The sequence below is a fragment of the Malaya genurostris genome, chromosome 3, assembly GCF_030247185.1.
Source record: "Malaya genurostris strain Urasoe2022 chromosome 3, Malgen_1.1, whole genome shotgun sequence".
Lineage (NCBI taxonomy): Eukaryota > Metazoa > Arthropoda > Insecta > Diptera > Culicidae > Malaya > Malaya genurostris.
In genome coordinates, this window is record NC_080572.1 from 107,883,227 (window position 1) to 108,127,019 (window position 243,793).

The window sequence follows — 243,793 nt, forward strand, 5'->3', positions numbered from 1 at the left end:
TGATGTCAGATCTCAACTAATAAATTCTTTGCGTACCCAAGGTAGACTATCCAATGTCCCAGTTCGAGACATTCTTGCTTGTCGTGACCTTTTATACATGAAACTTATTTATCATTTCATAAAGAAAATTGGAGTTTCAATTTAATAAAGGCCCCTTTTAAGACTTAGTTCTGATCCCAGCTGCGTCCATGAGTTCAACCAATAGCTAAATTAGAATAAAAATTATGTAATGATACAAACAAACTCGAAACAGTTTATGAAATTATCAACAAAATGTCTGAAAATAACAGCTCATTTTATAATTTATAGAAGTTAATCGTTTGGTTCAAATAATATTTCCGAGTAGATTTCATAATTAATGACGAGTTACCTAAGATGATATTTAAGCTATAAGAGAATATGTTTTAATAAATTCAAAAGGTTGTGACTATGTTAGAATTAAATTAGGATAAGAATATTATGTAAAAGTGATGCTACGGCGAAGAAAAACTTATGTAAACTGCCTTAAGAAATAAACGTATTTATGAAAAAAAAAAAAAAAAAAAAAGCACTTTATTTCTTACCGCATGGTTTTCTCAGACGGCTGAACTGGTTATAACAAATTAAGGGTCTTTCTAATCCTACTATTAGTTCATAAAACAGGTTTGAAGTTCAAATGACTGTCACTTAGAGCTGCGGCGATATAATGGTATAAGTGACGTAAACGTCAAAACTCTTTACCTTTCAATTTTTTCGGATACTAACCCATATCAATATCCGTGATGATTGAAAATTGAGCGATAATAAGTTTTGACGCTTACGTTTATATCACCGCAATCATAAGTGACTGTCATTTGAGCTTCAAACCTGTTTTATGACATGAAAATTTAATTTAACACCTTTACACATTATCTTGATTCTTCAAGACAAGTGAACGGCTGAAAGCAAAAGTCGGATAAGTGCAACTTAGTTCGGAAAACCCGTTTAAGTATTTTTGAATGCAAAAACCGGATAAAAACATTGAGCGCAAAAGTCGGACACGGACTTTGAAATGCAAAAGCCGTTTAAAAACATTTTTATTGCAAGAACCGGACAAAAATACTTTGAATGCAAAAACCGGACAAAAACTTAACCGGTTTTTCCAAAACAAATGTATTTATCCGGTTTTTGCATTCAAAGTTATTTTCGGCCAACTGCCGCTGCGGGATAAAGCATGGGTCGCTAGTTTGCTACGGGTGGCGTGATATGTAAGGACATTTTCATTGAGTCTCGTCTTGTTCCGCAGGGAAAACCGAATTTGATTTAATAATTATGTCAAGTCTACTTTATAAATTTCAATAGAAACTCTTTGCAATCAATTATTATATATGAATCATTAATGTATAAAACTCTTGGTACGAAGATGAAACATGAAATATAGCTTGATAAACTTAGTTCGTATCTGTTTTCATCACGACGGAACTATATTTTCCATAATGGATGGAGCTAATATACTTTATTAATGACTCGTAACTACGATGCATTCATGTTCACTGAATTTATAATGTTTTCGCCAATTAACAAACAAACATGTATTAAGGATTGCTGACAAAAATGAGAACAAAGTTGTGTTTTTTTTGATAAGGTCAATACTTCGGTTAATCATCTGTGCAGTCAAGTATGCATATTAGTGGTTTCAATTCGAGGAACATCATAGTTGTATCAGTTCAATTGTGAATATTACAGCAGATTTGAAATTTTTATTCAAACGATATTAGAGTGAAATGTTCAACATCTTCTATTCATTCAATTCATTCAAACCATCAGTTGGAGTAGGATTCACTATCTCTACACAAAAAAAGAAACTTATACGATATGTAAGTCAATAGTAATATGAAATGGACATCAATTTGATTGACAAACATACTCGATATACTCGTAAAACTAAATACGAATGCATTGATTTTAAATGAATGAAACTTTATTTTTCAAATAACGCTCAGGTTTGCTTCTTGGGTAAAAGAAAAATTAAAAACGGCGTAATTGTACAAAAAAAAATAATAATTGTATAAAAATGAAAATAGGCGTAATTGTACAAAAAATGTATGTTTATGTGTGCATGGCATTAACTCAGAGAATAGAGTAAAAATCGGAAGGATTGATTCGAATATTATCTTCACTAAAACACATGTATTTCGAATATATTTTTTTATATGTTTCAAATTTTGCATAAGCATTATCCTTGTAAAAATTGCATTATTAGCTCGTAATATTCAACAATACATTGTAGCCATAAACTGTTAGTTAAAAACGGAGGCAGAGCTGGAACTTCATTAGATTAATCCGAACACAAAAACTGCTTTTCGAAAAGTACATTCAATTGTTAAATTTAATATATTTGGAATGAAATGCGAGCACAAGCGAGGATTATATTCATTCATGTGAGGAAGCGAAAAGATTCAAAACGATTTTTTTAATATTATTAAATAGGGCCAATTGCATTCTTGCAAATACAGGGTGGGTCATTTAAAGTGGAAGCATCGGGCAACCTGGTATGACGCTTCCAACGCGATATGTCATTAGTCGATCTGACAATTCTGTCGATCTGATGACTGATGACATACCGCGTTGGAAGCGTCATTTTAAGATAATTTTACCATTGAACAATACACATCAAAAGAACGCGCTGAAATTGGTCAGCTTTGCATGCAAAACGAGAGCAACTTTTGGCAAAAATCATCATGTCAGAGGCACATTTCACGTTTAATGGATGCTTTTATAAACAAAATTGTTGGTTCTATGCAACTGAGAACCCTCAATTAATTGAGGAACAGTCTCTTTACGATCAAAAAGTTATAGTTTGGTGTGGTGTTTTTTTTTTCATAGACGCTGATAGAGCAACGTAAAATGTCCATGGTGATCGCTATCGTGCCATGATAAATGATTTTGTGATACCCACTGTTCGTCAAAATGGTTTGAATGGTTACTGGTTTCAACAGTATGGTGCAACATGCCATACGGCTTGACTAACAATCGATTTGTTATGAACATTGTCTTCCGTACGAGTCATATCGCAAAACGATGATTTTGACTGGCCTCGATTTGACGCCACAAGACTTTTTTGTGTTTTTTTAATTCAAGGTATACGCTGATAAGTCATGAAGCATAGCAAAACTCAAAGTCGACATACGACGTGAAATCGCCGCCATATCGACCGATACACTGGTCAAAACGATGGAAAATGCCGAAAAAAGGATACATTTTGTACTCAAGACCAAATGTCACCATTGACGCGATATCATTTTCAAAAAATAGATGTAACATATCTCCTTCAACAAAAAATATTATAATCGAAATGAAAATTAAATTAACAAATCCTTCCTCTATAAATGTCCTACTCTGTACAATAATGGCAAATCCAATCACCTTTCAAACGTCTTCAATTGGCCTTATCACAACCTCAATTATATCAACCCTTTTGAGACGATTTTAGAATGTTATTCAATCAATAAAGCTCGTAGTTACAGAAGGTTAGAGGTTGCATATTCGACACATGCTGGCTAAACACTTGTTATACTTATTATTAGCTGGGAACGGGTATAGCGTTCAGCGATGTCAGATCTACGGAAATCTCCGTAGATCTACGGATTCGAACATTTTCTACGGATATACGGATCCGTAGACAAAATCTACGGAAATTGGATTTTTTCTACGGAAATCTACGGAAATTAAAATTTATCATCAACGGAGAACTACGGAAACTAGTTTTGTCTGGCGGGCAAAAAAATGCTTTTCACCGCGAGAACTTCCGAGAAAAATGCCAATCTACGGAAATGACACTACTACTATCTGACATCGCTGATAGTGTGATGGGTGAGTAGATGCCTTTCACGCAGCCCACCTGGGTTCGATGCTCTGAAAATGAAAGATGAAAGCCAATTCAATCACCTTTTTTCGGGTTTGAAATTTATGTGGTGTCACAACGGCGGCCATGAAATGTTCCTTAAGGAAAATTACGCTTAATCTAAAATGTGATAAACCCTTTAACCATACATTTATACCGACAGTCATCTCATTTGTTTAATCGCTTTATTTTTTAGCTGAAAGTCGAGTTTCAATAAACAAATTGTGATAAAATCGAATTAAACCACTTTGCTTCGGCTCTAAGAAACAGTATTTCAGAAAAAATTGCTTGAGAATTGAGCAATACTGCTGTTTTAGAAACGCGAATGATCCTATTTCCATCCATTTCCTTTGAGCCAGTGGCTCGAACAAAGACAGCAGATCTTACATTAAGCAATGATTTTAGTGTATGAGAAGAGTACTGGAACTAAGTTGAACGGGGGTACCGTTACCCTATATTGACCTTATTATTCGAAACAGAAAGCTCAATCACTCGATTTACAATCAAAGGATTGCATGTTATGAATACATTGAATGAATAGAAGAGCCGACATGAATATAGCATAGTTATCATATATCTGTGAAAAGGTTTAGAATATGTTGAACATTTCACTCTAATATCGTTTGAATAAAAATTTCAAATCTGTTTTAATATTCACAATTGAACTGATACAATTATGATGTTCCTCGAATTGAAACCACTAATATGCATACTTGACTGCACAGATGATTAACCGAAGTATTGACCTATAATAATTTATTGCAAAGAGTTTCTATTGAAATTTATAAAGTAGACTTGACATAATTATTAAATCACATTCGGTTTTCCCTGCGGAACAAGACGAGACTCAATGAAAATATCCTTACATATCACGCCACCCGTAGCAAACTAGCGACCCATGCTTAATCCCGCAGCGGCAGTTGGCCGAAAATAACTTTGAATGCAAAAACCGGATAAATACATTTGTTTTGGAAGAACCGGTTAAGTTTTTGTCCGGTTTTTGCATTCAAAGTATTTTTGTCCGGTTCTTGCAATAAAAATGTTTTTAAACGGCTTTTGCATTTCAAAGTCCGTGTCCGACTTTTGCGCTCAATGTTTTTATCCGGTTTTTGCATTCAAAAATACTTAAACGGGTTTTCCGAACTAAGTTGCACTTATCCGACTTTTGCTTTCAGTAATTCAGTTCAAGTAATAACAATAAAACTAAATGAAAGGTCACAATCTGCCAGTGGACACTAAATCGTCACTTGTTTCCGCCTGAGACGTCAAAACGGACAAAACGATTCGGCGTTATCGTTAGCAAATGATACTTTGGTAGAGTAAATATTAAGTCTACTTAGCGGATCAAATTGAACTGTTAAGGTGAAATATATAATGCATATCATATAATGCGCGCAAAATTTTATCCGCTTCAGTTGAACGAACCGTCGCACAAAGCATACCAAGAAAAACGGACACATAGAAACAAGAACTTTTTTCAATGATTGAGCGCAGTGGGTTTATCTCTCGTTATATTGGCTTGTAAAAAAGACTGGACGTAATGGATTTTTGAATCCTTAACACTTTGAATATATGCTAATTCAATCGTTATTGTTAGTGATTACTCTTACACTAGAGCTATAAATCATGAGTAATTATGAATGTCTAACATGAGGCTATATGTATATGTATTGACCAACTTGCTAACCATGTATATGCCTGAGTTTAGTAGCAAGCATGGATTCTCCTTCAAAAGAACGATTGAAGACGAGATAACCATCAAGTATTTTCGATATCTTTGCCAGTCGTTCACCAGGCCCTTCCCGCCGCTGAGATGGAATTTACGTAAAAGTATTTACTTGACTCGCATGATAGAGCGCGGTCGAATGCCAATATATTCCATTCTAATTGATTTCATTATCTTCTTCGAATAAGTAGAAAGTATTATTTCTGTTGTGTCAATAGGATCGTAGCACTAGTCATGTAATCAAAGCTATGCTATGAGTCGGCTGCGAAGTTTGTTAAAACAGAAGGCCAAATTTCTCAAAAGGAATGTAATTCCAAGACTTCCACACCCAGACATTGAGCTCAACAGAATTGGACATTATTAGCATTATAAATGACAGTTACTTAGAAAATAAACGATTTCTTACAATACCCATTTTATTGTATTCAACTCGTTTTTATTTCAACACAAAACCCAATGCTGCATAAATTCGCGTCATTATTTTATATGTAATTTTTGCTCACGATATAATGCCACCATGCCCACCGTGCATTTCTCACACCACCTCAATACGAAACAGCAGCGCGCAAACAATAAAAAAAATGCTGAAAAGTTTATGTAAACTTTTTCAAATTTCGGTTGTTTTAGCTAATATTTTATAATTTTGAGTTGCATTTTCAGATTCTTTGTGAAATTCCGCTACAAACACTACTTTTCAGTTCTAAAATCATCCCCGTGGAACGGAACAGTAACCGTTTATACATTTCAAAAACCAATTACGGCTCGGCAAAGCAAAATTTCAAAATTATAAGAATACTTAGTTATGATAAATTTGATTTCGAAAACTTAAGCTTTTTTCGTTTTTCGAAAATCGGTCTAGTTTTTGAATGATTGATCAAAAACGCGATTTTCGCATTCCGCTACATTCCACCTTAAGTTGGCATTTAGCATTTCAATTTGAACTACTCTGCACTACCGAATTGAAGGCGGAACGTAACAAGAAGAAAACTGTTATGCGCACTTTACTCAAAATTGTGATAACTCTCCGAGCTCCTGAATGGAAATAATACTATTGATTTTGAGTCTTCTATCCAGTGAAATTTTCGGCGAAATCTTGCATGATAACAAATGCTCAGTTATGTGAAGTATTTGTTTTGCTTTGAAGTCACAAAGTCACTAAGGTAAGATTTTTTGGCGTACACGGCGAGAATCGCACAGCGATCGTCCCATTTTTAAGTTAATTTCCTCTATGCCATTTTCTACCAAATTTCTTCAAGATATCATAAAACGTTAATAATAAACCATGCCGTCATGTCTTTTTTTATGTAATTTTTTATGCGGTTTTTTACGCGACTTCTTTACGTGGATTTCCAAAGTTACGCGGATTCCAGAAGCTACGCGGTTTTCTTGTTTTGATCTGGTGTTATTTTTTTTTAATCGACTCTCTGACTAAGAAAATTTTCGATTTGAAAAAAAAAATTTTTTTTCTTGAAAACACCACTTTTCATGCATTTCTAAGACATTAGGAATAAAAAAAAATCGACTTCGGAAATCTCAAAACTGTTTTGAATTCCAAAGTCGATTTTTTTCAAAATTTTATTTTGAAATTATACCAGATCTGGACGTTTCAAATTTGTCATAGAAAAACATTTTTTTCAGTGGTTTGTGTGTTACTTGTACCATCATATCGTCGGAACTAGAAGTAACAGGGATTTGATCTCCAAATCATTCAATCGATTTATAATTCCGATACTCTCGGAACCGGAAACGAGAACTGGGAAGTTAAGAAAACATGAACAATATAAGAATTTTATGACAGGATGAAAAAATTTTATTCGTTTTTACGTCACAATGTATACAAAAATACTCGCAAAATTATTTTTTTTTTCATATCGCTCTGTAATTTCTGAAACCGAAATCGAATCAAGATAAAATAGCATTCTATGGGGTATGGTAAAAAATTGAGGTTCATACCAGAACTCAGCTCCGATATTCATGTCCGGAATCCAAATTTTGAATTTCCACGATTACGTGGAAAACAAATTATTACTGCGTCTCGAATATGGATTTTCTGTCCGAGGTTTTACAGATATATTTCTATTCTTCTTTTTATTACATATTAAAACTGAATTTCCTAAAACTAAAGGCAGGGGGGGGGGGAAAGATTAGGACCACAAACGGATAAAAAAGAAAAACACATTTTTTTACGAATTTTTGTTAGGGCTACAGCTCAAAAAAATAAATTCAAATGTTTTGCATAATACAAAGCATCATTCGAACAACATTTTGTAATTTTTTTGTGTATAAGTATTGAGAAGTAGGTCGGTGAAGTAGTATTTTAAAGGACGCGTTTCAAAAATTATGATTCACTGAATCTTATGTCGTTTTCGTTTTTAAATTGCACTACACTGGTGTAGCGAAAACTGCACTGAAACCGTTCGTTTTTACCAATTGCACTACACCAGTGCTACACTTTTTCTGCACCGATACCACTGGTGTAGCACTCATCAAAAGTCTGTGCAATGGAATCGTGTATTGTAGTCAATGGTTACTGTTTATGTTTTCGTCATTTTTGTTCGTTTATTCATGCCTCAGTGTAGCACTGCACCGGTGTAGTGCAAATTAAAAACGAAAACGCCATTAGTGTAAAATTATCAGAAGTCAAAAAAATCCAAGTAACATAGTTAGAGTAGATGTTTTTCTTTTTTTTTAATTTTCGGTAGGTGTTTAAAGTCAAAACTGGGATTTTCCACGAAAAAATCTGCCATTTTGTAGCTGTAAAACCTCCCCAAAGTAACAAAAATCGAAAAGGAAAACGTTGGGGTTTAAGATTTTATATGTAGAAAGTGAGTGCAAAATTTGGAAATAATTTTTAAATGACGATGGACTTTTGAAGCGCTCTTTCGAGAAAACCGCGTTTGAAGTTTATTGTCTATGAAATCGAAGGAGTGATTTATTTTTTCTAGGGGACGCATGGGGTCTATACACATTCGAAAAATTATATTTTATCTTTACTTTTTGTTATAATACAACATTTCAAGAATGTTTTATCAAGTTTTCAAGTTAACCAAAGCAGAAATCTTGGACCTGTGCACCGAGCCCTTGCCTCTTTGTTTATGCAGAACCGTCAGGTCGAAATAGCAGTTCAACATAAACTGCTACGCACTGATGAATCTAAGACGAAACGTAAAATTAATAAAAATGGGTATATGCACCACAACAGTTTGAAGTTAAAAAATTTTTTCTCCTCTAATTTTTTCTCCTCTAAATTACCATTTCAAGATTGTTTTGTCAAGTTTTTAAATCAATCGATACAGAAATCTTCGGCCTGTGCGCCGAGCTCTCACGTCATCGCAGTATGAGATAAGCAAAGATAAAGGTCCATAACTTGCTGAGTTTTGTTCCGATAGACTTGAAAATTTCACAGAATACTCTTGAAATGTTTTACTATAAGAAAATACAATGAAAAAACAAATGATTTTTCAAAAGTCACCCCTTAAGAAGAATTGTGAGTTATTAAAGCATTCATGCGCTTCCATGATATGATATTTTTTCGTGCTTACTGGTTACGTTATTGGAACGCTCCTTTAGTTTAACGACTTGAAATTTGTTTGATGGCAACGAGAAATTTAATTATCATGTTCATAGTCTTATTACTCAAATTTTAGTTTAATACAGCATTAAATTTAGCAAATTCCAATAAATTGACAATCCCGTGGACTGTTAACTGTCATATTTGAGGGAAATGAATCAAACCGAACATATTTCGTAATCTACATTGTGTAGAATCGATTAATTACTCACCTCATTGTTGAACTTCTCCCGGATGGTTCGAAGTGGATCGTCACCTTGCCGGTTATCGTACGGTCGGCCTCGTCGTTGTCCACCCCATCCGGGCGACTGTACCGGCATACCGACATTCCCGCTACTGAGAAAGTGCTGACGCGAGTGACTGCTGTCGTTTCCCCGTTCGATTCCGTTCTCGTTGGCAGCAGCTGCAGCCATTTTCTGCTGGTTGAATTTTCTCAACTCCGACATCCCGGACACCGGTTTCCTCCGGCGCAACGGATTGAAGGGCAAATTTCGTCGATCGTTGTGTCCCTCTTCACCGCCGGAACCCTGTGGAGTGGCCGGTGTCGGAAAGTACGGATTGATGCTGCGACTCCGTTGGATCATATCCTGAGCCCCATTCCGAGGTCCCGATTCAGATGTGATATCATTTATGCTGGGTGGCGGAGGTACTCCGTCACTTTCTTCGATACCTGCGATGGCGATCTGATTACTGGCACTACTACTGTGCGCTGGATGCTGATGGTGCTCCATTTCCGACGGATGACTGGTCGTAGGGACCTGCAGGACATTTATCACACCCGTCGAGTTGTGTGATATTCCAAATGTGGCGTTACCAAGAGGGCGCTGGCCAATCGTCTGATCTAGTAGGCAGAGCAATGCCAGAACTAACAGTTCCAGCGTTAGCAGCCTTCTAGGATCAATTGTTGCTAGCGAGCTTAATCCGTAAGTCGTAGTTTTTGGCATTTTGTAATGGAACTTTTTGATGCTTTTATTTTTCTAGTTATTTTCTCTTCCTACACTACTCTCCACTGCTGAATCTGCAACTGTATTGGTATACGGTTGCATTTGTGTTGAAGCGATAAGATAGCCGGAGTACGAGAGGGAAATTTGGTAGGTAATCTTGGAGAGACAGCCAAAGCTGGGTGGTGAATGCTGTGTGTAGCTCACAGGAAAATCCTTGCGTTCCAACCCACAGACTGCCTGCTCTCTTTTTTCGATGGTTACTTTTTTCTACGATTGCTGTTACTCCCGAAGCTATTGGCACTGCTGTATGCTAAAAAATGTTCAGCTTCAAAATTACTCTATTTTTACGTACAGATACTGGTCTCTAATAGATTTCCACTGAGACTTATCCGATCGACACTTTACGTTTATTTTGCACTTCATTTTCAACACACCCAACAATTTATAGCTTTTACTTCTGCCCGATTTCTCGGTGAGGTGGTTTTGTCTTAAACATCAATACCATACTTCTTCTATTTCTTGTCGCCATCACTCAATGCCGTTTGGGAGGACTTATCAGCAATCACCTCATCACAGCTTAGCAAAACGATAATGCGTAACACCATTTCTAGACCTGGTCGATGCTTTTCGGGTTTTGTTTCACTGCTCAGAGCACACACTTTATTTTTTTCTTCGCATTTGCATCACTTTTGGGTTGTTATCCTTTTTCCAAAAAAGCTTCCATTTTTTGTCTACTTTCTTTACATCACTTCATCCATTCCCCTAGAAATCACGAAATAATCCGTATTTTGCTCATGTTTCTTCCGAAAAACGATCATCCGCTGGTTTGGGCACTGAATCGAACCGAAAAAAAAATTTACGCTACCGTAAACCCGCAAGTCGACGCCCCGACCGAGTTTTTTCTTCGGCTCACCAAAAAGGCAGGCAGCCATGCAAGAACGCAAAAGTCTCCACGTTCGAGCCTAGTTTTGTCGTAAGCAAAAGAGCATAGTTCATACGTTTTCACAACCGTTCCCAACGTTATTACGATCCATTTCTGTTCACAATTCTTTCGCGGTTCCACGGCGGCACAAACTTTGTTTCAAATGGCGATTTAAACCCGTCCAACTTGCAGCAGCAAATTTTTTTTCGCCTTTTTCCCAAAACGGGATCACTTTTCACTTTTCACACACGCGATGCTCTGAATGCTGCTGTTGGTTTGACTGGTTGCTGCTCCTGTGAGCGAGATTTTCTCTCGCGAAAATCTGTAACCAATGCCAGGATGGGATGCTGTGAATTTACTGCCAGTCAATTTCGGTTGTTTGTTTCTCGGTTCGTCTCATTCTCTGTCTCATAAGCGCACTTTCGCTCGCATTTTCCTTCGAATGTTCAGTGAATTGACAAGGATGTTTTGGGAAATTCGACTACCTAACCCCTCCTCCCACTACCCATTCATATGTCATCCACCGCTCGACATTATCTGCTAGTCAAGGATGCTGTAGTTCACGTACGCCCATTGTCCTTAGACGCCGCTAGGTACGGTGAGTCTCCATGATTGAAGATCGCTCACCGATTGTGGGTAGCGATTTAATGTCAAATACCATTCGTATTGATGAGTGGGAAAGTTTGAGTTTGAAAAGAAAATGAAACGTGAGCGGAGTTGTGGCCTTTGGCTAGATTGACGGTTGGAAATTTGGTTTCAATACATCCAAATGCGTTAGCTATATATATGTACGCAAAACAGTTCCCGTTAAATTGAAGCTATATCAGCATTCTTAGCTCGATTCCTGTATAAGAACGAATTGAACGACCAGTATGATGAAAATCTCATTCAAAGTTGTGGAAACAGGTTTTAAAATTATTTCATTTAAATGTCATGTTCAATATAACGTGCTGTTGATTTAGCGCTAACTCAAAGTAGGTATATCTGATTATTCAGTTCAAAGTTTAGATAAAATCATTATCAGCAACCACTGGTGCAGGGAGCGAAGCAACAGTTGCCACAGCATATAAAATCTAGAAAGTAATCCAACAACAAATCCTGTTCAATTTTTTACGTTTGTTCTCGAAAAATAAATCGTTTGGATTTAGCATAAAATGCCACCAAACAACTATTCGAATTGAGAAATTCGTACACATTTCCAAAAAAAATTATACTTATGTCCCCGGCGAACAAACTGAAGTTGAAAACCGTTATTAAATGAAAATATTAAATAAGATTTCAAAAGACGTAATCAAAAACATGCTATATTGATGTGATATATTATTAATGTAACATCAATCCCAAGTAAAGGGTGAGTTTTATTGAACTTTTAAAGTAGCTTCAAGAGTTCATATTCCTTAGAAATGACACGTTATATTTTAAAAAATAAACAGCAGTATTACACAATTTCGAACTATTTTTTCTGTGGTATTGCTTCTTAGAGTCGAAGCAAAGATATTGTATTCCAATTTTTCACAATTCGTTAATTGAATAATTGATATAATCAAGGATGGCTTTTATCGTATCAAAGAACGTTCACTCGCAAATCTTCCCCGATTGAATCAGTGCCATCAAAGAGAAACGGAAAACATCGCAACAACAACAAAAACCGGCATGGTACATTTAACATAGAATAGACACCAGTGCGAGAGCGAATTTCGCTCGGTGAACCGTCTGAGAATCAACGGCTAGCACGCTGCTGTGGGGATTCTCTCTGAAGCAACAAACGGTCGCTTATGTTCGTTTCGCGATCCGATTCTGTATGGGCAGTGGATAATTGCGATAGAATCATTTTACTATTGCCGCTTATTCTAACTATGTGCATATAACCTTTGTACAATTTGTGTCTATGAAAATGTATGTGAATGCTCCACACAAGGGTTTTTAAATATTGCAACCTAGTATGAGAATCATCAAGTCGAATCATCGATTCTATTTTCTGCGATAATTGTCAACTTGCGATTCTCTCTTGGTAAATTCCACACAGCGGCGATCATTATCAGACTGAAATTTTTTTTAAGGGCCATGAAATACTCAGAGTATGAAGTGGAGCGAAGAAATGTAGAAAAATTCTCTCGAGTTTCATGCATTGAGAGACTCGAATTCTTGTAGCATCTTCTACCGGATTGAAAATATTGTATACAATATAGATAAAAATCGAGCAGGTTCTGTCAAATTTTCAGCAATCACCAACACTGGATATAATATCGCACCAAAATATCCATGTTTTCATCCTAAACCCACAACGCTTCAGGCTGAAATTCGCGGTAAGTATGCCTTAAATTCGGAACACGATTCTTGGAATTTGGTGCAAAGACTGCCCCAGAAAGTTTGGACACTGCCAATTTGCAGTCAGATTTATTGGAAATAGAGATGAGTTCAGTACGCTTTCAAAAGATGGCTCTGTATGTTATGAATATTGAATAGTAACAGCTCAAGTCAATAGTTTCAAGAGAATAGACATGTCATTAATATCAAGTTCATATTGCTTCGAGTTTTTTTAAAACCTTGTTTTTCACTATGTTCATTATGAGAAATTTTCTGTTAACTGAGCAGCATTTGCGGAAAGTGTCAATTTTCTGTTATACGTGCCACTGAAGCGCATCAAATACATGGTGGTGATAATGCTCCAACTGATAAATCATGTAGAGAATGGTTTCGACATTTCAATAATAAAGATTTCGCTCTGGACAACCAATAAAACAGCTGGAGGCATTACTCGAGGAAGATCCGAGTGCAACGCAAGAATAGCACGCAGAACCATTGGAAGTGACTCAACAAGCAGTTTCTGTACGATTCAAATCCATGGGAAGTATTCAAAAGCAAGGCAGTTGAGTGCCTTATGAACTAAAATCGAGAGTCATTGAAAGTGTGTTGTGTACTGTGAGCTACTACAACCAGGCGATACTATAACGGACGATCGGTTTAGGCTGCAATTGATACATTTGAGTCGTACGTTACGAGAAGAACGGCCGGAATACAAGCAAAGACGATCTGGCAGGTTTACTTCTTTGGCAGAAATCAAAAATTGACTTCAAACGCCCCAAAAGACGAGACATTTTTTCGAGATGGAGTTTGAAAATTGTCTGAGATGTGGATAAAAGTAGTAACTAGCAATGGACGATACTTTGATTAGTCTTTGAATTATTTTTATTTTGAAATAAAGGCATTTTCAACCCCAAATAAAAAAAACGGATCGAATTAATTTGAACTCCCAATAGAATCTGTCATTCCTTTCTGGTTGCGTATCGTTGTTTACATTTTTCTTTCATCACTTGTATAGCCGTTTATTAGTTTCCATTAGTTTGTTTCCAAACTTTCAGCAGAACAACATAACAATATTGTGCACAAATAGTGCACAGAATTCGGACTGGCACTGAGAAGGATAGCAAAAACAGAAGGTGGTAAGTGAGTAATTCGAGCGAAAAGCGATCTGGAAGTTCGGTGAAGATAACATTCTCGAGGATAAATCGAAAATGAATCGTAAAATAGGCCCTGTGATAAAAAAAACTATAACTAAATCTATAACAAGCAAAAGCAGCTGAAAAAGCAAAGTCTTGGCATTACATTCCTTTCGTGGAATTTGGCCTTTCTGTTTCAACAGACTTCGCAGCCGATTCTTAGTGTACAGAATCATTGCATGGCTAGTACTATGGATCCTACTGACACTAAGCATCCTTCCAGGTCGGGGCTCGAACATACGACAGCTGGCTTGTAAGACCAGCGTCCTATGCATTGAACCGCCAACCCGGGACAAAGCAGCTGAAGTGTATTCCGAAAAAGAAGCAGCAATTAGTCTCAAGCTCCGAAACTTGTGCGATGTAATACTAGCAGAGAATTCAAACCATATAATGACGAACGATTTCGATTACAAATACATACCGAGGCCACAATATTATACGGTGCCAGAAGGGCAAGTATTAAACCAATCCGAGACTTTTCAATTCAAAAAATTGATTAATAAATCTATAGTCTGGCAAGCTATTTGTGACTGCGGAAAAAATTCGTTACTCATTATCACCACTGCTTCGATGAACAACGAAATATACATTTATGAATGCTTACAACAGCCTGTTTTTATACGCCTAGTGGTGTAATGACGCCTTTCTGAAAAAAAACTCATGTTTTCATAAATATTAGTAAGGGATTCACACTTTTCTTTGAAATAAAATAATAATAAAGTTTGTTTGGACCTTAACTAGCATAACCTACTCAATTTATAAACAGTTTTGAGTCAAGTTTAGAGGAATTATCGTTTTTTTGCATTGTTGCTCTAAATAACGGTTAGAATTTTTGAACACACTTTACCCTGTTGTTATGGAACCAGAAGTAGGATCCGAACAATAGTTAATAACAGTCTGTGAGACCGCAAAACCGTTCATACCAATCGAAGCTTGAGAAAAAAGATTCGGCCATATCTGAGAAAATGCGGATTGTTTTGTTGTTGAGGTTTTGATCACTATTTACGGTACATCTGGAACCAGCAACTAATTTAAATAAAAATTCCGATTTTTGCATAATTTATTTATTTCCTGATAGTACACAAATTCTTGAAACGACTCTTAGACCGAAGAATCCAAGAATGATTTTCAAACTTAAGGTTTTTTTAGTTTTGGCATTGGAGCAATTATACTAGCAATTGAGTACCAGGTTACTTCAATTAACCGGTTGCAGTCACAGATGATCAATCAGTACCTCTCTGGTCTAATTGGTTCTCCACAACAAATGAAAAAAATCTCAAATTAGTGATCTAATCCAAAGTTTTTATAATTATTTACATAAATATGAATACGTACTAAAAAAATACAATGGAGACACTATTACCCTAGAACTTTGTTAATAAACACTTCTCCTGATTTTTTATTTACCGAAATAAACAACAAACTTTTTCGCCATTGAAAATAATACAACAACAAATTCGAAATAAAATTAAATTGCCATTTAGATCTTTTTCGAAGATAATTTTTAGCATTCCGAGTATTACATAATAATGTATTAACAACAAAATATTTTATTTTAAAACTAATTTTCAAAATATAAAATTTGTTGACGAAGCTACTGAGCATGCTTCGAAAATTGAAGCATTTGCTCCATACGTGTTGAGCATTTGCTCACATACTTCAACTCTATTCATACGAAATCAGATCTTTGAAAAACAAATTCGCAAATCGAGAAACCAACTGTAAAAGCAAAGTCTTTATTCATACCAACATGAGTGAATGCTTAGATCGACTGCTCGACTGCTCGAAATCAGCCAAACAAAGCAAATGCTAGTTTTTATTCAAACGGCTTAAATTTTTCAAGCTAGAATTTGTATAAATTGTTTCATGCCATTTCTGAAAAATTATTTAAGTTCCATTCAGTCAGTTTGTCGTTGATAAAAAAAATAACTATGAATTCCATCGTTGAGCGTAATTTTAAAACCGAAAAATGGAATTTCGATTAGGATAAAGCTTTATTATTGATGCCTCATTAAATTGTTCATATTTCAAACAAGGATTATGGCTAATATAAAAATCTATCTAAACTTGCGAGTTCAATCCAATATGTTCCTTATAATACTTTTATCTATTTCAATTTTGACACCAAACCTACAAACACATCTGAATTGAAAGATGCTTTCGTCGATGGATTTCGCAACCCATTTTTTCGAAACAACACCGAAAGCCGTCCTTCTTGTACTGAGGGGTTGCAAAATATCACACACATACCAGGACGCACTCTGTTATCAGTTACGAATGTTTGCTTTCACGTAAGTGCTGAAACGTAAATTCCAGCATCCTTCGATGCTTCTTTCAATTCGCTCACTACGGTCAGATAAATTTATTTCTCCCACAGGAAGAGAGAGAGCGAGAGCGAGAAAAGGATAAGAGAGAATAAAATCATCCTTGCTCTCGTGTTTTGCATCTCAAAGTAATTTTTACCTATCAATGGCTCTTCAATTTGAGAAGCCGTTTGTGAACCGTTGCGGATGCTGTGTGTTTTTCATTCAACTTTCCGATACAAACTTTATTCGGCCGATGACGGCGATTGCTGTCAATAAGTGCATGGGATGTTTGCAAATAATTCCGAAAGCAGTTCTGTGCTACTACTACCAGTTTATATGATTAGAAAAAGTGCAACTAGATACAGAAGATTGGACAGCCTAGCGAATGTGACATTGGAGAGGGGCTGCTACGTCCAGAAATAACAATATTTGTATTCCAAGAGAGGTCAGCTCTAGACTCATGCTACACGGAAATTGTGCGAAACACAATTTACTTGAAAGCTGATCGTTAAGTAGAAACAACACTTACACACTTAGGCAAATGCGTGCGAATGGAACTCGTCAATTGGCGTTGACAGTCGTTTCAAGGCGTGATTGTTTTTCATAATCCGATTATAGAGGGCTCACAAGGAGGAATGCCATGAACTAGAAATGCCAGATATTTTCATAGAAAATCTGTACTGCACTGTATAAAAAAATCTATATTTATTCGAAACCATTAATAACATGAAATTTATATAATCAAATGATGTTAAAAGATGTTATTCAAACAGATTTTGGACTTTATAAGAATATACAAGGACGAAATTTAATATAATTGTTTCTGTTTTCAACAGTAATTTAATTTCAATTACATATACTTTACTACACGGAATGAAATTCGTTACCATTGTCATGATTAAAAATCATGAAACCGATCATTAGATCTTTTCATTTAAATATTTAAAGCGTTGTTCTTCAAAAACGCTATATTTTAAGCTTGGAATGACTCAAAACCTCAAGTCAGATCATACAATTCTCAGTCTGAGAATAAAAGTTCGTGAGCTTCCTTGAATATCAGGTTAAACTAGTTTCAAATTATAATATAAATGAATTTCAGTGTTGATTAAATAACTTTTGCAGATCTTTTCAGTCGGTGGCCGAACAAACCCTCTTCAACTTTGACTACAGTTATTTGAAATGGGATGTTCCTTCCTTTTCCTATTTCTGTATAATATTATACTGAAATAAAAAAAAATTAAAATTTTCATTTCAGCGTCATACCTCATTTTGTGTTGCTCCGTTTCGCAAACAACACTAGCACTCGTTAAAAAAATAAATTCAAATGTCATTCGAACAACATTTTGTAATTTTTTTGTAAAAAAATATGGAGAAATGAATCGGTGAAGTATTTTCGAGAGCGTGCAAAATTATCAGAAGACAACAAATCCAAGTAACATAGATGTAGTAGATATTTCTCGAGACTCCTACGTTTTACTTTTCTCATATGGAAAGGTTTTTATTTAATATATTTTTAAATTTTTAAATTTTTGGTACTTGTTTAAAGTAAAATCTGTGTTTTTCCAAGAAAAATTGCTCTATTTTGTAGCTTTAAAACCCCTCAAAGTAACAAAACACGAAAAGGGAAACGGTGAAGTTGGGTTTTTATTTGCAGGAAGTGTGTGCAAAATTTCAAAATAATTGTTGAAGTAGAAATAAATGACGATGGACAAGGACTTTCAAAACGTGCTAGTGACAGTTGAATATATTGGATTATTTATTGCTTCAATGGAAATTTTGAATTTTACAAGAAGTTCAGTACAAATGTGACTTTGATCAGTTAAAACCAGGTCAACTGTAGAAGGGTTTCTCATGGAAGAGAAACACGTTATACTGTTTGGATATAAAACTGAAAATAACCAGCAGGGAGTTGATTATTACGTCCCGGGTTGGCGGTTCAATGCATAGGACGCTGGTCTTACAAGCCAGTTGTCGTATGTTCGAGCCCCGACCTGGAAGGATTCTTAGTGTCAGTAGGATCCATAGTACTAGCCATGCAATGATTCTGTACGCTAAGAATCGGCTGCGAAGTCTGTTGAAACAGAAAGGCCAAATTCCACGAAAGGAATGTAATGCCAGACTTTGCTTTGAGTTGATTGTGAAGAATTATCCCATTCCGGTAATTTTGTCCACAATTCCACTGAATATGCTTTGCATTTCAATTCCCTATTACGAAAAATTTGGGTCGATATCTTGTGAGTTTTAGCAAATTGCCTTTTATGGAATTTATTCGTGCACCAGCGCATTGGAATGGCAAATATGCTCTAGCGATAAAATAGATTCCATGAATGGTATCGATGCCGAAGCTTCCAATAACTTTAGTACTAAAAATTCGATATTTGATTTGCCGTTGGACAACAATAGCAACTCCATCGCCCTTTCAAGTTAACCTGACAAATCTATGAACCACATAATGTGGGTTACTTTTCAACTTGACGTTTGGTTTAAGAAATGTTTCTGTCACAACACAATAGTAATATGAATTTTGTGAACTTAGAGAAAATTATGAAATATATCTTCAATCGCTTTTAAAGATCGAACGTTCCCATTTAAAATATTGAAATCATTATTTAACATAATTGTTAGATTTTAAATTCATTATAATATTATTTCCAAATTTCCATCAAACTTAAAATACTTCGGAAAGTGATAAAGTCGAATGATCATTCGAAAATCCGGATTTTGTAGGTAAATAATTTCATTATCCGTTATTTTGCCTAAATTTGACATCGTTAAAACAAGTGAATGGCTTTGAAAAATTGAATGTAGGAAATTGTGTCTATCACGCCAGTGTAACTAACATTAAATGAAGAAGATGATGTGGCAAATTTTCGAAGTTGTAGGCTTACCTGTTGTTATTCGCTTACATACAAGAGACAAAAGCATTAGAAGACTTAGGCTTGATAGTAGATTGCAGTTGCTGATTTTCAGGTTTATTTCTCAAATTTAAAGTCGTTGAATTCGCTCGTTATTGTCTAAGTGAAAGAGCGTTTTAATTTTTCACCTGAAAAGACATTCCAAATGGTATGATTTCCATCATAATTAGAACATGAAAAATCAACACAAATCAACCATCGTATGTCCATGTGACAATTGTTTGTACCATGACCGAAGTCTTGGTAACGACGACATTGAAAAGTTCTCAATATAATGTGTCCAACAAGTTTTAACGTGGAGCACAAAACCTATTTTTGCTCAAGTTTTCAAATTGTTTACTTCACCTCGGTTGAAGTGTATTAGATAAAGTTCTTGGGAAAACCAGAGCAGAGCAAAGGGAGTCCTTCCGTTTCATTTTTTTAAACCTTAGACTTGTTACCTTTCCGGGTGGACAGTTTTCACGTAGGATTATGTCTTTCTTAATTATGCTAACCTAGGTGCATTTTCAAAATTTCACAACACAGAAGTATTACGAAATTACTTCAGATTTGATTTCTTACTAACTTTTTCCTTGTTTGAATATTTTCGCTAATTCTTTCACGAAACGAATGCCAAAAAAGGTGTAAAATTTTTGTTAACACTACGTTTATTAAGAAAACATTGTATAAAAAGTGATAAAACAGGTCCAAAAATAAAAATCAACCGAATCTATAAATAGACCCTGTTGAACGTTTGCTAGCTTCAGTCTATGATAATTCATGATCGAGTGCGCAGCCTTCGCAGGCAGGCCAAGACAGTGGGTCTACACCGCGCATTAAACAACTGGTGCTTCAGTCAATGGCGAATATGAGGCTCCGTTCCTCAAGACTAAACGCACTACAACAACAACTAGTTTTTATGTGAGCATAGCTGCTGTTGGACATTCGCAGTGTGAGTTTCGCTTCAAACAAGAGTGATTGCAGAGCTTCTGGTCGGTTGCATGGGAGAAAAAGAAAACGAAAAGTGGACAACGACGGGGAACATTATACAAAATCAGCCATTCAAATGGCTCTAAATGATATCTAAATAACTGTTAAGATTGCTTTCTTTGCAAATCGACGGTAAAAATCATCAGTTTAGTGCAAATCTAGAATAATTAGATTAGCTTTGAGAACTTTTTGCAGTGCGAAATTCGTTCAAGAAAAACGTTCCGAAAATTGTTTTACTCTTTTTTTTATAGTTTCTTTAAATGAAATATGATGATGATGGTCCCACCTCATACCCCTACAGAGGTGTAAGCAGTACGAGTTATCTAAATGATAATTAATATTTTTGCACATATCTTAACCAGTAAACAAAAGAAAACGATTCTTCAAAAGAACGACTGACAACAAAATAACATTCAAATATTTCGGATTTACTATCTAGGGTTAATCAAGAAAATTTCCAACCGGGAAGATCCTTGATCACATCAGGAATCGAACCCGATATCTTTACCAGTATCAGACAGTAATTCACTTGACCCTTCCCACCGGACCAGTTCATCGCTACACACATCATCTACGATGGAGTAACGAGACTGCGGATGAGCAGTGCCAGGCCCAATTCCATCAATAACTGTCGATCCCAATTAGTTTACCGAATCTATTCTTTAAATTATTAATTAAACCTTGCGATCAAGGTCAAGAGCAAACTTAACACACTGAATGCTAAGGCTCTTCGGCCAATCCTGTTCGCTTTCCAAATAGTCAATACCTGCTTCGCGCGCGTGGCTCAAACGTTTGTAGACTGCTCATTATTTTTAACTCTCAAACAAACTAAAAATCCATCATCATCATACCGAACATAGTGACTTAATATGTCTCACAATAATATATATTAACAAAAAAAATACAATCTTCGTAATACGTAAAAAAATAAAAAATCTAAAAAATTTGAACTAGCTGAATAAACATTCGCTTGCAAAGCGGACTTTATGTGTGAAATACACAACTTTTTGAACTCCACCAATGTCGCCGCGCGTTTGATTTCTCTTGGCATCGAATTGAAAAAACTTATTCCCTTGTACAATAACGAGTTTTGCTATCTGGCTCACAAAAAGCTTGGTGTTCTAGCATCAGATGCGTTTCTTGTATTGTACCTATGCAAATCAGTTCCTCTTTCAATTCGATCACACAAATATCGAGGCAGCATGCCATTTAATATCTTGAAAATAAATACCATGGTTAAGTAGTAAACTCTCTGTTTCACTGAAAGCCATTGTAATGCGTTCAGTAGAAAATCTGAGGAGGTATATCTACTACATTTTAGAATTAATCGCATGATTTTATTTTGCAGTCGCTGTAATCTCAAGATTTGTGTGTTATTAGCAAGAAATAAAATGGATGGGCAAAAGTCAATGTGTGGTGAAACGACTGTTTTATACAAAAGAATCTTACTATGGGTCGTTAAGTCATTTTTCAAACGACATAATACACCATATTTTTTGGCAATCTTCTTGATTACATTATTGATATGAGATTTGAATGTTAACTTTTCATCAATTATGACTCCAAGATACTTCATTTCTCTAACGCGATCAATAGTTTCACCATCAATTTCCACATTTGAGTCATGACCGGTGCTAACAGAAGAAATAACCATATATTTAGTTTTCGCGACGTTTAGTTTCAGTTGCTTAAATTTTAACCATCGAACCAGCGAACTTAGATCCTCGTTCAAATGTGCAACAGCTTCATTGAAATCTTTAGCCGTAATGAACAGAACAGTATCATCAGCAAACAAATTTATATCACAGAAACGTAAGACTCGTTTCATATCATTAATATACATAATAAATAGAATAGGACTTAACTGAGGCACACCAAGTGAATTACCAAGGGAACTAGACACTACATCGTTAAAAACAGTCTTTTGAGATCTATCACATAAATAGTTTTCAAACCGTTCATGTGCCATTCCCCCGATGCCAAAACGCCTTAATGTCTGCAACAATAAAGGTCTTGAAATTGTTTCAAAGGCTCTCTTCAGATCCAAGAACACAGCAAAAATACTCTCTTTGGCTTCGATTTTCTCCTTCCATTTTACCATTCAAAGCGGTTTCATAAGAGTGACCCTTACGATATCCCGATTGTTTCGGTATTAGCAAACTGTTAGAGTTCAAATAGTTCATCAGCTGATCTTTAACAATAAGTTCCAGAATTTTTTCCATCGTGTGCAACGTGTTAATGGGACGGTACTCCTCGGCTTTATCCGTTCCAGTAACCTTGGGGATAGGAACCACCAGAGATTCTTTCCACACTTTTGGCACGTGCCCCGTGTACAACGATTCATTTACCAAATCCAGTAGATCGTGTCCGCAATTCTAAAATGAAATAATCGACATCGAAATTCTATATGGTGCTAGATTTGTGGCCATTGGGACCGCCCATTTGTTAAAAAGCTTAAAATGAAATCACGTAAAATGAAAGCTCTTAACGAAAATGGGTTCTGTTTTAAATCAATCGGCACTGCGAGTGTTGCGGGTCGTTCGCAAAGCCGAGAGCGATTGCGTCATACAGCTGCTGGTCGTTTGAGTTGAGAAAGAAAACTAAAAGTTGCAACGATGGGAAACATTATACAAAATCAGCCGTTCTAATGGCTCTACATGTTATCTAAAGAACTATTTAGATTACTTTCTTTGCAAATCGAACGTAAAAATCATCAGCTTTGTGCACTTTTCGCTCTGCGAAATTCCCACCAAACGAGTATTTGGATGTTTCTCATTCGAGAAAATGACCAAAGTTTAATATCGTAGAAAATATCACCTGCTGAAAGCCTGAAATGAGTCCCGCGATCACATCATTCAGTTGCTGGTCATTTGCGTGCAAGTATCACAAAAAACATATGTAATCGGCCCGAAAAATGAAAAATAATAATCCGAAATGAAGCAATCAACCTCAAAATTCTATACGTTATTTTTTTAGCCGCTATAACTGCTCTTTTGATCGATTATGTTCATCGTTCGCGGGAAGTGCGGAAAATTCATCAAAGTATGAAAACAACGGAGCTGACTTATTAGTAAAACAATGTACCAACATGAAAGAAAGAAATATGCCTCTTCATACACAGCAGTCCTACGTCAATCTCACGGTTGTTTCTTTAGCATTACCTTCTACAAGTTTTTAGGAATATGGACTAACTAGACTAAATTAAATAGCTGCACTATTTATGTACCATTCAATTCCACTATTTACTGTCACGTTATTACACTTTCACAAAGTCACTACACTTTAATGAAGCATAACTTACGTTACGCGTATCTGTATTACTGTATGCTTTGTGAAAGTGTAATAACGTGACAGTGAAATAGTGGAATTAAATGGTACATAAATAGTGCAACTATTGAATATATTCCGCTAACAGCTCCAGGTAAAAATAGACTAAATTAGTTTTGGAATAGACTTCCAATTTAAGTAAGTCATAGAAAAGACTGATTGGCTCGGAGAATAATTCTTTGGATAGTTAGTCTTAAAAAAAAGATTTGGATAGTTAGGTTGATTAGCTTGGAGTATCACTCTTTGGATGAATAGGCTTAAAAAAGACTAACTAAGGAGTGTATCGAAAATAAGCTATCCATATACATTTGTGTTGTACGCATGTATTTGTGATGGTTTTTTATGCTCAGATCACAGAATGCTGTGCGTTTGACTGTCAGCTTTCGTTTGTTTACTTGTTTGTGCGGTTGAGATTCTGCGTTTTTAAAATGTCGCGTATTGAAAAGAAAGTGAAAATTAAGGTTCTGGACACATGGCTAAGTGAGAAGGGTATTACTATGCGAAAATTTCCGAAGCGGTTTGAAATTCATCATGCCAGTGTTGAAACCATCATTAATAAGTTTGGGGTACACTATTCTTAGGATGAGCTACCAGTAAGAGGCAGCAAATCCGGTTTTTCCAACCCGAAACTGGACCAGAAAGTGGTATCTCTAATCATGAAGAACAAATCAATGTCAATACGTGGTTTGGCAAAAAAAGCAGGAACGAGTGTCGGAATGATCCAGCGTATCAAGAGGCGAAATCACCTGAAGACCTACAAGAAGCGGAAAATCTCGAAACAAAGTGTAGAACAGAAGAAGCGAGCAGCAACAAGGCCTCGGAAATTGTATTCGCGTCTTTTGCAGTGTCCGGATGCATGCGTTTTGATGGACGATAAGACTTATGTAAAGGAGAACTCAAAAACCCTTCCAGATCCACAATACTTTACTGTCATCGTTGGGGAGGCTGTGAGCGATGCGGACAGTTCGATTCAAGTGGATAAGTTCAGTCTAAAGTATAAAGTAAAGGTACTGATATGGCAAGCAATATGTTCCTGTGGTTTGAAGTCAACCATTTTTTACACTACCGGTACTATAAATGTAGAAATCTATTGAACTGAGCTTCTTATATAAAGGCATCAATCTCTTCTGGAGACATTGATGCCTTTATATAAGAAGCATAGTACACCTCCACAGTTTTGGCCGGATTTAGTGTCGGCTCACTATGCTAAAACCACTCTAAATATGCTTGCGGAAAAGGGTATAAATTTCGTTGAGAAAAATATCAATCCACCAAATTGCCCTCAGCTTCGACCCATCGAACGTTACTGGGCAATCGTGAAAGGGGTCTTTAAGAAGACTGGTAAGGCAGCTGGGAACATGAAGGAGTTCAAAAATATTTGGGCTCAAACGTCCGAAAAATGCGATGCAACACTTGTCCGGAACTTGATGAAGAGCGTTCAATAAAAAGTTCGAAAATTCGTGAAGGAATAACTTAAATTTCATCCGGTTTTCATTGTGTTCAAGTTTAACCTCGTACAATAAAGGCTCAATTTTTAGTTTGAATAAAATATCGTTTTTTATCAAAATTTGATAGAAAAATTTGTGGATAGCTTATTTTCGATACACTCCTTAGTCTTCAAAAAGACTGTTAGTGATTTACGTAGCTTTGAGAAAGACTGAAGCATTGAATCGATGACACTCTAGGTAGCCTGGGAATCTTCCAGGAACCAAGAGCTATTCGTGTGCGGTGCGGTGGATTAGGAAGCGGTTTTTACTAGTACCTAACGAGAAAAAACAAATTGCAAAAAGACTAACGAATGTAACAGCGAAATGAAAATTTTGTGGAAAAATTATCGCAGAGACAATGCTTTGTCGCGTGACATAACCGGAGAAATCGTTTTACTAATCAAACTACCATGCATACGAAAAAAATATACAAAATAAATATATTGTATTTCAAGTGTTCAATCTGGAAATTGTATTTATTTGGTTATTTTTACAACGTACAACGCCGTATAAACGTTAATAAAAGCGTGATGAGTAAGTCATTCAACAATTGGCTAACTCTTATAATGTCCAAATGCCAAACAATTGAAACTGTTTATAATCTTCTATAAAGTGAAGTCTCGCGAAAATCCCAGTGCATAATTTTAAGCATGGAATTATTCTGAACAACTTCAATGAGATCTAAACAGCAATACAATATTGAAGCTATTAATGTATCTGCACCAAACCCGAAATACAGAACAAAATACACCAAATGAGAAATTCTCCAAACTATGAATGCAAAGCTTGCAAATTCAGGACAAAATAAACCGTGGAGACAGCCGTGCCAAAGCCGATCACAAAACCCCAACCCAAAGGTAGAGTACCACCAAAATTTACCTCGATCTCGCGCACGGTACAAGGAACCTAAAAATAAATTGTGGTCGGTTTCACCTCTCCATCCCGTGTGTAGCATGTTTTGTTCGTTTGTCGGTTAGCGCAGTTGTCCTATAACTTAGCTGGTAGGATATTTACTACACTTCAGTGCTGAGCGGTTCGTTTGTCGTCATCGTACAAAATCGGCGACTCTGACTGTTGCCAGCGAACGAACGTCAGTTGGCAAGAGTTAAGTCGTAAAATCCGCCGCGCGCGTTTGGTTTTGCTTGACTGGAGTTAAGTGGCAAACAGTGTGGGGATAAAAAAAGTGTTCTAATTCAATTAGTGATCATCCAACTGTTTGCCGCCCATTTCTGTTCAGGTGGAAGGGGGGGATCTGCAAGTATGAGAGGGAATTCGAGATATTGTGCGTTTCTAATGGTTGTAGTCGCAAATGAATCGCAGTAGATTAATTACATAGTGAAGATGGCTTATAGAATAACTCGATATCGTGTTCAAGAAAATACGAACACGAAGAAATAGTTATATCAATCCAGAAAATATATCAATTGAAATATTTGTCAAGGACTATCAACTAAGATCAAATGTACTATATTACAAAAATGTTTCAATCAAATCATCACAATATCGCAATGAATAAAACTGTTTAGACAATAACAATCTCAAAGAATCATTCTTCTTTAATAAACCAATGAGACAATGAAACCCTTACACATCACCAACCATCTTGACGCTGTTCGGATGATCTTTCTTGTAAGTTCAAGGAAAAACGTCATCCGTCCAGACTAAAAAACCAAAATAAGACATGATTTATTGCTCGAACCAGCGGCAATTCTGCAGCACCCTTCCAGGCGATGGATCCCATTTAGATGCGCGCGTACAGATATGCACTGATTTAGGATTACTCTGCAGAAGAAATTGAAGAAAACAGCAAACCAGACGACTTGGTAGCTAAGAGCTAGTGCCAGAAGCGTTAAAATGGAGTGGATCAGTACCAGGGGGGAAGGGAAAACGGATGAATGATCACTGGTTGTTGTTCGAGAACAGGACGGCTGTTACGAACGTGCGGTTGGTAAATGAACATTACTAATTGCATTTCTGGGAAAACAGATGGAAATGCCACACGTTCGGTTGATTCGAGTAGACTTACTACTGCACAGTTCAAATGGAATTATTGCTTACTACACTTACCATGAAATTTGACAGAAATTTCTAGCGCATAAATAACATATATTCATATATTAATATGAATAAGAATAAAGAGACAGCTGAACGTTAATATTACTTAGCATCTATCGAATAAGTACTAACATACTACGATACTCTAGAATTGGATTTTTGTTATTCATATAAAGAGCTACATAATAACCCTGGCGATAGTTTAGGAAAGAAGCACGGTGTCGTATGGCTCGATCCCCAACCTAAAATGATTGTCAGAGCCAGTACGAACGTAACACTAGCCAAATAATGATCCTGAGCATTGAGAATCGTCTGCAAAGTCTGTTGAAACAGACGCTGTATATCTGAAAGGGAAATACAGCGGCGTGGTTGGACTTTGAACAAAATAATCGGAAGTTGAAATTGAAAATTCTGCGAAATAATATTGTTGCTGATTTAGGACCCACTGTGGTATGTAAAAATTCGTTAACCACATTTGTGTTACGTATAGGAGTTTGCAGGTAGGTCAACGATGCGTAGGGAATGCACATTGTCTTGTCTAAGTGGGCTGATTCAGCTCTTAACAACCATTTTTCAGCCGATGAAATTTTGCAGTATCTGGTTTTTATTCGAAAGAAATTTTTAACATCTTTATATTGATTAGCGCGTACAATCTAACGTTCAGTTATTGTGCTTATTGGCAATCAATTAAACATCATTAACATTATTTAAGGGTTTGGCTAAAAGCTGCTTTTGTGTCAAGGACACATAACCGTTTTAATTATTCTTTACGTTTCGTCTATTCCCAACCCTAAAAGAAGCATAAACAATAACAAAAACGTGATCAATCCACCTAGCAGTTAGATGATACCTTTTTTTTATGAATCCGCATGTGTTTTTTGCATGGATATTCTTCGGTGTTTTAGTTCTCATCACATTATTTTAACTATTGTCGTTTTAAACGGCAAATTGAGATTTTAATCACTCATTACCTTCATCATTAGGATTTTAAGACCCCTCATTTGAATCATACGGATCCAAACGTAATTCAGGAACCTTGTTTTGTTTGTTTTTTTTTCATATGAATCTGAGTTTGTAGAAAACGGTTTAGCCATCTCCGAGAAAATTGAGTGATATTATTTGTCACACACGCATTTGCCGATCTCGACGAACAGAGTCGAATGGTATATGAGAGTTATGTTCTTCCAGCTGTAAGTAGTTTAAATTAAACTAGTTATGGGATTACTTTCAACTTGAAAATGCTGCCATCATCTAGTTTACATGTCATACTCGAACGATTATGTTGCCGAAAATGAACCGTGCTAAAATCGGTCCGAGGCAAAATGCCATGATAAAAGATACTGTACACAATCTTTCTGGTACATAGAATCAATTGTATGTAAACATCTGTTGCCATTCCTCAAATAACACAATAAATCCGTTCTGCTTAGGCAGGATTTGGCATCTTGCCCTCACGGGAAACGATAATGAAGTATAATGCCGCGAAAATTGACCTACCATCGTCAAGCGAAACATCGAGCAGTCACGAAAACCCTTGTCAGTACAAAGTAAACTGATGCCGAAACGTTGAGGAAAGTCACCAACGAGACCGTGCTAAATTTTATGAAAGAATGCATACGAAAGGCCTGGCAAATCGCATTGGCTGAACATCGGCTATTTTACAACCATTAGTAGTGCTTACTAGTTGCCTGGGTACGGAAGGATCGGATGCTGACAGCTAGGTATTCGAATTGGTTGAACAAGCATCATAATTTGGCAGTTAGAGAGCTGATCAACACAAGAGCTTGCACTGATATTGTGCCATCGTACCACAGTGTAATTGGTTCTAAAACAAATGTTTTGCTAGGAACCAACGAATAGATAGGATCACACTGTTAGTCGATTTAACGAAGCTTATCAGTAAGATATTGGAAAGAAAAAGCTACCAAATGTTTCACAAGAATTGTTTTTTTAACGAAAAATAGGTTTAGGATGATAGTGTCGTCAAATGGTGAGATAACTAAGTCCTCACAAGTTCCTATCTCATGCCTCCCTGAGCGTCTATGATGACATTTGGTGAATAGAACGGCATCGACTGGGTGCTATTGTCTTCTGCGTTAGTAGCACAATGAGTGGGTGCGAAATAGTTTTGTATGGGGCCATGATACCTTTCATTTGAATCTTAGTTTGTGAAAATCGGGTCATCCATCTCCGAGAAAAGTGTGTGACATTTTTTTTCACATGTTTAATGCATTATGTCCACATTTTTGGTGCATACCAACCTGTAATTCCGGAACCGGAAGTTGGAACCAAACGAAATTCCGAAACTTTCTATGAGATCATAACACCTTTTATTTGAATTTAAAAAATATCTCCGAGAAAAGTGAGGGACATTATTATCACAATTTCGGTGCATATAACCCTGTAGTTCCCTGTAGTCGGATCCAAATGAAATTCAGGAACTTTGTATGGGGCCATGAGAACTTTCATTTGAATCTAACTTTGTGAAAATCGGTTCAGCGGTTCGGTTCTCCGAGAAAAATGAGTGACAATATTTATCACAACCCCACACACACAACACTCTCTCTCTCTCTCTCTCTCTCTCTCTCTCTCACACACACACACACATTTATTTCAATTATTCAATGATTTGTTCAAAACAAATACATTCAGGTATGAACTTATATCACGATTTTGAATATCTATATTCCTAATTGATTCAATAATACACTTGTTCTAAACAACATTTGTTTTGGTTTGAAAGGCAACTAATCGTTTTGTTGTTTTAAATACTCTGGATTGTTGAGCGTGAAACACATTCAAACAGGCCATATTGGATTCGATATTTATAGCGAACGAAGAAAACGCAAAAACATCATTTTCTTTGGTGGTCAATTTTGTAAGTCTTGAAGACAGTGAAAAATCACTCTTTTCCAAATCGCGTGGGCTCAGAAAATTTCATTCATAGAATATACCTTCGGCGACAGACAAAACAACCTCCTTAATGGTGCTGGTGACACTTGCCAAGATCGTCACTAGAAGACCGCAAAGCGCGCGTGAAAATGAGTTGCAGTAACGATGATTTAGATTTACGATAAAATCTTGATTGTTGTTGGCTTCTTTAATTTTATTTATTTTGTTTTTTGAGAGTGTCGCCTTTCAAACACCGGATGTCACATGGGACAAAACCATACGCAGATGTTAGTGCGTTGTCGTAACGCCATGCAGATCAGCTTGGTGTACGGTTTCTCTTCGCTACTGCGTATACAAGCACTTAGCAATACAGAGAGTGCACGTGATCTACCGCAATCGAGCGGTTCAAGATGTTCTGGTTCAAGTCAATTAACCGTCGCGCAAAAAAAAAAAATGAGTCCCATCGTCGAGAGGAAACGAGAAAACGAGATCAAAAAAACACTTGTCGTTCGTTCGCTTTTCACTATTCCACTTCTTCCACTTCCGGAAGCACGATTTTGTTTATTCTTACCAGATTGTAATCAATCTGAGCAGTGATCACCAAGCAGTACCAAAGTTTTCTTCGATGAACACCCACGCATGTACGAAAATTCACTCTCACCGAACCCCGATACTGTCACCTAGAAAACGACCTTCTGTCTCTATGATGGATTCACTCCTCCAATGAAACCCGAACCCACTCACGAACGAATGCACGACAAGCTTGGCTGTCCTTGCTCTGAACACAGACAGTGCACGCCAATCACGACACCTTCCACAGTCACGTTGCCGATCACAACTGTCGCCGGAGCGTCGGTGCAAGGCAACCCAAGGATGACAACTGCGACCAAAATAACGAGCTACAGATAGAGAAAGCAATGGAGAGTGAGAGAATGGGAGATCTTGCGAATGTTGACTGGTGGAGACGCCAGATACCTAACTCAAAACTCGTGTGTAAATACAACGCGGTGATCGCGGTTTCTGGATGAGGAATAGTATTACTGTACATTGGCTCCGTCAGACAGACTTTGCCTCTGTGGACCAAAACAGACCGCATTGAACGAGGAGGGGGATGGAACAGAAAAATAATGTATGGTACCGGCATAAGATCTTCTTGATGTGTAGCTGCGTAAGGAGTCAGATAAATTGAATTAGATATGCGATGAAAACAGAGACAGAATGACTGCGCAAAGGCAATTTCGGAGCGAAGATAAATATTTATATATGGGAGTAATCCCGCTATCAGATCGTGCACTAGAATCACGTGCGTTTTTATTTGATTGCACAGACCGAGTTGATCTCGTAGATTTTTTCTTGTATATGATCCCACCTTTTTCGGTGTATTGTAATGTTGGATTATCACATGTCAGACTGAGTAAAAGAACCCACTTTTTCCAATATTATAAGATATAGTGTTGCTATCCTAGTACAAGTGTGTATGTGTAAATTTATTGAGAACAAAAGCTGAAGAAAAGGTTATAACATTTTTTTCCCGATTGTTCCATATTTCAGTTTTTTTACGTTTATCTGAAATTGCAAGAATACAGTACGATGATGAAAAAATATCTATCAAAGTACAAAGGATCCAAGTCGAAACGACGTTTGGGTACAATTAAATAAGAATGTATTCTTGCAACAACAAAATTCAGCCATTTGGTTGAGAAAATCAAGATAAAAAAATCTTAAAACCGTAATCATCATCGAAAATGACCGCTTGTGATCTTTCCCGATGAAGATAACTACTGTCTTGATCTATTTAAGATCAGTTGATCAGTGATCTTTGAATCACATCAATCAAAATCAGTACTGATCTTCCGTCGTACAAATTCGATAGGGATTTTGACCTGCTATTACTACTGATTCCTATAAGATCAAATCAATGGACGATTCGTTCAACTTTGAGCATTGTGAAAGGAAATCAAATATAAGTAAGATCGGACATGAGTGCCGATAGGTTTACGTCTAAAATCGTTTATCCCCCGATGAGGGGTGTGGAAATGATTGACAATAGAAATCCTACAGGAAATTATAACTAGAGAAAACTCGTTATCACCAGAGTTGAGAAAAGTGTCGGATTCGCTACGGTCTGGTTTACGTAGTTTTAATACATTTTCCCGTTTGATGCACACCGTGTTCGTTTTCGCAACCGATTGTGTAATTCACAGTAAAACGAATACCATATGAAGGGAAATGAATTCTAGATGAAGGTTTTATGAAAATTATCAGTTTGGATCGAAATCACTCTAATAATGTTGATTTTACAGCTTTTACTATGCAATAAGAATACGCAATGCAAAATTAGTAAAAGAATAATGATTATAGCGACAAAAGACTTTGTTTTACTTCCAGCTGGAAGATGCTGATGATGATTTTCATGCACTAGATTAAACCCAACAAAAGGGTATCTGGCATGAATTTAATTCATAGAAGCAACAGAAGTGCAGGATTTGGCATGTCTCGAACACACAGCAGACGTAGCATTTGAACAGCGCGATTGAATTGGCATAGCAATCCTCATAATTCTGTGTATGGCATTTAAGCTAATTAAGGTGATTTAATCAGCTGCATAACATGATTTGTTATTGGACATGTTTTTCTTATCATCATATTTAGCCCGGGTTGGCGGTTCAATGCATAGGACATTGTTCTTACAAGCCAGTTGTCGTATGTTTGAGCCCCGACCTGAAAGGATTCTTAGAGTCAGAAAGATCGTAGTAACCGCAAGACAATGAATACGCAAAGAATCGGCTGCATAGTCTGTTGAAACAGAAATGACAAATTCCACAAAAAGAATGTAATTATTATTAATCATAGCATGTATGTTAACATTATTTACTGTTTTGCCTTTCTCATATAGAAAAACAAGCGGGCCGAACAATGTATGTGTGTGCGTATGTGTGTATGTAACGTTATTTTGCACTAAACTTTCTCGGAGATGGCTGAACCGATTTTCACAAACTTAGATTCAAAGGAAAGGCCTTATGACCCCTTACAAAACTCATAAATATTATTTGGATTCTACTTCCGGTTTCGAAATTATGGGGTAAAATGTGCAAAACAATGTGAGAATAAGAGCACCAACTTTGCTGGGAGATGGCTACACCGATTCAGATTTAAAAGAAAGTTCTGATGATTCCATATAAAATTCCTGAATTTTGTTTGGATCCGACTTCCGGTTCCGAAATGATGGGGTAAAATGTGGAAAAAATGTGCACTAACCTTTCTCAGAGATGACGAGACCGACTTCTAAAAACTTAGACTTAAATTAATGTTTCAAGAATACTTCACAAAACTTCAGATTTTTTTTCTTTATTTTTATTGTCTTCGACTAGAGGTGACCTATCGCACAGACTTTTACTTTATAACTACACACTTATGCTAACTTAAAAATATTATTTTCGATTTGAATGTCTCTTTGTTCATATTAAAATCAAATAAATAATACACTCTATTGAAAAGATGACAACAAACATCCATTGGGTTGTTCTGGCCATACTGTGTGCGATGAAGTGAGCGACGAAGAAATTCCGTTCTTCGCAATGATCTTCCCGGAACGTTAAAATTAATTCTTTCCAGTAGTATTAGGCAATCGATGTTATCATTTAGTAGGTCGAACACGAAGAGTTGTTGAAGGAGTACTCGTCTGTTTTGTAAAGTAGGTAATTTGATGAGAGCACTGAGATTCTCGTAACGAAGCAGTTGAGAACGATTTTTCCAAGGTAGTCTTCGTAGTGCGAATCGGACGATGCACTTCTGCACTGTGATACGGAGCCCAAATTTTAACTCCATACTCCAGTATACTGCGTACTAGTGCGATGTAAACTGTCTTGAGGCAATACACGTCGTTGGAGTTTTGAGTGTTTCGTTTGATATCAATATCCATTTGTAGAGCACAGCAATCCACAAGGCTTGTAAGGATGCGATAAATTTTGAGATCGTCAGCATACATTACTTTAAATGACGACAATTCCAAGATAAATGACGACAAGTGCAGATCCGATTCATACGGTGGCATTACGATCCGTGAGATATGACAGAATCCAATTGGTTAACCAATCAGGGAATCCACTACTCCTAAATTTTTCCACAGTGAACTGATGAGGAACACGGTCGAATGCTTTGGAAAAATCAAAATACACCGCATCGATTTGTTGTGGTTGTTGTCATTAAATTGGTGGTAGTAGACCGCTTTTCGGCAAACCCATGCTGGTCAGTGGCGAAAATGTGCTTTACTGATGGGTAAAGAACATCCAATATCATGCGTTCGAATACTTTTGGTAAACAGCTTAGAATAGAAATTCCTTTATAATTGGTGACGTCGTGCACGTTTCCAGTTTTGTGAACAGGAACTATTGAAGCTTCTTTCCACTTTGCTAGAAAATAGTGCTCAGCAAGCGAGCGGTTGAAAAGCAAAGATGCAGGTAAAGCCAAAGCAGAAGAACGACGGAGGTAACCCGTCAGATCCAGGCCCTTTCGATCCATCGACTTGTCGTAGATTTTTGTAACAGTTCGGCTGAAAAGTTCGTATCGTTTAATAGAAACACACATTTTTTGCCAAAATTCGTTTTTATTATTCAACATAATTGCCATCAGAGGCGATACAGCGATTATAGCGATCTTCCAATTTTTCGATACCATTTTTGTAGTACGATTTGTCCTTTGCCTCAAAATAGGCCTCAGTTTCAGCGATTACCTCTTCATTGCTTCTAAATTTTTTTACCAGCGAGCATTCTCTTGAGGTCTGAGAACAGGAAAAAGTCACTGGGGGCCAAATCTGGAGAATACGGTGGATGAGGGAGCAATTCGAAGCCCAATTCGTTCAATTTCAGCATGGTTTTTCGTTGTTGTTTTTAATCGATTGTGAGCTCACGCGGCACCCATTTTGCACAAAGCTTTCTCATATCCAAATATTCGTGAATAATATGTCCAACACGTTCCTTTGATATCTTTAGGGTGTCAGCTATCTCGATCAACTTCACTTTACGGTCATTGAAATTCATTTTGTGGATTTTTTTCACGTTTTTATCGGTAACAGCCTCTTTTGGACGTCCACTGCGTTCATCGTCTTCGGTGCTCATATGACCAGTACGAAATTTTGCAAACCACTTACGAATTGTTGCTTCGCCCGGTGCAGAGTCTGGATAACACTCATCAAGTCATTTTTTGGTATCGGCGGCACTTTTTTTCATCAAAAAGTAGTGTTTCATCAACACACGAAATTCCTTTTTTTCCATTTTTTTCACAATAACAAAAGTAGCTTCACTCAAAATGCAATATCTCACAAATTAATAATCAGACAGCTGTCAAATTTATACACGTATCTTTTGAAGGTTGGTACTAACTGAAAATGGTATGGATTTAATTCTAGTGGCGCCCTCTCATAGAAACGATACGAACTTTTCAGCCGATCTGTTACACCTCTCGTTTAGTGAAAGCAGTAGCAGGTACACTCAAAGAATACATCGGCAAACTACTCAGGTACGATTCTGACAAAGCCGGTGAGCGAGCACACTTTGAAAGAATAACGAGAATATGTTGGCTGAATCCGAAACTGTCGACGAAGATTGGTGACGATAGTGGACACTGACAGTAATTCCACGGAAATTTTTATTCCGCAGATAAGACAAAAATTGTATCGGGTCAGCCTTTCTCCATCCGTGAAACGTACAGCCGAAAACACGATGCGTTCAATGATTCAAATTGGTGTTCCAATTCACGAACGAGCAATTTATCACCTACATTTTTTGTCCGGAAATTTCACTTGGATCTGACGTCCCTTTCCGGAATTAAAGGGTGAATCATGTAAAAATTCCAATTTTAAATTACTTACTCACTTTTCTCAGAGATGGCGTGACTGATTTTCACAAACTTAGATTCAAATGAATGGTCTTATGATCCTATACAAAACTTCTGAATTTAATTTGGATCCGACTGTGTGTTAAAACTTGACGATGGCTCTCAAGCCATCATCAAGCTCAGTAAGTAAGAGGCATACAGCGACCTCAAATTAAATCCAATATTAGGAATGTTAATCAATCACGATATTCGGGTATAGCAACATCATTTAGAAGGCAGCAATTTCATCTCAAGTAGTTCTAGGTGTGATATTGCATCAGCCACCAGGGTTTGTTTTTTGTCATTTGTTAGAGTTTTGATCCTCTTGCGACCAGGTTAAACAGTAATCGAACTTGGATACCAACGTTCACGAAAAAGCAGGATATAAGACATCAATCAAAGTGAAGTAAAATGTTAAGCAATTAGGAAAACGGCAAATCCAAACACCGTAGATCAAGTAGTAGTAGAGATAGGAAATAGTCAGTCAAAGTGTCGTAGTTAGCAGAAATAGTAGATTTTGGCACGAATATTATTTACCACCGGTCTTTTTAGTGTCAGATATTGTACATCAAGTATTGTGTTCCAAACTGTAGTTATCCGAAAACAATTCATGAAAATATATAAATACCGTAAGTGAGCACTTGTTTCATTTCTAGTTCCGCTCGTGAAATTTCACCTCCCGCCGCTTAGAGATTGTGCACATCGACCAAAATTATCATTGCATGACTTTAGTTCATACATTTGAATGCATCATCCTTAAATACTCATATAATGAAAAATTATTAATTTAATTAATGATATTGAATGTTCTTCTGATGTTTGATTTGGGTAAGGTTAACGAACATTGACCGACTTTCCGTCGCATTGTGAAGGTTTAGTCTTCATAAAAATAGTCCTACATATCCAATTTGGAATTAATTCTGAATTCAATCGGTGTTGAACAGTCGTTCGCACCGCACGCATATAGCTCTTGGCTCCTGGAAATTTTTTCTGGCTACCTAGAGTTTCATTGATTCAAGGCTTCAGTCTTTTTCAAGGCTACCTGAATCAGTCAGCCTTTCTCAAGGCTATACAAAAAGTGATATTAGAGTGACTAAGTGATACAAAGAGTGATATTAGAGTGACTGAGTGATACAAAGAGTGATATTAGAATGACTAAGAAATTAATCAGCCTTTTTAAGGCTAACTATTCAGAGAACTATTATTCAAACTTCAAAATTCAAAATTCCATTCATTTAAAAAATGCCTACGTCCAACTGGAAAGGCAACAAGCCTAAGGCTAAAAATAATTCAATACGGAATAAATCACAATCCGTTATTCAACATTTTTCTAATAACATTCACGATCTTATAGAATCTGAATGTAAAAATAAAAGATAACGGACGGATTTCCCTTCCGTTGATCCTATGCCGTCTAACAATATTTACGAAATTCTTCCTGAATCCGATTGTAGCGACATAGAAGAAAATTCTTCAAAAATTCCCAAAATGGACGCTTGTCGTTCTGGGAAGAAACAACAATCTATGCCACCAGTGACGGTGATGATTTCCGACTTCAAAGCATTTCGTACTGAGCTTTCTACTTTACTCCCGGAAGTAAAAGTCTCATTTCAAATCGGACGAAGAGGAGAATGTCGAGTCTTGGTTGATGGATTGGAAGATTACGAACGTCTTATTCGACATTTGTCCGAGAAACTTCATAAATTTTATTCATATGATATAAAATCAGACAGACCCTTCAAGGCTGTCTTGAAAGGCTTATCAAATGATCAAAGTATTGATGAAATTAAAAATGAACTAAAAGAATTGCTTGGTTTTGCCCCTTCCCAAGTAATACTTATGAAAAAAAGAGAGCGAATGGTACTTCTAAACCACGCTCTGGAATTTTCCATGAACTTTACCTAATACACTTCAATCGAAGTGATGTAAACAATTTGAAAACTTTAGAAAAAGTACGTTTCATTTCCCACATTAAAATTCATTGGGAACATTATAAACGGCATAATCATATTGCAAACTTAACGCAATGTCGTCGTTGCCAAGGCTTCGGTCATGGAACCAAAAATTGTCATATAGATATACGGTGTTTGAATTGTGGTAAATCGCATTCGAAAAACGTTTGTCCAATGAATGAAACCACTGATAAATTTTCATGTTCAAATTGCAATGGAAATCATAAATCCAATTATTTGAAATGTCCTGTCAGGGGAAAAAATTTTTAAACGCTCGTTCGCTTAGACAACAAGTCAAATCAACGATACCTGAAAATCAAAAAACCGTTACAAATGCCACGCCTAATTCTTCTAAGGCACTTATTTCTTCGAATTTAAAACAAAAAAAAGGTACGCCTGCCAATTCGTCTTCTAACGAAAACAATTTATTGACAGGTAGATCGACCCCATCATCATCTTCTTCTAATGTCAGTTATGCTGGTATATTAGATAGAAATCTACCACCTATTTCTTCTAATGTAAATAATCAAAACACAGGACCGCCTTGCAGTCCATCTTCTAACGAAAACAATTTATTAATAGGTAGACCGGCCAAATCATCTTCTTCTAATGGCAGTCTACCTACAAATATTCCTTCAATGCCATTCGCTTCTTTAAATGAAGTCGATTTAGGCGATATAACTGATTAAATAATTATTTGAATATTTTAAATTGGAATGCTCGATCTTTGAAATCAAGTGAAGATGAATTTTACAATTTTCTCGAAGTTCACAAAATCCATATTGCCATTGTGACAGAAACGTTTCTTAAACCAAATGTCAAATTGAAAAGTAATCCACATTATGTGGTTCATCGATTTGACAGGTTTACTGGAATGGGTGGTGGACTTGCCATTTTTGTCCAACGACAAATTAAACATCGGATTTTACCTTCTTTCAATACTAAAGTCATTGAAAGCTTGGGAATCGAAGTTGAAACCATTCATGGAATTTATTTCATCGCTGGAGCATATTTTCCATTCCAATGCACCGGCGAACAATTAAATTTCTTTAAAGGCGATTTGCAAAAACTCACAAGATATCGACCGAAATTTTTCGTAATAGGGGACTTAAATGCTAAGCATGTCCAGTGGAATTGTAGGCAAAATAACAGTAATGGTAAAATACTTCATAATCAACTCTCAGCTGGTTACTTCACTGTTCTTCATCCCAGTAATCCTACTTGTTTCTCTTCCGTGAAAAACCCGTCTACAATTGATCTGGTTCTAACAGATCAAAGTCATATTTGTAGTGAACCAATTACACATGCTGACTTTGACTCAGATCATCTTCCAGTAACATTCAGACTTTCCAACGAAGCTTTAATTAATCCAATTAGTTCTATATTCAACCATCATAGAGCTAATTGGTTGGATTACAGATCTCACATTGAAAATCATGTGAATCATGAAACTATTTTAGAAAACTCTGCGGACATCGACACAGCAATTGATAATTTGAATCATTACATTATCGAAGCTAGAAATCTATCAGTTCCCAAAGCTCCAACTAAATTAAATTCTCCTATCATCGATGACAATACTACACATTCGGTTGAAGAATGTTTGTCGACGACAATATCAACGTTGTCGTGATCCTGCTATGAAAAACATAGTTAAGGATTTACAAAAAGAAATTAAACATAGATTTACTCTTTTGCGAAATGAAAATTTCGCTAATGAAGTTGAACAAATTAAACCATATTCTAAACCTTTCTGGAAACTTTCTAATGTTCTTAAGAAACCTCAGAAACCAATTCCTGCTCTCAAGGAAGGAAATCAAATACTTCTTACAAATGGCGAAAGAGCTCAAAAACTTGCTCAGCAGTTCGAGAGTGTCCACAATTTTAATTTGAACGTTGTGAGTCCTATTGAAAATGAAGTCTCACTGAAATATGATCATATTTCAACCCAAGTGTTATCACAAGATGACATTATTGAGACGAATTTTGATGAAATTAAATCAATTATTAGGAAACTCAAAAACATGAAGGCTCCTGGTAATGATGGAATTTTTAATATTCTTATTAAAAATCTTCCCGATGTTGCCTTGAGACTTCTGGTTAATATTTTCAACAAGTGTTTTTCATTAGCTTACTTCCCAAAAAGATGGAAAAACGCTAAAGTAATTCCTATCCTGAAACCTGATAAAAATCCAGCAGAAACATCAAGTTATCGACCAATTAGCTTACTTTCTTTTATCAGTAAACTTTTTGAAAAAATTATCTTGTTGAGAATGATGTCTCATATAAATGAGAATTCAATTTTTTTACCAGAACAGTTTGGATTTCGTCATGAACATTCAACTACTCATCAACTTGTCAGAGTAACGAACATGATAAAAGCAAATAAATCTTCTGGGTTATCCACTGGAGTTGCTCTTCTAGACATAGAAAAAGCATTCGACAGTGTTTGGCACAAAGGTTTAATAGCAAAAATATCTGATTTTCAGTTTCCTATTTATTTGATCAAAATGATCCAAAATTATTTAACTGATCGTACTCTTCAGGTTAGCTATCAGAATTGTAAATCTGAATTGCTACCCGTACGAGCAGGTGTTCCGCAGGGTTCGAGCGTAGCTCCAATCTTGTATAATATTTTCACTTCTGATCTTCCAAATCTACCAGTTGGTTGTCAGAAATCGCTATTCCCGTTTCGTTCGCCAACTCTCATTCACCACTCCCTCCTTCTACCTCCCATTTTAAAGCATATTTCTTTTTTTCTTTAGTTTTAATGCAAAATCACCAACGTTTACCCGATGGGTTTAGTGTCGGAGTTAGTTAGCTAGGATTAGTTTTAATTGATAGTATTAAGTACATACATGTATCTGTTGGATTGTTGTAATCTGTTGATATAAACGATGAGGAGGTTTTATGCCTGCTGGAGTGAGAGATTATTATTTCAGCTCCAGTGGGCTTTTTCCTGCTCCAAATAAATAAATAAATAAACACAAGTCTGTTAGCCACAGGTAGAAATCTAAGAGTGATCTGCAGTCGCCTACAAAGAAGTTTAAATATTTTCAGTGATTATCTGTCAAAATGGAAAATTAAACCAAATGCAGCAAAAACGCAATTAATTATCTTTCCTCATAAGCCAAGAGCTTCTTTTCTTAAACCAAACAATAATCACATTATCGAATTGAATGGCTTGGAATTGACATGGTCTGATCAAGCTAAATACTTAGGTTTAACGTATGACAAAAAACTCACTTTCAAGGATCACATTGAAGGAATCCAGGCAAAGTGTAATAAATATATTAAATGTTTATATCCTCTTATAAACAGAAATTCTAAGCTCTGTCTAAAAAACAAATTGTTAATTTATAAACAAATTTTCAGACCAGCCATGCTTTATGCAGTACCAATTTGGTCAAGTTGTTGTTCCACCAGGAAGAAAACGCTTCAAAGGATTCAGAATAAAATTCTGAAAATGATTTTGAAGCGTCCTCCCTGGTTTAGTACAAATGAGTTACACAGACTCTCAAATATAGAACCATTAAATGTAATGTCACATAATATTATAAGCAAATTCCGACAAAAATCGATGCAATCTTCAATTGAATCGATTCGCTTTCTGTATTAGTTAGTAAGTTAGTATATAAGTTCCTTTTCCCCATTACACAATACAAGTAGGTTTAGAATTTTCCCAACACAAGAATCTCAGAATTGCGGAAGCAAATAATGTCCTCATGGTAATAACCAAATCATATATATAATAGGGCTGAAAAGTCACCACTTGTGGCTGAACACCCAATTTAAATCTTAATAATTTGATTTTAACTCATATTCCAATAAATAGTTATTAAAAAACGTGTTTAATCCACCTAGCAGTGAGATGATTCCTATTTTTATCAATCCGCATGTGTTTTTTGCATGAATATTCTTCGGTGTTTAAGTTTTCATGACATTATTTTAAAGACCCTCGTTTTAAGCGACAATTTGAGATTTTAATCACTCATTACTCTGTAATGTCGAAACTGCAAATCGGATCGAATTTGAATCTAGAAGTGTGATAATCGATTAAACATGCCATGATATGTAAGTTCCACTCTAGAGTTTACGGTAATTTAAGGTACTTCCAGAGCCGGTATTCAGGAACCAGCATAACCCAAACCGATTCGTATGGCCATATGACGAATAAATTACAACAGTTTTGAGTTCAACTTTGAAGCTTTTCGGGATTGTCAATTCATCATCATGTAATTCGAGAACCGGAAGTCATAATTGGATAAAATAATTAATTTTTGTATATAAGTTTGTTTTAATTAAAATTTTTGGTTCTGAAATTTGATTAGGCTTTTTTTGAGAAAACGATTGAGCTTTGAGAAACGATTTTATACTGGAACCGGAATTCTAAAAGCGGTATGGCCGAAGTCAGATAAATTCACCTGAGTAGCTGTACACTTTACATTTGTTTCAAAACATTTGAAAATCAGTTAAGACATTTTTGAGAGATCATAGCACGAATTAAATTTTTAGGTGCCTTCTGATCGACAACTGAATACCACTAAAACTGAAAAAAGTTAATTTTTTTATCGACTATCCAAATCTGCTAACCCGATAAACCTGATTAAATTATGTGGAATAGACATTTTTATACAATCCCCGAAACCGGAAGTTGGATCTGACTGAAAAGCAAGATGTTTTATAGAACTTTGAAACTTTTCATTTGAATCTTAGATGATTCTTAGATTTCATTTGCATCTTAGATCGGTTCAGCCATCTTCAAGAAAAATGAGTTACACAATTTTGATTTCGTTTCACATATCATCCTGTAGTTCCGAAACCAGAGGTCGGAACCAAACATAATGCAGGAACTTTGTTTGGGAGCATACGACTTTTCGTATGAATCTGAATTTGTAGAAAAGAAATTTTCCGAGAAAATTAATTGAAGTTATTTGTCACACACGCATTTGCTGATCTCGACGAACTGATTCGAATGGTATATGGATGTTATGTTGTTCCAGCATTTATTGCTGTAAGTAGTTTAAAACAAAATAATTTAAAAAAATTCTGCCATCATCTGGTTTATATATGTCATATTCGAACGATTATGTTGCCAAAAACGAGCCGAGCCAAAATCGGTCCGAGGCTAAATGTCATGAAAAAGAATGCTGTACACAATCCTTTTGGTTCTTAGAAACAATTGTATGTAACAGTATAAAAAATCGTGTTTTCCGTTGCTCCCAAGCATTTCTTTGTCATACAGCGCTCAAAACTCCTACTGCTGGAATAGGGGGAAAAGTCGCTTACAGAAAAATTTCGATATCTCCGTTAAAAATGGACGGATTTTAACAATCTATGGCTTGTTGGATAGGTATTACCGTGCGGAATCTAAGTCTGAAAACATATTCTGTTTTCAAGGTCAATTGTGACAGATACTGTCAAAAAACTGAAAATTTTGACATAAAACTTTGTATAACTCAAAAAGTAAACATCCGATCTCAAAACCATTCAATAGCGTTTTGGGTGACGGGGAGACCTTTCATTTGCGACTAGTTTGATGAAAATCGGTCCAGCCATCTCTGAGATCTCGACCTCTTAGTTGACAACACACATACGGACACACACACATACACACACACACACACAGACATTTGCTCAGTTCGTCGAGCTGAATCGATTGGTATATGTCATTCGGCCCTCCGGGCCTCGGAAAAATTTTCGAAAGTTTGAGCGAATTCTATACCTATTTTTTATATATATAAAAATAGGTAAAAAAAATTCTGAATTTACATTTTAACGGGCTTTCATAATTTCATCTAGAATTCAGTATGAATTCATAATTACAACAACCGATTCCGAATAAAATTTCGCCTCCAACCGAAATCTGTCGGAATTGATTGAGAAGAAGCGATCTAAATTTCCGAAACGTTTTTTTCTTCCCCTTTACTTTAGATACGTTTTTAAACTGATTTTCGTTGCAATTTTCGGTAAAAGAAAATGTAATTAATCTCTTTGTCTACAGATTTTCAGATCATTGTTAAAGCTGGTCCCTTGTTCTGGCTTAAAATTGATTATAAATTATTGCCCCTTGCCGATGAAATCAGTTAACCTTGGCCTACCGGTTTTGCAATATTCTGTTTCTATGATAATAAATATAATGAAATAGAGTACGCTGTTTGATTTTTACACTAATACTACCTTGATCAAAAAGTTCCCGGAATTACCACCGTGTGGCGCTCTCAGTCACCCGATTATATTCTTTTAAGTTGCCACATCTGTCATTGATATTCTATCAAATTTTCAGCTTGAAACATGGACATGATTTTCAAGGCCGAATCTGACCCAACATTCATCAAACGGATTGTTACTGGAGACAAGATTTACGTAGTATGACACGCAATCCAGACCTCAAGCTAGTGAATGGCGAATGAGCTGCGACCGAAAAAACCACATCGTTTTCAGTCGAAAGAGAAGGCGATGTCCACAGCTTTCATTGATTACAAGGACATGGTATATCGTGAATTTCTTCCACAAGTCCAGACCGTCAACAAGGAGAATTACTTGAGCGTTATGAGACGTTTGCGTGAACAAATCCATAAAAGACCAGGTTTGTGGGCAAACAACTCGTGGATCTTGCACCACGATAACGCACCGTCACACAATGCCATCGTATTCCGTGAACATTCGGCTAAAAACGAAACGAATGCCATTCAGCAATCACCGAATTCACCTGATTTGGCTCCCTGCGACTTTTTCCTACACGGTTGACCCGAGATGAGATTATGGGAAAATCGCAGATGGCTCTAAGGGTCATACCGAAAATTGAATATAAAAAATATTTCGTGGATTGGATCAAGTGCTGGCATAAGTGTGTTGCAGTCGATGGGGAGTACTTTGAAGGGACAATATCGATTTTGATGAATTATCTTGTAATGATGTAACGTACTATTGATTTAATTTTTTCAAATATTTTAGTTTTTGCCGATTAATTAAATGAAAAATATATAAAAAGCTATAATATTCTGATTAGTATGCATAAATAATTGAGTTGGTTACAGTACGGTGTACAGTTTAATAAACCAGCATGACCGTATCGTCCGGACCAACCTCTTACATTCATCAGATGTAAATGCGTTTAATCCAAAACCACATCCTACCTCACCAATGACTTACTAATTTTACTGATACATTATAAATTATAAATATCACACCCCGAACGAATCGGCATCAGCTAGCGGCAACAGCTGCAATAAAAAACCTTCTCTCAGTTTACTTTATTTTATTAAATTGAACCGCCTAACTTAATATGCTTCATCAGAGAACAGATATCAGATCACCAGCTACATATGGGGAATGGGATTCTTTTCTGTAGTAGTGATGAGCAACTGTTCGACGAATCAACTTTGATTGAATTGCTAACAAGCCATATCATTGACAGAATCAGTAGTTTTGAAGCGATCTGCTCGATCTGAGAGGGTCATTACCATCATCTGTCCCGATTTATTTAAGGGGTTAAGTCAGGATAGAGCGCTCAAAACAATGAAAAACATTAACATTTTAGTGATCAATTATTAATTATTCAATATGAAGTACTTAAAAAATCATTTTTTTCTGGTGTCGGATCATTTAATCGGCTTTCCGAACAAAACTTTTCAATAAAATGAACTCAGAAAAAATGTTACCAATTGAACAATCGTTTTGCCTGGATTTTAATTTAATTTGCGTAAATTTCTTCCATTTAATTTCAAGCTTGTTTCATCTATCTGCTACTACTTTAAGAATTCAGAAACCACGCCATTTAAGAGGACAATCAGGAACCTAGCCTTTGAATTGTATTCTTTGTATCTAGAACATGGCATCGGAATCTCAATCTTTGATGCATTTTCATTATTGTGTTAATTACTGAAATACCAATGTCATCGCGGTCTCGTACACAATACATAGTCTTTAACTGCAGAAACCATGTTTTGCTTGCCTATTCCATTCCTCGTTCCTCGTAGTAATAAATCAGATTTTTTGCATCGATATGTAACAATGGATGAAACATGGATCCACTGCGGAATTAAAACGATCATCATCTGAGTGGACTGCAGTCGGTGAATCACGCCTGAAGCGTCCATAGGCACAATAGTAAGCTATTTCAATGCAAAAATCAAGAAAAAAGCGACCTCATATGACAAAAAAAAACACTGTTTCATCAAGACAATGCATCGATTTACAAGTCGGCGGCAACGGTGATTAAATTTACAGGGCTCAAGTCTCTGAAGTTCTTATTTCGAAAATTTTCGATTTTGATATTCCATACAACAGTCCTTTTTCAGCATTTTATATTTTGATACTGATAATAGGTTACCCAAGCAAACAAAAGTTCTACAATTACTCGAAACTTCCACTTTCTTGCTGCTTATGAGTACACGGGGATTTTTTTAGAACTTGAAAATACAGAACAAATTCCACGTGAACTTTCTCACTTAATAGAAACTGAGCAATGTACTCTAAAAGCGGCTTAGAAGTTCGTTCGGTTGCGTCGCGCGAACTTGCAAGTGTGGATAATTACTTAAAAATTGGATGCTTAGAATGCTGTTCATGAATTTCGTAAGCTGCTTAAGCCAAATAGGTTCCTTTTATCCGCAATTTATTAGTTGGGTATATATCGAAGTTTTCAATTATTTCTATAAAACATGCACATTTTAACTAATTTAATCGAATTTAGAAGTTTTTTTCAATTTGGATATCACTCATACTTAAATTTTATTGCTGAATCTCGGCAAAAAAATGGCGAGATTTGCACAGCCGAGAAATCGGTAATCATCTCGGCAAAATAATAATTACTGAGAATCTCGGCAATACCAAATTAGTTAACTGTCAATTATTGCCGAACTTCTCAGCAGCAATTCTACTGTTAGCTCGGTAAAAGCGATCATGATCGCATAATGAATTGCTGAGTCATCAGTAATCGAACCTAGAAAGAATTTTTCTTTATCATTGTATGAAATAAACATCACAAAAAATAAGGTTGGGGAAAGTGGATGATTTATTAATGTCCAAGTTAATGCAATATACAAAAGAGCAAAACAAACCTCAAAAGAAAAGATCACGGTTAAAGACAATTATTTCCAGTGCTCTTCAATGCATCTTTCTGAAACTAAGAAGACTTTTTGTAAGTATATATAAAAAGCAGAGTTTTTTATTTCATTTATCTTTTCAAGAAATATAAGAATGTCTTACCTTTATCCAATATATATTATTTTCCCGCTCTACCAACAATGACTACGTGGTGTTTGGCACATTCGACAAGAGGCATTAAATGACAAGTGTTTCACCGAGTTTCAGTAAAAGCTATCTGACTGTTCGAAATCTCGGCAAACGGTTTTGCTGATTTCGGTATATTTGTTGTTTACTGACAAATTCAGCATAATATTATGCCAAACTTCGGTAAAAGTACGCACTTTACTGAGATATCAGCATAGGTATTACTTTAATAAATTTCGGAAAAGAGCATGTGAATTACTGAACAATCAGCAAAATGTCGTGTTGCCGATCTACTTCAGCATTTCAAAATGCCGAGCACGAGAATCGGTTTAAGTGTGCAGATCATAACACAGATAATAGCAAACATAGACATACATAAGCGCGTATTGAGTATTTCTAAACGCATCAATCATGCCTAAAGACATTCAGTGTGTATCTCGTACTTTGCACTAGTCACCACTAGATGTCTAACGAAATTATTTTTAACTCACAGGAAACGGGAGACCAGTAGTGCAAAATTTAATTTTGTGTACTTACAAAATAACAATTTTTTAAAACTAGCACAATTTATGAATCAGTTTAATGGTATTTGTACTTGTTTTTGATCATGCTTTGTGAAAAAATAAATCACATGAAATTGAAAATTTTCCACTTGATTTAGTTCCGGAACCGGAAGTCGAATCCGGATTAAATGTTATAGCAATTATTAAAGAAATGAATACCTTTTTTCTTTAAATCTTAGTATATGGAAATCGGTTCAGTCGTTTCCGTGAAAATCGAGTGCACATTTTTTATTTAAGTGTTACTCCGGACCGGAAGTCGGATCCAAATTAAGTTCAATAGCAGATTATAGGACCACAAGACCTTTCATTTGAATCTAAGTGAAATGGGAAAATCGGTTCAGCTATATCTGAAAAAATTGAGTGCATTTTTTGCCATTTTTTTGGAGCCGGAAGTCAATGACAGGTTATGGGATCATAAGACCTATCTAAGCTTATGAAAATCGGTTCAACAATCTCCGAGAAAGGTGAGTGCATGTTTTTATTTGTTTTATTTCATTAGCGACTTCAACCGAGTGCATGTTTTTGTTACATACATACACAGAGACTTTCTGTTTCAATAGACTTCGCAGCCAATTCTTAGTATACAGAATCATTGCTAAGAATCCTTCCAGGTCGGGGCTCGAGCAGACGGCTTGTAAGACCAGCGTCCTATGCATTGAACCACCAACCCGACTCTTCAACAAATAGCCAAAACTCTATTTTCCTCGCAGAATATGGTTAGACAAATTAGAAGGTATTCTTTTTGCTGTTGCAAATTTTATTTTATTGTGTACAGCAGCTTATGAAGGCACAGAGCTATACGTCTTTGCTTATTATTGTCTTTGAGACAAATAAATAATATGAAAATTCATTAGTAAAACATACACTGGGTCAGCAACCTGGATATTCCACCTTCCAATCACTGGTTTCAAATTGCTTTTACGTTTAAAACCATATTGATCTTCAAAAAAGAGCCCATCAAACTGACTAAGTCTTACAGTCCCGCAACCTTAATAGGGTTGAAAATCTCAATCCAGTAACCGTCGGGATCCTTAATAAAAGCCAACCCTTTCATGCGACCATCCTCGGGACGTTTCACATATTCCACACCCAGGCGATCAAACCGAGCACATGCCTTATTTACATCTGGTACCATGATTCCTATGTGGCCATAACCGCGTGGTTCTGCATTACCGTTGTGATACTTCTGATCCGGATCGGCCTCTGTGCCCCAGTTGCTAAAATAGACAAAGACTTATAGAACACAAGAACACAAGCTTTGCGAAAGAAAATATTTGCACACTAACTGAGTCAACTCCAAGGTAGCCTTTCGGCTCATGGCCCATTGAATACATTCCTTCCTGTCGGATGGTTGATTGGCGATATCTTCGTAACTGATGAGAATAAATAGTACATAAGCAATTCCATCTTCAAGTTGTACTAATTAACGTACCCCATAAAGTAAAGCGAAAACTGGGCCTCGGGAAAGTCCATCTTGCAGAGTAAGCTCATTCCCAGTACTTCATTGTAAAATGGAATAGAAGCACGTGGATCCTTGATACGGTACATAGTTTGTTGAAACAAGAAATCCTGCAAAATGGAATTCAAACAGAAATCAGGTAAGGTTTATTATTCATTCGATTGTCGTCAATTATCTACATAATTAATGCACAGAAATTTCAAACCTGCTATATCAATTTCAGCGCAGTGACAGATCAGCTCCATGGATTGGAACGTAATGGCTACCGGATCAAGTCCGGCCTCTGAACGAAGCTTATTGGCGAATTTCGTTCCTGTTTGTCATTATGAATTATGTGGCAAACTAAGATATGTCGTTGATAATTATTCAGTTTCCAAGACTAAACACGGAAAGGTGCGAATCAAGAGTAATTGTAATTCTCATCCATATTTTTCTGATAGTAAATTCTATAGTGACTGAGTTATCGACAATATATATAAACAACTTAAATGCATCACAAAAGGTAGTAACGTTGTAATCTTCTTTCAAGTTGCAATGGATTGAACATATTTTAGTAGAAAAACGTTTTCACTTCAGCAAAGTACCAAATATCTTACAACCGAGATTGTAAATTGTAGTAATTAACACAAAAATGCTAGGAAAAAAAACTTTGAAGTCCAATAAAATTCAAATTCGAGGCAATACCCAATCCATTGATTAGAATCGCGCTCACGTTGGTGTAAAGTGAGAACAAATAAACTCGTCTCTGCATCATGAAAACCGGTAGTAGTAACACCTGTAAACACTATGCCAAACGAAAACAAAGAATAATCTGTAATGCATTTTGTGACTATCAAGTGCTCACTCACACATCTATAGATGGAGGTAAAACAAACTTATGCTTCTTTTAATTATATTCTACTATTTGATAACGACGCGCAGTGAGATACGGAAATCTTTTGGTTGTATAGGCAAATAAAAAAGTACAAATGCAACGCAATTATTGGTGACGTAAATAACCACAAAACTTTCAGAGAAATGGACATCGTTCTGAGATTCATTAAAAAAGATTGCTTTAAGTAGCATTTCACAAAAGATAATATAAACTTGGTTAAATGAGTAGACAATTCTTTTCGCATCTGGGAAATGATTGCTATAACAAAGTGTAACCGTGTTTGAATAGATATCACTTAAATATATCACTCTTCCGGTTTCCTATAATATTCCGCACTCACCTTTGTCTCAGCATCGGGAAGTTTTAATAACTCTTTGGCCTCCTTATCCGTTAATCCTTGTGCTTCACCCATTCTGACGACAATACTTTGGCGAACCAGTGATGTACTATTGAAAGAGAAAACAATCAGAAACTATTAATTAGATAACAGAATGCAACACCAAAATTCCGGACTGCACCTACCAGGCACGAAAAAAATACCGACCGGCGCTCACAAGTACCATTCGGCAAATAAGCGATGTGACTTTATGTGTGCCCTGTGCTGTCAAACGAGCTAGCAAGACTGACAAAGAGCATGGTGGGATCAACGTGAGATGCTTGCTTCTCTCAGCGCAACCGAACAACTCGGGTGAGTGAACCATGGTGAGAACGAGGGAGCTACAATGCATAGAAAAGAAGAACGGTTTGTCATGAATAAGATGTTTTAGAAAACAAAAATATTCAGATTGATTAAGGTACGTGTGAAGTGGAGGATTTTTTTTGGGAATTCTTCGAAACACTATGGTTGAACGATAACTATCCAATCAATGGAGTGTCGATACTATTTTGTTGATTTCTTAACATCTAATTACACGCAGAGAAATGGTGTTTGTTCAAAATAACAAATCGGTTAATAGATTTTTAAATTTGTTTTATGTTAATTTCAAGCTAGAATATGATTGTTTCTAATTAAATTTTCCCTTTGATATAAACAATGATCTCTGATAGATGTAAATCAAAATTTTGGTAAAACTAAACGAAAAAAATAATTGTTCCGTCTGATTGTATTGTTGAAATAAATCATCTATTTATTGCATATCAACAGAAGTAGAGTTGACAATGGCTACATTGATTCAATTCTGATTTACCTTTATGTTAAGAACAAATCGGATTCATTTTATCTATGATCTTACCTGTGTAATGATACAACGAAAGTTTATTGTTCAAATGAACCGTATCTGTTTTGTTTCCTATAATAAATGAATGAACAGAAAAGTTTGTACGAGTTCTATAAGTGAAATTTCATTTACCTTTTTTTTAGCTTTCGAACAATCCAAGCGTAAGTATTGATAATTAATAATATTAGGACCTGCATATCATTCCATAACACATTTTCTTCACAACAAATATTTTATGCAGGTCTCTGTTTTGATCGAACTGAGATGGCACCGAATCTTTGAATACTATAAAAATTCATATATCAGGGCTTGATTGTGGTATGTAAATATTTGGAATATTATTAATGTAAGGAATTGGAAAAATATATAAATCGAAGAAAAATGTATCAAAAACAACCCTTAACTGGTAAGTTTAAAAGGTAAAATGTTTTTACCCCCTAATTTATGCTAGGTGCACATAACCAATTTCATATGATTTTACGTTTCGTCTTAGACTCATCAGTGCGTAGCAGTTTATGTTGAACTGCTATCTCCGACAATCTGTACGGCTAGCAAGCCGAAACTCGTTTCGTTCGGGACGTCAGTTTCGATATTACACTTAGGTGTAATATCCAAAAAGTGTTTTGCAAATAGCATTAACTTTACGTCTGCCTAGCGGTTTATGTTGAACCGTCAGGTCGGAGGTAGCAGTTCAACATAAACTGCTACGCACTGATGAGTCTAAGACGAAACGTAAAATCATATGAAACCTTAACTGTTGGTTATATCTCTTTAGTTGAACGCTATGATGTTATTAACTTGAAAATAATTCAAATATATAATATAATATAATATAATATAATATAATATAATATAATATAATATAATATAATATAATATAATATAATATAATATAATATAATATAATATAATATAATATAATATAATATAATATAATATAATTAACTACAAAAGATCATGAAAACATCAATGCGCCATAGAATAATCCCGTTTCATATTCATTAAAAGTTGGCTATATTTCTAAATAACTGTTGAACATGATAAATATCGCATGCATCAATTTTCTTCTCGACATTAAAATATGTTTTATTTTGCACATTAAGTGAGGGAAAGTTTACCTTAAACCGATAAGTTTTGTGTACCTTATCATTGCAAATGTCAAGGACAAGGATATTTGAAAAGAACATATCTCGCCTGCAGACGATCGCAGACAAGTAATTCAACCACGGTATGAAAGCTCTTTTGAAGTAATTCAATATGTATGTAGTCTCTTCTGCACCTTTCTGCGCCTTCTGATGATAGACAAGTTGAAATTTTGTAAAAAAAAACATGAAAAATGGCTGTATTTCATTAAACTGAAATGATAGCAGCATAGTATGTTTGAGAAAGTTGTGTAGTTTTTAATGATGAAAAACTTTGTATAACATGAAAAACTCATATAAATTGAAAATATATGTGTTTTCTTACAAAAACTGGTTTCAGGATACCCTTTTCAGAAAATACATTATATCATGAATTACACTCAAGTTACGGGGATAGTACCTTCAGCAAATTTGTTTGAAATAACTTTCTACACAAGTTTGTCGAAGTAACTTAGCCTCTATGTTGGCCATGAACTAAAATAATATTATTATCTCACTTTTAGGGGAATTAATCACATAAATAAAATATGCCAGTAGATAGCGTCTATCATTCTGAGCAACTTTGCTGAAAATACTGTACCTCAAAAACCACGTTCCTGTCCGTTATCAATTAAAAGCGTGAAATAGCGCTTTTGAATCACTGTGGAGTGGTGTAAGTGGGGCGAGGAAATGATCAGAATTTATCTTAGTAGATAATGTGATCTAATTATTACTGATAATATTAGCATATGTTTATTGCTCTGGGTAGCCGGCTACCGAGAATTCGTTGCAATTTTATTTCGCTTTGTATTGATGTGTGCTCATACTAGAATACGAAATTTCTTCCGAATTTCGTAAAACTCCGGACAGCCGGCTGTTGGGAGGTTCGCTATCAATTCATTCATTTTATTCATTGTGTTCTGTTTTTTTACCAATAGACAGCCGTAATACTAGAAAGATATCACTTCATCATCATCAATCGAACATACGCGATACGAAGTAATGTCAATATCCAAGGATGGCTTTTATCGTATCAAAGAATGCTCACTCGCAACTCTTCCACGATTAAATCAGTGCCATCAAAGAAAATCGGAAATCATCGCAACAACAAAAAAACCGGCATGGTACATTTAACATAGAATAGACACTAGTGCGAGAGCGAATTTCTCTTGGTGAACCGTCTGAGAATCAACGGCTAGCACGCTGCTGTGGGGATTCTCTCTGAAGCAACAAACGGTCGCTTATTCTCGTTTCGCGATCCGATTCTGTATGGGCAGTGGATAATTGCGATAGAATCATTTTACTATTGCCGCTTATTCTAACTATGTGCTTATAACCTTTGTATAATTTGTGTCTATGAAAATGTATGTGAATGCTCCATACAAGGGTTTTTAAATATTGCAATCTCGTATGAGAATCATCACGTCGAATCATCGATTCGATTTTCTGCAATAATTGTCAACTTGCGATTCTCTCTTGGTAAATTCCACACAGCGGCGATCATTATCAGACTGAAAATTCTTTAAGGGCCATGAAATACTCAGAGTATGAAGTGGAGCGAAGAAATGTAGAAAAATTCTCTCGAGGTTCATGCATTGAGAGACTCGAATTCTTGTAGCATCTTCTACCGGATTGAAAATGTTGTATACAATATAGATAAAAATCGAGCAGCTTCTGTCAAATTTTCAGCAATCACCAACACTGTCAATATCTACTCTCTAACCAAAGAAACAAAAAAAAACCAAATGGATTTTCCTCGCAGTCTAAACTATATTTACATCCGTTCTAGTTAAGCACGGTCGCAAAAAAATATCTTCTAGCCCGATATTTAGTAAGGAGAAATAAAAAAAGATTGTAAAAAAAAATATCTCTAAGGAACGATCTCACCAGTATCCTGCTTCTTCTATTCACATTGCTGTAAGCAACGCGAGCTGACACATCACTACGGAAACAATTAAATAATACCCTTTTTATATAAAAAAGGCAAAAAGGTTTTCATTCCTAAAAAATCTTTTTTTTTTTTGGAGGCACAAGTTGAATAAATATTACGGAGCTAGTACTCCTACGGACTACACCGTAAAATAATGTTTTCGAGAGAAGCCCGCAGCGGCAGGGCTTCCATTGTTATTAAAAAAATCAGCATCAAACTTAAAGGAAATGGTACTGGATGATCAGAAAGTGACATAAGGATTAGTATTAAGCAAATATATTATAATTTTAACAAGATTTCGCGAATGCAAAAAAATGTCCTGCTGTGAGATGCCGCACTTGCATACTCAGGATTAAAAAGAGGAACGCGAGCACACTTCGGAAGCATGTTCTCGTATGCTGATGCAAATTGGTTTCGGTTGGTTACTGTTGACGAAGCATAGATCAAGGGGAAGATGCTTAGAACAATGTGCCAATCACACATTAACACAATGCGGTGGGGCATTTATCAATATTGGCACTTTCGTTTTCATACAGTTGCACAGTTGCGGCACATAATGGGCTCAGTTTTGACAAGTAGCTGTTTTATGAGGCACAGCGTGGCACACTTAGACTCACAGTATATCACGTGTTTTTTCAGAGGCACAATATAGTTTGTGTTAAGCGACTCTCCCCTTGGCTTAGATTCATTATTATATGCCAGCGAACAGAATGATTATCCGACAATAGACTGAAATTGGGCGGAATGGTTATGAAGTCGGTTCTTTGGGTTTGTCACAGTATGATTTTCGTGGACTACCTCGATAAAAGAAAAACACCATCCACACCAAGTATAAGTGTGCATTATTGAAGCGATTGAAAATCGGAAAATCGGTTTTTCAAGAAAATACGCCGGTACACAAGAGCATAGTGTGAGCTTCACTTCTAATCAGTTCTAATCGCTTCTTCCGGAACTTGTTCCCAAACCGGAAGCTGGATTCGGTTGAAACAGCATAGAAGTCTATGAAACCTTTCATTTGAATCAATTCCTACATTTTTACAATTCGTCCTAGTCATCTCTGATAAATTTATGTGAAGTCCATTTTGGAATTTTTGACCGCTACTAAGACGATTTTTCTGTTGTTGCATAGTCACTCCAAATGACGAATTTTTAATTTTGAATTCTCGTTACCCTGTATATCCGAACAAAAAAAAAAGACCGCGGCAATTTCAAAAGTCTGTAAATTTTTACGAATGTCTACGAATAAAGTGATTTTCAAAAGTCTACCAAAAATTCTGAAACTAAAACATGTCTGCATCTTATTTTAGAAATCTGCTGATTTACAAACAAATCGCTGAGCCAGACCCGGAAGTTGACTCGATGAAATTCAATAGATCATGTGGATTATAAGGAACTTCATTTGGATATGAATTTGTTAAAATCGGCTCGACCATTAACACAGCTCGATAAATAATCAACAAATTTTGCCAACTAGAAGAGTTTACTGAATAATTTCAAAATATTTGCTCCTTTTTACATCGTCACTTATAAGAACACACCCTTGGAATTGAAGGTTTTAATACTTTCACTCAGTTTTTTTTCCAAAACCAGAAGTCGAAACCGAATAGGACTATATGATAAATGAAATGTAAAAAATCGATCCCTTCCCTTTGACACATAGAACTTCTTGCTTCAATTTTTCATTGTCCTATCCAAAAATTGTTGATGGCATTATTATTCAAAATTTGTAAATCGTTGTAAAATAATTAAATTACGTACTGTGTACATAATCAACATCCCCGTCGATGATCATGAACAAAATTTTTTTTTTATTTATTCGTAAATAATGTTCGCATTTTGGACTTTTTTCGGATGGTGGTAAAATAGCGAAGACAGGTCATTGTTTTTGGTGAATTTCCCTTGAAAGGTAATTATTTAAGCTAGAAAAAAGGCGGGTGAGTAGTATTACAGACATAACTGATAATCGTTCGTATTAGTTGATTGTGTAAATTTCACAATTCACTACTTCGCTTCCAGAATTGTAAAAGGTGCATTTATATTAAAAGTTGGCGAGAAATATTTTCTACCACACAATTAAATAACGCGGAACAAATGAGAGTAAAATAAAACAACGACATACATAATTTTGAAGTCGATTATTTAATTTCGGATTTGAATATTTCAGTGAAAGAAACTATCAAAAAGCTGTACGGGATTTATTCCAGGTATTCAGAAAGGCCAAATTGTGGAATTCTCTACGATATTAAACAGTGTTCGGAGCATTTTGCTCAAACGCGAAGCAGGCAAATGCTGGCTGCATTCCCACTCGTTTGGTGCGAATTTTGCACTGCGAAAAGTGCACAAAGCTAATCAAATTATTCTAGATTTCCACTAAACTGATGATTTTAACCTACGATTTGCAAAGAAGCAATCTTTATAGTTTAGATTTCATTTGGAGTCCTTAGAAGGGCTGATTTTGAATAATGTTGCTCATCGTTGTTCACTGTTCGTTGTATTTTGCTCCAATGCAAACGACCAACACTAGAATGACGCAATCGCTCTTGTGGCTCTGCAAACATCCCGCAATTGATTCAATACTGAACTGAATACTTGATACTGGAACTGTGCTGTGGACCTGAACCAACCGGAATCATGCGCTCAGCGATTTGCGCAGGCTACAATGAACGAAATATATGAAGTGTTAACTTTCTATACCTATCCAGGTACGAGAAAGGCGTCATGAGTTTTCTTTTTTGATATTCGTTGATACCAAACATTTCAGAAAAGTTTAAATTTGAATTATTTGTTATTACATCATACAACAGAAAATGTTATCATAAATTGATAATCATATTTCCGATGTCATGTAGCAAAAATTATGTTGATACTTTAGATACAAAAAGAGATATTCTCGATCAAAAAGGTATCACTCTCTCAGAGGGTAAATTTTGAAAACGCGTCTTATAGTAAAGTAAATCGTACTCACGACAAAATAAACAAAAGGGTTTGATTCTACTGTACAAGTTCTTATGGGTGGAGTACAACGAAAGATTTTTGGTACAATGTGTGTAAACTCAGCTTGATACATGCTTGAAACAAGTCCAAATTCGGGTGTTATCTAATTAATGCATTTTCATATCATAACTCATTATCTAACCATTATAATCAAATAAATAAACGAGAGAGCTAATTTTCACACGAATTAAAACGTGCACAACTAACTGAGCTTCATTGTGATCTCTGGGTTATCGTTAATTAATATTTAACTCCCTTTTAACTGTTGTCCTTTGAACCCTAGTATCAGTTATATAAAACTGTGATGGGTTCAACAGTTGCCTTACTGACCTTCAAACTTCCAGCTCCATTTATCGCAACTCACGGTTTGTATCTCGGCCGAGCAAAACTCGCAAAGCCAAGAAAATGCCTGTGAGTAACAAATCATTGTTCAAGCTGACTCTTTTCTCACGGAAAGATATCAAACCCTCTAATAATCGACAGAAAGCAGAATTAATGCTATGGTATTAGCTGCGTCACTGTCGTCTGTTAATCCATCGGAATAGATAATCTGACTGTGACGTCATTGCGTCAGATTATTAGCAATGACGTTTGTGGACGTGTCGCCAGTTCTGTCGTATAGACAACAATTTATTTAAAATGCTAAGCGGTATATGCAGAATATAAAGCACAATAAATCGGAAGGAAAATGTGGAAGGCGTTCAGATACCACACGCAGTGCCTCTATTCAGTGCAGGGTGTAGGATCCATGTGCATGTATTTAATGTTTTTTTTCATACGCAAATAACGACCAAATTAGTTCCATCTTCTTTAGTACCGACGAGACAGGACCAATAAGCTTAAACCGACATTTTCCTTCGACCGTGGATCAAAAGGTGCAAAAGATCATTAGAATACACAATTTTGCCTACCATTGAAATTGAATGCGCTATTCAATTGAGTAGAAAAGGAGAAAAATGCATTCTATTAGTCTTGCACCATCTGTGACAGAGCGCAACCTTGAAACGTGTGTCACAACAATACCAGTTGGGATTTGATATCCGTAAAATCTTCCCTGCTTCCGTACGCTTCTTGCATGCATCACTGCAAACCGAAAGGTTCAGCTTTCAGGCCGTTTTTTTTTTGCTTGCCAATATCAAGCCTACCGGAAAGATCACCGGCTTTGATAAGTAGGATAAATCGACGTTATATTGAGTTATTGTTGAATATGATCTCCATCGTTATGTGCATTCTGCAATGGTGTGAAACAACACGTAGTTTTTTCAAGGAGCTAGTTGAACATAAGGGTGCGTCGTGCCGAACTCGTTACACAACAATTTAGTGATTATTTTTGCTATCAATTATACATCTTGCAATATTTTCGCTTGATAGGAGCTTGTTCAGCACAGTTTTCTATACACGTTCGAAAAAATATTAATGTAGTTTTACATCTTATAAGTTCAACATTAATGGAGCGTCGTAGTTTATATTCAAGACCATGTAAAATTGCGTAATTTGAAAACTGCTTAGCTTGAAATCGAATGAAATAAAAAACAAAAGATCGATAGCAACAACGCGACTTGAATCAAGAATCATTGGATCACAAAGCATACAAGTTAATCGACTGAGCCACATAAGCACATATCTGCCTCATGCATAATTGATACCTACATATAAATCCATACATACATCAAGTGAAAACCCCAAACACAGATTTATCAGTAAGCCAGATAAAATTTCCGAGGTTCCTTTTTTTCACTGTTTATCATAAGTTCGATGTCCCAGAAGACGTTAGAAAGCAGAAAAAAAAGTTTGCCAAAAATACCATTTATAGTAACCGGTAGGATCAATAGGCACGTATACATAAAGGAATGACTCCAATAGTGATTACCTCCGCTTTTAAGGCCACACAATGGTACACTTTTCTAGTCGAATTTAGCCTCGTGCCATTGCTCGAAAGATGTTTTGGAATAGTACAATGCTAACGAGGTCAACTTCGTGCCGAAGGACTTCAATCCCTCAAACGTACTGGAACTGCGGCCAAGTAAAAGGTAGTAAGAAGTAGTCTTTTTGAGTTATTGAAAACTTCTGAATATTTATAGATGATAATATAGAATATTATTCTCATTCAGAAATAGTTAATTAAAATTATTCCATATCAATTATTTGAAATGTTTCACCCTACATGACAAGGATTATTTTTGATTTCTCTACACCAAAGATGCCCGGTTTTAATCTACCTGATGCCTTTTTTTATATGAATCGTACTATCATATATAATACAGTGGTATTCTTCAAAATCATTTCCTTTGATTCTTGAAACCGGAATCGGTTTTTTTGTCCGTCTACATTGGGGTAGTTTTAAGGCCGATTTAGAAAATTGTTGACGTTTTTTATTTCGCCCCTCTAGGTGATAGTATATAATTTTTAACACATTTAACCCTATAATCACAGACTAACAGACATGACAGTATGAGTAAATTCTTATAAAAATAATTTTTCGTGATGCACTAGTTCCACCTATATTGTACTACGCAAACTATTTACTATCTCTACACCGCTTGTGTTATGTAAAAGTTTTTTTACTAGTTGGTTTCCCCTCGTTTGTCAACATCGATCAACTGCTTGCAGGGATGCCTGATTTCATCAAAATATTTGAAAATGAATCGTCACAATAATTTATTGGATTACGTTGATAATATATTTAACTTTTTCGCGATGTTGGAAGGGAACCATTTATTCGACTCAAAGTTGTTCATCTAGACTATTTTTTATTGTGTTGGTAGTTTTCACCCGAAATTAAGTGGCGGCAGACCAGAAGCAAGTAAATATTGTACCAAAACGGGTTCGATTTTGTGTTGCGTTGGAGGATGAGAAGTAGGCACAATTATGTATATAGTTTTGGCAATATGTATTAAATCTGTATCCGTATATATGGACGTATACAAATCAATACATTACAGGTAATTCTGTATGAATGGCAACTCTGTTGGTAAATGAAAAAAATAAACACTAGACTGACAGACAGAATGTTTTTAATAGGGTAACGTGGCGGCATCATAACACATGTGAGTACTGTCCCAAATAAAGGAATATTCGAAATGACCGTTAAAATGATTGAAGAATCTAATTTGAGTGTCCTGTCTGTTAGTCTGTGCTATAATTCCGGAACCGGCAGTCGGATTTGGATTAAATTCAGGAATTATATATGGGACCACATGAAATTTCATTTGAATCTAAGATTGTAAAAATCGATCACGCCAAAAGTGAAAAAGGTGAGTAAGTAATTTGAAAATGGAATTTTCAACACTAATCATTCTATAATTCCGGATCCAAATAAAATTCAGAAATTTGATAAAGGACTCTCAGACCATTCAGTAGAGTTTAAGTTTGAAAAATCAGTCACGTCCTCTCTAAGAAAGGTTAGTACACATATTTTCATTTTTTTGGCAAATGTTACCCCATAACTCCGGAACTAGAAGTCAGATCCAAACAAAATTCAGAAAGTTTGTATGGGACCATAAGAACTTTCTTGAATCTAAGGTTATGGAAATCGGTTCAGCCATCTTCCAGCAAAGTTGGTGCACTTATTTCCTCATTTCACCCTAAAATTCCAGAACCTAAAGTAGGGTCCAAATAATATTCAGGAAATTTGTATGGTACCACAAGACCTTCAATTTAGATCTAATTTTATGAAAATCTTTCCAACCGTCTCCGAGAAAAGTTAGTGCAAAAAACGTTTCATACACACAAATCCACACACAGACATTTTGCGTACTTGACGAATTGAGCCAACAGACTGAGTCAACTGACTGAGTTGACACTCGGTTCAAAAGTCGCTGGAACAATGTTGGAATATCATATCTTGCCATATGATCTCATTAAAAAATTCATAAGATTCTATCTTCGGTCATTAGAATTGTGAGTTTATCACATAACCTAATAGTAAGTTTCACACCAGTCTTTCGAAATCGATTCTTTCATCTCCGAGAAGTTTTTGCGCATTAAAAACACTGGGATTTTTCGGTTATGTTGCATATATTATTACATCTCTCGATCCAGAAACTTTCAACATTCTTTGCTTTCAAATAAGACAAATTTGACCAACATTGTAAGCTTTAAAATAAGCCTGAGTTTATCGAAATCACTTATACTATTATATCTCCGGAATCAGAAGTGACAACCATTTGATCTCCGAAATTGATCAAGAAAAGAGAAAAGCAAAAGTGCACTGTTATTTATTTATTTATAATTATATCTGGATCTAATTTCCGAGATTAAAAAAAAACTTTTCAAGGAATATTGAAAAAACAAGAATATTCATTTGGGTATAAAATCGAAAAACTTTTTTTTATTTTCAAACATACTTACCTTACCTTACCTAACAGCTATAGGCCTGGGGTGTCCTTTGCTGTATCAAGCATACGTCTCCACACAACTCGGTCCATGGCTGCTCGGCGCCAGCCACTCAAGGCACGGATGCTTCTGAGATCACCCTCCACTTGATCGATCCACCTTGCTCGCTGCGTTCCTCTTCTTCTTGTACCAGTCGGATTAGATTCAAGAACCATTTTCACTGGGCTGTCGTCCGACATAGTTATGACATGCCCAGCCCATCGTAGACGTCCGATTTTAGCTGTCCGAGTTTGCACGTGACCATTAAGGTGCCAATATTCTAGGGCCATCGCTAATTTCGTTAAGCGGTTATGCTAAAAAGTTGACCCACCTTAAAAATAGTAAAATTTCTGCTAAATCGGGCATGAAATTTCGGAAATCGAAATTTTTTTTTCGGTACCAATAATCTTGGAATTGCATGGCACGTTGAGTTTTAGTATCATCTCGAAAAAGATACTAACGAACTATTAACATTACTTGCTTTGCAAATCGTAGGTAAAATCAACAGTTTAGTGCAAATCTAGAATAATTTGTGCGTTTTGTTGCTTAATGTTCGGGGAAAATATGCGAAAAGTGTTTGATATCGTAGAGAATTCCACAATTTGACCCTTCGGAAAGCGTACAGCATTTTGATAGTTTCTTTCACTCAAATATTGAGATGTATGAAATATTGAAATATATGAGCGATTGTACTTACTACTTGTGTTACGATTATATTTATGTAATGATTCCATCTAGGTAAAGAGTCAAACTTAAAAATGAGTTTGACTGATGCCCTTCTCCCTGGAATACAAACGTAATCATCCGTAACCAAATAGTCTTCTCCAGGACTCTAAAGCCACTAACGATTCTTTTCAGAACACCCAAAAGTAACGTTAAGAACTTTTTTAGAAAACTGTCCTACACTTCTAATTCCTAAAATACAAACACAAGCTTCCGAAACAGAATGGTCTTTTTCAGGACAACAAAATATTAAACGGTATCAAATCAGTTAATATCCATACACATCTCGAATGCTGTCCAATGTCAATCTCTCGTTTATGTCTACTCCAAGTTTTTTTTTTTAAATTCGACTCTGGACTTAAAAAATTATGAGATTTCCAATATTTTTGATGTCAAATGCCTTGGAACGTCAAGATCTAGTGTCATCTTGAACTGTTTCTTTTTTTTTTAATTCGACTCTGGGTCATGTAATTCTAAAATATTTGGCATGAAAAGATTTCTTTTCCGGAAATCTCAAAATTTGTCTAGTTCCAGAAAGTCGATTTTCTTCGAAGAAAGTCGAAGGTTTTCACAGTGATAATATTACCTTTCTACAGTCCCTTTATCAGACCCATGCTGAAAAATTAATATTTCGATGAAATATTTTGCATACTTCGAACGATGAAAAAATGGTTTGAAAATCGTGGCGCAGCGCAACCATTTTGAACGATTATCAACGTATTTAGAGAAGAAAAAGGTCACCGTTCTTGACTGGACGGGAGATTCTTCAGACATGAATCCTATAGAGAATGTTTGGAAATTTATGAAATGTGAAGTTTTTAAGTATGCTCCTACAACCAAGCAGGATCTGATTCATGTACACAATGAAACTCGGAAAAACAATGAATAGGTGATGCCTAATCGTATAGCAACCGTGTAGGGTGCTATAGGCAGACATACACAATTCCGATTTTCCTCATTAAAATAAATGACATTCTTCGTTGTTTTTTCAGGTTTCATTGTGTACATTGTGGATCTGATCCTGTTTGGTTGTAGAAACATTCTTAAAAACTTTCGTTTTAATAAAGCCTCAAATATTCTCCATAAGATTTACGTCTGGAGAATACATGATGACGAATATCTTAGAAAAGCATGCAACTTGGAGATACGGTGCAATCCAAAAAAAAATTTTTTGAAAAAAAAACGACTTTGAGAATTTGAGACCGAGTAACTTCGGAAATCCAATGCCAAATTTGTTTATGCCAAATGTCTTTGAAATGCATGAAACGTCTAGATCTTGTGTAATCTCAGAAAAATTGAAAAAATCGACTCTGGAACTTACGAGATTTACGAAATCGAATTTTTTTATGCTTACCCGATCAACAAAATTGTATCTGGGGTTGTTTCGTTTTTTCTATCTAAATTAGTCATAATCTTGTCCTCGTTAATAGTTAAAATAACAAAAATTATAACTCAATTTAACCTAGGTGATAACAAAATTGTTACAAACCTTGATATGTAAATATGAATATTATATCTAAATTTGTTACATATTTAGTACGACTATTCAGGTGTTATTACCCATTGTTTGGGGGGAAAGGCTTTACCGTCCAAATCTAAAAATAGATTTTGCGAAGCAAGATGATATAAAGTTTTTATGATTGATGATCAACCAATTGCCTATTAGTCACATAAGTTTGCGATATCCACAGCCAGAAGCCCCGCAAGTAATGTTTAAAAACCATCAAAATCGAACATTCATTCTGGTTTGATTGTTTGATATCTACCTAGATTGACTCAGAAAAATGATTCAAATGGAAGGTCTCATAATGCGGGTCGCTGGCTTTCAACTCTAAATTGCAAATTTCGAATCCCAACTCATGGTTCCGGATTGGAAGTAATCAAAAAACTACGAAATGAGACAATCATAAATTTATCAGATATGGATAGATTGAGCTTTTCAAATCGAAGGTACTATGGTGCGATAAATTGTTTTTGTCTGATTCATGAATGTAAAAATGTTCATGCAATGATATAGATGACAACGGGCAAAATGCGATATCTGCAATTTGTAGATCTTATTAATTGACGAGCTAACCAACTCATTTCGATTTTACTGATTTTGGATCCAAAAATTGTGAAAATGATTCGATATTACTTTAGTTTGCTTAAGGCCATGATGATATCATCAACGTCACCAGTGAACATTTTTCAATGTAATATTAACAAAGTTTTTTATTTAGAACTACGTAAAAAATCATCAGATCAACATAATATAAAGTACAGCAAGAACTAAAGATAAATCGATACGATTTTTTTTCTCTATTTCCAGTACATCCGGGGTCCGGTAAAACTAAAGTCGCTATTTTCAGTCGGAACTAAAAAACCTATAAATCGTAAAAATTTTGAGCTGAGTTTAGATTTTGGTTTTGAGCCCAGTTTAGATTTTGATTTTCGTTTATTGCAGCGTCACTTTTGAAGACGTTTTGAAATTTTTAACACATATCACTTTGTGTTTTCGGAAACAAAAATACCCCCCTCCTTTGTTCGTAAGAGAATAAGCGCAAAATCATCTTGAAAATATTTATTTTCAATTTAAAATTTATATTTCAATAAAAGCTTTACGCAATTTAAGTATTGGAACGTTCTCAAATGGATCGATCAAGTGGAGGGTGATCTCAGAAGTATCCGTGCCTTGAGTGGCTGGCGACGAGCAGCCATGGACCGAGTTATGTGGAGACGTATGCTTGATACAGCAAAGGACACCCGTAAGTAACGTTCTCAAATTTAAAATTTAGGCCGTCATTTCAAAATCAAATATCAAATTATTGTTTTCAAAAGCATCTTCAGGTATTTGAAATTAGAAAATATGTTTGTTACTACTCTTTATTCAAGCATACCATTTTTCAGGTTGAAAGTCAAAAACATGATCGACAAAAGTGTTTGAACTCTTTTTTCTCAATTCTCTAGTATAATTTTACCTGAAATATTACGGCCTCTAATATAATATCTGGACTTGATATAATCATAATAAAATCTGAATATTTGCTTTTGATTTGGAATCATATTTATAACATAATGAGATATAAATATTAAGATCATCCTGTTATGCTCTGTTGATCAGGTAATGTCTTAGAAATGCATTGAACATCGAGATCTGAGGCAATCTAAATTTTTTTTTCAAATCGAAAGCTTTGGAAGTGTCAGAGAGTTGACTTAAAAAAAATTCGGAATAACAAAACATCTCGACGTTTCATGCATTTCTAAGATAGAACAAGAAAACCGGCTAACTTTGAAAATTTGCGTAAGTAAACCGCGTAACTTCGGAAATCCGGTTAAACGGCGAACGACCGTAACTAGGTTAAAGCCGGATATAAATAAACAATATAATCAATCAATCAAATCGCATAATTTCGGAAATCTGCGAAGAAAACCGCGTAACTTCGTAAATCCGCGTGAAAAAAGACGCGTAAAAAATCGTGTAAAAAAAAACCTCAGTGTATATTAAATTTTCTGCAAGGGTCAAATAATATGGCCAGGAACTGTATATGAAAAAGACAAAAATGTACTCGATTATCTCGGAAGCCACTGGGAAATGTTCGAATACTAAGATTCAAATGACAGGTTTTTTGGTTCCAAAAATAATCATGAAATAGATCCGGATCTGATTGTAGGTTCCGTAGCGATTGTAGCTAACGGGTAAAGATTGTTTAGAATTTCAACTCTTCGTTCAAGGCGATATAAAAATGTACAAAATATTCTAAATTGGACTCAAAATTGTTCCACATTCATAAAGACCAACCTTAAATGACGGAAAATTCCATTTGTTATATCTTATTCTTGGATTAGAATGAATTTTACTGTAATTTGAATTCGGCTGTATGAATTTATATGTACCATTTACCTGTCAAGCAGATGTGTGCTTCTGTAGCTCAGTCGATTAACGGACGTACTTTGTGATCCAATGATTCTAGGTTTAAGTCGCCGCTGAGGCAATCATTTACAGTTTTTTACCTACGGTTTTTTTAATTTCAAATTAATCATAATGTCAGTAGTAATGATTTAAAATAAAAACAAAACCGTTGGTTATCGCGATAGTTTTTAGGTTTCTCAACAATGACTGCGATACGTAAGACTTTTTACAGTACTTGCTCCGATATTTTCAGCTCTTTAAAATTGACCAATGCTTTAATCCAAATAAGTACAAATTTGATACTGAAATTAGACAAATCGCTTCAGTATTAACGAAGATACAGCAATTTGAACCGTTTCTGTTGTTTTGCCTTTCTGATATAGAAAGGTTAAACAATCACTGTGGAAACCGACTTTTTAACCGAGGCCAGGAGAGCCGAATGCCATCTACCATTCGGCGAACTGAGCGCGCGTGTGTGTGTGTGTGTGTGACAAAATGTGCAATCGATTTTCTCAGAGATGGCTGGACCGATTTTCACAAACTTATATTCAAATGAAAGGTCTCTTGGTCCCAAAGGGTGCTATTAAATTTTACCCGGATCGGACTCCCGGTTCGGGAATAAAGGGGTACAATTTGCAAAAATAGAAGAAAAAGTGCTCTCGATTTTCTCAGAGACCACTCATCCAATTTTTATAAACTTAGATTCAAATGAAAGGTCTCACGGTGCCATAGAGAATTCCTGAATTTCATCCGGGTGCGAGTTCCGATTCCGAAGTTATAGGGTAAAGTGTGTTGAATATTGTACACCGTCACTTAAACCAGCGAAACAAAAACCACAAACTTTTTTCTAAACTGGACACAAAACCCCACAAACCGATAGACATTATCAGTAGGCAACTAAAAAAATCGATTCCGGCTATCCTGGTTCCCGGTCTTCGGTTCCGGAAGCACCGGAAATAGTGGTCATATATTCCAAAGTGGATTTCACTTTATTTTCTCAGCGATGGTTTGACCGATTTCCACAAAGTTAGATTCAAATGAAAGTCTCACGGTCCCGTATGGAATTTCTGAATTTCATCCAGATGCGACTTCCGGCTCCGGAGTTATAAGGTAAAGTGTGTTTAATATTGTATACCGTCACTTAAACCGGTGAAACAAAATACGCAAAAAAAATTCTAAACTGGCCTCAAAACTACACAAATCGATATCCGTTATCAGTAGGCAGCTAAATAAAACCATATCCTGGTACCCGGTTTTCGATTAACGAAGGGGTAAAATAGTCATATGCTCAAAAATAGATCTCACTCACTTTTCTCAGAGTTTACCGATATTTATAATCTTTGGGTCAAATGAAAGATTAGGGCTTATGGTCCTACCAAAAATTACTGCATATTTTCGGATTCAACAAAAATTTTACCGTCGTACTTTATATGGCAAAATCGTATAAAAAATTCAAAATTTGAATAACTTGTTTTTTTTCAAAAATCGAAGAGAAACATTTGGAAAAGAATACCACACTATTATATATATATATATATATATATATATATATATATATATATATATATATATATATATATATATATATATATATATATATATATATATATATATATATATATATATATATATATATATATATATATATATATATATATATATATATGAGAAAGTCATCATTACACCACTAGGTGGATTAAAACAGGTTTTTATTTATTTATTTTATTTATTTTGTCAAGCAAATGTAGACTACATATAAACGGTTTACAATGTTTACTTGCAAACTACGCATTATTTCTACAACAAAACTGAGATTTTATTTGGTTGGTGTAAGTAAAATGCATGTAAGTTTGCTTGAACTGTGTCGTTTCATTTATGTGCATCTTATAAGATGTAAAATTACAAGATTTTTTCAAAGTAATGAACATGAATTATATCTGATGAACTTCGAATAATTTCTCAAATTCCGATTATAGTTCACAATTTTCCTTCATCACCTAAAATAGTTTCGTTTGCTGCGAACTGAACCAGAAGGAACAATGAAGTGAGGAACAAAAAATTATAACTTCATTCGATCAGTGTGGCCAGCAAGTCATTCGTCTAGCAACGAGTTCCGAGATAATTAGATGAGAAACACGCTGATATAACTATATACCGGTCGAAATTCACACCTCATTGGCATCAGAAAAAGGCCACAACTCTAACATAAGAAGACAACTAGATAAATATCTTCCTATTATCAAAATCAAATTTAGACAGAGGCTACAACTTCATCAAACTCATTCCTTCTATCGAGGGTTACATGAAAATTAGTATGTGGGTAAAACCGAAAAACACATTTCTAGGTCAAAAAATTTACTCACCGACATGACGGCCGATTAATGCCAGAGTTTCCACCCTCTCTCACCTTCTGACTTATTGGAAACGAATTTTGGGTAGTCGTGTTTCAGTCGACAGTCGCCTCCTGCACAGGTTTGTATGATTCATAGTCTACGCGTGGGAAACACGTGGTTCGCTCAAGGTAATGAAAATTGCGAATAAAAATGTCACTACTATAATTAGCAACATTTCATTCGACCGAAATGGAATACACGCAACTTTACGAAGACCGGGGTAAAGGCCACCAAAGAATCATTCGTTTCGATGATTAATGTAGGGAGTAATGGGAGTATTGACAGATGTTGTTTTGTTGTCTTTTGAATTTAAACCTAATGAAATAAATGATTATTGTGCACGTGGCGAACATTCGTAGATGACATGGTCTTGTTAATAAGAGTTACGAGAAATTGAACCATAAACTTTGAACAGAGCTGGAACCTAAGCTGTAGATTTACCTGCAGTAGACAAGTTTTTTTGAAAGATTCGTGGAAAAGTAGCGATATGAAATATACATTAACCAACCATTTCCAAAATAAGAGATAAATAAAGATTAAATTATAAACGAGCCAGGATCAGTCAGTCAGTGTTTTCTATTGAGTTTGTTGAAATAGAAGGTCAAATTCCCAATTGGAATGTAGCCCCACTACTCTTTCAAGTTCAAAGCATATGCCTCCAAAAGTTTCCATCACGGACAAGCTTATTAACCCTATAAGTAGACTCAACATGATATGTAATCTCCATCAAATAGATTTGTTTTCTATCCAGCTGCATAGATGGAACCATTAATGTAGTACAAAGATAAAGACCCAGTCCACAAATATACCGATATGCAAATAGTAAACGACGCCACAACGTTCTACGTACAAGATAATCCAAACAAATTGCTCTGCCGGAGTGGCGAGAACCAGGAAAGGAGAAAATCCACCCCGAACAGATTTACCAGAAATTTCATTAATTAATTTCATCCTATGAGTGGCCCCCATGGTCGTCGTTGCACGTTTGGCACATATTTCGAACATGAGAGCTACTTCATTAGACACCATTCCATCATTCGGCGGCCGACAGCCATTCAAATGGGACAACACTTTCACTTTTTATTTCTCTCTCGATACGTGTGTTCCCCGACAGGTGAAATCTGCAACAGCACCCTTCCGGCAACGATCGTTATGTCGTCTGAAAACATTATCATCCTCAGTTCCGCCGGTAATCCGTTTTAAGCGTGATATCGGAACCTGCCGATGCGTGTTAGTACAAATTGAACTATTTTGAATAGGAACGATGACGCCCAGCGATTCGGAACCCTTCGCGAAAGTAGAAAAAATGCAGGCTAAGCGATTCAGTATGAAATCTGATAAAAAAAAACAGGCAACACACCGTGCATGCTTCAAAAAAGCACTGCACGGAAAAAATAGGTCAACTATGAGTTACTCCACCAGCTCTTATCAGCAGATGCATTCAACATTCAACATGCGTTGCAGTAGGATCGCCTGCGTTGTCGCTCGGTCACCGGGCCAGCATTGAATGCAGGTTGGGTGCTATCTATATCCATCGGCATCAGGCTTGTCCGATCCGTTTTACATAATAGGGTACTTTTGTATGCTAGGTTTCACACTCATAGGTTTAACTTTCCGATAAAATGTTTGCCCTGGTTTCTGAATGAATTTTCCGGTGAATCTGAATTTCATCAGCGAATAATTTGATTGATTCGAACGATGGGGTAGTGCAGTTCGGAGGGTAGCGAGGATTTGGCATCAAAGGTTTAATAGTTTACAGTAGTTTATGTTGAGAGATAAAAAAAAATTAAAATGACGTCGAAGACAGTGTGAATTAAATGACTCCACATCTTTACCAAACATAGTCTTAGTGAACTGTAAAATACATCGGAACGGTTTAGAAACACCATGGGCTTTCTTGCTTATCACATAGGAAGCATAAGCAATCACTGTGAAAGACTTTTTTAGTAGAAACGAGGAAAGTCAAGTCTGATTCATTAATTTTTTCAAACGTTATCGATTATGTATCAATACGTACTATTTGCAACAATTACTTCGTAAAAACTCGTAATTTGTAAAACTCCGGATAGCCGACTGTCGGCAGTACCGTAACTTTTTCATACATTTAATCTTTGGCGTTCTGTATTTATAATAGAAAACCGTAACTGGCAAGACATCACCAGATCGAACTATCAATCGCAGAACCACGCGTTCTACGGAACGATTTCATGTCAAACTCCACTTCCTTACTAAAATCATAGAATGGATCATATGGATATACCTCCCAGTTTGAACAATATTGACGTAGGTCCTAGTTTCCAGGATATCATGAGACAAACACTTCCAAAACCGGAATCTGGAAACCGGCATAATCAAAGTCGGTTCGAGAAAAGGGACTGTGATCCATTGGCTACAATCCTCGGTTTATAGAAAACCGAGAACCAGGGAAGCCGAAATTAATTTGTTTGGTTGTCTACTGACAATGACTGCCGATTGGAATAGTTTTAAGGTTAGTTTAGAAATTATTTTACGTTTTCGTTCTTCGCCGCTTTCCATAGCTTTTAGAAATTCAATATGGGTCCATAAGACCTTTCATTTTAACCTGAGTTTGTGCAATTCAGTCGCGCCATCACTGAGAAAAGCGATTGAGATTCATTTTGGAATACGTAATCACTATTTCCAGTGCAACCGGAAACAAAGATAACCGAAACCGATTTGTTTGGTTGTGTACTGATAATAGCTACCGATTGGAGTAGTTTGTAGGCCAGAAATTGTTTCATATTCTTTTCGCCGCCTTAAGTGACGGTATAAAATTTTTAACACACTTTAACCTATAATTCCGGAACCGAAAGTCAAACCCGGGTGAAATTTGGGAGTTTTGTATGAGACCATGAGATATTTTATTTGCATCTAAGACTGTTTAAATCGGCCTAGCCAGCTTTGAAAAAAAATGAGAAAGTAAGTTGAAATAGGAATTTTTTCATTAATCACCTTGTAATTCTGAAACTGGAAGTCGGATCGAAATAAAATTCAGGGCCTTTTTTGTGGGGCAATTATACCTTTCTGTTGAATCCCACTTCGTGAGAATCAATTCAACCGTCTTTGAGAAAAGTAGCATGCATTTTTTTGTTCAAAAATCGGTTTTCACAGTAATTGCATAACTTTTTTATATGAAAAAGGCAAAACTTACTTAATCCATTTCGATTGAACGTTCTTCGGTGTTTATAGTTTCCATGAAATTATTTTTAAGAACATCGTTTCAAATAACAGTTTGAAAATTCGATCACTGATTACCCTGCACGAAATTGTACGAAACCATAAAACTATTTCATCGAATCTAAACGTGTGACAATCGATTAAACATTCAATGAGATGTCGAAGTGAATTCCAATTTCGAGTTTATGGTCATTATTTACGGTACTTTCAGAATCGGTATTCATAATAGTTCATAGCATAACCCAATACGGTTCGTATTAAAAAACGTGTTTTATTTTGCTCCCAAAATTCACCGTGTGGAATTTAAGTCTTAAAACATATTCTGTTTACAAGGTCAATTGTGACAGATTTATCTTTCAGTTGCGACTAGTTTGTTCATAGTCCGTCCAGTCTTTCCTGAGATCTCGACGTCTTTGTATGAAAACTTATTTTGAGTTATTTGAAGTTATCTCACACTTTTGAAATTTTAATCATAAATTGTTGATCATATTTCTAATAGTATTGCGAAAGAATGATGTTGTTGCGTTTAGTATTCACAATAAGGTTTTACTGTCATTCCCGAATTATCATCAAACGTCGGACGATGCTGTTATAATTGTAGCAAAATATCGAACGATCGTAGAGCCAAAGGATAAACTCAAGATTACTGTGTACCAAATAACCGGTGAACTGTTCGTAAATATCTATTGTTTGACCGCTTGGAATGTCGCATTTCTACTTTAAGGGCTTCCCGTCGACATCAATTACGGACTTCAACGCACTGATCAGAAAAACACTACTGCCAACAATACGTTTATGATGTACTAACTGCAACAAGATAACTTTGCCACTACAAAGCAGTTCAATGTTACTTGAGAATATTTTACCCACGATATTGCTGCTAATAAACTGATGAAGGTGTAACAAGTGAAACAGGTAGTGTTAAAGATGAGTGAGTTTCCTGAAGTGCAACCTAAACTGACTTAGAATATGGAGTGATCAATAACGTACATGGCCACGCCCATGCAGGTCAATATCGGAAGGCAAAGAACATTAGTTCAACACTTGTTGCTACTAATGACCGAGGAATTCTCTGCATCATCACAAGTGCCACTGGAAAGGAGTGACATTATTTGGACGAGGAAATGATCAGTATTTATCTTGGTAGATAATGTGATCTACTTATTACTTATAATATTATCATGTGTTTTTTGCTCTGGGAAGCCGGCTACCGAGAATACGTTGCAATTTGATCTCGTTTTGTTTCAATGTGTGCTCCCTACTAGAATACGAAATTTCTTCCGAAACGCGGAAAACTCCGGACAGCTGGTTGTCGGGAGGTTCGCTATCAATTCATACATTTAATTCATTGTGTTCTGTTTTTTTTGCCAACAGACAGTCGTAATACTAGAAAAATATCGCTTGATCATCAATAATTGAACATTAACGCCTTACGCAATACAAAGTAATGTCAATATCTACTCTCTACCCAAAACAAACAAAAAACAAATGGATCCTCCACGCAGCCTAAAATAATATAATATGTTGTAAACTTCACATACGCGTCTTAAACATAGCGTTTAACCCGAAGAAAAAACAATCAAACGTTCCCCGATTAATCGACGGAGTTTAGTACAGTTCGATTGTTAATAAGGAGAAATATAAAAAGATTGTGAATATATTTCTACTTACATCTCCTTGAATGAAACAAAATTAGATGATTGTATGCAAGACACAACCGATCACGATTACATTAAAAAAGAAATATTTCTGAGGTACCCATAATAAATACAAAAATAAAGATGCTGATGGATTCACTAAACAGAGACAAATTACAAACTTACTCTACTTTCGGTGTTTAGATTTTTTTGCGAATGATGAAATTGACAATTAGATTCTTTCAGAACAATTGATTCTACTCTATTTTGATACCTTCAACAAATTTTTACATTTGAATTTTTTTGGAAAATATCCTTTAAATGTAAGTCAATCATGATAATTTCAAAGTTACTTAAAAGATCAATTTTGGATACGAACAACCTCAAGATATAAATCTAAATAAATGAAACGATTTTATATCATAATAATTTTCAAGACAGAGAACGTACAAACTTAAAAAGCGAATGAAGATTATATATTTTGATCGAAAGATGTGAATAACCGTCAACCAATAAACTCAGTAATAGTGTAATTTTTATTATTCTTCGTTAAAAGGGGTAAAGTGATAACCTTCGGAAGGTGTCTGTAAATACAATGGCGGCAATACAAGAAAGAAAATATGTGACACAGTCCGCAGAACATATTTTGTTACTTTAATTGATTTTCACTTTTGCATATTAAGGAACCAATGCATACGTAACCAAATTCCTTAATTTTGTTCATATTGTAACTTGATTTTATTAATACATGAACGAACATTGTCATTGTTACAACGCATGTAGTGATAAGACACTTGTTGTTTTGATGTAAATGATAATTTAACTAAAACTGGTGGTAACCCGAGTTTAGTAAGGATTTAAATGATACATGTAAAATCGCAGATCAGCTTGTCTTGAGTTTATTTCTAATACTGTATTTTATTGCATCCGATAATACTATATATGGGAGTCGGTGCAACTTATTTGTACTAAGTTCCGAATCTTTTAAAGCGTTTTATACCTGGTGGGACAACAGCTTGTTCAAATCGATACTGCATAACGAATTGCATTGCATTATTTTTGCTACACTTAGTCTGGATCCCTTCTATAAGATTCTTGGAAGCAAGATTAGACCAAAATATTATGCTTTATACGACTAAATCAATTTCTAACTATTCGATTATTGGTTTAATAATAGGGTCTGAGGGATTATGCTGAGAGATAGTTCATTGTGTTTAGCCACATTTAATGAAAAAGAAGTACCAATCATTATCATCATAACACAACTTCATACTAAATTTATTTGCGCGCCACCGCCGTATGTAAATGGAGATTTCAGTATGCACACTACCCGTTGACAAATTAAAACATTTTTAAACTGTTTCGAATCGAGTTAAATGAGGAAAATTTATCAATAAATCATAGAGATTCAAGCGCTTCAAATTAGGTTCGAAAAATCTATCGCCGATAATTCTAAGTTGCTAACTTGTATTCAATACCAGTGAATACGGTATCGAAACACTGCACACATACAAAAGCATCCAGCGAGCGATTAAATGCAACTTTCAGCTTTGTCGTCTACTCACCTTTCCTCAATGGCAGCCATATGTAACCTAAAGCAGAAATGTATTCGGGCATATATTTATAGATTCCCTTTTGTGCTATAGTTCATACTGCGCAAATCAGACGAGATTATGACATCATTCACTGGGACTGTCAATGGCTCGTGCAAACATAGGTCAATTCAAACCAATTTTTAAATGGCATGCAATTGAAATACTTAAACGATGTTACCTCATAAGTTTAAGTTAAATGTTTTTGAATCGATTGGTAGTTAAATTATATAAATTCATCAACAAATGACTGAGTTATAAGCGTTCAAAATTATGACAGAAAAAGGTTACGCGGTTAATTTTGCATTTTTTTAAATTGACACCCAGCCTCGTACAGTGAAGAGTTAGCAAAAGCGACAATCCAACGAGCGAACGCATATACAATCTAGTCACCACCTCACTGGACGAGCTACTTGTATCATTCATAGTCAAACATAAACTAGGCAAAGAAATATTTTGCAGCATATATTTATAGATTTCTCTTCATACTACGCAGAACGATGCGGTGTTTCTATGCATGACGCAAAGCCTCCTATGCCGAACAAGAAAATGACGTCATTATGTACAACTGGGATTGGTGGATGGAAAAACAGGTCGATTCTAACCATTTTTCCAATAGTATGCTATTGAAATACTGAAACGACGTTGTCATACATGTTTAAGTTAAAAGTTTTCGAATCGATTGGTTACTAAACAAATGACTGAGTTATTAACGTTCAAAATTATGGCACAAAAAGGTTACGTGATTATTTTTGAAACTTTCAATTGACCCCGGCCCCGTATAGTGAAGAGTAGGGCATTTTTAATGCCAAAAATATCTCTAAAGAACGATCTCACCAATATCCTGCTTCTCCTATTCGCATTGCTGTAAGCAACGCGAGATGATACACCATTACTGAAAAATAAAATAAAAAACACTGGCGGATGGGTTTAGATTTTCAGCTTGAATCACACGATTGACTTGTCAATTTTTACACTTTCCATAGAAATCTGATAACTGATCGGTTGGTGTCATTTAATTTTTGACGGCAAATTCGCATCGTTGACGTCGTTCAATTTTGAGTGGCTAATTCACAGTTTCCGTCGCTGGAACCTATTTTTTATTTTTGCGAATCAGCAATGTTCAATAAATAAATAAATAACTTTTCACTAAACAACACACACTTGCCACAGCTGCACTATCACTCCAAATAACTGTTTCGTTCAATTACCTTAATATAAGATGCCTGATACACATTGAAAATAGACTTTTTTTGAGAGTAACACCCAGGCACCGCACCGCACTCCCAGTGATGCCAACTCTCCTATGACTTTATTTTCTATAGGCTCAATTTTCTCGGAAATTACTAAACCGATTTCTTTCATTACGTTTGCATACGTTTGCATCACTAGGTGGATTTATCAAGAATTTTTTTCCATAAATAACACGTGGATCAATAAGTCCCGAGACTAAAGCAGAGATGGCGCTCGTAGTAAACCAGTAATCACGTCTTTCTAGAGTACTAACCTTTGCTTCAAACGGGTCAAAATGTTAAGTCGATCCGACCAGAAACAGCTGAGTTATCGAGGTTGGAGTAAAGTCGTTTTGTAGTTTGTTTAAAAATGGAAAAAACCGAGTTTCGTGTTTCGATAAAACATTGTTTTTTAATGGGTAAAAACACCGTGCAAGCGAAACAATGGATTGAAAAATGTTATCCGGACTCTTGTCCATCAAAAGCAATGATTTGTCGGTGGTTCGACGAGTTTAAACGTGGTCGTACCGACATAAATGACGCGGAACGCTCGGGTAGACCTGTGGAAGCCGTTACACCGGAAAATGTGAGTGAAGTGACAAAAATTTTAATGAAAGATCGTAAAGTGAAGCTCCGTGAGATTGCTGAGATGACACAGATATCATATGGAAGTGTATTTACTATCCTTCATGAAAAATTGAGTATGAAAAAGGTTTTTTCCAAGTGGGTGCCGCGATTGCTTTCGATGGAACAAAAACAGCAACGAGTCGATGATTCAGAAAGCAGTTTATCAAAAAAAAAACGTTGGAACCATTGTATCACTCTAAAGGTGATTATGTTGATGAATAAAAAAAATTTGCAAAAAAAAAGTTGTTTCCATTGTTAGTCTCGGGACTTATTGATCCATGTGTGATGTTTATTTCTTAAGGTAATTTTTCTTCGCCGTAGCATAACATTTATATAGAATTCTTATCCTAATATAATTCTAGTATAGTCATAACGACATGAATTTAATAAAACATATTCCTTTTATTTTTTAACTATCATATTAGGTATTTGGTCATCTATTATTAAATCTACTCAAGAATATTATTTGAACCAAACGGTTAACTGCTATAAATTATAAAATAAGCTGTTATTTTTATACATTTTGTTGATCATTTCATAAACTATTTCGAGTTTTATTTGTATCAGCACATAATTTCTATTCAAATTTAGCTATTGGATTAACTAATGGTCATATATTCCAAAATGGATCTCATTCACTTTTCTTAGCGATGGTTTGACCGATTTCCACAAACTTAGATTGAAATGAAAGTTATTACGGTCTCATACGGAACTCCTGAGTTTCATCCGAATCCGACTTCCGGTTCCAGAGTTATAGGGTAAAGTGTGTTAAATATTGTACACCGTCACTTAAACTGGCGAAACAAAAACCGTAAAAAAATTCAAAAACCATTATTCCCAATCTTAGGGTCAAATGGTCCTACAAAAATTACTGCATATTTTTGGATACAATAAAAATTTCAATCGTCGTTTAGAGTACGATGCAAAATCGTATAAAACCTTCAAAATTTTGAATAAAAACTAGTAGAGTTTATACGTCATGTTAGTTGGTGGCCGCACGAACCGACTTCGATTATACCGGTTCTCGGGTTCCGGTGCTGGATGTACATACAATAGTGAGCCCACTTCGTTTTCTTTAGGATGACCTACGCGAGCAAAGCACTGTTTCATCCTGTATGTTACACTAGTTGATGCACAAACAATCCCTTGTTTTTTTTCAAAAATCGAAGAGAAACATTTTGAATAGAATACCACAATATTATATATGAGAAAGGCATCATAACTCAACTAGGTGGATTAAAACATGTTTCTCAATTGAAACCAGGCCCGTACCCAGGATTTTGTTTCGGGAGAGGCCCAAAGATAAAAAAATGTTACTGAAGATTGCTTATGTACTTGAATCACGGTGTGCCTTTTACGGATGTTTTTAAGAGACACTTTAAACTTTTCCACTGGAACTGTTATTGTGTTACATTTCTTTACGTTTACTGTCTTGTTATTTCTGCAACACTTGTCTTAGACCTTCTAAATAATTATATATCTGGTTTTGATTTCGGGAGGGGCCCGGGCCCCCCCTCTGGGTACGTGACTGATTGAAACAATTATAAATTCAATTATTATAGTTTATGATAGTTGTGCCCCAAGACTCCCACCAAGAATGCTTTGGTTAAAATGTCAACAAATTTTCGAATTCAATTTGTATGTATAAATTACAAAAGAATCTGTTAACAAAAAAGCACAATGCGGGGAGGAAGAACAGTAAAATGCCAGAATGCGGAATATTTAAATACCTTTCATTTACAGTTATACGAAATGTCAAGTGTAAAATGACCCAAAAATACCGACTCTCTCCTATATGATTTTTACAACATCTTTCAACGAAATTTGAAAAAAGTGCAAATACATCTATTTTTTTTTAAATCAATCTGACCATGAAAAACTAAAGGTTTGATCCGAGCTTTGTCACTTTTTCATTCGATAATTTCTGCGGAATTGTTCTACTCCGTCCTCGATCAGTACTACAAAAATTACTCATGAAAGGATGGAATGACAGGGTTGTAACTGATATGTGTTTTTTATCTTCGTATTTTTGGGATGCTACGAAAAACTGTCATCAGTTTTTCGCTAAAATTTTCAAATCGATTAGTTTGTATTGCATCGAAAGGTTGAAAAATATCAATGCTCTGCCTGTTCCAAAATATCATATTCATCTTGTCTTTCCGCGTTTCGAAAAAGTTCTCATCATTTGGATTGATTTCTTTTTCATTAGTCTCATTTTGACATACGAATAGTATCATTTTGTCACGTTCCAGCATCACCAATTCCGCGAATCGGAATTGATCGATACCCTGCAACGGCTGGGATGCGCACGGTGGCAAGCTGGCGTTCAGCTCAAGTTTCACATAAAAGACACGATCCGCTAAATGATGCATTTAATTCTATTTCTCGTTTTATTTCATTCCCATTGCTTCAGCCAGGAGCCTTTTTCGGCTTCGGTCCGTACGATTGAGCTGTTAATGGTTGCAACGAAATTCGATACATTAGCCATTATCCACATTTGCGGTGGGAAAAAGATCTAGAAGCTCATTGGTTTCATCGGTGTGGAGTGACGATCGTACGATAAATATCAGTAATGCGAACGTTTCCGTGCATTTCATCAAAAATCGCAAAGGGGAGAAATTCAGTTAATTTCAGTGTACCTCAGTGGAAGGTGTGAATTAGTTTGATTTTAGACACACCTTTACCCCTGGATTGATAAAACCTTAAGTTACTCTGAATTCGTATTCATCTACCGGATACCACGGGAATGATTTATTTATAAACTTCGAAACAGATGTGCCCAACTGCTAAGAAAGGCAAAAGCACTTCTATAGGCAACTCGTTCTCATTCATTTTAGACCTAATATTGCCTGGCATACCAAACACATACAACCTCATCGGTTTGGGTATTCCACATCCAAGCGTCAATCCCATTAATCATTCAAAGACTTCGGTTATCTGATTGTGCGACAATTTTGACGTAGATGTTTGTAAATATGTAAGCATATTGTTTCCAAAAATAAACAACATAGCCAAGAGTGCTGTGCCAAAGTTAGACGAAAACAAAATCCGTTTTGTTTTTATCTTGCTGTTTTATAATCGAGTCTTGTTAGAGTGATAGTATTTTTGTAAATGAAAAAATAATCATGTTACACATCCACCTGCAATTGTTACGTTATGTTTCTTCGAACACTCGCAAGTTTCTTTGTTAAAATTAGAAAGAATTCTAATGTTCATCAACTTCTAAACGATTATTTAATTATTGAATTAATCAAATCATCAGATCAAACATTAGTGTATTGTTAAATGTCAACGTAATAACTGAAACGGTTTGAATGTATTTTTTTTTCATTGAATACATTCTCCGGCGTTTCGATCTAGTATCCTCTTGAAGTACTAAGTTTCCATGATTGCTCTTCACAGATCGAAAAAATCTTGTGATTTTACATCTTTTTAGAGACACATAAATTGAGCGTCGTATTTCACACAAATTTATATTCAAGAACATGTAAAATTATATGATTTGAAAATTACAAGGCTTGAAATCGAATGAAATAGAAAACAAAAGATCGATAACAACAGCACGACTTGAACCGAAAAACATTAGATCACAAAGCACGTCAGTTAATCGACTGAGCCACAGAGGCACATCCATGATGAATAATTGATACATATAAATCCATACAGTGGCATTTGGTAGCCGAGTGCAAATTACACTCAGAGCCTATAAAACTCTGTACGAATGTAATATTTTGCGTCATTTGACAAGTTAAGATGCATTGATTGTATCGGTTGTAGAATTATGTCACCTGTAAAATTCATCATTTTTTTCTGTGTTGAACATGTTCTTAACCGACTTCAGAAGTTCACTAGAGTAAATTTTATCCATCTAGATTAAGTCCAATATTTCAGGAACTGCGGGGCTAAACCGGGCTCCTTGTGATACTAAACAGGACTCTGAGGTTTAACAAATAAATGAAGGACGATTACAGGTCTTTATTGAAGGCTAAAAAAAAATTAGGGAATATAGATTGAATAAGTAAAATAAATGGTTTTTTAAGAGCTTACTGATTTTAAATTTAAATAAAACTCATACCAAATTATGAAATGGAAAAAATGATTTTTTTTTTTATTTGGTAGATAATTTCTTGATAAATATAATATTTAAATATGATTTCGGGCATATAGCCGCCACGACTATTTTTCACGAAGCTCAGGTCTGAAGATCCAATTTTCGACCACTTTTTCAAGCATTTGAGAGCGTGTTTCAGCAATGTCACGTTAATAGTTATTTGGCATAATGATCATTTGGCATAACAGTCATTTGGCATAACAGATGAACATGTTGCTGTTTTTATTTACTGAAATTTTGTAAGGTCTAATGCGGCTACGCCTCATCGTTTTTAATGACCTGCTGTCCGACCTCGCTGCCGTTCGTTCGGACCTAACTGGGGGATAGCTTCTAGCTTTGGGTAATCCGGACAAACGCCCGCAACTAGACAGAGGTGATTTCTGCGGGGGCGCTGCCCCAAACCCCCCCCCCCCCCCCCCCGCTGCGGCCGGCGCTTCCGACGGCGGGTCGCCCCAGCACTTCGGCCGTCTCGACCTGAATCATATATGACGAACAATGTGACAGTGTGCTATTTCACGTAATATTATCGAATTATTCGGACCGAATATAAAATTCACACATTTCGTTCGAGTTTTCCTTGCAAAACATCACTCGATCGAAAAATTAACGAATATTTACATTAGATTAGAATATTACGAATCGAATTCTATAGAAAAAAAATATTCTATAGAAAAAAATATTCTCAAATTAAACCGAAAAATTATTTTTTTTTTAATTTTTTTGGTAAATCCAAAAGTTTTACACTCTACAAAGTTTGGCTGGTACCGAATTTAATCGATTAGTGCACAAAATTTGATACATGTTCGTTTTGCATTCTTCGCCAAGCTCCGAAATATTCGAAAATTCTAAATTTTTTATGGAATTTTTTAACGATATTTTTGAGATTTTGTAGCAAGTATAATTTTACCTTATTTTATTTTTTCACTTTTTCACGAATAATAGTCAACATTTCCTTATTCTTTTTGCGAGATTCAGCTAACCAGAGACCACTTTGTAGAAACAGGAAATGAAATGTATAGAATGATAGTACTCAAGGTAGAGCAAGGAAGTAAATATATAGTGAATATATGGATCGAAATTTAACCTGTTGCCATCTCCAATCAAAAATGTTTTGAATTTCACATATGTTCCTCTAGCTTATACAGCTTCAAAATTTCTGTGAAAATGAAAAATATGATTTTTTGTTAATAGCAAATGATTTTCCTTCACCCATTTCAGCAGGTGCTAACTTCAATCGATTGGTGAACTGTTTAAGATGATAGCTTTTAATATCCCGGAAATGTTGTTAAAACATCTACGATTTTTGAGCTTTTGTAATTTTTTTTCAAGCGGTTTTTTTAGTCTTGTTGAGACGTGGAGCCATCTTGAGCTAGTTTTAAATTTGATCAGTATCTTACGGGGAAAGAAGATTGAAGAAATGACATGTGAATGCAATTATGTAATGATAAAAGCGAAAATGTTACCGCAGAGACGATACTCGAACCCTGTATATGAAAATACATGAAGAGAAAGCCAAATTGACCAGAAGAACCAAGCTTTACTCAGCCACCACAGCATTAAATTATAGTCACATCTCTGTGGAAACACAGTCAACAGAAAACAAACACACACCGCTTCACAAGGCTATCCTCGCTATTCTGCTTTTCGGCCAGCCGCTGATTAGAGATTTTGTTTTTTTGTCTCTTTTGCTGCCCATCATACATCAGCGTCGTTTGTAATTTAGAACACAATATATTGGAGATAATATGGTTCTTCTAGTGATTTGGGCTTTCTTTTCCTGTGTTTTTATATGCAGAATAGTTGAATTGACAAAACAATGTATTCGATTGGTAGCTAAAAAATCTTGGAATCCTGAATATCGCTAAAATTCTAAAGTTTCTGTATTTTTATTTAACTTTTTTCATAAACATGAAATTATTTCCTTTAATATATTTTAGCTGAAGCAATATTCAAACAATTGGAAAAATGCTTAGATTGTCGCTTTGAATTCCTTGTACTGTGTAAAACATTTAATATTTTACGACTTTTCTATAGATATCAATTTTTTTATTTTTTTGCAAATTTGAAATAATTTTCTTCTGTTATACATAGCTTGTATCAAAATCATTCGAAGAGAACCGAAAAGAACTTAGCTGTTTGCATAGCATTGTTCAAAAGTGCCCAATACTTCTAACATTCTAAAATTTCTGCGAAAATATCTATTTTTTTGAAATATTTTGAGAAAATTCTTTTCTTTCTTGTTGCCATTATCAAATGCAATCTATTGGTATATAAAAATACCTATGCCATCGTTTTGAATATCAGGATATGTCACAAATACGAAGTTTCCCATCACTTACACCTGGACGTTTGATTACATTTATAATCAGAACTTGTATTATCTATGTGTAATTGAAGGACATCACAATTCATTTATTTTGCGAAAAAGTCATTTTTCAAATGATCAAAGAATTCAAAATCGTGTTACTTACGACAACAAAGATATGTCCAGTCAAAGTAAGTGTACCTCACGTTTTATTCAAACGACTTTGGTTTGCAGTTTTCTTTATAACTTTGAATAGATAACTCTACTAGACTTCATTCTGAATGAATTTACCTTTTCAATGGTGGTAAAACTTTACACATCGGTTAAAACTAGCTGGGATATAGTCAGTCGAAATTAGCGTTCCCTCTTTTCATGGTACCCTTCCCGAGTAAAGTCTAACATCAAAATGAGAACAAATTGAAATCTGATTATGATAGCAACATCAGATTGAAATCCTAATATGATATCGACTCATCAAATTTTCAATTAATATCACATTATGTTATCATTTTGCTGTTATCAACCACGAGAATATTGATGTCAAAGCACACGTCTGGTAGGCATTAGATAAATTGGTGATCATGGGTACCACGTTTGTCTGAAGCAGTTCAATCTGAATAGTGGCTTTGACATTCCCATCTCGCTGATCGTCTGCCGTAGAAGGAGTTTATTTTAGAATTTGATATGAGACATATATTGAAGTCATCGATTTCTTTCTAGACACGTTAAGTATCCGATCCTGTAACAATTTTTGCGTTCGATTTAAAAAAATGTTTCGATATTTGTAATCATACGACGTCGCGAAGTTCATTCCAAAGTTTTTAGACCATTATTTTCAGTGCATCCAGAAATAATCTCGCCAAACCCGTTCTGAGAATACCCATAACTTTATATCCAACAGTATGGAAAAATTTATTGTTTACGAAGTAAGAACATCGAACATTGAATATCTCAGATTTCAGAACCTAGAGCTAATTCTTAATAGTACTTTAGTGGCTTAGAGGAGCCACCAAGAAAATATATGTTTAATTTTTATATTCCTAAATAGTCCACAAACTGTGTCGAAGACACTCTTCAAAACAATTCTCATTCCTAGTTATAAATGCTTAGTACTTCATATACTCACTAATGCTAGATACTATGAGAAGTATTTTATCAATCATCTAATAGATCTTGGAACTTTAATACACTTTTGCAAAGAAACCGTCTAACAAAATCTTCAGAATTTTGAATCACAGGACTAATTCTGTATCAAATGATCGTAAATTAGAAGTCTACACAATTCAAGACATTCTTGCTTGTCGTAACCTTTCTTAAATAAAACGTCTTTATCATTTCATAAAGACATTTGAAGTTTCAATTTAATAATTAACCCTTTTGAGGGTTAGTTCTGACTCCTACTGCGTCCATTAGTTCATCCAATAGCAAAATTTTAATAAAAATGATGTGCTGATAAAAACAAACTCAAAATAGGTTACGAAATCAACAACAAAATGTACAAAAATTTCAGCTTATTTTAAAATTTATGGCAGTTAATCGTTTGGTTCAAATGATATGATATTTAAAAAATAAAAGGAATATGTTTTATTAAACTAAAATCGTTGTGACTATATTAGTATTATATTAGGATAAAAAATCTATGTAAAAGTGATGCTACGGCGAAGAAAAACTTATGTAAATTGCCTTAAGAAATAAACGTATTTATGAATATGAGTCTACACAAGAACTAAAAATTTACTGAAGAGATTCTGGTTCTATCTGTGGCCAGAAGGGAGATAATCGTTCATTGTCCCAATTAGTCGAAAAAACAAAAGATCTGGGATACCTTATTTCCGGATTGCTAAATCACGTTCCCTGTGTTGTAGGAGACTTCATTGTAAAACGTTCGGTCTTCAGAGCCTCTAAATTCATATTTCAAAGTGATTACATGTGCGAGTTGTGTGAGATCAAGTAGATAACTCAATTTAATGTTATAATGCTTGAATGCTACAGCTTTGGATATGAGAGGGACAAAGAGAACATTGTGCTCAAATAGACACACTGCTATTCACGGTGGATGGAAGCGACGCAACGAGTGTGCATTGACAGAAACTACCTGCATACATTTTCCGTCTACTTATAGCTAACACTTACAGTCCATAGCAATTGCAAAAAGTTCGCATTTCAAATCACTTAAGTTCGAAACCGGATTCTCTCCGCGGTAGTGTGAGGAAATTGCATGAATTTTTTTCTTGCTTGCGACTAATAAGGAGATTGCATAAAATCTTTTTTCTTGCTTGCGAGTAATATCGCCTAAATCTATACTATCCCGGACCTGTTTTGGCTGTTCTATTTTCATTTTTCAATGTGCTTCCACGGAGAGCATAACTAGTTTTCAGTTTAATGTTACACAGCATTTTTTTTGCTTCCGATTTTGATCTTTTAACCGTTAAAATGACCAAAACGATAGCAAATTAAGTAATCGATATGTAATTGGAACTGCTAACACGTTCTAAGGTATTGGAAAATGTTGAAACAGAGAACCAAAATACATCACAATGAAGTAAACTGTGTTTAGACGTGAATTATTTCAAGAATTCAACAATTTTAACAATATTTAAAATTTTACATGACATAAATCAAAGCATGCCGTATTGCTTTTTATTTGATGACTTCGTAATAGAGTGCCTATAAGTAGAGTGACGATATTTCATCCGTAATGTTGGCAATAACTCAAAACATTCAATCCGAAATGTTGGCAGTTTCGTAAGCTTCATATTGTATTTGACAGGCTGCTTACTCGTTTGGAACGATACTGTTTATTCCAAACGAACAGCTGTCGCCACTCTACTTATAGGTGCACTAAGGTCTCTTTTTGCACGGTATTTTTTCGCACGGTTTTTTTATACACGGCTTTTTTTACACGGATTCCGGAATCAACACGGTTTTTATTCACGCGGTTTTCGCAATTAACACGGTTTCTGATGAGAGTTTAAAAAAGAACTTTCATTTGTCTTTTGAGAATTTTTTTTAAAAAAAGTGAACAGGTTGTCTGAAATGTCGTATAAAAGCTAATTTAAAGTTTGAAAGTTAACTAAAATCATTTACTCAACAATTCACGAGATTATTGACTGTCGTTCATAAAATGATTATTCAGTCTTCAAATCTTCAATCCCTGTCGTAAATTACACGACAACATCTCTTTCACTCAGTTGTGGTGTATGATGTCAGCATCGTCATTGATATCATCGAGAATTTCGTAGCGTTGAATAGTCGGGTTTACTAATCTCTTCAACTCTTCATCATATCGAGCAGTACAGTATTTTATACCCATTTGAATGATATAACTCTAGTAGTATTATGATTTACCCCAATGAAATGAGTTGCTTCAGCAAGACACATAGTAATACCTTTTCAAATCTGATCCATATTCATCTCTATGAATTCTCCCCTTTTAATTCTATCGCTGCGTGCATAGATCTTCATCCAATACCCATGTCTTCCCACTAAGTTTAGTTGAAAATGACTATTAAGATCATTAGTGTTTACAACACATCGCAACTTCGGAATTGAAAAGAACTTATTCTCAAATTTATGGGTGGTATTACTAGCACTTCTTTAGTCGAACGTTCTAGATTGTACGTATTGTCGTTCTTTTGAAAACCGAATTCATTAAACAGAAGGCATGAGCCATTTAGATTAATTTGCATATCGTACAACGTGTTTCCTGAGTGTTCTAATTTTAATTTGTCATCCAATGTGTTTTATCCAGTATGACTAGACCTTCTCGCAACCTCAGTATGGTTTTTATATTTCTGTTTTTATTGTGAAAAAACAGTTACATTCTATCAACAACAGAACAAACAAATACTCAAATCTACGGTTTTTGGAATTATTACGTCAAATTTTCCACGCGGTTTTTTTTGCACGGTTTCCGCAATTAACACGGTTTTATTTTACACGGAATTTTTTAACACGGTACGTAACCCCCGTGTAAAAAGAGACCTTAGTGTACTCTACTTTATATCACAACAACTAACGTTTCAATCTGAATTTTCTCTCTGCTTCAATGTCAAACTTAGCTGCGAAATTAATGACATAACATATGTCTACATCTTTTGGTTTGTAAATTTATATCGGTTGCGACGCTCCTCTCATGAGCAACAATTAAAACGTAAGTTTACATGATTTGTAAGTTTTGGTTTTATCAACATTTTAACGCAAAATCACTGGTTTTCATGAAAAACAAATAAAGAGAACTAGTCATATTATTATTACAGACACACATAAGGTCTACAACAAGAAAAAATAAAAAAAAGCTCTAAGGCAAAAATACATTTCAAGTCGCCATCGCATTCATGTTAACATCAACATGATAATCGTAATGGAGTTCTAGTTTTAAAGCAATTTTCTAGCAGATTGTAATAAATGTATTCAAAGAATACCATAAGCGACCAATATCCATCCAGATTTATTAGTTTATTCAGACCTCTCGGTCCTTCTCAACCGATAACAAGAAGGGAACCGCATATAGTTTTCATTTGTCATAAATTAACTCATTAATCCTCATGGAGATGAAACTGTAAAATAAACAAATCGTCACGGCCATAATCACCCTGGTCTGTTCCCGTTGCATCTTTTTTTTTGTATTTTGATCAAGTTAGAAAATGACTGGTCTGGCTTTGGGTACATTATTCAAATTAGTGCATATTGCCTGAATAGTGCTATATCGTATTTCGGTTTGATTTTCAGCTTAGTCATAGATTACCCTCCCGCATAAGGTCGTTGATGGGTGAAAGTGAAAGTAGTCATCGTTCATCGGCTTCATGATTATTGCTTACATTCGTGCTCTAGAGCACTAATCAGTTTCCATTGGATTCTAGGGAATTTCCCGTCCACTCTATGGTGAATAGATGTATAGGTTTGTGATTCGAATTAACGTCTATCCAAAGTGAGTGACTAATAAATGTTAATTGTTACTGCCCGTGAATTGGACTAACGGAAGCGATATTGGAAGCATGTCTGGTTCAAGCTATGTATGCTTGATATTTTGACACGTGATACGAATCGAACTTGGTGCTATAGCATTCAATCACAATTTCTAAATTTAACATTTTTTTTGACTCGGTTGAAACCCATTTTATCGGTTTATAGAGCAATTTTTCATATCACATTGTCTATTGATGATCCAATGTATAGTATAAGAATTCTTATTCGTGTATACTATATTTTTTATACGGATTCACGACGTTATGAAGTACGTATCCCCATTAGTGCATTTCTGTATGCAAACCCAAGCAGAACATCGAGTGCAAGAACCGGACTTTCCAGTGCAAAAGCAGCAGTGTGATGTTGTATCAAGTGAAGCCACTGTCAGTACAAGGGTTTGTCAGGGGAAATTATATAAATCAAAATAAAGAATTGACCACGTCTCCGATTGCGCTTGAAGTAATCCCTCACCTTCCATGCAAAAATGGGGTTGCATTTCTTCGTTTTTCTTCCGCTGCCAGCCCGCTACTGGATCGTTTGGGTATCCTTGAACGATTTATCCCACACGGTAAACGGTCGATTCCCAACTGTTTTACGATCCATTTGTAGGAGTTGTCTAAATTTTCTATCACCGCGCAAAATTTTTTGTTGAAACACTTTTTGCTTGAAAGCCATCTTGATAACCACTGGACAGATCGGAATACAAAACAAATTTTTCCCCTTAATTCCACGAATTCAACCATATTGTCGCTGCAGCACTAACCTGCAATTCACTGGACAGCCCAGTGCAGCGAAGATTCCGAGCGACGTCAGTTGAATTGTCATTTCCCATTCATCAAAACATAAAACAATGTTTCATCATATTTACTTTATTGTCTTGATCTCATAACAATAAAATATCTCTTTCTGTTGCTTAGGTTGATAGTGGATGTTTAGGAATCAATGGGTTTGAGACTGAATGTTCTAAGACAGTGAAATTTTATATAACGTCGATTCTATTTTCAGTTGTGTATGTCAATTTCCAGATTATTGTGAAAGATCACAAAAACACTCATTTTTCAGAGCTATTTTTGATAAGACTCGAAAAATCCTCCGAATTTTCCAGCCATTTTCACCCTGTAGATAGATAAAAGTATTACAAAGGTCTGTATGTTTTTGGTTTTCTCAAATTTTTCAAAATTTCCATCGAAAATTTCCTTAAACCACCCGCGCGCATGGTACTTGGACGATGGCCTTAACAAAAATTGGATCAGTTTGGATTCTCTCGCCACTGCGAGCAGATGTATTTTGTGTCGTTTGCAAAGCTAGTTTCGCTTCCGATAAGAGCGATTACGTCACAGCTGCCAGTCATTTGCATTGATGAAAAATCAACGGTGGAGAGCATTACACAAAATCAGCCGTTCTAATGGCTATAAAAGTTTTCTAAAGAACTATTAGGATTTGTTGCTCGCAAATCGAAGGTAAATATCCTCAGTGTAGTGCAAATCTAGAACAGCTTGGTTAGATTTGTGCACTTTTCACTGTGTGAAATTCACAGTAATCGAGATCAAGTGAAGCCTTCTTTGTTTTTGCGAAAAATGTTCCAGAGTTTAATGTCGTAGAGAATTACGCAATTTGACCCTTCTGAATGCTAGAAACGAATCCCTATAGCATATTGATAGTTTCGTTCAATAAATAAGGCCTATTGTATCATTGATCAACCCAGCTAATTAATGTTTTCTTTATTGGAAGATTATAACCGATTGTAAACGCTACACCTACACCAACCATATCAGTATCGCACCCACGGACAACAGTTCAGCAATTAGGAATTAGATGACGAAAGTCAGCGGCATCCATCGGAATTCGAATTCAACTCATCACTCTCCATCTCAAACGCTTCATAAAAGTTTATTTTTCAGAGAACATTATTTTATTATAAAGAACTATACTGGTTATTCCATATTTGTGCTTCAGAATGTTGTAACTAATCTGTACTTTAGTTTAGGTTCATCGTTTCAAATTCTACATACCATTTCATACAATTGATCAACTAGTTGATATTCGGAAGTGTTAAGGAACATGTCAGTTGGTTTCGTATTCACGACATCCAGTTATGTCTCTGGCATTACCCACCCGCGTTTTAAATTTGATCAGTAGCTGAAGAGGAAAACAGATTGATAAAATGACACGCGAATAAAACTAGAGCAATTTTACACCAAATCGTCCAGAAATGGCAAAAATCTGGCACGACCCCTTTCGATTTGCATGAAACTTTTTGTGTGATCGGTATGGCTAATATAGTATTTTTTTACCGGTTTAGAGATTTTTTTCACTCAAGACTAATTTTTGAAAAGGGCGTAGCCACAATATATTCGAACAATTATAACACAAAATCTACAGATTCCACAAAAATTGTGTTAAAATTAATGTCAAAAATTAAATAAAGAAGAAGATGTAGGTGACACATAGAAATTTGTATTAAAAGATACACGTTGCAAAAAAGTTTTCCGATTGTTCAAAAAAAAATCAAAATAAAATTTATTTTCCAAATTTTTTAGTTATTCCACCGCATATATTCTTATATTCACCCCGATTCTGCAATCCGACGGATTTGTGATACTAATCTACACTGTCGTTCGAGTTCGAATTTTGCATTCTTTATTCCGTTTGACTTGTATGATTCGATCGACTCTCGATCGGGAACACTTGAAATTTCGAACTCTAACCATCAAAGCTGTCAACACTACTTACACGTAGTAAACGAAACACTTGTGTAAACAAATTAGAACGATTCTAAACCGAACAGAAGTAATACGTACGCAAGTCGATCGAGTAATGTTGTAAAATTGAACTACTCGAACGAATGAGATTCGAGTTCATACCCAACTCGAACGGAATGCAGAATGGAAATTTCACATTCGATCGGAATATTTCAAATCGATTGACGTACAGAATAGGGTTGATTATACCCAAGGGTGGCTTTTATCGTATCAAAGAATGCTCACTCGCAACTCTTCCACGATGAAATCGGTGCCATCAAAGAGAATCGGAAATCATCGCAAGAACAAAAAAACCGGCATGGTACATTTAACATAGAATAGACACTAGTGCGAGAGCGAATTTCTCTCGGTGAACCGTCTGAGAATCAACGACTAGCACGCTGCTGTGGGGATTCTCTCTGGAGCAACAAACGGTCGCTTATTCTCGTTTCGCGATCCGATTCTGTATGGGCAGTGGATAATTGCGATAAAATCATTTTACTATTGCCGCTTATTCTAACTATGTGCTTATAACCTTTGTATAAGTTGTGTCTATGAAAATGTATGTGAATGCTCCGCACAAGGGTTTTGAAATATTGCAACCTAGTATGAGAATCATCAAGTTGAATCATCGATTCGATTTTCTGCGATAATTGTCAACTTGTGATTCTCTCTTGGGAAATTCCACACAGCAACGATCATTATCAGACTGTAATTTTTTTAAGGGCCGTGAAATACTCAGAGTATGAAGTGGAGCGAAGGAATGTAGAAAAATTCTCTCGCGGTTTATGCATTGAGAGACTCGAGTTTTTGTAGCAACTTCTACCGGATTGAAAATGTTGTATACAATATAGATAGCAATATAGCAGCTTCTGTCAAATTTTCGGCAATCACCAACACTGATTATACCACAAAATAGTCAAGTTACAAGAAAACTAATGAATGTTTACAAAGTTTGAGAGATGATCGATAAAAAAGTTTCCAGTAGAAAAAACTTTTTAACGATTTTTGAAAAACGGTGTTTCGATTGGAATAAATGTGTCTAAGCAATAAAATATTATTCTCCAAGCTCCATTCAATGAATGAAAATTGAGAAAACGGATATTTCATGAGAATACGCCTTTTCTATTAATTAGTCGGGGTTATCTATTGTCTATTTTTCTATTTTTGGAACTTTTTAAGTGCGGTAATTAACTGTCATAATCAATAATTAGACTGATTGTATTCAAGTTGCAATAAACCATATTGAAGATATAATTTCCGAGAAATAATAATAAGACAATTGTCGTATTGCAAACAAACTTTTTTGTTTCCCATCGGCCAATAATTATTACAGTGATGTATTCTCATGTTTTGGTTATCTTAGTAATTATATAGTCTATTTTAAACTTCAACTAACCTTTTAGCTATACCTTTTTTTCTGCAGATTTATGTATAATAAGATAGCTATGTATAATAAGATGTCTGTTGAAAAAAGTTTCGCACCGATCTTTTTTCTGTTATTGGAATGAAGCAATGATATTTTTGTGTACCTCGAATCTATTTGTTTATCTTTCCATTCAACACCAGCATCGTCATATTCCTCTTGTGGCATATAACAAAATAAGATTGCTATGAAATTATCTTGATTCCTTTCAGAAGCCCAATCGTTAAAAACTTTTGCATTTGTTATTGGGTGTGTCATGTTCTCTTACTAAGTTAGCTCTTGTTTCCATCCTCTTCAATGTTCCACCAATTGCGTCACATGGTCCCTTACCGCGCGAGGTTGCGAAGATGTGTCACTCCGTATCAATGTTGTATTTTGTTTTAAATTTACAGAGGCTTGCGATTTTTTTCTATTTTTATATTGAGAAAGATTCGACACAAAAATTGCCTTTTTTATATTATTCGTTGTTTCAAAAACGTTTTTTATTTGGAAATAAAAATTTTCACAGCAATTGTGTCATGCTTGAAGACTTCTGATATTAGAAAAAAACTTAAATTTTTAATCGTGCCTGATTCTTTATAATGTATAAAAGATGAATGAATTGATGCTGGATCATTGTTGCAATGATGATTTTGAACAGCATCTTGAACATCGAATGAATAGTTCTTGGAAAAATTATAACTACTGCTCCTTCAGTTAATGAAGATTTTGTGTCTTTCAAAAAATTAGATTGTTGTTTTTTTTACAGTCCTAAGTTACAACTTTTTCTAGTTTTTCTGTTAAATATGCTACAAAATCAACTGGTTTTGTTAGAAATTCTAGATAGCAACAGTCAGTAGTTATCCATTGTTCAAAATAGATCTAATTTACAATTTTCTGCTCAAGTTCCTCTAACAAGCTTCTCCAAGAATTGAAGGGGTGGAGCATTTCTTGCAATCGCGGAAATAGCAATTCTTTGTTCTTACCTGTGAATTACACAGTAATTTTTCCAAAGACGCTTTACAATCAGTTTGAAATGAATACTTTTTGTAGCTGTGAAGCATTAAGTCAACATTTTCATGAATTGTACAAACACATACAATATGACAACCTGAAGTATTGAGAAGTTTACAATGGTTTGGTTTTAACGCCGCAAATGTACTGAAAGAAATTTGGCGTTTGCTGACCTCTTGGAATCGTTGAAATATTTCTCTTAGACTCTAAAACAAAAGCCGTTTCTGAATTGGTTCATGCACGCCATTAGTTCTGATAGACTCGTGATTCCGTTGTCCTGGCATAGTTCGACTTATATCATCGTCGTTGAAAAACTGCCGTACTTCACATTTTATATCGGGATCCAATGGACGGCCACGTTTTTTGTTAGCCAATACTCCTTGCTTTTTAACTAAATTATTTGTCAGTGAAATGTATTCATTCACATTAAATTCTTTTGTCGTCATTGGAACAGACCACGAGTTAGGTAAAATTGAGAGTTTCCGTATTTCATCATCTTCTAAGTAATCTGGTTCGGTAATTTTCGCCTTTAATTTTCTCATGATTTCGTCGAATGCTGCAGCCTTAGCTTCCCCTGTCTGAACTTCTTCAGATTCATTTTGTGGTGGATAATCGAATAGTTGTTTCCTGATGCCTTCAACATTTTTGAAATACTTTTCTTGCCGATAATAGTCAGACCTAAGCTCTAACTGCTATAGGATAGACATTAATTCCAGAAAAACCTTTATTGAACACCTTAAATATTTTAATTCCTCAAATCATCCGCCAGATCACTATGATGGGAAGATGCTAAGACGAGTGAAGCCGCTGATGGTACTTCTTCTGAATCATATCTCGATGTAGTTACTGGTGAAGCTGTCATATAATCTGGCCTTTCGTTGTCGCTGGGAACTAGTTGCTGTGCACTTACAAAAGGCAAGTGTTCAACCATGCTATCTGTTACTCTTTGTTACACACAAAGAGACAAAAACAAATATCTTAAATCAGTGTATGACGGCAAAAGCAATGAGCGAAGATAGACTTGTGATACGACGTATACGCGCTTGCTGGCGGAGAGGTTACCATAGAGATATGACTACAATTGAAAGATGTGGCGCCCAAGTACAACGAAGCATGCTCGGTTCTTCTAGACGATTGAGCTGTTACTTCATGTGTTTTCACATGTAGGGCGGTTTAGTTGAAAAAACGGTTTACCCGGATAGGTGCTAGCTACGGGTTCGATGTCTGTCTCTGCGGAAGTTTTCTCGCGGTTGTCATCACATAGTTGCATTCGCATGTCATTTTATCAATCTGTTAGATACTAATCAAATTTAACGTTTTTCAATTTTTGAAAGAATTTGAAGAAATATCCATTTAAAATAACATTTTCCCGATTTTTGCCTTTCTCCATAGAAAGGTATTAGAATTGCTGGAAAACCCGACTTTCGATCGGAGCCTTGGAGACCCATAGTATTATATACCATTCGACTCAGTTCGACGAGATCGGAAAATGTCTGTGTGTGTGCACTTTTAGAAGATATTTGAACGCGCTCGATTTTCTCAGAGATGGCTGAACCGACTTCAACAATCTTGGGCTCGTTTGAAAGCTACTGTCGGGCCATTGATCAAGTTCAAAGATCAAATGGCTGTGACTTTTGTTTCCAGAGATATGATGGTATAAGTGACGTAACCGACAAAACGCGTTGTATTTAAACGCGCTCAATTTTCTCAGAGATGGCTGAACCGATTTTAACAAACTTGGGCTCGTTTGAAAGCTACTGTCGGGCCATTGATCAAGTTCAAAGATCAAATGGCTGTGACTTTTGCTTCCAGAGATATGATGGTATAAGTGACGTAACCGACAAAACACGTTGATTTTCACCGCTCTTATACATAATAAGGGTGCCAATATTTTGGGATCACCTCTCATTCCGTAAAGCGCTAGCGCTCAAAATTTTAAGCACCTCTTAAAAAGTCCTCATGCAAAATTTGAGCTAAATCGGACATGCGTAAGAGGTGCTGCCCGGCGGTTAAGGTTTGAAAATTTTCGATCTTGAAAAAGCACCATAGGGGGAAGTACATGAAATTTCCAAACTGGAAATTATTTTTTGATGCCGAAACTCTTAAAACTACATGAAAAGTCGAGATTTAGTGTCATCTCAAAAAAAAATTTTTTTTTAAAATCAACTTTCTGGGACTTAGAAAAATTTCGATATTTTTTCTAAGTCAAAAAAATCGATTTTTCCAAAAAAAATTTTTTCGAGATGACACTAAATCTCAACGTTTCATGCAATTCTAAGCATTTTGGCACCAAAATTATTTCTTCGATTTTGAAAATTGACTTTCGATCGGAGCCTCGGAGACCCATAGTGTTATATACCATTCGACTCAGTTCGACGAGATCGGAAAATGTCTGTGTGTGTATGTGTGTGTGCACTTTTAGAAGATATTTGAACGCGCTCAATTTTCTCAGAGATGACTGAACCGATTTTAACAAGCTTGGGCTCGTTTGAAAGCTACTGTCGGGCCATTGATCAAGTTCAAAGATCAAATGGCTGTGACTTTTGGTTCCAGAGATATGATGGTATAAGTGACGTAACCGACAAAACACGTTGATTTTCACCGCTCTTATACATATAAGGGTGTCAATATTTTGGGATGACCTCTAATTTCGTAAAGCGCTAGTGCTCAAAAGTTTAAGCACATCGAAAAATGTCCTCATGCAAAATTTGAGCTAAATCCGACATGCGTAAGGGGTGCTGCCCGGTGGTAAAAGTTCGACAATTTTCGATCTTGAAAAAGCACCATAGGGGAGAGTACATGAAATTTCCAAAATCGAAAATTTTTTTTGTATGTATGTATGTATGTATGTTTAAAGCCACCATCAGTTCAAGGCATTACCAGTGTATGAGGGTAGACTTACAGTAGATCCGAATTTGATTATCAGATAGCTTTCATATAATTACTGTTAAGAAGGCCAAAATGGGTTTTGAGGACCCGGCGTCTTCCAGCAAGAACATCCGGCCATAAAATAAAGAATTTCGCTGTACCAGCTTAAACCCGCCTGATGGTTTGTTTGTTAGAAGGGTGCGTCTTACTCATTTCAGACCTTCAGGGAAAAACACAAAGCTTCCCCCACGTGACTCAGGTTGGCAATCTACTCCATCATCCAGTCATTCACTTGTAAGATACCCTGATGCACTCCCTGCCCCTCCCCGTTGTTGATATACTTGAGCATAATACAATATAATACAATATAATATAACATAAATTTATATAAAAAAATATAATATAATACAGTACAATATAATATGATATAATTCATTCAACATAACACAAAATATCATAATATAATATAATATAACATAATTAATGGAATACAGTATACTACCAAGCTAGTACAAACTTTTTTAAAAAGCTGTGTGAAGCATACAAGTGAAAATCCGTTGAAAATCACCGTTGCACACGACTTTGCACGTATGAATGTGTGTTGGATATCTGTTCTCTGTGATATAACATAATATAATATAATGGAATGTAATAAAATATAACATAATATAACAAAGTATAATATAATATGATAAAGCACAATATAATATCACATTACACAATATACTATAACATAATACAATATATCACAATACATATACTTAAAATATAATACAATATAATATGATATAATGCAATGCAGTATAATACCATACAACATAATATAACATAACAGAAGATACTATATGAAATAATATGCTATGATACAATGTATAACAGTTGATGTCGCAGTGTAAGTTATGCTCTTCTTTCGTCGCAGTGCTGCAGGAAATATAATATTTCTTTGTTAATCATAATAATAATTATAATAATGGTAATAATAATAATAATAATAATCTTAATAATAATAATAACAACAATATATAATACCATGTAATATAATTCAATTCAATATATAACAAATAATGCAACAAACAACAGAACCACATGTGGCAATATACTACCATAAATATTGCCCTTTAGGATGAGCTTCAAACTACAAGCCATTTCGCACCCTCTCATTCTGCTACTAACGCAGAAGGCGATAGCACCCAGTCGACGCCGTTCTATTGACCAAATGTCATCATAGACGCTCGGGGAGGGATGAGATAGGAACTTGTGAGGACTTCGTTATCTCACCATTTGACGACCACCAAAATCGAAATTTTTTTTTTTGATGCCGAAACTTTTTAAACTACATAGAACATCAAAATTCAGCGCCATTTAAAACAAAATTTTTTTCAAAAGTCCCAAAGTCGATTTTTTCAAAAAATTTTTTGGCATCAATTATTTTTTTCGAATTCGAAAATTTCATGTACCCCCACCCCCCCTCTATGGTGATTTTTCAAGATATATGAAAATTCCACTAAGTGGACTAAGAAGGTTTTTTTAGATTAGCATCACTCTTCTCATACAAATAGGCAACGCGAATGTCAAGCACTAGTTTGGAAAAATAATGCTGACTTTGTGACATAAACACTGAAGCATGCTTTTTTGAACTACTTGAATCAGTCTAAATCAATTGGTGTCAAAATAAGTATCTGAAATTATATAATGAAAGTATGAAATATATTTTCATGAGACTGTTATGAAAGAAAAGAAAGGCATTATCACACCACTAGGTGGATTAAGAAGGGTTTTTAAATTAGTCTTGAGTTAAATTTGTCTTTCAATCCGTGCAAAACAAACGGATTTCCATATAGAAGATGTGTGCAAAGTTTCATCCAAATCGAAGCAAGTCGATCCTGATTTTCTTCTGTTAATTTCTGGAAGTGCTCTTAGAAAAATTTAATAGCAGGACATTTTATTCTTTCAGCAACTGTGGAGAGATACAGTTGTAATTGGTGAAATGGAAAGCGATTTGAGTTCAAGAATTTTGTCATACTTCTAATATCGTTTTCGTTTTTAAACTGCACTACACCGGTGGAGTGCTACACCATGGCATGAATAAACGAACAAAAATGATGAAAACATAAACAGTAACCATTGACTACAATAAACGATTCCATTGCACAGAGCTACACCAAACTTTTGATGAGTGCTACACTAGTGGTATCGGTGCAGAAAAAGTGTAGCACTGGTGTAGTGCAATTGGTAAAAACGAACGGTTTCAGTGCAGCTTTCGCTACACCTGTGTAGTGCAATTTAAAAACGAAAACGACATAATATGTTTAGATTTAACCATATCATAATCAAACGACTGCAATTATTGCACCAACCAACTCAAGGTTGACACGAAATGTGCCACAACTATAAAAACTGTGTTTAATTTTTCTCCTAAAGTCACATAAAATTTAGCGATCAACTTTCATACTTTAAGAATACCGCTAACACCAAAATATCGCAATATCCGCTGCAAATCTATTGACACTAATAATCCTTTTACTAATACTAGATGCTTTCTTATTCGCAGATAGTGTGATATCGCACGGCAATCCATTGAAGTGCCGATGAGATGCATTCGAGTTACACATTTACCTATCATAAATATAAACATTAGCATATCGAAAAACACGTGCATTCTTCTAATTCCTTATTTTTCGCGCCAACTTGCCCTTATCTATTCTCTCTCGATTTCCTTCAACCGGTCGGCCACTAGCATCGGGAAAGCACCCATCAGCATGGGACATTTTCCACTCACTCTCTCCAGCATTTCTCTCGCACTCGATCATCTTTTCTACTACCATCAGCCAATCGCATTCCGACCAGCGAGACTTTCATTTTCCGCCTTCACTCGAGCAGGAGAGTGCTTCTCTCGTTCGGTCGCGGTTCACTTTTGGCGCGCGACTAGACCCAACCAATCACGATTCAGCCGCAGTGATTGTTCTCTGCTGAGAGAGAGCTTAGCACCACTGCACGGCAGCAGCTATCAGTCCGGTTAGGGCGACAGGCGGAGGCAGAGTCGGTTTGTGAAGCGAAAAAGTAAGGAAAATTTTATGTTAAGTAACGACGGTCAACATCGCGGAGACAACAGTTTAAGCTCAGAACGCTAGCTGGTCACATCGACCTATAGGTACCGGAAATTCGGTCGGTTAGCTACAGATTGTTGCACATGTTGTTTTGCAAACGTCAACTGGAAGTCTTTTTTTCATTTTTCGCTATATGTCGCGAGTTCGTGAGATTTGGGAAATTGCTCCCACAGAGACGATTTTACGAGGGATCAGCAGACTATCTTGTGCAATCCTGATTAATCACTTATTTCGATGAAAATACAGCAATTACTCGTATTGAGTTAGACCGTGAGCAGATCGGTAAACGAGTGCGGGGAGGAAACGAATAAAAATAAATCAAAATTTGGATGCGACATCAAAACAAGTGCATTCGCGGGAAGACGATGTGCACGTTGTAATGTGGTGTGTGATGAAGATTCGATTTTCTTCGTTTTCTGAAGAGAGTCGCAGACGCAGCGAACAAGAAGAAATAGCGAGTAAATAAATAAAATAACAGTGCGAAGGCAAATATACGATAAAATTAAAACATTTTCCGGACAAGTTGTTCGACGATTTCGGCGCGAGAACCGAAGAGGTGCAAGAATTTGAATTTCGGGTCCTCGATTCAGTGTCGGCTCTTGTGATAATGTGCCACGAAGTACGAAACAAACAGAAAACAAGTAAGACAGAGGCAAAATCAGATGATCGTTATCGGTAACGTGCTTGCTGTTGGAAGAAACGTGTTCAGATCTCAGGTGGAAGGAGAGTAAATACTTACCTAGTGTTTGTGTTTGTATGCGAAACGAAAAAAGTGCGTGCGGTTTTCGAACAGGTCCAGAAGAAGTGGAAAATTAAGGTGCAATTTTACAACTGGCAATCACGCAGCACGCGAAACAAGTGCGGTTGAGAAGATTATTTCTGCGGTTTTGTTCGGATTGTGCGGGAAGAAATAGAATTAGCATAACTCATTCTCAAGATATAAAACAACCAAGCTTGGAACGGTAGGCCTGGCGGTGAACAAGTTGCCGCTTTCGGACAAATTCCTACTCCCATGCGCACTAGAATTTATACTTCTATACTTACTCTACGTCTACTAGCACTGACCGTGAAGCAAAACGCACTAAAATTTTAAAGTATAATATATTTGCGCTCGCGTTCAATTAAACTTTGGCGTTAATCTGCAATAGTGCAGTTGCACCTAATTATTAGAACGTGCAGCCGGCTGATTTTCGTCCGCAATAGCAAAGGTTAAAACAAGTTACACAAACATCGATCAATTAAGTCTATTAAGTTAGCTTAGACCCCCGGGTGCAATTATCTCGGAGTAACGTGATTATGCACTAGGATGGGTAAACTGGTACGAATACGACAAGCAACGACAGGAAGCAATACCTATCATCCTGCCAAGATGATAACCGAATTATATATCAGCTTCAAACGAACCCTGCATCCGCCCCATCCTTTGCCACACAACAAACACTCCCACCGGTATCCACATCACTATCAGCACCCAGTAGGGCGGCATTACTGCCGATCCCTCAGTATCGGCGACAGCAGCAGAAGTAGCAGTACCAACAGGTTCTACTACAGCACTAGTAGCAGTTATTTACCGAAATTCCTGATTTTATTGTTCCTATCTATCTGTGATAACCGAGCGTGTAGAACGCTAACCCTAGCAGAGGCCGCAACCGCTACTGTAGACAGCAGCAGCAGCAGCAGTACCACCGTTCCAATTCTAACCACTAGTAGCAGCAGTAGTTCAACGATAACTAGCACAGCTCACAGTAGCACTCAGCTTACCAGTAGTAGTATTTATCACACTCAAGTGGAACATCATCGGCGGCAATCGCAGCAGGACGTTTTAGGTGATAGTGAAAGTGACGCCGTCGCGGCAGCAGCGTCGGCAACGTTCAATCAAACTAAACTACAAGAGATTGTCATGGAGGGACTCGGACTTAGCGAGATTCCCGATGCCAGATCGGTAAGTTTGTTTGAATCTTTCGAGAACGTCCAATGTCTTTTGAGATAACTCATGACATATTGGTTATTGAAACCTTAGTTAGACATTGACGGAGGGTTCCCTGCGCAGTTAAGTGCACTTCTGATTAAATATTTCAGACCAAATCTCTATCTAACCAACTAAAGGAACGCGTAACGAAATGGTTTCTCAAGTCTTTTCAAAATTGTTGAGCCCTTTTCAGTGTTTTAAGTCAATTGTCAAGTCCACCTAGTGGTGAAATAATCCTTTTCTTACAATTGCTAGTATGAAAAATGGACAAAAATTCACTTCTAGGAATATGACTACTACTATCGATTCTGGATCCCAGAACGGGCAAAGCCAAGTAAATTTATATGGGCAAAACCTATATATGGAAACAATTTTAAAGAATGCACGCATTTTGAATGGTCATTTCAAACTAAGCTTTATGATTTGAAGCACTCATCATCCTATGGTACAGGGTTGCGCAAATGAACCTGCCACATTTTGTTCTCGGTTTACACTGAAACCAAACAAGGGAGCCATAAACCGAACACGGCATCGGAAAGTAGAAGAATGAATATTTATTTTCGTCTAGTAATTTTCCATCATGGAGCACTGGAGTGTCGCTCATCGCGTTTTTATTTATAACTTGTTTTTGATGAATCAGTCGTACGTTACTACTATTCGCACGTTTAAAAACCTGTTTTAATCCACCTATAGATGTCGGATTTGGAAAAAATCAGTAAATCATTTATGGGACTATCAATTGGTTACAGACAACAGTGGTTTGCAAATTAGAGAAATTCATTAGTCAATATAAAGAGGTAGCTTAGGAAAAAAATATTCTTGAAATCGACATTTTTACGATAAGCACCCTACCTCCGAAACCAGGGGTTTGATCCGAATGAAAATTGGAATATTCTTATGGCACCTTAAGGTGCAATGTAGCGTCATAAAATTCGCGCAAAATATTATCCGCTTCAGTTGAACGAACCGTCGCACAAAGCATAACAAGAAAAACCGACACATAGAAACTAGAACTTTTTTCAGTGATTGAGCGCAGTGGGCTTACCTCTCGATATGTTGGCTTGTAAAAAAGACTGGACGTAATGGATTTTTCAATCCTTCACACTTTGAATATAATAATTCAATCGTTATTGTTAGTGATTACTATTACACCAGAGCTATGAATCATGAGTAATTATGAGTGACTAACATGAGGTTTAATTTATATGTATTGACTAACAGGCTAACCATGTATATGCCTGAGTTTAGTAGCAAGCATGGATTCTTCTTCAAAAGAACGATTGAAGACATAAGAACATTCAAGTATTTTCGATATCTTAGCCAGTAGTTCACCAGGTCACATTGTTTGTATCACAGGTTATATAAAAGTTACATTTTCAAATATTCTACATGAACGATAATACTTGGCTTGTATTCGTTTCATTCAGTAGTCTGTCAAGGTTGAAGTTTTAATTTTGGTATAAAAATTGCTGCAATCTAAAAGAATACCTATTATATGATATTACACAGCCAAGCATTATTACTTCAGCAACATCAGTGCATTGAGCTCAACAGAGTTGGACATTTTTAGCATTATAAATGACAGTTACTTAGAAAATAAACGATTTCTTACAATAACCATTTTATTGTATTCAACTTCTTTACATTTCAACATAAAACCCAATGCTGCATAAATTCGCGTCATTATTTGATATGTAATTTTTGCTCACGATATAATACCACCGAGTCCACCGTGCATTTCTCACACCACCTCAATACGAAACAGCGGCGCGAAAGCAATAAAAAAAAATGCGGAAAAGTTTATGTAAACTTTTTCAAATTTCGGTTGTTTTGGCAAAAATTTTATAATTTTGCGTTGTATTTTCAGATTCTTTGTGAAATTCTGCTACAAACACTACTTTTCAGTTGTAAAACCATCAAGCAAAGCAAAATAGTCAAAATTCTAAGAATACTTAGTTGTGATAAATTTAATTTCGAAAATTTAAGTGTTTTTGGTTTTTCGAAAATTGGTCTAGTTTTTGAATAATTGATCAAAAACGCTATTCGCGCATTCCGCTACATTTCACCATAAGACCTTTCAGTAGAATCTAAGATGGTGAAAATCGGTTCAGACATCTTCGAGAAAAGTGAGTGATATTATTTTCACATGTTTGGTGTATATCACCCTGTAACTTCGGAACCGGAAGTCGAATCCAAATGAAATTCAGGAACCTTGTATGGTACCATTGGAAATTAAGCCTGTGAAAATCGGTTCAGTCATCTCCGAGGAAATTGAGTAAAATTATTTTCACTTTTTTGGTGCGTATCACCACGACTGCATTTTCTAATTTTAAACATCTATTTACATAAAACTAGTATAATTTTAACTATTGTGGTATTATCGCATTGAGATAACGTTGATTTACTCTAGGAAATTCTGGCTTTGTCGGCAAAAAGATCTTATTAGTTGACAGCAGAGATGGAGAAGAAACGGGGAGGGTGAGAACGAAACGGTTAGTGATGTCATAAAAATCAAAATAATTTCATGAAGATGGTGGACAGCCAGGGGGTGGGGAAGATCGAGCGGATGTTAGAATCGATCTGAATTTTCTAAACAAGGCATAGCAACAGATTAGACTTGTAGATTGATGTTTTTCAAGTACCTATAGATGAGAAGCATATAAGAAAAGACGTCACGCCGCAAGGGGGATCACAAAACGTGATCTTTTGTGACAGGGGGAAGGGGAGAGGGTTGTTGGGATGTGACGTCCAATTTTTTCAATGAGCGCAATTTTGAAATACCTAATTATATTACTGCTTTGCCCTATTTCCTGAAAAAATCTCCACAACAAACGTTTACATTCTATAGGAAAACGTGTGTTTGTTAACGTAAAAGCTTCTTCTTATGAATTAGGAAATGAATGATGTAGGAAATCAAACCCTGTGCTCCTGTTACTTCCATAAATTAAATTCATGTCAAAAAGCGTTTTATTGAGTTTAATCAAAAAAGTGCATCATCATAAACATCATCATCAGCATCAACCAGCTGGAAGTAAAACGACGCTCTAATCACTACGTGGTGTGAAATATTTTCCTGAGAATGCTGTCAAATTGACAATATCAATGTGATTACGATTCAAATTTATTATTTTCATAAAATTTTCATCTAGCATTTATTTCTCTTAATCTAGTATTCATTTTATTGCGAATGAAACAACGGTTGCGAAATCTAACACGGGATGCATCAAACGAGAATATATGTTGAAACTACGTAAACCGTACTGTAACGAAACCGATATTTTCCCCAACTCTGTTAAGAGAGCCTTTCCAAAAGATACAAAATTGACAATGTTCCATGATTTTGGAAAAGTCTCATTGACACGCGTCATCCTTAGTTATAAATTCCTGTAGGATTGCTGTTGTTACTGATTTTCACACCCCTTAGGGGATCAACAATTTCAAACGTGGATCATGTCATGTCTTATCTTGATCATATGTGATTTTCCTCCACCAAGATCAAAGCTGATCGAATCATTCAATAATTGAACTTACATCATTTTAGCTCAAAATCACTATCAAAAATTGCCAGAAAAAGCGTGACGTCTTTTATGAACAGCCCCTAACACCGTTCAGATAAAGCTCTCGAATGTTCCCGCATTTACCCCAGGAAATATGAGAGATGCTTTCCTGGCTTGATAACCCGGAGAGATTCTATTGAACTATAACTGTCCGTGACAATGAAGTAATGGTTTTTGGGCAAGGTTTCAATGATCTCAAGGGTGCACTGAATAGCAGCTAATTCTGCGACGTGAACTGAAGCGTGGATCACTGAAATTGTACGTGGACCACTGAAATGTTTGAAAATCAGTGTAGACATGTTTGAGAAATCGTAGTGCGAATTAAATCCGTATCGAAAACTGAATACCACTAAAGCTGAAATAAGTTTATTTGGTTATCGACTATCCAAATCTGCTAACCCGATAAACTTGATTAATTTATGTGAAATAGACATTTTTATACCATTCACCCTGTATCTCCGAAACCGGAAGTTGGATCTGACTGAAAAAACAAGATGTTTTATAGAATCTTAAAACTTTTCATTTGAATCTTAGTTGATTCTTAGATTTCATTTGAATCTTAGATCGGTTCAGCCATCCACGAGGAAAGTGAGTTACACACTTTTAATTTCGTTTCACATATCATCCTGCAGTTCCAGAACCAGAGGTCGGAACCAAACATAATTCAGGAACCTTGTTTGGGAGTATACGACTTATCATATGAATCTGAGTTTGTAGAAAACGGTTTAGCCATCTCCGAAAACAATTGAGTGAAATTATTTGTCACACACGCATTTGCTGATATCGACGAACTGATTCGAATGGTATATGGCTGTTATGTTCTTCCAGCATTTATTGCTGTAAGTAGTTTAAAGCAATATAATTATAAAATTGCTATCAACTTGAAAATTCTGCCATCATCTGGTTTACATATGGCATGTTCGAACGATTATGTTGCCAAAAACGAACCGTGCTAAAATCGGTCCGAGGCAAAATATCATGCTGTACACAGTCTTTTGGGTACTTAGAAACAAATGTATATAGCAGTATAAAAAATCGTGTTTCATGTTGCTCCCAAGCATTTCTTTGCCAGACAGCGTTCAAAACTTCTACTGCTGGAATATTGGAGTAAAGTCGCTTACACAAAAATTTCGATATCTCCGTTAAAAATGGACGGATTTTGACAATCTATGGCTTGTTGGATAGGTATTACCGTGCGGAATCTAAGTCTGAAAATATATTCTGTTTTCAAGGTTAATTGTGATAGATACTGTCAAAAAACTGACAAATTTGACATAAATCTTCGTATTACTCAAAAAGTAAACAACCGATCTCAAAACCATTCAATTCAGGGTGCGTTCAGGGTGACGGAGAGACCTTTCATTTGCGACTAGTTTGATCAAAATCGATCTCTGAGATCTCAACCTCTTAGTTGACAACACACATACAGACACACACAAACACACACACACACGGACATTTGCTCAGTTCGTCGAGCTGAATCGATTGGTATATGACATTCGGTCCTCCGGGCCTCGGAAAATTTGTCTAAAGTTTGAGCGAATTCTATACCTATTTTTTTAATATTTATAAAAATAGGTAAAAACTAGAAATTCGATTGCTACCCGATAAATGCATAAGACTTTATAATCAATAAACAAAGTTGCAATATTTTCAACAGGACTAACCACAAATGGCTTTTTTGTTTATCAGAAAACCATTCCGTTGACACGTTTCCAACTGATAGCGTCTAGCTGATCTTGAAAAAATCTATCGTTATTGAAAACGAAACACACGGTCACTTTTGCTGTCAATTCGCTAATTAGCTCGTGGTGCAGGCCCCGATGATCATTATTTTGCACTGTCAGTCCGACCATAGACGGCTGTCCGGCAATTTTAATTTATAGGCCCCGAGCAATAATTCTCCACAGAAGTAAAATCAATCGAAGTAAGGTGTTAAGTGATAAATTTAGATCCTATTATGCATGACTGCCAGTTCAAGCAGTTTAAATCAATTTTATTACAAAAGCTTTGCGCGCTGGAAAGATGAATCGAAGAACCACAACAGTATATTTTAGGGCTCCTACGAATGAAGTACACAATTGGAACAGAGTAACACATGAACAATATTGGGTATTTTAGGTAAAAACAGACACGAACTACTCTTGTCGAATAGAAAAATCAACTTTATGCTGGACGGCAACCCAGCAGCAACATCTAAAATCACTTTTTCTAATTATAATTAAATTGAGAAAACCTGAAATGATTGCGTCGGAAAATCCGAGCTGAGGCCAACCCGCGAGACAGGTTGACAAAACCCAGAGGAGATGAAATTGGCCGGTTAATCGAAAACCTTTGGATTCGCCGTTTGCTTGGATAGGTTTGATACCGCTACACCTCCGACTTGGCCCATTTCCTGCTTCCGTTTGCTTTGAACACTTCGCTGCACTGCTTGGTTGTCTCAGACACAACGGGCAACAGTGGCGTGAAACACGGTGTTTGCATGCTGGCGCACTGCCGGCTGGGAAACTCGGCAGTAACAATTCTCTAGAGAGGAACCGTAGCGCTTCCCCGGCCGTAACCGTGACCAACCAACAAGCCAACCAGGCTGTCAATCATCATCATCGACGACGTTGTCGTGCTTTTCCGTAACGTGATGCCATTTCATCACGATGACACTGCTGGTCGAGGCAGCGCATTTATAGTAAGAAGAGGTGTAGGAACAGTTGGCATAGATAATTTAAAAAACACGCAGAACCGGTGAAACTCGGTCACTAGGTCCCGTTCCAGCAGGACTCGAACCAGATCTAATTCTACTAATTTGGTGCATTTTTTTTCTTAGAACAGCTACTAACAACATCATAATAAAATAATAATTATAGTATTTTTATTTTTGCAAAATCATGTAATAATTTCTCCTATAAATAAAGTTTTAAGTGACTTAAAAAGAAAAGTATCGATCCCCCCGATCGTGAACCTATAAAGAATTGTAAAGTTAATAATGCGAATTTTTTATAATAATTGATAGTCGAGAAGGACCAAGACATCGAAGAGAACAATTTATAGCAGAAAAGAACCCAGCCTGAGGAATATGTCGTATGGAGCAAAAGTTCTCATCTGAGGCGTTGTCGTGCCACAAAATGTGTACTTGTGTTTGGGGAAGTAATTGTGGTCGTGCTTCGAGCAATGCTTGATTAAATGTTATCATTTGCTGTCGATAGCGAAATATATTCACCGTTTCTCTGGTTTGAGAAGCTAATAGTACAAGACACTATTTTGATTACATCAAATCCAGAGTATCGTTTTCTTTCCGAAGCCATTAGGTTTTACAGTTGATGTCATTGGTTGGACAATGTTGACCATGATTTTATGCGCTTAAGATGGTCATAATAACCTTTGTTTCGCGTGGAGAAAGAAATATTTCTCGAACCGTTTCACGGTTTTCTTCTATGTATCATTCAGCTCATAAGGAACCCATTTACCCACAATCTGATCGGTTCCATGACGTGTGTACGATCAGAAATTGCTTGGCGACTAATGTTCAACCTCTCCCCTATTTGTTTTTGAATTTGGGCACTTTCTTCGTTCAACAACCCTTCGGATTCTTCCAAATTTTTGTCTGTCACACTTGAATCTCCACGTTTAACAGACAGACAGACTAAGTTTCCAATAAGCTTCAACAAGAACGCGATGGAATTCAGAAGCACTTTCTCTGCGTTAAGAATCGTTTATTGTAGTCAAGGGTTACTGCTTATGTGTAGGGTGTAGGGTAATTTAAAAGCTCCGGTGTAGGGTATTTTAAAAACGGAAACCCCACAAGAATCGAAAGCTGCATTTGATAATGTTGAGAACAATTAAAGTAAACCCAAGGCTGTCGGATTATGATATCGTCAACTAAGAATCCTTCCAGGTCGGGACTCGAACATGTACACGCAGGAGAGTCAGAAAAAGTTAAATTGAATTAAATTAATTAAATTATATTAAAGCCCGCAATGGACTTGAAAAGTGTTGGCATAATTTGGTAGGCTTTCACTACAGCGGAGAAGTTCTATATTGGTATCGAGAAAACAATGCATAGGCGTCTTACAAGTCAGTTGTCGTTTGTTCCTAAGACAAGACTAGACAGCTGACTTCTTACTATTATTTTGTTAACTTTCCATAGGCCCTGCTGAATTATTAATGATAGTTGACTGTATGTGGTTAGCGACATGTGCAGTGCAGCCAATTTCTTTTATATATTAATGTATGTTATTTACATTCCATTTTTCAATTAATAATACTTGTCATGTTAACAAAAATTTCGTTGTATTTTGTGTGGTACTGAGTTATCCAACATTTTTATGTACGTGTTGGTAAAATAATATTTGTTGAATTTAGTTTATTTTGAGTTTAAATTTTCTTAATGCATTTTCACTAATCTTGCTGCAAGCATTGCAAAATACGTCGAGAATAATCCTGTGGTTAAGAAAACAGTACAAAACCAAAAACGTTAAAGTGGCTCTCAGTCTTGGCTCCGAAATCGTAACGTAAGCTGTCTTGTCTTGTCTTGTCTTAGGTTTGTTCGAGCCCCAACGTTTCCATTCTAGAGTCAGTATGATCAAATTTCACCAAAGGAATGTAATAGGGTAAAGTGTTATAATATGCCCCCCTTAAGCAAACATTGAGATTTTTCCAAGTGTATTGATATATTTTCCTCGAGAATGTAAGTATTTCATTGCAATACTGATGAGGAACATAATTTTCAATGACTCCAATTGAAAAGATGAGAACTGATTGATATAAACACATTTTCCAAAGCGGCCGCATTCTTAGTTTTTTTCGCTCGCCTCAGACATAATGCCCCAGCAGCCGTAAAATATGTCTCACAACAAATCAGTGGCATGACACACAACAAAAGACATTTTATCCCACAACTATGATGCATTATGCTTCTTGAAATGTACATAGAGTTACTGTTTTGAGATAATCAGTATGTCAAAGAAATGGCAGATAAAACATCTATTTAATCGAAGCAAAACTTTACATCGAAAAGCTGCCAAATGAAATTTTTAGTTTTTTCATACTTTCCTGCAAACGACAACCACCAAACTTGCATAGCAGAAAGATCCTACGAAAAGATAGTGTTAGTGATAAAACTTTGGTTCAGAAAAGTCTTCAATGCTTAAGAAAGGAAAGGGGGCATTTTGGCTAGCAGGGGCGCTTTATAAGACTTTCCCCTACCATAACTTTGCTTTGCTTGGAAAGGTGACTCGGGATGCTACAGAGATGAAGAGATGGAACAAAATGGCCGGTCAGGTTAGGCAACAAGGTGTCCAAAATATGATGCACAGTATTCGAAGAAAAGTTGAGGATTTCATACAGGCATGGCAAAAACACGGATCCGTTCTGCACGGTACTCACCTTCCGTCGTGAGCACACCACCAGGAGTATTGAATGCTACGCTTCGTGCCCGTGTTGAAAAAATAACACCGAACGCAGTAGAAAAAGCACCCGTAGTGGTGGTCGTGTAATTGTCAACCACCGGTGCTTGGATTTTCGGGCAGCATTGAAGTCGAGTGTTCCTGACTTCGGCAAACACCGAAGCCGAGTGTTTCCGATTTTGCCATATACGTTGCTTGTACTATAAGCACCTATAGCGCCACGGTATGACGAAAAATGCGTTTGAATGATTAATTCTTTTTTCATCAATAAACGTCTGATTGAATTCAATTGATTGACAATATTACCAACGCATTGGTGCTCTTCGGTTCCTTCGCGAAATTGAAAACACTCGGCTCCGGTGTTTAGCGAAACTGAAAACACGCGGTTTCGGTGTATGCCGAAGCTTGAAACACCAGTGCCGAAAATAAAACAGCGCCACGAGCACCGTGGCTTCGGATATTGCGTTTCGTGTTTCTCTTTGTGCACTAGCACGCAATGGCATTCTCAATACACGCGGTGGCGGTGGTTATATGAAGCACGCAGTGCAGTGCAGTGTTTGGACATGCCTGATTTCATACCTATTCCACCTTTTTATACAGTCGATCCCTTCGAAACCGTCATGGTTCTTCGCGGATCCACACAGGTAAAATTAATTTTGTGAGCTGCAGATATCATAATTCTAAACTATTACAAAAATTACATTAATTTTTCGGTAGCCCACTTTTGTTGAATCGTCCTTAATTGCATGGATTTCTCACATTCCCTGCTAGAAATGTTCCTAAAAATGATTCGTGTCCCTTAGGGTGCCAATGTTTTGGTGTCATCTCTAATTTCATGAACCGGTAGTGTTCAAAAGTTTAAACACTTCAACAAAAGTCCCTATTCAAAATTTGAGCTAAATCGGAATTAAGTAAGTTATGCCGCCTGGCGGTTAAAACTTGAAACTTTTCGATCATGAAAAATCACCTTATAAGAAATTTTTGAAACCGGAATATTTTTTATGCCAAATGTGATATCTCGACGTTTCAAACAATTCTAAAATATTTGGTATCAAAAATTAAAAAATAATTATAAATAGATAAAATCCCAGAATCGATTTTTTTTTTTCAAAAAAAAATCGAGAAGACCTATATCTCGACGTTTCAGACAATTCAAAAATATTTAGCAAAAAGAAGTCTCAGAAAGTCGATTTTTTTCAAAAGAAATATTACGATGGAACACAAGATCTCGACGTTTCGTGCGATTTTAAGACATTCGGCAACAAAACTAAGTATTCGATATCAGAAATTTCATGAACCTATGGATTTTTCATGATCGAAAATTTTCAAACTTTAACCGCATTAGCTCAAATTGCATAGGCTCTTTTTTAATGCTTAAACTTTTGAGCACTACCGCTTTACGAAATTAGAGATAACCCCAAAATGTTGCCACCCTAGTGTTTCTAGAAAAAATCTCCGCAAACTAAAACGAACCGCTTTGGTTACTTACAGGTCGCGAACGAAGGGTTCACATGTAGGGAATAATCGAACTATAAAAATTATAAAAAAAAAATTATAAAAATTGCACAGTAACTTTTTGAGCTCGGGTTCCCTGAAGCGTTCTTGGCCGTGGCAACTTTTTATCCAGCGTCAGGTAAATGTCAATGTTCGAAGGTGCTTTTCTGCCGTAAGTTGGTGTTTAGAGCTTTTCAACCGAAATCCAAAAACCATGTAGTCGTTTTAAAGGATATTCAAAAATAAGGACCACGACCATGAACTGGCTCTCGCAATCTCCCTTTACCAATTCGAATGGAACTGTGAAAAGGAATCAAATTGTTGCCTTCTGTCTTTTGACTACGCAAAAAAAACGGATAGAAAGAGTACCTAGAAGGTATGAGAAAATTATCAACGACGATTACGATTACACGGCACCTCAAAACGGAGTCAGGATCATTTCGCTGGAAGTCATTTCACCAAAAATCTCTTTACTAAAAGCCGTTTCGCCGGAAGCCATTTGTCGTAAGGGTCATTTTGCCGAATTATATGATAAGGTATATAAAAATCGAGTCTAAAATGAAAGATCTTAACTGCTCAACCCTGTTAAGTTGATTAAAAATTTTCCAGCGGAAATTTTATCTATATAACGGATTAAGTCATTATTTGGCTAGAAAAATTATGATTTGCAGACAAGCTAACTCCTCTGGGCTTTGACGAAAACTTTTTTAATGATATGATTTGTGTGCAGTTTCGATCTTGCTACCGCTCGGTAGAAACCTAGCATTGAGCAAACCTGGCAATCGGTGCGATTACTGGTTCATAGCAACGGTTGATGCCTGAATCAATGACAAGATTTATTCTCAATTCAAACAAATTTCCATACCCTAATTCCAGAGTTAAAGTTATACCGGTTCAAACTATGAGTCTGAACTTAAAATAGGTATATTCAAGTTGTTGGTCAGTAAACAGACAACCGTTGGTTGAATCGAAGCCGAATTTGTATTATAGAACTACCATCCGTTTGCCATCACTATGCGAAACGTGTGCATCTTCTGATAGAAATAAATGTTAGTTGGTTTATCGATTTTTAAATGCTTTTGTAAATTTTTCATTCATTGCCATATGCTGTGCTGCAGTGTTTCGCTTCGGTTGCACAGGATGCACTTGAACTTGTCGCCCACTTTTGCATGCTCGTTTCGTTTCTGTTGACTCGTTTCCGGCCAAGAGTCATCAATGTAAATCGACCGAGCGGTGTTCATCGATAGCAATTTTCCAATTCTTTTGAGATAATTAAAATTGATGCTCTGATGGTGGAATGCTCCAATTTCTGTTGTATGTAGAATGTTAACTCTATTTTGCGATTCGGTTTGGAATAAAATTAGATTATTTCAATTCCATTATTGATATTTATCGTCAGATTTATTGCACTCCATGCTGGAAAATCGCATGAAAAATCCGACTTTGACTTTTGAACCTGAGAGCTGCTAATTGGCATTCCTCGTGAAATTATCGTTTACGAAATTATATGCCATGAACCAATAATTTTACTAAAAAAGAAGGATTTATATAACTAACTAATCATCTGACGATTTTCCGATTTCCTAAACTCAATTTATTTATTCGTGGTGCATATGAAAATACAGTAATTCATAGAATTAGGCTTAGTTGCAGGTTTTGTGTTAGATGGCATGTAAATTACTTATGTTTAGTGTCTCTTTAGTGTAATACAACTCGATCAATGTGTGTCACGTGGCGTTCTACAACTGTAATATTATGTTTTATTATACAATCAATCGCAATAAAAAATATTCTTTTATCTGTCGCTAAGAGTTCTATTCAGTTCTAAACTGTACAGTATAAACGGAGCAGATCCAATACCCATGTATCGATAATAGTAATCAATTTAACGAATTGAGTACTTTCCAAAAGTTTTCAATAATAACACGATGTTAAGTTAAGAATTAACGATGACAGATAGGCTATACGAGTACACCCTAAATTTGAACTACACAGTGATACCTGGACTAAGATGATGTTAGGAGGTTCGACATGTGGAATTTGCGACAGTACTAGTACTGGTTTGTATATAAACAGTTCTCCTTATTCTGACAAGCAGTTTACGTATGCATATTTGTTAACGGTACAATCGAAACATCTCTCAGATCCGTCCACAACTCGAGAAATCTGCACTGCCACTCACTAACGGTAACAAATGTGTTTATTATTCAACATATATGCCAAAGTGCCAGTCATTGCCTAGTGATAATTCCGAAAAAGTTCATAATCACATTTCTTGTGATTACCGCCCGTTTCTATATGAAAAACTCGCGTTGCTGCTGGTGTATACTATCGTGAGCTGATAACAGTGCGATCTAGTTCACTAGGTAGATACTGTTGTGGATTTCGTACAGAAATTCTAAGTGATGTGCAAATCGGAAACTCATCAAAGAACCTTAGGTTAGTTCGAAGTTAGGTCGAAACCAGAGTGAAAGCGATACGCGACGTGAAGCGAAGCTGTACAAAACTCGACAGATCGCACGGAGTCGCGCGACCAAGCATCATTTGATTTCAGCAAAAAAATTATATGTATTTCAAAGTAAGCGTGATTCGATCAGTCACTAGTCGCTTCGCAATGCATCGTGTTTACTTTTACATACATCCCACTTCTTCTGCTGCGCATTTCGGCGGTCAAAGAAGTTACTTTTCGGCACACCTATTAGCATTCCGTAATTTCATACTTATTAGGAACACATAACCCAATTTATTAGATAGTTATTTGTAAATTCTGCAAGGTATCTGAATCTACTGCTATTAGTTTTATTTATTAACAATATTTACTATACAGAGCGATGAAATTTTCTTTTTTTTCTAAAATTACTGAACTTAACGAACATAATATTAAAAATTAAAAAAATATAAATTAAGATCGATATATAATTTTCGGCTTTATCGTAAAAATATATTCAACAAGAAATATTTTACCTAAGATCGAAGCATATAAAACAAGTATAAATACTATAACAAAAGTTAAACGATTATAAATAAGAGGAACCGGCAATACAGAAGTCGGAATTATCCTAACTTGCGAACAAGGAGAAGAGTTACGAGATGCTTGCGAGAGGCTGCAATGATTCGTTATCGCACAACATAACAAACAACAATACAGTAGTATACACTTTTTGGAAATAATTCAATTTTCCTATGTTTTGGGAAGGCTGATCTCAAGCCTTTAAATGAACATAATTTGTTTACCGAAACTGACAGCATTCAATGGCTTGAAAATGAGCCGTATAGTTGCCGTTTCCAGAACGAAGCACACCGTTTCTATATTTTCACCGGCCGTGCCATATCTGCTCGTTTTTCATTTCCAATTCAGAACGAGGACGGAGAAAACATAAATAAATAAAATTCCAATGCAGTCGTAATTGAGATAATTTTCCCCTTCTCTGATATAAGTACCAGTCCAATGATATTCTATTAGTGCACTACACGCCATGCATGTATAAGCCGGTACAGCGACGAAAAACACGATGGTCTACCACTTTACTACATTTGCTGAACCTGGCCATAATCTTTGTTTTCCAGGTTGTGTGGGGAGTATACACAAATATACAAAAGCATTTTCAAAAATACAGCAAAACTTCAACGAAAATTAATAAGTTAAATATTAACAGCTTTGGGGTGTATTTTAAGAAACTACTATAGATCAGATAAATTCATTCAACTAGGAGATGTGAAAACTTTTTGAAATGTTTTTTGATATATTGCTCTGAAGAGGACGCATTCAAAAGTATGGGGAAATTTGGTAAAAAAAATTATTATTTTATTAATCCATGTTGTGAATTCAAACATGCACCTGGAAATATTCAAACTATCAATGGCAAATATCGAAAGTATCACGGTAGAGTATCCTTTTTGCTATTTGTTAATATAACTAGTATAATGGATGTATTTTGGACACTCTAATATATTTCGGTAATATATTTTGGACTCTAATATATTTGGCGTACATATTTCTGGATGTGACCAATAAAGATTTCTCCATTCCTTACCATATTAGGTTTGAATATGTACTTCATTTTGATAACACCCAAAAATATAAGCGCCGGGTCAAAATATATTGGAGTGACCAAAACACCTCCGTTACGGTGATGTCGTTTACGCTTGATCCCATTTGCAGACATAATCTACATTTCATGCAGGTATATTTTAGTACAAACTGTTGAGTAATAAATTATGAGACTACTTTTTACAATCTTCCTGGTAAAGCTCGGATACCGCCTTTCAAAAAATCCATTCCTTTTTAGATTCGATAAATGAATTGATCCAATTTTTGAACATTTCGTGCTATGACAACCCATATGCCATGGACCGGAACAAATGAAAATGGAATTGAGCAATGTCCAGTAAATATGGCGGGTGAAGCAAAATTTCCAGTTTCAACGTTTCCTTTGTCGTGGCGAATTTTATATTCCGATCGTTTTTCCTGTTCAAATGCATAAATTGTCGTCACCGTTCCACCCGCTGAGTAGACGTCATGCAACAATCGAGGTCCGGAGGGCCGAGTTTCATATACCATTCGACTCAGTTCGTCGAGATCACAAAATCTGTGTGTGTATGTGACAAATAATATCACTCAATTTTCTCAGAGATGGCAAAACCGATTTTCACAAACTTAGATTCAAATGAAAGGTCTCAAGATTCTTTACAAAGTTCCTGAGTTTCATTTGGATCCGACTTCCGGTTCCGGAATTACAGAGTGATATGTACCAAGAAAAGGAAAAAAAATAGTCACACATGTTTCTCAGAGATGGATTAACACAAACTTAGATTCAAATGTAAGGTCTTATGGCCTCATACAATTTTCTTGAATTTCATTTGTATCCGACCTTTGGTTCCGGAATTATGTGCATTTTTTTTAAAAGCGCGCTCAATTTTCTCGGAAATTTCTCAACCGATTTTCAATGACTAAGAAGCAAATAAAAGGTTTTGAAATTCTTAAAAAAGTTCCCGAAAAGTTGATCCAGATCCGACTTCCGGTTCCGGTATTACAGTGCGATTAGTGAAAGTTTTCAATTTCATGAATATTTTTTCATAAGCGATGGCGAAACGAGGTGCACATTTTTATAAAACTTACTACTACTATTCATCTAGTGTCAAATCTTGTTAGTAAGTGAATATATAAAACTACGTTGGGACTACTAGTCCCCGGTTTCCGCTTTCGAAAGCACCGATAATAGTGAAGAAAATTTCCAAAAACGGAACTCACTTCGATTTCTCAGCTACGGTTAAGCCGATTTTCACGAATCATGATTCAAATTAAAGCTCTCATTGTCTTCCAATATACGCTTTGGTACGTGCGGCTTTGCTCCTTTCGCAGCGTGCTTTGTTCAATTTAGTATAGCGTACAGGGTTGCCACATTAAAATTAATATTTTCAGGTGAAAAGTATGCATTTCTAATTCATTTATTGAATTTGTATCTCCTTGTTAGTGTTATTACAAGATCATGATAACGATGCTTTTCTATAAAAGTACACTTATTACCTTTCTCATATAGAAAGTTTATGCAATCACTTGAAAAATTGACTAGTGAAAATTGACCAACAGGGCTAAGTGTTCTGTATAATTCGACACATTTCATCGAGCTGAGCAATGTATGTGTCTGTGTGTGTATGTGTGTGAGTATGTGTCAAATATTGTCACTCATGAAATGAAAAATCTCGTAGTCCCACAGGTTGCTATTGAATTTCACACCGTCATCTAGAGCGACGATGCAAACAAGGGTAAAATTCTTCTACATTTGGCTTGAAACTGATTCAATTTGTAGGCTATATTAGATACTTACTAAACAAACCGACTTCGGCTATACTGATTCCAAGCTCCCGATTCCAGAAGTACCGGAAATAGTGGTCAAAAAGTTTAAAACGAGACTCACTCAATTTTCTCAGAGATGATTCGTATTAGATTTCAATCAAAATTTCTTGATATGTAGACTTTGTCATAAAAACAAAAATCACTTAGCATACTTGGTTTTTCTTAGATTTATCTGCATTATTTCTTGAAAAGGGTGAAGCTTTTTTTTATCGAATATATTGAAATGGATATAATCGAATAATGATAAATTATACAGGAATGTTCTGTTTGGATGACTTTCATAAAATTAGTCAAATTTTCGAGAGAAAATAATACAAAATAAATCCAAATTTAGTTCTACACAAAAATGTTGTTGGCCTATAACTTCCAGAGTTTTGTTCCGATAGGCTTGATAATTTGATAAAACATTCTTGAAATATTTTACTATAAGAAATATAAACAAAAAATAAATGATTTCTCAAAAGTGCTAGACCCTACCCGCCTCTTAAGATAGGTAATTATGTTTCCTACCATCCCTACATTACACGATAGGCTCGGTCAACGAAAAAAAGTTTTTCTTGTCCAAACGGACTTTTTTGTCATTTATGGGTTTTGGTACCTCATGGGTACCGGTTTGTGCAAAAGTACACATGACTGATTTCAATTTTTTAAGTTTCGCCTTCGGCTTATCAGTGCAATTAGCAGATTATGTTGATCTGCTAATGCCACGTCACGGATCAACATAATCCGCTAAGCAGACGTAAAGTACTTGCTATTTACAAGTCACTTTGTTTACACCGAGGTGTAAGGTCTTTCCTGACGTCCCGAAAGAACGAAACAAAACTGACGGTATTCTGACCGCCAACAGGTTGTAGTCATTTAGGGGTTTTGGTACCTCATGGGTACCGGTTTGTGCAAAAGTACACATGACTGATTTCGATTTCTTTTTTCTTCTTATCGAAAATAGAAAGTGCGTCATGAATGGAATTACGTCAATTGTAAAACTTTTTTGTCGTAAATACGACTTACTTTACTACGGGGTGCCTTTTCAAAATTTACCCTCTGATAGAGTGATAAGTTTTTAATCGTGAATATCTCTTGTTGTATCTAACGAATCAACATAATTTTTGCTACATGTCGTCGGAAATATGATCACAATTTTATGATAAAATTTTCAGTTGTGTGACATAATCTCAAATAATTCAAAATTTAACTTTTCTGAAATGTTTGCTATTTATAAACGAGTATCAAAGAGGATAATTCATAAGGCGCGTTTGCCTTTCTCGTATTTTGAAAGCTCATAGCTCAGTGAGCTGTGAAAGGATTTATATAATCTAACTACCAATACAATCGAAATTTTTCAACTTAAACGTATATAGCATTGAAGTATTTCAATAGTACACTATTGAAAAACCTGTCTCATTTGACCCATCAATCAGCTAATCAGAACGCATTCTGGGGAAGAGAACAAAATATTTGCTGCTGTACAACAAATCGTTCGAGAAAAATGTTGCGAACAGTGCTTAATATCGTAGTGGGTTCCACAATTTGGTCGTTCTGAAAGGCAGGAATGAATCCCGTACAGCATTCTGATAGTTTCTTACAATGAAATGCAAATCCAAAATGAAATAATCGACATTAAAATTCTGTATGCGGCTTTATAGCCGTTGGGACCACCCATTAGTTAAAAAGCTACATACGAAATCACGTAAAAAGAAACCTCTTAACAAAATTTGAATCAGTTTGGATTCTATCGCCACCACGAGCAGATCTATTATATGTCGTTTGTAAAGCTAGTTTCGCTTCCGACGAGAGCGATTACGCCACAACTGCCAGTTTTTTGCATTGATGAAAAAACAACGGTGGAGAGCATCACACAAAATCAGCCGTTTTAATGACTCTAACAGTTTTCTAAAGAACTATTATGATTTCTTACTCTCAAATCGAAGATAAATATCCTCAGTTTAATGCAAATCTAGAACAGTTTGATTAGATTTGTGCACTTTTCGCTGTGTGAAATTCACAGTAATCGAGATCAATTGAAGCTTTCTTTGTTTTTGCGAAAAATGTGAAAATGGGGAATGCTTGCATAATGCATAATAATAATACAATTGATCAACTAATTGATATTCGGAAGTGTTAAGGAACATGTCAGTTGTTTTCGTATTCACGACATCCAGTTATGTCTCTGACATTACCCACCAATCTTTTTTTTTAATTGCAGTTAACACCCAATTCCGATTGTTTAAGGTTTTCACTTTTAGGTTTTTATTTAGATCAAAGATGACCAATTGGAAGCTAATTTGGTTTTTAAGGCATACCAGTGATGGTTGAAGTGATTTTTTGAAAATTTTGAATATTGTACAAATATTAACGTTAGTTGCTATTGAATATAATGTAGATGGAGATTGGGGTTTATTAATAGTAAGAAATTATTATTAGTAGGCATTTCGACACCGAGCTGATTAGATCGAATATTCAGGATTTCTCTACTATTCAGTGATCATTATTAATCACATTGAACTTCCACAATTTTTTGGAGAAAGCAATAAAAGTTTAGCGTAAGCCAAATTGATTACAGTGATGACACCCTTGAACTCAAGGAGCTCAATATTTCCCAAACTATGTATAAGTAGCTACTGTGTGCTCATGCGACGTGGCAATGGCATAAGTGATACGTCTTCGTACAGATTATATAAATAGAATTCTGTTAGGTACGACCCAAACGAATGTTCATTCGAATCACCTAAAGCGGGAGAAATGGAGAATTATGCTTGCCGTAAGAAGATGCAGGTCATACTTAGCTAATGAGGCTCGATGGAGAATGTCGGTTGCCGTTTGAGTCCAAAACATCACTCAGATTTCACTGGAACGATAGATAGTCGGTGCACTGGAGATTCTGGTGAACTCTGGACATTTGCTATGCTGTGGAGGAGTATTTATAGTTTGCATATAAATGATTACGATCTGCATGTGTCGTTCAAATTGGAGGAAACGAATTTGTAACTGTCATGCATTTACAACTGTCATAAATTTCTTGCTTTTCATTTCCGACTAAACGATTTCGTTTTTTTGAAATTTAAGAAAAATTTTGTTATACAGATGGAAAAGGTATTGTGTTCTTCAATCAAAATTGTAGATGAGTAATATCAAAGTCATAACTGGACCGACATGACTACGAATATTAAAATATCCAATCTGAAAATTGTTCAATTGCAATGCCAAATGGAACCATTTCTAAGACACTTAATCTTTTACTTTATCCAGCGATTTGCTTGGTATACAGTATTAAAAAAATCGGCGGTCAATCAAACTCCCAATGATATTTGTGTACCGGTTTCCGAAACACAAGGTGTTGAAATTTTAAAACAGTCACATAAATGGCTCAGGTCTTATGATTGGCAGCCTTTGAATTTTATCTAAATCCGACTTTCGGTTTCAAAATTACCGGGCTATGAATGTTAAAACATTCAAACCGTCATACGGACAGAAAATATATATAAATAACTAGATTCTGTGCAATTCCAAACAAACTAGTCAATCTAGTTAATCTGATGACAACAATTTTGGTTTGATCCATCAATAGTTTTTTATTCAACCAACATTTGTACGAAACAATAAAACTGTAGTTTAAATCTATTACGGAAGGATGGGGTAAAACGCATCCTCGACACATAACGTATTCCATGCTTTTCTCAGAAGTTATCAAATTATTGAACAGAAATTTTATTGAAGCTGAAAGTTCATCATGACAAGAAAATAGCTATGGTAGCTATTGAAAAATTATATCTGAAAAAATAAACAAATTATGTCGTTATTATATGTAATTTTTTATGTTCGTTCCTTAGTTATATTCTAAAGTTATGGAGACGATTTTAATTATATAACCAGTGGACTTCTGTGCCAATCCTTCGTAATTCTAAACTCAGTTCTAGTACAGATGATGTTTTTGAAATTCAAAGATTTCGTTTCATGTTTATGAGGGAAAATTACTCGAATAGTGTGGGGATGCCTGAGAATTCGTTTAAAAAAAATATTCATAAGTTATCAATTTATTGAATAATAGTAAACAAACCTACATACGGAAAATATTTCTTCCACAAAAAGGCTGAAACTTTTCATAAATTTAAACAAGAAACTTTATGAGGGTGAATTTTACCCCATTAATGTGATGCGTTTCACCCGGTTGTTTTGATAAATGTTAACCCGTTGTTTAAGATCATGCTGCCGTATGTTCAGAATCCTATGACTTCACATAATTCAAAATGTATATTGTCATGGTAATTTGAAGGGAAAAAAGTTTATTTTTACTCCCAAATTTATGCTAGGCGCACAAAACTATTTTGCATGTTTTTCAAGATCGGGCGTTTTGCCCCGCACATATTTCAAAGAATATTTTTTGAGCGTTTTTAAAAATGAGATATTTTCAATGCATGCTGCTAGTATTTGTTCGTAATTACGAGAAACGATGGTGACTGGGAATAGTCATGCATGAAACTTTCACGTTATATTTCCCCTAATTAGGATGTATAAACCTTTCCTTAGGGGGTGCGTATTACCCCATCTTCTCCTATATATTGGTTTCGTGTTGGAACTGCTGTAGATTGGTTTGAAATTTTTTGTTTTCATAAACAATTAATCGTTTTACTGTTTAAAAAATTGAGATTTTTATTATATTATTATTATTATTATTATTATTATTATTATTATTATTATTATTATTATTATTATTATTATTATTATTATTATTATTATTATTATTATTATTATTATCATTATTATTATTATTATTATTATTATTATTATTGATAATCACTATTGAGTGCATTTATTTTCAATGGGAAGAGCAGTTGCAGCTTGACTTTCCATATTACTGGTTTAAGTACATCCTGAAATTGGACCTGGTCTCAAATTTTTGAATCGAATTTTGGAACTGAACTCTGTACCTGATCCTGAAAACCGAAGAATTCGTGAACTGGACTCTGGAACTTAATTCTGGACCTGGATTTTGGCATCGAGTTCTGGATATGTTTTCCAAATCTAGATTCTGGACCAAATTCTGAAACTAAATTTTGAGACCAGAGTTATATAAACATACATCCAGGATCTGAGTTCGGAAACTGGAATCTGATTCTGAATTAAGGGACAGGATTCTATAACTGAACTGTTCTAGAATTGAATTCCGAAACTAAATTTTGAAACTAAATTCTGGACCTGGATTTCCAATGAGGTTGTTAAAGTGCCCTGACAAAAACGTTCTGCTCAGTCATCTGCGCAAGCTAGAATGAATACCAGGAGTGCCAGTCAATAATGAGGGATTTTTTCAAGAGATGTTTCTGCAAACAGAACTTAGGGGCTGAGGCCAGTGTGTTTTAGGGCGTTTTAGAGGGCTATTTTGACGCTTCAAATCTGATTTTCTCAGAAACGGTAACGAATATCAAAAAACCCAACTGACAATCTCTTAGAAAATTAGTTTAGATTATTCTGTGAAAATTTCAGAATGATTCATTGACTTTAGCGGTCGGGAAAGTCTTTTTTCTGAAGGATGAATTGCATTGCTGAAAACTGAAACTTTCAACTTGTTCATTGAATATCTCGCCTTCAAAAGCATGGATCAAAAATCTATCCTGACAATGTCTAGATAATTTAATTTAGATGCGATTAGTGCATAAAAACATACATGTTGTCGCGATAAAATGAAGTAAAGGTTATTAAGTCGATTTCTATGGCGGCGCCATTTTAGTTCCCTGATAACGTAACGAAACATGAGAGTGAAATAAAATCGGCTCAAAATGGCTGCCAAACAAGCGGTAGCTTTCTTGAATTTTATGTACTGTAGTCAAACTTGTAACCGAAAATATCAAAACTTTCTTGGCAACCCGGCCACACCGAGAGTCATTTTGCACATTTGCGTGAGAGCATGGAGAGAAATGTAATACGCACAGCGAGCCACGTGGCTTTACGCGACCTACTGGCCTCAGCCTTTAAGGTTACCGTCGGAACTGTCATGTCATTTTTTTTGCTTCATTATACTGTTCCAAAAGCATAGCTATGATGTAAATTGAAAGTTAGTTACATATACATTTAGTGAAGTGAACATGTCGAAATTCGAAAATGAAGAGCATGTGTTGATTCGGTATTTTGTTTTGATACAACTGACTCTATCGAATTCTTGTTGAAGCATATGGGTAACATGTTCTATCGGTAGATTTTAGCGTGAAAGACCAAAAACGCACAGGTCAACATAGAAATTTATACTATGCCGAAATGCAAGGATTGTTGAACGAAGACAAACTCAACACCCAAAAACAAATGGCGAACAGGTTAAAGGTTAGTGGCCAAGCAATTTCAGATCGTCTGCCCGTTTGGAAAAGATTCAGAGAGTGGGGTAGTGGATTCCTCATGAGCTGAATGACAGACAACAGGAAAAGCGAAAATCGTTGAACCAAATTTTGCTTTCTCGACATGAAACAAAAATGTTCCGGCAACGGATTGTGACAGAAAATGAGAAAAATGTGTCTTGTACTGCGAGCTTCTCAAACCATGGGAGACTGTAAATACTAAACGCTACCGACAGCCAATGATGAAATTGAATCCAGCAATGCTCGGAAAACAACCAAAATTCTCTACAAGACATGAGCGTCATTTTTTAGCACGCAAAGCGAGAGCAGTCAAGAGCATCATTTTGAAATCGAATGGGAGCCTTTATTCCACCCGCCTTGGCCCTCCAGATTCGGCCAAGATGGAAAAATTAAACATTCGGAAAGATGGAAAAATTACATAGCTTTCAAAGGCAATTACTTTGAATTTATCTTGAGCCCATTACTAATAAGCAAAATGTATTCCAAATCAAAAAATCCCACATTAATTAAGGATTAAATTTGTATTGAAAAACGAGCTTAGTCCACCTAGTAGTGAGATGATATCTTTTTTATCAATCCACATGTGTTTCTTTTTTTGCTTGAATATTTTGGTACTGCAAGTCGGATCGAAAAGAAAAATTGTATGAAACCATAACATAAATTCTGTTAAACTAAACGTGTGAAAATCGATTAAGAAGATGTCGCAGTGAGTTCCACTGGTTTTTTGGTCATTTTAGTGAAGGTTTTTGGTCACTATTTATGGTACTTCCTGAACCGGAATTCATGTTTCAACAGACTTCGCAGACGATTCTTAGCGTACAAAATCATTGGCTAGTACTACGATCCTACTTACTAAGAATCCTTTCAGCATATCTCAAAACGGTTCGTATGGACATGAATTACTAAATTACAGGCGACTAAATTGGAATATTTTTGAGCTCAATGACGGTTTGAAATTTTGAAAAGCTCATCACCCTGTAATCCCAGAATTGGCAGTCGGAACCGGATAAAACTCATCAATTTTGTATGGGTCTTCTAATTGGATTTTTTGTTTATGAAATTCAACGTGGTCTTCTTTGAGAAAACAATTGAGCTATTTCCGAAGCTTTTGGTACCGAGATTCGGAATTCTGAGTAGCCGAAGTGAGTTAAATTCACATAAGCGATTGTAAAACATTTCATTTGATGTATTGTTGCCATCTTTGAGAAATCGTGGTGCATTCCAAATAAAATGTTGGGTAGATTCCAGGATCGGAACCCAAATACTGGTAAAACATAAATAAGTTTATTCGATCATCGACTATTTTAATCTGCAAACCTTTTTAATTTATGAGAAATTAAGATTTTTACACTAATCACTCTGTATCTCCGGAACCAGAAGTGGAACCTGATTAAAAACAAGAAGTATTTGAATCTTATATAGAGAAAATCGGTTATGCAATTTCCGATAAAATTGAGTGAAATTTTTTGTCACACACATTTGCTGAAATCGACGAACTAATTCGAATGGCATATGGGTGTAAGATGGGAATTTAAATAGTCTAATACATATGTCATCATCTACCGATTATGTTGCCAAAACCGAACCGAGCTAAAATCGAAACGATGCAAAATGTCATAAATAAGGATACTTAGAAATAATTGCATACACCATTGCATAATCGTGGTTCGCTTTGCTCTCAACCATCGCATTATCATACTGCTGGTATAGGAAGAAAAATCGCTTGAGCAAAAATATCGATATCTTCATTAATAATGGAAGTAATTTAACCATCTATAGTTTGTTGAACAGCTATTATCGAGTGAAATCTAAGTCTCCAAACATATTTTGGTTACAAGGACTATTATGACAGATATTGCCAACAAACTGAAAATTATTAGCTAAAACTTCATATAACTCCTAAAGTAAACATCCGATATCAAAAACATTCAATAGCGTTCGGGTCGCCGTGGAAACCTTTTATTAGCAACTAGCTTGATTAAAATCAGTCCAGCCATCTTTGAGATCTTCCCCAGTCGGATCCGGATAAAATTCGACAGGAAGGCATTGGATTTTCATTTAAATTTAATCGGGTCAGCAGTTTCTGAGAAAGTTGAGAAGTTTCATGCACATGAAATTCAATAGCAGGCTCTAGAATTAAGATATCTTTTATTTGTATCTAAGTTTGTGAGAATTCTTATAACCAACTCTCTTTTCAAGTGCGTATTAAAATCGTGTTTCACTTTGCTTCCATACATCGATTTATCATGAAATGCCCAAAACTCATAGAGGATAGAGGAGAAAAAGTCATTTTCACAAAAAGATAGAGAGGAAAAGTCATTTTCACAAAAAAGCCAATATGTTCTTCAAACATGGACAGATTTCGACAAACTATGGCTTTTTTGACGACGAAATTTCTAAATTTGGCATTTGTTTTGTTTTTGGGGTCAATTGTTACTGATATGGTTTCCAATATTCCACATAAAACTTGGTATAACTCTAAAAGTAAACAATGGATCAAACAACGCAAACAATAGCGTTCTGACCGATAAAGAGACCTTTCATTTGCAACTAGTCCGATCAAAATCCCTTCAGCCATCTCTGAGATATACGACTCTTTATTCTGTACACACATACAGACACACACATACATTTACTCAGTTCGTCGAGGTGAATCGATTGGTTTATGACACTCGGACCTCCAGGCCTCAGGAAATTTTTCCAAAGTTTGAGCAAATTCTATACCTAGTTTTTATGTATATAAAAAAGGTAAAAAATCGAAAGTGAAATATATTAGGAAGCTCATCTAGTAATCCGCTGAAAAGACAGAAATTTGTATTAATATTACTGATATTGCGAATCTTCAAGCCAAAAAAAATTGTACCACCTTTCTACCTTGCTATTGATAATCTATTTTCTTCCGAAACAGTTGATGTAAGTGCGAACAGATTTGCATTCATAATCACTTTAATATTGCAAAAGGGCACTTTCTGTGTCTATAGGGAAACAATCATTTGCAGATGAGGCTTAGTATTGACATACTCATTGAAGCATATCCCACAGCTCCGATGTGTTGATGAACAAACTGTATAAAATAGTACTACTTCGACAGTGTTTGTAAACTAATCTTGAGATTATTGTACTACCATCATTGCGTACACAGGGTGCAAACGCGCACACCGCAGGTGGCCACCACAAGCGAACGATCACCTTTCCGCAGGTGTCCTTTTACTAAACTGCGCGGTCGCAACTGTTTACAAACATACGTCACTGTGTGGCAAATGAGATGGCAAGCCGATTCGTGCGACAGGGAGAAATCTTGATATCAGACGTTGCGCTGAAACTGTCAGACCTTAAGGGCTCGTCTCTTTCTATATTTTAACAGTGTTGACTGCATTGAATTTGCATAATTGAACCTATAATAGTAGAGCAAATGTATTAACAAACTGGCGATGTGTGGCGGGTCGGAGAAGCGAAGGTTTCCCAAGTCTAGCCGTATTCTAAATGGTTGCTTCAATCCGCTAACAGTATCCGCAACCATCGATGACCGACGCCATCACACAGTGACAAATCGAGAAAATGATTTATAACATCGTGTCGGCTTCGATTAAGTGGACTTCGCATCTCATCGTTAAATCTATGGGCTAGATTCGAATCACAGACAGATGGACCTGCGGCGATCTTAGAAGGATATTATATTTTATTCGAAATAAATTTTACTTAATTCGTACCGTTTTGGGAGATTTGATAGCATTCAGATGTCAAAAGCCGAAGAGAGAAACTGGATGGTAATCTATTTGACTAACATAACAGGCACATTTTGTCATTTTTTGGATGAACGTTCCGTTGGAAGTTATGCTCGATGCATTTGTATGTAAATAATTATTCTGTTTATCTAAATAAATTCAACAAATTAAATGAGCTGTTGTAATTGTACCGGTTTGTCACCTCGAAGCCCAACAAGTTCGATAAGTGAGTGCTACCAGAGGATGACAGAACTTGTTTCGATGCATATGTATGACATCGCGGGATGAACAGCACAGGATTGTAAATTTAGATTTGTCTAGGAATAATTGTTTTGACGATGTGATTGGAGAATCTTCGATTTGGCTCTTACGTTTATTAGCAAAGCGCGAGATTTTTACCACGGTTCGATCGGACTACCGACGATAACAACAAGATGAAGAAAACGACGGCATTGGTGAAGACGATGGTCACATTGAAGGAATATATGAGTACGTGCTCGATTTAATAGTGTCGAATTAATCGTATATTTGCACGACTCCAATTGCAAATTAAATACCCCTTCCTCATGCCCACACCGGCACAATCGAACAGTACCCGTGCCATGTGAGAATAAGTAAATGAATGGTTGGTAGTTGACTGAGTCGCTTGGTTTTGTACCTAATTAATTTGACTCCTATCCGTTTAACTTCGTGTAGATGTTTTGACTTAATAGTGCGCGGCTTGTAAACATTAGACAGGAAATTCCGTCAAAATATCTTAGCGCTCAACAAATTTTATTACTTCAATTATTTTCTCTGGGCACAGTTATGCGATAAACGATAACGACTTTGAATTTGTTAGCACATTTTGACTGAATTGAAAGAGTACACTTGTTTTTAGCTTCTGGTTAATTATTCATTTTAAGGGGCTAGAGTCCACTATGAGATTGATAGTACATATTAGTTCTCTCCGGACAGTACCAGCCTAGATGCCGTGTGGAATCCGGCGGAAAAAAATGAATCAAGAATAGATCCACTGGGTTCCTGCTTCCATGTCGTAAAAGGTGACAATTGCAGGAGTTTCTTTTTCCTCTAGTTATCAGATATTTTCAATGTTTCACTTCGGATGACTCTTTTTGACTAAATTATCACTTCATTCAACCTAACAATTTCCGTCTAGCTTCGGAGAAAAGTTTTATTTGGAATGCTTTCTTCTTCCATGATTGATTGTCTTTCAGGATTATAAATTAAATGATAAAAATCAACTATTGCGCAATTCCGTTGATATTATAAAGTTAATAACAGAGATAAAATATATCGGTATATTGAATACATAGTAAAAGTACACTTGATATTAATATTTCAAACAATAAATTAATATTTTTCTCGGTAGCCGGCTGCCCAGATCAACCAATATAACCAATTAATAATTTTAATAAATAATTAAAATAATAAAGCGGAAATAATACAGAATCAAGACGCGTGTGAAATCTGTTGACCTATATTTGGTGATTTAAAATGATTTTATAACCGTTTAGAATATGTCAATGCAATGAATCAACTATTTTGTCTAAATCCTATTCACTCGTTTATTTTGTATCACGTAATTCACTCGTTTATTTTGTATTATTGTAAGTTCATTTACAAAAAATAGGGAATTTTTTATTCTTTACGCGATAGTATTTTTTCTTAAGTTTCCTCGAATAAGAGCTGTGAATCAAGACTTCCCGGGACTGCAATACAGGATATTGTTGAAACGTTCTCTCGGGCGCGAATAATACCAATACTGAAATTCTTACTAACAAATATCCTTCTCCCGTGACACTTGTGGAGTGCGGAGTAGTATAGACGGCCTCTAGTAACAACAAGTGTTGGACTAACATCCCTTCCCATTCCTCAGACGATCTATGTTCAATGGTCAATGAATTCTGGAATTACGAGAAGATGTACATTGAAGGATGATTTACCAGTCCCAGGTCCCTGTACAATTTCAGCTAATCCCGATCAGTAACGTAGTAGCAACTGAGGGTGGTCGCTCAAGCTCAAGCTCTGGTGAATTATTCGTTTTATTGCCTTGCATATTGTGCTTGCAAAAAAAAATTACAGGGTTGTTTGAAAGACAAGACCGTACATAATGACATTAAAAATGCAGTTTTGAAACTGTCATCAGATTTAAATTTGAAAAATAGGCAAATAATTGTAAAACACTAACGTTATTAGTATATCATCGTCAACTGCGTTCAAGAAGTATTTATAATAATATTCTTTGTTTTTTTTTGCGAACTTCGGCATCCATTCGCATTCGCAACCTAATCTAATGTTCATCAAAAAAATAATACAGTTCCATCTTTAAATCACCTGCATCATCTGAAACCCATAGGGTTACCACCTGAACGGGCCTCGCCCTGCAGTGCCGGACCTAGCGAATTTCTGCCGGACCGCACGTATATTTTTAAAACATTAGTTTGACAAGTGACAATCCGCACTGCACACATGTTAAATGTGACAAATCCATCAACAAATTACCGAGATACAAGCGTTTCAAATTAGGTCCAAAAAATCTATCACCGGTAGTTTTGAATCGGCCTGCTGGTTTCCGTAGAGTCAACAGCTGATAATACATTCTATATACTCAAGCGAACAACACGATACACCACAAAAACCAAGCATCCAGCGAGCGACAAACTAGCTGCTCCGTTACCGGCTGGTTACCGATTGAAGTTAAAAATGTAACATGCCATTAGATTTATCTGACAGATTTTTCTCGTTTCGACAGACACTCTAAGAAACCAGATCATTTGCAAGATTTTAAAAATTTTACCAAATTTTGTCAGATCTCATCAGATCTTTTCGCTTTTGGCCTCTAGACGATAAGTGGTGAGACCTTTTTTTGCTCACTGAACATGAAGTTCGATCAAAATTTCCTTCTCCATAGGTTAGACACAGACAAATCCAGATAAGATTTTTGAAAAAATCACATGGCAACTTTGCATGGCATATATTTAAAGTTTCCCTTTTTTCCCTTTTCCCTTTTCCTTTTTTTTCATGCGATGCAGAAGAGAACGATCGAAACCGTCGGCCGTGCACGAAAAATCAACAAGATGATGTAATTTGCTCTTCTGTGACTGATTAATGAAAACATAGGTCGATTCTAACCAATTTTTCAATAGTATGCTATTGAAATACTAAAACGACGTTGCCATACATGTTTAAGTTAAATGTTTCCGAATCGATTGGTCGTTGAATTATATCAATCTATCAACAAATGATTGAGTTTTGAGTTTTTGAAGTGGATCTCGTTGTCACTCTTTTTCTAGGAGGAGAAGAGCTTCCATTTCCCTCCTGCGAGGGTTGAGGGGCACTTTGTTCGTGGCTCGTCTCGTCATCCATTGCCTCATCGGTTGTATTGTTGTTGGTGTCCGTCTTCGTTTCGTTTTCATTGTTGTTCGTAGTCTTGAGCTCGTTGCAACTGCTTTAGATGCGCCTTGTTGTACATTGGTTGCAGTTGCTGGTTGGTTGGTTGATCCCTATTTCCGGTGCCTCCGGAATCAGAAACCGGGAACCAGGATATCCAGAACCGTTTTTTTAAATCATGTACTGATAATTGAAGTAGTCTTGAGGCCAGTTTAGATTTTTTTCGTTTTTTGATTCGCCGCTCTTAGGGACGGTATAACCTATCATTCCGGAATCAGCATCCAGATCCCGATGAAATTCAGAAGTTTTGTAAAGGACCATAAGACCATTCATTTGAACTTAAGTTTGTAAACCATTGGTCAGGCATCACTGAGAAAAGTGAATAAGTAATTTAAAATTTTTACACCAATGACCCTATGATTTCGGAACCGGAAGTCGAATCCAGATGAAATTCAGCATTCATTTAAATCTGTGGAATTAGGTCGCGCCATCTCTGAGAAAAGTTAGTACACATATTTTCTTTTTTTTCACATTTTACCACATAACTCCGGAATCGGAAGTCAGCTTTCATTTCAATCTAACTATGTTGTAATCGGTTTAGCGCTCTCCGAAAAAAGTTGGTGCACTTATTTTCACAAGTCGGATCCAAATAATATTCAGGACTTTTGTATGGGACCACAAGACCTTTCATTTAAATCTTATTTTCATTTCGGCCCAGCCACCTCCGTGAAAATCTACGACATCAACGAGTTTCGAACCGGAAACCCAAGCGATCTATCTCGGGTACTAGAGATAATACGAGATGTCTAGATAATTCGCGCTACAGGTACAGATACCTCTCTCCGCGAACTCAATACGTCGGAAATTCACCCGTTTCCATTTAAAGTGAAAAAATCATCTCCCGTTCCCGATCTGAACCCAATAAGCATTTTTTTCTGAAACCGTATCCGACCTATACCCGTCGAACAAATACCCGAAACCTAACCATCTGTACTTGGCATGCGTTAATTTCAATAGCTGTCGAATGTAGGTTAATTCGATAGAACTAATAGCACTTTTGATTCCTTATTGCACTCCTCCGTAGGAATCGTCCAAGCGTATAATGCTAAAAACTTGTTATATTGGGTTTACTCTACAAATTAATCAAGTTTCGCACAATGCAAATGCGTCACATTTCAGATTGTACAGTAGAAATTTGAAAGGATCTAGGTTTGAAATGATACCTCTCCAATTTCACTGTGGTACAGTAATACCCCGTTAGATTAATTAGCTATCGAAGGATACGATCGGTAAAAGGAGGGGCCGATTTGCACTCAACTGTTATAAAAACTTATACACTATAGAGATGAGAGCCATCGAAATACTATCCGGTCGATTTCATCAGAGAATTTTTGAAGTACAGAACCAGTTGGTTCACTGACGTGTTTTCTGGGACTCTGGCTAGTACCTAACTTTTAGGATAGGCTTAACTATTATATTTCGCACAATGCAAATGCGTCACATTTCAGATTGTACAGTAGAAATTTGAAAGGATCTAGGTTTGAAATGATACCTCTCCAATTTCACTGTGGTACAGTAATACCCCGTTAGATTAATTAGCCATCGAAGGATACGATCGGTAAAAGGAGGGGCCGATTTGCACTCAACTGTTATAAAAACTTATACACTGTAGAGATGAGAGCCATCGAAATACTATCCGGTCGATTTCATCAGAGAATTTTTGAAGTACAGAACCAGTTGGTTCACTGACGTGTTTTCAGGGACTCTGGCTAGTACCTAACTTTTAGGATAGGCTTAACTATTATATTGATATGCAATATCTTTTCAAATGAAAACCTTTCGTTATCGATCTGACTAGTACATACCAACCAAATAGGTATTGTATCTTACTTTCCTCTGTACTTTCCATCCCTGCTAACGAGGGACAGATCAGGTGGAAAGATAGATGAATGAAATTGCTAAAATATGACTTTCTTAAAGAATTCTCCTTATGGTGAGAGGGCTCTACTAACTAAGCTATCTGCTGATGACCACGTCACCGACTCTTGATGTGACCATTTCAAGTATCCGTCTTCATAGTTACTATAACTCTGTTCGTCGTTAGGACAGGATATTTTAACTTTTTTTTCGATTTTGTTTAATCAATCATTTCTTAATGTTATGAGTAATTTTTTCAACTAGGTAAATTGAATTCCCTTTTTGTAAAGTGTATTTTATTCTTACTCTATAGTCATAACTTTCAAAGTGAAAATGTCAATACTAACTTTATAGCCTTTGACTTTGATTGTGGGGTACATAATGAAAGCGAAAAATTTGTGGAGCGAAAATAATGAACTCTGCATACTTCTCGCTTTTCAAGGTTGTTGTAACTCAACAGTGGAATGGAACATAAAGAGCTCTCTGATCATATCTATTTAAAGTGAGTGATGTCATTACTGTACCGGTATACCAGGTACAGTAGCGCAATTAACGAAATACTATTTGCATGACGATGGCCCGATAGTTGTTATGCTTATGAAATGCTTTTAGTGCCTTTTTTATTTTTTTCACAAATAGTTTCCTGAATGCGTTTCAAACAATGAAAGGAGGCTTCATTTCTTGTAGCATTTGATAGGAACGAGAGCATCTATTCGCCTTCTCCTTGCATTCATAATTGTTTAGCAAAGTAATCTCAAAATCTAAGACTTGCTTATAGTTTTCTATAACCGCAATATCTTCTAAGTTTTGCCTTTCTCATATAGAATGATTATGTAATTATCTAACGACTTAGTTCATCGAGTTGAGCAATGTCTGTGTGTGTATGTATGTATGTGTGTTTATGTGTCAAATAGACTCTCTAGGTTTTCTCAGAGATGGCTGAATCGATTTTGACAAACTTAGATTCAAATGAAAGGTCTCATGGTTCCATACGGAATTTCTGAATTTCATCTGGATCCCAATTCCGGTTCCGACGTTATAGGGTATAGTGTGTTAAATATTGTATACCGTCACTTAAACCGGAGAAATGAAAACCGTCAAAAAAATTCTATGGGTGACGGGTATAGCGTGATGGGTAAGTCTGATACCTTTCACGCAGCCCACCTGGGTTCGATTCCCAACCCCGCACATAGGGTCAAAAGGTTTTACTTCAGCAGAAATTATTACTCTCAAATTTAAAGAATTTGAACATGTATGGGCCAAAGCCTTAATATCGGTTGAAGCTCACATTTTCTGCTCCGTCTACCTCCCCCCCGAAAATTCAAACAAATCATCTTTTGAATTATTCTTTCAATATTTAGACACAGTCATTTCGAATATGGAACTTGAAGTGAAGCTTCATATTTTTGGTGACTTCAACCAACGTCATTCTCCAGTCGTAGGAGAAAACGCAACATTGCATTACTTTTTCGACAAAATTTCTAATTTTGGCCTGCATCAAGTAAACTCCGTAAAAAATGGACAAAATGCATATTTAGATCTTCTGTTCACAAATTGCACAGAAGACTTTTGTGTGAGTGCATCAAACCAGCCATTAGGGAAAAATGAAGCATTTCACACCCCTATTGAATATTCATTATTTTCACACAATGCATCCCTTCCTTACGACTTGGAGTATGAGGAAGTGTCGGAATACAATAAAATTGACTTTGAAGATACACTAAATATAATTAATTGGCGAAATGTATTGAGTATAGAAGGAAATGTCAACAACGAAGTAGAAAAATTTTATCAAATTGTAAAAAATATATTAGCAGAAACTTTACCGAAGAAAAAATTATAATATCAAATTACCTGTACACGGGTAAAAATCCATTGCCGGTACCATGATTATAAATCATGAAATCATGAATCATGTCTATCATAAATAACAAGTCATGATTTCATGAGCAAAATGATTGGTATCATGCACAATAACACATCTTTCATGAAAACTTTCATGATATCAATCATTTTGCTTATGAAATTTCATGAGAAGACATGGTTAATGATTTCATGATTAAAAAATCCTGGTACCGGTAATAGATTTTTATCCGTGTATTGTTCAATTCACAACTGAAACATTTGAAAAAATAGAAAGCAAAAAGCACACAAAATTTACAAACAAGAAAAAAGTGACACTCATCTTCAAAATTACATAGACCTCTGCAATCAACTCAAAATAGTCATAAATGCAGCACATGAAGAATATAAACGCAAAATTGAAAACGAAATTAAGACTTGCCTTAAGAATTTTTTTAACTACACGAAAACTAAACTAAAAAGCAACAATTTTCCATCTCAAATGCATCTCGACGGACATGTAGGAAAAAATAGTACAGAAATCTGTAAACAATTTGCAAACTTTTTTCAGGAAGTATATGCATCGTATTCAGAAACTGACCGTGACCGTGAATACTTTTCTATCATACCTACATTTTCCAATTCCATCTCTGTAAATTATCTATCAGAACATGACATTTCGACAGCACTGAAAAACTTAGACGCCTCAAAAGGGCCTGGACCTGACAGTATACCACCATTATTCTTAAAAAATCTAACTGAAGAACTCACACTACCACTACAACTACTTTTTAACTTATCACTTAATAAATGTACTATTCCTAAAGCATGGAAATCTTCTTTTCTTATACCAATATTTAAATCTGGTTCAAAACCTAACGGAACTACCGTGGAATAGCCATTATCTCTTGCATTCCAAAATTATTTGAAAAAATTGTAAACGAAAAACTTTTTCAACAACTGAAGAACGTAATAACTAACAAACAGCATGGCTTTTTCAAAGGCCGCTCAACTATTACAAATCTCCTTGAATTTGTGACATTCACTCTGAATGCAATGGACGCTGGCAACCACGTCGAAACTCTTTACACCGACTTTAGTAAAGCTTTCGACCGTACTAACACATCATTACTTCTATACAAACTACAAAAATATGGCATAGAACATAGCCTGCTGGAGTGGCTTGAATCATACTTAACGAATCATGTACAAGTAGTTCGCTTCCAAAACATAAACTCTGAGCCAATTAATGTAACATCTGGCGTTCTTCAGGCATCTCACCTAGGGCCTCATCTTTTCATTTTAAATATAAAGTAATATTCCAGAACGAAATCAATCTATTCCACATTTCGTGCTGCAAAAGTCTACTTCAATTCAATGTAAAAAAATGCAACTCAATAACTTTCAGTAGGAAAAACGAAATCCATTCTGTAGACATATTTTTAGGAAATCAAATTGTAGAAAAAAGTAAAATTGTACGAGATTTAGGTGTAATCATGGACTCCAAACTAACCTTTGTGGAACATTATAACACAATAATCAATAAAGCAAACAGTATGCTGGGCTTTATCAAACGCTTCAGTCATAATTTCCAAGACTCATATACTATAAAATTGCTATACCTATAGTACATATGTCAGACCCATCTTGGAATATTGGAGTCTAGTATGGAATCCATATAACATTATTCACGAAGAACGCATTGAATCGATACAAAAACAACTTCTTTTATATGAACGTAAATTAAACTGGACAGCATTTCCTCTACCATCATATGAAGCACGCTGCAAGCTCATCAATATAAAAAAACACTTAAAGAATGCTACGACTTTGCAATGCTTTATTTTATCAGCGACATTATTTCTCAACGCATTCAATCAGCTCCAACATTATCGCAATTTAATCTGTATATTCCTAGCCGCTACGCTCCAGGAAATTATTTTTAGAAAAACATGCTAGAACAAATTATGCAAAATACAGTCCAGTCAATCGAATAATGCGCCATTCCAATCAATACATCATACTGCGAACATCTTGACCTTACTATGTCAAAAAATCAAATAAAATCTCAGCTTTGTCGTAGAAATAATGCGTAGTATGTAAGTACTCGGTACTCTGGTTCCGGTGCTGGAAATACCTATAATAGTGAACCCACTTCTATTTCATTCTGTAGTTTATACTAAAGGGTGATTTTTTAAGAGCTTGAGAACTTTTTTAAACAATAAAACGCATAAAATTTGCAAAATCTCATCGGTTCTTTATTTTAAACGTTAGATTGGTACATGACATTTACTTTTTGAAGATAATTTCATTTAAATGTTGACCGCGGCTGCGTCTTAGGTGGTCCATTCGGAAAGTCCAATTTTGGGCAACTTTTTCGAGCATTTCGGCCGGAATAGCCCGAATTTCTTCGGAAATGTTGTCTTCCAAAGCTGGAATAGTTACTGGCTTATTTCTGTAGACTTTAGACTTGACGTAGCCCCACAAAAAATAGTCTAAAGGCGTCAAATCGCATGATCTTGGTGGCCAACTTACCGGTCCATTTCTTGAGATGAATTGTTCTCCGAAGTTTTCCCTCAAAATGGCCATAGAATCGCGAGCTGTGTGGCATGTAGCGCCATCTTGTTGAAACCACATGTCAACCAAGTTCAGTTCTTCCATTTTTGGCAACAAAAAGTTTGTTAGCATCGAACGATAGCGATCGCCATTCACTGTAACGTTGCGTCCAACAGCATCTTTGAAAAAATACGGTCCAATGATTCCACCAGCGTACAAACCACACCAAACAGTGCATTTTTCGGGATGCATGGGCAGTTCTTGAACGGCTTCTGGTTGCTCTTCACTCCAAATGCGGCAATTTTGCTTATTTACGTAGCCATTCAACCAGAAATGAGCCTCATCGCTGAACAAAATTTGTCGATAAAAAAGCGGATTTTCCGAATGGACCACCTAAGACGCAGCCGCGGTCAACATTTAAATGAAATTATCTTCAAAAAGTAAATGTCATGTACCAATCTAACGTTTAAAATAAAGAACCGATGAGATTTTGCAAATTTTATGCGTTTTATTGTTTAAAAAAGTTCTCAAGCTCTTAAAAAATCACCCTTTATTTAATGCACAAACAATCCCTTGGTTTCTTTCAAAAATCGAAGAGAAACATTTTGAGTAGAATACCATAGTATTATATATGAGAAACGTATCATTACACCACTAGGTGGATTAAAATAGGTTTTATATCGGTATTATAGAATGCAAGTTATACAAAATAAATTGACTATTCGAAAATACAGTGTAGAATGCTACAAGAAATAACATGATTTCAACCCTACAAGGTGGATCCCTCCTTAGAAGAGGGCTACCCCGATCAGCATATCATATCAAAACTATTTCTCCTTTTTACTTGATAGAAAATTTTTGATGTTTAACTACTATCAAAACCAAACTCATGTCAACACCTACCAGTATTGATACGAAGACGCGAATGATCTTATTGTTGAAATCGCTATAATCGAATCAGCGTATAATATCCATAGAATCATTGCACCATAGTCATGCATAATCATGAAATGCAATACAAAAACTTTGCTTGCGTTGAATTAGAATTGGCATACTCCACAGATTCTTCGATGATGATTTTCGGTACAAAGGGTAATGTACCTTAACTCATATCATCCATTCGTTCGATGGTTTCTAAACATTGGAACAGCTGACTAAAATTAAATGTTGGTGTTGGTGTTATCATATCTTGGAATTCAATCAAGAACCGATTTCGGCGTCGAGTAATCAACCAAATAGTGTGATGAAACGAATAATGAGCAGAATATAGGTATAATTGTCCCATCTGTTTGCACACCAAACGTGATCGCCATAGCCAGTCAGAACGGAATCTTCTTTTCACCAAAGGAGAGAATAGCGGCGTGCAGATTCCGCTCCTAACCTGCTAGGATACACATGCCCCTGGTGCGTACGAAAACCCATGTTGAGTAGAAAACGCGCGCAGACCAACTTCGCCACAGGATGCAACCAAAATATATTCCCGTTGCTACTGTTCCTCCAACTCCAACTACTTAGCCCACTACAAAAGCAGCAGAAAACATTCTCAGAAGTTTGTTTACGATCAATCATGACTTATTAGCAGAGCTACTCCCAGTTGTTTTAAATCTACGACCAATCGTCACTAGTCTCATTACCAGACGAAACGGGGAACGGGACGAGTTTGTGTGTTTGAGTGTGTGTGTGTGTGTGCGTATTGGAGCTACACGAGAGAACATGCGTGTTTGAAGTGCCTTTAGTAGCTGCCGCCAACGAACAGGCAATTTGTTTTATGATGCGGGAAAAAAGAGCACAAGTTCCGGCTCTGAGAAGTAATTTACGACGTTTACATCGATTAACTTTCAAAATGTAACAACTATACCTCGCCCCCCCCCCTCCCCCCTTTCTACTGGATGCACCGCGAAATGCCTCTGGGGGATGTCTTATCATCGAACGAACTTGGCAATCACTCATCGAAGAAGCCCGTAAGGAGACTTCGCTGTGATTTTCTGGTTGTTGTTCTTCATTTCCAGACAACGAACCTCCACAGGTGGTCAACTTCAATAGGTATCCTCCTGTCAGCATAAAAATTTAACGGCGAATTGCTTCCACATCATCAATCATAGTTTTATGACTATTGTCAATCATCATGAGAGACACTTGCGTCTAGACGGCTGTCCTGCTGGATGTTGACCGCTTACCGACTGCACTCTGGAACGTTGTGAATCTCGAATGTTCAGTAAAGTGCCTTAATTATAGATGATTTAAGCGACGCACAAATCATCCGAATATAAACACGAACAATAATAACTATTCGGTTACTGTAATTTAGTTACCATGATTTGCAAAATTTGGTTACCTAGATGTTCGGATGAGTTTCCTATCCAAGGCAATTCTATACATACCGGGAATTCCGAGGAACCGGGTTTCTAATGTGCGCTTGCACTCTCTTTGCCTAAACTTTGGAATGTTTACGATATTCTTCTTGCTATCGCCGTCTCTTCGACCTTGTGCTTGTTAGTTGGCGTGATGTTTTCGAGAAAAATTTGCATTTTACGCGGATGTGATCGTTGTTGTTGTTCCGATTTCAATAGTAAGGTTGATACTGGTTTTTCGTCATTCGGGGCAGGTTTCGCGATGCGGGAGACTTAAATGTTCTGCTTCTGGAAATAAATTTCTGATTTAAACGTTGCAACTTATCATGAGAAAAACGTGTTTAATCCACCTAGGAGTGTGATGATACCTTTTTTTTATCAATCCGCATGTGTTTTTTGCATGAATATTCTTCGGTTTCATGACATTATTTTTTTGTCGTTTTAAGCGACAATTTGAGATTTTAATTACTCATTACTCTGTAATGTCGAAACTGCAAATCGGATCGAATTTGAATCTAGAAGTGTGATAATCGATTAAACATGCCATGATATGTAAGTTCCACTTTAGAGTTTACGGTAATTTAAGGTACTTCCAGAGCCGGTATTCAGGAACCAGCATAACCCAAACCGATTCGTATGGCCATATGACGAATAAATTACAACAGTTTTGAGTCCAACTTTGAAGCTTCTCGGGATTGTCATCTTCTATATCGGTTTGAATTTTAAAAATTTATCATCATGTAATTCGAGAACCGGAAGTCATAATTGGATAAAATTAATTAATTTTTGTATATAAGTTTATTTTAATTTGAATTTTTGTTTCTGAAATTTGATTAGGCTTTTTTTGAGAAAACAATTGAGCTTTGAGAAACGATTTTATACTAGAACCGGAACTCTAAAATCGGTATGGCCGAAGTCAGATGAATTCACCTGAGTAGCTGTATAGTTTATATTTGTTTCACAACATTTGAAAATCAGTGAAGACATCTTTGAGAAATCATAGCACGAATTAAATTTTTAGGTGCCTTCTGAATCGACAACTGAATACTACTAAAACTGAAAAAGTTAATTGTTTTATCGATTATCCAAATCTGCTAACCCGATAAACCTGATTAATTTGTGTGGAATAGACATTTTTAAACCAATCACCCTGTATCCCCGAAATCGGAAGTTGGATCTGACTGAAAAGCAAGATGTTTTATAGAATCTTGAAACTTTTCATTTGAATCGTAGATGATTCTTAGATTTCATTTGAGTCTTAGATCGGTTCAGCCATCTACGAGAAAAATGAATTACACAATTTTGATTTCGTTTCACATATCATCTTGTAGTTTCGGAACCAGAGGTCGGAACCAAACATAATTCAGGAACTTTTTTACGCATACGACTTTTCATATGAATCTGAATTTGTAGAAAAGAAATTTTCCGAGAAAATTAAGTGAAATTATTTGTCACACACGCATTTGTTGATCTCGACGAACTGATACGAATGGTATATGGTTGTTATGTTCTTCCAGCATTTATTGCTGTAAGTAGTTTAAAACAATATAATTAAAAAAAATTCTGCCATCATCTGGTTTATATATGTAATATTCGAACGATTATGTTGCCAAAAACGAGCCGTGCTAAAATCGGTCCGAGGCTAAATGTCATGAAAAAGGATGCTGTACACAGTCTTTTTGGTACTTAGAAACAATTGTATGTAACAGTATAAAAATCGTGTTTTACGTTTCTCTCAAGCATTTATTTGCCATACAGCGCTCAAAACTTCTACTGCTGGAATAGGGGGGAAAGTCGTTTACACAAAAATTTCGATATCTCAGTTAAAAATGGACGGATTTTAACAATCTATAGCTTGTTGGATAGCTATTACCGTGCGGAATCTAAGTCTGAAAACATATTCTGTTTTCAAGGTCAATTGTGACAGATACAGTCAACAAACTGAATTTTTTTACATAAAACTTCATATAACTCAAAAAGTAAACATCCGATCTCAAAACCATTCAATAGCGTTTTGGGTGACGGGGAAACCTTTCATTTGCGACTAGTTTGATCAAAATCGGTCCAGCCATCTCTGAGATCTCGACCTCTTAGTTGACAACACACATACAGACACACACACATACACACACACGGACATTTGCTCGTTCGTCGAGCTGAATCAATTGGTATATGTCATTCGGCCCTCCGGGCCTCGAAAAATTTTCTAAAGTTTGAGCGAATTCTATACCTATTTTTATATATATATAAAAAGGTAAAACACCGTAGAGTAATGGATATTTATCTCTCTTTCGTTTCAGGTAAGCACACTCCCATCTCAAATTCACACTACTGCTTAGCGAAGCGTATGTTTCATGCATTGTACTAGGTAACATTGAGAATCCTTTATTATTTAGAACCAACCATAGCAAATTGACTCAGACAAAATGAGCGTGGAAAATCATATGTTGAATCTAATGATCTAATGATGTATGAAAAATTACTAAAAATACAATTCCCCAGAATTCGTATGCAAAACGTACCTCTTTCATAATGTTTATGGCTCATCTATTACTGTTATAATTTCATAGAAACATATCATGTACTCGACAATGTAGCAAGTGAATCAATAACAGAGAAGCCAGCTAAAAATTTCAAAAAGTCTGTAAACTCGAAAAAAAGTCTGCGGGCTCAAGTCTGCAAAAATTTTGATTTTCAAAAAAGTTGGCAAAAATCTGAACAAAACCCATGTCTGCAGCTTATTTTAGTAATCTACAGATTTGCAGAGAAATCTGCAGACCAGAGTGCTCCGGAGTGTAATGATGGTTCCAGGTTTCGTCAATTGTCACATATCCACACACAAAAAAAAATCCAGTTTATTTCAAATTATGAACATAAAATGAAACGTGAAATTATTTAGAAAATGGATTGTTTTGATAACACTGTAACTTGTTTACTCGTGTGAAGGTTGGTACTCATGAAAAATAATACGGGAATGTTTTTGGTATCACTATCTATGCATTAGTCCCGAGACTTATTAAAAAGATGCCTGCAGATGGTCTGCAAAACTGCAGATTTCTAAAATAAGCTATAGACATGTTTTTGTTCAAACTTTTTTGAAATTCAAAAATCATTTTTGTTTTTGCTAAACCAATTTCATGCTCAATTCTTTATAGAGAACTTGAGCCCGCAACTTCAATCCTGCTTGAAGATATTTTAAATTTTTACCTGCCATCCGGAGTCAAAGCGATCGTCAGCCGAGTGGTCATCCAATACGACTAAAAACACAAATCCTATCCTGATTCCGGTAACACCGGAAATAGTGGTCATATATACCAAAATGGATCTCACTCACTTTTCTCAGCGATGGTTTAATCGATTTCCACAAACTTAGATTCAAATTAAAGGTCTTCCTGTCCCATACGGAATTTCTGAATTTCATCCGGATCAGACTTCCGGTTCAGAGGTTATAGGGTATAGTGTGTTGAATATTGTACACCGTCACTTAAACCGGCGGAACAAAAACCGTAAAAAATGTTGTAAACTAGACTCAAAACCGTTATTTTCAATCTTAGGGTCAAATGAAATATAAATCGTCATTTAGAGTGCGATGGCAAAATTGTATAAAATCATCTAAATTTGAATAAGAACTAGTAGAGTTTGTACGTCATGTTGGTTGGTGGCCGTACGAACCGACTTAGATTATACCCACTTCGTTTTCTTACGCGAGCAAAGCACTGTTTCATTCTGTATGTTATACTAGTTAATGGACAAGTAATTCCTTGGTTTCTTTCAAAAATCGAAGAGAAAAATTTTGAATAGAATACCACAATATCATACATGAGAAAGGCATCATTACACCACTAGGTGGATTAAAACAGGTTTTTAAAAATATTATTGTTTTAATTCTTCAAAAGAAAAAGCACAGCAAATAAAAGTATTTATTTTTATGTATAAAAACATGCGCTTGAACATGAATTTTTTATACTTAGCCAGTAATTCCGGAATCGGAAATCTTGTTCGGATGAAATTGGATAGAGCTCTATGCAGAGCTTAAAATTGTCACGCATTCTCAATGAAAGAAACCATTCCAACAGTCTCATTTTCAATGTTTCACTGTCTCATTCGTAAATGACCGACATCAGATCAAACGAAGAGAGACGAAGCATTTTCGATTCTCATCGATAAAATGAGAGAGTATAATTGCCAACGTCACTTTTTCCTCTATGACAAGACGAAACCAAACTAACGTCTTCAGGTAGCAACAACAGAATCTTAACTCTCATTCTTTCATCGATGTATTGAAAATCTGTGACGCTTGGCTATTAGAAGTGACTAAAATATAGCAAATCGAAGTAATTACATCCCAGAACTTCTTTGGAAACCAAAACTACTACAAATTCGAGCACCAACAGTTAAAATATATTGTGAAACCTTTTTCTGTCATTTTCAATTCTCATAGCTTTGGTTGAATACCGACACTGCATACTATGGGATTTTCACTGAAAACTGCAAATGACTGAAAGGGTAAATGAAAGAAAAAACACAATTTTGAAACTACTGTCCCGCTTATGTCATTGACAGGACATGGATTTCGTTCTCATAGTTTACAAGCGAAGCTGAGAGTGACAGTAATTTCTTGTCATTTTCGTCTATTTTTCAGTCAATGAAAATGACTTTTATTAGCTCTGGTTCTATGAGACTGTAAGACTTTTCTATTGAACATAAGCTTATAAAAATTGGTTGAGCGGATTGAGTCTTCGAGAAAATCGAGTACACATTTTGTTATTTTTTGCCAATTTTACCCCGTTACTCCAGAACCGAAAGTCGGATCAGAATGAATTTCAATAACAGGCTATGGGACTTTATTTTTGAGTTGAAGAAAATTGATTATGGAGTCTATGTGAAAATCCAATGGACTTTCTCATTGTTTTGCAAAATTTATCCTGTTATTCAGGAACCGGAAGTTCGATCCGAGCAAAATTCAATAGCAGGCTATAGGACCGAGAGACCTTTCATTTGAATCTAAGTTTGTGCGAATCGGAATTGATATTAGAATTATTTTCTTAGCAAGATTTTTTTCAGTGTCGGAAAATAACCATCGATCTGTCAAATATAACCATGCTTTCGAGCAGGGTTATTTTTGACAACATCAAAATAACCGCTCGAGTGTCAGATTTCAACCAAAAGTTAAAATTATCCGCGAAATGGTTCACAGCCTTAGAGAAAATCGAGTGCACATCTATACACACAAACGGACATTTTGCGTACTCGACGAAGGCAAAAAGTGTTACTCTAACCAAGACAATGCGTTGTGTCACCAGTCGCTAGCTTCCATGGTGAAATTTCATGAAATGGGCTTCGAAATGTTACTGCACCCACCATGTTCACAGGACATGCTCCCCAGCGACTACTACCTATTTGCACGCCTCAAAAAATGCTCAAAGGAAAGAGATTCTTATTTCGAGAGAAAAAGAATAACCATCAGTCATTTTACGCATTACGTTCTATAGATGCGCATAAAAGGAACGTCGCAATTCAAGGTAAATAACTGATTTACCTGAAGTTGACATTGGAACAGGCACAAAATTGGTTCTCAAGATATACGGCTTGCTTGAATCTACAAGTGTAAGTTTCATGTGTTCTAAGAATGTATTTATTTTTAATTCTGATTCTTCAAGCTTCATTTCGACTCAAATACAAATCGTCTAAATTTGAACTAAGACTGATTAATAGAGAAGATAGCATTGAAATGGATTTACATTCCAAGCTATGCAGATTTTTTCTGATGTGAAGAAACATACAACGGACTTAATTCAGTTTTATGTTTTTCTACAGTTTCTTATTCGTTGTATCCAACGAGAAAAGAGCGAGAGTTTCCCCAATTGAGGAACATTGTCTAGTTTTGACTCTAACATATTCCAATCAAAATCAGAATGTCGCGGAAGAATTCTGGTTACGCCAAAAGCAAAAAAAAACCTGACAAAAATTGATATCTAACATCTAGCTGAAAAATGAAAGGATTATTATGATCTTAACATTCTTTTTGTAATCATCACCGGTAAAACCACTGTTTTATCCAGCATTCCAAATAGAGAATGCGACAGTCGAGATAAATAACGTTCATCGTGCAATACGTCAATTCTGGTTTATCAAGGCAACTTAAAAGTTAAGACGCTAATTTCAACTCTCATTTGTCGTATGTACCAACCTGACATGAAATGAATCTTGAATTCAGTAGGATTGTAATACTAGCCAGCAGGAGATCCAGTTCTGCATGCAGACTTATCACTGCTTTGTTTTTCGAGCTATTGAGGCTAGTCCTATTAGAGCTGGCTTATGAGAAACAATATGACCGTTTCGTTTCATGGTTTTTATCGAGTTATGGTCACGCTTTTGACAAACTAGTGTACCTGAATCGATCGTTATTCAGTTACAAGTCTCTCTGACATCATGACGTATTATTTATACGTGAATTTATTTTCGGTTAAATTTAGTATGAAGATGTTTGCATAGTCATTAAAAAAATGACTCGCATCTTACTTATATTTGAATAAGGAATATTTCCGTAATATAAATAGTTTATTATATAATAACTTTGTTTACTGAACAATAAAACATTTATTATCCAAACTCAATTACAAAGTGACTGCTGCTACTTTGCGGTTCCTTTCTTGAGTTAAACTACACATGCTACTAACATTTGAACACTGCGCAGAAGGTAACTAAATCTCAGCTTGAACTGGTTATAATCAGTGTCCAAAATATAAGCAAAAATATCTACTGATACCTTAATTGCTAATGAGTACTAATCAGTTGACAATAAAATATAAGCTTAATAAATGACACCTCTTATATCCAACAAACTCCTAAAAGAAATATGAATACTATCATCAGACTTCACAGAAGAGCCATCTTCCAGCAATAAAAAACGGGGATAATCGGGGTAAAACATAGGCATCACACACCCCTAGATTTCAAAAAAAGTTTTAATGGTATTAAATTTTTCATCATAGCAATACGGAACGTAGCAACATATAAAAAACAATTTCAATCCACCTAGTCGTATAATGAGGCCTTTTTCATTACCAGTAACTGAAGAAATTAATGCAAGTATCATTTCAGATATTTTGACTACTATTTACGGTATCGGAATGTGTATGTCCATACCTATAAACTGGATCAGTTTCAAGTATTTTATACCTATTTTGCATTACCGTTCTAAGTAAAGGTTTGATGTTTTTAACCACTTCATTCTATAATTCCGAAGCCGGTCGAATTAATATGCGAGGTCTGTTCAAAAAGTTCCCGGAATTTTCTAATTGCGCGCGTCTGGGGAGTCCGGTCAAAATTTTTGTTTATTGTGTTGGTACATATGTCCCTAATGTATGGTGAAATTTTCAGCTGTATTCATTGTTTAGATTCTGTCTTGTAGCGGCTGGTGTAGACGTGTTTTTTTGAGCTCGACGATTTTTGTTAGTTTAAAAAATGGAAGAATTGAAGAGTCAAAGAATTTGTATTAAATTTTGCGTGAAAAATGAAATAAAGTGTAACCAAGTGTGCAAAATGTTACAGAGAGCCTACGGTGAGTCTGCTATAAAAAAAACAAGTGTTTACGAGTGGTATAAGCGTTTCCAAGATGGCCGCGAAGACGTTGAAGACGACGAACACTCCGGTCGACCCTGCACGTCAATAATCGATGAAAATGTGGGAAAAGTGGAAAAATGATTGTGGATGATCGCCGAATCACTATTAGAAAAGTTGCTGATGAAGTTGGCATATCAGTTGGCTCATGCCATCATATTTTTTCAAATGTTTTGGGCATGAAACGAGTGGCAGCAAAATTCGTTCCAAAACTGCTGAATTTTTTTGGCTAAAAACAAGGCTAATCATGCCCCAACCTCCTTATTCACCAGATATCGCTCCGTGTGATTTTTTCCTGTTCCCAAAGTTGAAGAGACCCATGAAAGGACAGCGTTTTTCATCGATTGAAGAGAGAAAGGCAGAATCGCTGAGAGTGCTACAGAGCATTACAAAAAGTGACTATCAGGGGTGTTTCGAAGACTGGAAAAAACGCTGGCATAAGTGTATTATATCTAGGGGGGATTACTTTGAAGGGGACCATATAGATGTAGACGAATAAATAAATATTTTTTTAGAAAAATGAGAATTCCGGGTACTTTTTGAACAGACCTCGCATTATCACTATTTCCGGTACTCCTGGAAACGGTATTGGCAAAATCAAATCAGTATCAACTCGGATTATTTTAGCAATAGGCATTTTATTAGTAGAGTCGCCATGTTATGTTACAGATTACTCTTTCGGACATTCAGAAAATGCATTAAAATACAATATAATACAATATTTTCGCTTCGACTTAAGCAAGCCAGCAGGAAATTAGTTTGACATTTGGGCAAAACGTTATAGCAATCCCCTTCTTTTTGTTTAGTCACGTTTGTATTAGAAAATTTTGCACTTATCATTCTGTAATTCCGGATCTAGGATCAAAATGAAATTTTGATCGGAAATTTTTTATGGGATTCTATTCTTTTACTTGAAATCAAGTATGTAAAGATCCAAGATCCAGTTTGTAATCATCCTGTAATTCCGAAATCCCAGGTCGGATTCGAATGAAATTTAATAATTTTCTATAGGACCTCAAGACCTTTCCATTGGATCTTTATATTATACAGAAATAAACTAAGTGAATGATTGTGCATTTTTTCCATTAATTTTTAAGTCCGTTTATATGCAAGCGAAGGACTTGGTTTTTAATTGAATAGTTTTTCTATTTTCTTCCTATGCTGATTGGTTAAATTACGCAAATCCTTTAGGACAAAATATCTCGACATATACCTTCAAAACTATAATTTAATAGTAAACTTTTCTACATCGGGAAAGTTTAAACATTTTCTCGCGATAGTCAATTTTACTCCGCGTACATTTCATTGTAAATTTTGGAAGTAAATACAAAATATGTATTACATATCCTGATTGTATATTAAGAACATTTGTTTGTAATTAGGCGAAACAATTCTAGTAAATAATCAAGAAAAATAGCCAAGAATATTATTTTGCAGATAGTATGAAGTGATTTTTTATTAGAAGGTGACTTTTACCCCCTCTTCCTCTACAAAAACAACTCTCGCAAAAACCAGTTCCTAAAGATAATCGATTCCTGTACCGAACAACCGCAGCTCCGTCGAGGACCCGTCTAGCGCTAGTCAACCATTGTTTCTCATTTGTCCCAATTCAGATCGACATTTTTTTTATTACGGCTTCCTTTGATCAAACACGAAGCATCAACCATTTTGACAGCGTCACAATTTACACGTCATCACTCGTTCATTACCGCATTTTTGTAGCGCTTTCCCATTAATGCGACCACCAGCACTGGTGCATAGCAAAACATTCTCGCGCTAATGAGTAATCGTGCGTACGACGTTAATTTCTCATCGAGCTGTTGCCGAGTGTCGATGTTTGTGCGAGTAGACAAGCCATTGTTTCGCAATTAGGTCTGCTACCAAGCGAAGCTTCCCATAAGTGACGTTTCACATACAAATCGAAGATAAAATCTCTTACGAATCGCCAATCGTTATGAAATCGGCGCATCATTCGTTTTTTTTTCAACTTACTCTGTTTCATTCAAAACTAAACCTAAATTGAAGGTAATACGTAGTGCTCAACATAAGGGAGGAAATCTTTTGCCAATATAATTTTGCTGATTTCGAATACATTTCAAGTACATTGCAACAGTATTAGCGAATTGTCAAGAATAAATTCGTGTTCATTTGTGATGTAACCATAAAAATCTAATGCGTTCTTGTACATAACCCCCAGGAAGCAAACATTGTTCTTGTATTTTTCAATTCTCGTAATTATTTTCCGATTAGAAAAGCGCACTTTGCTCGTATGAATGAATCAAATTTCATATAATGAAAAAGCCGTATACGTGATAATGTTGCAAACATCGTACAAATAAAGTTCCCGTTTCACCTTGGTATAAAATACCTTGGTTTTCGAGGACACACGTAAACTATAAGAGCAAATTCAGTAGCTGCACGATTTATATGGGTGGTCTATAATAAACTGAAACTGCAACTACGTAAAGCAATTCCATCTTACATCATTTGTGATCAAGACGGGATACATCCGTGTAAAACGTTGATTTCGTATGAAAATCAACTGGTTACTTTTGTCAGTTTTGTGAACAACCTGCACACTACGGCAAATCTTGCACTGAAACTGCGAAAACAAACAAAAACAAGGGCAACCGCTCAACAACGGAAACTAGTGAATGCAGTGTAGCAATTGATGATATGAGCCACGGATAAAATGACCTCCAATCTTCGCTAGAAGGAAATCGAAACTCCTCTCCCTCTAGAAGAAGGGTGACAACGAGATCCAACAATAAAAAAATAATATTGTGTAACACAAACATGGGTAAATCGGCCACGTAAAGCTTATGTATACGCAAATTGGCCGGAATAAAAATTGTTATATAAAAAAATAAATATAACGATCGTATCTTCAATTATTTTAATAGAGTGCTAAAATGAAAAGGTGTAAAATATATTCAAATATATCCAAAGAGAACTTATCGTCAGAAATCCGTATTATCTGTTTTTTGCACAGTAATCAATTTGTATCACAATTTTAGCTCTATAATCATCAAAATTTTCAAATCTTCACTTCCGAAAATGATGTTATTTGACAGAAATCTGTATTTCTACTTTCTTTATTCTAGTGGTGGTTAATGAAATTCTTAATTATTTTCACATCCGGTAATATACTGAAATATAAATTTAAATTTAATTTCGAAAATAGGACATGAATCGAATAGACGTATTCTACAGTTAGTTATTTATGTCGTTTTCGCTCGATGCCAAACCTCTCTTCCACACTAACTGCTGTCAAACCGTTTGTTTGAAGCCAGTTTTGAATCTAGGTTCAACGTTGTTCAGGTTTGCTCGAACCCTCGTTGCTAAGTGCGAAATCAACACAGTTTCATGAAAAGTGTTTGTTTGAGGAAACTACCCTGGGTCAGTTTCAGTTTTCTCAAGCGAAAACGACATTAGAAAAATGAATTTGGAATTAAACCCATTCAGGCTTCTGGATAGGCCTAATTATACACCAAAATCAATCGTTTGCAGTAAAGATGAAAAGTGCAATTTTTAGAGAGTTACAAATGTTACTTGAAACTACGTTTTATGCAGCATTTCAGTTCCAATTTTGAACAGATACAGGATACAACAAAAAATTAAGTATATCTCTTTACTTTTTGACAGAGATAATGAAAACAAACAGCTTAAAATTAAAAAAAAATATTAGGGGTAGATGGAGTAAAACGTACCCTCTAAGGAAATGTAGCTATATCTTAACTATAGAGAATAACACGGAAGAGTTTCATGCATGACTATCTTCCATAATCATTATTTTTCAAAATTACGTACAAATACTCTTTGAATGCATTGAAAAATACATTCAAAGAGTATTTGTACGTGATTTTCAAAACCCTTAAAAAATTGTCTATTGAAATATATGCTGGGCATGACGCCCGATCGTGGAATACATGAAAAATATACATTTTAAATTACGCGAAGTGACGATTATCTGAACATAGATAGGATGATCTTAAACGACGGGTAAACATCCATCAAAATAACAGATTAAAGCTCACGACAACATGCACTCTCATAAAGCTTCTTCTTCTTATTTAAAGAAAGCTTTAGACTTTTCGTTGACAAAATATTTGCCAGGTGTTCACTATTATTCATTAAATTGATAACTTATGGATAATTATTGTAAGCAAATTCTTGAGCATTTGGCCTCACACAATTCGGGTCGTTTTGCCCCAAAAATGTTAGACGATATATTTGACGATTTTTCTATAAATTTGCAAATACATTGTCTGTATTAGAGCTAATATTAGAAACCCGAATAATTGGCAAAGAAGCTCACTGGCTCCGCATGACGATGATCCAATATTTTTCTGTTGGGCAAAGTTGAACGGCTGAAAGCAAAAATCGTATAAGTGCAACTTAGTTTGGAAAACCCGTTTAAGTATTTTTGAATGCAAAAATCGGATAAAAACATTGAGAGCAAAAACCGGACAAGGAATTTGCAATGCAAGAATCGTTTAAAATCATCTTTTCTGCAAGAACCGGACAAAATAACTTTGAATACAAAAACCGGACAAAATCTTAACCGGTTCTTCCAAAACAAATGTATAGGGGAAAGTGTTATAAAGCGTCCCTACTGGCCAAAAAGCCCCCCTTCCTTTTTTAAGTATTCAAGACTTTTCTAAACAAAAGTTTTATCTCTAATGTTATCTTTTCGTAGGATCTTTCTGATAAGCAAGTTTGGCAGTTGTGGTTTGCTGGAAAATATGAAAAAAACTGAAAATATCATTAGATAGCTTTTCGATGTAAGGTTTTGCTTCGACTAAACAAGCATTTTAATCGTGTAAAACGTCTAATGGTCGGTTGCAACTTAGTAATTAACTTTCAGCAGTGCTAATGTCTCTATTTACAGTATAAATATCTAGAGAAACAAAGCCATTTCTTTGATATACGAATTTTCTCATAACAATCACTCTATGGACATTATGCCCCACCTTCGATTAAACAGTATGCTTGAGTTAAAATATTGTTTTAAAGATTTATAACGGTTACTAAAACAAAAAGTAGTGTTGGGAGGATAAAAAATGTTGGTTTCCAATTGTAATTAATTGATTATGCAATTGATTTCTGATGCAAAGAATATCTTCTTTATCTGCTTTTCTTCTATACCGACATTTCAAGGGGCATATTACATCATTGTTGTGGGGCATACCACTGATTTGTTGTGAGGCATATTATACGGTTGCTGGGGCATTATGCCAACGGCAAGCGAAAAAACTGAAAATTTGGTTGTTTTGGAAAATGTGTTTGTATCAATCAATTCTCATCACTTCTTGCGAAATCATTGAAAATTATGTTCCTCAGATGTATTGCAATGAAATACATACATTCTCGAAGAAAATATATCAGTACATTTAGAAATATCTCAATGTTTTCTTAAGGGGGGCATATTATAACACTTTACCCTACTAATCGCCCTTATTCTGAATAACGACGTATTGGTTTTTAGACCTTTGATTTTGCTAGCGTTATTAGGAATACGAATGAAATACGATCGAAAAAACGAAACATCGTTATTGAAAATACGGGTGAATATTTCATATTCCAGTGTCCGACAGATTTAAATGGTTTAGTTTTAAAGGTTTCGACCTTGTTATCTTATACTACCTTGATCAAAAAGTTCCCGGAATAACCATCGTGAGGCACTCACAGTCACCCGATTAGATTTTTATTTTTTTAAGGTTACCGCATCTGTCATTTTCAGCTTGATACCTGAACATTTGTAAAAGTTACACTGTATTGAGTACATCTGCGATTGTGCGCGTCCTTGATTTTGTACAAATTTCAAAATGAAATTGAATTTGCAACAAATAGTTTGCATTACCTTTTGCGTTAGATTAGGTTGCACGGTTTCAATGGTGCACTGACATTGCAAAACCTGCTAAACCTTTTGTTTAGTTTAAAGTGGTTTGCCCTTTTGTTTGAGCCTTAGATTGTATCATAAATTTTCCTATCTTGATGGGTTGATACGAATTATATACGAAACTCGACCTCTAAAGTTTGTTTTTACAGTGTTTGATTGATTTCTAAATGAGAAAGGCAAAAACATTTTGTCGATACGACGGGTGAATTACAATAAGGCTTACATTTTCAAAGTCTCCAATGATTAAATATCCCATTTACAAATAGGTCTATTATGATTCGAAAACATGCGTAGTTTGGTACAAATGTTCTATAACGTACAGTTAACACGATTAGTTTGTGTATTAAATACCACATAAGAAACACCGGTGCGTGGAATCAATCCGAAAACGGCTTGACTGGAGTCAATCATAAATACGGCTTGACTCGCCTAGAAACAAACCAAAGCGAATGCCAAATCAGTTGCAACGTCTTTCAACCATCTTCTTTGCACTTCCAACTAATAAACAACTCGTGTAAAAATTCTCAAACAAATTGTTAACGACCGGTTAGTGTCAAAAGTCATTAATCCGTAAGAAATACGACAAAATCAGCCGTAAACAACCTGGCTCTCTCCTTGCATCATTTTGAAATATTTCACCTTATGAGAGACACAGACTCGTACCGCCCGGCAGACATCTTTATAAAGTCAAATCATCTAAGTCAACATTAGATGAAACTAAGCATCAATCACACCGGGTAATGATCCTGTGATTATTGGTCATTTAGAAAGGAAAAATCACAGCCGTGAAAGGCGGTGTTGAAAATCCTGTCGTCTCCGGACTGAGGACGAGTGGTGCCGGGGTCGATGAGCAATGTGTTTTCATCGGGCGCCGTCGTAGCAATATTTGACATTCCGGACATTCTTCTGCGTGTAGCCGGTCGGTATTCGCCCTCTGGAACCAGGCAACCATCGGTGCAGAGTGGGAGTGGGAACACATTGCGATTGTCAACAGCGCAAATCATGTTTGTTTGACAGCTTTTCGCGACTTCTTGATTTGTATATTTTTCTACCGCGGCATTCACGCGAAGGTCGCATAGCTTGGTTGGTATATCGGCAACCGATGACGAAGCCGTAGGGAAGAGTGGTTCATTCGGTAGTTGGAATGCTAACGGCTGGTTGTTTTGTTGGAGGCTGTTCAATGGTTTGTAAATGCTTTAGATTTACAGGTGGCTCTAGAAAAAGTCTATCAAGAAAACTGATAGCCTCAAGGGAAATGATACCTTGGTAACAATTGTTGTTCACGTTCTCAGGACGCAACTGAATCTCTTACACAACTTTTTGGATACCATTTAAATAACAGTTAAACGTTCATTGTACCGATTTAAAACATGGGATATAGTAGATTGCATAATTCCTAGCTTTCTGTCGACGACATGATGATAGAGATCCGGATTTTCAAGGTGCACGCGAAACATTATTTTACGCCACTGCTGTTCTTCCGATTCCATCTTCGCAACGATTACAAAACCTCAACTTTCATTTACTCTTTGAAATACTACACATTGAACTAGTTTCACCAAAAATTCTTAATGAAAATATCTAATGGGCAAAAAATTACATTTGTCTTAAAGTGATGCAATTTGAGTTCATACGCCCTTTACGCTTCAGCAATATGACGCCAAGCCGAAATACTTGACCTATGTATTTGAAAGATTTTCAATACTTTTCGCATTTCAAATGACATTCTAACCAAACCAAAAGTCGACGCCATTCTATTGACCAAATGTCATCATAGACACAAGAGGTGGAGACATGAGATAGGAACATGTGAGCACTCAAGGGGTTACACCACTGTAGAAAAAAAAGAAGGACTTTTTTGGGGAATTATTTTGGGATCCAAAAAATGGGGTAAACCGAATTTTGTATAAAGCACTTTTTAATATAATCAGTTTTAATATGATCAGTTTTGAAATGATTAGTTTTAAAAATTGAAAAACAAAATGGCGGCTTGGCGGCATTTCCGTGAAAGTGCTGCATTTTGACGGCCGGAAATTCAGCTCCCGCAATTTTCGATCTAGAACAAAAAACAAAACATTTTCTAATTTAATATTACAGTGTGCATAGAGGTACGCAGGGTTTTTTTAATTAATTTATTTTCTGTAAAATGGCAGCCTTTTGAAAATAAAATCGCACAAAATTTTAAAAAAATATTCACAATTAAAAAAAATATTCACAATTTTCAAAAACCCCCTACGTATCTCTATGGAGATAACTATAAAGAATATTCTGTAAAAGTTTTGAATCGATTGGTCAAGGTTTACTTGACTTATGTTTCCGGTCAGTTCAAAAAACGTGGTTCTGAGATAATCGCGTGTAAAGTTTTCGGTGCTATAAGATCGTATCTCATACTCGAAATTAAGACGTCTAGAAATTTTTCCCGCTTTTCATCTTTTGAAATATTATTTTTAAGATCATACATGACCTTTTGCAATGAAAAAAAAATTGCGATTTTTTGAAAATTCTACAGTGGTGTAACCCCTTAAGGTGAAATGTAGCGGAATGCGCGCGTCGCGTTTTTGATCAATTAATCATTTTTCGAAGAAACACTTAAATTTTTTAAAATCTTAGAATTTTGAAATTTTGTTTTTCCGAGCCGTAATTGGTTTTTGAAATGTATAAACGGTTACTGTTCCGTTCGACGGGGATGGTTTTAGAACTAAAAAGTAGTGTTTGTAGCAGAATTTCACAAAGAAATGCAACTCAAAATTATAAAACTTTAGCTAAAACAACCGAAATTCGAAAAAGTTTACATAAATTTTCCTGCATTTTTTTATTGCTTGCGCACTGCTGTTTCGTATTGAGATGGTGTGAAAAATGCACGGTGGGCACGGTGGTCTTATATCGTGAGCAAAAATTACATATCAAATAATGACACGAATTTATGTAGCATTGGGCTTTGGGTTGAAATAAAAACGAGTTGAATACAATAAAATGGTTATTAAAAGAAATCGCTTATTTTCTAAGTAACTTTCTTTTATAATGCTAGTAATGTCCAAGTCTATTGAGTTTAATGCATTGATGTCGTTGAAGCATGGCTATGTACTATCATATAATAGCAAAACTAAAAATTCAACCTTAACAGGCTACTGAATAAAATGAATACAAGCCAAGTATTATCGTTCACGTAGAACATTTAAAAATATAACATTGGTGCCACAACCAGAATTCAAAAATGTATACGTTCAAGAAAAATGTATCTCAATACTGAATAGTGGATCAGAACATAATTTATTTGGCACAATATCCATATAATTTTATAAGATAATAAAAAAAACTCGAATCGTCAAGCAAAACAAAGTCTTGGTATTACGTTTATTGTGGCGTTTATTTGGCCTTTCTGTTTCAAGAGACTTCGCTATCGATTCATAGCATTCCAGTCCAGTAATTTATTTTAACAGTGTTCTATTCGATAAGGAAATTCGATCGGCGCGTGGGGTCTGGTAAACTACTGTCAGAGATACCAAAAATACTTAAATATTATCTTGTCTTCAATCGTTCTTTTGAAAGAGAACCCATGCTTGCTACTAAACTCAGGTATATACATGATAAGCAAGTTAGTCAATACATATACATATAACCTCATGTTAGTCAATCATAATTACTCGTGATTCATAGTTCTAGTGTAATAGTAATCACTAACAATAACAATTGAATTAGGATATATTCAAGGTGTGAAGGATTCAAACATTCATTACGAAAATGAGTATTTTTTACAACAAAACAAGTGGTAAGCCCACTCCGCTCAATCACTGAAAATATTCCTGGTTTCCATGTGTCGGTTTTTCTTGTTATGCTTTGTGCGACGATTCGGTCAACTCTAACGGTTAAAATTTTGCGCGCCTTTTTTGAGACTATATTTCACCTTAATTATCGCATCTTTTGACGACCTCAAGTTTATATTCAAGAACATGAAAAATTGTGTGATTTGAACATTACATGGCTTTAAAACGAATGGCATAAAAATCAAAAGATCGATAGCAACAACGCGACTTGAACCGAAAAACATTAGATCACAAAGTACACCAGTTAGTCGACTGAGCCACAGAAGCACATATCTGCTTGGCTGGTAAATCGTACATATAAATTCAGACAGTCTCACTTGCTAGGCAAGTGCAAATTACTCTCGGAACCAGTAAATTTCTGTACGAATAGAATATTGCGTCATTTGAGAAGTTAAGTAGTTATGAATTGTATCGTTTGTAGAATTATGTCACTTGTAAAATTCATATTTTCTTTTTGTGTACAGACTATTGGAAATATGATCAGGAATTTGTGATTGAGGTTTCAACAGCGTGAAATAACCATAAATAACTGAAAAATACAAAGTTTTCTAAAACTTTTAGAAATAGTGGGGAAAATTCATCACGTTTTCGCACGCGGACGACTGTCTTGAGGTAGTCAAGCACAGCTCCGATTATATACTGGACAAGTATAAAAAGGTAAACATTGATTGAAAATCGTTCATTTCTTCTAGTGCTTCAGACGGAACTGGATGTCGAGGTGAGATTCTCCCACCAACAGTAGTAAGAACAAACCAAGTATAAAGCGTGAAACGCTCAGGTCGTGCTCTTGTTGGACTTCGGTCGTCAGGAGGAGACATCGGCAATGGAAGCGGAAATTTTGCGTGGTCTCAATCGCTCAGGTCGTAGAGCCAGTTTCCCGTCGAAGAAGATCGATTGCATCATCCTGCTGCTGGTCGTTTACATTGTAGCAAAATACAACAAAAAATGGACAACAAAGGGGAACATTATGCAAAATCAGTCTTTCTGATGGCTTCAAATGTTATCTAAAGAACTATAAAGATTGTTTCTTTTCAAATCAGAGATTAAAACCATCAGTGTAATGCAAATCTAAGATGATTTGATAAGCATTGAGTAATTTTTGCAGTGCAAAATTCCCAACAGTGTTTAATATCGTTTATATTCAAACAGTGTTTAATATCTTAAAGAATTACACCATTACAGCATTTTGATAGTTTCTTTCACATTCAAATCCGAAATGAAATAATCGACATCAAAATTCTGCATGTTGCCATTTAGAATCATAATTGTATACCCAAAGAATTATGCGAAATTTTACTTCACTATACTGTATACGGCCCATTTTTCATCCAGTTGTAGTTTGTAGTAGAACTTTCAGCTGATTTGCTATATAAAATACGTGATTATGGCACAATCGAGGCATCTCCAAACGAAATAAAAAGCTTGCTACCGTAAGCGGAAGAAGCAGGAGACTCCAACGGAACACATATCAGTATCGCACCCACGGACAACAGTTCAGCCTGGAAATAGATCCAGCGATATCTATCGGAAGTCAACGGTATCCATCGGAACTCGAACTCTCCATCACGAACGCCTTCGTAGAAGTTTCTTTTCAGAACCACCAGAATTATTTTATCATAAAGAACTATACTGCTTATTTCGTAATTTTTAATTGTGTGTCCGAATGTTTAATGTTTGTAACTAATCTGTACTTTAGTTTAAATATATCGTTCAAAATTCTAGTAGTGAAAAAGGGGAAAGCTTGCATAATTCACACAATCGTTCAACTAATTTATATTCGTAAGTATGAAGAAAGAGTGTCAGTTTTATTCGTATTCATTCTCTAACATTATCGACCAGAAGGCCTATTCATTAGATTTATGGTCTACGGGTGGTCCGACGAAGTAAGTTAAAACTAATCGAAACTACAAAATATTAAATTGAAACGTTAACCGCTTTAATCGTACTCTGAGCCGAAAATTTTAGTGGGTGTTTGAAAAAGTTAACAAAATCTTCAAAGTCACTGTAAACGCTTTCTTGAAGCAATAGAAATTACTAATTGTCAACACTTCTTGTATTTTGCAGTTCTTGCTCCAACGAAATTTCTAGGCCACTGTACTGAAAAGGGTAAAAATCAATCAAAATAAACATCACACGTTTACCTAGGTTCATGTAAAAATTCCAATATTTCTTTCGATACACTAGAAGGATTCAAACCAATGAAGTAGTTTTAACTGTTCTTTACATTTCGTCTTAAACTCGGCAGTGCAGAGCAGTTCAAATTGAACTGCTAATTGCAAACTTAAACAGTTCAACTTGAACCGCTAAGCAGACGTAAAGTTAATGCTGCTTGCAAAACACTTATATATTTGGTACCTGTGGTTTCTTGCCTATCTCTGTTCCTATTTCTGTCACTTGATGCCGCTGGATATAACGAGCTAGAAGTCAACATTCAAAGAAACCCTTTCTTCAGTTGAATTCAGCTATTCTATTAAATGTAGCTGCATAACAATTGATGCTAAATGAATAGTTTTTTTACTGCTGATCCAGATTGTCATTCGGCTCATACATGAGTAGCGATGTACGATTTCGAGCACTTCCTAATCGCAAGTCAATATTGCGCTTTCGATTGCCGCATGTTAAACACAAGAGCGTTCATCAAATTGATCTTATCTCTCGCCGGCGTCCGTTGATTTTTGCGTCGGGCTCTTTGTCGTCTTTCGTGGGATATTCTGAACGGCAGAAGCAGGACGTAGACTAATTGCTTTCCTTGTTTACGTAGGTGTCCTAAGGCATCGTCTTGGTCTTATCGTGCCGCCTGGTTATGATAAGTTTATCCTGGATAGACGGGATTTTGTAAAGGAAGACGTTTTTTCTCCTACGTCTTCGTTTTTTACTCAGGTAAATGATCGAAAAGAAAAGAGGCTGGCATGCATAGGTAAATATTTTAACAGTACTTGCTTCTTTCCGTTTCACAAAGCTTGCTTGCCCACATACTGATAGCGCATTGACGAAAGGAAGGTGTCGCTTTTCGCAAACTATGTTGACACGACACGGAGTTTGATTTCTGTTTGGATGGTCTTCCACACCCGCCGGTCGCAGTAGCCTGTTGTTTAATGACATACACACATTATGCGTACCGACTCTGGTTTCTATCAGGCCCAGGCTCGCAAAAGGAAGAACAAGAGGCGTACGAGGACAAGCTGGTGACTGCTTCAGATAAGTGCGTTGAGCATTATAGGGAAAGAATTCTTTCTTTTCTTTCTTTTCTAAACAGCAGATTTCTTGTTAAAATGATTATAGTCTTGGCGTATGGTTGCTTCTGTGCGATAATATTTTACACATTTGAAATTATTTAAAATGTTCATAAGACGTCTAGATACGAAAATTTCTAGATTATCAGTATCTTTCATGACTTCAACATTATCGAGATAGGAATCAATACATTAGGATTCTTATTGCTTATTAGTTTATTTATTGAAATTATTTTGTCAAAAAAAGTCCTAATAAATAACACGAAATACAAATGGTTCGTTTATAAAATATGAGCATTTGAAAATTTTTTTGCAAACTTATGCGATGGTTCATTCAACATTAGAATACACAAAAAACATTGAGAATGACCGTTTATTAGTATAGCCACTAGTAACACCCACAATTCTAAGGTAAATTAAGTATGATCCGCCAGGATATTTTCCGTAAAGCGAACCGGATAAATCTCTTCTGTATACATTCTATTCGTTGCTTCCAAGTGAGTTGAACACGCTTCTTTAAGTAATAAACAAAAACGACAAGCAAAACAACACTTTCAGGCAATAAGCTACGATATGTGACAATTAAGTAATGATACAGATTTTATTGTCGCGCTTATGGTAAGCCTAGCAAAGTCTTGGCATTACATTCCTTTTGTGGAATTTGGCCTTTCTGTTTCAACAGACATCGCAGCCGACTCTTAGCGTACAGAATCACTGCATGGCTAGTACTACGATCCTACTGTGGTAAACCTGCGATCTCCAAATTTGTCTCCTCTTTCCCGGCATTTTTTCCCTCGCGTCAATGGATATGGTTTGAGTTGTAAAATAATTTTAAAATATACGGTTTTGATGGAATCAGTCTCATTACTTAATTTCTATACCTCGTAACCATCCTCGGGTTGGTGGTTCAATGTGTAGGGCGCTGGTCTAACAATCCAGTTGTCATATGTTCGAGCTCCGACCGGGAAGGATTCATAGTGTCAGCAGGATCACAGTACTACCCGATCAACAGAGCATAACAGGATTCTATCAAAATTATATATGATCTTAATATTTATATCCCATTTTATTATAAATATGATTCCAAACCAGAAACAAACATTCAGATTTATTTAAGATTATAGCAGATCCAGATCCAGATACGGTATTACTTTTGTCGATATTGTTTTTGACTTTCAACCCGAAAAATGCTATGCTTCAATAAAGAGCAGTAACCAACATTTTTTTCTAATTTCACATACCTGAAGATACTTTTGAAAACAATAATTTGATATTCCTACATAAATTGTGTAGAATTTTTATTCAAATATCAATTTAAAATTGAAAATAAACAATTTCGAACAAAGAATTTTAAAGCAAAAGCTTTAAAATTCGTGTCATAAATATTGGAAAAAGTGATTTCTGCAATGTTTCCTCAGAGATTTTTTTTTTTTTTTAATAACTATTTATTGGAATATGAGTTAAAATTAAATTATTAAGATTTAAATTGGGTGTTCAGCCACAAGTGGTGACTTTTCAGCCCTGTTATATATATATGATTTGGTTATTACCATGAAGACATCATTTGCTTCCGCAATTCTGAGATTTTTGTGTAGGGAAAATTCTAAACCTACTTGTATTGTGTAATGGGGAAAAGGAACTAACTTACTAACTAATACAGAGAGCGAATCGATTCAATTGAAGATTGCATCGATTTTTGTCGGATAATTTTTTTCCTCAGAGATGATTTTCATAAGCTTGGAGTCAAATTAATGCTTGAATTCTTTAACTTTATCGGTGACCGATTTTTGTTTCCAAAATCAGTGTGAGGAATGTTAAAAATTTCAAAACGTCTTTAAAAGTGACGCTGCAGTAAACCAAAAACAAAATCTAAACTGGGCTCAAACCAGAATCTAAACTCAGCTCAATACTATTTCGATTTCTAGGTGTTTTAGTTGCAGATTGAAAATAGCGACTTTAGTTTTACCGGACCCCGGATATACTGGAAATAGAGAAAAAAAATCTTAAAAAATCGTATGAATTTATCTTTAGTTCTTGCTGTACTTTATACTATGTTGAACTGATGATTTTCTACGTAGTTGTGGTTGGTCAAGGATATTGATTTTAGACTTTAGACGAATATTATTCTCTATTTGTATGCTTATCACTCCCATTCAAAAATTCTTAACATTTTCTTAGAAGGTATGATGATATTTTTTTTTTTTTTTTAAATAACTATTTATTGGAATATGAGTTAAAATTAAATTATTAAGATTTAAATTGGGTGTTCAGCCACAAGTGGTGACTTTTCAGCCCTGTTATATATATATATGATTTGGTTATTACCATGAAGACATCATTTGCTTCCGCAATTCTGAGATTTTTGTGTAGGGAAAATTCTAAACCTACTTGTATTGTGTAATGGGGAAAAGGAACTTATATACTAACTTACTAACTAATACAGAGAGCGAATCGATTCAATTGAAGATTGCATCGATTTTTGTCGGAATTTGCTTATAATATTATGTGACATTACATCTAATGGTTCTATATTTGTGAGTCTGTGTAATTCATTTGTACTAAACCAGGGAGGACGCTTCAGAATCATTTTCAGAATTTTATTCTGAATCCTTTGAAGCGTTTTCTTCCTGGTGGAACAACAGCTTGACCAAATTGGTACCGCATAAAGCATGGCTGGTCTGAAAATTTGTTTATAAATTAACAATTTGTTTTTTAGACAGAGCTTAGAATTTCTGTTTATAAGAGGATATAAACATTTAATATATTTATTACACTTTGCCTGGATTCCTTCAATGTGATCCTTGAAAGTGAGTTTTTTGTCATACGTTAAACCTAAGTATTTAGCTTGATCAGACCATGTCAATTCCAAGCCATTCAATTTGAGAATGTGATTATTGTTTGGTTTAAGAAAAGAAGCTCTTGGCTTGTGAGGAAAGATAATTAATTGCGTTTTTGCTGCATTTGGTTTAATTTTCCATTTTGACAGATAATCACTGAAAATATTTAAACTTCTTTGTAGGCGACTGCAGATCACTCTTAGATTTCTACCTGTGGCTAACAGACTTGTGTCGTCACAGAATAGCGATTTCTGACAACCAACGGGTAGATTTGGAAGATCAGAAGTGAAAATATTATACAAGATTGGAGCTACACTCGAACCCTGTGGAACACCGGCTCGTACGGGTAGCAATTCAGATTTACAATTCTGATAGCTAACCTGAAGAGTACGATCAGTTAAATAATTTTGAACCATTTTGATCAAATAAATAGGAAACTGGAAATCAGACATTTTTGCTATTAAACCTTTGTGCCAAACACTGTCGAATGCTTTTTCTATGTCTAGAAGAGCAACTCCAGTGGATAACCCAGAAGATTTATTTGATTTTATCATGTTCGTTACTCTGACAAGTTGATGAGTAGTTGAATGTTCATGACGAAATCCAAACTGCTCTGGTAAAAAAATTGAATTCTCATTTATATGAGTCATCATTCTTAACAAGATAATTTTTTCAAAAAGTTTACTGATAGAAGAAAGTAAGCTAATTGGGCGATAACTTGATGTTTCTGCTGGGTTTTTATCAGGTTTTAGGATAGGAATTACTTTAGCGTTTTTCCATCTTTTTGGGAAGTAAGCTAATGAAAAACACTTGTTGAAAATTTTAACCAGGAGTCTCAAGGCAACATCGGGAAGATTTTTAATAAGAATATTAAAAATTCCATCATTACCAGGAGCCTTCATGTTTTTAAGTTTTCTAATAATTGATTTAATTTCATCAAAATTCGTCTCAATAATGTCATCGTGTGATAACACTTGGGTTGAAATATGATCATATTTCAGTGAGACTTCATTTTCAATAGGACTCACAACGTTCAAATTAAAATTGTGGACACTCTCGAACTGCTGAGCAAGTTTTTGAGCTTTTTCGCCATTTGTAAGAAGTATTTGATTTCCTTCCTTGAGAGCAGGAATAGGTTTCTGAGGTTTCTTAAGAACCTTAGAAAGTTTCCAGAAAGGTTTAGAATATGGTTTAATTTGTTCAACTTCTTTAGCGAAATTTTCATTTCGCAAAAGAGTAAATCTATGTTTAATTTCTTTTTGTAAATCCTTAACTATGTTTTTCATAGCAGGATCACGAGAACGTTGATATTGTCGTCGACGAACATTCTTCAACCGAATGAGCAGTTGAAGATTGTCATCGATGATAGGAGAATTTAATTTAGTTTGAGCTTTGGGAACTGAAAGATTTCTAGCTTCGATAATATAATGATTCAAATTATCAATTGCTGTGTCGATATCCGCAGAATTTTCTAAAATAGTTTCATGATCCACATGATTTTCAATGTGAGATCTGTAATCCAACCAATTTGCTCTATGATAGTTGAAAATAGAACTAATTGGATTAATTATAGCTTCGTTGGAAAGTCTGAATGTTACAGGAAGATGATCTGAGTCAAAATCAGCATGAGTAATCGGTTCACTACAAATGTGACTTTGATCTGTTAGAACCAGATCAATTGTAGACGGGTTTTTCACGGAAGAGAAACAAGTAGGATTACTGGGATGAAGAACTGTAAAGTAACCAGCTGAGAGTTGATTATGAAGTATTTTACCATTACTGTTATTTTGCCTACAATTCCACTGGACATGCTTAGCATTTAAGTCCCCTATTACGAAAAATTTCGATCGATATCTTGTAAGTTTTTGCAAATCGCCTTTAAAGAAATTTAATTGTTCGCCGGTGCATTGGAATGGCAAATATGCTCCAGCGATGAAATAAATTCCATGAATGGTTTCAACTTCGATTCCCAAGCTTTCAATAACTTTAGTATTGAAAGAAGGTAAAATTCGATGTTTAATTTGCCGTTGGACAAAAATGGCAACTCCACCACCAATTCCAGTAAACCTGTCAAATCGATGAACCACATAATGTGAATTACTTTTCAATTTTACATTTGGTTTAAGAAAAGTTTCTGTCACAATGGCAATATGAATTTTGTGAACTTTGAGAAAATTATAAAATTCATCTTCACTCGATTTCAAAGATCGAGCATTCCAATTTAAAATATTCAAATAATTATTTAACATCACTGTTAAATTTTAAATTCATTATAATATTATTTGCAAATTTCCATCCGATTTGAATTGCTTCAAAAAGTGATGAAGTCGAATTCATTTGGATGATCATTTGAAAAAGTTGATCTTGTAGGTAGATCATTTTATTTTCAGTTATATCGCCTAAATCGACTTCATTTAAAGAAGCGAATGGCATTGAAGGAATATTTGTAGGTAGACTGCCATTAGAAGAAGATGATTTGGCCGGTCTACCTATTAATAAATTGTTTTCGTTAGAAGAAGAACTGCAAGGCGGTCCTGTGTTTTGATTATTTACATTAGAAGAAATAGGAGATAGATTTCTACCTAATATACCAGCATAACTGACATTAGAAGAAGATGATGACGAGGTCGATCTACCTGTCAATAAATTGTTTTCGTTAGAAGACGAATTGGCAGGTGCCTTAGAAGAATTTTCAGGTATGTTCTGTAAATTTAAGGTCGTTGATTTGACTTGTTGTCTAAGCGAACGAGCGTTTAAAATTGTTTCCCTGACAGGACATTTCAAATAATTGGATTTATGATTTCCATTGCAATTTGAACATGAAAATTTATCAGTGGTTTCATTCATTGGACAAGCGTCTTTCGAATGCGATTTACCACAATTCAAACACCGTATATCCATATGACAATTTTTGGTTCCATGACCGAAGCCTTGGCAACGACGACATTGCGTTAAGTTTGCAATACGATTATGCCGTTTATAATGTTCCCAATGAATTTTAATGTGGGAAATGAAACGTACTTTTTCTAAAGTTTTCAAATTGTTTACATCACTTCGATTGAAGTGTATTAGGTAAAGTTCATGGGAAATTCCAGAGCGTGGTTTAGAAGTACCATTCGCTCTTTTTTTCATAAGTATTACTTGGGAAGGGGCAAAACCAAGCAATTCTTTTAGTTCATTTTTAATTTCATCAATACTTTGATCATTTGATAATCCTTTCAAGACAGCCTTGAAGGGTCTGTCTGATTTTATATCATATGAATAAAATTTATGAAGTTTTTCGGACAAATATCGAATAAGACTTTCGTAATCTTCCAATCCATCCACCAAGACTCGACATTCTCCTCTTCGTCCGATTTGAAATGAGACTTTTACTTCCGGGAGAAAAGTAGAAAGCTCAGTACGGAATGCTTTGAAGTCGGAAATCATCACCGTCACTGGTGGCATAGATTGATGTTTCTTCCCAGAACGACAAGCGTCCATTTTGGGAATTTTTGAAGAATTTTCTTCTATGTCGCTACAATCGGATTCATGAAGAATCTCGTAAATATTGTTAGACGGCATAGGATCAACGGAAGGGAAATCCGTCCGTTGTCTTTTATTTTTACATTCAGATTCTATAAGATCGTGAATGTTATTAGAAAAATGTTGAATAACGGATTGTGATTTATTCCGTATTGAATTATTTTTAGCCTTAGGCTTGTTGCCTTTCCGGTTGGACGCAGGCATTTTTGAAATTAATGAAATTTTAAATTAAATTAACTAGGCTAAATTAGTCTTCGATTAGACTCCTAGCTAGCCTTAAAAAAGGTTGATTAATTTCTTAGTCACTCTAATATCACTCTTTGTATCACTTAGTCACTCTAATATCACTCTTTGTATCACTTAGTCACTTAGTTAGTGATTCAGGTAGCCTTGAAAAAGACTGAAGCCTTGAATCAATGAAACTCTAGGTAGCCAGAAAAAAAATTCCAGGAGCCAAGAGCTATACGCGTGCGGTGCGAACGACTGTTCAACACCGACTGAGGTATGATGATATTATCATGGTCTGAAGCAAACTAAAGTAATCTCGAATCGCTTTCACAATTTTTGGATTCAAAAGCAGTAAAATCGAAATAAGTTGGTTAAGTCATCAAATAATAAGATCGACGAATTGCATATATCGCATTTTGCCCGTTGTTATCTATATCGTTGCATGAACATTTTTACATTCATGAATCAGACAAAAACGATTTATCGCACCTTCGCAGTTCAATCTATCCATATCTGATAAATTTATGATAGTCTCATTTCGTATTATTTTGATTACTTCCAATCCGGAACCGTGAGCTGGGATTTAAAATTTGCAATGTTGAGTTTAAAGCAACCGACCCGCGATATGAGACCTTCCATTTGAATCATTTTTCTGTGAGTCAATCTAGGTAGATATCAAACAATCAAACCGGAATAAAAAGTTCACTTTCGATGGTGTTTGAACATTACTTGCGGGGCTTCTGGCAGCGGATATCGCAAACTAATGTGACTAATAGGTAATTGATTGATCATCAATCATAAAAACTTGCTAATCAAATCGATATTATATACACTTCTTCAGATTTTGCACTGTCTTTCCAACGAATTTTTATTCTAATCTAAATTTAAGAAATTCGATTCAGCCATCTCCGAGAAAATTAAGTGCACATTTCAATCAAATATGCCCGCCACTCGATATATATACACGTACAGACAATTCCCTACTTCAACTGAACGAGCGAACTGATTCGAATGTTATTTGAAAGTCGACCCTCTTGGTACAAAAAAGAAAAAACTGAAAAACTATCTTTATTAGTTAATTTCCTCAGATTCCGTAAGGTAGTTTTGTTTCACTGAATTTAGTAATTTCCGTTCATTTACAACTATTCTTCAGCAGTAAAAAAGCTTGCTCATAATTCTAAAATAGCCCTTTTGTCATTCATATGCCGTTTGGAAGGAAACGACGAAAGAGGTGGGGATCAATATAGACTTACACTAGTTATTATATGATGCCAATATATCCGGCTATCCCAAGTGGGTTCTCATGCCCCAATGCAATCGAAGCGTATGTAAGCAACTCAAAATTTCCCGGTTCGAAACCACAAGTCGTGAAACTGCATGACTTTTGTATGGCAAATCAGAACGCCTAAAGGCATGCAATTTCATCTTACGTCGCGAATCTATTTTTAGATTTGCACGGTAAAGCCTTTCCCCCTAAAAATGGGTAATAATAGCTGATAAGTCATACTAAATTTATAACAAATTTAGATATAATATTTATATTTACATATCAAGGTTTGTAACAGGGGTGGAAATAAGCCCATTTTGCGCATTAAAATGTGAATCAAGATTTCCGATTGTGCATCAAAAAACCGAACACCGTGAATTATAAAATTTCTTAACAAAACTAATATTGCTATTATGTTTTAAATTGTGGGAAATGAAATTGAAGGCCTTTTTAGGGGCTGTCCATAAAAGACGTCACGCTTTTTTTGACGATTTTTGACTCCCCATCCCCCCTTTGTCACAAATTGTCACAGAAGCAAAGACCCCCCACCCCCCCTATGTCACATGTCACGAATTCAAAATAAAAAAAATCATCTCAATACATTCTCAATATGTATGACAAACCATACAAATATGAGGGAAAAATCGAGTCATTAGATTAAAAAATATCCCTAAAACTACAAAATCATCGGAATTATTTTATTAATATCAATTATATAAATTAATAAAAGTATTTGGTTGGAATTGATGAAACATTTAAAACATCTGTTTTATTCCTCCTAGGGGTACACAGATATATTATTGTTTTAGGTGAAGAATAATATTTCCTTAGTGTGGCATACAGGGCTGAGAAAATAAAGACCAAACCCTCATCAAAACGAGATCACTGCCGGAGAATCTTTTCATGATCAGTTGATAAGTGAATTTTAAATCACATCGATCAATATCGGTACTGATCCTCCGTCACACAATGGATAGTGATTTTGAGCTAAAATGATTCTTGATTTATGTAAGTTCAATCATTGGATGATTCGATAAGCTTTGATGTTGGTGGAGGAAAATCACATATGGAGGAAAATCACATATGATCAGATAAGAGAAATTCTTATGATATACTATTATCAATGCTAGAAAAACAAATTACTGAAAAAATTTTCAGTGCATAACTTAAGTTAAACCTTTTGAAGGCATCTTTTTCTTTTTTACTCATATTAGGCAAAATTTATTAATTTCGCTAATTTACTCGCTCCTCCATGCACTTTTGCTGATCACAACAGAAATGATTTCCTGCATCATTCGTTTCCGAATTTACAAGAAGAAGCTTTTACATCAACAAATACACGTTTTCCTGTAGAATGTAAACGTTTATGATGGAGATTTTTTTCAGGAAATAGGGCAAAGCAGTAATATAATTAGGTATTTCAAAAATGCGTTCATTGAAAATATTGGACGTCACATTCCAAAAACCTCCCCCCCTTCCCCTTTGTCGGAATTTGCTTATAATATTATGTGACATTACATCTAATGGTTCTATATTTGTGAGTCTGTGTAATTCATTTGTACTAAACCAGGGAGGACGCTTCAGAATCATTTTCAGAATTTTATTCTGAATCCTTTGAAGCGTTTTCTTCCTGGTGGAACAACAGCTTGACCAAATTGGTACCGCATAAAGCATGGCTGGTCTGAAAATTTGTTTATAAATTAACAATTTGTTTTTTAGACAGAGCTTAGAATTTCTGTTTATAAGAGGATATAAACATTTAATATATTTATTACACTTTGCCTGGATTCCTTCAATGTGATCCTTGAAAGTGAGTTTTTTGTCATACGTTAAACCTAAGTATTTAGCTTGATCAGACCATGTCAATTCCAAGCCATTCAATTTGAGAATGTGATTATTGTTTGGTTTAAGAAAAGAAGCTCTTGGCTTGTGAGGAAAGATAATTAATTGCGTTTTTGCTGCATTTGGTTTAATTTTCCATTTTGACAGATAATCACTGAAAATATTTAAACTTCTTTGTAGGCGACTGCAGATCACTCTTAGATTTCTACCTGTGGCTAACAGACTTGTGTCGTCACAGAATAGCGATTTCTGACAACCAACGGGTAGATTTGGAAGATCAGAAGTGAAAATATTATACAAGATTGGAGCTACACTCGAACCCTGTGGAACACCGGCTCGTACGGGTAGCAATTCAGATTTACAATTCTGATAGCTAACCTGAAGAGTACGATCAGTTAAATAATTTTGAACCATTTTGATCAAATAAATAGGAAACTGGAAATCAGACATTTTTGCTATTAAACCTTTGTGCCAAACACTGTCGAATGCTTTTTCTATGTCTAGAAGAGCAACTCCAGTGGATAACCCAGAAGATTTATTTGATTTTATCATGTTCGTTACTCTGACAAGTTGATGAGTAGTTGAATGTTCATGACGAAATCCAAACTGCTCTGGTAAAAAAATTGAATTCTCATTTATATGAGTCATCATTCTTAACAAGATAATTTTTTCAAAAAGTTTACTGATAGAAGAAAGTAAGCTAATTGGGCGATAACTTGATGTTTCTGCTGGGTTTTTATCAGGTTTTAGGATAGGAATTACTTTAGCGTTTTTCCATCTTTTTGGGAAGTAAGCTAATGAAAAACACTTGTTGAAAATTTTAACCAGGAGTCTCAAGGCAACATCGGGAAGATTTTTAATAAGAATATTAAAAATTCCATCATTACCAGGAGCCTTCATGTTTTTAAGTTTTCTAATAATTGATTTAATTTCATCAAAATTCGTCTCAATAATGTCATCGTGTGATAACACTTGGGTTGAAATATGATCATATTTCAGTGAGACTTCATTTTCAATAGGACTCACAACGTTCAAATTAAAATTGTGGACACTCTCGAACTGCTGAGCAAGTTTTTGAGCTTTTTCGCCATTTGTAAGAAGTATTTGATTTCCTTCCTTGAGAGCAGGAATAGGTTTCTGAGGTTTCTTAAGAACCTTAGAAAGTTTCCAGAAAGGTTTAGAATATGGTTTAATTTGTTCAACTTCTTTAGCGAAATTTTCATTTCGCAAAAGAGTAAATCTATGTTTAATTTCTTTTTGTAAATCCTTAACTATGTTTTTCATAGCAGGATCACGAGAACGTTGATATTGTCGTCGACGAACATTCTTCAACCGAATGAGCAGTTGAAGATTGTCATCGATGATAGGAGAATTTAATTTAGTTTGAGCTTTGGGAACTGAAAGATTTCTAGCTTCGATAATATAATGATTCAAATTATCAATTGCTGTGTCGATATCCGCAGAATTTTCTAAAATAGTTTCATGATCCACATGATTTTCAATGTGAGATCTGTAATCCAACCAATTTGCTCTATGATAGTTGAAAATAGAACTAATTGGATTAATTATAGCTTCGTTGGAAAGTCTGAATGTTACAGGAAGATGATCTGAGTCAAAATCAGCATGAGTAATCGGTTCACTACAAATGTGACTTTGATCTGTTAGAACCAGATCAATTGTAGACGGGTTTTTCACGGAAGAGAAACAAGTAGGATTACTGGGATGAAGAACTGTAAAGTAACCAGCTGAGAGTTGATTATGAAGTATTTTACCATTACTGTTATTTTGCCTACAATTCCACTGGACATGCTTAGCATTTAAGTCCCCTATTACGAAAAATTTCGATCGATATCTTGTAAGTTTTTGCAAATCGCCTTTAAAGAAATTTAATTGTTCGCCGGTGCATTGGAATGGCAAATATGCTCCAGCGATGAAATAAATTCCATGAATGGTTTCAACTTCGATTCCCAAGCTTTCAATAACTTTAGTATTGAAAGAAGGTAAAATTCGATGTTTAATTTGCCGTTGGACAAAAATGGCAACTCCACCACCAATTCCAGTAAACCTGTCAAATCGATGAACCACATAATGTGGATTACTTTTCAATTTTACATTTGGTTTAAGAAAAGTTTCTGTCACAATGGCAATATGAATTTTGTGAACTTTGAGAAAATTATAAAATTCATCTTCACTCGATTTCAAAGATCGAGCATTCCAATTTAAAATATTCAAATAATTATTTAACATCACTGTTAAATTTTAAATTCATTATAATATTATTTGCAAATTTCCATCCGATTTGAATTGCTTCAAAAAGTGATGAAGTCGAATTCATTTGGATGATCATTTGAAAAAGTTGATCTTGTAGGTAGATCATTTTATTTTCAGTTATATCGCCTAAATCGACTTCATTTAAAGAAGCGAATGGCATTGAAGGAATATTTGTAGGTAGACTGCCATTAGAAGAAGATGATTTGGCCGGTCTACCTATTAATAAATTGTTTTCGTTAGAAGAAGAACTGCAAGGCGGTCCTGTGTTTTGATTATTTACATTAGAAGAAATAGGAGATAGATTTCTACCTAATATACCAGCATAACTGACATTAGAAGAAGATGATGACGAGGTCGATCTACCTGTCAATAAATTGTTTTCGTTAGAAGACGAATTGGCAGGTGCCTTAGAAGAATTTTCAGGTATGTTCTGTAAATTTAAGGTCGTTGATTTGACTTGTTGTCTAAGCGAACGAGCGTTTAAAATTTTTTCCCTGACAGGACATTTCAAATAATTGGATTTATGATTTCCATTGCAATTTGAACATGAAAATTTATCAGTGGTTTCATTCATTGGACAAGCGTCTTTCGAATGCGATTTACCACAATTCAAACACCGTATATCCATATGACAATTTTTGGTTCCATGACCGAAGCCTTGGCAACGACGACATTGCGTTAAGTTTGCAATACGATTATGCCGTTTATAATGTTCCCAATGAATTTTAATGTGGGAAATGAAACGTACTTTTTCTAAAGTTTTCAAATTGTTTACATCACTTCGATTGAAGTGTATTAGGTAAAGTTCATGGGAAATTCCAGAGCGTGGTTTAGAAGTACCATTCGCTCTTTTTTTCATAAGTATTACTTGGGAAGGGGCAAAACCAAGCAATTCTTTTAGTTCATTTTTAATTTCATCAATACTTTGATCATTTGATAATCCTTTCAAGACAGCCTTGAAGGGTCTGTCTGATTTTATATCATATGAATAAAATTTATGAAGTTTTTCGGACAAATATCGAATAAGACTTTCGTAATCTTCCAATCCATCCACCAAGACTCGACATTCTCCTCTTCGTCCGATTTGAAATGAGACTTTTACTTCCGGGAGAAAAGTAGAAAGCTCAGTACGGAATGCTTTGAAGTCGGAAATCATCACCGTCACTGGTGGCATAGATTGATGTTTCTTCCCAGAACGACAAGCGTCCATTTTGGGAATTTTTGAAGAATTTTCTTCTATGTCGCTACAATCGGATTCATGAAGAATCTCGTAAATATTGTTAGACGGCATAGGATCAACGGAAGGGAAATCCGTCCGTTGTCTTTTATTTTTACATTCAGATTCTATAAGATCGTGAATGTTATTAGAAAAATGTTGAATAACGGATTGTGATTTATTCCGTATTGAATTATTTTTAGCCTTAGGCTTGTTGCCTTTCCGGTTGGACGCAGGCATTTTTGAAATTAATGAAATTTTAAATTAAATTAACTAGGCTAAATTAGTCTTCGATTAGACTCCTAGCTAGCCTTAAAAAAGGCTGATTAATTTCTTAGTCACTCTAATATCACTCTTTGTATCACTTAGTCACTCTAATATCACTCTTTGTATCACTTAGTCACTTAGTTAGTGATTCAGGTAGCCTTGAAAAAGACTGAAGCCTTGAATCAATGAAACTCTAGGTAGCCAGAAAAAAAATTCCAGGAGCCAAGAGCTATACGCGTGCGGTGCGAACGACTGTTCAACACCGACTGAGGTATGATGATATTATCATGGTCTGAAGCAAACTAAAGTAATCTCGAATCGCTTTCACAATTTTTGGATTCAAAAGCAGTAAAATCGAAATAAGTTGGTTAAGTCATCAAATAATAAGATCGACGAATTGCATATATCGCATTTTGCCCGTTGTTATCTATATCGTTGCATGAACATTTTTACATTCATGAATCAGACAAAAACGATTTATCGCACCTTCGCAGTTCAATCTATCCATATCTGATAAATTTATGATAGTCTCATTTCGTATTATTTTGATTACTTCCAATCCGGAACCGTGAGCTGGGATTTAAAATTTGCAATGTTGAGTTTAAAGCAACCGACCCGCGATATGAGACCTTCCATTTGAATCATTTTTCTGTGAGTCAATCTAGGTAGATATCAAACAATCAAACCGGAATAAAAAGTTCACTTTCGATGGTGTTTGAACATTACTTGCGGGGCTTCTGGCAGCGGATATCGCAAACTAATGTGACTAATAGGTAATTGATTGATCATCAATCATAAAAACTTGCTAATCAAATCGATATTATATACACTTCTTCAGATTTTGCACTGTCTTTCCAACGAATTTTTATTCTAATCTAAATTTAAGAAATTCGATTCAGCCATCTCCGAGAAAATTAAGTGCACATTTCAATCAAATATGCCCGCCACTCGATATATATACACGTACAGACAATTCCCTACTTCAACTGAACGAGCGAACTGATTCGAATGTTATTTGAAAGTCGACCCTCTTGGTACAAAAAAGAAAAAACTGAAAAACTATCTTTATTAGTTAATTTCCTCAGATTCCGTAAGGTAGTTTTGTTTCACTGAATTTAGTAATTTCCGTTCATTTACAACTATTCTTCAGCAGTAAAAAAGCTTGCTCATAATTCTAAAATAGCCCTTTTGTCATTCATATGCCGTTTGGAAGGAAACGACGAAAGAGGTGGGGATCAATATAGACTTACACTAGTTATTATATGATGCCAATATATCCGGCTATCCCAAGTGGGTTCTCATGCCCCAATGCAATCGAAGCGTATGTAAGCAACTCAAAATTTCCCGGTTCGAAACCACAAGTCGTGAAACTGCATGACTTTTGTATGGCAAATCAGAACGCCTAAAGGCATGCAATTTCATCTTACGTCGCGAATCTATTTTTAGATTTGCACGGTAAAGCCTTTCCCCCTAAAAATGGGTAATAATAGCTGATAAGTCATACTAAATTTATAACAAATTTAGATATAATATTTATATTTACATATCAAGGTTTGTAACAGGGGTGGAAATAAGCCCATTTTGCGCATTAAAATGTGAATCAAGATTTCCGATTGTGCATCAAAAAACCGAACACCGTGAATTATAAAATTTCTTAACAAAACTAATATTGCTATTATGTTTTAAATTGTGGGAAATGAAATTGAAGGCCTTTTTAGGGGCTGTCCATAAAAGACGTCACGCTTTTTTTGACGATTTTTGACTCCCCATCCCCCCTTTGTCACAAATTGTCACAGAAGCAAAGACCCCCCACCCCCCCTATGTCACATGTCACGAATTCAAAATAAAAAAAATCATCTCAATACATTCTCAATATGTATGACAAACCATACAAATATGAGGGAAAAATCGAGTCATTAGATTAAAAAATATCCCTAAAACTACAAAATCATCGGAATTATTTTATTAATATCAATTATATAAATTAATAAAAGTATTTGGTTGGAATTGATGAAACATTTAAAACATCTGTTTTATTCCTCCTAGGGGTACACAGATATATTATTGTTTTAGGTGAAGAATAATATTTCCTTAGTGTGGCATACAGGGCTGAGAAAATAAAGACCAAACCCTCATCAAAACGAGATCACTGCCGGAGAATCTTTTCATGATCAGTTGATAAGTGAATTTTAAATCACATCGATCAATATCGGTACTGATCCTCCGTCACACAATGGATAGTGATTTTGAGCTAAAATGATTCTTGATTTATGTAAGTTCAATCATTGGATGATTCGATAAGCTTTGATGTTGGTGGAGGAAAATCACATATGGAGGAAAATCACATATGATCAGATAAGAGAAATTCTTATGATATACTATTATCAATGCTAGAAAAACAAATTACTGAAAAAATTTTCAGTGCATAACTTAAGTTAAACCTTTTGAAGGCATCTTTTTCTTTTTTACTCATATTAGGCAAAATTTATTAATTTCGCTAATTTACTCGCTCCTCCATGCACTTTTGCTGATCACAACAGAAATGATTTCCTGCATCATTCGTTTCCGAATTTACAAGAAGAAGCTTTTACATCAACAAATACACGTTTTCCTGTAGAATGTAAACGTTTATGATGGAGATTTTTTTCAGGAAATAGGGCAAAGCAGTAATATAATTAGGTATTTCAAAAATGCGTTCATTGAAAATATTGGACGTCACATTCCAAAAACCTCCCCCCCTTCCCCTTTGTCGGAATTTGCTTATAATATTATGTGACATTACATCTAATGGTTCTATATTTGTGAGTCTGTGTAATTCATTTGTACTAAACCAGGGAGGACGCTTCAGAATCATTTTCAGAATTTTATTCTGAATCCTTTGAAGCGTTTTCTTCCTGGTGGAACAACAGCTTGACCAAATTGGTACCGCATAAAGCATGGCTGGTCTGAAAATTTGTTTATAAATTAACAATTTGTTTTTTAGACAGAGCTTAGAATTTCTGTTTATAAGAGGATATAAACATTTAATATATTTATTACACTTTGCCTGGATTCCTTCAATGTGATCCTTGAAAGTGAGTTTTTTGTCATACGTTAAACCTAAGTATTTAGCTTGATCAGACCATGTCAATTCCAAGCCATTCAATTTGAGAATGTGATTATTGTTTGGTTTAAGAAAAGAAGCTCTTGGCTTGTGAGGAAAGATAATTAATTGCGTTTTTGCTGCATTTGGTTTAATTTTCCATTTTGACAGATAATCACTGAAAATATTTAAACTTCTTTGTAGGCGACTGCAGATCACTCTTAGATTTCTACCTGTGGCTAACAGACTTGTGTCGTCACAGAATAGCGATTTCTGACAACCAACGGGTAGATTTGGAAGATCAGAAGTGAAAATATTATACAAGATTGGAGCTACACTCGAACCCTGTGGAACACCGGCTCGTACGGGTAGCAATTCAGATTTACAATTCTGATAGCTAACCTGAAGAGTACGATCAGTTAAATAATTTTGAACCATTTTGATCAAATAAATAGGAAACTGGAAATCAGACATTTTTGCTATTAAACCTTTGTGCCAAACACTGTCGAATGCTTTTTCTATGTCTAGAAGAGCAACTCCAGTGGATAACCCAGAAGATTTATTTGATTTTATCATGTTCGTTACTCTGACAAGTTGATGAGTAGTTGAATGTTCATGACGAAATCCAAACTGCTCTGGTAAAAAAATTGAATTCTCATTTATATGAGTCATCATTCTTAACAAGATAATTTTTTCAAAAAGTTTACTGATAGAAGAAAGTAAGCTAATTGGGCGATAACTTGATGTTTCTGCTGGGTTTTTATCAGGTTTTAGGATAGGAATTACTTTAGCGTTTTTCCATCTTTTTGGGAAGTAAGCTAATGAAAAACACTTGTTGAAAATTTTAACCAGGAGTCTCAAGGCAACATCGGGAAGATTTTTAATAAGAATATTAAAAATTCCATCATTACCAGGAGCCTTCATGTTTTTAAGTTTTCTAATAATTGATTTAATTTCATCAAAATTCGTCTCAATAATGTCATCGTGTGATAACACTTGGGTTGAAATATGATCATATTTCAGTGAGACTTCATTTTCAATAGGACTCACAACGTTCAAATTAAAATTGTGGACACTCTCGAACTGCTGAGCAAGTTTTTGAGCTTTTTCGCCATTTGTAAGAAGTATTTGATTTCCTTCCTTGAGAGCAGGAATAGGTTTCTGAGGTTTCTTAAGAACCTTAGAAAGTTTCCAGAAAGGTTTAGAATATGGTTTAATTTGTTCAACTTCTTTAGCGAAATTTTCATTTCGCAAAAGAGTAAATCTATGTTTAATTTCTTTTTGTAAATCCTTAACTATGTTTTTCATAGCAGGATCACGAGAACGTTGATATTGTCGTCGACGAACATTCTTCAACCGAATGAGCAGTTGAAGATTGTCATCGATGATAGGAGAATTTAATTTAGTTTGAGCTTTGGGAACTGAAAGATTTCTAGCTTCGATAATATAATGATTCAAATTATCAATTGCTGTGTCGATATCCGCAGAATTTTCTAAAATAGTTTCATGATCCACATGATTTTCAATGTGAGATCTGTAATCCAACCAATTTGCTCTATGATAGTTGAAAATAGAACTAATTGGATTAATTATAGCTTCGTTGGAAAGTCTGAATGTTACAGGAAGATGATCTGAGTCAAAATCAGCATGAGTAATCGGTTCACTACAAATGTGACTTTGATCTGTTAGAACCAGATCAATTGTAGACGGGTTTTTCACGGAAGAGAAACAAGTAGGATTACTGGGATGAAGAACTGTAAAGTAACCAGCTGAGAGTTGATTATGAAGTATTTTACCATTACTGTTATTTTGCCTACAATTCCACTGGACATGCTTAGCATTTAAGTCCCCTATTACGAAAAATTTCGATCGATATCTTGTAAGTTTTTGCAAATCGCCTTTAAAGAAATTTAATTGTTCGCCGGTGCATTGGAATGGCAAATATGCTCCAGCGATGAAATAAATTCCATGAATGGTTTCAACTTCGATTCCCAAGCTTTCAATAACTTTAGTATTGAAAGAAGGTAAAATTCGATGTTTAATTTGCCGTTGGACAAAAATGGCAACTCCACCACCAATTCCAGTAAACCTGTCAAATCGATGAACCACATAATGTGGATTACTTTTCAATTTTACATTTGGTTTAAGAAAAGTTTCTGTCACAATGGCAATATGAATTTTGTGAACTTTGAGAAAATTATAAAATTCATCTTCACTCGATTTCAAAGATCGAGCATTCCAATTTAAAATATTCAAATAATTATTTAACATCACTGTTAAATTTTAAATTCATTATAATATTATTTGCAAATTTCCATCCGATTTGAATTGCTTCAAAAAGTGATGAAGTCGAATTCATTTGGATGATCATTTGAAAAAGTTGATCTTGTAGGTAGATCATTTTATTTTCAGTTATATCGCCTAAATCGACTTCATTTAAAGAAGCGAATGGCATTGAAGGAATATTTGTAGGTAGACTGCCATTAGAAGAAGATGATTTGGCCGGTCTACCTATTAATAAATTGTTTTCGTTAGAAGAAGAACTGCAAGGCGGTCCTGTGTTTTGATTATTTACATTAGAAGAAATAGGAGATAGATTTCTACCTAATATACCAGCATAACTGACATTAGAAGAAGATGATGACGAGGTCGATCTACCTGTCAATAAATTGTTTTCGTTAGAAGACGAATTGGCAGGTGCCTTAGAAGAATTTTCAGGTATGTTCTGTAAATTTAAGGTCGTTGATTTGACTTGTTGTCTAAGCGAACGAGCGTTTAAAATTTTTTCCCTGACAGGACATTTCAAATAATTGGATTTATGATTTCCATTGCAATTTGAACATGAAAATTTATCAGTGGTTTCATTCATTGGACAAGCGTCTTTCGAATGCGATTTACCACAATTCAAACACCGTATATCCATATGACAATTTTTGGTTCCATGACCGAAGCCTTGGCAACGACGACATTGCGTTAAGTTTGCAATACGATTATGCCGTTTATAATGTTCCCAATGAATTTTAATGTGGGAAATGAAACGTACTTTTTCTAAAGTTTTCAAATTGTTTACATCACTTCGATTGAAGTGTATTAGGTAAAGTTCATGGGAAATTCCAGAGCGTGGTTTAGAAGTACCATTCGCTCTTTTTTTCATAAGTATTACTTGGGAAGGGGCAAAACCAAGCAATTCTTTTAGTTCATTTTTAATTTCATCAATACTTTGATCATTTGATAATCCTTTCAAGACAGCCTTGAAGGGTCTGTCTGATTTTATATCATATGAATAAAATTTATGAAGTTTTTCGGACAAATATCGAATAAGACTTTCGTAATCTTCCAATCCATCCACCAAGACTCGACATTCTCCTCTTCGTCCGATTTGAAATGAGACTTTTACTTCCGGGAGAAAAGTAGAAAGCTCAGTACGGAATGCTTTGAAGTCGGAAATCATCACCGTCACTGGTGGCATAGATTGATGTTTCTTCCCAGAACGACAAGCGTCCATTTTGGGAATTTTTGAAGAATTTTCTTCTATGTCGCTACAATCGAATTCAGGAAGAATCTCGTAAATATTGTTAGACGGCATAGGATCAACGGAAGGGAAATCCGTCCGTTGTCTTTTATTTTTACGTTCAGATTCTATAAGATCGTGAATGTTATTAGAAAAATGTTGAATAACGGATTGTGATTTATTCCGTATTGAATTATTTTTAGCCTTAGGCTTGTTGCCTTTCCGGTTGGACGCAGGCATTTTTGAAATTAATGAAATTTTAAATTAAATTAACTAGGCTAAATTAGTCTTCGATTAGACTCCTAGCTAGCCTTAAAAAAGGCTGATTAATTTCTTAGTCACTCTAATATCACTCTTTGTATCACTTAGTCACTCTAATATCACTCTTTGTATCACTTAGTCACTTAGTTAGTGATTCAGGTAGCCTTGAAAAAGACTGAAGCCTTGAATCAATGAAACTCTAGGTAGCCAGAAAAAAAAATTCCAGGAGCCAAGAGCTATACGCGTGCGGTGCGAACGACTGTTCAACACCGACTGAGGTATGATGATATTATCATGGTCTGAAGCAAACTAAAGTAATCTCGAATCGCTTTCACAATTTTTGGATTCAAAAGCAGTAAAATCGAAATAAGTTGGTTAAGTCATCAAATAATAAGATCGACGAATTGCATATATCGCATTTTGCCCGTTGTTATCTATATCGTTGCATGAACATTTTTACATTCATGAATCAGACAAAAACGATTTATCGCACCTTCGCAGTTCAATCTATCCATATCTGATAAATTTATGATAGTCTCATTTCGTATTATTTTGATTACTTCCAATCCGGAACCGTGAGCTGGGATTTAAAATTTGCAATGTTGAGTTTAAAGCAACCGACCCGCGATATGAGACCTTCCATTTGAATCATTTTTCTGTGAGTCAATCTAGGTAGATATCAAACAATCAAACCGGAATAAAAAGTTCACTTTCGATGGTGTTTGAACATTACTTGCGGGGCTTCTGGCAGCGGATATCGCAAACTAATGTGACTAATAGGTAATTGATTGATCACCAATCATAAAAACTTGCTAATCAAATCGATATTATATACACTTCTTCAGATTTTGCACTGTCTTTCCAACGAATTTTTATTCTAATCTAAATTTAAGAAATTCGATTCAGCCATCTCCGAGAAAATTAAGTGCACATTTCAATCAAATATGCCCGCCACTCGATATATATACACGTACAGACAATTCCCTACTTCAACTGAACGAGCGAACTGATTCGAATGTTATTTGAAAGTCGACCCTCTTGGTACAAAAAAGAAAAAACTGAAAAACTATCTTTATTAGTTAATTTCCTCAGATTCCGTAAGGTAGTTTTGTTTCACTGAATTTAGTAATTTCCGTTCATTTACAACTATTCTTCAGCAGTAAAAAAGCTTGCTCATAATTCTAAAATAGCCCTTTTGTCATTCATATGCCGTTTGGAAGGAAACGACGAAAGAGGTGGGGATCAATATAGACTTACACTAGTTATTATATGATGCCAATATATCCGGCTATCCCAAGTGGGTTCTCATGCCCCAATGCAATCGAAGCGTATGTAAGCAACTCAAAATTTCCCGGTTCGAAACCACAAGTCGTGAAACTGCATGACTTTTGTATGGCAAATCAGAACGCCTAAAGGCATGCAATTTCATCTTACGTCGCGAATCTATTTTTAGATTTGCACGGTAAAGCCTTTCCCCCTAAAAATGGGTAATAATAGCTGATAAGTCATACTAAATTTATAACAAATTTAGATATAATATTTATATTTACATATCAAGGTTTGTAACAGGGGTGGAAATAAGCCCATTTTGCGCATTAAAATGTGAATCAAGATTTCCGATTGTGCATCAAAAAACCGAACACCGTGAATTATAAAATTTCTTAACAAAACTAATATTGCTATTATGTTTTAAATTGTGGGAAATGAAATTGAAGGCCTTTTTAGGGGCTGTCCATAAAAGACGTCACGCTTTTTTGACGATTTTTGACTCCCCATCCCCCCTTTGTCACAAATTGTCACAGAAGCAAAGACCCCCCACCCCCCCTATGTCACATGTCACGAATTCAAAATAAAAAAAATCATCTCAATACATTCTCAATATGTATGACAAACCATACAAATATGAGGGAAAAATCGAGTCATTAGATTAAAAAATATCCCTAAAACTACAAAATCATCGGAATTATTTTATTAATATCAATTATATAAATTAATAAAAGTATTTGGTTGGAATTGATGAAACATTTAAAACATCTGTTTTATTCCTCCTAGGGGTACACAGATATATTATTGTTTTAGGTGAAGAATAATATTTCCTTAGTGTAGCATACAGGGCTGAGAAAATAAAGACCAAACCCTCATCAAAACGAGATCACTGCCGGAGAATCTTTTCATGATCAGTTGATAAGTGAATTTTAAATCACATCGATCAATATCGGTACTGATCCTCCGTCACACAATGGATAGTGATTTTGAGCTAAAATGATTCTTGATTTATGTAAGTTCAATCATTGGATGATTCGATAAGCTTTGATGTTGGTGGAGGAAAATCACATATGGAGGAAAATCACATATGATCAGATAAGAGAAATTCTTATGATATACTATTATCAATGCTAGAAAAACAAATTACTGAAAAAATTTTCAGTGCATAACTTAAGTTAAACCTTTTGAAGGCATCTTTTTCTTTTTTACTCATATTAGGCAAAATTTATTAATTTCGCTAATTTACTCGCTCCTCCATGCACTTTTGCTGATCACAACAGAAATGATTTCCTGCATCATTCGTTTCCGAATTTACAAGAAGAAGCTTTTACATCAACAAATACACGTTTTCCTGTAGAATGTAAACGTTTATGATGGAGATTTTTTTCAGGAAATAGGGCAAAGCAGTAATATAATTAGGTATTTCAAAAATGCGTTCATTGAAAATATTGGACGTCACATTCCAAAAACCTCCCCCCCTTCCCCCTGTCACAAAAGGTCACGTTTTATGAAACACCCCCCTCTCCCGTGCAGCGTGACGTCTTTTATGGACAGCCCCTTAAATTCTAAGTAAAACCAAAATTCATCAAAAATCATTATAATATCTACAAAAAATATGTGATATGAAAAGATAATACTGACTATTTTTATTTACTGTGAATCAAAAAATTCGCTTATTTCTACCCCTGGTTTGTAACAATCTTGTTACCACCTAGGTTAAATTGAGTTATAATTTCTGTTATTTTAACTATTAACGAGACCAAGATTATGACTAATTTAGATAGAAAAAACCCCAGATACAATTTTGTTCTCCCTTGTTGATCGGGTAGCCATGCAATGATTCTGTACACTAAGAATTGGCTGCGAAGTCTGTTGAAATAGAAAGGCCAAATTCCAAAAAAGGAATATAATGGCAAGACTTTGTTTTGCTTCGTAAGTATCAAACAAACCGGAAGCAGGTTATTTCGCCGAAAGTCGTTCCGTCGAATGCCATTTCGCCGAAAATCGTTTCTCCGAATGAGCCAATTCGTCAAAGGGGGTCATTTCGCCAAACGTGACATTCCGCCGAAAGAGTCCAAAAAATAGTGTTAGAAATTAATAAAAAAAAGAGACTGTGTGAATAACTAGAGAAAGGCACTGTCACTCCACTAGATGGATCCAGGATAGTACTCCTTCAGCAACTCTTCGTGTTCGACCTACTAAATGACAACATCGATTGCCCCATACTACTGGAAAGAATTAATTTTAACGTTCCGGGAAGATCGTTGCGAAGAACGGAATTTCTTCGTCTCTCACTTCATCGCACACAATATGGCCAGAACAACCCAATGTATGTTTGTTGTCATCGTTTCAATATCGTGTGTCATTTATTTGATTTTAATATGAGCAAAGACACATTCAAATCGAAAATAATATTATTAAGTTAACATAAATGTGTAGCTATAAAGTAAAAGTCTGTGTCGATAGGTCACCTCTATTCGTAGACAATAAAGATAAAGATAAATAGATAAAGACATCATATGTGCTCAAAAGATAATAGATCGCGCCACAAGGTTTTTTGATATTACTTTAAACCATTTTAAAAGCTTGAAGTGATCAATTCAACATTCTCATATTTACGATCAACTTTAATTAGCGAACTATTTTTTCAACATACTAGTAAGACGTTTTGCCTTTCTCATATAGAAAGGTTATGCAATCACTTGAAAAACCGACTAGTAAAAATTGTCAGTGTCATATACCATTCGACTCAGTTAATCGAGATGAGCAATGTCTATTTGTGTGTGTGTTGTTTTTTTACAAGGTGAAATACTTTATGTACTTTCCCAGCTCTCGCGCTCGGTAGATGTCAAGCTACCGCTATTGTGAACCAGCGAGTGGGACTGGCTGAACCTTACCCAATAAAACACCTTGGACATCTTGCCTCGATTCCCTCGGAACTAAGCTAAGCTCAATACTTCGGGGGAGGCTGTGATCGTGCACTTCTTCGTTTGGGAGAAAATTAGCTCCTGCGTTTCTTTCTTTATCCATCTCGATCCACCTTTGGCGCCTCGACGACCCAATGCCGCTACGTTGCGCCTGACGGAGAGTTCCCCGGCGAAAGAGGCTCTCCCGACACCGAATCCCCTATTACACCACACGTGACACCCGAGAGAGTGCCGAGGTCGGTCCGGCGATTCCAATTGGAGTATAGCTTCTGGTTCGTTGGCGCCCCGTCGACACAAGTCAGTGTTGTGTGTGTGTGTGTGTGTGTATGTGAAATAATCTCACCAGGTTTACTCAGCGATGGTTTGACCGATTTTCACATAAGATTCAAACGAAAGGTCCCATGGTCCCATACGGAATTCCTGAATTTCATCTGGATCCGACTTCCGGTTCCGGAGTTATAGGGTAGAGTGTATTGAATATTGTACACCGTCACTTAAAGCGGTGAAACAAAAACCGTAAAAAAAATTCTAAAGTGGACTTAAAACCGTTATTCCCAATCTTAGGGTCAAATGAAAGGTCTTATGTTCCTATTGAAAATGACTGTATATTTTCGGATACAACAAAAATTTAAATCGTCGTTTAGCGTACGGTGACAAATCGTATAAAATCTTAAAAATTGAATAAAAACTAGTAGAGTATGTATGTCATGTTAGTTGGTGGCGTACGAACCGACTTCGATTATACCGGTTCTCGGGTTCTGGTGCTGGAAGTACATACAATAGTGAACTTACTTCGTTTTCTAATGGATGGCCTAACCGATCAGAGAACTGTTTCATTTTCCATGTTATACTAGTTAATGCACAAACAATCTCTTGGTTTCTTTCAAAGATCGAAGAGTAACAGTATTATATATCAGAAAGGCATCATTACACCACTAGGTGGATTAAAATAGTTTTTTTTAAGATTTCAATTCTCACTCATAATTATTTATTTATGATGTTAATCATGCATAGCGCAAGCTTATTTACGATTTTGTTATATTATTCACTATTTTCAGAAATATAAACATTGATCACGCACATATTTGATAATGACTTGAACAAGCATTTTGAGCGATGCCATCCAAGCAACCAATGAATATTACATTTGATGGCCACAGAGAACAATTTTCACATGCGCGAACAACTGAAACCAAAACCAAACGATTTCTATGGATAATGAGTGATTGAACTTAAACGATCATAAATCTTTATTATTGAACACTTATCTTCTCTCAAATACCACAAAAAACTACCGATAGCTTAGAACGTGACCAGTAGCAGTTCCAAAGGATTACCACTGCTTCCGGCTCTCACAGTGAGAAAAACACTTTAGAAAGCAAACAACTTCCCCTAGATGCGATCACTACTCAGCCTACTTTTTATTGACTTTTGACTCAAAATCAACAGATTTTTTACGGACGTGCCTACTGCTCGACACCCTAAATTACCGATCTCAATCGCCCGTGCCGACTGTCACACAGTCATTGACCCTGATGATTTATTTACACTACATTTAAGGCAATAAGGACCCACGATTCGGCGGCACAACTCATCAACTCAAGCCAACTGGAAATTCAGTACCCGTTTATTGAACTAATCCTCACTGAAGCGCCTGAATCACACATAACGATAATAAGAAACCCATCGGTTCTGTCAGCCGGTGTCATTGAGATCTGATCAACAACCAGATGTTTTACATCCCCTCATAATCTTATTAAATATATAGCTTTCGAAATTTCAACTATCAACCTTTGCATATTCAGGCGCTCCCTTTCGTTGAACTGTTAGTCAAATAAAGATATATAAATTTCATCGCAACTTGAAACCTCCGTGGCAGCTTATTAATGCTACCCACTCATGTCGATCTGATATGGGACTTTAGGCAAATAAGGTGGCACACGCTGTAAGATGTTGAAATTCAATCATCGTTTTAATTTATGATGATCGCAATGGGATTCCGATTGATAATCATGTGGTAATTCATAAGCCATGAAACGATGAAACTTATGATTGTGCTTCGACGAGGTGTGAAAAGAAACCCTAAAAGTTTCAATGATTAATGTTTCTCGGGATTATACCAAGACAGTAGATCTTTATTCGGTGAAAAAGTAGGCCCTTTGCATATACTCTTAGGTGTAATAATATTAACAGGATTATGTGACTATTTACTGGTGTATTGCTGCGAAAACCACCGGACCCTTAAGTACTTTGTAAGGTAGGAGATGCGTTCCCAACTACTCAACATTCAAAAAACCCCTGCAAAGGACTGTTGAGTGAAATACAACCGATCCAAGATGACAACTCATTGAAAGTCTTCATTTTATACGCTTCATTTGTAGCTCGGAGGTGAAGCAGAGAGACATTCTGTTGAAGCCAATCCTACGATGATAAACTTTGACAACTTGTGCATGGTTATTTGTTTATCCATTACGATAGGAATATATTATTAGCACTTGTTGCGTAAGTGACCCTTCATCGGTGCTTCAAACATGGATGATGAAGATTCAACAGAGTGAGGGAAAAAACAGCTTATGCTTCCATGTGAACATAACCTTGTACTGTCTTGTTTACTTAATGGTGGTGTGGCCGCGCAATTCATGGCCATGCAGAGAGTTTCGGATAAAGGAAGCATACCTGTGACATCTACGATCGTTAAAGCTCTACTTATTTCTTTATGTACATTTTTTTACAATAGTTTATGCTTCTGGGTAGTTGAAATTCCTGAAGATCAGTATATTGCTTGCCTGCCATTCCAATTGACTGATGTGACAACCTCCCAGAAAATGATTTTTTTTTCCATTTCGTTGTTATGCATTTTACCGGTTGTAAAACTGCATGGACATTCAAGGTATGCACAGATATGAGTAATATAAATTTATGATGCGCAATTATGCTTGACTGGATTGTTTTATGTTTTTACTTTCCAAGTACTACTTGACCTTCTATGCACTGGAGAAAGAACAAATGTATGCTTTTGCAATTGGCTGTGGTAGATTGCTTACATTATTTCGAAAACGAAGGACAATAGTTTATTACAGGGTATATTTGTTCGGGTGATTTTTTTTTCACGGAAAAAATACTAAGTTTATCATATCACTTCTATTCAACGAATACTACAGTATAATTGGTATCGCAAACCAGATGTCGTATGTTTGAGGCCCGATCTGGAAGAATTCTTCGTGTAAGCCTGATCATAGCACTAGCCATGCAATCAGGCCCGTGCTCAGAGGGGAGGGGGTTTGGGGGTTTTAATTTTTCAACAGTAAGTTCCATGAACAATAGAGTACTTTTTACATAAAAGTGCAAATAATTTTAAAATTTTGCACCTTTCCCAACTTTTGAACCTCCATCCTTCTCTTGAATCCCCACCCCCTCTTGAACCTCTCTTCAACCTTCCCTTGAAACAAAGCCCCCACCCCCCCACCCCCCTTGAATGAATCCTGCGCACGGGCCTGCATGCAATCGTTGTTTACTCTTACTCTGACTTTGCTTTTGAAGTCCAGTATGTTCAAAATCACCACCATAGAATTTTTATTCTCACAAACTTAGTTTCAATTTGAAGGCCGCATGGTCCCTAGCAAAACTCCAGATTATCTTCCGGATCCAACTTACGGTTCCGGAGTTACACGGTGATAAGTGTTTGGAATTTCTAACTGCCGTTTAGAGCGACTATGCAAAAATCTTCTAAATCGAGCGCAAAACTTTAAACTTATTTGTAGATCCTGTTTTCCGGATTCCGGTTTGGAATTATCCAAACAAGTGTAATTCACTCCGTTTTCTCCGAAATGGCTTAACCGATCTAAGGACTTCTTCATGTTGTATCGAACTGTTTTAATTTATAGGTAAGGCATGTTGATGCCCGAACAAACTCTTTCATTTTCTTCCAAAGGAATGAGTGATATGAGCAAGGCATCATTTTAACACTAAGTGGATTTAAACATGTTGTAGGTAATTCCTAAACAGCCCCCTGGGATACATTTTCAGCCATTAAGCAGCGAGAAATTTCGCTTGGAACTTGTACTTCACCTTCAACTTTCCGACAGTTCAACATCCGCTTTCAAGCAGCGAGGAAAGTTACGCGAAACTTGTTCTGTACTTTGAAATTGTCTAAAATTCCTCGTATACTTTCGAGAAGTAAAAAAGTTTCTGTTACAAAAATGCTTTTTCTTTAAAAGTGCCTATCGTCATCGTTTTTGTAGTACAGATCTTTCCTAGTTTTTGTCATTTTTCGATGACAACTTTTTGACTAAAATCGGTAACAGAAGTCTGGTCCTTTTCAATTTAATTGATTTTTCCAATTAACACCAGATCTCGGCGTTTTGTGCATTTCGAAAACATTAAGCATCAAAACAAAAAAACAATGTTTTCGGAAACTTCAAAGTCGATAGTTTTTATACAATATTGTTTCGAGATAACACAAGATCTGGATGTTTCATGAATTTTTAAGACATCTTGCAAAAAAAATTTTTGTTCCTTAGTTTAGCCGCTTTTTACGCGAATTTTCAAAATGATGCGATTTTAATGCTAATTTTCGAAGTAATGTGGTTTTATTATGCGATTATTTTATGTGGTACGTAAAACAGTGTATGTCCCATGGTCATGTATGTGTCATGGTATTTATAAACGATAAATAAAAAAATCTGATGTCTCATGCCATTTATTCTTCAAATTATCATGTTTATATCAATATTTACGACACTGTTTAGAACATCGATTCAGCGTGATTTCAAATCGAAGCTTTTGTATACCACCTCGATCAAAAATTTCCCGGAATATATTCAGAAAATAAAAATACAAGATTACTCATCAAAATCGATATTGTCCCCTTCTAATCACTCCCTATCGACTGCAACACACTTGTGCCAGCGCTTGATCCAATCCTCGAAACATTTTCTATATTCAGTTTTCGGTATGGCCAACAGAGCGATCTGCGATTTTTTCATAATCTCATCTCGGGTCCTGAAACGCGTTACACGGAGCGGTTTCTTGACTTGGTCGAATAGAAAAAGTCGCAGGGAGCCAAATCAAGTGAATTTGGCGATTGCTGAATGGAAATCGTTTCGTTTTTAGCCAAATGTTCACGGATAACGATATTACTCCTAATAGTCAATTTGCGGTCTACGGTCATCCATTCTTTGATTTTGTAGACGTTTTCGTCAGTTTTCGATGTCGATGGCCTACCGCTTCTCTCTCCATCATTCACAGACTCACGGCCACTTCTGGAACGTTCGTGCCACTGATGAACGACTGCTTTCTTCAGATCGTTGTCTAAACACTATTCTAACATTTGCAATGTCGTCCCATAATTGAAACCGTTTAAACTCAAAATTTAATGCAAAGTCGTTGTTGCTAATTCAAGTCCATTTTGTACAGGGTCCGGCACTCGAAGTGTAACCAACTTTAGACCGCTCGCGCAGCTGACGCACGGGCATCAGCTCTCTAGAAATTTGCTAAATGACAGTTCGGAGTTGTATTGTTTACAAGCGCAAGAAAGCATTTTGCCAAAAGTGAACGCGAAAAAAAATCTTGACTTGAGAGAGCGAAGGAGTTGCTTCGTTTGGTTGAAAGCGGTCAATTTCCGAACATTGTATTTTCTGACGAGAAAATTTTTCCAATTGAGCAATTCGTAAACTCTCAAAACGATAGGGTTTACTTGACCGGCCGTTCATACGAGAATTTGAGTCATCGATTGGCCACCAGGAGGCAGCACCCGCAACAGATAATGGTTTGGGCCGCTGTAACCGCAGATGGGCGCTCTCCAATCGTTTTCATCGAGCCTGGCGTCAAGGTAAATGCGACATATTATCGGGAAAGTATTCTGGAGGTTGCTTTGAAGCCGTGGGCAGACAAACATTTCGGTGGCAGACCATGGACGTTTCAGCAGGACTCGGCACCGTCTCACAAAGCTCGAGTGAACCAAGAATGGCTGAAAAACAACGTTCCGAACTTCATCACGTCCACACAATGGCTCTCGAATTCACTAGATGCGAATCCAATGGATTATTCTCTTTGGGCCATTTTGGAGAGCAAAGTTCGAACTAAAGGATACACCAGTCTCGAGGCGCTGAAAAAAGTTATTGTCCGCGAGTGGGCCTAAATACCTGCAAGTCACATTCGGCAACTTGCGATTCGTTTTTTGACCGTCTCAAGGCCATAGTCAAGGCAAAAGGTGGTCATATCGAGCAAAAGTGAATTGATTCTGAATTTTGTATTATTTTTACACATTTTGTACTTTGAATTAAGTAAAAGTAATTTTCCAAACGGAATTTATGGCCTTTTTAATTGGTAACACTTCGAGTGCCGGACCCTGTAAACTGTACAAAATCGAAGACACGCACAATCGCAGTTGTACTCAATACAGCGTAACATTTACAAATGTCCAGGTATCAAGCTGAATATTTGATAGAATATCAAGGACAGATATGGCAACCTACAAAAAAAACAAAAACTAATCGGGTGACTGAGAGCGCACTTTGAATATTTTCGGAGACACTATTCCTTAGTTCTACTCGCGCTATGTCATTCCTTTAAAGAACATAAACTTTGAAGCGCGTTTTCTCGAAGCCCTCGGTTCGCACGATGATTAAATCCACAGGAATCTTTTTTCAATCGTTGTACAGAGAAGTGCGTGAACCTCTAATATGTATAAAAAAATGTTTTAATGTTTTATTTTTAATAAAAACAACAAGAAAGCACATTGTTTTACTTGCATATATGTTTGTATGTTTATATCAAGCTAAATATTAAGCAATCACATAGTAGCTGAGTTTCACGCACTTGAAACAAGTCCTCTGATCAATTTGATACGTTATATAGATGAATCAGGGTTCAACTTTGGAAGATATCGTGTGAACGAGTCTAGGGAGTTGCTCAATATGTTCGCCATTTTGAATAGTTTTGATATATAAACATTGCATTATTGATCAAGGTAGTAAGCTCGTGGATTTTTTTAAGCTATATGATTGAAAGAATTTGTTACTAAAAGTAAGAATAAGAAGGAGACATAGAGATAAGATGTCAAAGCAGTATACAACAACTCTGACCAAATTATACGACAGCACTAACAATAAATTCAGTCGAACAGAAGCCAACCACAGTAGACTGTTTACAATAGCATCTAGCACAATCAGTAAAAGATGAATAAAAATATGAGCCATTTGTTCTTCATAGCAAATATTTGAATCATTCTTCACTAGTAAAGCATCAGGATAGAATCACCTACATAGTAAATCTGAGAAAATCATCAACATAAAGTCTCGTGTCTCCAAAGTCTGTTGATTCCGATCACGGCTGTCATTTGCTGCCCTAAACTGCTCAGCAGAGCATTGAAAATCATCACCACTTGTTGCACAATTATTTGCTATTTGTGCTCGATGCTTGCCTCCGCGAACCGAGCGTCCTATGAATAATGTAATGCTCATGCTATCCAAAGCATCCGCATACAGAGAAGGTGCGTTTGACCAAACACGATCCTTTGCGCTTCTCCGTGGGCATAAAAAGCCAAAGCCTAAAAAGCTGCCCATATTGGAACTGAAGCTGTCGCGTTGTCACAAGTGAAATCGGCAATATGTTTGCTATTAGCACGAGCTCCTACCGCCAAGATAAAAGACAATCCGATGATGGATTGTGATCCACTCGTGTCGGTCGGTACATAAATTTACATTCCAGAGTGGGAACAACATGAGCCGACCAACCGACAGCAGGGGAATGTATTGGAGGGGGGTAGAGGGTTGATAAATATCAATTAGCTGCGATTGATGTTTAAATTAATAAACTTATTACATCGTACCCGCTAGTTTCGATTGTGTCTTGACCGAAGGGTCGGATCGGGTTGTAAGCTTGTGTTTACCTTTCGCGGTCGTAGCGGCGAGTCAGTGAAACGACGTAATTAATCATGGCAACCCGGAGAACGTGCGCATCGCTTAGTGCGTTTTCTCGAAATGGACGTTTGTACTGCAACGAACTTCGGCAACCACTTACAGGGTGAGATTTGTATTTTATGGCTTTTCGTCGAAGAAGGCAATAAATTTAATTGCATACGTACTGGAGCTGCCGCATACAAAAGATACTAACTAGGTACGTGTGCGAGAAATAGTTCAAATCTTACGCATAAAATCACAATGTTCACTCTGTGGAAATGGCAAAATGCGCTGACAATTAAGTGTAGTTCGTTTGCGCAAGGAATGTAACGTAATGATCAGTTATTATTTCCCTCAAGAATGATTGAGGAAACCCGAATTGGCGTCTGACAAGTGGTAAACAATCGAAGAAATCCATATCCATAGCCCTGTATCGGACATCGCCTCCTTAGTTTCGTTCAAGGCTGATATGAGACGAAATTCCTTTCACCGTTCGAGTGATAAGATAATCTGCGTCCAGCAATCACAACACAGTGTTGAACAACATTACTGTTGCAGGTCGTATTTCCCCCCAACAACATCAGGAACTGTGATGAATGAAGTCACACGTCATCCGCGGTGACGTGACGCCACACTGCACCATTGCGTTGACCGCCGTAGTCATCATCTCGCGGTCTATTCGATTTAGGAAGGGATTCCCAAACGAACTTACGCGGGTTAAAAATATAATTTTGTGGTTCTGCGTTCTGCGGAGAACAAGCATATGACCATAGAGAAGTGATTAATCAATCACCGGTGGGTTGTGTTTTGATTTTGTGCCACAATCCTGTCAAGGCAACGTCAAGATAAAGTAAAACTGACGACATCGTGGTGGTTCCCGAAATAACGCTAAGAGAGTACATATATACAAGAATCGTTCATCTGCTGAATGCGTGAGCTATTGTTTAATTGGCGAATATTATGAGGATCAACTAGGAATTGCATCATTTAGTGCTAGCCATATAAGTACTACATAATATCGTCGTTGAAGTGCCACACACTATCTAATCGTGCGATCGCTCCAAATCCCGACGTCGATAGCACGTGAGAGTCCGTACGTTTCTCCTGATAACCGGCAATTTCGACAATTGGTGAAACAATCTGAACTTACAGGTATGACGGAAACTTCGTTCTTGTTACATTCGTGATATTAACATATACACACCTAGAAAAAAAATTATGCGAACCTAAAGAAAAAACGTCGTATAAATTTGCGTGTTTTGAGACCGACACATTCGAGCCTCAATAATTATTTATTTTTACTGTAGATCTAATGCATGCTGACATATTTTTAAGCTTTGAGACCAGCCATCTGATACCTGTATGTTAGCACCAGCCATTTGAAATTACACCGATTACGTTGAGCACCTCGCGTTCTGAACCCCAAACACTGCGATGTTTTGATACTCATCGCGACTCCCAAATAGCGGAAATTACTTCCACTTGATGTCCCAAAACACTATCTGCTGTATTTTAGGTAAATTGAAAAGTTATTGTGAAGAGAGTCGACCCTAATTCACTAATTTTCGTGCACTAAACAAGGTAAACCGTAAAACAATAGCATTACTGATTGTTTGTTTGATTGTTTGATTTAGCTGATTTTGAAGTTCCAATTTTGATCTTTTGATTTTGATGGCGTCGTGACAGGAGGCCGTTTGAGACATATAAATTCCAACTCCCCACTCTGTATGCTGATTCCCGAAGCCAACGCTTTTTGTTGTGGTGGCGTTGTTGTCAACAATATGTTAAGCTACGTTCATACCATTTTGATGCGCACAGTGTATGATTATGAAAATGAATTTCGCCTAATAAACACGTTCAAATTTCGTTGATTTTTTTAATATAGGTAAAATCCTAGCTTTGTATTCTCTGTACAACCATTTAGTTCGCCTTTCCTTCGAATAAATAATGAAAACCACTTATTTTGGTGCTACCGCAGATATGAACACTGATTATCATAGCTAAATAGAACCAAAGAATCAAACATATCGGTTTCAAGCCAGTTGTAGGCAGATGACAACCGTGCCATCGGGGAGGTAAATTTACACGCTTGCTTGAAAGACGGGGTATGTTAAAAAAAACATTCTTGAAAACCCTGTAATTTGTATATTTTTTTGCTGTGTAGAATAACAGCATATCATGTTACGATCAAGATGGGAACATAACATTAGTAATTGTGGATTGGTTAAAATTTCATATAACTAATACAGCTAAAGCATAAATCAAAACTTGAATGCATCATTGGTATGAATATCCATCATTAAAGTTAGCCGGTGAAGTTGCAAGCGAAACTTCAAAAACTTTTTATTGTTTCAATCCGTAACAACCTGTTTGATTTCCATCTTCGAAAACTAAAATTTTATTTGAGCTATCGTCATTCCACTTCAACAGCACGTCGAGTAACGTTAGTTTGAAATTGTTCTTAAACATAGTACCTGCATTCATGAAAAAAAAATCAGCATAATTGAAGCTCATTTCATTTGCCTGCAAAAAGTGACGTTTAGTTGCGATTAAAAAATAAGCTTAAAACGTTACATTTTAGTTTTTTGAGACATTTGACAGTATCAAAAACTACCTTTTCCTTTATCAGCTATCTAATTATGAGAAATATTAGATGAATTAACAAAAGCACTGATCGATAATTGCAATATTGAAATTTTGTAATTGATGGGTTTTCCGTGTGTGTGTACGTATATCGAAACGAGTGGATTGCACTACCAATTCGTCATAACATCAAACGGAAAACACGTCGAAACTCAATGACAGTATGAATCGTTGGTGGTCTTCAGCATCATTCGGATTGTAAGACGTTTGGCCAAAGCAACAACCGGACCCTGCGGGAGTTGATTGTAGACAGTTGGTGATTTTGCACATGCCAGGACGACACGACGCCTGTTTGTTTCTCGCAACGGTCCAGGAAGCGAACGAAAACAAAACTTAGAATAGCATAACGAATTGTTTGCATGTACTTATTCCTAATTTTCATTGAACCATGCAGAAACGAACACCGTAAGCAAAGAAAGAACGATGCTGGTGATTTCCTGAGTATGGTTTTGGTGTGTTTTTGTATTGTTTGTGCCGGGTACATTTTCGGCAGATCAGGCTTTCTTAATCCGTCTGTGAGAACATAACTAATCCTCGCTCAACGACAACGTCGGCAGCTACTTGAGACTCGTAAGTAAGAATGGATAAGTGATGGATGTTGCCCTTACAGAAAAAAATACAGCTCTGGAGTCGTAAACTTGTTTATGTTTGTGTCTGATGATGACCTCTGTTTGAAAATGCGATAACAAAAAAATTGAGTCCTCGTAATTGTCTTAGTCGAGCGAGGCCTCACTAAGAGAGTGAGTTTTCAGACATTTTGGTTATTTGCCATACAAGGCTTCGGTAGTATGGAAGGTGGATAGAAAGCAGATGGGAAAAATGTGTTCATTTTAAATAAACATGATCAAAAGATAATAAGTTGAAATTTACAAATTTACAGATACAAACCACTCCAAGTTGAACGCTATTGTAACTGGGCTGTATTTTTATACTGATCTAACAACTCATGATGTAACTTTCTATTACTAATAATTAGTCATCTGGTAACTATGCCTTTGGCATCATAGAGCTAACGCATTGTGCCTTAATAAATATATCTTATGAAAAAAAAAATCTGGTAACTATTGTGTTATCAATTTTATCAAACCTAATTTCTTAAGCATCACACTTGAACGACTGAATGAAAAAATCGGGTAAGTGCAAAATGGACAAAGTGAGTAAACAAATGATCGCAGTAGGAGAGCGCGTCGAATGCGAAACATTTTCGCTTCAGTCAAAATTTGTCGAAAATTCACTTTTTCTCGTTTTTATATAAAATTTATTATGATTGCAATTAAGTGGTGAATCTATGCTAGGTAGAAGTGAATTTTATCTTCTTTTCTCAATTAGGTTATAGAGGCTTTAACCTTATACTCATTTCCCAAGTAGCAATAAAAGCTTATTAAAATTGACTTATATTACAATTGTTACAGAATGTTTACTTTTGTTAGATATGTTAGGCAAGTGATTTTACGCGATTTTGTAACAAATTTGAAAATCATACGACTGCTTGTGAAACCTACTAAAAACCTAAAAGGATTGCGTCTCAAATCGGTATTTAGTGGGAGACATTTTATATTTGAATTTGAATTTCAAACCAATTAGAATTTGTACGCCTATTTACAAGCGCTTTTGAATAAATGTGGTTTAATGGTGGTACGTTTGGACTCTGAAAATAGCACAAACTATCATTATAAAATGAGAAATATTAGAAATATGCAAAAGATTATTTTCAAATAGTCGTACAAATTTTCCAATCGATTATTATCAAATTGATATTGAAATGAACGTGCATTTGTTTTAGTCTTGCTAAGACGTAGAGCTAAATTTAATCCGTATCTAACGAGAAAAAATGATATGCGAATACAACTATGTAATAAAACCGCTAGAAAGCAACCGAGACGAGACGAGACGAGACTCGATCCCGTAGCTAGCTCCTACCCGAGAAAATTGTTTTGCCAATTAAAATACACTGCATACGAAACCACATGAAGAAACAATCTAATTGACTAGAAGAACAGAGCATGCTTCGTTGTGCTCTGGCGCAACGGCATTCAATTATAGTAACAAATATCTCTATGGAAACCCAGCAATGTACACGCCGTATCGCAAGTCTATCTTCGCTCTTTGCTTTTGCCGTCAGACACTCATTTGAGATTACTGATTACAACTAGTGATGAAATGAAGCCTTTCTGATATTAATTATACTCTCATATATACTACTGGATGATTCTTCAAAGTACTTAAATTAAATTATGAAATCTTGAATAAAACAGCTTTTTTGCGTATAAACTAGGATAATCTAAAACTAAAACAGTTTGGAGCAGAATCTAGATTTTTTTTATTTATGTATCATCGCTTGAAATTTAAAACACGCTTCTTTCTGTAATAGAAGTCTATAGGACCATAAGACCATCTAATTGAACCTAAATTTGTGAAAATTGATTCACGAACTAGGAATCGGTATAGCCAAAGTCGTGTCGTTTGGCCAACAACAACTAACATAACCAACAAATTGAAACAGTTTCATACTAAATTTCGAAGATTTTTTTCGATTTTTGCATCGTCGCTTTCCAAGACGGTTTGAAACTTCGATCACACTTAACTCTGTAGTTGCGTAGCCGGAAGTCAGCTTTGGATAAAACTCAGTAGCAGTCTATGGGATCATAGGACCTTTTATTTAAGGAAATTCACTAGAATCTATTAGGCAAAAATGTCGTAAATAATAGGAGCTTTTTTGGGAACAGCAAATTGTTCAAGCTTTCTTTCAGCCATATGAAAAAGCTTATCTGTAGTAAATTAAGTTGTTTGCAATGGCTTCGTATTACATTCCCTGTAGTGGAATTTGACCTTCTGTTTCAACAAGACTTCGCAGCCGATTGATTCAGAGTGTACAGAACCATTGCATGGCTGGTGTTACGCATCTACTGACACTACGATTCCTTCCAGGTCGGGGCTCGAACATACGACAGCTGGTTTGTAAGACCAGTGCCTTATGCATTGAACCGCTAACCCGGGACACAAAAGTTGTTTATCTAAGCTTATTAAAGAACATAATAAATATCAATATTTCATACATTTCATCGAAACGACCAATCCAGTCCCGGGTTGGTGGTTTAATGCATAGGGCACTGGTTCTACCAACCAATGTTTGTACGTTGAGCCCCGATCTGAAGGATTCTTCGTATTATTTGGATCGTATCAATAACCCATGTGGGTGCTTTGTACGCTAATATTCGACTGCGAAGTCTGATGAAACCGAATGGTCAAACTCCACAAATGGTATGCAATACCAAGACTTTGCTTTGCATACAATTCCAGTCAATCCAGTATCTCGGATGAGAAGGTGTTAAACATATTATCGTACTGGTGGCTAATTGCACGAGAAAACAGCGATCATATGAGACATAAAGACGCTTCCCACGATCGCTTGACCACACAACACATGGCTTTTGTAAAATTCGTGTTTTTTTTTGTTATTACTTCAGACGTTGTGGTAGTTGGTCAAGGAAAATATTTTGATTGCTTCACATATCGCAGGGAGATTTGGATCAGACGGGGGTGTTTAATGTTCTGTTCGAAATGTGAATAGTTACGGAAAAATGTTCGAAATTCTGCCAACACCTGCGTGTACTCGTTTCCGTTTCGGTCGCAGACATCTGATCTCAATCAGATTTGTGTACCTTCCTAACATTTGCGGGTGTATCTGCGGTTCATATTAGAACCGAATCCTACTCGTGAGTCAGAGTAAACTAAACCTCCACCCACTAACCACCATTACTGTTACCATTCGTTGTATCAATAGAGTGTCAAGATTTATGATCGTGCTGCCAATACGTCAAACCAGATCGCAACCGGAAAAATGCTGAAACATTGGCGAGCTATTTTTGAATCTACGTTATTTTACTTTGTAGCTATTTATGGAACCGACTTCCATCTCTTTCTCTTGACCGATCCTAGACGCCAGCCGATGAACCGCCGACCACGATTAGCCGGATTCCACGGATGGTTGTGGTACTGTTCAAAACAGATGCGTTTATTTACGAATACCGTGAGATGATCTTCCGAAAAAAACAGCAGTGAGTCTAATTTTGACTTCGCGGCGTCAGTAATTATTATTAAACGCCAATATCATCAATGAAAACTTACACTGCGTGCGATGTAAAGTGTGTTTGTTTATACTGGTTCGGTTCTTAATATTTCATCGAACATAAGCAGCGGTGGTAAGAACTTTTTCCTTCCGATCAGGTGGTCGAAGCCGAGAGTATCGCTACCAGCAGAATGGAGTTGTTTAAGCGTGGTTTTGTTTTGATGATGGACGTAATTTATGAATCCCGAAGTGGCCAGTTGTTTTGCCTCTGTTAGTGAAAACTGTGAAGCATTTACCGAGCGATGACATACGATCAGGTGGAATTATCTGAAGAGTGGGTTTCCGTTTATGGGATTCGAGTTATGAATCAGATCATATTACTGGTGCTCGAATCATCGATGAGTAATTTTTGTCAGCCTGCGTGAATATTTGGAACGATTTTTAAATAATAATAATTCGGAGGTTTATTTTTGCTTGATTTCAATTTTCGAATATCTTCTCTAATAATGAATGGCCGCACGTTTGCCTTAGCTCATATCGCTAGGTTTCCGACGATTCTAGGTCCAACATATTTCGACACATTGAGCAACTCTTCCGTCCTATCAAGTTCATTGTCATTTTTCTAATCAAAGCATGTTGTACTTTATTCCGATGAATTAATTCAAAAACAATAACTTTAAAAGAACTTTGAATTATTCAAACAATTCTGACAAAATTTTACTTATAATAAATTCTATCCTAAAACCATTGAGCATAAACTGTCATACTAATGCTAGGACTTTCTTGAATATAAATTTAGTGCATTTAAAAAAAATGAAGTCTTGAAAATCGAACAATGTGAAATACTAAGTTTATTGGCTTACTGAAAGCATCCGATTATCAACATGTTTCTATTATTTTATTTTTTTATTTGGTCTTCTAATCGGCAACATACTCAAGGGTTGTTCTGTCTATACTGTGTGCGATAAAAAGGCAGTCGAAACAGTTCCATAGGCTAGCTTCGTCTTAACGAAGCAAGAAATTGCAGTTTTCCGAGTAGTTTTGCACAGTCGATGTTATTAACGCCAATATCGAAAATTAGAAGAAGCTGCAAAGTTTTCCTTCTGCTGTCCAATGTTGGCAGATGAACAAGTCGACAGTGATTAGTTCGCTTTCACATCTCATCCAAGCCAGTCGATAAAACAAAACCGCTAACGTTCGGGACGGAAGAAACCAAGTACAGTATTGTATAGTGAACAATAGAACGACCTCGAAAGGAGTGAACCAAACGAACAAAAGCTACCGCCGACACGAAAGAATACAATTGTTGTTGACTTCAGGCAGTGCAAAATTCGACCTTCGATACGAGAACTTGAAGGTTTGCTTAGAGAGCAAATGCATCTTGACATTAAACGTGTGCATTTACTTCAATGCAATAAGACAAATAATGTTGTTTACATCCAGTTTTATAAACAGTTGGATGCAATTTAATTCGCAAAAGACAATAACAATGTGCACTATGTGAAGCACGAGAACATTAAGTACAACATTCCAGTATATATGGAAGATAGTGCTATAGAAGTGTGTGTGCATGATCTTCCCTCAAAGGTCACCGATTCTTATATTCGCAAAACTATACCCCAATACAGAGAGATTCTCTCTATCGAAAAAGAAAAGTGGAACAACTTTTTCCCCGGTATTCTAAATGGCGTACGTTTGTTACGCATGCGCTTGAAGAGGCCTACACATTTTTATGTGACTTTCGGTCAAGATACAAGAATTCCGTGCAAATCACTTGTTACCTATGACAATCAGATGGCCACATGTCAATATTGCCAGAAAGCTGTTCACTACGGTAAGACATGTGATAAACTGGACAAGGAGACAACTACACCAAAGGACAACGGTGCTTCCTTCACACCAATCCCAAGCAACCCCAGTACACCTGTGACAGCCACCAACAACAATGAAGCATCCCCTTCAACGGATCCATCATCATCCCCTATAGAACAAAGTACACAAGCTGCAGTTAACAACTTACCCTCCAACCAACCAGCAATTGCAACCAATATACAACAAGGTGCATCTACAGCAACTAGTAACGAAAAGAAGACGGAAATCGACAACAATACCATCGATGCGGCAATGAATGACGAGACGAACCACGAACGAAGTGCCCCTCAATTCTCGCAGGAGCGAAATGGGAGCTCCTCTCCCCGTAGAAAAAGGGTGACAACGAGATCCAACTCAAAAAAAAATTATTTAAAAATCGGCTCAATCGGCCACGTAAAGCTTGCAAATAGGCCTGAATAAAAATAACACATGGATCAATAAGTCCCTAGACTAACAATTGAAACAACATTTTTTTTGCAAATTTTTTTTTATTCATCAACATAATCATCTTTTAGGGTGATACAATGGTTCCAACGTTTTTCCAATTTTCAATACCATGTTTATAAAAAAAATTATCTTTCGCTTCAAAATAAACTTCAGTTTAAGCGATGACCTCCTCATTTGATCCAAATCTTTTTCCCTGGAGCATTTTTTTTAAGATCGGCAAAGAGCCAGTAGTCACTGGGGGCTAAATCTGGCGAGTATGGGGGTGGAGAAGCAGATCAAAACCCAATTCGTTCAATTTCGCCATTGTTTTCATCGACTTGTGGCAGGGTGACTCGTTGCTGTTTTTGTTCCATCGAAAGCAATCGCGGAACCCACTTGAAAAAAACCTTTTTCATGCTCAATTTTTCATGAAGAATAGTAAATACACTTCCATATGATATCTGTGTCATCTCAGCAATCTCACGGAGCTTCACTTTACGATCTTTCATTATAATTTTTGTCACTTCACTCACATTTTCCGGTGTAACGGCTTCCACAGGTCTACCCGAGCGTTCCGCGTCATTTGTGTCGGTATGACCACGTTTAAACTCGGCGAACCACCGACAAATCGTTGCTTTTGATGGACAAGAGTCCGGATAACATTTTTCAATCCATTGTTGCGCTTGCACGGTGTTTTTACCCATTAAAAAAAATGTTTTATCAAAACACGAAACTCGGTTTTTTCCATTTTTTAAACAAACTACAAAACGACTTTACTCCAACCTCGATAACTCAGCTGTTTCTGGTCGGATCGACTTAAAATTTTGACCCGTTTTAAGCAAAGGTTAGTCCTCTAGAAATACGTGGTTACTGGTTTACTACGAGTGCCATCTCTGCTTTTGTCTCGGGACTTATTGATCCATGTGTTATCTTTAAAATAAAAAAAAGTCGACAATGATCTTCATAGAAAGGGAGATGAGAGGGAACGGATCAATGCAACAGTTCTGTTCTGGAAGCAACGAAAATAGTGGTCATATATTCCAAATTCATTCGGATCCCAGTTCCGGCTCCGGAGTTAAAGTGTGTTAAATATTGTACACCGTCACTTAAACTGGCGAAACAAAAACCGTAAAAACAATATCTAAACTGGACTCGAAAATACACGAATCGATAGCCATTATTAGTAGGCAGCTAAACAAACCGATTCCGACTTCCCGGTTTTCGATTTCCGACGAAAGATAATAGTCATATGCCCAAAAATGAATCTTACTCACCTTTCTCAGAGATTGCAGAACCGATATTAACAAAATTAGGGTCAAATGGAAGGTGTAATAAAGCTATCAAAGAGTTTGTTTCACAAAATTTCTTAAGCAGCATTCGCGACCATACAATCTCAATACCAAATACAAATATTTGAGGTTAATTTTACATCCTGTGTCACTCTAATAAAGAGCATTATGATAAAAAAATTCATCAACTTCAACTTGACGTAGCCCTGCATACGCCTCATTTTCCAAATGTATATGAGTACATGTTTATTTGTGGTTATGTGAGGCGGTGTATATGTTCGATATAACGTATACTGTTAGAGGCAGAAGGGATTTTGAAATACATCATGCTCTCAAAGTTCACAACGAACTATTTTGCATGTCTAGCCATCTGCTAATGTGACTTGAAGAGCGATTTTTTCATCAAATGAAAAAAATAGGAGATTGAAATTCAAGAGTGCAAGTAAAAACGTATGTTGCCTTCACTCAAGTGACACTGTTCTGTTCTAGTTTGAAAGGATTTGGCATCTTGCCATTACAGATAAAGGCCATGGAGTGATACACCAAGAACAACGTCCAAAAAATGCCCAAAAAACAATCCCTAAAGCATCCATCGTCAAGCGGAACCTCAAGAAGAAGAGGTGGAAGACAGTTGTGGCCTTACCTTACCTAACAGCTATAGGCCTGGGGTGTCCTTTGCTGTATCAAGCATACGTCTCCACATAACTCGGTCCATGGCTGCTCGTCGCCAGCCACTCAAAGCACGGATGCTTCTGAGATCACCCTCCACTTGATCGATCCACCTTGCTCGCTGCGCTCCTCTTCTTCTTGTACCAGTCGAATCAGATTCAAGAACCATTTTCACTGGGCTGTCGTCCGACATCCTTATGACATGCCCAGCCCATCGTAGACGTCCGAATTTAGCTGTCCGTACAATGGATGGTTCACCTAGTAGCTGTTGCAATTCGTGATTCATACGCCGTCTCCACGTTCCGTCTACCATCTGCACTCCGCCATAGATGGTCCTCAGTACCTTTCTTTCGAAAACACTGAGGGCACGTTGGTCCTCTGCCAACATAGTCCAGGTCTCGTGGCCATAGAGAACAACCGGTTAATGAGCGTTTTCTAGATGGTCAATTTCGTGCGGTAGCTCGAAAGGTTTTTTCTGAGTCCAAATTACGCACGATTCCCTGCCAAAATACGTCTATGAATTTCTCTGCTGGTGTTATTATCGGCGGTCACCAGTGAGCCCAAATACACGAACTCGTCAACCACCACGATAGCGGCACCGTCTATCAATATTCGTGGTGAGAGGCGTAGTGTTTCTTATCTAGAGCCTCTTTCTCTCATGTATTTTGTTTTTGACGCATTTATGGCCAGTCCGATAAGCCTAGCTTCAGCTTTCAGTCCGATGTAGGTTTCCGTCATCTTCTCAAGGTTACGTATCACGATATGAATATCGTCAGCGAAGCCAAAAAGTTGTACGGACTTTCAGAAGATCGTGCCACTCGTGTCGATCCTCGCTCTTCGAATCACACCTTCCAGGGCAATATTGAATAAGATACAAGAAAGTCCATCACCTTGACGTAGCCCTTTCCGAGATTCGAAGGGACTCTAGAGCATTCCCGATACTTGGACGTAGCACATCACTCTATCCATCGTTGCTTTGACCAATCACGTCAGTTTATCCGGGAAACCGTATTCGTGCATTATCTGCCATAGCTGTTCTTGATCGATTGTGTCGTATGCCGCTTTGAAGTCAATGAATAGGTGATGCGTGGGTACGTTGTATTCACAACACTTCTGGAGTACTTGTCTTATCACGAATATGTGATCCGTAGTGGCGCGGGCTCCAGTAAATCCCGCTTAGTACGGCCCTACGAATTCCTTAGCTATTGGTGATAGACAACGGCAAAGGATTTGGGAGGCGACAAAGGATTTGTAGGCGGCGTTCAGCAATGTGATTGCGCGGTAATTGCAACAGTCTAGCTTATCGCCCTTTTTGTAGACGAGACATACCACTCCATCCATCCATTCCTGCGGTGGAATCTCCTCCTCCCAAATCCTAGAAATCATCCAGTGCTGCGCTCTAGCCAGTGCCTCTCCTTCATGTTTCAGAAGCTCGCCAGGCAACTGGTCATTGTCCGCGGCTTTGTTGTTCCTCAGCTTGCCGATCTCCTCACTTATCTCCGACAGATCAGGGGCTGGGAATTTGTCGTCGGTTGAGCGTGCACCCAGATTGATTCCTGTGCCGAGACAGTTGTGAACGAGATGCAATTCACGACAAAATTGAGTTCCTGAGAGGAAAGTTTATTCTAAATATATTTGAAAAAATCAACGTTTTTTTTATAAAAAGTTAGGCTGACTTAAATGCAAAATGAATGTAAATCGATCCAACATTTTATTATAAAATCGTCAATTTTTTTTATCGTTTATCTTTAAAAAGTGACGTTCTCAATCGTCCGTATTATCAGGTCTAAGTGAAGCCCGACAAACGACCAATTACCTGTTTAAATAATATTTAAAGATTTTTGGCTGCACATTCAAAAGTTTAAATTAATAGTTCTCCAAAGAGTTTAATCATGACAGACTAAGCGTTAACTCAACCCACACGAACAAGAGGGACAGAACATTCTTATCGAACCTTTGGTTATTGATTCCCGTTTAAAGATTGAATTATCTCAACTCTAACTGTTTTTTATTTATGTTATATAATATAATATCGTAAAATTTTTTTCTCAGGGGCAATTTACCGCCAAATGTTCAAATATTTACTCTGCTCAACACCAACACGAATAACACGCATGAAAACCTACTAATCTCTAAATTAGGATCACTGCCAACAAGTGCATCCGGCCAAAGTTAATGGATCACCGGCAGCCTACTCACGAGGAAACAATCAGAAGGATTCTTTTCGACCATCGCTTATAACTGGTGGCACCATTCCAGGTAGAAAAATCCCCGCTTGAATTTGAAGATAAGAGAAATTACTGCTCTAATGCACAGAACAAAAAAACCGCTCCTCGTGAAGGAATTTCCAATCGACCTGACATTCCGAGAAATTCATTCATCTATTGACGCGCACCGCTGACGCCGGCACCATCAGGAAGGTGCTAATCATCGGTGTCAATGATTTTCTGCACAATTGAAGATGTAACAGACTCTTGTACATGCCTTCAAGCGTGTCACGTCAAGCCAGATATTGAGTATGGGCAAATAATCACAAAGAACAATTTTGCCTGCACAGGTGCTGCGTCTGGACAGTCTAACTAATGATGCTACAAACCGCGTTTGTTCATGGGAAGCGAATAACTTGATTGTCAATTTTAACACATCCGGATCAGATAATGACGGAATACTCTGGTGACAACCGATTCCATCAATGATGCGAAGAGACAAACAGGGATGACGATATCTTTTGCAGCACCATTTTCTTGTATGCATATCAACTCGAACAGAGTACAAAAAGTAGCTTAAACCGGCTCACTTGCGGAACACGCCGAATCGCCGGGAACTTTTCGGTGGATTTTCCAGTTTTTACATATTTGCACTGCTTTCGGTGGATAGCGGCATCCGTTGCTGTTTCGGTACGGTTCGATAAGTAAACGGCAGCGCACACGATCTGCTGCGAAGCGCGCGCTTACTTAACCGGGATCAAACCTTAACGATGACTGAGCAAATAGAAAGATGATCCGATCATCCGGTGACAGATCGCTTCATCTTTATTTTCAGCAGTGGCCATAAATCACGGCCACACGAGTAGCGACGCGATGCGTACAGACGGGCGTTTTCTTTGGCGGCGTTCAAGGTTCGCTTTGTTATGTGCGTTCGGATCGCGTATGCCCAAAAGAGGCGACGCTGGCTGTGCTATATGGGAGGTTTTGTTTACGAGGTGTAAATAATGTTTACCTCCTGCAATTTAGTTTCGAGTAGTTCATACCAGAATATACTTAAGAAAAAAGGTGACTACGGAGGAAACAATCGTATTCGATAGCTGGCGATTTTGACACATTTAATTCCAATTCGGCCGGTAGTGTTTCGATTGGATCCGGGTTGGACACTCTTGAACAACCTGAAATGGAGTCTTCGATGGTAGTAATAAAATTGGCTTGTTTTATTAGCCAGACAAATTGGCAGTTTAATACTAATTTATGATGTATTAGATGGTATAAATCAAATTTTGAATTGAAGTTTGAGGAAATTGTGTTCTTCGAATTTACAAATGCTTTAAAATTTGACACTCTACTATATGTTATTACTACTCTATCACAAAGGCATTAACAATTATCTGAGCTGAAAATAATATTCTTCATAATATGTAGTTCGTCAGTCGATTCGAAACGTTTTTACCAGAAAATATTAAACTAATAATAATTTACGATTGCATTTATTTGTAAGTTCGGTTTGACACACGCGACCCTCAATTGTCTTAGGATCGATTATCGTTTTAAGTAGGACTCGGTCAACCTGAAATTTCCCGATTAACAAGATGAACTTATTGAGAAATGACTGTCCCGCCGATCTGTCCAGGCAGCCAAACGAAGAACGCCGGTCTCGTAGTACTTAGTTGACCGCAATCGAAGTGAAAACGGAGTGTCGATGTCCACTCCCAAATATCTGATTCGTACACTCGGGCCTATTTCGTACACGTACTCATTCTGTACACTCGAAGAGAACGCGGTCATCACGATCCGTTTTTGAATTGACGAAACTACGACCGTCCTGGTACTTAAAAATTTTGCTAGTGGTCATTTCTATTCGCTTTTGAATCGTCGTACTCACGGCCGTTTCGGTCCTTACCAAAATATTTTGCTCACAGTCATCCCGATCTGTTTTTGAATTGTTGAAACTTCGGTCGTCTCGGTCTGTACTCAAATGATTTACTAGTGGTCATCCCGACCCCCTAAAGAATCGTGGAAAACTACCGTCGCCTCGGTACTCCATACTCATCTCGGTCTCGTACCTAAATGTTTTGCTAGCGTTGGTCACGATCCGCTTTGAATTGTCGAAAACTCGGCCGTCCCGACCCGTACTTATATGCGTTTCTAGCCGCAATACTTTTTTTGAATTATCGATTGCTGTATTAAAGTTTCGTTTCTGTTATCATCAGGAATCAAATTGCTATGGTTCCAATTTGCTATGTTAACCGAGTACTCAAAAATCAACGTTTTTCGATTCAATACAACGTTGCGTTTACTAACTTTTTCAATTACTGTTCAATGACTCCTGGCAGGATCGCTAGGGAGTCATATAACACATCACTTAAAAAGCCGTGTGACTGACACACAGATGGCGCTATCATTGTCAAATACTCGACTCAGTTCGACGAGATCGGAAAATGTCTGTGTGTGTATGTGTGTGCACTTAGGCTCGTTTGAAAGTTACTGTCGGGCCATTGATCAAGTTCGAAGATCAAATGGCTGTGACTTTTGGTTCCGGAGATATGATGGTATAAATGACGCAACCGACAAAACGCGTTGATTTTTTACCGCGCAAGATTATCGGAGATGGCTGAACCAATTTTAACAAACTTAGGCTCATTTGAAAGCTAATATCGGACCATTGATCAAGTCGGAATACTAAATAGCTGTGGCTTTTGGTTCCGATGATATAATGGTTTAAGTGACGTAACCGACAAAACACGTTGTTTTTTAATGCTCTAATCTAATGGGTGCGAATCTTTTGGGAACACCTCTAATTTCGTAAAGCGCTATTGTTCAACAGTTTAAGCACCTCGAAAAAAGTCCTCATGCACAATTTGAGCTAAATCGGACATGGGTAAGGAGTGCTGCTCAGCGGTTAAAGTTTGAATTTTTTTTATCTTTAAAACGCACCATTTTTTATCTTTTAAAAGCACCATGAAATTTCCGAAATCGAAAATTTTTTTTTAAGCCAAAAATCTTTTTTTTAAATCTATTTTCTGGGAAATTTTGATATTAGTCCTAGAAAATCGATTTAATTTTTTTTTTCGATATGACACTAAATCTCGACGTTTCATGTAATTCTAAGACTTTTGGCATAAATTTTTTTTTCTATTTTGAAAATTTCATGTACCTGTATCATGTATATGCTGATTTTTCAATATATATGAAAATTCCACTAAGTGAACTAAGGAGGGTTTTTGCCATTCTCTATAGAAAGGTATAAGAATTGCTGGAAAAACCGACTTTCGAACGGAACCTCGGAGACCCATAGTGTTATATACCATTCGACTCAGTTCGACGAGATCGGAAAATTTCTGTGTGTGTATGTGTGTGTATGTGTGTGTATGTGTGTGCACTTTTCGAAGATATTTGAACGCGCTCAATTTTCTCAGAGATGGTTGAACCGATTTTGACAAACTTGGGCTCGTCTGAAAGCTACAGTCGAACCATTGATCAAGTTCGAAGATCAAATGGCTGTGACTTTTGGTTCCGGAGATATGATTGTATAAGTGTCGTAACCGACAAAAAGCGTTGTATTTGAACGCGCTCAATTTTCTCAGAGATGGCTGAACCGATTTTGACAAACTTAGGCTCGTTTGAAAGCTACTGTCGGACCATTGATCAAGTTCGAAGATCAAATGGCTGTGACTTTTGGTTCCGGAGATATGATGGTATAAGTGACGTAACCGACAAAACACGTTGATTTCTACCGCTCTTATATATAAGGGTGCCAAAATTTTGGGATCACCTCTATTTTCGTTAAGTTCGAGTGCTCAAAAGTTTAAGCACCTCGAAAAAAGCCTTCATGCAAAATTTGACCTAAATCGGACATGCTTAAGGGGTGCTGCCCGGTGGTAAAGGTTTGATAATTTTCGATCTTGAAAAAGCACCATAGGGGGGAGTACATGAAATTTCCAAAATCGAAATTTTTTTTGATGCCGAAACTCTTAAAACTGCATGAAACATCGAAATTTAGTGTCCTCTCGAAAAAAAATTTTTTTTGAAAAAATCAACAAACAATATGATATATGAAAATTCCACTAAGTGGACTAAGAAGGCTTTTTTTAGATTAGCATCACTGATTACAAATAGGCAACGCAAATGTCAAGCACTTGTTTGGAAAAATGATGCTGACTGTGTGACATAAACACTGAAGCATGCTTTTGTGAACTACTCGAATCAATCTGAATCAATTGGTGTCAAAATTAGTATCCAAATTTATTTAATAAAAGTATGAAACATATTTTCATGAGACTGTAATGAAAGAAGAGGAAGGCATTATCACACCACTAGGTGGATTAAGAAGGGTTTTTGAAGTACCATCACTCAATAGACTAAAGTAACAGAAGCATTTTGGACCATTTTAGGATTGATTTTATTTTGATCCACTTTGTAAAAATATCCACCAAATGTTGTAATATTTCTGAAAAACCCTTCCGCAATAGGTAATTTAATGTGTTTAGCTTCCAATTGATGCAACATGGGCTACTTAACATCAATTAAATCCATAAAGTTTGTTAGGTAGATCAAAATATATGTTACCCTATGTGTGAAATTTCATGACATTTAGATTAGTCAGAAAAATGTGACAGCCATTCAAGTGAAGCTACTTTTGTCATTTTCAAAAACATTAGATTCAAAACAATATCGTTTGCTAATTTATCATTGCTTCTTGATAAAAATAATACTGTACAAGCTCAGCAATGCCTTCAAATGTTTTATTCGGACTCTTCTACTTCGAAAAATCCCATAAATTTTTTATCATGGAAACATTTTTACTACACTCCGAAAATAACGACAGTATTGACTAAAACTTAAATAATTGAACTAATAAAACATGTATATGTGAGATCATTCTGTGAACCAAACATTGGTGGTACGTTTGTCTGGGACCTAGGGGTATTATTATTTGTATTTGGTACACACACCGATGATGGAGAACATTCTGGTCGCCCAATTGAGGTGATAACTTCAGAAAACATAAAAAATCCTCAATTTGGTTATATCTAATCGTAAATTGATATTGCGTGAGATAGTTGAGGCCGTAAAGATATCAGAACGACGTGTTTTTTTTCAAATTATGCATGAACCTTTGACCATGAGAAAGCTCTTTCCAAGTAGGTTCCACGTTTATTCACAGTCGAAAGAAAACATCATCGTGTATATGATTCAGAGCATTGTTTGGTCATGTTTACTAATAATAAATCAAAAATGTGCATATATTTTGACAATGGATGAAACATGGATTAATTACTTCAATCTGGAATCAAAACGATCATCATCTTGGTGAATATCAGCCGAAGAATCGCTTCCAAAGACATAACAGTCAGCTGGGAAAATTCAATATTTTGGAATGCACACGATATAATCTTCATCCAGTATCTTGAAACAAGATAAAAAATAAAAATCGTATACTATATTGCATTGTTAGATCGTTTGAATTCAAAAATCAAGGAAAAACCGAAGAAAAACCACTGTTTCTTCAAGACAATGCACCGATTCATAAGACGATGCAAAATTTAACGAATTACACTTCGAATTTCTTCCTCATACACTGTATAATCTAATTCTGACCCCCAGTAACTACTGGCTATTTGCTGATTTAATAAAAAGCTCACCGTTAAGAAATTCAACTCAAATGAAAAAGCAATGGCTGAATGCGTAGCCGATTCGAAGGCAAAAAATCAAATCCTTCCACAAGCACGACAGGGAGAAGTTAGAGAATGATTGTATTGATTGGAATGATTGTATTGATTGGAATGATTGAATTGCTCTTAAAGAAGATATGTTTTTACCACACGACTTATTGAATGATAGGCTAAAGCAACATTTGACAATATCCCTTTTGCAATGTTAATGATTGTATAAAACCGCACATCCACTGGAATAGTTTCGTTGATTCAAACGTTAAATTTGTAATGTTATGTTAAAACAGCGCAACAGAAACGCATCAATCCTTGTCGATCAATCCTGCATATTTATGAGTTAATAGCATGTGGAGTCTATTTTTAATCTTTATCGTCCCCCAAAATCAGTTTTCGAATTTGGCGACCTCAAACTGGCAGAGATCGAATAAATCAAATTGATGCTAGTTGCCGAGATTTTTTTTAAAAATCTAGATACTTCAGAAATACTGAGCGTCATCATCTCCTTAATTTGTGCTATTTGAAAATAATTCAATCGACCAACACTCGAAGAATCTGTTTATTTTGCTACTTGGGGTGACAGATCAGTGATAAATCAAGCTAAAAATATGTGAAGCGAATGTTACTTAAATTCCATTGCCGCTAAAAATAGTCTAGTCAACGTGTCAACTCTTTCACCACATTATGACATACCGATTCTCTGAATAAAAACCTGTTGTAATCCACCTAGTGGTGCAAAGATACCTTTCTCATTCATCCATATAATGAAGAAATTTTTCATCTTTGTATATTGTATTTTGACATTTTGAAGTCGATCAGAATGGTCACAAAATCAAAGCATCTTGAAACTTAGTATTTTTGATTATGTGTTTGATTTCTAACATATCCACAGGTAATTTATATGAACCAGCTAATAAAATTAATCGTATTCAAAAAACCAAGTCAAATCTGATTGAATATTATAACAAACTACGGGAACGCTCTACCTTTCACTTGAAGCTGCGTTTGTAAAAACGATTCGATCAATTGTGAGAAGTCGACTTCCGGGAGTACAATAACTGGGAAATAATATCTACACACTAAATGATTATTGTCGAGTTTCAGCGAAGTTTTGATAAAGTTTGCCGACCTGAAATTTCAGCAAAAAATGTTAACCGGCGTTTCAACTGTAAGTTGTTGGAGCGCCAGTTAACAGTTTTTTTTGTCAAAATTTCACTGAATATTAGTAAATAATTGTCTTCTTTGCTGAACATTCCAGTGAACCAATGTAGAAATTAATGACAATATTTTACTAAAATTACAAACAATTTTTCACTGCGTTAGTTACAGCAAATCAAACCATTTTACTGAGACAAAATGTGAAAATTTGGTGTGTAGAGCTACAAATTGAAGCAACTTAGTGTACATTTTAACATAGTGAGCACCTTGGTGGGATTTCAAAACACTCATCAATCTGTAACTGTGGAAATGAAAGTTGAAATAAGATTCGATAAAAAATTATTACCTTCAATTTCAACCTTTTTTGAAAGAGGTTATGAAACTTTTTTTATAACGCATATATTCTCCGATCTCATTTTAGAAGGATTGCTTCACCTTCGTGCATGAAAAAAAATGAAAAGTATAAGGTTAAAGAAATTGCAATTTATGAGCAGCTAATAGCGGCTATTTCTAGCTCTCTCATACCGGTTTTGGATCCGACTATATTTTTCGGGATACACAAACAGGGCAACAAATCGTACGATTCCACTTCGGCCCGTTAATTTAAATCTCATTAGCTTTTTTGTTGTGCGCACATCCGTGATCCCGTGGATTCCCATCGAATTGGAAAATCATGCAGGGGAATTCCCTCAGTTTACCGACTATTTCGTCAGGTTACCGTTTCATACCACCAGCCGAGTAGGTGACATTCCAACTTTTAAATACATTCCTTTAATATTACGCGGCGGTGAGAGTTGAACGATAAAAAACGTTACTTGTCAGCGCAAACAACTTAAGATCAAGATTTCGGCACACGATAAGATACTCGGTGCGCTTTGACGGAACCCTGTTCAAAAGAAAACCGGCGCGCGTTAGTCACGAGATTTTCGAGTCATTAACAGATCGTCAATGTCACCGAAAAGAATCGGAACAAAGTTATGAAATTATGTCATCAAACAAAAAAAGTGATTTATTTACTACGAGTCTCGGATGATGACAGTTTTGTGCCTACTGGGATAGGAAATGTTTGATCGTAAACGACAGTAAGCGTCATCATTCTTGCTTTCGTGACTTGAAGGCAAATTAGGCAATCGTGACCTAGAAACAGCTGGCTCTCCAGCACGCGCCATCGTTCGTTGCTAATCAAGTTCGATTGGATCGGGTAATCAGAGCTAGATTTTTCATATAAATGCTATGTTTTAGTTTTTGTTATGTTCAATATTCTAACCCGAACTAAAACTTCATTCATATTATAGACGTAAAATATGTTAAAATTTTTATCTATAAGGAACACGTCATTGGATTAACATAATATGTTTTAGCATCTATCCGTATAGTATAGTATAGTATAATTGATTATAATAAATGAAACGCAAAAAATTATGTGACGCTCTTCTGCTATACTTGCGAAATACGCCTCGAGCGCATATTTCGGTAATTTCCAATATTATATGTATCCGCTCTGGCTAAACCAACCAAGCTGCATCGACTCATAAAACGAGGTATAATTAAATTTTCGATTTTGCTATGTGCATCAGCCCCTCACTTGAAAGTCGTACCATGAAAAGTGGTCCATCTTGAATTCTCAGAAAAAAAACAATAATTTTCCATTCCGAAGGATTTACCAAACATGGTCAGTAGGATATCGACTAAACGTCCATTTCGTTTAGTCGATCATTTTGGGACAGGTCGTTCTCATTCCGAATAGGCTGTTGCCCTCATTTAAGTATTTCACTAGAGCAGCAGCAGCGACATAGCACGAACAACCTGTATCGATGTGATATGATTTATGATTCTTCAACTCTGGTAAAATTTGTTGACGGCAAATTACGCATAATGGTTCGAACCTGTACTTTAGGCACCTAGGACAAACATCAATATGACCGTCATGTGTCATATGTTTTGTAAACAATTTGATGGATAATTTTCAGGTCAGTGCAATCGGTAATAAACGAAAATTTGATTGTCTTGGAAATAAAACTAAAGCACTTGCCTTCTGTTCTATAAAATAGATCCAACATAAATTTTTTACTTCTGATCTTCCAAATCTACCCGTTGGTTGTCAGAAATTCTGTGACGATACAAGTCTGTTAGCCACAGGTAGAAATCTACGAGTGATCTGTAGTTGTTTTAATTATTATCTGTCAAAATGGAAATGAAATGGCTTAGAGTTGACATGGTCTGGTCAAGCAAAATACTTAGGTTCAACGTATGACAAAACTCACTTTCAAAAATCTCATAGAATCCAAGCCAAGCTTAATAAATGCATTCTAAAAATGGTTTTCAAGCGTCCTCCAAATCAGTTACACAGACTCACAAATGTAGAACCATTAGATGTCATGTCACATGATATTAGTCAAATGTTACATAAGCAAATTCCATTAAAAATCGATGCAATGTTCATTTGTATCGATTCGCTCTCTATATTAGATAGTATTATAAAGAAATAATATTAGAATTTTCATTGCAAGATTTTTTTCAGTGTCGGAAAATAACCATCGATATGTCAAAAATAACCATGCTCTCGAGCAGATCCCCTCTCAGCAGGCCGTTCAATTTTGTTGATTTTTGAGCGCTTGTTGAACGACATATTGCACGAAACATTCGTTAAATTTGCTGGAACGGTTTGTTGTTGTTTTTTTCTCTTACAAAAATAGTGTGAAAATGAAGTGTTACCTTTATATAGAAAGAAAATTTGTTGTTATTTTACGAGAAGTAGAAGTATTGTGCAGATATGTAGTGTTAGTTTAAACAAATAAGTGGGAAAAACTTCAGAAATTCTTCAGTAAAACTAGTCCAACAGGGCTCCAACTCCTCATGTTAAAAATGGCTCAACAATGGACCTCTGTATGTCGGGTTTGTTGAACGAAACAAATGGCATTCGGTTCAACGGTCTGTTTCAAAATCGGCAAACGAAGGTCCCGTGTTGGCCTCCCGTTGAATGATTGATTGGACTTTCATTGGACCAATGATCCAACGTATTGGACCAATGAAGGACCACCGTTGAACGTTTTTTTCTAAGTGGGGAGTTATTTTTGACAACATCAAATAACCGCTCGAGTGTCAGATTTCAACCAAAAGTTAAAATTAACCGCGTAATGGTTCACAGCTTTAGAGTGCCTATAACCCTAAGGCAAGATCTGACAACTGGCTTCTTATTCTTCCTTCCGAATCATCCTTCTCGTCATTTTCGCCCTGTGGAATAAATACCAACGTATCAGCTACAGTGTAGCCATATTTACAGATATTTTAATAACTTTATGCTAAGAAAAAACTATTTATTAAATTTAAATTTTTAGACTCGGTTTTTGATTTGAAATAAACATGAAAAATGTGTTGGTGAATACATTTTATTAGTATATATTAATGCTTAAAACAATTATTTGAGCTTCGATGACAAAACACGAAATATCTAATGTTGAACTCAAAATCGAATCCATTGTTGACGTATTACCGGATCTTTTTAAAGCCGGAAAAAGTCAAGTTTGGATAGAAATGCTTAGTGTGACCACATTGTGGAACACAACAGTTCATTCTTCTCGTAAAACTAAACACACTTTCGAGTTTACACTAATTTAACAAATCTTTTTTGGTTACACTTTAATTCACTAAAAAGAAAAACGGCTTGATGCTGATTTTAATTACACAGTGCTGCCACTATAAACATTTATTACAAATGAGATTGGAAAAAAGTGAAACATTCTCTGAAAAATTTCATTTTCATTGGTGAGCTAAAATTATACATTTTAATAAACTTGTTTTCTGATTTTCTTTATACTTGGCATCATTGCTCGCGTACCCTGCAAAAGTTTTTTCTCTTCTCAATGTGCGGGTAGCAACATCAAAATCAGCCAATCAGAAACTGGTCCATTTTGGAACAAAAGCAGCCCCCCCCCCCCCCCCCCCCACCCCCCCAGTTGTCAGGTCTTGTCTTAGCTATAACCCACCCCGGTAACACAATTGTCATCTGCATACAATTTGTTTGAAGCCAAAAATTTTGGTTCTTTGGTTCTAGTTCGCTGTCAAATGCTGTGTTTAAGCAGAGTTCACATCTTTCTTCATGCGGTTGCACCAACATAAGGAACCGATCTTGAAGCAATATAATCAAACTATAATAAACCATAAATTTCTTTTCTTATCCAAAAAGAAGAATACAAGGCAAGAATTATATTTATATTGGGTTGGACGAAATTTTTCTGAATTCGATTGTATTAACTATTGACAGCAATATAATATCTGATGCGCACGATACCGTTCGCATTTTGTTTCCTCTTGCATGAATTCTTAGTGAAAGAGTGGTAAAATTTACCAGTGATTAGAGTTTTGAATAGCAGTAAATTAAAAGAACTACTGAAAGTGACAGTTCAAGTAATTTCTGAATGTGTTGTTGCCAGTGGTGATGCAAATTTTTCGAAGCCTGAATCAAAAGGTGGTGTTTCCAGCCACAGATTTATACAGAAATTTCTGCCAGCGATGGTTTCTGGAGGAAAATTAGAGATGAAATCATAATTTCGCTAGATTTCTTAGATTTTTTCAAAATATTACCCTTCGGTTGCCGATAAAAATTCTTTGACTTTTGATTTCTCTGCTCCGGATTGAACATTTTATGAGACCGAATTTATATGATTATATCCTGTGCGCATCAAAATGTTAGGCTACATATTGTTGACAACAGCGCCACCAAAACAAAATGCGTTGGTTTCAGGAACCAGCTCCATAGCAGGGAGGTGCTATAATCAGAGTGACACCAGCTGTTCGTTTGGAATGACAGCTCCCAGTTTCAAACGTAGGACAGGACCAGACAACTGGCTTCTTTTTCTAGAAAAATATTTCTCTTCTTATTCCGGTTGCTCCCTGCTGTAAATAATAAATGCCTCACTGTTGCCAGTAGAGATAATTATTCATTCTGAAAACTTTCTCCCCTTATAACATGCGATTATTTATCATTTGAAAACACTTAGACAAATGTTGTGTCGGTCAAAAATATAGCTCTGGATTCATTTTGATCAGATGTTTGTTTTGAAGAAAACGTTCAGTTGAAACAGTTTAATAAAATTTTTCTAAAACACTCAATTTTGGGTTATTCTTTTTGAGAAAAATAATAACATACAGAAGTATCCAAAGATTCGGTGCTATTCTCAACCAACATAATCAATATTCTCGTCCATATCACACTTCGTGATTTCAGGCTTTCTCTTTGTATCATCCAGTGATTGTTAAATATACTCGTATATTTTCCACATTGACAGGACGTAAAAACAAATTGAACTTAAATCCTATTGAAATTAATAATTTTGAAAAGATGATCCGAAAAATAAAATATCCAATATCAAGCTACATTGTTACCGACGATACTGACAACACTTTTTCTACCACCCTGCAGTAATATTGATTTCATCAACTTGTACTTGCTTATGTCAATTTCAACCAATCACGTGCTGGTCCGAAACTGGTCCGAAACTGGTCCTATAAGTGAATTAACAATTGTCAGGTCCTGTCCTAGTTTCAAACGAGCAAACGACCTGTCAAGTACAATGTAAAGGTCGTTGCCAACATTACGGATGAGAAGTCGTCATTCTGGTCATAGGCACTCTATTGCTTCTGAATTTGAAACACGAGTAAAACACTGCTGGGGCTGCCAGTTTTTCTTTCTAAACTTTCCAGATTTAAATTTTAGAACTGACAAAAATAATGCACCTAGAACTTGAACACTCCTGAACATGCCTTCAGACCAGGCCCGTACCCAGGATTTCGTTTCGGGAGGGGCCCAAAGATAAAAAAAATAATGTTACTGAAGATTGCTTATGTAGCTCATTCTCGCTGTGCCTTTTACGGGTGTTTTTAACAGACACTTTAAACTTTTCCACTGGAACTGTTATTGTATTACATTATTGTCTGAGACCTTCTAAATAATTTTATATCTGTTTTTGATTTCGGGAGGGGCCCGGGCCCCTTGGGCCCCTCCTCTGGGTACGTGACTGCTTCAGACATATTTCAAAACGTATGAAACTGTCCGTAGTGCATGCGTAGCGAATTCTTATGCGGGATGTGTATAATGGTTTGCATGCATTACCCTATATCCCCAGCTGCATTTTTCTAGTGTTTTTAATACAGAAAAATGAAATAGGGTAAAGCCTCCCTATTTCATCTGAGCTCCTATTTCCATCTCATCCTTCATATCATAACTTTGAACATGAATCATATCTTTCAACCTATCTGAACCGAACAGTAGAATCGACGGTAGAATGTTTAAAAATGTTTATTAGAGTATTTGTCACACTTTCCCATTAAAACATCATTTTCCAGTTTAGGAAACATTTTCGTCTCAAGTTCTACAGTTTGTCACGCGTCTGAATATTCACTAATTTATTCGTTCAGAAACATGATCAGTATTTCACATAACTACACCACTATTAAATGTTGTATGACTTCATAATTAGTAATATTCACTTTTTACTTGTTTGATCAACGATTGTAAACTTCTGTAAATTTTTTTTTCGTTTTTTGTTTCGCCCCTCTAAGTGATGGTATAAAAGTTTTTACACACTTTACCCTATAATTTCGGAACCGGAAGTCAGATCCAAATGTAATTCAGAAGTTTTGTTGATATCGTTCACGCCATCTCTGAGAAAAGTTAGTAATTTTAAATGGGAATTTAAACACTAATCACCTTATAATTCCGGAACCGGTAGTCGAATACAGATGATGTTCAGAAGTTTTGTTACGGACCATGAGTACACATATTTTGATTCTTTTGCACATTTTACCCCATAACTCCGAAACCGGCAATCACATCCAAACAAAATTCAAGAATTTTGTATGGTACCATAAGAGCTTTCATTTGAATATAAGTTTGTGATCATCGGTTCAGCCATCTTCGAAAAAAGTTGGTGCATTTATTTTTTAAATTTTTTGCACATTTTGCCCCATAAACCGGATCCGGAAGTCGAACCCAAATAGTATTCAGGAATTTTGTATGGGACACAAGACCTTTCATTCGAATCTAAGTTTTGAAAATCGGTCCAGCATCTCCGAGAAAAGCTAGTGCAAAAAAAATGTTACATACACACATACGCACAAACACACTAATGCACACAAACATTTTGCGTACTTGACGAACTGATTCGAATGGTATATGACACTCGGCCATCCGGGCCTCGTTTTAAAAGCCGGTTTTCACAGTGATTGCATAACCTTTCTATACGAGAAGGGAAAAAAGAATTCTGATATTTGAAACCTGGGAGTGTAATAGTGCAATATTTTGCTACCCTAATCAATAGGATGAATATAGGACTAAAAATATCAATTGAGATGAAATCAGGAACAGAGTAGTTAACATATCAGAAGTGTTTTCAGCTGTTTTTTGAATATTACTTTCGTTTCCAAGAAATGTGAATCAGTTCTCAGTGTGAAGTAGGGCGAATTAAGCAGGAATATAAAATAATTATAGTGACTAAATCAAATTTTTGAGGTAACGTCCTTACAAATGAGACAAAATAGGTAGCCGATGGCCTACAACGGCAGCTTATACCAGTTTTGAATTAGAGCATGTTAAATGCTTGAAAGTTTATAAGGGCAATGGATAACAGATCTGAGACTGAAAAAAACGAATCGCAGTTGTTTTAGTTTTATATATTCAAACTTCTAATATCAATATTAAAACTGATGAACGCTGCCGATGAAATAGCTAAATTTGAAACTAGTGATGGGCGAGCGCTCACGAGCCGTTCATTTGAACCGACGCGTAGCAATGAGCGGACGAACCACGGCTGTTCAAAATTGAACCGTGGCTCTCAAGCAGAGTTGCCATTTTAAAATAATGTCGTAATAGGAGAAGAAAAATAGATATTTTTTTTTCAAATGGAATTTCAACTAATTTATTTCAATATCCCGCTACCTCGCACACGGACACCTCTAGTTATGAAACACAGCTCAACCATAACCGAAGCAGAAAAAAAGTAGACGCCAGACAGCCTTTAAGTGTTATAAAGTGATCCCGGATCAAAGGTAAATAGATAATGGCGAACACTTCCGGTTCTGGAGATGTGCCCATATAGGGGTTGCAACTGACATTGCGTACTAATTTCTATCCGCTCATTTTTTTCAAAAACGGCTCTACTGATTTGACATACTAGATATAACTTACCTTTGAGTATATATTTTCAAGTGCAGTATGAAAACTACCCAGAGTCACTTTACCTAAAACTAGGTTTCCTCAAAGCTAATTTACAACAGTTAAAGGTGACGAAATGTTCTTTTGGAATAAATATTGTTTACCAGAGTCATTCCAAACGAACATGTCAAATATGTCTAATCTAAAGAAAAACGTAGTTAATTTTCAACATTTGGGAAGAAAGCTTTTGTGTTCCTGCCAATAATATGACAAAGATGTCGTCACTTGCCTCAACTTCTCTCTGATATGCATAGAAACGAATATTATTTTAATGAAATTTAGTGTCAGGATTACGGACTATGTTATTTTATATACGCGTTCAAGTGATTGTTTTCTAATTCGATTGAATGTAATGGTGTTGTAAACATTTTATCAATGTATTTGTTTTTTTTTCTAACTAGAGTAATACAACAGACTCAGTGCATTACACTAGATTCTGCATATTTATCTAACTATTGTGTCGGTCTATGGAAACAACTTTTATGGTGAACTATCGCGAGGTCATATTAAACATTTTCAATTATAAGAGTCAAATAAGCATTTGAGGATGATTATAATCAACGTATTTTAAACGCCATCGTTTTTATGATATTTTTTTTCTTCCCATTATATTGAGTAATTCAATTCGAATCAAGTTTACTTTTATGTTCCGTCGATTATAACTCCCAAGTTGAACGAAGGCAAGTTGTGCATAAAAAATGGACTGCATCTCCATGTGTAGCGCATAAATTTGGTTTTTTACACTTTCATCTGGCTTCAGCGCATTTTTAACAGCTCGGATAAACGAACCGCTTCATAAACAGAACGAAGCCATATTCAGTTGCCAAGTGTTTCCCGATTTTTGAAATTCAAAAATGTGGCATTGCCTTTCCACAATCAGAATTTTAAATTGTGACACACATTCGACTTTAGATATATGAGTTTAAAAAGTGCTCCATCAATTGAAAGGGTTTCTCCAGCTAGTTACAGGTATTAGTTTGCTAAAGATGAGAATAATTGGATTGAAACAGTTTTGTTTCTAGTGAAATATTTTGATCGACTATGTGTTTATATTGAAATTGCGCACATTTCATTCATTCCTTTCATCCATGTAAACCTTTAGGTAGAGTGAGATCTCCTATATTTAAATCGATGAGAAACAAAAATTGTTCATACTGTTCCTGTTTTTATCCAAATGTTTTTTCTGATCATTTACACCAATAGTTATAGTAGAATAATACCGATCAGCGTGATTTGTTGTCAAACAATCAATATGCACACCTACTCATGAGATCAGCAATATCCGTCATATGATAAATCGCGTCAGATATTCGGAGCGCAAGAAATGAAGATAAACAAAAACTCGTCAAATTTGTGGAGCATGACCATCGCGCGACTCACGAAAACACTCCATATTACCTGTATTGCAACCAACTCAAATCCGAATTCAAGAGATTTTCAGATTGTTTGCCTGTGTCTGATTTATACCAAATATTTGATTTCTGTTTTCGATGCTTTCCTCTATTCCAGATGAATATCAGTCAACAAGAATTTGAAACCAAATATCGAGAGTATCTGGGACGAGTGAACCGACGGGGCAACCTGCATCGGTTATTGCAGCAACAGGAGCTTTTTGAGACTGACGGGGGAGAAGGTGATGAGAATGGACACTTGTGGGAGACGCGACATCTCTACAGCTTCCCGAATTCAGGTGAGCTTCCGTTCAATGCTACTCGCTGTCGACAAATTCTGAATTATAAGTACTTTTCATCCAATAGAGCGTTGTTTTTTTTGTGTATATGAAACATTAATTTCTAATGGAAGAAAAAAAAAGAAATATTCAATGTATTCATCATTGCTTTTTACACATCTTGACCGCCTTTCTGGAAATTTATGGATAACACAAATATTCTTTTTTTTATTTGAAGCAAACCAATCAGACATTCAATTTTCGACTTCGTATGAATCGAAGCGCTGCTCAGCCAATGAGTGGCCCATCGATGAAAACAAATGGTAGTTACAAGGGGCCAAGTTTGGTGGATTCGGCGGGTGCAATAGCAGCTCCTAGTCAAGTGCTTTCATTGTATTCTGAATTGGTTTTGCTTTGTGTGCACGTACATTGTCGTGTACCAAAATTACTTTGCGGTATCTTCTGACCCATACTGGTCGTTTTTCAATCAATTCGTGGTTCATTTGTTATCTGCAGCTATTAGTATTGACAATCATTTCATTTATTGTTTGAGTAGCTCATGAGACACAACACTTTCACATCAAACATAAACATTGCCTTCTTACAGAATTCGGTCCAAGTTGTAGATGGTCAATTTCGTGCGGTGGCGTACTTTTCTCGATCGAAGGGTTTTTCTGATTCCAAAGTATGTACGATTTCCTGTCTAAATACGTCTCTGAATTTCTCTGCTGGTGTCATTATCGGCGGTCACCAGCAACGTTGCCAGGTATACCGATTTCTCGGTATTTATACAGATTTTTGACCTCTATACCGCAATACCGATGTGTATTCCTAAACTACCGATAATGCACGGATCATACAGACAAATACCGATTTTGGTTTTTAGCTTGAATAGACGTGAGAAAAGGTTGTCGTGGGACCTTTTTCTTTGCTCACCGAAATGAGTCTGGTGACATTATCCTGGTACTTATGTAGAAGATATTGTGATACCGATATGGTACAGATAGATTTTTGCGCCGAATACAGATACACGAACTCGTCAACCACCTCAATATCGTCACCGTCTATCAATATTCGTGGTGGAAGGCGTAGTGTTTCTTTTCTAGAGCCTTTTCCTCTCATGTGACCAGCTTTCAGTTCGATGTATGTTGGTTACGATAGCACTGGCTAGAGCGCCTTATTGTTGCCACCGGGCTGCGTTCCTCGCGATCACTGTTACCTGTAGATAATTATTCATTCTGAAAAGCTTCTCCCCTTATAACATGCGATAATTTAGCTCTGAATTCATTTTGATCAGATGCTTGTTTTAAAGAAAAGTTTAGTTGAAACAATTTTTTGGGTTATTAATTTTTGCAACTTTATTAACTAAAGTATCCAAAATATTCAATTTGAGAAAAATACTAACAAATAGAAGTATCCAAAGATTTGGTGCTATTCTCAAGTACAACTAACATAATCAATATTCTCGTCCATATCAATTGAACTTAAATCCTATTGAAATTAATATTTTTAAAAAGATGATCCGAAATACAAAATATGCAATATCATACTACATTGTTACCGACGATACTGACAACACTTTTTCTACCACCCTGCAGTAATATTAATTTCAACAACTTGTACTTGCTTATGTCATTTTTAACCAATCACGAGCTGGTCCAAAACTGACTCTCGAAGATGATTAACAATTGTCAGGTCCTGTCCTAGTTTTTGGCGATCATAAATCTGTATAAAATGTTCAAAACGATGAATGTAACAATGAGAGATCTCTTTGTTTACTTTCTTTTTCGATTATTATGAAATATTCCTGCTTTTCTCGGCAATTATTCAGTACAGATTAAAAGATGATATCTTTAGTTATTATTATCGGTAAATAATTGGAGGGAAGGATTTCTAAGAGTACCGTAATAATCGAAAGAGAAAGTAAACAAAGAGAATTTCTCATTGTTACATTCGTCGTTTTGAACATTTTATACAGAAATTAAAGTCAAATCGACAGTCCCACGACAAAAGGGTCTAACTGCAAATTACAGTTTCTCTTTGTTTACTTTTTCTTTCACGATTTACCGGATTGATTTTATATTTGATAACATACTCTTCGTAAAACTATAAGCATTGGATTTATATTGGAAACTTCCAAGAATTTGCTGTAATGGCTCCGTAATAATCAGAAGAGAAAGCAAACAGAGAGAGGCTCCCATTTGCAGTTAGGCTTTTGTCGTGGGACTGTCGAAATGCTCGAAGATATAAATTTCCAAAACATCGATTTAACATTTGATAATAAGTAAAATCTTTAAAAATCTTCGGTAACATGAATATCTGCGGCGTTAAGGTCTGAGGACATAGGGTCACGTGTTGAGTTTTAAATTGACCACGTGGCTCGCTCAATTCCCTTTAAGCATCGTATTTCTCTTGTATTCTCTCGAATATGAGCCAACTGTACCGGGTTGCCAGCATACATTTTATTATTTTGATGAGAAGTTTTATCACATTAATCTATCGTATGGGTTGGACATTACATGGATTCCAATGAACAATGAAAAAATATTCAACTTTCATAAAGATTGAATGTCTGTGTGTTTGGCAGCCTTGTCGAGCCAATTTTATTTCTCTCTCTTTTTTCAGAATGCTATCAGGAAACCAAAGCGAAAAAAAATGGCGGATGCATTGAAACTGACTTTGTTTCACAGAAAAATACCAAACTTTATTGTTATCGCGATATCATATATATTTTTATGTACTAATCGCATCTAAACTAAATTATCTAGACTTTGACACGGTAGATATATGATAGAAGCCTTCAAAACCGAGATATTCGATGAACAAGTAGAGGTATGCATTTCCTAGCGTTCCAATTTTCAGCAGTTCTTCAGTCAGAAAAAAAACAACACGACCGCTAAACTCAATGAATCATTCTGAAAATTTCACAGAATATTCTCAACTAAATTTCGAAGACGTTGTCAGGTGGGGGGTCAGGTCAGGGCTGAGGACAGTACCGTAAAGTGATAGGTTTTTTGCTATTTTCCCGTTTCAAATTAAATTTTCTTGGAAACGGTGCAGAATATAGAAAAACCCACCTGACAATGTCTTCGAAATTTAGTTGAGAATATTCTGTGAAATTTTCAGAATGATTCATTGAGTGTGCGGTCGTGTTGTATTTTTGTCTGACTGAAGAACTGCTGAACATTGGAACGCTCGGAAATGCATACCTCTACTTGTTCATCGAATATCTCGGTTTTGAATGCTTGTATCATAAATCTACCGTGACAAAGTCTAAATAATTTAGTTTAGATGCGATTAGTACATAAAAATATATATGTTATCGCGATAACAATAAAGTCTTGTATTTTTCTGTGAAACAAAGTCAGTTTCAATGCATCCGCCATTTTTTTCGCTTTGGTTTCCTGATAGCATTCTGAAAAAAGAGAGAGAAATAAAATTGGCTCGAGAAGGCTGCCAAACACACAGACATTCAATCTTTGTGAAAATTGAATATTTTTTCATTGTTCATTGGAATCCATGTAATGTCCAACCCATACGATAGATTAATGTGATAAAACTTCTCATCAAAATAATGAAATGTATGCTGGCAACCCGGTACAGTTTGCTCATATACGAGAGGGTACAAGAGAAATACGATGCGCAAAGGGAATTGAGCGAGCCACGTGGTCGATTTAAACGATTATACACGTGACCCTCTGTCCTCAGGCCCTAATTAAAAATCTGTAAATTAGGAGGTGTAATTACTAGGTGGATTAAAACAGTTTTATGTACGATTCAGACAATCCGTCTCCTTCCGTCACCGGAACATCAGCTTCCGTCAAAATTGTGCATTAGTCAGTATTGTTTCGTACGAGCAAACGACCTGTCAACTCCAATATAAAGTTTATAGGACCGCAAAGGATTAAATATTTCCAGATTTTACCAACTTCGTTACCATTCACATTCAAAACTGTGTAGTACTAAATTTTCAATTCTCGTCTAAAATCAATTATTCCGTGAGAACTTTGACGAAAGTCATGCTAGATAATGAAAGTTTCGGGAACCGAACTGATACTATTGACCGAAATAGAAGTACCCATCAAATCATTACCAGTCCTATACAATGCAAAATATTCTAATTTTAAAGATATTAATTTATTCATTTTTCGACAAGAAAAACTAAAAAATCATTTTATGTTGTGCTGCTTTTTTATAATTTTGTTATAATAGAAGTTACAATACCGATTACAATTTAGTCCATTCATCTTCTTTCAGATCACAAGCTGAATCACCAGAAGCTTCGGCGCAAGCGATCACTGAACAACAATTACGACTTGGTCTATATCCGCTTCGATATACCAACCAGAAATTCAACCACCGGTGAGCTTACCGGACTCAACTCTCCTTCCATATTCAAAGGGCCGTCTTCCGACGAACAGTCGCATCACCATCGGCACCACCAGACGCTCTCGGAACTACCTCCAATCTCACCAGAGAACATCGAAGAATCATCACTGAATATCATGTTAACCAGAAGACAAAACGGCGAACGTAGCATAAATAATCATAGTAAACAGCAACTGACACCGTCGCCAATGGCGAGAACCGAGGTCAATGAAGATCTACGGCAGCATCAACCGAACCACCCCCATCACGGCAGACGTAAAGGAAGGGTCAAATTTAAGAACAACATTCAAAACAATGACAACGGAATCGATACCGGTAGCAGCAGTAGTTATTCTAAAGGTGCCGGGTACATATCGGGAAAAAGTGTTACTTTACATATCTATCAACTGGTTGAACCATACGAACGACACTGGCTGACATCAAAAACCATCCACGTGTCAGAAATGGCGATCAATGATAAGAAATGGTACCATGTACCGCTTGACGAAGCCGTGCGCACTTGGCTCGATGGCTCTCGTAAGAATCTCGGTCTGGAAATCTTTTGCGAAAACTGCTACAACAACGACATATTCATAATACACGACTCGTCCCCATTATTCACCAGTTATGATGAAACACCAGTTCTCAATGTTGTAGGCAAACTGGTACAACGTGAAAAACGATCCAAAGTGCAACGCTACCGGCCCACCATGCGAGATTACCTCTCGCCGCCCAAGTCTACCTCGTGTACACCAAACAACAAACGTTGTTGCCGTCACCCGCTATTGGTGGACTTTCGCGACATTGAAGGATTCGATTTCATCATTCAACCTAAAATCTTCGACGCCGGTTTTTGTCGGGGGCGTTGCCCGTTGAAATTCAACCCCGCCAGTCACCATGCGCTACTGCAAAGTTTATTGCACGAACACGTCAAATATGACGTTCCGAAGCCGTGCTGTGCTCCGTCCCGTTTGGATCATATCGACGTTTTGCATGCTGACCCGAAAAACCCTCAGCGATTGAAGGTGTCCACTTGGAGCAACATGCGCGTCACAGAGTGTGCCTGTTCGTGATCTGTTGATAGACCAAGAAACGACCACTTGCATTTAACATGGGCTTGGACTTCGAATCCGATTATACGAATTCCCCTAGCCGAAAACGATAGTATTATTCATTGCGAAAAAACAAACAAAACGTGTGTAGCCTGTAAGATTCCAAGTCACAGAAACCAAAACTCACACCGAAGGATGCAGACACTTTATGTGAATCTTATTTTTAGGACTTAACTGCACTGCAAGAAACATAAGAGTAGAAGTAGCCCACGCTAGTTTGTACACTTTAGTTAGAGGTTGACAGGTCGTACAGTGCTTCAAATATTAAAGTTCCCTGATTCTAGCGTAGTTATATCTTTTTATTTATGAATTATTTATTTGTAGAAAGTACAGGAAGCTTTTAGGTTGATATGAACAAAATAGTGGTAGGATAAGTTTTTCAATACTGAATGGAAACACAAGAAAAAATAAAACTCATCTTTTAGCCAAAGGAAATCTATTTATGGAGGTAAATTTTATTAGCAAAAATTTTCCAATGAATAAATATACTGCGTTGTAAATATGATCAAATGATGTGTACTACTTTATTATTTATTATTTCATCCTCTTTGAAGAATGCGTATATCAAACAAAATACGAATTTTTATGTTTGTGTTCTATTTGAAATATGAGAACAAAATAAAGCAACTTATTTTTGAAGCTATCCGAGTAACGAAACGTAAGAAAATTTAGGTACATAATGTTGGAATAAATATTGTTTATAGAACTAGAATGTTTCCGGTGTCCCTTCTGTTCATTGTTTCACATATCCGACGACCTTTTTGATTTGAATAATACGTTTGTACAATATTGTTCTTGTTCAGAAAACCATTCTTCGGAAGCAGGAGAGAAAAACCCGTATAAGTATTTTTGAATGCCACAACCTGATAAAAATGCAATACTCGGATAAAAGGGCGGATGGGTAATGTCAGAGTAGTAACTGGATGTCGTTAATAAGAATAAAGCTGGCACGCTTCCTTCACACTTCTGAACGTCTGTTAGTTGATCAATTGTGTGAATTGTGCAAGCATTTCCCTTCTTCACTACTAGAATTTGAAACGATGCACCTACACTAAAGTACGGATATGTTACATCAAACGGTCTGACACACAATTAAAGAAATTTTTATAGTTCTTTATAATAAAATAATGGTGGTTCTGAGTACCTTTTATGAAGGTGTTCGTGTTGGAGAGTGATGAATTGAATTCGAATTCCGATGGATGCCGCTGACTCCCGTCATCTGTTTCCAAGCTGACCTGTTGTCCGTGGATGAGATACTGATATAGTTGGGTTAGGTATAGCGATCACAACCGATTATAATCTTCCAATGAAGAAAACAATAGGCCTATGATTTGAAAAGTATGAAATATATCTACGGCTTTCTACATTGATATTTCTAGCAAATACGAGATCAATACATGTGTCTCCAAGCGTAGTAACTTGTGACGGAGCAGATTTCATATCCAACTTCATATACTTGCTCACGAATTTAATATTCACCCCCATTCTGATTGTCGAACGAATGTGAAAATTTGCATTCTGTAATCCGATCAAATGATACTTTTGTATGAAAAACTCGAACTCGATCGAGATGAAGAATGCAAAATTTCGCATTCGATCGGAACAATCCGATTCGATTGAAATACAGAATAGGGGTGATTACATTATGATCAAAAAAGAAGCGGAATTTTCATTTTAAAATTACCGCGCTTGTCCAATCGGTAAACTTTTATTCTCTCAACGTTGGCAACACTTTTATACACATTCTGTCAAATTTTGACGCATATCGTACGATTAGTTTTTGTTTGGCGTCTATACAAAGAAGTTGAAAAATTTTCGTGTGGCGATTTTTATAATGGATGAAAATTTAGAACAACGTGCGTGCATCAAATTTTGTGTTGCAAATGGATTAAAGTGTTCCGAAACGTTGAGAATGTTAGAGAAGGCCTTTAGTGAATCGTGTTTAGGAAAAACACAGGCATACGAGTGGTATAAACGCTTTAAAGGTGGTCGTACAAGCTTGGATCATGATGAGATCCCTGGCCGCCCAACAACATCTGTTACTGAAGAAAACATTGAATCGACGAAGCAAATCGTGTTGCAAAATCGTTCTGTACCGATTAGAGAGATTGCTGTGTTGTTGGGCATCTCTTATGGATCAGCCGAACACATTTTAACTGATGTTTTGGGTTTGAAACGCGTCGCTTCTCGGCTGGTGCCAAAAAAGCTGAATTTCAGCGTTGGTTGTGTCGCAGTTTTTGGCCAAAAACTCAACCAATATCATCAACCAAGCACCGTACTCTCCAAATATGGCCCCGTGTGACAATTTCCTCTTCTCCAGACTCAAATTGCCATTGCGGGGAACGCATTTTGAGACCATAGAGACCATAAAAGAGAATTCGCTGCGTGAACTAAAGGCCATACCTTCGGCGGCCTATAAAATTTGTATGGAAATTTGGATCAAGCGTTGACATGCATGTATTGCCGCAGGAGGAAAGTACTTTGAAGGCGATAATAAAGAAATTTATAAAAACTTGAAATTTTGCGTTTCCTAATAAAATTCCGGTTCTTTTTTATCATAAGGTATCTTCTTTTGAGGCATCTATATTGAAATCCCCCACAACCAGAGATGCCAGGTAAAAATTTAAAATGTCTGCAGACAGGGTCTGTAAAGCTAAAAAAAATGCAAGTATGTCTTACCCGCAAAACTGACTTGGCGAGCAAAAAAAAAAAATCCGCGGAAATTTCAAAAGTCTGTGAATACAGACGAAAGTCTGCGAGAACTTCAAAAGTCTGCAAAAGTCTGCGAGAATTTCAAAAGTCTGTAAAAGTGCACAACCAAAAATGTCTGCAGCACTATACCCCAAATCTGCAGATTTACAGACAAATCTGCAGACCTGGCATCTCTGCCCACAACTATCATCGGCGTACTCTTACGAGAATATAAAAAATGGGGCGTACTTGATTTCTTAATCCGCATAGAAACATTCGTTTGGCACGTCAGAAAAGACATTGCACTCCGTCGCAAAACAAAGTGTTCTGTAAATGGCAGAAACTTTACGTCTACTTAGCGGTTCAAATTGAACTGCCGACTTTAGCACTGCTCTGCACTGATGAGTCAAAGATGAAATGTAGAAATAATAAATGAAAGAAATTTAGAAAACACTTTTTAAAAAAAATGTGGGTTTTCAGCGGTGTTAAGAAATGCTTTCCTTTCGCAATATTTAAAGCTGTATTTTTCAGGAGAAATAAAATACAGATTAATCTGTATATGTGGCAACCCTGTTTCGCACGGCATATTTCGAAACGACACTCATATTAGTATAAAGATGTGTTCTAAATTTTTGCATTGCGTAAGAGCGTTGGGCGCCGTAATTGAATGTGTTAGTGATGAATCTAATGCTTTTGGTAAGAAATAGAGAAAATCTAATTAATTCGTAATGATTATCTGTGGGACTGAAAAGTTCCTTGAATTGTCACGACCAACAGGATCTGCATTTAGACAGAACTGAGATGGCAATTGGATTCCAAAGAATATGAAATAATCCATTTCGGGAGGAATCAGTAGGTGCATTTGGAACTCTCAATGATATTCGATTCAAATTCCGGACAACTTAAGTGAGCAGCACTTCCATGACGACTGACGACTTCCACTGGCAGGCTTTTGGCGTGTGCCCGGCTGCGGCACAATTCTACTGTTCGGCGCTCGCTTCATTCCAAAAGCGTGCGGTCTTCTATGTTGCTCTCTCGTATGTCTCACTTCGACAAGTGTTGCTTAGAAAATGATGCGAAAAAATGGAATATTCATCTTTTATATCGATATAGTTTTACAGCAGCAGATATTTTATTCTCGTACCCAGAACGTGTTCTGATTGGCTGGTGATGACATGGGTCAAATCAGACAGGTTTTTCAATAGTGTACTATTGAAACAATTCAATGTTGTTGCAATATACGTTCAAGTTGAAAAATTTCGTATCTATTGGTTGTTAGATTATATAAATCCTTCTACAGATCACTGAGCAATGAGTTTTCCTTTTTGATACTCGTTGATAAATATTTTAGAAAAGTTTAATTACAACATTTACTCTATACGATAGTCGAATCATTCTCAAAACTAAACGTTTGTCATACAACCGTAACTCACCTGTCATCATCAGCTACAATTTCAATTCTCGTTCTTCCAGCTTAAATTGGTTTGCCACTTCTGATGGATTCTGTTTTCTAACTCCGTATTATCAACATTTCTGTATAAAATGTTCAAAACGACGTATGTAAAAATGAGAGATTCTCTTTGTTTACTTTCTCTTTCGATTATTGCGAAATATTCCTGCTTTTTTCGGTAATTTCTCCAGAGCAGATTAAAAGATGATAGCTTTAGTTATTATTATCGGTAAATTATTGGAGAGAAGGATTGCTAAGAGTGCCGTAATAATCAAAAGAGAAAGTAAACAAAGAGAATCTCTTATTGTTACATACGTCGTTTTGAACATTTTATACAGATTTCATCTTTAGATTACCACTTTGCTCGGCGTTTACAACCTATATCTACGATATTCGAATAATTCTCAAAACTTGACACTGACTGGCTTCCTAACGAGCATTAACTGGGATGAATGATTTTCTAATGTATTGATTTATGCGACTGATAACTTCGTGACGACCGTGACAAATTATTGAACTAAGGCACTTTAAAACAATCAAAATAGCCGCTCTGAAACAATACTCCCAATATGGAGGATATGTGCTGCGAAATCGTTATGTGCAGATAAGTCGGATGTACAAAAAAAAATCGTGATGCGCTGCCATGCAAGATATTTCGATAATATACAACGTAGGATGAAGTCTACGCGTGAGTAGAACGCACGGCGATCAATGTTTCTGTATCTAATAATGCTTTGCATTCTATCGATACAAACGTGGAATCGATACAAACGACAATGCACCCCTTTGTCGTTTTTTAGAATGTCACTAGCTACGGGAGTACTCCCCGATTTGTGGAAAGCTACATTTATGTTTCCAGTCTACAATATGGGTTATATAAACAACTCCCGAGGCATTACTTGTATAAACGCTATCCCCAAGCTGTTTCGAGCAGTATAACGATAATTCTCAACGCGGGCTTATGCCTAAGCGTTCCACAGCTACTAATCTCTTATTCTTCACATCCTATGTGACCAACGCCATGTCAAACAGTTTTCAGACGGACATCTGATCTTTTCTCTGCCGACGATAAAATTAACGGATCAGGGTCATTTCGCCGAAAGCCATTTCGCCGAAAGCCGTTTCGCCGAAAGTCATTTCGCCGAAAGGGTTATTTCGCCGAATGGGTCACTTCGCCGAAAGCCATTTCGCCGAAAGTGTCATTTCGCCGAATCCTGAAATCGTAATTAGAATTGATTTAAATTAAAGACAAAAGAAAGATGATAGCGTTAACGCCCGTTTTGTTAACCTACCATTGTACTTCTTGAATAATGATTGATTGTTGTACTCTTGAATAAAGATTGATTCATGAACCTCAGAGAGTAGCTCCCAAGAAAACTTGTTGACTATTAGCTAGTAAGAATCAAAGCAATTACTAGGCAAATGTAGGTGGTATTTTCCGTTTATTAAGTGAAAATGAATAAAATACTAATGCGGCTACGCCACATCGTTTTGGTTCATGTGCTGTCCGATGTCGCTACCGCTCGTTCGGACCTAACTAAAGCAAAGAAACCTAGCTTTGAGTAGACCGGGCAAACGAGGCGGTTACAGGTTTGTATGCAAGAGGTCGCCGCTTCCGATGGCGGGTCGGCGGCCGACTCAGCTGTGTGCCGCCGAGCCATCTTGGCTTCGGTTATGTGGCTGCGCCACATCAGTTATACAAGGGAAATAACATGCAGAAGATATGACCCTTAAGGAGAAATGGCCCTTTCGGCGAAATGACCTATTCGGCGAAACGACTTTCGGCGAAATGGCATTCGGCGAAACGACTTTCGACGAAATGGCTTTCGGCGATAGGACCCGCTCCCAAAATTAACCACGACATTACATTTGCAAAACTTGATCGACGTGATTTTGGTACAAACGCCCTCAGATGAATAGAATCATATCTTAGGAATCGTAATCACATGGTTAAAATTGACAATCATATTTCGGAAGAATTTTTTACAAAATCTGGTATTTCGCATGAAAGCCATCTCGGTCCTTTGACATTCCGATGATATTTCTTTCTCTAAAAGATGGACAAGAGTTCTCATGTTATTCACAGCTCCGATGATGCGACGTTCCTTCAGCGAAAATAGAATATCTGTAAATCCAGACAAGTGCTCGGTCATTACGTTTACGAGGAAAAATGCCTTTCAAATTCGAACACTATATTGAGGAATTCATGATTAGTAGATCGACGTGCATCAAGGATTTTTGTATTTTTCTTAATGATCTGTTAATCTTCAAGCAACACACCAACTACAATGTTATTAAAGTTTCTCGCTGCCTGGGATTCCAAGCATTTTACGGATGTTCACCGACTGAAATTCTCGTTCGTTCTACTCTGGAATTTTTTTCATTTGTTTGGAGCACTATCTACCTCTATTGCGCTTATAGAATCGAATCTATACAACGTATATTCGTTCGATGAACTCTTCACCGTTTACCATGGAATTATAGGTGTTTTAGATTTTATACTATGAAATAAAATACTTCGCGAGTAACATTTATTCGACCGCGTTTTATAAAGCACAGGCCCTTATTACGAGTATCACTACACGGTGAAAACCAATTGAAGTGATTTTTACCTTATTATCGGTATCACTTCACGGTGAAAATGAAGTGAAGTGAATGTAGGTCTTTATTACGAAATTCGCTTCAGAGAAAAAAGTACTTACTTAGATGAGCTTGTTGTTATTACGAACATCAAATCATCAAAATTTTGTTGGAAAAAATTATATTTTTCACTACAGTGATTACTTCACTGAGCGTGATACCGGTAATAGGTAAAATCAAGTGATATGTGAGTGAAGTGAAAGTGGAAGTGGAAGTGAGAACGGTAATAAGGGCCACAGTTTCGTAATGACTAACATAAGAGAGTAACAAAAGGAACGTGTGTCCTCTCAGTGGTGCCAGTTAGTTTGAAAAGCTAAACTTTCACACTCCTCCTCTTTCCAAACCCAACAGTCCTCGCAGTCTCTCATATCCTGGTCGAGCTAAAGGTTTTGTTAAGATATCAACCTTTTGGTTCTTTGTTGACACGTAACGGAGTTCTACATGTTGGTCCCACACCTTTTCTCGAACATAGTGAAACTTAATGTCGATGTATTTTGTTCTTTTCTGCTTGCGCTGCCGTAACATACTCTGCCTCAGCTGTAGACAAAGCAACAACCTGTTGTTTCTTGGTTGACCATGACACCAAAGTTCCGAAAACCTCGTACAAAAAACCAGATGTGGAACGACGATCACTTGCGTCGTTAGCCCAGTGCGAATCAACGTTACCAACTAGAGCATTAGCTTCATCATTCTTCTTGTATACAAACTGCATCGACACAGTGCCTTTCAATTACCTCAGCACTCTTTTTAATAACATCCAATGGTTCTCTGATGACCTGTCTTGATAACGACTAAACAGATTCACTACGAAAAACAAATCCGGTCTCATCCCAAGCATTAGGTACATAAGACTGAGCTGAGCTGAAGTAGATCGCCCGTAGTTGCACTTCGTGATTGACCGAATGAGTGGAAATGTACAATGAACCAAGAAAATGAAGCTTGGGAGAAGCAAATCGTTTTCATTGTACATACCCACTCATTCCTAACTTTTTATTAAATGATCAATAACGACGCTGGCTACGACCAAAGGCTGTGCTACTGAGGGAAAGGAAGGAATGTTAGTCCGATACTCGTTGTTTCTAGAGACCGCGGGTACCACTGTATCTCCACGAGCATCACGGGATAGGAGATTTGTTAGTAGGGAGGGAAAGAGAACCGGATAAGTTTTGGTAAACAATATGATCTCAATAAAACCTGATTGTTGATACTCAGGAGAAATATAATAAATAAAAAAAATATAAAAGGAACGATCTCACCAGTATCCCTTTTCTCCTTCTCGCTCTGCTGTCAGCATCGCGAGATGAAACACGACCACTGAAAGAATAAAATAAAAACACTCGCGAATGAGTCCGCTGCAGACCAACCCTAGACCTCCAGTCTGAATGACACGATCGACTGTTAAAAACTTTCACACATTCCATAGAAATCCGACAACACCGACAATGACATGCAGACGGCGCTTCGATCGGTTAACATCGTTGAATTTTAGGGCGGCAAATTCACAGTATCCACCGCTTGAGCATCTTTAGTTTCGCGGATCAATATTATTCAATAAATAGCACTCTCACTACTAAACATACACTTGCTACACCTGCACTAATACTGAAAATAACTATTTCAACTTAATTTTTAACTGTACGAACTAGTTTTATTCCTTGCTCAACAGGCGTCGTGACTGAATTACATGATTTCATTCCAAAACGTGATAAAATGCGCTCTGCAAACACTTCTTTATCAATTGTTACCTTTGTTACCTCCTATTTTCACGTAAAGACAATAGTCCGAAGAAGAACACTGAAATTCCAATTCGACAAGGAAATCATGGAACCTGTTGTTCCAGTATTTCGGTGATTGTTTGAGTTCATATAACGATCTATTTAACTTACAAACATTCCCGTTTTCAACAGAAAGTCTACGCGGTGGCTTCATAAAGATGGTTTCGTCTAAATGTCCATACAAAAACGCTGCAGTAACGTCGATATGAAAAAAGTTGAAGTTTTTCTGCACACCAACAGCCAGAAGGAATCGAACCATCGAAATTTTAGCAGTAGGAGCGTATGTATGTTATCATGATAATCAACTCCTTCAGTTTGCATGAAACCTCGTGCTTTAAAGCGATCCAGATTTCCATTTTTATCTATCTTCCTTTTGAACACCCATTTCGATGTTATTATTTTCGCTTCTCTTAGTGGATCTACAATACTCCAAGTTTCCTGGATAGGCGGGGGAGTTCCTTCATCAAATCCAAGCAATGGTTCGTCGTCATCAGTGAGATACTGTTCATCTTCACTTCTGCTATATACAATTCATTCTCAATTTCGTTGGGACCACCACTATGCGCAGCTGTTTCGTATTCCACAACAGGAATTACCTCTACACCAACCACCAAGAGATTCTGAATTCCTACTTTGTTGTTCATAGACACTCAGAAAATGATTCTTCATCAAATACAATATCGCGTGACAAAATTATCTTTCGGTTTTCAGCATCCCATAGACGATAGCCGTTTCCATAATGTAGGGATAACTTTTGGGATCCATTTTTCCTCGTTTACATTTAGGCACATGAGCATATCCGCGACAATCAAAGTGAAGCTGCGATTTGTGAGATACTTGGCAGCCATTACCGCCTTACCCCACAACGCCGTGGAAAGTGTACTCTCATAGACGTGCTTTTTCCACTAATGTTCTATTCATTTATTCGGCAGTTCCATTCTGTTGTGGAGTGTATTCAATACTAATCCCTTTATCTCTACAATATTTCTTGAATTTTGTCGAAATATATTCGCCTCCATTATCGCACCATAGACGGGAGAGAGGCATATCGAAACCAGCATGGTCCTCCTTTAGCCGGTCGAAAAATTCGTCCTTTGGACTAATAAAGAATGTGACGGTAAAAAGAGTGCTATTATCGATGAAGATTATAAAATACCTCTTTCCGTCCCAAGTTTCGGGAGACACTGCACCACATACATCTGTATGCACAAGCTGAAGCGGAGAAGATGCCCTATTCTCTCGTCGATCGAAAGGAACACGACTTTGCTTCCCCCATTTCACATGATTCACAAATTCCAAGAGTATTAGTAATTGTAGGGTTCAATCCTGTTACAATTTTTTTTTTGTCCCATGACGCATTTGCTCTTCGTACCTATATCCCCAAAGCGACGATGCCAAAGTTCATTAACAACCAAGCGATCCACTACATCGGCATAACTCTTCTTTAACTCAAGTTCCAGTTCGTGTTTTCGTTCTCCTTTTGCGAAGGTTATTTTGTTTGCCCACAATTCAACGGGCCCATTACGAAACATTGTTACAAATCCTGCTTTTTCCAAGCGGCTAACTGAAAGCAAATTATGCTGCAGTCCGGATGCATACAGAACATCCGAAATATGGCATTCATATTCACAATTATCTACCTTAATCGTCACTGCTAAGAATCCTATTTTAGTGGCCACAACTGCTTCACCCTCCTCGGCAAGAGAAACTGGATATGACACAGATAATTCGCTCTGAACTGATAAAAACGAATCATCACTGATCATATGATCCGTACAACCAGAATCAATCAACCAGCGAATAGATCTCGAATTGTTCACAACGTTTCCACTCTCTCGTTGTCTTGTCGCAGAGAATGCAAAGGCTCCACTAAATGACTCCTCCTCCATAGCATCTCTAGACCGACTGAGATTGAAAACTTGTTTCTTAGGAGCCGGTCGGTTCTTTTTAACACAATATCAATCTTTTCAGCAGTACAATCATTAATCTTGTGTCCTTGTTGCTAGCAACGTTTACACCTTCCGACAAATTCTCGTTTCTTTGAACTGAAGAAAGCAGTGCTGGTGGCTCCGTGATCACCAGTTTCTCGAGCTACCTCATCCATTTCGAAACGTTTTACCTCTCTCATCAAAAGCCGCCCTTTTGCCTTCCAAAGTGTCAAATCATCGAAAGATTCGAGTACAGTTGTAACATTTTCGTAAGATCTCGAAAGAGATAACAAGTGTGTTACGGCTCCAGCTGCCCATAAATCAGTAACAATACAATCAATTTTAGCAAAATGACTCTCCAATGATTGCCTTTCCGCACATTTGAGCTTATTTAATTTCATCCGGAGGTGCCGCTCCTGCACTACGCCTTTCATCATTCCGTAAGCTGATGATTCTGATCGAACGACATGCAAATTATTCTGGCCATGAGATTTCACGATATTTTTCGCCTTTCACATCGACTTTCTTCCAATCTGCGTCTAGAAGATTTGCTCTAGTCGGCTCCTTTCCGACATGATACAAGCAACTCTTTCTCCGTACAATCAAGTTAACACGAAACTTCGAGTCACCGAAGTCTTTGCCGTCTAGTTGCGGATATTCGAATTTTTCTGTAGCCATCGTAATACTGGGCTCATAACCTATTGGTTTTTTAGATTTTATACTATAAAATGAAATACTTCGTGAGTAACACTCATTCGACCGCGTTTTATAAAGTACAGTTTCGTAATGACTAATGCACTGGATGATTTCTAAGATTTGAGAGGAGGAGATTCTACCGCAGGAATGGATGATTGGAGTGGTATATAACGTCTACAAAAAGGGCGATAAGCTAGATTGTTGCAATTACCGCGCAATCACATTGCAGAACGCCGCCTACAAGGTACTCTCCCAAATCCTTTGTCGTCGTCTATCACCAATAGCTAAAGAATTCATAGGGCCGTACCAAGCGGGAATTACTGGAGCCCGCGCCACTACGGATCACATATTCGCGATAAAATAAGTACTTCAGAAGTGTCGTGAATACAACGTACCCACGCATCACCTATCCATTGACTTCAAAGCGACATACGACACAATCGATCGAGAACAGCTATGGCAGATCATGCACGAATACGGTTTCCCGGATAAACTGACGCGATTGGTCAAAGCAACGATGGATAGAGTAATGTGCTACGTCCGAGTATTTGGGACGCTTTCTAGTCCTTTCCAATCTCGGAGAGGGCTACGGCAAGGTGTTGGACTTTCTTGTATCTTGCTCAATATTCACCCTCATTCTTGTTTACGTCCGTATCCGCAATACGACGAACGGGTACTTTCGAACGAATACGAATAAGCCATTCTTGTTTTCACTCGAATGAATTCGAACGCGACTCGTTTGCCACAAAATATTCAAATATCAGTAAACTTTTTAAAATAAATGCTAAGCCTTGATGTAATCAGTCCAATTCATGTGATTAACCATATGCGAAACGCTAGAACGTATGCCATTTTAGTTTCTACCGAAACGTGTATTCGAACATCATTCGTACGAACGAAATGTCCCATTCCCGTTTACGGACGAATAGACGAAATGTCGTGGTTTCGATTCGTCAGTTTAATGTTGCGAATCAACCGTTCGAACACATTGAAAAAAGTTTAACCGATCTCTAACAAAATTATTTTCGAATCTAAAGGTGATTTTTAATCAAATCATAAATTTGTGTTTTGCATAAATCATTTAGAAAGCAAAGCAGTATAGTAAAATGCTGTTTTTTTTTCTGGGGAGCCTTTGAATATATGCGAGGTTCAAAGTTTTTACGCATCAATTTTGCATCTATTAAGTACTTTATGGAAAATATGCTTGAAATCTTCCTTAAAAAACTACCTGCGCTACCGATCCTGCTTTTGCACAGGAATCGCGTACGTACACGTTCGAGTGAAAACAAGAATGGCTTGTTCGCATTCGTTCGAAAACATGTGTTCGTCGTATGGTCGATACGGACGTAAGCAAACATGATGATACAAAATCAGTGAAAAAACAAGTCAAATAACAAATACGAATTTGCTATACTTTCGAATGTATCGCATACGGCCGTAAACAAGTATGAGGGTGATTGCATTGGAAGGTGCGATTCGAAGAGCGAGGATCGACACGAGTGGCACGATCTGCCGAAAGTCCGTACAACTTTTTGGCTTCGCTGACGATATTGATATTGTAACACGTAACCTTGAGAAGATGACGGAAACCTACATCGGACTGAAAGCTGAAGCTAGGCGTATCGGACTGGCCATAAATGGGTCGAAAACCAAATACATGAGAGGAAGAGGCTCTAGAGAAGAAACACTACGCCTCCCACCACGAATATTGATAGACGGTGACGATATCGAGGTGGTTGACGAGTTTGTGTATTTGGGTTCACTGGTGACCGTCGACAATGACACTAGCAGAGAAATACAGAGACGTATTTTGGCAGGGAATCGTGCGTACTTTGGACTCAGAAAAACCCTTCGATCGAGACAAGTATACCACCGCACGAAATTGACCATCTACAAAACGCTCATTAGACCCGGTTGTTCTCTATGGCCACGAGATCTGGACTATGTTGGCAGAGGACCAACGCGCCCACAGTGTTTTCGAAAAAATAGGTACTGAGGACCATCTATGGCGGAGTGCAGATGGAAGACGGAACGTGAAAACGGCGAATGAATCACGAATTGCAACAGCTGCTAGAACAACCCGCTGACGACTACGATGGGCTGGGCATGTCATAGGGATGTCGGACGACAGTCCAGTGAAATTGGTTCTTGAATCTAATGGTACAAGAAGAAGAGGAGCGCAGCGAACAAGGTGGATCAATCAAGTAGAGGGTGATGTCCGAAGCATCCGTGTCTTGAGTGGCTGGCGACTAGCAGCCATGGACCGAGTTCCCAAGTAACAATCCGCAACTAGTTCTGATACGACAAAGTCCAAACTATGTTGCAACAAGAGCACGAATATGTTTTTTATGTTATACTGATTAAAACATGGTCACAGCAATGTTTCATCATAACATAACTAGTTACGAAATAGTTATATAGGTTTCCAATAATAACATCTTTGTGTCATATTGAATTAAATATAATTTATAAGCTATCGTTACTTAATCCAAACATATCTTTAATCACAACAATGTTTCTAGCTACTAGTTGAAAACAAGTTTGTTTCACTTCAATAGTAGCAACCCGTAACTAGTTCTAATACCACTTAGCCCAACTGTGTTGCAACAAGAGCACGAACATGTTTTTTTATGTTATACTGGTTAAAACAAGGTGACAGCAGTGTTTGTTTATAACGTAAACATTGAACTAACTATCATTTGTAAGTTATCGTTACTTGATTCTAACATATCTTTAATCACAGTTATGTGTTTAGCTACTAGTTGAAAAAAGGTTTAGTTTCAGTTGCGAAACCATTATAAATACGTTAACGTTTATGTGAATTGTTACTGTGAATTGATATAACAATAACTTAGATATTATAAGATTATAACATATAATTTCTTCATTGATTCAGATAGTTATCGGTAGATTTTCCCAACGTTATGATAACGAAAATGCAAACATAACAACCTTTGTTGGCTTGAATATGGCGAACACAATATGGAATCTCAAGAAGTGTATGAAACATAAATAAAACCAGGATATTACTTGTTTCAAAACTACTTTTTGCCGAAAATACTGAATGGCAGAATAGTCATTTTTGTTCTATGCACTGTCAAAAACACGAAGAAAATAATATAGGAAATGAACATCGATTGTGATAATATTATAATTCTCATGATATATGAATTTAAAATGATGAGAAATCACTCTACTTGGAATAATTTTGAGCATTCTGAACATAGTGTTATTTTGCTGTTTATTTTTATATCTTTATAAACAGATTTTGATTGAAGGCGCATAAAAAACAGTTAAGTAAAATTTAATTCCGCTCGACAGTTTCAAAATCGTTGTGAAATTTGTACCTTGTATAAAGTTTGTGATTTAGAGTACTCCTCTGCTTTTTTATTGATGATAGAAAAGTGTTCTGGATTCATTCAATGTTTATAATGTCGATGGTGACTAATGGTGTTTTCGTTTTTAATTTGCACTACACCGGTGCAGTGCTACACTGAGGCATGAATAAACGAACAAAAATGACGAAAACATAAACAGTAACCATTGACTACAATAAACGATTCCATTGCACAGAGCTACACCAAACTTTTGATGAGTGCTACACCAGTGGTATCGGTTGCAGAAAGTGTAGCACTGGTGTAGTGCAATTGGCAAAAACGAACGGTTTCAGTGCAGCTTTCGCCACACCGGTGTAGTGCAATTTAAAAACGAAAACGACATAAGTTTCAACTAGTTTACTTGAAAACAAGTTATTTTCAAGTTATGAAAAGATAAGTTCTTTCAGTATGACATTACAACGTAACGACAACTTATTTTTAGCCGACCTAACAACTAGTAGAAACTGCGCTTTTTGAGTCATGCAAGTGGTTAGATGTTAGTAACAATCACTCAAATATCTGGTTGCAAACTAGTCACAAACAAGCTAGCGTAACAAAAATTGTTACTTGGGTTATGTGGAGACGTTTTCTTAATACAGCAAAGGACA

The 243,793-nt window shown here is 36.1% G+C and overlaps 3 protein-coding genes across 5 annotated transcripts in view; 1 reads left to right on the plus strand and 2 right to left on the minus strand.

Annotated features, from left to right (window-relative positions):
• Positions 1–31,272, minus strand: part of LOC131439094 (tyrosine-protein kinase receptor) — a 66,023-nt gene extending 34,751 nt beyond the window's left edge. The window contains exons 1-2 of one of the 2 annotated variants that reach the window (XM_058609706.1): positions 31,221–31,272; positions 9,372–10,865 (exon numbers count right to left, since the gene is read on the minus strand). In XM_058609706.1, coding sequence (XP_058465689.1) covers positions 9,372–10,103 — 732 coding nt within the window. In that variant the 5' untranslated portion in view covers positions 10,104–10,865; positions 31,221–31,272. The other variant, XM_058609705.1, reaches the window with a different exon arrangement.
• Positions 31,273–48,835: 17,563 nt separating this feature from the next.
• Positions 48,836–51,040, minus strand: LOC131437899 (lactoylglutathione lyase). Of its 2 annotated transcripts, XM_058607555.1 has the most exons (6): positions 50,955–51,040; positions 50,773–50,878; positions 49,532–49,668; positions 49,386–49,472; positions 49,274–49,316; positions 48,836–49,049 (listed from the first exon to the last, which is right to left on the minus strand). In XM_058607555.1, the coding sequence occupies exons 1-6, from the start codon at positions 50,993–50,995 to the stop codon at positions 48,912–48,914; spliced, it is 552 nt and encodes a 183-aa protein (XP_058463538.1). In that variant the 5' UTR covers positions 50,996–51,040; the 3' UTR covers positions 48,836–48,911. The 2 variants fall into 2 exon arrangements, with proteins under 2 accessions (XP_058463538.1, XP_058463537.1); XM_058607554.1 differs by having other exon boundaries at positions 48,836–49,316.
• A 48,737-nt stretch (positions 51,041–99,777) lies between these two features.
• Positions 99,778–229,310, plus strand: LOC131435657 (bone morphogenetic protein 6). Its single transcript, XM_058603777.1, has 3 exons — positions 99,778–101,820; positions 222,989–223,169; positions 227,406–229,310. The coding sequence occupies exons 1-3, from the start codon at positions 101,185–101,187 to the stop codon at positions 228,587–228,589; spliced, it is 2,001 nt and encodes a 666-aa protein (XP_058459760.1). The 5' UTR covers positions 99,778–101,184; the 3' UTR covers positions 228,590–229,310.
• The last annotated feature ends 14,483 nt before the right edge of the window (positions 229,311–243,793 follow it).

Excerpts from the sequence above, each read along its gene's own strand:
- LOC131437899 (XM_058607554.1), bottom strand. The coding sequence starts at position 50,995 with ATGGTACTTGTGAGCGCCGGTCGGTATTTTTTTCGTGCCTG. Across the intron at positions 49,669-50,772 it reads TTCCCGATGCTGAGACAAAG|GATTTCTTGTTTCAACAAAC; the intron begins GTGAGTGCGGAA and ends TCCATTTTGCAG. Across the intron at positions 49,317-49,385 it reads GCTACCTTGGAGTTGACTCA|CAACTGGGGCACAGAGGCCG; the intron begins GTTAGTGTGCAA and ends TGTCTATTTTAG.
- LOC131435657 (XM_058603777.1), top strand. The coding sequence starts at position 101,185 with ATGGGTAAACTGGTACGAATACGACAAGCAACGACAGGAAGCAATACC. Across the intron at positions 101,821-222,988 it reads AGATTCCCGATGCCAGATCG|ATGAATATCAGTCAACAAGA; the intron begins GTAAGTTTGTTT and ends CCTCTATTCCAG. Across the intron at positions 223,170-227,405 it reads CTACAGCTTCCCGAATTCAG|ATCACAAGCTGAATCACCAG; the intron begins GTGAGCTTCCGT and ends ATCTTCTTTCAG.